The 235846-nt window shown below is 50.9% G+C and overlaps 2 protein-coding genes and 2 non-coding genes across 5 annotated transcripts in view; 3 read left to right on the plus strand and 1 right to left on the minus strand.

Moving 5' to 3' along the window:
* Nucleotides 1-3213, plus strand: part of CCL25 (C-C motif chemokine ligand 25) — a 10868-nt gene extending 7655 nt beyond the window's left edge. For both annotated transcript variants that reach the window (XM_029051921.2, XM_029051922.2), the window contains exon 5: nucleotides 2332-3213. In XM_029051921.2, the coding sequence (XP_028907754.1) occupies nucleotides 2332-2336 (5 nt within the window). In that variant the 3' untranslated portion in view covers nucleotides 2337-3213. The remainder of the gene's footprint in view (nucleotides 1-2331) is intronic.
* A 7339-nt stretch (nucleotides 3214-10552) lies between these two features.
* LOC114807202 lies at nucleotides 10553-10690 on the plus strand. The gene has a single exon (XR_003755255.1). It is a non-coding gene; the product is annotated as a small nucleolar RNA SNORA7 (small nucleolar RNA).
* A 13640-nt stretch (nucleotides 10691-24330) lies between these two features.
* Nucleotides 24331-124732, minus strand: FBN3 (fibrillin 3). The gene is made up of 65 exons (XM_029051471.2): nucleotides 124629-124732; nucleotides 121613-121920; nucleotides 107589-107671; nucleotides 103412-103510; nucleotides 94748-94843; nucleotides 90535-90630; nucleotides 80681-80878; nucleotides 80279-80404; nucleotides 75256-75381; nucleotides 61853-62005; nucleotides 61406-61603; nucleotides 60650-60793; nucleotides 60216-60335; nucleotides 59769-59894; nucleotides 59391-59513; nucleotides 58949-59224; nucleotides 58233-58286; nucleotides 57519-57644; nucleotides 57083-57208; nucleotides 56409-56528; nucleotides 56059-56196; nucleotides 55503-55553; nucleotides 55038-55163; nucleotides 54235-54459; nucleotides 54027-54152; nucleotides 53209-53337; nucleotides 52784-52909; nucleotides 52390-52515; nucleotides 52026-52148; nucleotides 51386-51511; nucleotides 51046-51171; nucleotides 50419-50541; nucleotides 49099-49221; nucleotides 48376-48501; nucleotides 47796-47918; nucleotides 47211-47333; nucleotides 46372-46533; nucleotides 45442-45510; nucleotides 45001-45126; nucleotides 44581-44706; nucleotides 44093-44242; nucleotides 43350-43421; nucleotides 42692-42817; nucleotides 42271-42396; nucleotides 41583-41708; nucleotides 41101-41220; nucleotides 40859-40987; nucleotides 38868-38987; nucleotides 38482-38607; nucleotides 37695-37847; nucleotides 37417-37482; nucleotides 37008-37133; nucleotides 36424-36543; nucleotides 36028-36150; nucleotides 35315-35446; nucleotides 34763-34888; nucleotides 34024-34230; nucleotides 33180-33305; nucleotides 31720-31842; nucleotides 31043-31159; nucleotides 30034-30162; nucleotides 29721-29840; nucleotides 28956-29187; nucleotides 27170-27338; nucleotides 24331-26977 (listed from the first exon to the last, which is right to left on the minus strand). Exons 2-65 carry the CDS (start codon nucleotides 121780-121782, stop codon nucleotides 26618-26620), a joined length of 8607 nt encoding a protein of 2868 aa, XP_028907304.1. The 5' UTR covers nucleotides 121783-121920; nucleotides 124629-124732; the 3' UTR covers nucleotides 24331-26617.
* On the plus strand, nucleotides 120615-120752 carry LOC114806846. The gene has a single exon (XR_003754903.1). It is a non-coding gene; the product is annotated as a small nucleolar RNA SNORA7 (small nucleolar RNA).
* Nucleotides 124733-235846: the final 111114 nt, after the last annotated feature.

Genomic DNA, 235846 nt, shown 5'->3' on the forward strand with positions numbered 1-235846 from the left:
GGATTGGTCAGAGGAATTGGATCACACTGTGGTGACCACACAAGATATTTTAGACCAAATAGAGATCCAAGATGTAGACAACCTATGGGGATCAGATGACTCCTACTTTAAAGTTCTAAAGGAACTCCTGGCAACAATGTGTGACATGGCTACTGAACCAGAGGACTGGAAAATCACCAATGTGGCACCCATCTAGAAGAATGCTTCTGGTGGTGATTCTGGAAATGTCTAGATCAGTGAGTGCCACTGCCCTGCCTGGCCAACTAGGGGAATAGGTAACTCATTTCAGGCTCAGAGGGTGCTCAGATAAATGCGCAGCTCAGTGGAAAGAGCACGGGCTTGGGAGTCAGAGGTCATGAGTTCTAATCCTGACTCTTGTAAGCTGTATGACTTTGGGCAAGTCACTTAATTTCTCTGTGCCTCAGTTCCCTCATCTATAAAATGGGGATGAAGATTTTGAGCCCTACGTGGGACAACCTGATCACCTTGTATCTCCCCCAGCGCTTAGAACAGTGCTTGGCACATAGTAAGCGCTTAACAAATACCAACATTATTATTATAAATGCAGCCTGGGGAGGAAAGACAGCATGGAGCCTGCAGGAGGAATCAGCCCTCGCCAATCTGCTGAAGCCCTGTGACAGGATGGAAGGGAAACAAGGGTCTGACGGACTTACTGTTTTCCAAAACTCTTTGCAAGGTCCCACCTCAAAGGCTTCTGCAGAACCTGAGTAGTCACAGGATTGGAGCAATCATTCTGTTCCGGACAGGAAATGGGCCCAAAGACCAGAAACTGTGTTTGGGGGAGGGGGGTGAAAGGCTACTTTTCAGGGTGAAATGTGAAGAGTGGAGTGCCCCTGTAGGACTCTCTTGGCTCACACCTTCATAACTGATGGGGCAGGGGGAGTGTGCAGTGCAATCTCCCTGGGGGCAGGGACATTCAGCCCTTTGGCGTGGAGAACCATGGGGCCGACAGGGACAAACTGCAGGTGCCGCTCACAGAGCCGAGCAAGGAGCCGAACAGGGCCGTGAAGCTTCGGTGTGAGCAAACTACAGGTGATGCCGCCAGGTAAGAGCAACGCAAACTACAACCGCTGGATCTTGGACTGGGAGCAATCAGTCGTGACTCTGGAGGGAGATCTCAGAGCTGTCGCTAACTGCCCATTCAAACCATCTGCCCACTGGGCGGTAGCAGCCACAGAGGCCAGCTTGGTGCTGGGCACTGCTGGGAGCCAAGTCATGGGGCACAGTATGACCCCTGGATAAAACCTCAACCTGTTCTCACCTGGAACGGCACCAGCAGCGGGGAGGTCAGAACAGAGTGGGAGCAGGGACAGAGGAGGGCAACTAAGACAGCCGGGCGGGGGGGGAGCAACTTCTGTGGAAGGAGAGACTGAAAAGATTAGACCTCTTCAGTTTGGGAAGATGCAGGGTGACAGAAAGGGCACGACTGAAACTTACAAAGTCATGAAGGGTGTGGACAAGGGCATACAAAATTTTTATTCACCAATCCCACAGCACCAAGGTGCTCCTGGGTTGGACCTTGTGTTTTTGGCCTCGGAGTGGTCCACTGAAGCTCGAGGGTGGTGGGGTTGGAGCAAACAAAAGGAAACATATGCAATTCACTCCCACAGGAAATCGTGCAGTCAAAATTCTCAGCAATTTCAAGAGGGGTTGGATAGATTCGGGGTAGAGTAGGCCCTAATGGATGACTAGAGGAGAAATTTGAATGTGGAGGGAAGAGTGAGGGGTGTTGGATGGTCCATCCCTAACCATAGGAATGGCTGTCCAGGAGGGCAACCAGCCCACACTTCTTCCAAGCCACCCGGTGTCCCTGTTGGAGACAAAACCCCGGGCTGGATTAGACTGTGGGTCTGACCCAGGAATGGTAGTGCCCATGGGCTTAATCATAACGCTATAATAGTTATAATTATAATTATGCTATTTGTTAAGTGTTTTCTGTGTGCCAAGCACTGTTCTAAGCACTGGGGTATATACAAGGTAATCAAATTGGACACAGTCCCTGTCCCCCATGGAGCTCACAATCTTAATCCCCATTTTACAGATGAGGGAACTGAGGCCAAGAGAAGTTAAGTGACTTGCCCAAGGTCACACCACTGGTCGTGGGAGCCGTGGTAGAACTGGGGATGAGGCAGCAGAGGGCCAGGGGTGTGGGGGGACATGAAGTCCCTTAGAAACAGTGAGTGGGGGTGGAGGCCTTGAGGGTGGAGCATAGGCAAAGCGGGCAGGGCCGGGCTAGAATTCCAAGATCTCCCACACCTTGCCTTTCCCCAGGGACACCAATGACATCTCTGGGTCTAATTTATTTTTCAGGGTAGGGATCCAGGAAGGGGAGCTCTCGGGAACTCAGCAGTCAACATGGACCCCAAGGGGAAAATGGAGCTGCAGTACCACTGTTTCTGACCTAATGTCACTTCTGGAATTTTCCACGTGATTGTAAATGTCTTCCAAGAAAAGGTCTGCCACACACACTGGATCGGTCAGTTTATGCTACACCATATTGTCCCCTGTAGAGGGTGAGAAGGGACTGTCTGGAGAAACTCACCTACTCTCGTGTTCTGGGAATTGGCATCCTGGACCAACTGGGGTGCCCAATTGGAAATCACCCCTCACCCCCCCCACCTCCAAAAGGGGGTTTCAGGGAGAGCGAGTCAGGCCTCCCACTAAGCCTGGAGCCAGAGGCATTGAAGAGCGTATGGAGGATGTGACTTTGCCATAGGAGTGGGAGCAGCTGTACACTTTGAAATGCCAAGGTGGGTGCCGCCCTTTGTGGTTAACACAGAGAGAGGAGAAGACCTGGGTTCACCCCTCTGAGAGTTGGGAGTCTGACTGGAGGACTCGCACTCAGATGAACAAGGAGACCCTAAAACACCAAATCAAGAAAAAAAATCTAGTATTTACCTAGGTCTTTAGCTCACCAGAGTTCTCTGGTTGGGGTGGTCCCTTAGGTCCTGGATGCACAGCAGGATTACTAACAGATGTTACAGGAGTGGAGGGGTGAAGGAAGGGAAACAGGAGATAAAAAATGAGTTTTCATTTACACTGGGAGGTTCCCACAACTGAGAACTGGGAAGAGGTGGATGGTGCCTTATGATTCTTTCCACCTTCTCTTTGGTTCAATATGGTACTTGTCAAGCATTAGGATTCCAGCAGGCTGATCTTTGGTTTGTGTGAAGGGGTTTGGGGTTTAATTCACATGGGTTTTCTATTTTTTTTTGTAAGTTTGTTAAATAAACTTGTATAGAAAAAGAATGTGCTGTGTCTCTGTCCCTCTCACTCACTGCTCCAACCCGCTCCCGATCTCAAGCCATGTTGGGTGGGGGCCCAGCTAGCTCAAGCAGGCACCAGAAGCCTGAGGGTCACCCTGGGGGATTGGGCCCGGACTTGGCTCTGGTAAATATCTTTACTGGTGACTGGGTTGGAGGAATCAAGAACATGGTCACTCGATTAATTGCTTAGTACAGTGCTCTGCACACAGTAAGTGCTCAATAAATACAATTGAATGAATGGTGATACTAAATTAGCCCAGGTGGCTACCACTTTGGAAAGCAAGAATAGGACGAAGAGGGACCCAAATTGGAAAGTGGTCTGTTCAAAACAGAATGGAATGAAATAGGGAGAAGTGCAAGACGCCCTTAGGGTTGAAAAACAAGTACCATGAACACAGATGGAGAGAGATGGCTAGACATGAAAATGGGTGAAAAAGACCTCAAGCTGGAAGACTCAGCAGTGTAGTGCTGGGATTTATAAAGCCAACAGGGCACTGGGATTTGCCAAAGGAGTAAACCCATTTCCAATCTTCAGTCTCCTTGCTCCCCTCCAACCTTCCACATCCAACCCCAACAATGCCCAGGGACACCTCACCCCAGTCCTTTCTTCCTCACTTTGCATTTCTTCCTACTAGACTTTCTTCTCTCCATCCTCCCACCCTATTGCTGCAACCCCATTTAAATGCCACCTAACATGAGTAAACACCCCTTCATCCTAGACCTGTTCCTACCCCATTCATCCTTCTTCTTTCCCAATGCACAATCCTGGATCACTCTAAATACACTGCTTCTTCCCCTGCCACTCCCTCCTCAGGGGCCCTCACCGTTTCTGACTCCCCCAGTGCCATTTTCACACCATCTCATCCGCACGACATTCTGATGGCTCTTTCCCCTCTGCCTTAAAGCATGCTCATGTCTCTCCTAGGCTAAAAAAACAAAAAAATCCTTCCCTGGATCCCACTGCACCTTCTAGCTTTCACCCCATCTCCCGCCTTCCATTCATTCTTTCAATCGTATTTATTGAGCACTTACTGTGTGCAGAGCACTGTACAATGCACTTGGAAAGTACAGTTCGGTAACATAGACAATCCCTACCCAACAATGGGCTCACAGTCTAGAAGGGGGAAGACAGACAACAAAACGAAACAAGTTGACAGGCGTCAGTAGCATCAAAATAGATAAATAGAATTATAGATATATACACATTCCCATCCCAACTCTTCCAACAGATTGTATACACCTGCTGCCACCTTTTTCTCTTCTCCAACTTCCTTCTGGATCCTCCACAACCCAGCTTTTGCTCCCGTCACTCCACTGAGGCTGCTCCCTCTCTCTCCAAGGTCACCAATGACCTCCTCCTTCCCAAATCCAATGGTCTCTACTTGGCCCTGATTCTCCTCAACCTCTCAGCAGCCTTTTCCACTGCAGAACACCCCCTTCTCCTGGAAACACTCTAGCCTTGGCTTTACAGATACAGTTCTCTTCTGGCTCTCCTCCTACCTCTCTGGCCAATCCTTCTGGATCTCTCTCACTGGCCCTTACTTTGCCTCCCACGCCCTAACTGTCGGGTTCCCTCAAGGCTCTGTTCTTTGTCCCCTTCCCTTCTCATTTTACACTCACTCCCTTGGAGAGCTCATTCGTGTCCATGGCTTCAACTACCACCTCTAAGCTAGTGATTCCCAAATCTACCTTTCTTCCATCTCTTTCTCTCTCTCTATCTCTCTCATATCTCCTCCTACCTTCAGGGCATCTCACTTGGACATCTTGCTGGTACCTCAAGTTCAGTGTGACCCACACTGAACTCTTCATCTTTCCTCCTAAACCTTCCCTCTACCTAAATTTCCCATCACAGTTGACAACACCACCATCCTCCCTGGCTCTGAAGCCTGTAACCTTGACATTCCAGACCCCACTAGACTGTAAGCTCCTTGAGGGCAGGGATCATGTTCACCAACTCTATTGTATTCTCCCAAGCACTTAGTACAGTGCTCTCCACATGGTAGGTGTCAGTCATATTTATTGAGTGCTTACAATGTGTGGGGCACTGTACTAAGCTATTGGGAGAGTACAATATAACAATATAACAGATATATTCTCTGCCCACAATGGGCCTATAGTCTAAAGAGGGAGATAGACATTAATATATATAAATAAAATTACAGATATGTACGTAAGTGCTGTGGGGCTGGGAGGGGGTGATGAATAAAGAAAGCAAGTCAGGGTGACACAGAAGGGAGTGGAAGAGGAGCTTGGTTAGGGAAGGCCTCTTGGAGTCAGTCAGTAAGTCAGTCTTATTTACTGAGCACTTACTGTGTGCAGAACACTGTACTAAACGCTTGGGAGAGTACAATATAACAGACACATTCCCTGCCCACAACGGGCTTACAGTCTAGAGGGGGAGACAGACATTAATATAAATAAATGAAATTACAGATATGAACAGCTGTGGGGCTGGGATGGGGGATGAATAAAGGAAGAGAGTCAGAGTGATGCAAAAGGGAGTGGGAGAAGAGGAAAGGAAGGCTTAGTCAGGGAAGGGCTGTTGGAGGAGATATGCCTTCAATAAGGCTTTGAAGCTGGGAAGAGTAATTGTCTGTTGGATATGGAGAGGGCATTTCAGGCCAGAGCCAAGATGTGGGTGAGATGTCGGTGGCAAGATAGATGAGATGGAGGTACAGTGAGAAGGTTAGTAATAGAGGAGTGAAGTGTGCAGCCTGGGTTGTAGTAGGAGAGTAGCAGGTGAGGTAGGAGGAGGCAAGATAACTGAGTGCTTTAAAGTCTATGGTAAGAAGTTTCTGTTTGATGTGGAGGAGGATGGATAACCACTGGAAGTTCTTGAGGAGTGGGGAAAAATGGCCTGAACGTTTTGGTAGAATAACGATCCAGGCAGCAGAGTGAAGTACTGACTGGAGTGGAAAGAGATAAGAGAGAGGAAATCAGTAAGGAGGCTGTTACAGTAATCATGGCAGGCTAGGATAAGTACTCAATAAATCCCATTCAGTGGTTGACTGACCCTAAATTCACTGTCAGCGTGGCTTAGTGGAAGCAGCATTGCTTAGTGGAAAGAGCACGGGCTTAGAAGTCAGAAGGACCTGGGTTTTAGTCCTGCTCCACCACTTGTCTTCTGTGTGACCTTGGGCAAGTTACTTCACTTCTCCGTGCCTCAGTTACCTCACCCGTAAAATGGGGATTAAGACCGTGAGCCCCATGTGGGGCAACCTGATTACCTGGTACCTACCCCAGCGCTTAGAACAGTGCTTGGCACACAGTAAGCGCTTAACAAATGCCATCATTATTATTATTTTGTTAATTTGTATCTACCCCAGTGTTTAGAACAGTGCTAAGTACATAGTAGCACAAATACCAAAATAATAATAATAAATAAAAACAGTAAGCACTCAGTAAATATCATTGATTGATGGATTGGGGGTGTGACAAGAGATCTGAATATCTGCTCTTCTGGGAAATTCTTCCATCTTAACAGGCTAAATGCTTCATCCAAAAATTGTTTCACACAGGTGACTGTATCCTAGTGGCACCCAACCAAGAAGACAAGCTGTGGGATCCAGAGAAGGTTTCAGGCTTTTTGGGTTCTTTTAGTATAGGGGAGACTTCAGCATGTTTGAAGTCAAAGGATCCAGGCAGAGAGTAAGAGTTTGAACATGGCAGTAAGGAAAGGTTTTTACAAGGTGTGAGGGGGATGGGGTCAGAAGCACAGGTAGAGGAAGTAGATTTTGAAAGCAGGTAGGAAACCACCTCTTGAGAGCCAACTGGGAAGAAGGAGAGAAGGAGAAGGAGATGAGGGTAGGAGAGAAAAGAGATCATGCAGGACCAACTTGAGGATGTTCACATCTGATGGTTTTCACTTTACCAGCAAAGTAATTAATGAAATCATCAGGGGCTAGAAAGGGAGAAAGTAATAATAATAATAATACTAATAATGTTGGTATTTGTTGAGCGCTTATTATGTGCAGAGCACTATTCTAAGCACTGAGGTAGATACAGGGTAATCAGGTTGTCCCACTTGGGGCTCACAGTCTTAATCCCCATTTTACAGATGAGGGAACTGAGGCACAGAGAAGTTAAGTGACTTGCCCACAGTCACACAGCTGACAAGTGGCAGAGCCGGAATTCGAACCCATGACCTATGACTCCAAAGCCCTGGCTCTTTCCACTGAGCCACACTGCTTCCCACTGAGCCACGCTGCTTCCCGACTGAGCCCATCCAACTCCATAGCAAACAGAAACTCCTCACCATTGGCTTTAAAGCACTCAATCACCTTTCCCCCTCCTACCTCATCTTGCTACTCACCTACTACAACCCAGCCCACACATTTGGCTCCTCTAATGCTAACCTTCTCACTAGGCCTCGATCTCATCTATCTCACTTCCGACCCCTTGCCCACCTCCTGCCTCTGGCCTGGAACACCCTCCCTCCTCATATCTGACAGACAATTACTCTTCCCCTCTCAAAGTCTTATTGAAGGCACATCTCCTCCAAGGGGTCTTCCCTGACTAAGCCTCTTTTCCTTTTCTTCAATTCCCTTTTGCGTCCTCCTGACTTGCTCTCTTTATTCATTCCCCCTCCTAGCCTCACAGTACTTATGTAAATATCTGTAATTTATTTATATTAATGGCTGTCTCCCTTACAATGACTGTAAGCTCATTGCGGGGAGGGAATGTGTCTGTTATATTGTTATATTGTACTTTCCCAAGCGCTTAGTACAGTGCTCTGCACACTGTAAGCACTCAATAAATATGATTGACTGACCAAATGCCTGGGTGAAGAAGTGTTTCCTCTTATTTGTTCTGGACCCTCTACTCTCCAGCTCCATTGGATGCTCCTTGTCCTGGTACTGTGGGATTTGGGGAACAACAGTTCTGTGTTCGCTCCAACACCCTTCAGACCTCTGTCCCCTTCAGCTACGGATCCTCTCTCAGCCTGTGAATTTGCACACTGAAGAGTCCTAATCGTAAGTGTTTTGCAAAGTTTCCAAATTACCTCTACAGTTGACAAAACAGCAAATTCCCCACTCTGGTTATCAAACCTATAAATGGATCAATCAATCAAGTCCATCGATCACATTTATTGAGCTCTTACTCAGTGCTGGGCACCGTACAACTCACAAGCTCTCGTAGCCACCTGCGAGAGGATCAGGGCTACCTTGGATGAAGGTTTCATTTAGGGTCTGGCCACCTTCTCCTCACACACTTGGCAGGCCACCTGCTCTACTGGAAACCCCCAGATGGGGTGATGGAGTCAGGAGAACTAGGTTCTGGTCCCAGCTCTGCCACTGGCTTGCTGTGTGACCTTGGAGAAGTCCTTTAACTTCTCCAGTAATCAGTTTTCTCATTTGGGAAACTGCCCGGGAATGTTGTAAGAGTGAAATGAGATGCATAATGTGAATGCACTTCAGAAAAAATCCAAGTGCTAGACCAGATCACGGTATTGTTGTTATTGGAGGAATTCCCCATTAATCCTACCGCCCTGGCCAAGCATACGGCCACCTCAGCACTCTTGTGCACTAATCTGTTATCAATTCACTGATACACTTGTGCTTATTATTTTTATCCACTCTTATGCTTTTTAACTTGTGTATTGGTTAATCTAGATTGGCTTGCTTTCCTCGTTAGCTTGTAAACCCTGCAAGGGCAATGACTTGTGGCCCAGTGGGAAGAGAATGGAATTGGGAGACTGGAGATCAGCGTTCTAGTCCTGACTCCACCACTTGCCTGCTGTACGTGACTTTGGGCAAGTCACTTTACAGCTCTGGACCTCAGTTTCCTCTGGTGGATAGAACTTGGACCTGGAAGTCAGAAGGTCATTGGTTCTAACCCCAGCTCTGCCACCTGTCTGCTGTGTGACCTTGAGTAAGTCACTTCACTTCTCTAGGTCTCAGTTACCTCATCTGTAAAATGAGAATTGAGACAGTGAGCCCCCCATGGGACAGGGACTGTGTCTAATCTGATTTGCTTGCATCCAGCCCAGCTTTTAGAACAGTGCCTGGCACATAGTAAGCACTTAATAATAATAATGATGATGGTATTTGTTAAGTGTTTACTATGTGACAAGTACTGTTTTAAGTGCTGGGGTGAACACAAGGTTATCAGGTTGTCCCACGTGGGGGCTCACAGTCTTAATCCCCATTTTACAAATGAGTGAACTGAGGCACAGAGAAGTTAAGTGACTTGCCCAAAGTCACACAGCTGACACGTGGTAGAGTTGGGATTAGAATTCATGACCTCTGATTCCCAAGCCCATGCTCTTTCCACTAAGCCACACTGCTTCTCACAAATACCACAATTATAATTACTATTTCCTGCTCTCTCCCTCTCTCCCTCTTTGACTGTGAACCTGTGTGGGGACAAGGACTGTGTCTGATCTGATGATCTGGTATTCATTCTGGGGCTTGGTGTACAGTAAGTATGCGAGAAGGACCTGAATTTTATTTTTCCATATGGCTTCTTGAGCTCCTCATACTGAACCCTGCAACCAGTAGAGTTGGTGTGTAATTGACGATGGGTGAGGGCCAAACCCTGTGGTTTGATTTCCATCCCTCCACTCAGTTCCATCTCGGGGCTCCTCGCCCATACTGGTGGCCATGTAATAGTAAAAATAGTAATGATAATATTTGTTATGCACTTACTATGTGTCAAGAACTGTACTAAGTGCTGGAGTAGTTACAAGATAATCAGGCCCCACCTGGAGTTCACAGTCTTAGTAGGAGGGAGAACAGAATCCCCATTTTGCTGATGCGGGAACTGAGGCCCGAAGAAGTGAAGTGACTTGTTCAAGGTCATACAGCAGATAAGTGGTGGAGTCAGAATTAGAACCTCGGTCCTTTGACTCCGAGACCTGTGCTCTTGCTTCGCAGCCCTTAGGTTGAAGGTGAGACCTCTGGACCGGAGACCTTAGAACCCTGCCCATCTGTCATTCTGTGTTTCTTTGTCTGGGGCCACGTCCTGGCTTCCAGACCATCTGCCGATGCCTGCAAGATCCGTGCCCTCGGAGGCAAACCGGAAAGCAGGAATGACCAGCCAGGGTGAGCCCGGTGAGCCCAACCAGCCCAGCCGGGGCCCAATCCAGCCTGGGCACTCAAGCCTAGCCTGGGCCCCCCTGGTGCCGTTCTCTCTTGGTCCTGAACAATCCAGGGAGAATCGTTCATCTCATTTCTTTCTCAGACTCTTAGTCCCTTCCTGGGAGCATCGCCAATATTCACTGGAAACTCACTGTAGATATATTAGTGTTTATTAAGCACCCCCCTGCCATCTCAGGTTTGCACCTGGAGAGTTTCCAGTACTCTACCAGTCACGACTGCAGGAGGGAGAGTCAAGCAGAGGCCTACCCATTCCATTTCTAGCATGGGCAGTGGCTAATGAGTGGAAGGCAATCTGCTACAAGTCAAAACTCACCTGTACTAGGCAGAAGCAGCATGGGAGAGAGTCAAAGGCAAAAACTCGTTTACTGCGTGGAAGGAGGCAATGGTAAACCACTTCTGTATTTTTACCAAGAAAACTCTATGGATACGCTACCAGAACGATTGCAGATGGAAGTGGGGCGTTCTGGGAGAGATGTGTCTATGGTGTCGCTATGGGTTGGACACGATTCGACAGCATAAGACAACAAAAACAAATTGAGCGCCCATTTGGTGCGGGGCACTGTACTAAATGCTTAGGAAGTACAGAATAAGAAGCGATGTGTCCCCTGTCCACAGAGAGCCTACATTCCAACAACAGAGACAAACATATGAATATTTACCACTAGAGTAGTCAAAATAAATAAATTGAGCAGACATAGATACATACATGGACCAGGGCTCTGTATCTCAGTTTCCTCAACTGTAATATGGGGATTCAATACCTGTTCTCTCTCCTACTTAGAATGTGAGTCCCATGTGGGACAGGGATGGTCTCCAACCTGATTAAGTTGTATCTATACCAGAGTTTAGAACAGTGCTTGACACACAGTAAGTGCTTAACAAATACCACTAATTATAATAATAATAATAATGTTGGTATTTGTTAAGCGCTTACTATGTGCAGAGCACTGTTCTAAGCGCTTGGGGTAGATACAGGGTAATCAGGTTGTCCCACGTGGGGCTCACAGTTAATCCTCATTTGACAGATGAGGTCACTGAGGCCCAGAGAAGTGAAGTGACTTGCCCATAGTCACACAGCTGACAAGTGGCAGAGGCGGAATTCGAACCCATGACCTCTGACTACCAAGCCCGGGGTCTTTCCACTGAGCCACTGTGAGCCCCCCAAAAAACAAAGGTTCAGTGCCCTAGCCTAAGTGCCGAATGATTGTCAAGAAGGAGTATAGCCTCAGCCCTCACTTCATTCATTCAGTGATATTTAATGAGCACTTACTGTGTGCAGAGCACTGTACTGTATGAGCTTACAGTTTCTTGAGGGAAGGCAAGCTGATAGAAATTGGAGAAGCAGCATGGCTTAGTGAATGGAGCACAGGCCTGGGAGTCAGAAGGACCTGGGTTCTAATCCTGGCTCTGCCACTTGTCTGCTGTGTGACTTTTGGCAAATCACTTAACTTCTCTGGGCCTCAGGCACTCTTCTGTAAAATGGAGATTGAGAGTGTGAGCCCCATGTGGGACAGGGACTGTGTCCAATCTGATAAGCTTGTATCTATCCCAGTGCTTAGTACAGTGTCTGGGACATAGTAAGACCTTAACAAATACCATCAAAATGGTATTTTTAAGAATAAGAATAGCAGTGTGTGTCCAGAGCTTAGAACAGTGTTTGGCACATAGTAACCACTTAACAAATACCATCATCATTATTATTATTATTAAGTGCTTACTATGAGTCAAGCACATGCTAAGTACTGGGGTTGACACAATCAGATCAGAGAAGTTAAGTGACTTACCCAAGAGCACACAGTAGGTTGGTTGCTGAGCAGAGATTGGATCCCAGGTCCTCTGACTCCCACTCATTCATTCATTCAATCGTATTTATTGAGCACTTACTGTGTGCAGAGCACTGTACTAGGTACTTGGGAAAGTACAATTCAGCAGTAAAGAGAGACAGTCCCTGCCCACACTCCTTTGCTCTTTTCTCTGTACCAGGCTCCTTTCTCATCAAGAGTCAGATTGCAAGCTCCTTGAGAGCAGGGGTCATGTCTACCAACTCTATTGTACTCTCCCAGGAACTTAGTACAGTATTCTGTACACAGAAAGCCCTCAATGATTGATTGGCTGATCATTCAATCATAATTCAATCAAGCAGAAGTTTTTCACCACTAACTTTAAGACTCCCCATCAGTTTTCCCCATCTTACATACTGGCTCTTTTTGCCCTAGAATTTCCCCAGTGATAAATTTCTACTTTTCCCCAACTCACCTTCCAACAGTGCCTCATTCTCAAATCTCCCACCTCTGACCCTTTGCTTGAGACATTCTCAGTCTCATACTCAGTCTCCGTGGCAGGCTCCTCCTCTTCCTCCCACCCCCTAACTGTGGGTATCCTTCAAGGCTCAGTTCAAGGTCCCCTTCTATTCTCCATCTACACCCACTCCCTTGGAGAACTCATTCACTCTCACGGCTTCAACTACCATCTCTATATGGATGATTCACAAATCTTCTTTTCCAGTGCTGATCTTTCTCCCTCTCTAGATTCTCTCATTTCCTCCTGCCTTCAGGACATCTCTACTTGCTTGTCCCACCGACACCTCAAACCTAACATGTCCAAAACAGAACTCCTTATCGTCCCACCCAAACTCTCTCCTCCCATGGACTTTCCCATCACTGTAGACAGCACCACCATCCTCCCTGTCTCACAAGCCCGTAACCTTGATATTATCCTCAACTCATCTCTATCATTCAACCCACATATTCAATCTGTCCCTGAATCCTGTTGGTTCAACCTTCAAAATATTGCTACGATGTATCCTTTCCTCTCTATCCAAACTACTACCGCATTAATCCAGCCCTTATCCTATCTCACCCTAATTACTGCATTAACCTTCTTGCTGACCTTCCTGCCTCCTGCCTCTCCCCACTCCAGTCCATACTTCACTCTGCTGCCTGGATCATTTTTCTACAAAAATGTTCAGTACGTTTCCCCACTCCTCAAGAACCTCCAGTGGTTGCCCATTCACTTCCGCATCAAGCAGAAACTCATTACAATCAAGCACTCAATCGCCTTGCCCCCTTCTATCTTACCTCCTGGATTTCCTTTTTTAATGGCATTTGTTAATCACTTACTTTGTGTCAAACACTCTCCTAAGCACTGGAATAGGTACAAGTTAATTAGGTTGGATGCAGTCCCTGTCCTGCATAGTGCTCACAGTCTTAAGTAGGAGGGAGAACAGGTATTTAATCCCCTTTTGAGGAAACTGAGGTACAGAGAAGTTAAGTGACTTGTCTAAGACCATACAGGAAGTAATTGGCAGAGCTGGGGTTTAGAACCCAGATATCCTCTGACTCCCAGGACCATGCCCTTTCTACTAGGCCACTGTGCTTTTCCTACTACAACTCAGTCCGCAAACTTCACTCCTCTAATGCCAACCTTCTCACTGTATCTCAATCTCATCTATCTTGCTGACAACCTCTTACCCACGTCCTTGCCTCCGACCTGGAACACCCTCCCTCTTCACATGCGTCAGACAGTCACTCTCCCCCTCTTCAAAGCTTTATTAAAAGCACATATACTAAAAGAGACCTTCTTCAGCTAAGTCCTCATTTCCTCTTCTCCCTCTCCCTTCTGCATCACCCTTGCACTTGGATTTGTACCCTTTATTCACTCCTCCTTCAGCCCCACAGCACTTACAGATGCATCCATACTTTATTTAATGTCTCTCTCCCCCTCTGGACTGTAAGCTCGTTGTGGGCAGGGAACATGTCTACCAACTCTGCTATAGTGTACTCTCCTAAGCACTTAGTACAGTGCTCCGCACACAGTAAGTGCTCAATAAATACGATCGATTGACATTCCCTCAGCCTGGCACTCCCTCTCCCTTCAAACCAGCCTCCTCTTGTCCAAAGACCACCTGAAATCCCACCTCCTTCAGGAAGCTTTCCCTGATTCATTTCCACCTCTCCAGGTATCATCAACGAACAGCCACCCTCAGCTCTTACATGTATACCCTTATTTTTCACTTGTTTATTCATCCAACCATCTCTTCATCTTCCTGCTATTCCTGGTTTAAACTTTGCTCCTTCTGCATTTTCTATCTGTACATCACCTATATCTATGTGTCTCCCTTCATGAGACATATCTATGTGTCTCCCTTCATGGCTCCTTGAGGGCCAGGACTGTGTCTTATGCTTTTCAATGACTCTCCCAAGTGCTTAGTACAGTGCTCTACCACAATAGGGGCTCAATAACTTTAAGGCGCTCTATAGATTTTGGTACAGAAAGTCATTGGTCTAAGACGTTTTGATTTACAGCAAATGTCATTTAAATTTCACCGTGGTCTAGTAGATAGAGCATGGGCCTGGGAGTCAGAATAATAATGATGGTATTTGGTAAGCTCTTACTATGTGCCAAAGCACTGTTCTAAGTGCTGGAAGGACCTGGGTTCAAATTTTGGCTTCACAACTTGTCTAACGTGTGACCTTGGGCAAGTCACTTCACTTCTCTGTGCCTCAGTTACTTCATCTGTAAAAAGGGGATGTAATAATAATGTTGGTATTTGTTAAGCACTTACTATATGCAGAACACTGTTCTAAGCACTGGGGTAGATACAGGATAATCAGCTTGTCCCACATGAGGCTCACAGTCTTCATCCCCATTTTACAGATGAGGTAACCGAGGCACAGAGAAGTTAAGTGACTTGCCCACAGTCACACAGCTGACAAGAGGCAGAGCCGGGAGTCGAACCCATGACCTCTGACTCCTAAGCCCAAGCTCTTTCCACTGAGCCACGCTGCTTCCCTACTGTAAGCCCCATGTGGGACAGGGACCGTATCCAACCTGAGTTACTTATATCTACTCCAGCACTTAGTACAGTGCCTGGTACATAGCACTTAACAAATACCACAATTATTATTACATTTACCCCCTGTTTCAGCTTTACAACATATCGGTTTCAACTTCATAACACTATCCTCCTCTATGGGACTAGGTCTAGGGGTATGTGAGGAGGGGGTTGTGGGAAGCCACAGGAGAGGTGAGGAAATGGAAAAACCATTTTAAAAGACTTGATGATAGGGAAAAGGGGAATTGATCATTAAGTAGCATTTATTGAGTGTCTACTAGGTGCAGAGCTTGGGGTCTTGGGAGGGTAGAACAGAATGAGTAGGCACAATCCCTGTCGTCAAGAAGTGGACAATCTAGAGGGGAAGATAGACCTCAAAGTAAGTTTACAAGTAAGTGGAAGAAGTACCCAGAGAGTAGAGAATATAAAACAAGGTGTACGAAAGGGCAACGTGAAGTAGTGAGAGCAAAAGAGCTAAGGAGGAGAAACAGCATGGCCTACTGGAAAGAGTATGAGCCTGGGAGTTAGAGGACCTGGGTTCTCATCCTGGTTCTGCCACTTGCCTGCTGGGTGACCTTGGGCAAGTCAGTCACTTCACTTCTCATATTCCTCCTATGTAAAATGGGGATCAAATACCTGCTTTCCCTCCATCTTAGAATGTGAGTGCCATGTGGAACAGGGATTATGTCTGATATGATTGTGTTATATCTACCCCAGTGCTTATACAGTGCTTCCACATAATAAACTCAACAAATACCACAGTTGTTATTATTGATAATAATGATAACAACACCAAAAATAACAAAGATGCTGAGTTGAGAGTAGGGAGGATGTGACCTGAGGGAAAGAAAAATCCAATTTGGAAAAGGAAATTTTAAAGAGGGCGGGGGGTCTGGAAGGGAAGCTGGGAAATCACCTAATTGCCAGGCAGAGTCACAAGGGCGGGTTGATTTTATGTCCATTTTACTTCCAATGAAGTGAAAGTCAGAAATCCTATGTTGTGGAACCTCTGGCTCAATATAAATACATTCATGTAGCTGTATCACTTAGCTATAATTGAGTACATCATTCTGGGAAATTTTAATAAAATAGGATATCTGGACTGGGTTCAATAATAAAAATAAATACTACTATTACTAATGATACTGTAGTATTTGTAAAGTGCTTACTATATGCCAAGCACTGTATTAAGTGCTAGGAAAGATGCAGTGTAATTTGATTGGACACAGTCCCTATCCCCCATGGGATTCATAATCCAAGCAAGAGGCAGAACAGCTAATTTAATCCCCATTTTATAAATGAAGAAACTGAGGCCTAGAGAAAAGAAGCAACTTGCCCAAGGTCACCCAGCAGGCAAGTGGTGGAGTCGGGATTAGAACCCTGATCCTCTGACTGCCATTTAATAGTATTTATTCAATAGTATTTATTGAGCGCTTACTATGTGCAGAGCACTGTACTAAGCGTTTGGGATGAACAAGTCGGCAACAGATAGAGACGGTCCCTGCCGTTTGATGGACTTACAGTCTAATCGGGGGAGACGAACAGACAAGAACAATGGCACTAAACAACGTCAAGGGGAAGAACATCTCGTAAAAACAATGGCAACTAAATAGAATCAAGGCGATGTACAATTCATTAACAAAATAAATAGGGTAATGAAAATATATACAGTTGAGCGGACAAGTACAGTGCTGTGGGGATGGGAAGGGAGAGGTGGAGGAGCAGAGGGAAAAGGGGAAAATGAGGCTTTAAAATGCCATTCTGAGTGGCATTACCCAGTGTGGGCCAGGAACCAATCCCCCACTTATCACATCATCTTATGGAAAAATTGGTTCTGACTCAAAGCATTTCAAGATAAGACAGTTTTCAGGAACCAGCTGTGTCATAAGTCTGATAGCCCATAGTAGTAGTGATACTTACTGAGTGCTCACTGGGTGCTGTGAACTGTACTAAGCACTTGGGAAAATATGAGTACTGAAAGGCCAAAGATGCAATAGTTCAAAGAGTATGAGAGCAGATGGAAATACTAGTAATCATAAATAATACCAAAAGGAATCAGAGTGGATGAATAACTAAATAGTGCTTCACTGAACAGAGAAAAAGAGCAGCTAGTTGAGGAAATGGCATGCCCAGGAAGGTAGCAGGTTAACCGAGAAAATGTCCTCTTGCCAGGCAAGTGGTTTCCATATGTGAGGCAGTGGATGATTTAGAGTCCAATTGTACCAACCTGAGCAGGTCTCCAGTGAGAATAATTGGGGTCACAGGGTGCAGGATGAACTATGTACAGGTGTGCCTTCTCTCCCCCCATAACAACCCCCCCCAACACACACACCATCCTACCATTAGCAGAAGGTCATTTATCTTGACCTGTCTGTGTAGTCGCATTCCAGATTTCCACACCCAGGACAGAGTCCACACAACTCAGAGGAAGTGGATGATGTATTCATTGGGGTGAACAAAGGGTGACGCTTCCATAGGTTGAGATAGCCGCAGCTCCACCAGCTTCAAGCAGAGATAATCCTGGGAGAACCTGAGTCCTGCGTCTCAGCCAAGGGATTCTGATTCCACTTTGCTTAAGTGAGGTCCCTTTCCCAACAGACCCCTGGGCCACCTTGGAGCCTGCAGCCACTCCCCAAAATCAGCCCCTTCTCATCCACAATAATTCACCCCAGTCTATCATGGACTATACTCCCAATCCCTCTATGGGGCCAGACTGATACACATAAATCAATTTCTCTTAGCTCTCCATGGACTCTGGATCACCTTTCCTGGTGACTGAAGTCACTACAGATTCCAGGAGTCATTCACTCTGGGCCCCAGGGACATCTGTTGGCTTGGACCCCTCTGAGCAGTTGCCTTCCCTGTGAAAAGCCAATCTACTCCTCAACTCTGACCTGCAAAGTTAAATTACTAAACTAGTTGCAGCTGTAATCACTTTCTCTTCCCTTAATAAAGGTCACCAGAGACTGGCCAAAGGTCATGCCCAGCTGGCAGCCTCCTCTAGTGCCCCTACTCTCCCCCTCTATCCAACTCCTTTGCCTCCCATAACTCATCTTTACAAATCAATTGTAATAATAATAACTGTAGCATTTATTAATGGTGGACTATGTGCCAAGCACTGTACTAGGTGATGGGGTACATACAAATTAAGTGCTTAGTACAATGCTCTGTACACAGTAAGCACTCAAATATGATTGAATGAATATATACAGATCAGGCCCTGCCCCACATGGGGCTCACAGTCTGGAGGGGAAGGGAGAACTGGTATTGGATCCCCATTTTGTACATGGGGAAACTGAGGCACAGAGAAGTGATATGACTTGCCCAAGGTCACACAGCAGGTAAGTGATAGAACTAGGATAAGAACCCAGATCTTCTGACACCCTGGCTTGTGCTTTTTTCCATTAGACCACACTGCTTCTGACTACTAACAGCCTTACTTGCTGAAATCTGACTTCAAATTCCCCTTGCCTGAGCCCCGGGTGGGCCTCCACTATTCCCCAGACTAGCTGTTCTGCCTGATCGAGTTTGCATCTACACGTTCCATGAATTTCATGGCTTTCCTAGTCCTCCTGAACCAAAGCGTCCCCCACCTAATTACCCATCTAGGGTAGCAAGCTGACCCACAGATACAAACGCCTCTCCCACACTTGGGGCCCTCCCAACCCCAGCCTTCCAATTGCCCTGGAAAACTGACAGGTTCACTCTATCCCCCTCCTCCCTCCAACATTCCCAACCTACCCTTCACCAATCCCCCTCCAGCCCTGCCCTGGGTGATCAGTGACCAATCAAAGAGGGGTAAGCAGGAGAGAAGTCCCCCCTGAGGGCTGCTGGGAGCTCTGCTCTGATCCCACCCTGATTATTCTCCAGGGCCAGGCAATGGGCTCTCAAGAGGGTGTGGAGAAATGGGGGAGTCCAGAGAAGAGCCCCAAATAATAACCCTGGTATTTGTTTGGTGTTTACTTGGCAGCCTAGTGGAAAGAGCAGGGGCCTGGGAGTCAGGAGACCCAGGTTCTAATGCCCACTCTGCTGCTTAATGCTGAGTGAACTTGAGCAAGTCATGTAGCTTCCCTGAGCCCTAAATTCCCTCTTCTAAAAAGTGGGGACAAAATACCTTATTTCCCCATTTCTTAGTCCGTGAGCCCCCCGTAGAGCTGTCCAAGCTGATGACCTTGTACTTACCCCAGTGCTTAGCACAATGTTTGGAACATAGTAAGCACTTAATAAATGCCATGATCAAATGTAAAAAATATTTTAAAAAACTTTGTGCCAAGAACTGCGCCTTCCACTAGACCTGCTGCTAGAAATGAGTCCTTTGGGGAGAGAGGAGAAGGATTGGGGGTATTATTCTGGAGGAGAGTGGACCGAGAGGGAACTTTTATAGGGAGGAGGCTGGTCAGCCGTTCTCCAGGATCACAGAGGGCTAAACAAGAAGAAATGAGTCTTGAATTGCAGCAAGGAAGAGGTGGGTTAGACCTAAAGGAAGAACTTCCTGATTATTGGGGGATTCAACACTGGAGCAAGCAGTCAAGGAAGGGTGTGTGGCGGGGGGGGGGGGGGTCTCCATCCCTGGAGACTTTATAAACAGAACAGATTCCTGTCTGAGTCAATCCATTGGTAGTATTTATTGAGTCCCTACTGTGTGCAGAGCACTGTACTAAGGGCTTGGGAGAGTATAGTACAAGAGAGTTGGTAGACAATCTCTGCCCTCAAGGAATTTACCGTCTAGTGAGTGGGTCAGATCCTAAAATGAAGATAGGAGGAAGAAGAAAAGGGGAATTAGGTACCTGAGTTGGGCTCATGAAATGGGGTCTGTAAGACATGTGCCTAGGTGCTAAGAGTGGTTGTGGAGGTGCTGAAGAGGCAGTGTTGAAGTGGTGGGACGACTTCCTGAAGGCGATGCGATTTCAGAAGGGCTCTGAAGCTGGGGAGAGCAGTGGTGTGCTGGAGATGAAGGGGGAGGGAGTTCCAGGTAGCAGGGAGGGAGGGGTGGGTGGTGGGAAAGATATGAATGACGCATGATGAATGGGTCTGTGCTGGAGGATTTGGGGGCTCACTTGTATGAAGGCAGAGGGCTGGACTGAGCAACCTCTAGAGGTCGTGGGTTCTAATCCTGCCTCTGCCACTTGTCAGCTGTGTGACTTTGGGCAAGCCACTTAACTTTTCTGCTTCAGTTACCTCATCTGTAAAATGGGGATTAAGACTATGAGCCCCACGTGGGACAACCTGATTACTTTGTATCTCCCCCAGCATTTAGAACAGTGCTTGGCACATAGTAAGCGCTTAGCATCATCATCATCATCATTATTATTATTATTATTATTACCTGAACCCACCAACCTGTCCAGCTCCCTCCTCTACCCGAACCCTCACTAGGCTGCCAGGCTGGCCAGTGTGGCCCGGAGTAAACATCGTTGGCCCAAGTCACACTATTGTCTGAACTCTTCTCAGTTAATCAATGGTATTTACTGAGTGCTTACCGAGTGTGAAGCACTGTACCAATCACATGGGCTGGGGGTCAGAGATCCTGGGTACTAATTCCAGCTCTGGATATTTTTTTATGGTATTTGTGAAGTGCTTATTATGTGTACCAAGTGCTGGGATAGATGCAATTCAATCAGGTGGGCCACAGTCCCTGCCTCACATGGGGCTCACAGTCCAAGTAGGAGGGAGAACAGTTATCAATCCCCATTTTACAGATGAGACAACTAAGGTACTGAGATGCGAAGTGACTAGCTCAAGATCACACAGCAGGCAATTGGCAGAGTAAGGATCAGAACCCAGGTCCTCTGACTCCCAGGCCCGGGCTCTTTCCACTAGGCCATGCTGCTTCTCCTCACTTACCTGCCGTGGGACCTTGGTCAAGTCACCACATTTCTCAATGCCTTAGTTGCCTTAATTTCAGTAAAATGGGGAATCAGTACCTTTCGCCTTCCTACTGAGACCTTCAGCCCCACGAGAGACAGGGACCATGTCAAACCTGACTATTGTGTATCTACTCCAGTGCTTAGTACAGTGCTTGGCACATAGTAAGTGCTTAAAAAATTCTTGTTTTCTTATGCTGTCGAGTCATGTCTGACCCATAGCGACGCCATGGACACATCTCTCTCAGAACGCTCCACCTCCATCTGCAATTGTTCTGGTAGTGGATCCATAGAGTTTTCTTGGTAAAAATATGGAAGCATTTTACCACCTCCTCCTTCCACGCAGTTAACCTGAGTCTCCACCCTCAATGCTCTCAATGCTTAGAGAAGCAGCGTGGCTCATTGGAAAGAGCACGGGCTTTGGAGTCAGGGCTCATGAGTTCGAATCCCAGCTCTGCCACTTGTCAGCTGTGTGACTGTGGGCAAGTCACTTAACTTCTCTGTGCCTCAGTTCCCTCATCTGGAAAATGGGGATTAAGATTGTGAGCCCCACGTGGGACAACCTGATTCCCCTGTGTCTACCCCAGCGCTTAGCACAGTGCTCGGCACATAGTAAGCGCTTAACAAATACCAACATTATTATGCTCTCCCATGCCGCTGCTGCCCAGCACAGGTGAATTTTGACTTGTAGGAGATTGCCTTCCACTTGCTAGCCACTCCCCAAGCTAAAAATGGAATGGATATGCCTCTATTTGACTCTCCCTCCCATAGTTGTGACTGGTAATGGAAACTCTCCAGGTGTGACCCTGAGAGGGGTGTTTAACAAATACCATAATAATAATGTTGGTATTTGTTAAGTGCTTACTATGTGCAGAGCACTGTTCAAAGCGCTGGGGTAGATACAGGGTAATCAGGTTATCCCACGTGAGGCTCACAGTCTTAATCCCCATTTTACAGATGAGGTAACTGAGACACAGAGAAGTAAAGTTACTTGCCCACAGTCACACAGCTGACAAGTGGCAGAGCCGGGATTCAAACCCATGACCTCTGACTCCCAAGCCCAGGCTCTTTCCACTGAGCCACGCTGCTTCTCATTATTAAATACCACAGTTATTCTTATTACTAGGCCATGCTGCTGGCCATCTGTAATTTATTTTAATGTCTGTCTTCCCCCTTGATTGTAAGCTCCTTGAAGGCAAGGATTGTGTCTACTTACTCAATTATACTCTCCCGAGCACTTAGTGCAGTGAATGAGTAAGTGCTCCATAAATCCCATGGATTGATTGATTGAGGAAGGTCTCCCCTGGGGCTCCGGCCTTGCTCCCCCGTGGCTCAGGTTGGCTCTTCCGGCCTGATCCTCCAGATCACTTCCGCTGGAGGCCTGGTCAACTTGGGCCTGGCCTAAGTATTAGGAAGCAGGAGCCTAAGGTAAAATAATGGGAACAAATCCCAAAGTCCCAGCTCTGCTGAGGTATGAACTGGAAAGAAAGAGTCCAAAGTGAAGAGCTGCATCAACTCTCCCAGAGAAGTGGGGGGGGTGGGGGGGTGGGGGGTGACAGCAACGGGAGTTGGAGAAAAGGGGGGGGTCAGAGGGAAGGGGCATTTAATGGGTTAGTTTTAACCAGAGGTGGTGGCGTTGGGGCCGGTGGGCTTGGAGGGAAGGGAGGGCTCACTCTCAGAGGCACTATAGAAAAAGAAAATATCTAGAACCTGGATGATAAAACTTCAATCAGCTGGCAAAGAATAAAGTCACAGTCCTCTTGCCCCCTCCTGACAGTGCCCAATGTCTCTTGATTCTCCTGACCCTCACCCCTTTTTCTTTTACCCCTGAGTTAGATGTGCCTTTACCCACTCCTCTCAGCAAAAAGAACAAAGTTCCAGTCTCCTCCTCCGCTCCTAGCAGATAGTCACAATTGATAAGTCCTGGAAAGAGAGTGATAGAGATAGGAGTTCAAATTCCTAGGGCAGTGGAGAGAGATGGAGGGAAACCCAAACACAAGCGAGACTGAGAGACATCCAGAGACAAGAGACTGGAGGGAAGGATATGAAAATCCCCAGACCCACCCATTCAGAGAGAGAATTGAGGCTGTACTGGGGACCTTAGGTCGGGACCCTTGGGATGCTTTCTGGGAGGGGAATAGAATTGTCTCGTGTCAACGAAGTTCCCTCTGCCCTGAACTATCAGACAGGGCGGGGGACCTAGGGCCACGGTTTGGAGGCTGAGCCGAGACCCTGGAGTTGCTCAGGCTGCCAAGCTTCCGGCTCATAAGCCGTATTGTCTCTGTCCCTCGGAAAAACCCTCCTAATAGAACTATTGACCCGGGGCCTTTCCTGCTTCTTCCCTAGGCTCCGGGGGTGAAGGGTGAAGGTGGTGTCCTTCAGTCCCTGGCTCCCCCGCAACCCGGAGCCCAATCACCCGATCAGCTACCTTCGAGGGACGCTTGGCAAAGCGTCTGTCTGGGCGGCGGGACTCTGAGCACCGTCTCTGGCTTCCCATGGTCCAGTGAGCAAGATGGCGTCTGCCTCAAAGGGCCGGCACGGGGGAGGGGAGCCATTTCCAGCCCTGGGGTCTTGGCCCTGGGGGCTGGGGGGTGGGCTGCACATCCATGAGCCCCTGGTGAGCCTCTACACTACTTCCCATCCCTCCCTGCTCTTCCACCATCCCCTGGGTCCCACCCCCAGCCCTGTTACCCCTACATCCCACAGAAACTCAATCACACTGCACAGGGACATGCCAAGCAACACACATCACCCCCTCAATTCCCTAACCACATTGAGGATACTCATTACCAACTCAAAAAAGGTCACCCCCAAGACACTTTGGACTTCCTCTGGCCTCAGCTCAACGCCTCACTCCAGGTCTCTGCCACCATTTTTGCCCGTCCCCCACCCCTCTGCTACCTAGTATGCTCCCAGCCTCCCTAGTCCCACTGGGCTCAACCTCCCCCGCCCCCACCCCCACCCCCACCCCCACCACACACTCAACTGGGTCCTTCGGTGCCCCCTACCCCAGACTACCCAGTCAGCTCTCCTCAGCTATACAGCCACCAAAACCAGCAAGATGGATCCCACCCTAGCCAACCCATGGTACTTCGCAGGACTCTTTGGGACCCCTTCCAGTTCAGAGGCTTCCACCACAGTCCCTCCCACCCCATCCTTGACAGAGTCCCATGATGATCCAGGAGGGGAGCCGGGAGAGGTCGGGGGTTGGGAGTCAGTCTGCCCAGGGACTCACGCAGACACGCTTAACCCAAAATAATTTTATTGTTGCTGTTGCTTCTGATACAAAAAGGGAGTCCAGAGAGAGTGGGCCCAGGGGGCCTAGGGATGGGGGAAGAGGGAAGGAGACTCTCAGTGGCCATCACCTTTGTTTCTTACAGCCCAAGGGCCAGCAAAACCCATCCCATCCCCCAGTCCTTCCTCCCAAAATCCAGAAGGGGCTACTGGTGGGGTCAGATTGAGGGCCACACACCTCCGGGCCACCACTCTCTCTCCTTCCCTCACCCCCAGCCCAGGCCGGGGGCTCCCCGCAGTAGGATGCAGAGTTTTCAAGTTTGAGATTTACCAAAAATACAGTAAACACACATTCCCTAAACACTCCATGAAGTGGTAGCTTACCAAAAACAAACCCCAATATACCAGAGAAAAAAAAGTAATAAAACTGAAACACACCCTTGGCCAACCCCTCCTCCCAACACCCCCCACCCCCAACCCCCTGTCATTCCCCCATCCAAGTACCCAGAATGACCCCTCCTCCTGGGAGCTCGGTGCAGGAGGGGAGATTGTGCTGGGAACAGTAAGGCTAGCTAGCACCAGCTTTGAAGAATGACCAGCTGCTGGCGGGGGGAGAGGGGAGACCGGCCAGAAGGTGGGCATGGGGGGGTCCCTAGGAGGTTGTCAGCACCGTTAAGTCTTGTCTGGTGATGTACAGTGTGGAACCGAGAATGGAGAGAACTGTGCAAGATTAAGGGACACGGCATCTCTGGGAAAGGTGGGGAGGGTATGAGGCGGAGGGGCAGTGATTCCCCACAGGGCATTCACAGCATGATCTCATGTGTGTCCACACCATTTCCAGGAGGTGGGGAAGGGCAGAAATTACTCTCCCTGTTTTCTGGATGGAAAGACAGAGGCTTAGAGATGGTTAGTGACTTGTCTGGGGCCAACGAGTAGTAGGGTAGAAGCAGGTTTGGGGCCAGAATCCCCATCTGCCATGTACCTGCTCTTCCCTCTGGGACCCTCTGTCTTTCCTGCCCAAAGCCCTTGGGATTCCTGGAGCAGTGGGGGACACGTTTGACTTTGCCGGTGAGCATTAAGAATCCTTACGGCTCAGGCACCTGATCCCGGGGACACCCCTTCTCTTTCCTCACACAGGCCTGGGGCCAGGCTGCCTGCAGGCCCCTGAGACAAAGACTTTGGATCAAAGACTCCAGCTGCCCAGCTGGCAGCAGATGGGATCAACGATCCCTCTGCCTGCCAATGCTGCGCCCTGCACCCAGGGTCAGGGACCAGGTCCCGATCCTGCTGGGTGGCGGCAGCCTGATGGGCGGGACTTGGACTTGGGGCAAGTTTGATTTTCAGACTCACCCGCAGCCGGAGGGCACTCAGGCTCTTGCTGGGAGCCTAAGGGCTGGTGCCCATTCGCCTGGCCAGCAAATTCCCTCCATCTCTCTGGGTCCCGGCCAACAGGCTGTGGCCCAGCGTGGTTGGAGTGGGCTGGCTCTAGGGCCCGAGAGCACACGGGCCTCATGGCCAGGGGGCTCAAGGGCAGGGTCTGGCCCTGAGCCAACCAGCCCCGCGGAAGGCGGTTGCGTGTGGGGAGGCTGCCCGTGCCAGGAAGGAGCAGCTCTCGGCTCTCCCCTTACCCACCACAGACTCGTGGGCCAGATTTCCCCCCGGCTGCTCCAACCAGGTCTCTCTAGGCTCCCCTGCGGGCATCCCTTCCAGGAGCCTGGGCCAGCATTTTGGAAACACAGCTTCCTGAGACGGTGCCCGGGGTGGTGGGGATCAGCTCTTATTGCACATGTTCACAATCCTGCACATGGGAAACCCTGGGGGGTCCTGGGGGTCGAGGCGGCTGCAGCTGGCTCTCGGAGGCCAAGAGGATGAGTATGGGAAATGGATATGGAAAAAAAAATCACAAGCACCAGACAGCTAGCCGGCCCAACGCCGGCACAGCATAGCACCTAGGAGGTGGCCGCCAAGGGCCCGGCTCACACCTCTCCGCCGCTCCTCTCGGCGGGGGTCCCTGGGAGGAGGGGCAGAAGGAGGTTGGCAAAATAACATTCTTTTTAATTTACAAATATTAAACACCTTTGGTTTTTTTTTTTTGGTTTTTTTTGGGTTTTTTTGGCTTTTATGTTTTTCAACAAAAAGATACTAGGTCAAAAAACCGGTCCCCATCCCCACCCTGGCCAGGTCCCCCGGGGCGGAGGGTGGGGGTCGGGGGAAGGAGGGAGGGGAGGAGAGACAGAGGAGATGCTTTGGTTTCAGTCGGTGGCAACACCGAGGTCTGGGTGGCTCGGGCTCCGGCAACTAGTAGAGCTGGAGCTGCAGCTTGACCCGCAGCGGGGGTGTCACCTCTCCCTCCGGGGTGGCCCGGGCCGGCCCCGGTTCCTGCCGACGGGGCAGGGGCACACTGATGATCTCCAGCCGGTAGGTGCCGGGCACCGCCTTCTTACGGCCCAGGTGCAGGTAGCTGAGTCCCTCCCGCTGGTGGAGGCGGAAGACTCCATCTTCGTTGCCGTGGGCGATGACGTAGCGCACCCGGTGCTCCAGGGCCTCCAGAGCCGGCAGCAGCTCCAAGATGTGCTGACCAGGGGCCAGGGCGGAGAGGTTCAGCCCGATGGAGAGCGGGGCGTCTGTGTCCACGCTGGCCATGCTCACCCGGGGCTCCTGGTGGGAGGGTAGGGGAGAAGGGGCTGGAGCCTAGAGACCCTGGGTCGGCCCCTTCAGGAGGACTGCTCCCGGCTGGGGTCCTGGACTCCGGGCTCGTCCAGGGCCGTGGGGACCGGGTCCGCCCCGGGCAGTGGGCCTGCTCCCACTCTTCCAGCGGTCAGCCCTCCCTCCGAGCAGGCCCGACCATACCTGTGTGTCCACGGTCTCGTTGGCGTTGCGGCGCTGCCGACCCCTCTTGGGATAGCCGTTGATCTTGCACTCGTAGCAGGTGTCCGGCGAGAGGAGGTTCTCTTCATCTTCCTCGGGAATGGCTGGCAGGTAGGGGTTCTTGCCGAAGCCCAGGCCGGAGACACAGTGCCTGGGATAAGTGAGTGGGAGTTAGGTTAGGCAGGGAACCCTGGGCAGTTCCCAGGCAGCTCCTCCCTCTCCCTCTAAAGCGGGCTCCCCTTTCCCACATCCTCACATCCCACGTTGAGCCTGATTCTCGCCCCAGCCCTCACCCCATTCGCAAGTGGTTTGGGGTAGGGAACATTCCCCCACAGGAGGCAGCTGGGACCCAGAGGTGGACTAGACGTGGCAGAGATGTGCCAGGGGCAGCAGTAGTGAAGAGGACTGGGTAGGTTGAGGGACAACTGTGGTATTTGTTAAGCGCTTACTATGTGCCAGGCAGTTTACTGAGCGCTGGGGTGGGTACAAGCAAATTGGTTCGGACACAGTCCCTGTCCCACATGGGGCTAACAGTCTTAATCCCTATTTTCCAGATGAGGTAACAGGCACAGAGGAGTGGCGTGATTTGCCCAAGGTCACAAAGCAGAGAAGTGGTGGATCTGGGATTAGAACCCAGGTCCTTCTGACTCCCAGTCCAGTGCTCTATTCACTAGGCCATGCTGCTTCTCGTGGATGGCCCAAGGAGGTCCCAAAGGGGTCTCTAGAATGTAGGCTGTTTTGGGGCAGGGTGTATGGGTGGACAGTGTGAGGGGGGGGGGGGTGCCAGCAGCAGCAGCAGTAGTAATGGATGGTATTTATTGAGTTCCCACTGGGTGCAGTGCACTGTACTAAGCGCTTGAAAAAAATACAGCAGAAGCCTGAGAAACAATTGCAGCCCACAAAGACTCTAACGGGGGGAGACAGGCACAAACTGTCTTATACTTGTCTTATACTTGAAACTATTTACCAATAGAGTAATTGGAAAAAATAATTGACTGGAGAGTTCATTAGGCAGATATACACTATTCATTAAACAGGAGAAGCAGTGGGGCCTAGTGGAAAGATCTCGGGCCTGGGAGTCAGAGAACCTGGGTTCTATTCCTGGCTCTGCCACTCGTCTGCTGTGTCACCTTGGACAAATCACTTTACTTCTCTGGACCTCAGGTCCCTCATCTGCAAAAGGAGGATTCAATACCTGTTCTCCCTCCTTCTTAAACTGCGAGCCTCATGTGGGACAGGGACTGTGTCCTATCTGATTCTCTTATATCTACCCCAGGGCTCAGTACAGTGCTCGGCACACAATAATCATTTAACAAATTCCATAATATACACAAGTGCCGAGGAAATAGACATCTGTTGGTGCTTCAGGGGTGTCTGAGTTCTAGGCTGTGGGCCTGTCTGTGCTCGAGTAGACAGCCTGGGAGTGTGTACAAAGAGTAGGGGCTAGGTGGGTGTGCGTGGGGGTGTTGTGCGAGTGCACACATGTGCCATGTATGTTTGAGCATGGAGGAGTTGTGCATTCTGGGGTTCCCTCAGGATGATAATGATAAATGATGATGATGATGATGGGACTGTTGGGGATTATGGTTAGAATTAAGGTCGGGTCAGGGTTGTAATCTAGGGATTGAGATTAAGGTCAAGGTTAAGGTTAGGTTTTGGAGGTGGAGGTCGGGTCGGGGGCAGGGTTTGGTTTGGGAGGTAGCGGTCAGTGTCAAGATAGGCTAGGTTAGAGGTGGCGGGGGGGAGGAAGATTGGGGTGAGCACTTACCCTTGTCCAGCTCTGAAGTAGCCCCCGGGGCAGCCGCACAGATAGCCACCATCGGTGTTGGAACAGCCATAGCTGCAGGGGCTGCCCCCGGCTGAGCACTCGTCCACATCCTGACAGCCTCCGAAAGCCTGGTCGAAGTCAAAGCCGGACGGACAGACACACTTGAAGCTGCCCAGAGTGTTGTAGCAGGATGCTGAGCCACAGGGCGAGGCGCTGGAGCACTCGTTCTCATCTGCGAGGGGAAGGTCCTGGTTCAACTGGAACCCAGATCCACCCATAGCCCACACCTCGGGCCTGCTCAGAGCCCAGAAGCCAGATGTGCCCACGGCCCAGGGCCTAGATCTGGGGTCTAGAACCCCGGCATACTCAGAACCTGGGCACAAGAGATCTGAGCTCAGGTGGGCCCAGAGCCCACAACCCAGACCTGAGACCTTAAACTTGAACGAGGGCAGAGCCCAGACCTAGGCCGTGGGAGTCAAGAACTCGGGCCTGCCCAGAGACCAGATGTGAACGTAAGGGACCAGAACTTGGGCCGGCCCAGCGTCCAGAACCCAGACTCAGGGACCAGAAACCTGGGTGGCCCCACGGCTTGGGACCTTAGAGCCTATCAGGACTGGGATCCTGTGCGAATCTCACTTTGTGCTGTGCCAGGCACCAGGGCCACGGACCAGGCAGTGAAGAGGCCGGTGCCCATTTCTGCTCCCGGCAGCCACGTGGCCCTGCTCGTGTCCTCACTGTGGGGGGCTAAAGGCTGGGAGGACTTACCTACACACTGATTCCACTGGTAGTGCTGGACGTAACCCTGGGGGCAGCCACAGCGGTAGCCGCCCAGCATGTTCTGACAGCCATGCTGGCAGCGGTGGTTCCCATCACATTCGTCCACGTCTGGTGGAGAGAGAGGGCCCAGTCTGGATGTCAGCCCAGATGCTTCCTTCCCTTTCACTCACCCATTACCCAGGTTCATTTGTCCACACCTTCCAGCCCCACTGTCCCTTTTCCCGGCCTTCTATCCCCCAACTTCCCTCACCGCCCTCCCCCTGCCCTCCTGCCAGCTTTCCCAATCACGTAGAGGCTCTACCTTCGCAGTTGATGCCCGAGCTGTCCAGGGAGAAGCCCTTCTGGCACTCGCAATTGTAGCTGCCAGGGGTGTTCTGGCACTGCCCCTTGGCCCCGCACAGGGTGGGTTGGGATGTGCATTCATTGTTATCTGCAATGTAACAGACCCACTGGGTGTCACGATTGAAGAACACAGCTGTACGGGTGGATGAGGTGTGGTGGAGGGACCCGGGACCCTCTGGGATGATCCTTCCACTCCCCTTTCCCCAGCCTGCCCTCTGCGGGGAAGGGGCAGAATCTTCCTTAACCAGGAGCTAGTCTCGGCCTTTGGAGTCTGGGCCATGGGAAAAACTGTTGGGGCTTCAATCCCAATACTATTGACCAGAATGGGCTGTCTGGGCAGCCATCACACAGCACTTCCCAGCATTCTTTGGGGCCACTGTCAGGCAGAACGCTGGGCTGGACGAGACCATTGGTCTGTCCCAGGATGATGTTGCTTGTGGTCTGAGGGAGGAGACTTGGGGCCACAAGATCTATCACCCGCTCTCCAGAACACCTCCCTCTCTTTCCCCCTTGTCCCCCCCTTCTGCTAATTGGCACAAATGTCCCTCCCCCACGTCACATTTCCTCCCACTCCACACCTCATCCTCGAAAACAGACATGGAGGGGCAGAAGCAGTGAGAGAGACAGAGAGGCAGAGAGGCACAGAATCAGAGCTAAACAGGCTCCGAGACATGGAGGGGCAGAGACATGGAGGGGCAGATAGACATGGAGGGGCAGAGACAGAGAGCCAAGCCTAGAGATCCCAAAAGAGATGACTGACACAGACAGCGGGTCAGAGACAGAAGTGCACGAGAGCCTGTGACTCGCTGGATGACAACTAGGAAGGTGGGAGAGAGGGAGGAGCAGGTGGCCAGAGGAGGGGGGCTTGTGGTCAAGGAAGTGATCCCCCAGTCCTGCAGGTCCCTGGTGCCTTGATGTTCTCTGGTGAGGGGCTTGGGCCCTGTCCTGGGGGTCCGGGTGTGACTCACCGATGCAGGAGGAGTGGTGCTGTGTGAAGCCAGGAGGGCATTTACAGTTGAAACTGCCGATGGTGTTGACGCAGAGGAACTGGCAGTTGTGCTGCTTGGAGGAGCACTCGTCCAGATCTAGGGAACCACGGCCAACGGTATTAATGAGTGCTATTGGTAAAGTGCTGACTGTGTGCCAAGCACTGCACTAAGTTCTGGGATAGATGCAACATACGCAGTTTGGACACAGTAGGGAGAACAGGCATCTTATCCCTGTTTTAGAGATGAGGAAACTGAGAAATGAAGTGACTTGGCCAAATTCATCCAGCAGGCAAATGGCGGGGCCAGGATCAGAACCAAGGCTTAGATTCTTTCCACTAGGCTACTACTCCCCACCATGCACAATAGCACACACATGCCCCTCCGCTCCCCGCCCCGGCCCTTCAAGACCAGGCCCTCCATACCACCTGTCCCACAGGCCCTACCACTGGGATTATCTTTTGCCTACTCTTGCATTGTACCCTCCCAAAGCACTTAGTACAGTGCTCTAAACACAGTAAATGCTTAACAAGTGCCATTGATTGGCTGATTGATCCAGGGCAAATCAGTCCATCAATCAGCCCGCCAGGCTCCGGGGGGGTGAGGGTAGGGTGCAGGGAAGCAAGCAGAGGGCAAGGTGATGGAGGTGGGGAGATTACCTTTGCAGGTTTTGCCATCCTCCTGGAGGATATAGCCACGGGGGCAAGAACACTGGAAACTGCCCTCTGTGTTCTTGCAGATGAAGTTACAGGGCTTGGGAGACTGGCTGCACTCATCCAAATCTGGAGTGGTGAAGAACAGAGAACAATAGGGAAAATAGAAGCTTGGCCTGGTGCACAACCAGGGCCAGTGTGGGGGCACTAAAAGGAGGAGGAGGACTCCACAGTGCTGGGGTGAAGAGTCGTCCATTCTCCAGTCCCCTGGTTTGAGGTTCTGTGTCCAGCACAGGGAAGAGCCTGTTCCGGGGACCCAAGACAGCTTCCGAAAGGTGCCACTACTGCCAGGGGCAGCACGGGTGGAAGCGGGGCTACCACAGGGAGAGGGAGGAAGCAAAGGAGTAATGTTGGAGTCCACTTTAAAACCCCACACAACTGATCTGGACACTTGTGGGCTGGGCTTGGGCCCTAAAATGGACTTATTTACACCCTCCTAAGAACTCATGTGTACCTAATAATGGTGGTATTTATTCAGTGTTTTTCCCATGTGCCAAGCACTGTACTAAACACTGGGGGAGGTATAAGATCATCAGACTGGACACAGTTCGTCTCACACCGAGTTCACACTCTAGGATGGAGGGAGAATAGGTAGTTTATTCCCATTTTACAGATGAGGAAACTGAGGTCCAGAAAAGTGAAGTGACTTATCTAAAGTCACATAGCAGGCAAGTGGCACTTCCAGGACTAGAACACAGGTCTCCTGACTCCTGGATCCCTGCTCTTTCCACAAGATCAGTTTGCCTGCTTGCTTGATTTATCTTGACCACTCTTGATTGTAAATATTTTCATGTTTGTCTCCCCAGTTTGAGCGGAAGCTCCTTGTTGCCAGGAAACGGGTCACTGCATTACTTTTTACTTCCCAAATGCCCAGTGCACAAAGTGGACGCTCAATAAATGCTAATTCTACTACTACTACTAATTAATAATTGTAGTATTTGTTAAGTGCTTTCTATATGCCAAGCACTGGGGTAGATACAAGATAATTAGGTCCCACGTGGAGCTCAAATTCTAAGCAGGAAGGAGAACAGGTACTGAATCCCTATTTTGCAAATAAGGGAACTGAGGCCCAGAGAAGTGAAGTTGTCCAAGGTTGTCACACAGCAGGTGAGCGGCGGAGCCGGGACTAGAACCTCGGTCCTTTGACTCCCAGGACTGTAATCTTTCCACTAGGCCATGCCATTTCTACTACAACTACTGCTGCTACTAGGTGGTTGGGTTGTCACCACAAATTGTCCAGATAATCCAACCCAATTCTCCAGATACTGTTTCTTCCATTGTATCTAGTCAATTTTTAGTCCTCAATCACCTGGGGAATTTGGGTGTCTAGACTTCGTTTACGGGGAGGAAATGGAGGGGTCGAGAGGCTGTGGGAGGAAGGGTGCCCGGTAGTGAGGGCTTCTTACCCACGCAGGCTGTGCCCGTGATGTCCGTGGTGTAGCCCAGATCGCAGTGGCAGCGGAAGGAGCCGATGCTGTTGATGCACTGACCATTCTTACAGAGGTTGGGGAGGACTCGGCATTCGTCGATGTCTGCAAGGAGAAGGAGAGTCTCGGGTCAGTCCAGGGACCCTTCTCTGGTTCTTGTGCCCATCCCAGAATGGCTCTTAATCCTAACTGAGCTTTTCCCAGAGCCCCCTCCTGGGGGGCCCTGGCTCCAGGCTCCTAGATCCTCATTTGGCTGGAAGGGGAGACGCCACCAGTCCCTCCTCCAAGCTCACCCTGGATGCTTGGCCAAGTCTCCTGGGCTTTATCTTCCCCCTACCCACTGTTGCCCTCCAAGGCCTCGGGGCTGTCCCTAAAACTCAGGCAACTGGTAGCGGGATGTTTTGGGGAAGGGACAGGGCAGTCCGCACCTCTCGGGCAGCAGCTTTCAATCATGCAGACTTCCTGGCCAATCAGGAGTCATGCCCAAGGAAGTGCGTTTTTGGATTTTCTGACATCTCCACAAGCCCAACCCCGTGTTGCCAGGGGAACCAGGGGACCATCCCCTTTGGTCGGGCTGAAAACAAGACTGGGAATGCTAGAGTTGTGCAATTGCAGAATGGATCTCCCCAGATTCTCTTCAGTGTTTTCAAACCACCCGGTAGTTTGGCAACCACTGTACAGCATGGCTGGCAAGTGAGAGTTCCTGGAGCCCACCCAACACATGCAATAAGATCCCTGAGCTGAGCAGGTTCAGGGAAGGTCCCGGTGGGCCTCCAGAGGGGAGAGCCTGGTGGAAGGATGGGGCAGGTCGGAGGGCACGCACCTCGACCGTCAGTGGCATAGCCAGGACCGTGGGGGCACATCTTCTTGTACTGGGCTGTGCCCGGGAGGGGGCAGAGTTCGCACTGGGGCCCCCAGCCTCGGCCACCATTGCAGCAGCATTCGGACTTGGTGACCTGGTTGCGGTTGGTGGAGGACAGTTGGCACATGGTCTGCAGGACCTCGCTGAAACAGGAGCCCTGGCGGGTGTCTGAAGAAAAGGGAAGGAGGGGAGTGAGGGAGGATGGGTGTGAGACATGGAGACAGAAATACACACATACACACACACACACACACACACACACACACACAGAAATAGAGACCCAAAACAAGATCAAAGAGACAGAACTGGAGATACACATGGAGACAGAGAAACACACACACACACAATTGCACACACATGGACAAAGGCAGGATCAGGTCAAACCCATGGGGCCTGGGACCGGATGGGACATTGTCCCCAATGAAAGGCAGGTTCATCACTGTGGGATCCTTTGCCAAGCCCAGGGCTGTTGCGGTTCTCCCTCTGTCTTGAGTTCCCAAGATTAGCACTTCTCTCCTGGGCACCATCAGCGGGGTAAAGTAGCATGGGCCCAGTCTGCAAACTCAGAGAGGTAGCAGGCCTAACAGAAATCAGGCTTCGGGCTGACAGGAGAGGGAGTCCCCTTTGCTCCCTGTGCTCCATTCCCCCCCAGTGGCTGGGTTCTCTGGTGTGCCCGGGTGTGGCACCCCCCCAGTCTTACCTAGGCATTCAGTGCCCGAGGGCCCAGCTTGGAAGCCTTCATTGCAGTCGCAGCGGTAGCTGCCCACGGTGTTGACACAGCGGCCATTGGGGCAGATCCCAGGCTTGGAGCGGCATTCGTTCTCATCTGTGGGCAGGAGAGTGGGCAGCTCAACTGGCTGCCAGTTGACCTTCCGGGAGGCTCATATGAACAGATGTTTGGGCCTAGTTTGGGTGTGTGCTCAGCAGGAGCCCCTGCCCCGCCCCTGGGGGTAGCCCAGCTGCCCAGGACAGTCCACTGTGGAGACAGCAGCAACAGCAGCAGCAATACCCTCCAGCCTCTCCCAAAAAGAGCAGTGGCAGGGTGGAGAGGGGAGGGGTCTCCATCAAGAAAGGTGAGGAGGGAGAAGGGAGGGGGGAGCTCTGGACTGAGTCAGCGAGCAGGGGCTCAAAGAGAAACCCAGCCCCAGGGTAGGAGCCTAGGTTTGAAGGGTGATGGGGCTGCAGGCCAGGCCCTGGTCCCCTCTGCGCCCTCCACCCTGGCCCCGCAGGTCCCTGCCAAGCATCCCTTTACCTGTGCAGCCCTCCCCGTTGGCCTGGCGCTGCATGCCGGGGGGACAGATGCACATGAAGGTGCCGATGAGGTTTTTGCACATCATTCCACGGGACTCGCAATCGTGCAGGCCTTCTGCACACTCGTCCAGATCTGTGGCCAATAACAAGGCAGCATGGAACCCCAGTTGGTTCCTAGTCATTCATTCATTCATTCATTCATTCATTCAATCGTGCTACTGAGCACTTACTGTGTGCAGAGCACTGTACTAAGTGCTTGGGAGAGAACACACGATGCCCCTGCCTCCATGGTGGTATTTGAAACTCCCCCGACCTGGACTGACCTCCTGCTTCCCCACTGCTTGGCCAAAACAGCTCTCTGTTCCTCCAAAATGCAACTATAAAATGGTCTCCTCTAGGAAGCCTTCGTAGATAGGTCGGTGTGTATCTGTGTGTGTGTGCATCCCATCTCCCCCCATCAGACTGTCAGTTCCTTGAGGGTAGGAACTGTGTCCACGCCTGCCTCTGTCCCTCCCCTCTAGGGTACAGGGCTCTTCTTCCAGACCGAGAACGAACCGGCAGCCCTACAACAAAAAGGCTACCCTGGGGTCAGGTTTAGATAGACGACATCTTGGAAAGCCCCAAGGTGCAGACCACTCCAGCTTTGCTGCCCCTGGGGACACTCCCCCCACCCCAAGGAAAGCCTCCTCCAGGGCAGGAAGCATTGGGATTTACCTCTGCACATTCTTCTGTCCTCTCGCAGGGTGTATCCAGATGGGCAGGTGCATTCATACGAGCCAAAGGTGTTAATGCAGCGGAAGGCACAGAGCAGAGGATTCTGGGAGCACTCATTGATGTCTGAAGGGGAAGGGGCAAGGGAATCAAGATGGAGTTACAAGTAAAAGGTTGGGCAGCTCTGGGGCCCAGCTGGATCTGGGAGTCCAGACAGGTGCTGGGCACCTGGGTCTGGGCAGAGCTGGGGGAGCTGTGGACTAAAGCAGGGCTGGGGAGGGAGGGGAGTCAAGCTGGTGAGTGCTCCCGGGGGGTTAGGAGAAGCCAATGGCCAGACTCCAAGGCTGGGGCCTGGGAGGTGGACGGGGTAGGGGGGACACATGATGTGTCATACAGTACCTTCACAAGTCATCATGGGTCCCGGCTCGAAACCGTCTTCGCAGGCGCACTCGAAACCTCCGACCACGTTGGTACAGGTGCCATTCCCACACGGGTTCCCGATGGAGCACTCGTCCGTGTCTGGGGTGATGGGAGGCGGGGGAGAGGAAGGGTAAATCCCCAGGAGTGGGCATGGTGCGGAACCCACTGCTGGGCAGCCCCGGTGGAGCGGCTCAGCCTCTCTGAGCACAGTTGTTTCCCTCTTGGGGATACTGTTCCACTCCCACCCCCCAGCCCTCCAAGTCCCCAGCAAGTCTCCCTCCAGGGTACCAGCCTCCCTTGGAGATAAGACCAAATCCAAGGAAGGGAACTCACTTCCTACACAAAGGGGTCAGCCCCAGACCAAAAAAACCTTTCAAGCATGGGAATAAGTGCTAACAGAAGCAGGGGAAGGAGAGAGGTTACTGCAAGCAGAACCATTCCAGGCCAAATGCTGGCGAGTGGGAAGAGTGGTGACTCTGACCCCAGTGGCAAAGCCCAGAGATGCAGGCAGCACAGCCCAGGTAGCCATCCCTCTAGCCACACTAGGCCAGACTGCCACTCACCCACGCAGTTGACCCCAGTGTAGTCCAGGTTGTAGCCGAAGGGACACTCGCAGCGGAAGGAGCCATCAGTGTTGATGCAGACGCCGTTGATACAGATGCCCGGGTTCTCCGAGCACTCGTTGACATCTGCCGGCGAAGGCGGAGGGGAGGGGATGGGAATGAGAGGCTCCCACCGGTCTTCTCCGGCTCCTCCTGCCCACTCCCCCCACTCCCTCCCTGCCCCAAACACCACAGACCACATGGTGAAGCATTTCCAGGTGTGACCAAGGGTGATTGGCCCAAAGCCGGCCCCCCGGGGATATTCCAAGCCACTGACACTGGGCTGGTGGCCACCCCCTCACTGTGGGGAAGGCCAGGGGGCTGGGGACTCTGTGGGCCAGCTAAAACTCCAAATCTTCAGGAACCGTACCTTCTCGTGAGTCGTCGGGGCCGGGGACGGCTCCATGGCCAAAGGGACACAGCTCCTGGAAGGCCACTGTTAGAGGCAGAAGCAGAGCAGAGTAAGAGAGGCTTGTCCCTGGGGAATGTGGGAAAGACATCCCGCCCTCCACCTCTGCCAGCCACCTCCTGAAGGGTTTTGGTACCAGGTTGACTGCTGTTCTCCATTCCCCCGACCCCCACACTGAGGTGATCTGCCCTCTCACTCCAGGACTCTGTCCTGGGTGGGGTGGGGGGCGGGACACTAACCGTTGCCCTCCTGGGGGCACAGCTCGCAGGGATCGCCCCAGCCCTCGCCAGGCATCTTGCTGCAGCAGCACCGGGCCTTGGTGGTGTTGAAGGCTTTGGGGACGGAGCACTTGCCGGCGTCAAAGCGAGTGAAGCAGAAGCTCTGGCGGGTGTCTGCAAGGAAGGAAAGAGGGAGAGAGATTGTCTGTCACCTCAGGGCCCCCCACCCAAGAGTGGTGATTGGGTAGGGAGAGGGAGGGAGGTCATTGTTTCTCAGGACACCCTCCCCAAACAGAAACTGGGCCTCTGACATTATTATTATTATCATTATATAATAGTGATGATAATAGTATTTGTTCAGCAGTTACTATGGACCCAGTGCTGGGGTAGATAGTCACAGTCTCTGTCCCACATGGGGCCCAGAGTTTAAGAGGGAGGGAAAGCAAGGATCTTATTCCCATTTTACAGATGAGAGAATCGAGGCCTAGAGAGGTTAAGTACCCTGTCCATGGTAACCCAGCAGGGAAGTGGTGGAGCTGGGATTAGAACCAGGTCTTCTGGCTCCCAGACCTGGGCTCCTTCAAATTAGGCCCCAGCCCCATTGTGCCCTCATTTCCTGCACTAGGGGCTATCTGTGGTTCTTGGGACCAAATCCTGACCAAATCCAGATGACTCCCTTTAGGAAGTAGCAGGCTTCCATGACGACTTTGAATTTTGCCTGATTGGGCTCGCTCCCTCCCTCCCTCCTTTACTCCCTTCTCTGTCCCTCTCTAAGGGCCGGTTTCTGCCTTCTTCCAAGGGGCCTCACCAAAACAACGCCGGCCATTGTCGGAGAGGACGAAACCCGGTGGGCAGAGGCACTGGAAACTGCCGGGGGTGTTGGTGCAGGTGCCGAAGAGGCAGGTATTTGGATCCTCATTGCACTCATTGATGTCTGGAGGTGGCAGGAGACAGTGGGGAAGGGTGGGGTAGAGGGAGGGATTGCTCAGTCAGAACCAGATCCCAGTCATTGGTGACCCAGGCCTACCCCTGCAGACCCCAGACCCGGGTTATGTGCTGGGGATGGGGCCACGGGGTCAGAGGGCAAAGATGCCAGAGCAGGCCATGGAAACAAGCAGCCAGAGGGGAGGCTGGGAAGCAGGTTCTGGTAAGGGTGGGGGTGGGGAGGAGAATGGAAAAGACCTAGAGCCTTACCGATGCAGTTGTCATTCTGCACTTCATAGCCCGGTGGGCAGATGCAGCGGAAAGAGCCCTCCAGGTTCTGGCAGGTCCCTGGAGAGCAGGTGCCGGGCAGGCTTACGCACTCGTTGATATCTGCCAGGGGAGAAACAGGGGCTGGGTGACCATGCCAGCAGTGGCTGCTCAAAGGCACCGAGCAGCCATATCTTCCTTCTAGTAAGCGCTTGATCTCCAGGTGTTGCCTCTGTGCCCCATTGTGCCCTCAGCTGGGCAGTCCATCTGGGTTAGGCATTGCTTGATGAAGCCTTCCTCAGTGGAAGGAAGGGAGAGAGTGAGCGAGAGAGACAGGGGCATAGACTCACAGACTTCTCTGGCTGAGAAGGGACCTTCCATGGTCATCTAGCTCAGTCTTCCCCACCCCCTCAGGCTTTAGCCAGGGCCACTTTTCGACCATCCAATTGCTCATTGGTATTTATTGAGCACTTACTGGGTGTAGAGCACTGTACTAAGTACTTGGGACAAAAGAGTGGGTAGATCCCCTCTTTGGGAAGTGGGTCAAAGCTTCGGGAAGCTCTCCCAACTCTAACCTCCATCTCTCCTATTGCAAGGCCCTCTGATCTGACCGGCCCTGCCTTGGATGGTTCACTCGGGGAGAGCGGGTCCTGGGCCTGCTTGACTTGCTTTGACACTGCCGGGCTCCAGGCCCCACGCAGACTGGACCAGATGGTTTGAGAGAGGAATGTATGGAGCCAGGGGAGGCACGGGCGCTGGGTTTCATGCCAACTTATCGCGAGTCCCCAGGGACTCTGGACTATTGATCCCAAACAGTCTCTGCAACATTGGGATTTTGGTTCAGTGCATTTTGGTTTCTGGGAAGGAGAAAACTTTAGTGGAATCCCCTCACTGCCAATCCTGGACAGGGTGCTGGGTGGGCGGTCGGGGGCCCTGCAGAGGTCAAAGAGGGTGGCACTGTGGGTGGCAGGTCCGTCCGGGATGGCAGGTGGGGGGGGTGACTATGGGAGACTATGGACTGGTGGGCGTAGGAAGCGGGCAGGGACAGAGAACGGATAAGGGAGGAATTCCGGGCACAGCTTTGATGACAAGCCATCATTACAGTCCACACTCCAACAGAGCAGGGGTGAACCAGAGGCAGCTCACGGGACCAAGAGCCACACTCTGCCTCTTTGATAGAGGCTCAGAGTCCAAGAGCGAAAGAATCCTGGTTTACTTCCTTTTGCCATGTGGGCTGCGGGGGAAATCTCTTTGGTATAATAACAATGGGGGTATTTGTTAAGCACTTACTTTGTGCCAAGCACTGTACATGTTGCTGGGGTCGATACGAGACATTTGGGTCGGACACAGTCCCTGTCCCGCATGAGGCTCAAAGTTTAAGTGGGAGGGAGAATGGGGGATTTTATCCCCATTCTAGAGGCTATGTCACTGAGGCCCAGAGAAGTGACTTGCTCCAGGTCACTTGGAAGACAAGTGATGAAGCAGTGTGGCTCAGTGTAAAGAGCCCGGGCTTGGGAGTCAGAGGTCAGGGGTTCGAATCCCGGCTCTGCCGCTTGCCAGCTGTGTGACTTTGGGCAAGTCACTTCACTTCTCTGTGCCTCAGTTACCTCATCTGTAAAAAGGGGATGAAGACTGTGAGCCCCATGTGGGACAACCTGATCACCTTGTATACCCCCAGCACTTAGAACAGTGCTTTGCACATAGTAAGCGCTTAACAAATTCCACCATTATTATTATGAGGCCGGGATTAGAACCCAGGTTTCCCGATTCCCAGGCGGCCAGTGCTCTTTCCGCTAGGCCTGGTTAAAGTTTGCCGTGTACCCGAAAGTATGGTTTGGGTTCTCCATTCTGTAATGGAGACAGTAGAGGGAACAGATGTGCTTGTGAATTGCAGTAGTAGCAGCAGTTGTAACCGTCTTCTGGGTTGCCAAAGCTCTCCAGGAGGGCACCCAGCTGCACTCTCCCCAACCCCAGCTGTACCCCCTGGGACTCACCCATGCAGTTCTTGCCATCGGCAGTCTGGTCGAAACCCTCCTGGCAGAGGCAGCGGAAGGAGCCGATGCTGTTGATACACTGGCCATTCCGACAGACCTGCCCGTTGAGGGACGCACACTCATCAATGTCTGTGGGGAGAGACGGGAGGGAGTCAGGTGCCAGGGCGGAGGGGGGTTCCTTGTCAGGAGCTTCTCCCAAGGGGTGGGAGAGGCCGGGAGCACCCCCTAGGGCCACCCCTTACCCATGCAGTCGTTGTTGTGGGTAAGTTCGAAGCCGGGGAAGCAGAGGCAGTTGTAGGAGCCCACGGTGTTCTTGCAGGTCCCGTTCCCACATGGCTGCCGGCGGTCGCACTCGTCAATGTCTGTCCAGGGCACAGCAGCGATGAGGATCCAGTCTCCCCAGGGTGGGGACGGGGGCTCTCAGTCAATGCCAGGGCAGGGCCTGGTGCTCCTTCTGCCCAGCTGAGGGCTTGTGGGTATCAGGACAAGGAGGCGTCACTGGGGGAGCTGAAACCCAGGAGGCTGAACAGCGCCGGGAGAGTTAGGGCTGCTCTCCTGGGTTCCCTCGGGAAGGGGGGGCTGGGGGACCCACCACGCCGCTGCCCCAGGTTGGGCCGCCGCGGGGCCCCAGCCAGGCTCTGAGGGAGCCTTCCCCCAGGGGCACCCACCCCTGGCGCTCAGAGGGCCGGGAGGGGTGCAGGGGAGCCGAGAGGGTGGCGCTCACCCATGCACATGGTCTGGTCCCCGGTGACCTTGAAGCCGTTGTGGCAGACACAGACATAGCTGCCCTCGGTGTCCACACAGTCTCCGTGGCTGCAGACATTGGGGATCTCCTGGCATTCGTTCCGTCCTAGGAGAGTGAGAGGAGGAGGAGGAGGAGGAGGAGGAGGAGGAGGAGGAGGAGGAGGAATTGTGGTATTGGTTAAATGTTTACTATGTGCTAAGCACTGGGAGAGATACAAGATAATCAGGTAGGACACAGTCCCTGTCCCAAAAGGGGCTCACAGTCTAAGGAGGAGGGAAAACAGGGATTTTTATTCCTATTTTACAGATGAGGAGATGGAAGACTAGAAAAGTTAAATGACTTGCCCAGGGTTACACCACAGGCCAGGGGCAGAGATGGGATTAGACCTCAGGTCCTCTGGCTACTAGGCCACGCTGAGGCCCCTAGGCAGCCTCTTCCCACCCCCTAGCTCTCTGCCCCACCCTGCCCTGCTCTGTGCCCGCCCAACCAGCCTGGGTCCCTTCCCAGCCCACTGGCAACTTGATGCCCCAGAGCGGGAAGTGCCAGGCGACCTGTCCTGTCAAACCAGCACTATCAACTGGGCTGGAGGGTGGTGGGAGGGGGAGGAACAGGGAGGCATTAAGGAGACCAGGGATGGTGCCCAGAGGAGCCCGGGCCCTGTGCTCACCTACACAGGCCCCACTTGGGGAGAGCTTGTACCCAACGGAGCACTCGCAGCGGTAGCTGCCGGGGATGTTGATGCAGTCGGCGTTGCGCTGGCAGAGGTTCTCTCCGCTGCTGCACTCGTCAATGTCTGCAGGACGAGAAAGAAGACCGTCTCTGCTTCACAGCTTACCTGAGGGCTGACTCTGACCCACCTCACCCACTGTCCAACCTTCCCCGCTCCCTGCCTGTCCACGATGGGGACGGCTCAGCCTTCCGGCTGGAGGCTTCCTGTGATGCTGTCTTGCCTCCCCCAACCGACTGGCTGATCTCCAACAGGGGCCTCTGGGTGCAGGGCCCCGCCCGCCATGGGTACCCAGCACTGATGGAGAGGACCCCACCCTCTCCCCCGATCCCCCCACCACTGCAGGCCGGACCCTCATTACCTTCACAGATGAGCAAGATGTTGTTGTAACTGAAGCCGATGGGACATTCACAGCGGAAACTGCCGATCTGGTTGATGCAGACGCCATTGGTGCAGATGGCTGGGATCTCGCTGCACTCGTCGATGTCTGTGAGCGGTGGGAGACGTAGAGGAGAGTCGGGGTCAGTTCCTCAGGCAGGAGCAGCACTAGTCCACAGAGGTGTTAGGGAAGGGCCCTACTGGGCCCTGGCCAGAAGTGGTGGGCAGGGGGGGCTCCCAGGAAAAAAAAACCCTGACCTCTCTGCATTGGGGCCATGATGCACTGGCTGCAGCTGAGGCTCGGGACACCAGAGACAAGACATCGGGGGACAAGAAGTGGAAGAAACTGGGGAGGAGCTGGGAAAGTGGGGAGGGAGATGACACTGTTCCCACCCGCTGAGGGGAGGGGATACCAGAGAATGGGCTGCAGTTCCGTGTCTGGGGGCTGGGACCCAACTGGCAATGGCTGCGGGCTGTTGGGGGCAGTAGAGCGATAGGGCCAGCCAGAGAGATTCAGTGAAGATGGCAGGGAGGGCAGAGATCCAAGCAGGGATTGGAATGGCTGCTGCCAAGTCCAGGTGGAGAGGAGGGAGGGGGCAGATGGGGACAGAATGGGGAAGGAGGTCCTGGGCTCTACTCACCGATGGGTTTTCCCGTGTGGATGTCAATGATAAAGCCGGGGGCCTGGTTCCCACACAGGATCTGGTACTCGGCTGCAAGAGGAGGGGCACGGAAGGTGGCCTGGAGGCTTTGGGGCTGTGGGGGGCACCCACCCCCACCCCATGGTCCCCAGCACCAACCTGCACCTCGGCTGCTTCCCCCATGGCTGCATGGGGCAGTGACCAGACCAGAACCCTTCCCTCTCTGGGAGCATCTCCTGTCTGTCCCCCTGCTCTGCGTCCTCCCCATCCCCACCAGGGTTGTGGGTGCCCCAACCATGTACTTTTCTGGTTGAGACAGCCCACAGCCAAGGAGATATCAAACCACAAGCAAATGAGCCCTAGTCCATGGGGAGTTTGTGCCCTACTTTTAGCTGAGGTCTGAAGCTCGAGATCCCTTGATCACCCCATGCTCCAGGCTGCCATCCCTGAGAAGGCAGAGCTCACTCCAACTCCAGCTCGCCCGCGGGCTCAGCTGAGGGTCTGGCCATTGATAACACTTACAAAGAACCTTGTGGTGCCCTGGGGGAGGCTTCAGGGCCTCCCCTCCAAGTAGGCCCCTTACCCACCCCTCAAGACTGGGTGGTGGCCACTCAGCCAGTGGTGGGGATGGAAGCTGGTAAGTACATGGGGCTGCATCCTGAGGGGGGAGTGGGCATTGAGGAGCCTGGGGTACCATGGGGGGCAGCAGAGGGTGTGAGGTGAGGGGAAGGAGGGTGACTCACGGCTGGCTGGTGGGGGGCAGGGCTCGCAGGGCTTGTTCCAAGCCTTGCCGATGTTGTAGGAGCAGCAGCACATCTTCTTGGTCATGTTGAAGGCCAGCTCATTCTCACACGTGTCATTGTGGTTGCGATAGCACACACTCTTCCGCATGTCTGCAAAACCAGTGGCCCGGGAGTCATGCCCATTGGGGAGAGGGGCAAAGAGGAGACGGGGATCAGAAAGCCCCCAGGCCTCCATTGTCCATCTCTGGGCCTCTGCCCAATTCACTCTTTGCAAACAGAATGGCCTCCTTACTCCTAGCTGCCATCCCAGACTGCCTCCTCTGGGGGCCTCTTCAGGTTCCCCACGAGTCCCCTGGCCCTGTCCGGGATGAGGTATGGACCCATCATTCCCTGATATCTACTGGGGGAACCTTGGGCATCTGCAGGCATCTGGCCCACTCCCCAGGCACCTCCCCCTTTCCCTCCCCCAGCCAGGGGGACGGGCATACCCATGCAGTTGTTGCCTCCGTTGACTTGCATGTACTCAGGGGGGCAGACACAGGTGTAATTGCCCAGGGTGTTGTAGCAGGTGCCGGGGCCACAGATGCCAACGTGTGCAGAACATTCGTCGATGTCTGTGAGGAAAGGGGGATGGGGACCCCGCCAGGACCCTCAGGATGGCATGAAGGGGAGGAGGGGGTAGGGGGAAGGAAGAGTATCCCTGGGGGCCAGGGAAGGGAGCCCAGGTTGGGGCCAGGTGAGGGTGTGGGGGAACCTTGCCTTTGATTGGCCCCTCTGGGCAACCTGCATGGGCAGCAGTGCCCCCATGCGGTCGGGAGGAAGGGAAGCATGGGGAGGGGGGGAGGGGGGTGGCTGGGAGGGGGAGGAGGGAAGCTGGAGTGGGACGGGGTAGCGCCCGAATCAGTGACCTTCACAGATGCGGGTATCTTCGTTGAGGTAGTAGCCAAGGGGACATTCGCACTGGAAGCTGCCAAAAGTGTTGACACAGTTGCCCCCCTGGCACAAGCCAGGCAGCTCCTGGCACTCGTCGATATCTGCCGGGGAGCAAGGCAGCATTAGAGAAGGGTTTGGGTGCAGCCCACAGCAGCCTGATGGTGCCCTGCATGTACAGCCTTATCTTCCCATCTCTCCCTCTGCCCCAGCCTGGAACCCAGCCCAAGGTTGAGGGAGAAACGCCAGGAGTTTGAGGGAGTTTAGAATCGCGGAGCGACTAAGGGGCGGGGCCTCTCATTGGCGTGTCTGCCCTCAGTTGGTCCTGTTGATCCTCCCGGGAGGGCCACCGGAATGGGCCTGGGAGGGAGGGAGAAAGGAAGGGCGGAAGGTGAGGAGTAGGTAAAATCTGGACTGACCTTCCAGGATGACCGTGATGGGGTTGGGTCTGAAGCCTTCTCCTCCAGGGCACAGGGTCTTGTATTCCGCTGGGAGGGGAGACGCCGCCGTGTTACAGGCAGGTGGGGGCAAAGATGCCCAAGCTCTGTGTCTCTGTGCCTCACTTGCCCATCTCCATCTGCTCCCCTACCCCTCACCACCCAATTCATCCTGCCCCGAATCTGGTTCGACTCCCCGCTCCAGTCCCTCTGACTCGTTCTTCGCTCTGAAACAAAGGTGGACTCTTCGGCCTCCAGCTTTCCACCTGGCCTGGTTGAGCCCCAGGGCTCCAGGTAGAATTGGCCCCTGGTCTGTCCTAGAGGGACCTGGATCTAGGAGGGCTCAGCTTGCACCCTCTGCCCTGCCGAGTGGGATGGAGCTGCTAAGAAGCCAGCCTGGAGATGAGCACTCTGGGGCATAGCCAGTTCCAACTAACCTTCCTGTTTGTTTCCCTCCTGGCCCTGTGTCAAGTGGAAGTGGGAGCAGGAGTGTGTGTGTGAGTGCATTCGCACATATGCATGTACATCTACATGTCCCCCTTCCTGGCCCCATGGGTGTCTATATCTCTCAGTTTCCTCCTCATCTCTGGGATCCTGGCCCCTTGGGGAGCCCCATCCCCTGGGGAGTTTTCCCTAGCTAGGTTAGAGACAGGCCCTTAGACTGCCCACTTCCATTGGCTGCATCTCTACAAGCAAAGTCAGGAGGAAGGCTGGCCGAAGACCCGGTGGATTCAGGGTTGTCCTCATAGCTAATTGGATCACCCTGACACATTCTCCTCTGTCTGAAGGATCCAGGTTGGCCAGACAGGCAGCCCCTCTGCCCAGTCAGACAGGCCCCCTCTGCCTTCCCCGGCCAGGGCAGACAGGCCTCTCCATCTGGACGTTGGTGGGCTCAGTTGGGCCTGTACTCACTTGTATTGGCTGGCGGGCAGAGCTCACAAGGGTTGCCCCAGGCCCGTCCCAGGGAGCAGCAGCAGGAGGCCCGCGTGACCCCGACTCCAATCTCAGCACTGCAGGAGATCCCCCCGTCTCCTCGGTCCTGAGTGTCCAGGAAGCAGTTTCCGACACGAGTGTCTGAATAGGAAGAGAGGGGCCGGTCCACCAGGCAGCAGGGTGCTGGGGGTCTGCCTTGGGTTGGGAGCCTGGCTCTGACGTAGGGCCGGGCGAAGGACTGAACGGCCGGTTAGACTGTAAGCCCGTCAATGGGCAGGGATTGTTTCTATCTGTTGCCGAATTGTACATTCCAAGTGCTTAGTACAGTGCTCTGCACATAGTAAGCGCTCAATAAATACTACTGAATGAATGAATGACAAGGGAGGGCACGTGGATGGGGGTGGGTGGAACTGGGGGGTCTCTGGGTCCTCCTCCTTTGAAGTAGATCTAATATTAATGAGGGTATTTGTTAAGTACTGACTATGTGCCAAGCACTATACTCAGTGGTGGGGTAGATACAAGATAATCAGGTCGAGCACAGTCCCTGTCACAGTCCAAGTAGGAGGGATAACTGGGATCGAATCCCCCTTTTACAGATGAGGAAACTGAGGCCCAGAGAAGTGAAATGACTTCACCAAGGGTGGCAACGGCTGGTTGTCTGCCGAGTCAGGGCCGCCCAGAGGCTGCACCCTCTCTTTGTTGTCAGCTCTGACTGTAGCCAGGCAGCCCAGAGTGGCCCCGGGGCCTGCTGCTGGGACCTTAGCCTAAGGGCTGTCCTCAGCCGTTGCCACCCCTGGGCTCCAGCTGCTATCACTCACCTACACAGCCGACACCGGTAGGGTTCAGCTCGAAGTCCTGGGGGCAGTTACACAGATAGCTGCCTGGGGTGTTCACACAAAGGCCGTTGATGCAGTTGACCGGGTCGGCACACTCATTGACATCTGGAAGGGAAGCCAGGAACTGGTTGAGCAGGGACCGCTGCCCTGTGTTTCAGGCCAACTTTGCCTCAGTCTCCCCACCCCCAACTCCAGAAGCCCCCAGGCAACGCCACTGGCTGGGCGCCCTGACCATTACACCCAGTGGGCATGGGGGGAGTTGCACTGGGTTTCCTGTGGGGCAGGGAAAGAGAGAAGTTGTCGACCTGAAGGGAGAGACAGAACAGATATGGATCACAGGCAGGTGGATGGAAAGTCCAAAGGAACGAGGCCTGGGACATAAAAGACTCAGAAGAGGGCAGACCTCAGGGATGCGGACATAATGAGGAGTTAAAAGGGGTGGAGCAATCAGAGCCACCAGAGCCAGTGGCCTTTGGCCTGCTAGGGTTGTCAGTAGCATTTGGGAGGAAGGGGATGTCGACCAGGTAGCCTGGGCCCTGACCCCTCCCGCCCGGCCCGGTCCAGAACCTGTGCAGTTGCCCCCACTCCGGTCCAGCTCATAGCCGTCGTCGCAGGCACAGCGGAACATGCCCGGTAGGTTTTGGCAAGTCCCAAACACACAGATGTTCTGGAGAGTGCACTCGTCGATGTCTGCAGGGGGCACATTGGACTGGTGTCATGGAGGGCACAGAGGGGTCAGGCCTCCGGCTCCTCTCTCCCCCACTGAACCTTTGAGGTCACAGGAAGCTCCCCGTCAAGAGCTTTACAGCCCTATCTCCCCCCAGGGCAAGCAGCCAAGATGCAATCAGCAGAGGCCCACGTTTCTCCCCTGAACCCCCCCACCTGCCTCCCCATGCGGAAGTCCGACAGGATGGGCTGAGGGGCCCAGAGGGCAGACAGACTGTCCAGGAGTGGGGGGTACAAGGGGACACTAGTCTCATAGCCACAAGGGAGAAAATTGGCGAAGATATCCGGAAGGAGCCAGGCTTCCAAGTGGTCCAGAGAGCACCCCGCCTGCCCCCCATGTCCCAGACCCTGGGCAGCCCAGCAAAGAGCTCCCCGGCCTACTCCCCCCTGTCGCGACCCCCTGTGTCAGACTGGTTCTCACCCTGACAGGCCCGGCTGTCCTGGGTGGGGTTGAAGCCCATCTCACACTCGCAGCGGTAACCCCCAGGTGCGTTTAGGCACTGTCCGTTCTCGCAGAGGTTCACGTTGTCAGCACACTCGTCCCTGTCTGGAGTGGGGACCCAGAGATCACATTCTCCCCACCTAGTTTAGCGTGTGACCCAGCTGAGGCAGGACCCAGCGGAGGGCGGGGGCGGGAGGGGGAGCGCTCATGTCTGAGAGCTAATCATCTTTCCACCTCCTCTCCCGACCCCAAGGAGGAGGAGGAAGGGGCAATGACAACTGCTGGCAATGACACTTTGCCATCAGACTTCCATCAGGCAGAGGGTGGCGGGGACAATGCAAAGGGTTTAGAGGACTGGGGTGGAGGGCCGGGAACAGGGGCAAAGGGATGGAAAGGGCTCAGCTCCTCTCCAGGTCCCCAGAGGTTTGAACTGGAGGAAAAGGAACTTGAATTGCAGCAGGAGAGATGGGGGTTAGCCAAAAGGAAAAACTTTTTGACTGCTAGGGGGATTCAGGTGGCAGGGGATGGGAGGTTCGGCATCTCCATTGTTGGAGGCCTCTAAAAGCAGTATGGAACCCCTCGGTCCTGGTGAATTTAGGCAGGGAACTGGGCCAGCCTGCCCTTGAGGTGCCTTGGGCCTTAGGGATCCTCAGCCCCTCCCAAGCCCTCCACTTCCTGGCCTGGCCCGTCGGCCCCCCTCACCGGCACAGGAGAAGCCGTCCCCATTGAAGCCCTCTCGGCAGGCGCAACGGTAGGAGCCTGGCGTGTTGACGCAGTCGGCATTCAAGTTGCACTTGTGCTCCTCGGTGGCGCACTCATCCAGGTCTGTGGGGGAGAATGCAGCTAGGGCCTGCCGGGCAGCAGACCTGGACGCGGAGACCCTGTCCCCTACTCCAGCACAGCCTCAGGCCATGGATTGGGGCTTCCCATGTCTCTCTGCATCAAACAGAACTTCTGACCAGCAGCTTTGACGCTCTCCCTGGTCTCTTCCTTCCCTACAGGCTCTCTTCAACAGTGGGCTATACCCCAGTTCACTCACTCCACTCCCCACAAGCTCGCCGCCTACTCAGCCCTGATCTTGACTCTCCCGGCTCCGACTCCTTGCCCACCCCCTTTCCTCTGACAGAGACTCCCTCTCTCACCAAAACCGCCAGGCCACGCACAACTCTCCCCAACTTTAAAGCCTCCTCGAATGCTTAGTACAGTGCTCTGCACACAGTAAGCACTCAATAAATATGATTGACTGATTGATCCTAATAACCCACCTCCTCGGTGAGGCCTTCCCCAACTAATTTCCCTTGCCTCTGGTCAGGCCATCTCATCAGCCTCCCATAGCACTTTTTTTTTTCACTGATTGATTCAGGGCTTTTTCAAACTTTTGCTGTGTCCAACTGTATCCATGTTTTCCCTCCTTCTCATACACTGTCTGTGTCTGCCAATCTCCCCCCATGAGACCAGACTCTCCTCGAGGGCAGGGACTGTGACTTCTACTTATATTGTATGCACCCAAGCCTCTAGTTCAGAGCTTTGGTCACCGTAGATACCCAGTATGGTGCTCTGCACACAATAGGTGCCTCCAATAGTGCTCTGCACATGGTAGACGCTCTGTTCAATACTCCATCCAAGGAACAACCCCCCAACTAATTAAGGACCTGGAGTCTGAAGGGGCCTTTGGGAATGATAATAATTATGGTGTTTTTCAAGTGTTTACTAGGTCTAAGCACTGGGGTAGATAAGTTACTCAGGTTGGACACGGCCCTGTCCCATGTGAGGCTTACAGTCTAAGTAGGAGGCAGAACACGGATCGAATCCCTATTTTACAGATCAGAAAACTGAGGCACTGCAAAGTGAAGTGACTTGCCCGAGGTCACACAGTAGACAAGTGGTGGACCTGGGAATAGAACTCAGGTCTTCTGACTTCCAGGCCCAGGATCCTCTTTCCACTAGGAAATGTGCCTGCTCATGTTGGCACCACTGCGCCCACCCCACTCCCGCCTCCTTGGGCCGCTCCTCCGGACTCACCGTTGCACTGAAGGCCGTCGCCCACCCAGCCTGGGCGGCAATTGCATTTGAAGCTGCCAGGCACGTTGAGGCAGGAGGCGTGGACGTCACAGTTATGGGCCCCAATGTCACATTCGTCAATGTCTGCAGGCAGCAGGAGAGATACAGGAGATGGGGAATCAGGGCGGGCCAGGGAGGCCCAGGGAGAAGAGAGGGGTTGGGGAGGGAGACCAATAATCTGAGGGACCAGGGCCCCTCACAAGGGCAGGGCTGCCTTGGGGAGCTTTTCACTAAAGAAAGCCTAGAGAAGCTGGGGGATTCCGCCTGCAGAAGGGAAGGCAGGGGGCCGTGGAAAAACCATCCCCCAGCTAGAAAGAGTCTTTGTTTGGAGGAGGGGGAATCGCTGCACCTAGTGTTTCCCAAGGATGGAACAAGAGGGAATGAGCTGCAGCTGCAGCAAGAGGAAATCAAGCGAGACCCAAGGAAGATATTCCAAGGGTTGTGAGCAGCTGGAACAGGGGATGTGAGAGGCCTAACCCAGATGAGAGGTCATCTGGGAAGCCAGGATGCCTTCGCCCAGCCTCTGAGGTAGCCGACACGGGGACACCCCACCGCTGCGCCAGGCAGGCCAGGATCCAGGGCTCTTACCTGTGCAGCCTGTGGTCCCCTTCTTCACAAAATAGCCGAGCTGGCAGTGGCAGATGAAGAAGCCCTTGGTGTTTTCACAGTCCCCGTGGAGGCAGATGTTGGGGTTCAGATCGCACTCGTTCACATCTGGGGAGGAGGGGTTTCTGAGCAGTAACCCTTCCCTCCCCTCCACCAGGACCCCATGGGGATCTTCCAGGAGAACTCAGGCAGAGGGGAGTGGGGGAGGGGCGGAGGGGCTGGAGGGTGAAGACTGGCCTCCCCAGGGCAGTGCCGTGCCCACTGGTGGGCAGTGCCATGCCAGTCAGAAGGGAGGGCCCCCAAGGCTGCCAGACCTACTCACCAATGCAGGTTCTCATGTCCAGGGAGGCCATGAAGCCGTCGTAGCAGAGGCAGCGGTACTCGCCAGGCAGGTTGGTGCACTGTCCCCCGTCACAGATGTCTGGGCTGTCCTCACACTCGTCAATGTCTGTGGGAGGAAGGGTTTGGGGAGGGGTGGCAGAGGGGGAGAGGGAAGCAGGTCAGGGGGAGCCCAAGGCTGGAGTTCCCCGGGAAAAGAGGAACCTCTACCATGAGCTGTGAAGCTCTCCACCTGCCGGTTCCCTCTTCTGCTCTTTTCCCCCTCCACACCACTCTTCCCTCTGCCCGAGTTCACTCCTAGCTGTCCTTCGCTCTGGACTCTCCGGTCTCTGACTCCGTGCTGACTGAGTTTTCCCTGCCTGGAACTCCCTCCCTCCTCAAATCCACATCCCTCCTCTCCTTCTAAGACCACCTACAAAAGCCACCTCTTTCCTAAGGCCTCCCTGAGATTAATCCCCACACTTTCTCAATCGCAGAATGTTGCACCTCTTACAGTGCTCTGCATCCAGTAGGCAGCGCTCAGTCACTACTGTTGACTGACCGAATGACTGACACAGACTATGAGCAGCAGGAGGAAGGCCAAGAGCTCGAAGGCACTGCCCAAGGGGCTGCCTGGCACTTACCTGCACACGATCTCCCATCAGGCATCAAAGCATAGCCCTCGCTGCAGCTGCACTGGTAGCTGCCCTCTGTGTTGGTGCAGTGGGTGTCACAGCCACCGTTCATGATGCTGCACTCGTCAATGTCTGAAACATCCGGGCCGGGGAGGGGGTGAGGAAGAGGGTCAGCCCTGATCTTGGCCACCAGCATTCAGGAATGGGGTGGGGGGAACAGGGGGATACTCCAGGGGATAGGGATGGGGATGGGGATGGGCACACAAGCAGGCCGATTGGTTGGGCTTGGGGGTCTTGGGGACAATCAATCCCAACCCTGGTTTGGACCTGTCCAGAGTGGGGGGACTGGGGATCCCCTTGGCCCGAGACTCACCCACACAGCCCTGCCGGTCTGGCGTGGCCTGGAATCCCGAGTCACAGGAGCACTGGTAGGTGCCAATGATGTTGACACAGCGGCCGTGGCGACAAAGGTTGTCGCTCAGGGAGCATTCGTTCACGTCTGGAGGGGGGTTGGGAGCATGGACACCCTGAGTCCCAGCCCGGCAGAGAGCAGGCATAGGGCAGAGCTAGGTGCTCAGGGCTCTTCACAACCCCACCAGCGCCTTGTCCACCCCTGACTCCCGCCTATAAGAGCCCAGTCCCCTCTTCGCCACCCGCCACCACCAGAGCACCCCTCCTAAATGAGCCCAGCCCACTCCCCACCCCAACCCGGTCAGGCATCTCCCAGTTCCTCACCATCAGCCAGGCCCTCCCTCCCCCTCACTCACCCACGCAGGCATTGCCCTCGGGTGTCAGCTCATGTCCTGGGGGACACAGACATTGGTAGCTGCCATCTGTGTTGGCACAGGTGCCACCTCGGCACAGGAGTGGGTCCCTCTCGCACTCATCGATGTCTGGACAAAGTCCGGGGTCGGCAGGGGAGGGGGAGAAGGAAAGGTCACACACCAACGTTCACCATCAGTCCATATCAGGATTTCTCTTAGCCTTTTCCTTTGCCCATTTGCTTTGGCCCTTTCTTACCCTTTCCATTGAGTCTGGCCAAGGGTGGGAGATACATGTAGGGGACCAGGGGAGAGGGGCCACAGAATCCACCCCAGGCTAAGGGAGGGGACCCCCCCCAAGCCCTCCCCAGGAGATCCAGTACCCCCTGGACCCCACCCACAGCCTCGCCACCTCCCCCTCACCACCCTACCCATGCAGTTCTTCATCATCATGAAGCCACTCTCGTAACCGTCGAAGCACTCGCACTCGAAGCTGCCCGGAGTATTGACGCAAGTGCCGTGGCCGCACAGGTCCGGAGAGATGTGACATTCATTAATGTCTGGGGAGACAGAGAGAGGGACTGAGGGATAAGGTGGGGGGGTCGGGAAGATACTCCCTGTTTAGTCCTTTGAGATCAAGAAAATGAGGCAGAGCGAGCCCTGGAGGAAGAGGGGTAGAGGGGCAGGGACAGGAGGTGCTATGGGCAGGGGCTGGGAGCACTGGAGGAGAGAATCAGTAGTTGGGACAATTTCTGTATTTTATGACAAGAACCAAATATCCCACAAGTGATAGTAATAATTATGATATTACTAATAATTGTGGTATTTCTCAAGTGCTTACAATGTGCAGGGCACTGTACTAAGTGCTGGAGTGGATGCAAGCAAATCGGATTGGACACAGTCCCTGTCCCACGTGGGACTCACAGTCTCAATCTCCATTTTATAGGTGAGGTAACTAAGGCACAGAGAAGTGAAGTGACTTGCCCAAGGCCACACAGCAGACAAGTGGTGGAGCTGGAATTAGAACCCATGACTTTCTGACTCCCAGGCCCATGCTCTATCCACTATGCCATGCTGCTTCCCCTGAGCCTACGTTACTGACCATCTCTTATTTTTGAGTTGAGAGAGCAGGCCCTGCTAGTGTTGGACCAGCAGTGCTGATGGCATCCAGGAGTCTCAGGAAGCGGGATTGCTTTTGAGGATTACAAACCCCTGGGGGGCGGTGGGGGAAAGCCCCCCTCCCACCTACCCGTGCAGTTCCTCTCCTCCGCGTCCAGGGCGAAACCGTTCCCGCAGAGACAACGGAAGCTGCCGATGGTGTTGCGGCAGGTCCCGTGGGTACACAGGCCGGGGAAGACTTTACACTCGTTCACATCTGATGGGAGGAGAGAGTGTTGGATTTTGGTCCCGACTCGACTTCCGACCCCAACCCCGACCCCGCGCCCGCACCCGCTCACCTTTGTAGAAGGGCCTGCCCGACAGGAAGTCTCTGTTGGCAAAGCCGGGCCCCCGGGGACAGATGGCCTTGAACTGGGCAGATCCCGGGGCCGGGCACTCCTCGCAGTCAGTGCCCCAGGCAGAGCCGACGGAGCAGCAGCACACATCCACGCGGTACTTGCCGGGGAGGGGCGCCGCACACTCGTCCTCCTCCCAGCGCATGAAACACTGCTCCACCCGGGTGTCTGGCCGAGAGGCGGGGGGCGTCACCGCCCGGGGCATCTCCTGGCTGGCACCTCCCCGCCTCTGTACCGACAGGCCCCTCGCCTGCCGCTCCTCTCCGCAGGGAGAGTGTTGGGGGCAATCGCCTCAGGCGGGCAAGGCGGCCGCTGCTGGGGGCAGAGAGCGGGGAGCAGACAGGCCGCCACACAGGGCTGGGCACTGTCCTCTCTCCGACCCAGGGTCTTCCGACCACAGAGGGTCTTGCCTCCCACCCGGCTCCCACCCACTGCCCCCCAGCACTTCCAGGTGCCGGCGGGCGCCACCAACAGTGTGGCCAGGGTGGTTTTCGCCGGGGGTGCACCGAACTTAGGGGGTGCAGTCACGGGCCGTAGAGCCACTGTTGTCCGTGCCAAGTGCTGTCCTCAGCACTCTCCTGCCCCGCCATGGCTCGGCTGGGGTGGGGGTGGGGGGCGGGGGCGCGGATGCAGGGATGCAGGAGGGGGAGGAGGCTCCGCTCCATAGGCTGGGCCATGGGGACTGACTCCCTCTTCCCACACCCAGCCAGCCCCAGGCTCCGCCCCCGACTGCATGGCATCCTCACCCACACACGTCCGCCCAGTCCCGTCCAGGGTCAGCCCCTCCGGACACTCGCAGCGGAAGGAGCCAGCTGTGTTGAGGCAGCGGCCGTTGGGGCAGATGCCCGGGAAGACCTCGCACTCGTTCACATCTGACGTGGGGAGGCAGAGGGAGGCAGTGGGTCAGGCGGAGTAAGGGGGGGGGGAGATGGGGCACAACAGGGTGATGACCGACCCCAGAGGATGGGGAGGCCACTTCTGCAGGCCCGTTGGCTGTTTCCCCTGTCAGCTCCTTAAGGGGAGGGATCGGGTCATCTGACTCTATTGTACTCTCCCAAGCACTTAGTGCAGTTCTCTACTCACAGGAGGCACTAACAGGGGCCTGGTCCCGCTGGCAACTATTTGCCCCAGCACAGGAGACCCAGACCAGACAAACCTCTCTGCTCCAGAGGCTCACCCCACCACCCTTCCAACCAGAGCCCAGGAGTTACCTTCACAAGACAGGCCCTTCATACGTGCAAAACCACGGGGACAGGCAGGATCTGGACCGAGGAGGGGAAAGAGAAGAGTGTCAGACAAGCCATCCTGGGGTTCTGGCTGGTCCCTCAGCCTGGTTGGGGGAGGTTCTTCCCACCTTCACGTTAGAGAGACTAGCCCCACTCTTGGCAAGCCCTACCCTGGTTCAGAAAAGCTAGACCTTGCAGCAAGAAGGATTTTGGGGGTTGACTTGGGGAGAATTTCCTAGTGGTGTGGGGGCGAAAGGGAGACGAGACCCAGGATGGAGCAGATGTTTCCTGGGAAGCCTCCGGACTAACCAGTTTCTCTCTTTACGAAGCCATTTCTGCTCCTTCTCCCCTGCGGGCCCTGCACCTGAGAGATCCGGCCCACCCGCTCACCTGGCCCCCTCCTCAGGCCCCCCCTCCACCGCCCAGACCCTCCAAGTCACACTCTGGGGTTCCAAGATGGCAGAGCTCACCGGGTCCCTGATCCTCCCACCCCTCCCTGGCAGTGGATTCCCTCGGTACCCAGCCCCGCACAGGGCAGTACCAATCTCGCAGCGCTCGCAGGGGCTGCCCCAGGCTGCGCCCAGGGTGGCACAGCACTCTGACTTGAGGGTGGCACCGTTGATGTTGACCTCGCAGCGCCCATCCTGGATGTTCAGCCAGCAGGTACCCTTCATGCTGTCTGTGGGGCAGAGACACGGGCAGCTGAGTCTCAGGTGGGTAGGAAGGATGGGACTGCAGAGCAGGAAATTGCTCTCCAGCACCGACCCTGGCAGCCCCGGTAGCCCTCCCCAGTGGACAGTCCGCCGCTCTCCCACCTCGCTCCCCAAGGGGGCAACTGTTGACGTCCCAGTGTTCGCTCCACCATGCACCTTGGAGGGCAGGTGCCCTTACCCACACAAATGGTGCCCGAGGCCGCCAGCTTGCTCCCAGGGGAGCACTCGCAGGCGAAGGAGCCAGCGTTGTTCCGGCACAGTCCATTCACACAGGGGTTGGAGAGGCACTCGTTGATGTCTGAAAGGAAGAGAGACAACCACGGGGCACTGAACACCGCACACCCCGAGGCCCTCCTGCCCCCCCTCCCCTCGGGCAGAACCACCTTCCCCGGGGGGTGGGATGGCCAGGGGCTCTTGGGAAGAGCAAGTAGGGCAGAGAAGATGGGGCAGAAGCCTCAGAGCCCCTTCCCGTTTCTCCTCCTCCCTAATAATAATGATGGTATTTGTTAAGCGCTTACTCTGTGCAAAGCACTGTTCTAAGCGCTGCACTGTTCTAAGCGCTGAAGTGACCGGGTGCTTGCTTGCCAGGGTCAGGCCACCTTGGGGGAATATTCGGGTATTTGCCCTTTGACTGGGGGGTGGGGGGGAATGCTGGACTTTGGGGTTTCTTGCCAGAGGGGTGTGGGAAGGAGCTGCATCTCTGGCCCATTTCTGACTTCTCCCCCTAGCGGAGGTCACCCCAAACCCCTCCAATTCCTAGAAAATTCCAATCGCAGAAAGCTCCACCCAGCGGACTGACTCCCTAGAAACGGGCCTGCCCCACCCCTTCCACCCTCCCTCACCCCCAGTTACCTTCGCAGGTGTCAGTGTCGGTCTTGAAGACGAAGCCCGAGGGGCAAGTGCAAGCATAGCTGCCGGGGGTGTTGCGACACAGCCCGTTGTCACACAGCAGCCGGTTGACGGCACACTCGTCCACATCTGGAGAGGCCCCCAAGGTGGGGCAGGGCGGGGGAGAGACCACAGGGCATGAGGAGTGGAGACTGGGCAAAGGGTAGGAAGAAAGAGAGGTGGACCAGGCCCACTCCCCCTGGGCTCTCCTGGGGGGCTCTCCTCTCCCCAGCCTACAACAGGGCGCTTGGGATGCCAGAGAATAAGCCAGTTCTTGGGTGTGGGAGGCAAAGGGGCAGCTGAGAGCACAGCGTGAGGGATGAGGGGTGAAACAGAGGCTGGAGGAAGGAGGCCAGAAGGGGAAGAGTGCTGGGGTGGCCAGCCCTGGCCCCACACTCACCCACGCAGTTCTTGCCAGTGCTGTCGGACTCATAGCCCAGGTTGCAAATACAGCGGTAGCTCCCTCGCAGGTTCTCACAGACGCCGTTGGGACAGATGTCGGGATTCAAGGCACACTCGTTAATGTCTGCGGGACAGAGGGGTTGTGGAGAGACCCTTCGGAGGGGGGTAGGGAAGGCCGCCTCACGGCCAATGTTCCAGAACCCCGAGATGGTGTCCAGCATGGAATCTTTAGCCTCCAGACTCCCCTCCCTCCCTGTGTCTCTCCAAATGGCTCTCCCGAGTCCCGTTCCCTCTTGCTACAGACAAGGTTCAGGGTCGCAATGCCGCTCCTGGCCACGAGACGGCAGCAGCACCTTTGCTTTCTTTCTCCCAGGGACCAGTCACCCCAATGACCCGTTTCCCTCCCTGTAGTTTTGGGACCCTAGGAATCTGGTGCCACGCCAAAACCCCCAAGGTGGAGGGTCGGTGGTAATAGAATTTATTAAGCATGTGTTGTGGGCAGAGCACGGTATTAAGCACTGGGAGGGTTCTCTGAGGTGCGAATTAGACCTCGGCCCTGGCCCTCCTGGGGGTCAGGTCCTACAGCTCTGGGGGTGGGGGGAGTCTGCCCTTCCCCTCCTTCAAGGTCCGGGTGTCCCCTCTGATGTGACAGAAGCTGTTATCCCCACGCCCCCCCCGCCGGCTACCGTCTCTGGCCCCCTTCAGAACGTACCTCGGCCATCCGCGGTGATGCCGATGCCACTGCTGCACAGGGCCTGAAACTCAGCTGTGAAGGGAGAGGGTCAGGGATCTGAGCGGCCCACCCGCCCGAGGAATCCTTCTCCCACCCTGGTATCGTTGAACACCTCCTCCTTCTCTCCCTCCCTCCCCCTCTCTCCATTCTCTGGATCCTGAGTCACTCTCTCCTGCTCCCTGAGAAGGCCCATCTCCTCCCTCCATGCTCCTTCCCTGCAGGAAATCCCCACCCCTGGGTCAGGGATACTCTCTGCCCGCCATCCCCCCCACCCCCACCTCCCCGAGTGTGACGGCCAGGCCAGGACAGAGACTATCTAGCTTTCCCTCTGGAGTGAACATTCCTAGAATACTGCTCTGGCCACGGGGCCCACTATGGAGGGACTCAAATTTAAGGTCCTGGACGGTGGCGGCAGCATTGGCCAAGTAACCTCGTGACACCCTGGGAGGGGGGAGGGGGAACAGCATGGAAAGCTGAGGATGCCGGGGGTCACAAAAACTTCAGGGAAAGTCCCAGCTGGCGCAGGCTGCAGATGGCCTTTGGTTCAGGTCCAGGAGAAGCCACTGGCGGGGGCAGACTGGAAAACTCCAGGGGGCTAAGGAAACTGCCACATTTGACTGATACAGGGCAATGGGGGGCCGGCCCATCTGCTGCGCTCCGACCCCGGGACCTGGGACGGCAGAGGGGGAGCTCACCAGAGTTCTTGGCCGGGCAGGGCTGACAGGGCTCCCCAAAGCCATGGTCGGGGTTGGCGCAGCAGCACTCGGACTTGGTGACAGCCCCGGGGAAGGGCCGGGCACAGGTGCCCTTCTTGATGGCACCGTAGCAGGTGCTGCGCATGTGGGTGTCGACACAGACCCGGCCGTCCACCCCGATGGCCAGTCCGCCCAGGCACTCGCAGCGGAAGGAGCCCTCTGTGTTGATGCACCAGCCGTTCATGCAGATGCCCGGCGTTTCACACTCGTCGACGTCTGTGGGAGTAGGGGGAGGCATCTTTCGCCAAGAGCTCAGGAACACGCCCCCTCCTCCCCACCCCCCCGACTGGATCCACAGACTCTTGGGGTCTCCACGTTTGGCTAGCGGGAACTCCCGGGCTGGGAGCTGAGAGCTGACCTTGGGCCTCGGCCCGGTACTCACCCACACAGTAGCGCCCATTGGGGGCCAGCACGAAGCCAGGTTTGCAGATGCACTTGAAACTGCCGTCTTCGTTTATGCACATCCCATTCAGGCACATATTTGTTGTAGCACACTCATCATGGTCTGCGGGGTTGGGGGGCACACACAGGGTGAGACCCTCACCAGGCAGCCCAGGTGAGAAGCTTGGGTAGGGACTTGAGAGCTTGGAGAAGCTGCAGGCCCCCTCCCCACAGCCTCCTCCTTCCTTGCTGTTGTCCTTCCCCCGCAAACCCTCCCTGTGCCTTTACAATCTCTCCAGCGCTGTCTCCGTCTCCCTGCTGCCTTGCTCTTCCCCAGACCCGTGGAAAGCCCCAGACTGAGCTGCTCTCACTCACTCACCCACACAGTTCTTGCCATCAGGGGTGATCTCAAAGCCGGCGTTGCAGACACACTGGAAGCTGCCGTCGGTGTTGACGCATCGGCCGTTGCGGCACATGACACCGTTAAGGATGCACTCGTCGATGTCTGGATTGGTGGGTGGGAGGGAGGGAAGAAGGGAGGGTGCCACTAGGGGGCTGGTCTATGCAGGGGTGGTCCCTCCCCCCGCTGGTTGGAGGAGCTAAGTCCCTCATTCTGGTGCCCTCTGACCCCTCTGATGGTGGACACAACTCCTAGGGACCCATTCCTCTCCTGTAACATCCGACAGAGGCCCAAATACCCCCTGGATGGGCAGGGGTCCTTCCCTGCCCCCAAGCCACCCGCCACCCTCCAAGCCCAATCTTGGCAATTCCCTGATCGTCCCGGGGGACTCCCACCCACCGCCCCATTCTTGGATCTAGGCCGAACCTATGCAGGCCTGCTTGGTGGGGGTGCTCTGGAAGCCGTCATGGCACTTGCAGTGGTAGGAGCCAGGTGTGTTGACACAGTCCCCGTGCACACAAGGGCTGCTGGAGCATTCATCGACGTCTGCAGGGGGACACAGAGAGAGAGAGAGAGATAGGCCCCCACCCAGCCCAATCCCACCTAGTTATTGTAGTCCCGGCCCTGCCCAGCCCACCCCAGGGAGCCCGCAAGAAGGGCCAGGAGAGAACCCCCCAGCTCATCCCCAGGATTTCCCAGCTACTCCCCTTGCCCCCACAGAACTTCCTGGGGCTGTGGGCAGTGCCAGGCTCCAAGAGATGGTCCCCATCCTCTTTTTCTACCCCAGCAGCAGCAGCAGGGCACTGTAGGCAGATGGGTCTGCCTTGTCTCCCCGGAATCCCCCGGCCGCCCAATCTCACCAATGCACTCTCCTCGCACGTCCTGCTTGTAGCCCATGTTGCATTCGCAGCGGTAGCTGGACGGGGTGGGGATGCAGCGTCCATTGAGGCAAAGGTTGGTGAAGTGCTTGCAGATGTCGATGGTCTGGTTCAGGGTGGCAGTGCCTGGGCCAGGAACAGGTCGTGAGGGAAGCCTGACCTGGACCCCAGGCCAACCGCTTGCTCCCTCCTTCCTCTCTTGCCCCATCCTGCCCCATCTCTCCTCTTCCAACTTCCACTCACAGCCACCTCATCCAGAATCATCTGGGATTCACTCCTCTTCCCCTCTCTCACCTGCCGGTTCCGTCCCTCCCCACCCTGCCTCAGTTCATTCCCAACTACTGTATGTCTCTTCCGCCTTGGCTATCAGGTTAGGACTTCCCTGAGGACCTGTTCAATACCAGAAGCCCCAAGGGCCTGGTGACTGACCGACCCTTCCTCAGCAACGCAGACTGCTAAATCAACAAAACTACTGAAGCTGATTTGCTGGGCAGTTTGCATATTCTCTTCATGATTCCCAATTAAGATAAAAATGTACAAAAGTGCTTCTCTCCCCATCCCCAACCTATCTTTCCTCTTCTCATCTCTTAGTCCATCCCTACCAGAATGACTGGGCGGCTCTGCCTACTAAGTGTGCTCTGTCGGACAAACCCCTTTCCCGGTTAGGTGCCCTCTGCCATCGCCGGCTTGGTGTCTCTCTCAAGTAGAGCCGTGGGGGTGGGGGTGGAGGTTTCTTACCAATGCTGGAGCTGCCGGGGCCCATGCCAGGCAGTCCGGGGATGCCACCTTGCCCATTGGCACCGTTAGGGCCATGTCCACCCGGCCCACCGATGCCAGGTCCCATGCCGTTGGGCCCGAAGCCTGGAAGCCCAGGGAAGTGGCCGGGGAAGGCAGGCAGTACGGGGAGCCCCTCGATACACAGCCGGCGGTACTCATCTGAAATAGCGCACAGAGAGGGGAAGTGTCAGTCATCCACTGCGGGGAGCCTGGGCTGGGAGGACAATCATGTCCTGAAGAGGGGATGCCCATACCAGGGGCCCAGCTGAGTTAGGACAGGCTGTCGGACCCCTGGGTTGCTGCTCAGAGGGGTCACAAGCCCGTCTCACCTTCCTGGCTGGGGACCAGGTCGGAGCTGAGCACCGCAAGGCAGCAGTTTCCACACCCCTGTCCCCAACCCCCACTCACCAGAGCCTCGGACGGGACACATCTCTGGCGTCGGTCCCAGGGCCCAGCAGCGCCCGGAGTCACAGCAGCACTGCATCCTGGTGTAGTGGCCCGGCAGCTCCCCGGCACAGCGGCCCCCGATCAGGGCTGAGAAGCACGTGCCTACCCGCTGATCTGGGAGGGAGAGATGGTGGACAGAATTGGTTCTGGGGACAGATTGGGTGCCGTTGGCCCACCCCCCCGTTCCCCAGAAAAAATGAAATTCCTTCAGCCTCTACCAGAAGAGGAAGCTGGGAGGCTGGGGGGGGGGGGACGGCGGGGGGCAGGGGGGAGAAGGGCCTAAGAGAACTAACCCAAGGGGAAATAGGCAGGAAGAGACACTTACGGAGGGTATGAGGAAAAATGTCCTCCTTTGAGAAATATGAGGAACCAGAACAGATGCCAAAGGAGACTGAAGAGTCTCTTTGCCTCCTCAAGATTGCAAGTCCACACCGAACACCATTCCATACCACTGACCAATCCGAGCCAGTCTTCTATCTCCTTGGCAACAAGGTTCCAGGAGGAATTGTGACATGGCGACCCTCTTGAATCATGTGGAGGACTCCCCGCTCTATCTCTTTAGTTCTGACCCTTCCAGTTATTTCATCCCACATCTCCTTTTGCTTTCAGGACATCTCCGCTGGCATCTCAAGCACCCCAGAGTGGCGCACTGATAAAAATGTAACTCTAAACCTTCTGCTGTTGTGGTTTAAAATGCCTCACTGCACTGTCCCTTGGCAGAGTGGCCAGGCATTTTTTATTAATAATATTAATAGTAATAATAATTATACTCTCACAAGTGCTGAGTACAGTGCTCTGCACACAGGGCTCAATAAATACCACTGATTGAGTGGCACTTATAAGGTGCTTACTTTGTGACAAGCGCTGGGATAGATACAATTCAATCAGACTGGACACAGTTCCGGTCCCACATGGGGCTCCCAGTCTAAAGGGGAAGGAGAAAAGGTTCCTTAAACCCACTTTTACAGATGAGGAAACTTGGGCTCAGAGAAGTGAAGTGACTTGCCCAAGGTCTCACAGCCAGCAAGGGGCAGGGATTAGAACCCAGTTCTAATTGACTCCCGGTTCTAGGCTCTATCCACTAGGCTTCCACACTACTTCTCTGAGGTGGTGAAGGTGGCAACAGAGGCAGCAGTTTTAATGTCTCAGCCCCACCCTCCCTCCCTTTCTCCCCTTGCAACAGCCATTTGCCATTCAGTAAAAGGAATTTTTTACTTTCACCCCTGGAGCCACTAGCCATCTGTAGCACTGATTCCTCCCCATCCTTAGCATGTGTGTATACTCATTTGTTTCAAGTGTACATTCAATTATATATTTGGATCATTCAATTTGTCAATATTCTTATGTCTGTCTCCCCCATTAGAGTGAAAGTGCCTTGTGGGCAGGGTCTGTGCCACCTCTCTATGGTACTCTCCCAACCACTTCGTATGTTTATCTCACCACCAACCCCTTGCCATGTCCTCCCTTTGGCCTGGAGCTTCCCCCCCGCCCCCCCACTTCATATCCGACAGTCCACCACTCTCCGCGCCTTCAAAACCCTCCTAAAATTACATCTTCTCCAAGATGCCTTCCCCTGATTAAGCCCTCATTTTCCCTCCCCACCCTCCCCCCTGTGTTGCCTATGCACTTGGCTGTGTACCCCTAAAGCACTTTGTTACTCATCCAGCCCCATACTATTTATGTAATATCCTTATACTCTGCTGTTTCCCCTATCTGTAATTTGTTTTAATGTCTGTCTCCCCTTGTAGTCTGTAAATGCCTTGTCAGCAGGGATCACGACTACCAACTCTGTTATGTTGCATTTTCCCAGGTGTTTAGTAGAGTGCTCTGCACACAGTAAGTGCCCAATAAACACCACTGATTGATTGATGATGATGATGATTGGCTTCAAGGTTCTCCAGCAGCTTTTATCATCTTCCACATCAGCTCTCTTTCTCTGTTCTTCCCCAGCTCAAACTCCTCACCTTTAACAAGCCCACCTTCTCACTGGACCTTGCCTTTGACTCTCCCACCTCTGTCTCTTTGCTCACACCTTTTCCTCTGCTTAGAACGCTCTCCCATTTCAAACCTGCCAAACCGTAGTTTTCCCCATCTCCAAAGCTATCCCAAAATATCACTTCTGGAGAGACCTTCTCCGACTAAGCTCTCCTTTCCCCTCTTCCTTCTGCATCGCCCTTGCCCTTGGATTTGTACTCTTTACTCACCGACTCCACCCTCTCAGTCCCATACCACTTATGTACATATCCATAATTTATTTTAAAGTCTGTCTCATCACTAGGCTGTTAAGTTTCTTGTGGGCAGGGAACTTGACTACTAAATCTGTTATATTGTACTTTCCCAATCGCTTTAGAACAGTGCTCTACCCACAGTAAGTACTCAATAAATATGATGGATTGATCAACCCAATAGCACATATATTTTTAGCCCTCCTCAGCATTTGTATGTATTTGTACGTGTGTGTGTGTGTAATTCCTTCGGGCTTGATGGCACTGACTGAAATTCACTTGTACCTATATGCAGAGCCCACAGATCTGACTGTATTGTGCATACACAAATACTACAAATAATTGTGGTATTTGTTTGGCACCTACTATGTGCCAATCACTGTGCTAAGCACTGGGATAAAGAGCTGCTCCTTTTGGAATTGTAGGGTCTGTCTGCAGCAATTGATTCCCTGTTTACAGCTGAGATGCGATGTTGCCTTTCCTCCTTGCTTTCATTTTCCAATTTCTGCTCCCCATTTGGAAATCTGGTGCCTTCCATTCTCCTCACGTGTTTCCCCCAGCTGACCCATGTCGAAGTGAGCAGAGCTTCGTTCTCGGACTTCCTTGTCTGTGATCTTGCCCTGTCATTCGATGTTCAGTGTAGTTTGCAAACAATGCTGATGGAAGTTCTCAAGGAGCCGGATGGGGCTAGTGTGTGGAGCCCAAGAAGGAACACAGTCTCCTAGCACTGAAGCTCTGCCCACCTCAAATGACTAACCTCTCATTTCCCCAACCTATCTGTCCTCCCTTCTGCATGGCCTAGGCATTTGGATCTGTACTCCTTAAGCACTTTGATACTCACCCCAGCTCCACAACATTTACGTTGTTGTTGTTAATGGTATTCATTAAACGTTTACTCTGTACTGGCATTGTACTAAGTGCTGGGGCAGATACAGTCTAACCAAGTTGGACACAGTCCATGTCCCACATGGGGCTCACAGTCTTAATTCCCACTTTACAGACGAGGGAACCGAGGCATGGCAAAGTTAAGTGATTAGACCAAGGTCACACAGCAGACAAATGTCAGAACTGAGATTAGAACCCAGGTCCTTCTGACTTCCAGGCCTGTGCTCTGTCCACTAGGCCACACTGCTCCTTAAACCCTGTCACTTCCCCTCTCTGTAATTTATTTGAATGTCCATCTCCCCCTCTTCAAGTGTAAGCTCCTTGAGGGCAGGGATCGTGTCTACCCACTCTATGGTATTATAGTCTCCCAAGAGCTTGCTTGTATCCACTTCAGTGCTTAGTACAGTGTCTGGCACATAGTAAGTGTGTAACAAATACCACAATTATTATTATTATTACACTGCTCTGCACACAGTAAGTGGTCAATCGATACCATTGATATTACACTGGGGAATGGATCCAATGGAGAATTTCAAAGGGTGTTGTTATCTCCTCAGGATTTCCTCCCAGTCTGGGATGAGGCTGGGACCATCTTCACTCTTCAGAGGTGCCATGATGGCACGGAGAGGGCCGTAAGGCATCTTTAGCAACATCGAGCAGTTCTAGGGTTTGGGGTGGTTTGCATAGCTCAGGACCTCTTCTGCTTTAGCTCCCACCATCTATCGTCCACGTTTCTTAACTTGATGTGCAGGTCTTTGTAAGCCTCCTTCCTCTCTGAGGATGGGGGGAGTTGGGCAAAGGGGGTGGTCCTCAAGGCCATTGGTGGTGCAGTAGATGTTCATCTCTAAGTCAGTATTGAACCCATTTAGGAGACTTCACTGGATTGAGCCTGATGCCTTGGCAACCAGCTGGGAGACAAGATCACCAAACAATGTCCATGCACTGTTTCTCTTGGGCACTGGGGTGGAGCATCCCGTTCCACTGGGGCTGTTGTGCTATTTTTTTTTTAATGGTATTTGTTGAGCCCTCACTCTGTTCTAAGTGCTGGGGTAGATACAAGCTAATCAGGTCGGACACAATTCCCTATCCCACATGGGGCTCACAGTCTAAGTAGGAGGGGAGAGCAGTATCGAATCCCCATTTTACGGCTGAAGAAACCGATGCATAGAGAAGTTAGGTAACTTGCTCATGGTCACACAACATGCAAATATCAGAGCCAGGATTAGAACCCCGGTCCTCTGACTCCCAGCCCTGTGTGCTTTACACTGGGCTACGCTGCATCCCACTATAGCTGGACACCTTCTTTCTCCAGGGGCTGAACCTCCAGCCATCTTGAAGGGGAGAAGGCACCGGAGGAATTGTCGTGGTGAGTTTGGAGCGTGAGAGACAATGGTCAACCCGGCATTCTGCTCCCACAAGGTCGCTCTGCTTCCGGACATCCCGGAGGTCCCTCGGCTGCACTACGGCAGAATCGGGGAGACACCACTGTTTGGACCGGGGATGCTAGTCTGGCAGGCGAAAGATGGCGTTTGGGAGCACGAGATGGTGCTTGGCGCGTTCAATCAGCAAGAGTAAGTCCTGGCAGTTCAGTCTGCCAATTCCACGGGGCCCGCTGTCTGTCTTCCAGGGGCGGGCAGTGCTTCCAACTCCAGTGTTCAAATCACTCTCTCTAATTTGTTTCCCGGCTGTGGGCACTCCTGCCTGCGATGCCTGTCTAGAGCTTTGAAAAAATCTTCTTCATCACCGTTTGTCGTTCAATCAATCAATCAATTGATATTGGTTGAGTGCTTACTGTGTGCAGAGCACTGTACTAAGCCCTTGGGAGAGGACAATACAATAGAGTTGGTAAGCACGATCCCTGCTCACAAAGAGCGGACAGTCTAGAGGGGACACAAGAGCTTACGGTGGTGGCCAGAATGACGTCATTGGATAGTCACTCGGACCTCTGGGAACAGAGGACCTCTGTGGGAAGCAGTACGGCCTACTGGATAGAGCAAGGGCCTGGGAGTCAGAAGGTCCTGGGTTCTAAACCTGGCTCTGCCACTTGTCTGCTGTGGCCTTGGGCAAGTCATTTCACTTCTCTGTGCCTCAGTTACCTCATCTGTAAAATGGAGATTAAGACTGTGAGCCCCTTGCAGAACAGGGACTCTGTCCAGCCCTATTTACTCATATCCACCCCAGTGCTTAGTACAGTGTCTGGCACATAGCAAGTGCTTAACAAATACCATAATTATTATTATTTGGGAGGCCTGATGTTAGTGATGGTCTGGCTGCTGGCATCGTCCTGAAGAGGGAGGGCCTCTCCAAAACAAGGTGGATCCAGTACCTGCTTGGGTGAGCTGGCTTCCATCCGGTCGTCTGGAGTCTACTATAATCCAGCTTGCACAATTCACTTGTCTAACGCCAACCTACTCACTGTACCTTGATCTCATCTATCTCACCACCGACCTCTCACTCATGCTCTCCCTCTGAACTGGAACTCCCTCCCCCTTCATATCCAACAGATCACCATCCTCTCCCCATTCAAAGCCTTATTAAAATCATATCACCTCCAAGGAACCTTCCCCAACTAAGCCCTCACTTTCCCTAATCCCTCTCCCTTCTGCGTTGCCCTGGCACTTGGATCTGTACTCTTTAAGCACATGATATTCACCCCACCCTCAGCCCCACAGTACTTATATCCATATCCTTAATTTATTTTAATATTTGTCCTCCTCTAGATTGTAATCTCCGTGTAGGCAGGGAATGTCTCCCATCTCTGTTATACTGTACTCTCCCAAGAGCTTAGTACAGTGCCCTGCACACAGTAAGTTCTCAATAAACACGATTGATTGATGGATTGATTTGAGTCCCTCAGGGCTGCACCGCTAACTCCGTATCTGTCCAGTTCATGCTCTGTGAGAGCTGGCCTTCTGATAGGCTGAGGATTGTTTACATCATCACGCAACATCTTTATGTTCCATGATGTGAGAGTCATAGTCTTCAGAGAAGACTTTTTCAGCTCTTGGTGTGCGCAGGCTCTGGTGGCGATCTACTGGTGTGCCTGGATTAGTTTGGGAGAGCTGGGCATCCCCATACGGGGCTGCTCAGCTACCTAGAATGCTGAGTGCTGCTGCTGCTGCCTCTTCAGAGACCAGGCGACCCTGCCTGGAACTGCTTGCTTGGGTAGAAATTTTTTGTGTTAAGCAGTGGGAAGCGGCAAGGCCTAGGGGAAAGAGTTCGGGCTTGGGAATCAAAGGACTTGGGTTCTAGTCCAGGCCCTGCCACTTGTCTATTGTGTGACCTTAGACAAGTCATTTAACTCCTCTGGGCCTCATTTTCCTCACTTGTACAATAAGGATTCGATAGCTGTTCTCCCTCCCTCTGAGACTGTGAGCCCTATTTGGGACAGGGTCTGTGTCCAACCTGATTATCTTATATCTACTCTGATGCTTAGTACAATGTTTTCCGCATAGTAAGTGCTTAACAAATGCTTTATTGTTATTATCATTATCATCATCATTATTATTATTATATTATAGTCTGAGCTAACCCACCACCAGTGGGACATGTGCTTGAGATGTTTTTCAGTACTGATGATGGCTTGCACTGAACCAATCAATCTATCCTCCACTCTAGCTCTTTTTGGGCAGGGTTCATGACTACCTACTCTATTATACTATACTCTCCCAAGCACTCAGTCCAATGCTCTGCACATAGTAAGTGCTCAGGGAAGTAGCATGGCCTAGTGGACCGAGCCTGGGTCTAGGAGTCAGAAGGACCTGGGTTCTAATCCTGTCTCCACCACATGTCTGCTGTGTGACCTTGGGTAAGTCATTTAATTACTCTGTGCTTCAGTTACCTCATCTGTAAAATGGGGATTAAGACTGTGAGCCTGACGTCAGGCAGGTACTGTGTCCAAACTGAATAGCAGAGTGGCTCAGTGGAAAGAGCACGGGCTTGGGAGTCAGAGGTCATGGGTTCGAATCCCGGCTCCGCCACCTGTCAGCTGTGTGACTGTGGGCAAGTCACTTCACTTCTCTGTGCCTCAGTTACCTCATCTGTAAAATGGGGATGAAGACTGTGAGCCTCATGTGGGACAACCTGATGACCCTGCATCTACCCCAGCACTTAGAACAGTGCTCTGCACATAGTAAGTGCGTAACAAATACCAACATTATTACCCCAGAGCTTAGAACAGTGCTTGACAAATAATAAGAGTTTAACAAATATCATTATCATCAATAAATACCATTGATTGATTAATAGCATTTGTTGGGGACCTACTGTATGCAGTGTACTGTACTGAGCACTTGGGAGAGTACCATAGAATTAGTAGATATGATCCCTATCTTCACTGAGATTTCTAACTAGCTGGAGAAACAGACACTAAAATATGTTACAGGTGGGAGGAAACAATAAAATATCAGACTATGTACATAAGTGCTATGGGGGTGGGGGGCTATGAAAATACTTAGATGATGCAGAAGTGGAGGGGAAGCAGAGGGGAAAATAGGGTGGGGAGATGAGAGATGAATCAGGAAAAGTCTCCTGGAGGAGATGAGATTTCAGAAGCACCTTTAAGATGAGTATCTGCCGGATGTGGAGGGGGAGAGAATTCCAGGTAGAAGAGAGGATGTGAGCATGGGGTCAATGGTGAGACAGATGAGGTTGAGGTACATAGTAAGCGCTCAATAAATACTATTGAATAGAAAGACATTAGAGAAATTAACAGTATGAGCTGGATGGTAGCGGGAGAGGAGTGAGGGTAAGTGAGGGGACAGAGTTGATGAGTACCTTGAAGTCATTGGTCAGGAGTTTCTGCTTGATGTGGAGACGGATGGGCAACCACTGGAGGATATTGAGGAGTGGGGAGATGTGAATGGAACAGTGTTTAAAAAAAAAAAGATCCAGGCAGCAGAGTGAAGTGTGGACCAGAGAAAGGAGAGACTGAGGCAGGGAGCTCAGCAAGGAGGATGATGTAGTAGTCGAGACAGGACATGACAAATGCCTGTACCGGCATGGTGACAATTTGAATGGAGAGGAAGGGGAAGATTCTGGTAATGTTATGAAGGTTGAACCAGCAGGATTTGACGACAGACTGAATATGGGTGTTGAAAGAGAGGGAGAAGTCGAGGATAATGCCAGGACTAAGGGCTTGAGAGACGGGAAGTGTAGTGGTGTCAGTTATGACGGGCAAGTTACGTGGAGGAGAAGATTTGGGAGAGAAGACGAGGTGTTCAGTTTTTGACATGTTAAATTTGAGATGTTGGCAGGATATCCAAGTAGAGATGTCTTGAAGGCAGGAGGAAATGTGAGACTACAGAGAAGGAGAGAGGTCAGGGCTGGAAATGTGGATTAGCAGCAGACCTTGTAGTACCCTCACCTCCTTTGAACAAAGTCTTGGAGACCAAAGGAGATGGGATGTGGACATACCAGCTGTACATTGTGAAAAGGGAAAATGTATGTGGGAGTCGGTGTGCATTTGGAACTGCTTGCTCTATGCCCTGTTAGCCTGGAGGCTAAGGTCAGGGGACCAAGCCTCCTCAGAAGCCCACTGCCTTCCAGGGCCAAGAGATCACTTAACTTCTCTATGCCTCAGTTACCTCATCTGTAAAATGGGGATTAAAAGTGTGAGCCCCACATGGGACAACCTGATAACCTTGTTTCTACCCCAACGCTTAGAACAGTGCTTGGCATATAGTAAGCGCTTAACAAATACCATGATATATCCCTGGAAGGGATAGAGATCCAAGAAAAAACACCACCATGGAGATCAAAATGGCTTACTATGTGTGTTACCCTCTTACTGACTGGATCTGAGTCTGGCACCAATATATAATTATACATATATGTATTTCAAATTGCACATTCATTTCCTTATTCAGCTATGTCATTCTACCAAATTTGTGCTACTACCCAGTCTGCTCACTTTGCTCCTCTAAACCCAACCTACCTCAAGCTCATCTCTCTCACCACTGATCCCTGCCTCATGCCCTCCTTCCTGCCTGGAACTTCCTTCCCCTTCATATGCAACAGATAAGCACTCTCCCAACCTTCAAAGTCCTACTAAAATCATATCTTCTCCAAGAAGCTTCCTTGACTAAAACCTCATCTCCCCATCCTAATCTCCCTCCGTTCTGCATCCCTCAGAAATCCCTGACTCCCTGGGACTTCCTCAAGATTCTTTTCTGGCTCTTTTCTCCCTTTTGTTAAGGCACTCAATCAGCTTTCTCCTTCCCACCTAGCCTCACTGATTTCCTCCTACAATCCACCCTACACACTCCACTCTTTTAACACCAACCTACTCTGTGTACCTTGATGTAGTCTATCCCACCACTGACCACATCCTCCCTATGTACAGGGATCATGTCTACCAACCCTATTGTATTGTCCTCTCCCAAGCACTTAGTACAGCACTCTGCACATGGTAAGCACTCAACAGATACCACTGATTGACTGGTTATTTAATTTCCATTTTACAGATGAGGAAACAGAGGCCCAGAGAAGGTAAGTAACTTGCCCAAAGTCACACAGCAGGCAGGTGGTGGAGCCAGGATTAGAACCCTGGTCCTCTGACTCCCAGGCCCATGCTCTTTTCACAACATCACCCTGTTTCTCAAGTGCTAAGTACAGTGCTCTGCCTCTAGAAGAGCCATTGATTGATTGATTGATTGACAATCTTTTAGAGAGACACATCTGGGTGCCAAATTCAGAGACAATGAATTTGAGAAAGATCCAAGGGACTGGGCAACTGAACAATGGTGTTGCTATCATTACTCAGGTAGTGGGTTGGAGAGGAAGGAAGGAGGGGAGACCTCTGAAATCCGTGGGCTTTCAGACAGACTTCCCACATGGTAAGCAAGCGACAGACAGCTGGGGCTGCAGGACCCGTCTGGTGGAGAGAGAAACCAGCTGGGAAGAGGACCTAATTTCATCAAATAACACATAGTCTGCTAATCCCTATTCAGGCTGGGCTCTAGGGAGCCACTGCTGGGAATAATGGGAATGCTGATTCCCAAATTCCAGGGTGCTGGGGAGAGAAGGAAGGAGGCTCCAGGGATGCAGAGAGGCGAGGTACCCTCCCCACCTCTACCCGCCGCCCAGTCTTCTCTCAGATCTCAGGAGCTAGCTGCAAAGTGAATGGTATTCCTGGAAGCAGGAAAACATCTGGAGTCCGTAGTCGTGTCCCCCCGCTCCTTCCCCCCCGAATGGGGCCTCAGGGGCTGAGTCTGCTTTAGCCTTAAATCTCACCTTACATCTCCCAGAACGGAGCAGAGGGGGGCGGGAGCCGGGGGGGGGGGGGGCTGCTTTTAAGTGTAGGAAAAAAGGGGGCGGAAAGTATTTCTTTTTGGCTGCAAAACAAAATCCCAAGTCTTCCCTGTTCCCATGATCCCCTCACTTTCCTTTAGGTTTCCAGCTGCCCTGCCCTAACCCCCCTACCCCCACCACTTCCTCTTCTCTGCCTTCCGCAGCCTCTTGGGGGACTTGGGGAGCAGCTACCCCTGTGGTTTGTCCCTTACCCCATTTCCTAGGCTGTCCATGTTGATCGCACTGGTCCCCAGAAGCTCCATGGGCACACCCATGTCAAACACCAAAATTCCAATAGTTGAAACCAGTAAATTCTTGAAGACCACCCCCCGCCACGAAAAAGCCAGTTGTTGTCCAAAAAAGTGTCATAGAGGACATGGCTGAAAGCCTTAGTTTACCTCATTTTTGTTCCTTTCAGGAACTCTGAGAAATGGAAATTATTTGGGGTTTGTAGGTGATTTGATTTTAGTTGCTCTGCTTTTGATGATGTCACCAAACCCATCCTTGCCCAGTGATTTCACATCCCGTTAGCCCGCCTGCAGGGTGGAGGTGAAAGCTTCGTTCGAAGCAGAGACAGGCAAGGACTGAACCTTCTTTTGATGAACTTTGGCATCGGGCCCCGTTGAGGGCCACGTGGGCACCAAGCAACTCTAGCTAGTCCAACTGACGGACAACTTTGTCTGAGCCTCACAGAGCACGTCTCCCCAGACCAGGGACCTCTACTCAACTGTTAAATCAGCCTGGACTATTTTTGACTCTAAGCACCAAGAGGAAGATGATAAGAAAGGTCATTCAGTAGCATGACTGTCGAGTGTCTCTGGGGAGTGAAATGTCCCCTCTTTTCCCTCTTAGAGGGGCATGTGTCTTCTCCCCCAAATGGTAATATTTCCGACTCTGGAGGTTCCATCTAGCCTGAGGATTCTGGATTTTCTGTGGGGTGCCAGGGAGGCACTGGAGGTGGGGCCCAACCTTGGGCCTTCCTTAATTCTTTCTATTCATCCCCATCCTCATCAACATCCTCATCCTCACCAGAGTCAGCAGGTTTCCAATCTTTCCAGCCTTTGAGGGCCTCCCAGCTGGAAAGACCCAGAGAATGAAAGCAATGCACCATTCTGAAAGCCCATCAGCTGTCCCTGTTCCTGGGACAGACCCACAGTCTGCCTGGCCCTGGGCTCTATCGCCATGGCAATCAGATGCTTGGAGGTCCAGTGGGTTGGTGACCCTCTTGGACACCCATCCATCACACCTAACTCACCCCCTCTTCATCCCTGATTTGCCCTCTAGTGATTCCTGAATTTCTGGTCCATACATTTATCCAAATTCTTCTTGAACTGATGAATATTCCCCTTATTCCATTTTGGAACTAGTAATGATGATGATGATGATGATGATTATGGTATTTGTTAAGCACTTAATATGTGCCAGGCACTGTACTAAGTGCTGGGGTGGATACAAGCAAATTTGGTTGGACACCGTCCCTATTCCACATAGGGCTTACAGTCTCAATCCTCTTTTTACAGATGAGGTACCTGAGGTACAGAGAAGTCAAGTGACTTCCCAAGGCAACACAGCAGAACACACAGGAGCTGGGATTAGAACCCAGGTCCTTCTGACTCCCTCACCCATGCTCTATCCACTACACCATTCTGCTTCTCATTACTTTCCAGGTTCTATGTTTCACTTGCCCGCCCTCTTCCTGACTCTGTAGGCTTCAGTCATGCCTCCTCTCTGCTTGTGTCTTTCCCGACTGAGGAGTCCTGGTCTCCTGAGTGTCTGCTCATACAGAAGCCTCTCCACCCCCAAGGACTCTTGGTTGGCCTCATCCGTCCCTTCTCCAGCTGTTTTGTCCTTTCCACAAAGCCATGAACAACGCAGCACATATTCTCCCATTTTTGCCGAGCGGAAATCACTCCTTACCCTGACAGAATTGGAAAGAGGCTCTTCCGTTAGCCTGGAAGCACCTTGAGGGCAGGGACTGTGTCTTCTATTCTTATTGCGTGCTCCCAAGTGACTGTGTAGCCCTCTGCTCACAGCAGGTGCCCAAATTAAATTAGACCAAATGAACCAACGAACCACGTGACCAAGAGAGAGGGCTCCTGAGGCACAAGAGAGATGAAGGGAGGGGCTTTGGGGAGGGGGAGGGTGCGTCACGAGAGACAGAACTAGAGAACAGTAAGTAGTGGCCAGTAGATGGTGGAGGCCATGGCAAATGGAAACCCTGAAGGTGGCAAGATGAGCCAAACTTATCTTTTGGGACAGCCGAGATGACCTCCCAAGGGACTGGCATCGTCTCAGCAGTCTCCATGGCAGAGGGGAAGCCCCTCTGAGGCCACAGGAGCATTGACTCTGTAAGACCGGTGCCCTGGCCAGCCACAATTTTCCTGCAGGGCTGCGGGGATTCCCCAGAGAGCCTCTCCTGCCCGTCGGAATCGCCCCAGCCATGGCGCTCTCCCAACTGGCGGGTGACAGAGCTCCGGCCTGGAGGGGTTCCCCAGCGAGGTCCTGGCTCCTTGCCAGAGGCTGCCCTGGAATTCACCAACAGCGCAGTGACCATTTGGCCATCTGGCTTCCAGCTAGGTTGCCACACTCAGAATGGAGAGCCCCATCCAGATGCTCCCTGCCCCCTGACCCTGGAACTCCAGAAAAGAGTCAGTGCTGAGTAGTGGGGAGGTTGGGGTGAAAATATCAATTAAGTCTCTCCCCTTCTCAGGCCTGAGCAGCAAAGTCTCTGGATGTGAGGGCTGGCACTTGGCTCTGCTGGTTTTGCCTGTTTGTTTTGGATCCCGTTAAGCTGATTGAAAAAGGCTGCTTTAAATCCCTCTAGGCCTGGCACAGGCTCCTTTTCTGAAATTCCAGGATCCACGCAGGCTAGGCCCTGGATTTTCCATTGCCTGAAGAATTGGGGCTCCGCCGGGCAGCCCGGCCCCAAGTCTCAGTCCCAGCCACCGCCAATCTGGTTCTTACCGAGGCAGCGGGCCCCATCTGGGCTGGTGATGAAACCCCGGGGGCAGGTGCAGACGTAGCTCCCCACAGTGTTGGTGCAGTCTCCCCCGTCACAGGCTCCAGAGATGGTGCTGCACTCATCCACATCTAGACCGGGAAGAAACAGGAGCCTGTCAGGAATGGGAGGTTTGCCGAACCCCAGGAGGGCTGTTCCTCGGGGTCTAGGCTTCCTCTTCCTCCTCTAAAAAGGGTCACCCTCATTTCCCCATCCACTCTCCTCTCTGGGTCTCCTTTGCACTTGGCTGTGAGCTCCTTAGGCATTGTGATACTCACTCCAGCCCCACAACACTTATGTCTATATCCTTAGACTCAATTATTTCCCCTATCTGTAATTTAACGTCAGTCTTCCCCTTTAGGCTGAAAGCTCCTTATGGACAGGGATCGATTCTACCAACTCTGTTGTACTGGACTCTCCCAAGTTATTAATACTAATACTAATAATAATGATGGTATTTATTACGCACTTACTATGTGCCAAGTACTGTTCTAAGTGCTGGGATAGATACAAGGTAATCAGGTTATCCCACGTGGGGCTCACAATCTTAATCCCCATTTTCCAGATGAAGTAAGTGAGGCACAGAAAAGTTACGTGACTCACCCCAAGTCACACAGCGGACAAGTAGCGGAGCAGGGATTAGAACCCACGACCTCTGACGCCCAAGCCTGTGCTCTTTCCACTAAGCCACGCTACTTCTCCGCACACAGTAACTGCTCAATAAACATCACTGACTGATTGATTGATTTGAGTCCTGATCGTCAGACTGCCAGCCTACAGGGACTAGAGTAAGCAGCGTGGCTCAGTGGAAAGAGCCCAGGCTTGGGAGTCAGAGGTCATGGGTTCGAATCCCGGCTCTGTCACTTGTCAGCTGTGTGGCTATGGGCAAGTCACTTAACTTCTCTGTGCCTCAGTTACCTCATCTGTAAAATGGGGATTAAGACTGTGAGCCTCACGTGGGACAACCTGATTACCCTGTATCTACCCCAGCGCTTAGAACAGTGCTCTGCACATAGTAAGCGCTTAACAAATACCATTATTATTATTATTATTGTCTCTCAGTCTCTCTTCCCAGTGCCTAGTGTGTGTGCGTACGTGTGTGTGTATGTCCTGACTCCTCCCTCTTTCAGCCCCTCAAGGTGACCTCATTTTTTCCCTCTCTTTCCCCAGCACCCAATACAATATGTGTTGGGGGATGGGGGTGCTGTGTCCCCCACCAGACTGTCAACTCCTCAAGGGGAGGTACTATGGAGTGTGCACGTGTGTGAATCCTCTCTCCCCATCAATAATAATATTTGTGGTATTTGTTAAGCACTTACTATGTGCCAAGCACTGTACCAAGTGCCAGGGTAGATACAAGATAATCTGGTTGGACACAGTCCCTGTCCCACAAACTAAGTAAATGGGAGAATAGGTGTTGAATCCCCATTTTACAGATGAGGAAACTGAAGCACAGAGAAGAGAAGTGACTTGGCCAAGGTCACACGGCAGGCAAGTGGTAGAACCAGAATTAGAACTTAGGTCCTGTGAATCCCAGGCCTGTGCTCTTTCCAAAGCCATACCACTTCTAGCTGTCAGGGCCTCATGGTGCAGAGAGCAGTGTGGCCTAATGGAAAGAGTGCAGGCCTGGGAGACACAGGACCCAGGTTCTAATTCTAGCTCTGCCACTTAGAGAAGCAGCGTGGCTCAGTGGAAAGAGCCCGGGCTTGGGAGTCAGAGGTCAGGGGTTCGAATCCCTGCTCTGCCACTTGTCAGCTGTGTGACTGTGGGCAAGTCACTTCACTTCTCTGGGCCTCAGTTCCCTCATCAGTAAAATGGGGATTAAGACTGTGAGCCTCACATGGGACAACCTGATTACCCTGTATCTCCCCCAGCGCTTAGAACAGTGCTCTGCACAAAGTAAGTGCTTAACAAATACCACCATTTATTGTAGAAAAGCAGTGTGGCTCAGAGGAAAAAGCCCGGGCTTGGGAGTCAGAGGTCATGGGTTTGAATCCAGGCTCTGCCACTTGGCAGCTGTGTGACTGTGGGCAAGTCACTTCACTTCTCTGTGCCTCAGTTACCTCATCTGTAAAATGGGGATGAAGATTGTGAGCCTCACGTAGGACAACCTGATTACCCTGTATCTCCCCAAGCGCTTAGAACAGTGCTCTGCACATAGTAAGTGCTTAACAAATACCAACATTATTATTATTATTATTGCCTGCCGTGTGACCTTGGGCAAGTCACTTCTCTGTGCTTCAATTTCCTCATCTCTAAAGTGGGGATGAAATATCTGTTCTCCCTTTTCCTCAAGACCCAAAGGAGTGTGTGTGTGTGTGTGTGTGTGTCTGTGTGACTTCGTATGTGTGTCTGAGACAGAGAGAGGTTCCAGTGAGATGCTCAGCCCAGATAAGATCGGAATCCTGCCACTACTCCAGATGGATCAGAGCCCCTTCTAGGGAGAAGGAGGAGCATGAATAAAGCAGAGGCACCCTGGTCAGGAGATTTGGGGGTTCCAGGTTCTTCTGGTGGCCTCCCCGGACTTTCCCTTGAGTAGCTCCAAGGCCCTGGCTAGTCTCGCAGGCGCTCTCCTCCACCCCAGCCTCTGGCTGAGTCCTTCCTTCCCCGCTGCCATTGACATTTCCCATTAAGATCCCGAGGAAGGAAGGGAGGTGGAACCTGGGGAAGTACCTTCCCCCGCTCCTCCCCACCGAAATAAAGAACATGGGCTCGACAGCCCCCACAACTTCTAGTCTGACAACATCTTAGTCTTGCAGCAAGAGGGAGTTGGGATTGATCTATGGAAAACCATCCTGACTGCTGGGTGAGGAATTTGACCCAGGAGCAAGTGACTGAGGGAGGGTGTGAAGTCTTCATCTCTGGAGACATTTAGAAAAAAGAATGGAAGGTGGAGGCAGGAAGCTGGACTAGATGACCTCTTCCCGGTGCCGAGCCGGCACTGCAGAACAGCAACCCTCCCTCCCCAAGTGGACTCCTGGACCCCATTTTCAGGGGTTCAGGAGCAAGCAATCCCTCCTCCCTCCTTCTTCCCCTTGCTTCCTCGCCCTCCCTACCCCCCAGTGCTGCCACTGTCGCTCCCTGTGCTCATCACACAGCACTAGTCCACATTTGCCAGCAGCCAGGGAGGCATCCATCTCCCCAGAATCCCACTGGCACAGATTCATATTGCCACCAGGCAAAAGTTCAGACAATCCCCAGACATGAACAGACCAGGAGGCGGTCCTGCATTTGTTGGGAGTGAGGAGGCTAGGGGCAAGATGTTTGAGGGGAGGAGAGAGCTCTCCTGAGCGGCCAGAGGACCCCAGATGTGTCCCTAGGCTTCAGCCTTGTTAAGTTGGCGCCAAATGTCACATACTGTATGGAAAGAAGAAACTGCTCTCTCTCCTCAGGCCCCTCCTGCAGGGGGAGCTATTGGCCTGGGATATCAAGCACCTGCTGACATCACGGGTCCACAGCCAGTGACTGGGGAGGAACGGGGCCAGGAAGCAGGCTGTGATTTGGGCACCAGAAAAGGAGGGAAACTCCTGTCAGAGCCAGGAGGGACCCCATTGTGGCCAGGCTTCCGGAAGGGAAGGTCTTAGATAGAAAGGAGTTTCACCCAGGTCAGCAGGGTGAATGGACAGGGAAGGGCCTGGGAATGGCACGACCACAGAGGAGCTTCCCACAGAAGGATGGTGATGTTTCAGGGGTGAGATGGGGGAGGGGGAAGACCTGGGTTTAGACTCAGGACAAGTGTGAGGGCAGGGTAGGGCACGTATTTCCGGATCTGGTTTGAGATTTTGTGGTCTACCACTTCAGCAGCAGATGAAACAATTATATCCCAGTAATACTGGTTTCCTATGTAGGGCCAAAGACAGTCCCTATGAGCTCTCTGGGTGTGTTGGTGTTGCTGCTCGCCACCTTGAGGGAGGGGACTGGGCATTTGGCATTCTTCCAAAGCTCAGTAGCCAGCCTTTGGGTTGCCAGACTGGCGAGCTGAACGCCCCCTGCTCCCCTCCCCTCCCACCACCCTCATAAAGCTTCTCCTGCCTTTTGGGGAGTCCAAATCTAACAGTCATGGGACAGTGGCAGCAAATTCCAGGGCAATCTCAGGATGCGCTACCATGGAGCCTCCAATGGAGTCCCTACTCTGGCTGTTGGAAGCTGTGGGCACTGGAACTCTGGTGTGAAAACTGGGCATCCACCCTCAGAAAGTGACCAGATGTCTCACGGTACCACCATCCTTGCATTTGGATGACACGATCTGACCTCGTCACCTTGTCTCCCCACCCCTCCCCGGCACCCTCAGGGGCCCATCTGGTCCATCCTGCTGTCACCAGCCAGGACCACTCTTGAGCCACCCCAAGTTGGACAAAGGGGAAATCTTGTTCTTAAAGTTCCCGGAAGAAGCCTCCCAATCTGGGGTGTGCGTAACAACTCTCTCTGCCAGGAAGGTTTTCCCCCTGCTGCACTTGAAGACTCCAGTTGCTCATGGAAAAGCACCACCCTAGCGAGGCAGGGTCCCAGCTGCACAAGGAGCCCAAGAACAGAGCTCAGTGACCAGACTGGCCAGCCTGGGACCTGAGACACCTGGGGCATGACTGCCAAATTAGGTCACTGCCCAGGACATGGGTGGGTGCCGGAGTGGGAGGATCACCAGTTGGCCCCTACGAGATAGATGGGGATGAGCAAAGTCACTTCTTCACTCAGGGTGCCTTCAGCTGAGTGCTCCCTCATTGGAATGAGCTGCCCCACCCCCAGGACTCCACTCGCATACACCTGTGGGCACAGCCCAGGCTCACTGAAGGATATGAGTCAACATTTGTGCCTCCCCCAGCACCAGAAATCCGAGGCAGGTTGGAGCTTCCCCAGGGGCTGAGCCCGGCTCTCTTGGCAGGGTCCCTCAGGGCTGGCAAGGGCCAACTGCCTCTCCTGCCCATGCTACCAGCAGAGGGTTAGGCCAGAGGAGTTGGCCCTGTGGGAGCTGGCTTTCCTCCACCTCCTTACCTTCACACTTGTGGCTGGTCTCGCTCTGCCTGTGGCCTGCGGGGCATTTACACTCATAGGAGCCCACGGTGTTGATGCAGTTCCCCCCCTGGCACAGGCCGGGGATGGCTTGGCACTCATCCACATCTGTGGGAGGAAATGAAGCCAGTGGTGAGGGGCAGAGCTGGGTATGGGGTGGACAAAGGATGGGTCCAGAGCAGAGCTACCTTCCCAGGGAGCTTTCAGAGCATCACGAGGGATTCTTTAATGGGCAATGGGGAGAGAGAGGAAGGTCCCTCCAGCTCTGAACCCATCCGAGTGCCTCCCTCCCAGCCAAATCTTCTCTGTCACCCCTGGGGCCTCCTCAGAGACCCCTTCCCGAGCCATTTTCCCAGTCTCCTCGGCGAGGCCCCACTGCCTCACCCTGGCAGGCCCCGGTTCGGATGTTGGGGATGAAGCCACGACGGCAGGGATGTGGCTGCGCTGGGCACATCTCACAGGGGTGGCCCCAGGCTCTCCCGATGGTGGCACAGCACATGGTCTTGGTGCAGACGATGCCGCTCAGCTGTCCCTGGCACATCTGGTTGTTGACCTGGCTGAAGCAAGGTCCTGTGCGGTAATCTGGGGAGGGATAAGACACACACATGGCCAATCAATCAATCAGTGGTATTTATTGTGTGTTGACTGTGCACAGAGCACTGTATTAAGCATTTGAGAGAGTAGACTATAGTACAGAGCTGATAGGCACATTACTTGCCCACAAGGGGGAAGATAGACATTAAAATATACAAATAAATTACGGATATGTACATAACTGCTGAGGGGCTGAAGGTGGGATGACTATCAAGTGCTTAAAGGGTACAGATCCAAGTGCACAGATGACGCAGAAGGGAGAGCAAGTAGGGGAAAAGAGAGCTTAAGTGGGGAAGTCCTCTTGCAGGAAATGTAATTTTAATAAGGTTTTAAAGGTGTGGAAAATGGTGGTCCGTTGGATCTGAAGGAGGAGGGAGTTCCAGGCCAGAGTGAGGATGGGAGCAAGGAGCTGACAGCAAGAGGGATGAGATCGAGTAATAATAATAATAATAATAATGTTGGTATTTGTTAAGTGTTTACTATGTGCAGAGCACTGTTCTAAGTGCTGGGGGAGATACAGGGTAATCAGGTTGTCCTACGTGAGGCTCACAGTCTTCATCCCCATTTTACAGATGAGGTAACTGAGGCACAGAGAAGTGAAGTGACTTGCCCACAGTCACACAGCTGCCAAGTGGCAGAGCTGGGATTCGAACCCATGACCGCGGACTCCCAAGCCCGGGCTCTTTCCACTGAGCCACGCTGAGGTACAGTGAATAGGTTGGCAATAAAGCAGCCAAGTGTGTGGACTGGGTTGTAGTGGGAGATCAGTGAGGTAAGGAAGGAGGGGGTGAGCTGAGTGAGTGCTTTAAAGTCAATGGTAAGGAGTTTCTGTTTGATGCAGAGGTGGATGGGCTACTACTGGAGGTTTTTTGAGGAATGGGGAGACGTGTGCAGAAATAGTTCGTAGAAAAATTCTCCAGGCAGCAGAGTGAAGTATGGACTGGAGAGGGGAGAGACTGGAGACAGGGAGGTCAGTGAAGAGGCTGATCCAGTAGTCGAGAAGGGAAAGGAAAAGTTCTTGGATCAGCATAGTTGCAGTTTGGGTGGAAAGGAAAGGGCAGATTCTAGCCATGTTGTGAAGGTTGAACCAACAGGATTTGGTGACACTGAATGAGAGAGATGAGTTGGGGATAATGCCAAGGTTATGGGCTTGTGAAACAGGGAGGATAGTGATGTTTTCTACAGTGATGGGAAAGGCAGGAGGAGGACAGGATTTAGGTGGGAATTTGAGGAGTTCTGTTTAGGACACGTTAAGTTTGAGGTGTTGGCAGGACATCCAAGTAAAGATGTCCCAAAGGCAGGAGGAAATGCAAGACTGCAGAGAATAATAATAATAATGATATTCGTTAAGTGCTTACTATGTGCCAGGCACTGTTCTAACCGCTGAGAAGGAGAGAGATCAGGGCTAGAGAGGTAAATTAGGGAGTCATCCGCATAGAAATGGTAGTTGGAGTGAATGAGTTCTTCAAGGGAGTGGGTGTAGATGGAGAATAGACAGGGACCAGAATTGAACCTTGAAGGACACCCACATTTAGGGTGGGAGGCAAAGGAGGAGCCTGTGAAGGAGACTGAGAAGGAGAGGCCAGAGAGATAGGAGGAGAATGAGGAGAGGACAGTGCCAGTGAAGCCAAGGTTGTATAATGTTTCAAGGAGAGGGAGGTGGTTCACAGTGCTGAAAGCAGCTGAGAGGTCGAGGAGGAATAGGATGGAGCAGAGACCATCAGATCTGGCAAGAAAAAGGTCATTGGTGACCTTAAAGAGAGCTGTTTCCATGAATCTAAGAGGGCTGAAGCCAGATTGGAGGGGGTCAAGGAGAGAATTGGAGGAGTGGAAGTGGAGGCAGGGGGTATAAACTACTTACTCAAGGTGTAAATGGGGTAATAACTAGAGGGAGCCGTGAGGTCACTGGAGAGTTTTTTTTAGGATAGGGGATACATGAGCATGCTTGAAAGCAGTGGGCAAGAAGCCATTAGAAAGTGAATGGTTAAAGATGGTGGTCAGGGAGGGAAGAAGGGAGGGGGAAGTGTTTTGATAAGGTGTGAAGGAATGGGGTCAGAGGCTAGATGGAGGGGGTAGATTTTGAATGGAAGCAAAATCCTCTTAAGATACTGCTAGGAAAGATAGGCAAATCCAAGAGGGGAGAAGGGAGGGACTGGAGAAGAGCAGGAGAGATTTTAGGGATATCATGCCTGATGATTACAATTTTATCAAGAAAGTACAGAGCTGAGTCATTAGAGGCAAGAAATAGGGGGTTGGGGGGACATGGGGTTTGAGGATGGAGTTAAATGCCTGGAACAGCTGGTGCAGGTGATGGGTATGGGAGACAATAAGGAGAGAGTAGTATCATTGCTGGGTGGAGGAAAGGGAAGAGTTAAAGCAGATGAGGATAAACTTGTGATGGATGAAGTCTGCCTGATGTCTGGATTTCTCCCAACAGAGCTCCACAGCTCTAGAACAGGTGCAGAGGAGGCATACCTTGGAGGTGATCCAGGGCCGAGGATTAGTGGTAAGAGATCGGTGGAAGGATGGGGAACAAGGGAGTTGATTTCAGTGGAGGAGGTGGTGTTTGGGATGTCTATTTTTGTGTCAAGAGTTTCATATGGAGAACAAATGGAGCATGATGAATTTAGAAAATTGGAAGAGGTCAAAAGATCAGAGGTCTCTGGGGGAACAGGGCAGATTTGAGGGGAGGGTGTGATGGGGAGGAAGGCAGTTAAGGATGTTGTGGTTGGAGAGTGGATTTCAGAGTTGGTGAGGGTAGAGATTGTACAGTGAATAGAGATGATGAGATCAAGTGTGTTTCTTAGTTGGTGAGTGGGTGAAGTGGGGGGAAGCAGGAGGTCAGTGGAGTTGAGGAGTGAGAGGAAGTGGGCAGAGGAAACATTGTCAGAACATCCATGTGGATATTGAAGTCCCCAAGGATCAACGTAGGGATGAAGAAAGAGGGAAGGAATGTGAGAAATGGATCAAAATGGTTCAGAAAGTTTGATGGGGGGCTGAGGGGTGATAGGTGACTGTGACTAGTAACTGGAGTGGGTGGTAGAGGCGGATAATATGGGCTTCAAAGGAAGCAATGTTGCCTAATGGAAGGAGCATGGGCCCGGGAGTCAAATGACCTGGGTTCTAATCCCAGTTCTGCCACTTGTCTGCTGTGTGACCTTGGGCCACTCACTTGATTTATCTGAGCCTCAGTTACCTCATCTATCAAATGGGGATTAAGACTGTGAGCCCCATCTGGGACATGGACTATGACCAACCTGATTATCTGGTATCTATCCCAGTGCTTAGTACAGAGCCTGGCACATAGTAAGTGTTTAACAAATGCCATGAAAAAATTAGAAGGGAAAGAGAAAATGGGGGGGGGGGCGGGCAGGATGGTCAATCAATTGTATTGCTGTGCAGAGCCCTGTACTAAGCACTGGAGGGAAAGTTAAATAGAATATAGTTGGTAGACACAGCCCCTGCCCTCAAGGAACTCACAATGTAGTGGTGGAGACAGATAGGTAGATGGACAGCTTAGGGAAGCAAAGACACCCACCATCCCAGCTCCATCCACTCCAGAACTCAATATTTAGTGTTGTTATAGATTCCCCAAACCATTGAGTTCTCTTCTGCCCTTGGGCTTCTCCACCTTTCTCCTCCCCAACCTTCTGGTCCCTTTCTCCATTAGGGTGGGGGAAGACAGAGACTCAGCGTCTTAGAACTGAAGGAGAGCACAAGAGTTCATCTGGTCCAACCCCCTGCCTCCAGGCAGGTAAATCTTGGTGGTGATTCTCACCTGATGGATTTCTCCAGGAGATCCCTAAGCCTATCCACATCTACCCTCCATTTCCTTCCTCCTCCTGCTCTCCCCTTTTGGTGACAGGAGACGAGCCGAATGTGGTAAAAGTTGAGGAAGCTGAGGCCCCAGCTGGTGCCCTCTCCTGCCTTCCAGCACCAGGGCTCTGGATTCCCCCCTCCCCTACCTTGGCGGGCACAGCTGCAGCTGGCAGCTGTCCTCATCCTTGTAGGGAGCTGGAATGTATTTGCCATGGTCTGGTGCTTCAGAGTGGAGCAGGGTTTGGTCAGAAATAATCTTTCTGCTCATCAGAAAGTTGCAAGAGCTGTTGAAGGTAGACAGGTGGTGAAGGTGGTAGGGGTGCGGGGACAAAGTTAGGCTGAATAAGGAGTACCTGCTTCTGGTGGGGACCTGTGGGAACTTGAAAGAGGGACAGCACATTGGGATGGTTGGGAAACAGCCTGAATAATAACCATAATAATAATCTCTGTGGTATTGGTTGAGCGCTTACTAAGCACTTGATACAAGATAATCAGGTCAGACACAGTCCCTGTCCCACATGGGGCTCACGGTTTAAAGGGGAGGGAAAATAGGGATTTTATGCCCACTTTACAGATGAGGAGATGGAGGCCCAGAGAAGTGAAGTGACTTGCCCAAGGTAACACAGCAGGCCAATGGCGAAGCCAAGATTAGAATCCAGGTCCCCTGACTCCCAGGCCCGGGGTCTTTCCACTAGTCCAGGCTGCTGCTCCCGAGTCTAAGATCTGGCCCAAGGCCCAGAGAGGGAGAGGATATCTGAAGCCTGCTCTGGCAGCCCCACCAGTCCAAACTTTGCAGTATGGACTTCACTGGTTTCTACTCCTTAAGTGACTGGTGTGGTCCCTGAAGGGCCTTGGGATTACTGGGCCCAGCCCCAGAGCTAGGCCGGAAGGGAATGGCATCTTCTTCGTGGTGGGGGGGGGGTCTTTAAGATTGCTCCCAAATATGCTCCCACTCCCAGCTTTAATATTTATAATAATTATGGTACTTGTTAAACACTATGTGCCAAGCATTGTTCTAAGCGCTGGGGTAGATATGAGCAAATTGGGTTGGACACAGTCCCTGTCCCACAAGGGGCTCACACTCTTAATCGCCATTTTACAGATAAGTGAGGCCCAGAGAAGTGAAGTGATTTGCCCAAGGTCACACAGCAGACATGGGGCAGAGCCGAAATTAGAACCCAGGCCCTTCTGACTCCTAGGCCCATGCTCTATCCACTAGACCATGCTGCTTCCACTCTGGGTCCACCGGACCAACTCAGGAGAAGGGTAGATTAGACATAGAGCAGGGAGGCACTTTTTTGGCCCTGTTAAAACCAGCACCAACATTCCCAGTCCTGGGGACTGAGCAATCATCCCCATTCCCCTATTTCTTATTCTTACAGAAGCCACCGTCACCTGCTACAAACAGGTTGGCCAGCAGATTGTCCTCATCTCTCTTAGGGAAGAAGTTGACCTAAGGGGCCTGGGAGAGAACTCAGAGACAGGCCGATGTGAAAGACCAATCATTTGGGTACATGGCAAAAAGTGGGTCACTAAAGGGAAAAGCTACCAGCAGCTGCCTGTCAGTTTGCTTCCTTCTTATGTCCCTGGGATGTGACTCCTAGTGGGGGAGGGCCACTAGGGGTATGAGTACCACATGCTGAAAACTGGATGACTTTGTAATTTCTTTCTTTTCTTTCTTTCTCTTTCTTTCTCCCTCTCTTTTTTTCTTGTCTGCCTCCCCCTCTAAATTGCAATCTTGTTGTGGGTAGGGAATGTTTCTGCTTATTGTTATATTGTACTCCCCAAAGTGCTTAGTACAGGGCTTTGCACATAGTAAGCACTCAATAAATGATTGAATGAATGAATGAATGAATGAATGAACTTCTGAGTGGGGGAGCCCCTGACAGGCAGAATCAGGGAGGGAGGGAGGATGGGAGGGGAAGTTTGCTCCCACCCGGGAAAGCCACAGGCATGACAAAGATTCACACACCACTTCTCTAATCCTGTTCCACGAGAGGGGCCAAGGGGCCAAGCAGGAGTGGCCCAATTACCCATCACCCTCCTGAGGGGTTCAAGGAGAGTGACCAGGCCAAGCTGCCCCGGGTGCCCCGAGAGGGGGGAGGAGGAGAAGGAGGCCAGTGAGGTGAGGGACGTGGGGAAAGAGGGGGGAGGGAGAAGTGGGGCCATCCTGAGGCTGCTCCCCTGCCCCCATTCTAGCCAGATCCTCTGAGGCCCTCAAAGAAAAGGCCCTTTCAGACGCCCCCCGCCCCTCCACCCCTTGCCAGTAATGTCTAAAACAGCCGCGCACAACTCAGACCGTATGTTTCCCTTGCAGAGTTGCCAGAAGCCCCTTGTGGGAGAGGCCCGGTCGAGATGAATGTTTTCCTTGTTCAATGGGGAGAAAGAAGAGAAAAAGGCAAAGCAGGTTTCCTCCATGCTAATCAAATTCCTTCTCACAATAAACAAGGCTTTTGTCTGGGGCCCTCCACAGTCCCAGTAGGAAGAGGAGGAGGACGAGGAGGAGGAGGAGGAGGAGGAAGAGAATTTGGGCCCCTTCTGAAGTACCTCTCCAGGCACTCAGAGCACCAAGGGGGTCCAGAGGCCTCTCTCTTGGGGTTGAATCATCCCCATATGGTGGACACAGAGCCCCCACTATCCTCTCTCTTCTCAGAAAGGGGATTCCCAGTGGGTGGGGGGGAATGGAAGATTCCAGGAGGAATCCCAGACCCCCTAAGGCGGGAAGGGATCACAAGTGGTCCCCAAGTCCAGTCCCCTGCCTCCAAGCAGGTGAACAGCTAAAACCTCTGGACAGAAGTTGGTCAGAGGGACTGGGGTACAGGGGAGGAGCTGAGAGCAAGGTGGCTATCCAGGAGCTCTGAAGTCCCAAGAGTGAAAAGCTGCTCTGCTTCTCCCAGTTAGCCAGCTTGGTAACCGCCCCAGATTTCCAGGAAACCTATCCATCCCTCCAAGGAGACCAGACTTGGGGCTAGGGGGAGGTGCCAGTCTGCAGGGAACATGGGGCCTCAAGCCCGGGTCTGTTCACATGACTTCTTTCTGACATTCTTGGATTGGCATTGCAGTGTCCTGGGCAGCAGGAGGGAGGGAAGGGAAGCAGAGGGGACAATAGGAAAGCTGAGGGGAGTGAAAGGACCTGGGTGAGGTGGACAGCTGAGCCTTTTATTGGGCAGGGATTGTCTCTATCTGTTGCCAAACTGTACATTCCAAGCGCTTAGTACAGTGCTCGGCACACAGTAAGTGCTCAATAAATACAATTGCATGAATGAATGAATGAAAGTGGCAGAGGGGAGGCCAGGGCTGCTTCTCTGAACAGGGTGACTCTTGGGAGTGAACCATGTCCTCAGCTCCCACATCATCCTGGGCTTCACTGGTTTTGATTTTTGGCAGGAAGGAAAAGTCTGCTTCCTCGGTTTCTGGGGCTGATCATTCTAGGGGCAGGGAAACCCCTCAGAGAATGGGAATTGGCAGCTGGAGAGGCTCTCAGTTTGGGGGAGGGCTTCCTGCTTGAGTTTGCCAGTTTCCTGTTTCCTGTTCTCGCCTTCCCTTCACCTGGGAGCCCCTTAGGGTCCAAGTCTAGGGTCCTTCCCGAGGGCATTTTGGGGAGAGAGATGGGATCAGCAATAGGGAGAGAGGGAGGGAGAGAGACTGGCAGGGCAGGAGGGAGCTCTTGTAGAAAAGCACAGAGAGAGAGAGAAGAGGGACATTGAATAACTTGGCCAGTTTCTACAGACTGTTCTGGGGAGCACCCTGACAAGCTGTTCTCCCTGTTCATGGAGGACCACATAGGAGGAAATGGGTTGAAACTGCAGTAGGAAAGAGTTGAGTTCGGCAGAAAGAAGAACTTGAGGGCCACCCAGAAGATTCAGCAAGTAACCAAGAGAGGGTGTGGGGGACCCTGGATATCTTGAAACCTTAAGCAGACTCATATCTGCTTTAACTGGGCTGGAGGCTGGGAGCCGGACCAGATGACCTCTTGAATACCCTTCCAAGTCAGGGATCCCAGATTCAAGGAGGACAGACAGATTCAGGAAACGGCCCAGGAAGAGGCAGTGATATTCCTCGGGATATGTATATGTATCTCGGCCTCTTCCATTCTTAAGTCACTTATCTCCCTCTACCAGCCCATCTGTCCTCCCACTCCAGGCCTGAATTCAACTTCTTTCTCTGATCCAGTAGAGCCACTGCACAACTGATGCGCCGATGGAAGAGGTGGATAGGTTTTATCATACTCTCCCATGGCTCTGACCCTGAGATTTCTGAGGGCCTGAATGGGGAATCTACTATGGAAAGCCTGGCTGGGGGCCATCTGGGGAAATCCAACTCAACCGTGGATCCAAATTAGGCTTGGTCCCAGCTCTCCCCAGGTGCCCGGCTCAGCGTCTGTTCGTCAGAGAAGGGGGAAGTGCATGAGGGGGATACTCCCTTTCAGACTGAGCTGGCCTCTGCAGGCACAGGCTGAGGGACCCACCCACAGAGCTGTGTGTGTCACCATCAAAATCTAACACTGGGTTTACCACCGCCCCCCCCCCAACACCCACCCCACAGGAGGTCACAGGAATGTCCAGCAAACTTCCATCCCTTCACCCGGCAAATGCTGTTTGTCTTGGCTGGGGATGCTTGTGTACACAGCTGAAGACGTTGTTTTGTCTCCCTAGTGCACGTCTGGCCCCCGCCAACCCTCCTGGGCTTTGTTAAAAACGCTCTCTTTATTTAAAGAATTTTCATACATTACCAGTCGTCTCCAAAAACTGCAAAAATCAGTGGTTTTTTTTTAAACCTCCCCTCCTCTCCTTTTCCAGAGATCACTTCCTTTCCACATTTTCCAGATTCTTTTCATAAACAGTCTCGTTCTCATAGACCTATGAGCCCCCCAGAGGGAAGAGGGTAATCTGTCAAGAGGCTCCGGGGTCCCGGAAGGCCGGGTTTGGGGCTGGGCCCGGGAGAGGGAGTTGGGGTGGGGGTTGGGCCATTGTAGAGCTAGAGTGTAACACGATCTAAAGCCCCCTGCCCATCCCCCCACCCACCCCCACCACTGGCCTCTAAACCCGAATCCCACGGGGCCCCTGGCGGCGTTGGGTCTGGGGGACCCCCTAGCTCTGACAGGCCAACAGAGAGCTGGGATGGCCGAGAGCTAGAGAGTATCTCATGGATCACTGCCCAGGCAGGAGAGGCTGGAGCAGCAGCAGCGCAGCACTGAGGCTTGACTTTGGCTCCGATCCCTGCGAAGCCGCACTACTAATCCTATCTCGGGTGCGGGGGGGAGGAGAGCAGATTTCCAGGAATCTGGGTCTCGGGGTTTTTTTAAGTGGCAGCAAAAGGCAGGAGTGGGTTGAGATGGAGCCAGAGCGCCCTCCAGAGCTGGGAAGAGCTACATACCCCCACACCCCACCAGGCGGGAATCTGCCCCATGGGAGAGAGCAGGAGGGAAGATGGGGAAAAGTCTCTGTGTGTTGGCGGAGCGGGTGAGTGGAAATGGAGGTCGGTCAGAGGTAGGAGAGTGGTGGGGTGGGAGAGATGAGAGGGGTGTGGTAGAGGGGAGATGGAGGGGGGTAAGAGAGTGGAAGGTGGTGGGAAGTTGGGTGGGGTAGGAGAATGGGAGTAGAGAGGTAGAGAGGTGGGGAAGGGAGGCAGAGGCATTTTTGTTTTGTTATCTGCAAATCCACATTCACCCCCGCCTCTCATTCTGGCCTCATTTTATCAGCCCCGAGAGACCCCACGAGCCAGCCAGGAGACCCAAAGCACATTCTAGCCCTGACCCCTCCTCCGCACACTCACACGCACATGCACGCACGTGCCTCCGTTCCAGGTCTCGAGACCGGTCTTACCTCTCTCACACTGGGGCCCGGTGAAGCCATAGACGCAGGCACAGCGGTTGGGGCCAATGCAGCGACCCCCGTTCTGGCAGCCATTTTCACAGACGGCTGGGAAACAGGAGGAAAATAGGACATGCCTGTAAGAGCCCTGGCCTCTCCAGTGGGGATTTGCTTGGGAAGCCCCAAGGGAGACAGTTTTCTTGATGTACAAGCAACCTGCCCCTTTGAAGCCTTAGCAGGTCTAGGGATTAACTCCTCCTCGAAGGGCACTTGCAGTCCCCAACTCTCCCCAGACTCTGTAGACGAATTTGCAACCCCATCCCGTTTGGGGGCTAAATACATCCTCAACCAGTCCCACTAAATTCCCAGTGAGCAAAGACCTGTGTGGTCCATGTTAGATATGAGACATCATCCCTGCTCTCAGAGACTTTACAAGCTGAATTTATCTTCCTCCCCGAACCGCCTCTTTGACCTTTCCCCAATGCCCGTAACCTGTGTTCCATGTCCAGAGCTCAGCTGCTGTTTTGAAGTCTCGCTTTCAGCAGAGTCAGCCATAACATGCCTTTTTTTTAATGGTATTTGTTAAACGCTTACTATATGCCAGGACCAAGCGCTGGGGTAGATACGAGTTAATCAGTTTGGACACGGTTCATGTCCCACATGGAGCTCACAGTCTTAATCCCCATTTTACAGTTGAGGTTAATTGAGGCACAGAGGAGTTACATGATTTGCTCAAGGTCACACACAGATAAGTGGTGGAGCTGGGATCAGAACCCAGGTCCTCTGATTCCCAGGCCTGTGCTCAATCCACCAGGCCACACTGAACCTCCTGCCTGCATTACAGCAACAGTCTCCCAGCTGGCCTCCCTACCTCCAGCCTCTGCCCACCCTAGTCTATTCTATTCACTGATCTTCCCCCAGCATCAATTGGATCACATCCCTCTCCATTCTGGATTCTAATCTCAGCTCTGCCATTTGTCTGCTGTGTGGCCTTGGGCAAGTCACTTCACTTCTCTGTGCCTCAGTTACCTATCTGTAATACGGGGATTAAGACCATGAGCCCTGTGTGGGACAGGGATTGCATCCAACCTGATTAACTTGTATCTATCCTAGTGCTTGGTACAGTGTCTGGCATATAGTAAGCACTTCACAAATACCATTAAAACTAAAAATAAAAACTATAAAAAAATTCCTCGGATTCCAACTGCTGCTCAAATCCAATTAAAATGCCCGACCAAGGGCTTCAAGGCTCCTTATCAACAGACACCCCCAACACCCCCATCCCATATCTAGGAACCCTCTTTTCCCAGCACCTTGTACTCAAAACTTGGCCAGACAAATCTCCTCACTCTGCCCCTCTGTTAAAGTGTAAGCTCTGTGTGGGCAGGGCATGTGTCGCTTGTTTTGTACTTCCCAAATGCTTCATATAGAGCACTGCATCCAGTGGATGCTTAATAAATGCACTCATTAATAATGTTGGTATTTGTTAAGCGCTTACTATGTGCAGAGCACTGTTCTAAGCGCTGAGGGAGATACAGGGTAATCAGGTTGTCCCATGTGAGGCTCACAGTTAATCCCCATTTTACAGATGAGGTAACTGAGGCACAGAGAAGTTAAGTGACTTGCCCACAGTCACACAGCTGACAAGTGGCAAAGCCGGGAGTCGAACCCATGACCTCTGACTCCGAAGCCCAGGCTCTTTCCACTGAGCCACGCTGCTTCTCATTACAACTACTATTACTATTCCCGCTGCCTGGAATGTTCTTCCTGCTCCTGAAAATGAGTCTGTGGGCTCAGAATAGTGTATGCATGGCTAAGTGTATGGTGGTGTGTATTTATGAATGTTGTGCGTGCATGCAGGCTGAGTCCGAGTAGCAGTAGTAATATTTACTGAGCATCCATGGATGCAATGCACTGGACTAAGGACCTTCCTCCCTCTCAAACACCTCCTTCCTGCTTTTTCTTACCTCTGCCCAGCAAGGGGTGGGTAACCCCCTCCCCATCCCCATTTTGGCCATGCCTTCCTCCAATCCTGCATGAACTGCAGCAGAGTTAGGGGCACTGTAACTGTGTTCCCCTGCTCCCCCAGGGGTATGCCTGAGCAAATTCATTCATTCAATTCATTCAATCATACTTATTGAGCGCTTACTGTGTGCAGAGCACTGTACTATGCACTTGGAACATACAATTCGGCAACAGAGACAATCCTCACCCAACAATGGGCTCACAGTCTAGAATGCCACCCTTGCCACACTTTCAGATGGCTCATGCGGGCACATTTGCAAATGTGTGATTGTATATTTTGCCTCAGTGGCATTCACTGATGCTAGCTTCTGCTTCCCTTCAAGGCCTCCCAAAATACCTCTCTCACCCTCACCCCCTGTCCATGCCCTGCCCACTCCAGTCTCTAGACTGTAAGTTTGTTGTGGGCAGGGAATGTGTCTCTTATATTGTTGTGTTGTACTCTCTCAAGGGCTTAGTACAGTGGCCTGTACACAGTAAGCACTCAATAAATATGATTGCTTGATCTCACACATTCAGGGGTGGTCAGCAAAGAAGCCACACTAAGCATCCCACCACCCCTCCCACACTGAGGACCTTCCTTCCATCCAGCAGCTCGGCAGTGGCAACTCCGAGGGGCTCTGCAGACCTAATCTCATTAATGAGAAAGAAAACAGGATGTATCCAGCCAGGCCCTGTATTGTATGCCTCCATAGGAAAATAAACTGAGGGAGGAATGAAAACATGAGCTCATCTGAGGCCCCCAGCACTTGGGGATGATCTGACTGTTTCCTGCCACCTCAAAATGGCTTTTTGGTTGTGAGGAGAGCCACATGCTGGGGGCACCTTGTTATCTGGATAGCCCTCGGTCCTGTCCTCAGACAGAGATGAGGTTCAGTGGGTTGGAGGCCGCTCCTGTCCGGAAGCCTGCTCTTGTGAAAAGATGTGGAGAATTTCAAACAGGCCACAGGGGGTGGAGGGGGTCCTGTACTGGTGCGTTCTACAGGAGCTTTCACAGAGGCCTACCTGTCTGGGTTTCCAGCTGCAATTTCCTCTCAGACCTTCCTCTACAAGGGTGCTGATTTATATTGGCTTAATAGCCCCTCCCAGATTTTGAGGTGGACAGCAGTCGGCACAGACTCCTCCCGGCTGGTGGGATGACGTGGGGTAGGGTGCTTAAAAGGCAGAAGCTGCTGCATTTCGGCCCTCGGCGGCTTCTACCAAGTGCCAAGCCAGCCGCGGATTCAGTGAGCAACCTCATTCAATCATATTTATTGAGCTCTTACTGTGAGCAGCGCATGGTACTAAGTGCTTGGGAGAGTACAATATAGCAATAAACAGACACATTCCCTGCCCACAGTGAGCTTACACGCCCAATAACCCCGATATCAGTGGCCTGCAGTGTTGCTGATGGCCCGCCTGGCTGGCTTAGAGCCAAGGTAAGAGCCGCTGCTGGCGGAAGGACAGCCGCCCCCAGGAATGGATCGTCTGGCTGGAGTAAGCCAATTGCGGGGGCTGTATTCTGCCCACTCCTTCCTTTAAAACAAGCTTGCAGATAGGTTCAAAGACCTACCAGCCTGCTGATCCCACACTGTTTCTCTAGGCGCAAAATCAGCATTGGCTTTCTGGCTAACTTGGAAGCAATCGGTCAATAAGGCCTGAAGGCCCACAGTGGGCAGAGCCCTGTACCAGGCGCTGAGGACACCAGCTTAGAGGACAGATCCAGCCCCTGCCCTCAGGAAAAACCCTGTCTGCTAAGGGGAGGCAGGACAGACACAAAGACGGTCCCCATCGATATAGCCGAGAAGACCCAGCCGTAATAGGAATGGACAGAGTGGGTTGGCGGTGATCCTTGAAGGTTGGAGACAGGACAGGGAGAATCAGGGAAGTCTTCCTGGAAGAAGTGACCTTGAGTCGTGCTCTAAATTTAGAGAGGGCAGACAAGAGGAAGGATGCTATTCCATGTAAAAGAAGGGATGTTTGGTCACAGGCTCGGTGGTGGGAGAGGGAGGTCCAGGTATGAGGGCCTACAAGCCGAGGTGGCTGGAGACACCAATGGCCCAGGGTCAGGTTAGACTGTAAGCCCATCAATGGGTAGGGATTGTCTCTATCTGTTGCCGAATTGTACATTCCAAGCGCTTAGTACAGTGTTCTGCACATAGTAAGCGCTCAATAAATACTATTGAATGAATGAAAGGTTAGCCCTCCAGATCCCAATACTCACGCTGTCCACAGTATGTCCCGGTGAAGCCTTTCTGACACAGGCAGGCTTCTTCGCTGCAGCTGCCGCCATTCATACATCTCACACTACAGGTTTGCACTGGGGAGAGGAGGAGGGCAAAGTTAGAAGAGGTTACAATCTCTCTCAAGCTTTTGGTCAGGAATTCTCTGCCTGCACCAGGGAGGGGACAAAGTGAGCCTCCAGCCTCCGGTCGCCAAGCTGCAGGGAAGTTCTGGCTTCCATCCCTTCCATAGCCGGCTGCTCTGCTTCTGCCCACCTCTATCCCTTCACTTTAAGAGCAGTACAAAGCCTGGGCTCTAGTCCCAACTCCCTTAAGTCTCTGGGTGACTCTGGGTGGGTGGCTTAACCTCTCTGGGCTTCTGTTTTCCCATTTATAACTTGAGGGAGAATAATTTCTGCCCTTCCCAGCCTCACAGGGACCAGCTGAGTACAAATGAGCTAATGCATGGAAAGGGGCTTGGACCTTTAGAGGTAAAAGGTGTACAAAATCCAAAGGGATATTAGTTGTCATTTGTTGTTATTTATTCTATGGAAATATACACAGTCATATTTTCCCTTTTTTATGATGTGCATATTATATTTTTATTTCTCACACTGTCACCAGTTTGAACCAAGGTCCCTTGAGGAGCTGACAGTCTGATGGGGGAGATAGGATGACATACACACACACACACACACACACACTAGTGGTAGTTGCATGAATGGGACAGAAGGAGAAGACCCGAGACTTGACAATCTGGTGGGAGACCCAGGACTCAAACACATAGACCCAATCAATTCATCAGTGGTATCGATCGAGCACTAACTGAGAACAGATTTTCATGATGCTGTATGGCTAGAATGTGGTGGCAGGAAGGCAGAGTTAGGGAACATTCTTCCAGTAACACATGCCTGTATAGCTAGAGCGTGGCATCAGGTGGGCAGCAAATGCCAACTCTGTTATATGGCACTCTTCCAAGTGTGCTTAGTACAGTATTCTGCCCTCAATAAGTGCTCAATCAATGCTACTGATTGCTCTATTTATCAGATTGGAAGAAACAGTAGCGCGAACAGGTGTGGCCTGAGTTTTCCCAATCATGGGGTTCTGTACGAATGCAACCCTCATGTTAGAGGAGATCCTTCCCAAACCCAACTGACAGAAACATAGAAATGTACCCAAAGGCCCATAGAACTGGAACCAGTGAAACAGGGGACCTAAGGTTTCTACGGTTTCCACAAGGAGAAAAGGCTATACCAGAGAACGGGTCAGTTTGAGAGCTGAGTCCCAACTTTATGTGCTGGTAGTGCCACAAGCACTTGAGGACTCCCCTTCTCTCAGAGCCAAGCAGTGAGACCTACTAGAAAGAGAATGAGACCAGATACCCAAATTTCCTGTGTTCTAAACAATCCACCTCATGGCAATTACTCTGTGCTTACTGTATGCATAGCAGTGGACTAAACACTTGAGAAAGTACAAAACAGCAGAGTTGGGAGATGCACACCTGCACACAAGGATTTTACAGTCTAATCCCAGATCTTTTTTGTGTGGTACTTACTAAGCACTTACCATGTGCCAGGCATTGTACTAAGCATTGGGGGAGATACAGATAGTCTGGTTGGATTCAGTCCTCGACCCATATGGGGCTCTCAATCTAAATCAGAGGGAGGAGGACTTAATATCCATTTTACAGATAAGGTAACTGAGGCATAGACATTAAATGAAATGCCCAAGGTCACACAGCAGACAAGTTTGGGATTAGAACCCAGGTCCCTCTGACTTCTAGGTCTGTGCTCTTTCTCTAGACCTTGCTACTTCCCTATACCCAGCTCTGTTACAGACCTGCTGTGTGACCTTGGGTGAGTCACTTTCCTCTTTGTGCCTCAATGTCCTCATCTGTAAAAGGGGGATTAAGATTCCTGGGTTCCCTCCTGCTTCAACTTGTGAGTCACCTATGGGACAGGAATAGTATCTGATCTGATAATCTTGAGTCTACCCCAGTACTTAGCACAGGACTTGGAACTTTGCAAATGCCTAATAAATACCAAGATTATTAAATCCCCTATGATGGAGACCCTCTTGCCAGGCCTTTATCTCTTCATCTGACTTCCTCCAGCAAAGCAGCTTCAAAGTTGTCTTGGTGACAAAGGAGGGAGAAGAGGAGAGGGTATGAGGAAAAGTCCAAGGGACCAGACATCCCAATTTTGGTGAGGCAGCCCAGAAATTTGGGGGTCTGTCTAGCTCCTGCTTTAGGTTCTTTTGGACCAATTTGGGTCCTGAAAAACCTGAAGAAAAAAAGTTTGTCTGGGAAGCAGCATGGACTAATGGAAAGAGTTCGGGGCCTGGGAGTCAGAGGATCTGGATTCTGTTTAGACTGTGAGTCCGTTGTTGGGCAGGGATTGTCTCTCTATGTTGCTGAATTGCACATTCCAAGCGCTGAGTACAGTGCTCTGCACATAGTAAGTGCTCAATAAATACGATTAAATGAATGAATGAATCCTAGCTTCATCATTTCCCTGCTATGTGACCTTAAGTCATTTCACTTCTCTGTGTCTCAGTAACTTCATCTGTAAAATGGGAATTGAATACCTGTTCTCCTACTTACACTGTGAGCTCCATGTGGGACAGGGCATGTGTTAAATTATATATTATAAGTAACCTATTTATTCATGTTAATGTCCGTCTCCGCCTCTAGACTGTAAGCTCATTATGGACAGGGAACGTATCTGCTAATTCCGTTGTACTTTCACAAGTGCTTAGTACAATGCTCTGCACATAGTAAGCACTTAGCAAGTACCATAATTATTATTATTATTATATGCATCCACATCTCAGCTAATGGCATTATGGAGACACGGAGGGAGGGAGGGAGCTGCTGCTGCCCAGGTGGGCCCACATCTCACTTCTTCTTACAAAGGAGAGGAGGGGCCGGGGAAGAGAGGGGGAAGGAGGCTACAGTTACCCTGAAAACCTCAGGGTTCATGGATCTGGGCACCCAGAGTTGTCAGTCACCAGGGGCTCTGGCAGAGACATGGCCCATTTCACCTGGGCCCAGTGCCACTGCCTCTACAACCTGAACAGGAAAGGCAACCTGGACCTGGGTGAACTGGCCCACCCTAAGCTGGCTACCTGCCGGGGCAGCTGGACCAGTCCCCCGTTCCTGACTGTGAATCCGTTGTTGGGCAGGGATCGTCTCTATCTGTTGCCGAATTGTACATTCCAAGCACTTAGTACAGTGCTCTACACACAGTAAGCGCTCAATAAATATGATTGAAGGAATGAAAGTAACAGAGGACACTGGCCCTCACCTCACAGCCCCTCTTCTTCCCTAGGAGAGGCTGGCAGCACATTTCCTCGGCAGGCCTAGCTCTTGCTAGCATCCTGGTCTCAGTCTTGTCACACAAGAGAGAGAGAGAGTGATGAGGAGATTGCTGAGTCACTCCAGAGGAGAGGGTTCCATTGGGCTGTGTCCCCCCCCAACTCTTTCCTCTTGTAGTTTGCCCTAATTCCATCAACTTCATCCCAGAAAGGCTCAGGCCCCTTCTCAGCAGCAGACATCCCCCTGTTGGAAGTCTGTCTTCTGATTTCAAAGCCTAGACCACCACGTTTCTCTCCCCTGCCTCACCTCTGGCCTGCTCTTCTCTCTCTAGGGTCGGCCATCTTAGAATGGAAGGATCGGAGTGGATTGAGGTATCACAAAATGGCTGCTCTCCCCCTCCCTGGGGTCCACCCCAGGAATAAAGACCTTCTCAGCATGTCATCCAACGCCTGCCTCCAGAGGTGGTTTCCGGACTTTGATTTACCTCCCTCTAGCTGCCTTTTAGTATCTGCTTCCTGCCATGGGCCTCAGCCACCCCCTCCTCAGGTTTTCCTCTTCAACGGACCTGATTTGAGCTGGGAAGGGGAATGGAGATCAGGTTTTCCTTCCATTAACTCCAATCCCAGAGCTGGGAGTTGGGGGACTTCAAGAGGTAATGGGGCCCTGCCCCAGTCTCTGGGTGGGTGTGCAAGTGCCCGAGAGCGTGGCATATTTCACTTGAGAATAGAGTGGCCATTCATCCGGTTTTACAACAGAGAGTCCCATTTTCAGCTGGTCTCCCCCCGTCTGGTACAAATTTGATTTCAGACACTTTTATGACGGCTACTTTCATTTTCAGCGCAACAGCTCCTGTTGCCAGGCTGCGGGGCTCAGTGGCAGCACTAGGGATCACCTGGGAGAGAGGCGAAGGCCCTGGAGCAATTGGGTGTGTCAGGGTCCCCTGGAGAAGCAGTTCTGACTAATTCTGGATGAATCGGGAGGACTGCTACAAAAATGGCGGCCGGATGAAGAAATAACATCATGCTATGTGCCGACGTAGAGTGTTTGAAGCCATATGTGTAGGTTTTTTATGGTATTCATTCAATCGTGTTTATTGAGCACTTACTGTGTGCAAATCACTGTACTAGGCGCTTAGTATTTGTTAAGTGCTACATGCCAGGTACTCTTCTAAGCGTTGGGATAGATTCAAGGTAATCAGGTTGGAAACAGTCCATGTCCCACATGGGGCTCACATTCTTAATCCCATTTTACAGCTGGAGTAACTGTGACCCAGAGAAGTTAAGTGACTTGCCCGAGGTCACGCAGCAGACAAGTGGCAGAGTCACCTGGATCTCGAGGTCTGGTTATTTGGAATATCATCCAAATGATGACACAAGACACATCATGCATGATGCTTTTTTCACATTCTGGCCCATCAGGTAGCATATGTTCCCCGGCCCCCAGCTGTTGACTCTTCCTGGTCCCACCTCATGGATTTTTTTCTTTTGAAAGTCCCAGCAATGTTGACATCACCCTGCCCCTTCCCTGCTGTGTGGATCCCTTAGAGCCCTCCGCTCCCTGGGACCATCCAAACCGCAGCATTGGCTGGGCAGGGTGCCGGACAGGGAAGGAGGCTTGAGAATAGTCCATCACTACCCTGGTCCTATGGCTTTGAGAGTCTTGGGAGGAGTGGGCTGAAAGGGGATCCCATGGCAGAGAAGGGGTGGGGTGAGGGAGGAAGAAGGAAGTGCTTTATAAAAAAAGCTGGGGGATCTGGTTACAGGTGCGGGGTGGGGCAGAAAGGGGGAATGGATTTGGGGTTATGAGGCCCGGGGGGTGTGCAGGGGAGACACGAGGATGGAGGTCTCCTAGAGCCACAGGATGGGAGTGGAAAAAGAGATGCGGGGGAAGAAGAGGGATGAAATATGGGAAGCAGTGTGACCTAATGGAAAGAACGCGGGTCTGGGAGTCAGAAGAACTGGGTTCTAATTCTGGCTCTGCCACGTCTGCTGTGTGTCCTTAAGCGAGTCACTTCACTTCTCTGTGCCTCAGTTACCTCAACTGTAAAATGGGAATTATATCCCCCTTCCCCCCAACTTAGACTGGTGATCCCCAAGTGGGACAGGAACTATGTTCAACCTTGATGACACCCCACTGCTTAGTACAGAAAGGTCTATCCCAGATTGACTGAATTAATATTTTTGATCTAACAGGCAGGTCTAGCTCAGATTGTGTGTTTAATGCTCATTAACACAATACCCAGTACAGCACGGATCAGAGAAAGAGATGCTTAATAAATGTTGCTGTCTATCAGAGCCCTCTAGAGCTGGAAAGGAAAGAACTTCAAGAAGACATCTTGTCCAGCCCCCTACCTCCAGTCAGATAAATGCCTAAACCAGGTACAGGTAAGGTTTTTTTGTTTTATTTTATTTTTGTGATGTGCCGTCCCCAGGAAACTGTGGGTTAGAGGGGAGCAAGTGCGATACATAAAGCTCTCCTCAGAAGCTGTATATGGTTTGGGGGGTTCCATGGAACCTCTGATGTCTCCCATGCTGCCACTAGGATACATATTATTATTATTATTATTTAAAGTGTTTACTGTGTGTCAGGAACTGTTCTAAGCACTGGGGTAGAAACAAGATCATCCGGTCCAGCCCGTCCCACATGAGGCTCATAATCTAAGTAGGAGAATAGGTATTTAATCTTCATTTTACAGTTGAGGGAACTGAGGCACAGAGAATTAAGTGACATGCCCAAGGTCACACAGCAAGCAAGTGGTAGAGCTATGATTAGAACCCAGCTCCTCTGACTCCCAGGCCTAGGCTCTTTCCATTTAGGCCATGCTGCTGCTTCTGTAGTGCTCATGGCAACTGAAGAGGATGGTAGGGGCCAGGGGTAGGGATCTGAAAATAGCTAAATGGGCATCACAAGGACCACAAAGAGCCCCAGAGTTGAAGGAAAAGAAGCAGCCCACCTTTTTCCTAGTGGCCTCTGGGGTCAGTTGCCCTATTTGCACCTTTGGGCAGAGAGGGAAAGGGTTGAAATGGGGAGGAGCCCTGCTGACCTGCCCATACCTCTGACTCCCATCCTGGATCCCCAGAAGCCTCAATCCCTGGAAGTCCCACTTCCTGATCGCCCAGAAACCAGCCCTGCTGGCTCAGGGGGAGATAGTTCAACTCAGCTCTTGCCAGAGGCGAATACCATGGGTCAAGTAACCTGGAGTAACACCTCTGGGAGGCACATGCTGGGGGTTGCCAGCATCTAGCCTGAAACATCCACGACAGGTGTTGGTGCTTTGTAAAAGGAAGAGAGCCCAGTCAGCTATTTCTCCTCCTCCAGCCCCTAGCCCAGTTGGGAAATCCTTTCTTATGTCGCCCCAGCATCAATCTTGTCAGCCCTCCTTCAGTCAGGGACAACGGTGACAATTGGCTTTTTAAATCTGTCTTCCCTGGTGGGAGGGGGGAGAAGGCTATTTGCAATGGTTCTGGTGTTTTTCGCATTTCTAATGACTATTTTTAGCCCTGAACTTGCTCTCTGAGAGGAACCGATAACAAAAGGCATCGTTTATAACCGGCAAAGTAAACGAGATGGGAACTCGAGTACTTTTTGGAACCTAGGTCTACAGTTACTGAAGCCAGGGAGGATTACATCTGACAAAAATCAGGGCAATCTAGGGGAGGGCTAAGGATCTGAATCAGTCCAAATGTGATGCTGATCTTCCAGAACTGACAGAAAGAGGATCCTGGCCATTACCTTGCTTGGGAATTGCCTTAGCTTCCAGATAGTAAATTGAAAGTCTCCCTCCCATCAGGGAGCTACAGACAGGAAGTCTGCCATGGGGCCATCGGTATCGGGTTATAACTAGGCTCCAGAGCTTCAGGATTAACTCCTTCCCACCTGAAAATGCTATAGGAAGTCCGATGCTGGAGAAACAAAGGAACAAAAGCTGGGATGGAGGGAGAGGTCTCCATCCACAGACTGCACTGCACAAATAGCAAGGAACTCCCAGATCTGGTTTCCGGGAGAGAGGCACCATACAAATGGCATGAAGGCTGTCTCCCCAAGAGTGGATGCCACAGGACATAGGGTTTCAGAGACTGACAGCTGGGGTAAGGAGAATGTGGGAGGGAGCACACCCACCCCAAGATCTGGGCAACCACTTCCCCACCACCCCGCACCGGCCCTCACTGATCAATCTGTCGATTTAACAGCGCTACTGCTGAGAAGCTTATAACAATAATAATAATAATGGTATTTAAGTGCTTACTATGTGCCAAGCACTGTTCTAAGCGCTGAGGTAGACACAAGGTAATCAGTTTGTCCCATGTGGGGCGCACAGCTTCAATCCCCATTTTACAGATGAGGTAACTGAGGCACAGAGAATTTAAGTGACTTGCCCAAAGTCACATAGCTGACAAGTGGTGGAGCCGGGATTAGAATTCACGACCTCTGATTACCAAGCCTGTGCTCTTTCCACTAAACCACGCTGCTTCTATGCAGGTCCTGGCTGTTATCAATCTTGAGGGTGGGGGGTGGGGGAAGCTTGTCTCAGTTCCTGGCATAAAGTTGTCCTTTCCCCAAAAGAGCGGTTTGCATGAAAGTCTGGGGTGAACCCATGGACATCACACATGAACTGAGTGTTACCTGAGATGCACCAGAGAGTCTGGGACAAGTATCCCCATCCTCCCACCCCCTACCCCTCCACATACACACACACTTGAGGCAGACCTATGAGGCAGAGCTGGGAAGGAAGATGCTCAATTACCCACAAATTCATTCTGCTTTTCTCCCCACACTCTTGCCTGTCCCCACCTCTCACCATCCCCCCTGCCCAACCCACCATCTGAGTCCTTCCCCACATGGGAGAGTCTGTAGATGGGAAAGGGAGTGGAAGGAAAGAGGGTGATTGCTGGAGACCCAGAGCCTGACCCCACTCACAGAGTTAGGAGAGGGTGTGGGGGTGGGATGGGAGGAGGAGGAAGAGTAGAGGGGAGAGGGAAATGAGATTGGGGGAGGTGGCAAGCAGAGAGTGAAAAAACCAGACAAAGTGGGAGGAAGGGGAGGAGGGAGAGGAGGGGAGAGTGGGGGGGTGAAAAACAAAAGAAAGCTTTTCTTCACCCAGTGGGTGATAAGCATATGGAATCAATTTCCACAGGAAACTGAGCAGCCAAAAATATCAGCAGGTTCCAGAGGGACTTGGGTAGCTCCACGGACGAGCTGGCCATGCTGGGACATGAAAGAGAAAGTTAGGGATGTCGAGGAAAAAGCTATAGGTGTTAGAAAACCCACCCCAAACATGAGGACGGCTGTCCACAAAGTCTCCCTAACCATCCTGTTGCTGCGCCTCCCACCTTGCCCTGGATCCCCTCACCTCCACCAGAGCCGCAGTTAGGAGACAGCTGTCCATTGGAACAAGTGCACATGTTGGGCCTGGAGCAGAATCCATCCCCACAGGAGTTCCGGCAAATCGCTGGAAGAGACGGGGAAGGAGAGTGAGTTGGGTAGTATGCCTGCTACGCCACACCTTAAATCCATGATGTGGAAGACAGTTGGCCGAATGGCCCCCAGATTGAGGCCCCAACCCTACCCTTGGCCCCTAACCCCTGACCCTAACCCTAATCTTGGCCCACCTAGGAAAAGCCCGGTCTTGGGGTGTGTTGGGCAGGGAGAGGAGCCAGGTTCTGTACGACTGCTACTGGTCCAGTCTGAGGCTGCTGGGGGGAGCTGTTTCCAGGGGTGGCTAATCTGGAGGGCCGGGCTCAAGCCCCAACCCAGGAACCCTTCCCCGCCCACTGGGTCCTCAAATCCAGGATGACCCAAGCTAAACCAACCCTTCCCTCTCTCCCCCACACCCACCCCAGACCAGGGGAATTCCCAGTTTCCAACCAAATCCTACGAAAACTGTTTCTGGCCTGTGTGGGGTAGAAGCAGGCTCGGTATGGTTGTTTGGCTATTTCTCGGTTCAGCCACAGTGTGGGAACACTACAGAAGTCCCAGTGATGAAAGCCAGGCTTTCCCAGATAAAGTCAGCAACCTTTCATGCTGGGAGAGTGACCTTTCACCCCAGAAGAATGGCATCCATTTCCCCCAAATCTTGTTTTCACTGGAAAAACCAAAGGGCAAACGCAGGGCTCCACACCTTACCCTGTGGTCTGGGGCAAGAGGGGGTCAACCAGGGCCAGTCCCTCACCCCTGTGCTCCCCTGAACCCCTCAGCTCCATTCCTCCCTCCATCCCTTTGTCCCTCCTTTCTTCCCTCCCATCTCCCAGTCAGTAGCTGGTCTATTTGTTCACCTGTGTAAGCAGAGGGCGATTAGCCCCCAGAGGAATCCTGAGGAATCCGCCTCTCTGCCTTCCTCCAAACCATTCCCTTCCCACTGGCCGGTTGGCCACTCCACGAGACAGCGATCATCCTGGGGCCCAGTCGGCAGCCCTGTGCCTCCTCCTTTGGGACTCACTATTGAATCTACTTCTGGGGGCTGCCCATGACTCGGCTAGCTCCAATCCATCAGTCTGTCAATCAATGCTATTTATTGAGCACTTACTGTGTGCCGAGCAGGGACACGGGGAATCAGTCTGTCCTGAACCCACCCCCACCACAATAAACAAAGCCCTTTAGTGGGCACTGCAGGCCTGTGTACTGAACAGACACGGTTCCCACCCTCAGGGAGCTTCCAGTATGAAAGGGGAAAATGGTCAGACAGAGACCATCCCCATCATATGGGCAGACAGACAGGAATGGTTGAGAATGCCTTTCCTCTACCTGGAACATAACCTCACTAAACCATGACTCTCCCTGCCTGAAAAACCACTTACTCCAGGAGGCCTTCCCCATTTAATCCCTACATTCCTGGATATGTCACCTTCTGACCACGTGAGCACTCAGGAGTCTATCTTTTATTTATTTGTTTATGTATGTATTTATTTATTTCCCAGTGTCCACTCTGGCAAACTGTCTGTTTGCCTCCCCTTTTAGAGTGTGTGTTTCTTAAAGGCAGGGATGGGTCCTTTTGGTTTTTTACATCTGTTGTATTGACCCCAAGCATCTTGTACAAGGCTCTGCACCCAGGAGGTGCTCAATAAATGGCATTGTTAATTAATGATGATGATGATGAGGGGGCTCGTGGATAGGACTGGTGTGTGTGTGTAAATAATAATAATGATAATTGTGGTTTGTTAAGTGCTTAAAGTGTGCCAAGCACTGTACTAAGTGGTGGGTCAATGCAAGATAATCAGGTCAGACACAGACTCACAAGGGCCTCACATTCAAAACAAGGAGAACAATATTGCATCCCCATTTTATAGATGAGGAAACTGAGGTCCAGAGAAATTAAGTGACTTGCCCAAAGTCACACAGCAAACAAGTGGCAGAGCCAGGATCAGGGAGCGCTTCCTGGAAGAGGAAGCCTTGAAGAACACTTTGTGCAGAATAGCCGAGAGCATCCACTACCAGCTGCCTGGGTCTGCCAAAGAGCAGGGCTTTTCACATTTGGTTTGCAGACTCCCAGTCAGGTGGTTCTTGGATCTCTGACCTATCCCCCTAAAGCTTCTTTGGTGGGTGGGGAGGGGACTGTGGTGTGTGTAGGGTTGGGGGCAGGGGGAGAGTAAGGACAGCTGACAGCCCCAGAAGGGAGAACAGAATGATACTTACACTTACACAGAGCCAACTTTCTCAGTCAACAGGCCCTTCTCTTCAGGGAAACTTTGGGGTTTTTTTAAAGTAAACAAATAGAGATTAGCTTTATCTTCCCCCACTGAAAGCAAACAGGAAAGGGTTTTTTCCTCTGGTGTTGGCTGAGTGCCATCTGCTGTCCTGTGAAATGTCACCAGTAGTGCGGGGTTAAAATTCCTTTCTCTAGGCCTTTCCTCGAGACCTTCTAGAACCCCAAGATGCCCAAGACCCCAATCCTGGGAAAAGAGACCTTTCACTTCTTGAAGGAGTGAACCCTTCCCATCTGGTAGCAGCTCTGTGAGCATAGATAGTCGAGGCGCTGTGCTGACCCCCAAATCTGCCTCTCTTAGACCTCGGCAAGACATGTGGGTGCAACGTGGGACTTGAGGGCCCTACAACCAGGGGAAGTCTTGCAGGGAGAGTGGCCTCACACCACAGTTGTCTCTTCCTGCAGGGACCTGAAGGAGGCCAGACCTTCAGAGTTGTGTTGGCCTTAGACTGGGAATCCCAAGTGGGACAGAAATTGTGTCTGATCTGATTGTCCTGTATCTATCTCAGGGCTCACCACAGTGCTTGGCACATAGTAAGTATTGTATCTACCTCAAAGCTTGGGACATAGTAGGTGCTTAACAAATACCATGGTTATTACCTAGAACTCCAGGCTCAGCTCAGTATAGTCCTGGACTCTGCCCTGCTCCTAGACATCACTGCTCCTGGATACACTTAGAACTGTTTTTGTTTTTTCCCCCTACTGTACTCTCTAGTGGAAGCCTCTGGTTTATCCACAATTCTGTCTGAGGCCAATGTGATGCCCAGCACCCAATGAATGCTCTTGGAAGGCCATCAGGAAGGCTCATGTCTCTAGGAACCCTGACATCATCTCATCTCGCAGATTGACCAAGAGCACCTCAGGTTCTCCCACCACCCTGCCGCTACTTGGGATTTCCTCAAAGTAATCCCATAGCTCAGGAAGGCCCAACAGTGGGCGAGGGAAGAGAGAAGGAAGGCAGCACCCTCTGGGATCAGCCATCAATATAGATGATTCCCGAGCCAATCAGAGCCCATTAGACGGCAGCAACGATAGGAAGTCTGTTCTACAAACCTGTTGGGGCCCTAAGCCCCATCTGCCAATCTTAGAGCAAGCCTGGCTGTGTTGGAACAGAAAATACCAGTCACCAACATACCCTTACAGGAGGCTGAAAACATGGTCAGAGCTACCTCAGTTCTGGTCGAACAGTGGAGCTCTCAGTTATTCCCATCAATGCCAAGAATGTTTTAGGCAGGATCTGCTCAGATTCTTCTTCATTGTATCAGTTCACCAACATAATTTCAACCAGAGTTCAATTCTGAAGCATTCTGGGTCCTATAACCGCCGCCCTCCCCATCCCCCCACACACCCTTCTGAACACTCTGCCTACTTCCTAACAGCTTTGGGTTCTTGACTGTGCCTAGACATTCCTGGTCTTTGAGGAACATGACTGGCCCCAAGTCATGGTGGACACCAACATGGTGAGGGGGTTGGTGGGCTACTTCCCTAGGGTTTCTTTCTCTCTGAGAGGGCTGGAGAGAGCTCATCCTGAACTGGGCCGTGACCTCCTCAGGTTGCTAAAAGGAAATGCCAGACCCCACTGTTCGACCACGAGACTTACTGGCTTTTGCTGAGCTGTGGAGCTACCAGCACCCAGCCCTTCTGAATAACTAATCAGTCAATCAATCAGTGGCACTTTTTGACTAACTCTGACTTAGTATCCTCTTCCCCCACCCTCACCTCCCTCTGCACTGCTCCATGCACCCCTCTCTCCCCACCCCCAATGGGCTGGACTGGCTCTCCCCACCTCCCCTAACTTGTGAGGTCCTGCAGAGAAATCCCTACTTACGGACGATACATTGGTTTCCTCCGGGGAGTGTTTTCCAGCCAGGACAGCAGTACGAGTGGAACCGGGAACCGCACACATTTGGCCTGTAATGTGGGAGAGATTGTGGCATGCTGAGAACAAGTCCCATCTCCCCTACTCCACACACACCCCTTCTCCCTGCTGGCCCCAGCAAGAGCACCCAATCAACCAAGAGTCTCAGGCAGTGACTGGTGAAGAAAAGCACCAACAGCAACAAGGTCCTGTGCCCTCTCTCAATTGCCCTCGTGTGTCTACCCTGCAGGGTCACAGCTGCAGAGTTGGTGACCCTGTGGCAGCACCCATGGGGGCTGGGGAGGAGGGAGGGTGCCTGTGGCATATACCAGGCTTGCCAGGTCCTCAGCAACTGGCCACATCATTACCCTCTCCTCCAGTTGGCTCTGGAGGCCTTAACCTCGCTCAAATGCCTCCTGCCTTTCAAGGCTTCTCCTGGGTGCATGAGTAGCTTATTACAAGGACATCCAGACCCCGGGAGCCAGCATCCAGAGACTTGCAGGCTAGAAGCTGATCCCAGCAAAAGAAAGTGGAGCCCCGCTCTCCCGGCCCCCTAGCTAGGGCCCCAGCTGCCCGACAGCCAGGCCCACACCCCCTCCTCTGGGAAAGTTGGCGAGTTCCTAGCGAGAATTCACAGCTGCTTTTTCATTCGCTTCACTCTTGGCCTCTGTCCGGACGTTGGTGGGACTTCAAAGTCAAATCCACAACCCAACCGCTTCACGGGGACTCCAGCACTGAAAGGGGTGGAAATCTTGCTACGTTGGCGGCTCAGTGGCACCCAAACTGTGGGGCCGGGGCCCCACACAACCCAGCCAGAGGCAGAGGGCAGGGCATAGATCTAAATGGTGCAAGAAACAAACCTGTTTTGGCTTGAATTATCCAGAATGAGAGGGGGAAAAGTGGCTCTGTGTGTGTGTGTGTGTGTGCGCGCGCGCGCGCACGTGTACACATGCCAAACTCCATACACTACCATCCCCAGAGGGAGCACCAACCAAAGACCATGATCCAGGGACAAAATTACATCAGTCAGCAACCCCTCAGGATTTGGTGGGCTCCCATCCCCAGCCAGGGAGCCAAGGAGTTAAATGTCTGAACAAAGAGAAGGGAAGAGGAAGCTCCCATTACCTCCCTCTACAAAGGTCCCAGGATGTAGAAAGGCAGAGTTGGGAGCCAGCCAGCTTGGGAAAGATGGGGAACATGTCCCAGGGCTGAGCTAGTTGAGAGAGTTTTGTCACTTCTGGAGCCTCCAAATTACAGGTGAAGAAAGCGACCATCCACACAGAGACAGGGACCCACAGCAAACCTCTTTAGAACCAACTCCCCACACCAAACAAAAACTTCCACTTCAACAAGTTGTCCCCTTCAGGAAGAGAAAATCCCTCTAGAACAAAGTCACCAAATCAGGCTCCCTCTGTTTCGTTATCACGAGGTTTGTTTAGGAAGCATCCAAGAGAGGGATCTGTGGGGACTCATTCATTCATTCTGTTGTATTTATTGAGCACTTACTGTGTGCAGAGCACTGTACTAAGCGCTTGAAAAGTACAATTCAGCAACAAAGAGAGACAATCCCTGCCCACATCAGATGCTGAGCAGGGAGGGATGTGATTAAGCTTTCAAACTGGTACAAACTTTAGGTTTCTATCTCTCTCTTTTGGCTCAACAGAGCCTCCAAAGAGTTAAGAGGTCTTCCTAAGCAGCTCAGCCTCTCGTATCCCCTAAACAGGCCTCCCACCTTGTTTCAAAGTGGACTGAGCACTCTCAGGATGGGAAGACAGTCCCTTGCCCTCAAAGGACTGACGGTCTGTTTGCGGGAGACAGGATACACACAAAAATACACAGTGCTGGGTGCTGGGCGGAGAAACAGGGAAGACATGGTTCCTGCCTTTGAGGAGCTGACAGTGTGATGAAGAAGCAGCACCCAGACAAACTCAACAGAAAGAATGATGGATACAGAAGAGATGGACACATCTAAAAACACCAAACAGCAGCCGATAAACCCAGTGTACAGAATTCTATCCAGAACTAAGGCTTCTAGGAGGAGGTGAGATGTTAGAGTGTCTTGAAGAAGATCAAAGACACGTGGGTCAGGGAAGAGGAGTGGGGAAGGAAATCCAAGTTGGAGTAAGGCACGTGCCCCGGCTCAGCATCAGAGGACTCACGTGGGACCAGAAATCAGGCTGGCTTGGCTGGAGTAGAAAGCACTGGCCAGGGTGGAGCTGAGATGAAGGCAAGGTAGATGGAAAGAACATCAAGCCTTGAAGTCACAATCTTTGATCTGGTCCCCTGGGTCACACTCTCACACCTCTAGGTCCCCGCTGATCCCCAGGGGCCCCTTCCCCTCTCTAGAGTCCTGGACTGGTGCTCTGGACTCCCTCCCTCAATCGATCACTTGATCAATGGAATTTATTGAGGATTTACTGTGTGCAGAGCCCTGTACTAAGCGCTTGGGATAGGAAATACAACAGAGTTGGTAGACACATCTCCTGCCCAACAGGGAGCTTAGCATCCACCCCACATGCTCCATCCATCCTGGATTCACTCCCTGTCCTTCTTTTGTTCCCATGCCCAGCTCCTCTCCTTTCAGAATCCATGGAGACCTACTTCTGAAAAGCGATGGAGCCCATTAGGAGACCACAGGAGTTTGGCGCTTCTCCCCTTCCTCCCACCCTCTCCTCCAACATGCCCGCCGGGCTCTGGCTCTGAGACTTTCCTCTCCCCAGTCACTCTCTTCTAATGTTCCCACCCTTAACCTCTTCCTCTCTGACAATTTCTCCCTCTCCTCCAAAAAGCCTGGAGGTTTGACCTTGATCTGAAGAGTTTATTACTTGATACCTCTCTCCTCCATCCCGGTGACCTGAGCAGGACCAAGTCTGGAGGGGCAGGATGTCTGGCAGCACTTGGATAGACGGTACAGAGAGGTAAACTTGTCCTCCCCAACACACACCTCCCCATCCTCTCATTCCCCCTCCCTCTTTTCACCTCCCACTCACCTAAAGCCTTGCTCTCCCCTAGGTCAGTGTTATCTTATTCTGCTGCTGGGTCCTTTCCCATCTGATTAATGCTGAGGAGGAGCAACTTTCCCAATTCGCCATCAATATCCACAAGACATCTATCTTCTGTCTCCTCAGGGGACAGAATCTTGTAGTTGGCAAGGTAGGGAATGGACACGGTCTCTGCTCCAGGGGAATTTCCAGTCTGATGGTTACAGAGCGCATGTGCACACACACACACACACACACACACACACACACACACACACACATCCCCAATATATAGAGATATGTGTGTATGTATATTTATCCGTATATTTGTATATTCAATTAGTAAATCAGCTATTTCATTCTGACACATTCCTACCACTTCCTGCTTTATTCTTGCTCTTCCTTCGGTGCTTAGAACAGTGCTTTGCACATAGTAAGCACTTAACAATTACCATAATTATTATTAAACACTTTCTTTATGACTCACCCATTAGATTGTCAGCTCAACATGTGTCTCGCTTCTGTCAGACGCTGAGGGCAGTGATTTGCACTCAGGAGGCGTTTAATAAATACCTCTGATTGCTAGACTGGAGAAACAGGACAGACACACAGGCAGTCCTGAGCTGTGGACAGGCAGATGTAGTCATGGCAGTGATGCTCAGAGGGCAAGGGATGGTGTCAGAGAATGTGCTGGGAAGCTTGAGGGGGGGTAACCTGGGATAATGTGACCTAAATTCCATGTAAAGGAGGGTTATGTTGAAAAGAGTGATTCAAGAACTGGACTCTCTCCTCTCAGGGAGTGAGTGCAGTTTTCGTTCGGGTGGCATTTAGGAAGATAGAGTTGGGGAGGAGTCAGTAACACACCTGCATTGGATTATCTGCCTCCCTATGAACCCAAATTGGGGGGGCTCTGCTGTGCTGGCAGCTACCCAGACCACAGGGCACCAGGAGAGCCTCAGGCTAGATTGCTGTGCCGTGAGGAGGCTGGAGGTGGAAAAGCAGCCCAGAGATTTCCTGCTTAATCTGCAACTCCTCAAGGGGAGAGAGCATATGTGGGAGGGGGGCCTGGGGGTAAGAGGGAGGAAGAAATTGGATAATAGAGAGAGACCTGCTGACCCTTGTGGAAGATGCTACATTGTTTCCCTCCCTTCCCAACCTAGACCTGAGCCACAGATGGAGATGGAAACTTAGATGGAGATGGACAGACAAGAAACAGCAGGCTGGAATGTTGGATCCAGTAGAGCATGCTCAGTTGGAACAAGGCTCAGACTTCCCCCTCTTTCCCCCAGCCTGCAAAGTTCTCAGATTGGGCTACCCTAGCTCTCAGTCTCCCAGCCACTCAGCTTCACTGATGTCAGGGGGCCCGAGATTCTCAACAGGAAAATCAATCAATGGGTTTAAAAGTCAGCTTTCTCCCAAACCTGGAATAAGAGAACAATCAAAGGCAGTCAAATCTGCAGAGATTTCCTGCCCCAAGAAGGCCATTCCCCCACCCCCACCCCCAGATTCTAAGGGGAATATAGAAGAACCCCACTTGACAGGATGCTTGGTGGCTAGACCCGGTCAAGAACTGCCCTATCTCCCCCTCAAATCAGGACAGAAGCAGACACGCCCCATTTCCCACCGCCCCTGACAGTCACATTACCTGGAGTGGCTACAGGCCAGCGTTCCTTGGGTCACCCCAGGTTCAGTCCAAGCACAAAGGGCCTTTCCAGATACCAAAGGGGAATCGGGGTGGGGGCAGTTGTCTGTGGGAGGGGGCCTCCAGCCATCTCCACTTCACTGTGGTACTGACCTCTCCCCCCTTCAGCCAGCCAGGGTCTCAAGACACTTAGAACTTCCTGTGTCCTGTCCACCTCGCATCTCTGGCCTAAAGGAATCCACCCTCTGTTCCCATCAGCTCCCCATACTCGAGTCAACATTCAACTCCCCAGCTGGGAACAGGTTTGAACACATCTCGGCATATTCGAGCTGGTCGGGCCAAACGGGCTTCCTGTAGTTTCACGTCTCCAAGGGAACCCAGCAGATGGGGGGGCGCGGGGGAGGGGGAGAGGTAAAGGAACAGAAAGGAAAAACCCAGGAGGATGGAATCAAAGTCTTCATGTACCTCTCTCTGCCTCTCCTTGTGAGTTTCATCTCATCATCCCCATCCTAATGATAATCGGAGTATTTGTTAAGCACTTAGTATGTGCCAAGCACTGGGGTAGATACAGTGAAAGCAGATCCGATAGTCCCTGTCCTACAGCATGAAGCAGCATGGCTAGAGGAGCAGCGTGGCTCAGTGGAAAGAGCACAGGCTTGGGAGTGGTCATGGGTTCGAATCCCGGCTCCACCACTTGTCTACTGTGTGACTGTGGGCAAGTCACTTAACTTCTCTGTGCCTCAGTTACCTCATCTGGAAAATGGGGATTAAGACTGTGAGCCCCACGTGGGACAACCTGATTACCCTGTATCTCCCCCAGCACTTAGAACAGTGCTCTGCACATAGTAAGTGCTTAACAAATACCAACATTATTATTATTATTACATGGGGCTCACTGTGTAAGGGAGGGGCGGGGGGAGAACAGGTATTGAATCTGCATTTTACAGATGAGAGAACTGAGGCACAGGAAAGTGAAGTGGCTGGCCCAAGGTCACACAGCAGACAAGTGGCAGTGTGGGGATTAGAACCTGGGGCCTCTGATTGCCAGGCCTGTGCTTTTTTCCACACTACTTCTCATTTAAGCTCCTTCCTGCCCCCTTCCACCTCTCCTTCCTGCCTCCCTCCCTCCTCTCTGAGTCTCCCCATGTCCATTAGATTAACCACTTTCACTGTCCAGATTATATAGTGTTGTCCTGAAGTTGGAAAGAGGGTGGCTGCCTTAGACCAGCTTTCCTTGGAGGAGAAGATGATGAAAGAGTCAATGTGATCTAATGGGGCAACATGGACCTGTAAGACCTGTGTTCCAGTCACTTCACCTCTCTGGACCATGTTTGTAAAATGAGGAGAAAAACAGCTGTCCCATGGGGATGTTGTGAGGATAAAATGAGGTGACTGATTCTGAAGATCATGCTACACATGCAAAGGGTGAGGGAAGAGAGCAGTGGCCAGAGGCCCCAGTGGGTTTTGGTGACCAGGAGCTATGTAGGGAGCCAGGCTAGGATCAGTTCTCTCGCTGTGGGGTTTCTGAGTTTTTGGTGGGTTTGCCACAGTGGTGAGGCCTCCATCCATACGGCTCGGGGGCTAAAATTAGGACTCATTTCTGAAAACCAAGAAATAAGTGCCCTCTGAACTGAGCATTCTCTAGCCTGGAAGTTGGGTGTGTTCCCTGCCAGCTTCAGAGGCAGAGTTCCTCCAAATGGGTCAGCTTTGTCTGACTCCCCCACTCTAGATCATAAATTCGTTGTGGGCAGGGAATGTGTCTGTTTATTGTTGAATTGTACTCTCTCAAGCGATTAGTACAGTGCTCTACACACAGTAAGTGCTCAATTATATAAGATTGAATGAATGAATGAATGAATGGCTCCTCTCTCCTGCATGTGTCAGTCTGAAGAAGAATTCAGGAGAAAACTCTCCACATTTTGTCTTTCTCCACCCCCTCCCCTAACCCCATCTCACCCCACCACCATGCACACACACCCACACACACACACACACACACACCCACACCCACACCCACACACACACCCCTTCTGCCTCTCTGGCCTGCTCCTTGTTTCTTGAGACACTTGACTTTTCCTCTCCTTTTATGGTGTCCAGTACCTCTAACCCTCCAGCATCATCTCCTCCTCCTCCACCCTTTCCCCCATCCCCATCCTTGCCTGTCATTTCTCCTTTCTCTCGCGTTCTGTCCCTCAGCTTCACTCTCTTCTTTCCTTCTGACATCAAAAACCCTCGCTGTTCCCTCCTCTGACAGCACATGGCCATTACCTCTTCCTTTAATATCTCCATTCATGAAGCAAGTAAAATAATAATTGTGGTATTTCATAAGTGTTTACTATGTCCTCAGCACTGTACTAAGCAATTGGGTAACTACAAGATAATCAGGTCAGACATAGTCCCTGTCCCATAGGAGGTTAACAGCCTAAGGAGGAGGAAGAACAGGTATTGGATTCCCATTTTACAGATGAGGGAACTGAGACCTAAAGAAGTGAAGTGACTTCTCTAAAGTCACAGAGCAGGCAAGTGACAGAACCGGGATTAGAACCAGGTCTTCTGACTCTCAGGCCGGGGCTCTTTCCACTAGGCTATGGTCTAAACCCAAGAGCTAATATGAGCATTTATGATGAACTTATTTTTAACCATCATCAGCACTTTTCTTAATATACTTATTCAGTTGTATGTTCAATTATTTATCTTGACTATTCTAGTTGTAAATACGTTCACATTTTTTGTCTCCCCATTAGAGTGTAAGCTTCTTGTAGTCAGAAAACATGATACGTCTTTGTTTTGTACTGTGCAAGCACCTAGTACAGTGCACTGCACCAAGTGGGTGCTCAATAAATACTTCTACTACTACTATTAGTACAACATCCCCCATGTCCCTGCCTTCCCTTCCCGATATTCTCTTCATTACTCCCAAACTCCATCTTTTTCACTTACCTTTTTTCCCCTTTCACTACCCAGGTCTCCAGCGATGGCAAATCATATTCTCTTTATAGTAATAATAGTAGTAGTAGTAACAGTAGCAGCAATAGTAATTATAATAATAATAACAATGGCATTTGTTAAGCGCTTACTATGTGCAAAGCACTGTTCTAAGCGCTGGGGAGGATACAAGGTGATCAGGTTGTCCCACATGGGGCTCACAATCTTCATCCCCATCTTCCAGACACACACACAGAGGCACTGAGGCACAGAGAAGGGAAGTGATATGCCCAAAGTCACACAGCTGACAAGCGGTGGAGCCGGGATTTGAACCCACAACCTCTGACTCTCAAGCCTGGGCTCTTTCCACTGAGCCACGCTGCTTATAGCAGTAGTAGTAGTAATAATGGTCATAGCAGTAGTAATAGCAGTAATAGCAGTGTAGTGGATAGAGCACGGGCCTGGGAGTCCGAGGGCATGGGTTCTAAACCCAGCACCACCACTTGTCTGCTGTGTGACCTTGGGGAAGTCACTTCATTTCTCTGGGCCTCAGTTCCCTCATCTGTAAAATGGGGATTGAAACTGTGAGCCCCATGTGGGACAGGGAATAAGTCCAACCCAATTCGCTTCTATCTGTCCCAGGGCTTAGTACAGTGCCTGGCACATATAAGCACTTAATGAATACCATTATTATTAGTAGTAGTAGTAGCAGCAGCAGCAGCAGTAGCAGGGTAGTAGCATAAACAGTATGTTTTGAGCATCCCATGGGGGTGCTTTATTTATTTGTATCATGTCTGTCTACCCCCCCTCTAGACTGTAAGCTCATTTTGAGCAGGGAATATGTCTATTTATTGCTGCATTGTACTCTCCCAAGTGGTTAGTACAGTGCTCTGCCCACAGTAAACGCTCAATAAATACGATTGAATAAATGAATGAATGAATGAATGAATGAATGAATGAATGGGCAATGCCCTGTGCATATGTCTCTCTATTTACTGCCCCAGACATGTTTTCACTCTGCCAAGGTAGGGTTTTCTCTTTCCTGTCTTTATGATGTCTTCTGTCTCTCCCTTCTCAGTTGGAGATGATCTGTGTGTGTTCCTTAACTTCCCTTATTCAAAAGGCTCATCAACCCCCACAGATCCTAGAATCCTAGACACTCAGAACTGGAAGGGATCTAGAAAGGTCTTCTGGTCCAGCCCTTCAAACCCCATGCCCCTCTCCAGTGCTTGGTTGAGAATGAAAAATGTAACAGGGCTCAAGTATTTAATTATACATTTTAAATTTGTGAAGACTTTGAACGGGTGGTGGTGGTGTTGTAGTAATTACCAGCGTCGATAATACCAGCTGGGTTATGAAGTATCAAAGCAAGCTCTGGCACAGTCTATCCAAATCTTACCAACTTCCAAGGAACAAGTTTCCACAACCTTCCTTGGTCACCTGGACTTAATGAAAGCAGGACAGATCTTGGCTGCACATCAGGAAGAGGGTTATGGAGCACTGGAATGGGCTCCCCAGGGAGGTTGTGGGGACTCCTGCCCTGAAGCTCTGTAGATGATTTAGGTGTTCGCCTGTCTGGAGGCAGGGGACTAGACCAGAGGGCCTCCTGAAGTTCCTCTCAGCTCTGGAATTTTAGGATTAAAGTTTAATCTGCCTGAAAATCAGGATGATCTTCCTTTTGTCTATCTCAAGTTTCTCTTGCTGCAATCTGAGTCAGTTTCCTCTGGCCTTGTCCTTGGCAGAGATGAGGAACAGCTGGGTAACTTCTTGGAGTTGCCTGACTTTCCTCAGCTCTCTTCTCAGATGTCTAACTAACTCCTGTCCCTCCCACTTCCTCACCACAAAGCCAGGGAGCAATCTATCATGCTTCCTCCAGAACATCTCTCCTCTTCTCCCCAAATACACTCACTTGGTTCTCTCCACTCCAATCCAGTAATGGGCTCTGTGTCCCTGCCTCTGTTTCCCACCTGAGGGGTTGGGAGAGGAGGTGCTCCACAGCCATGGCACAACTCAAGAGCTGGGACCCCTGCAACTGCTCAGTCTAGCAATCAATCCATGGTCTTTAATAATAATTATGGTACTTGTTAAGCGCTACTATGTGCCAAGCGCTGTTCTAAGCACTGGGGTAGATACAAGTTAATTAGGTTGGTCTTTATTGTGTGTTTACTGTGAGCAAAGCCCTATGCTAAGTGCTTGGGACAGTAGAGTTGGTCGACACCATCCCTCCCCTCATGGAGTTTTCAGTCTAATGGAGGAGCTTACTATCTCCACAGACTGGCTGACAGACGACTGGGCAGACTGACCACTCTGCCTCTGGGGGCTTGGAAAGAGTAAAAAGAGCTTCCAAAATGACCCATCTGGGTCAGTGTGTGCGTGTGTGCTTGGATCTCTGAGGGCCCACAGTCTGTCTCACTTTGGGCATACTGCCCGGGCACTGGGACCATTTTCCAAGTAGTAACGATCACCCGCATTCTTTAGGAATGGTCGTGGAAATGGCATTCCCTTACGTCTGTGAAAGGGGGATGTGAAAAAGTCACAGTTGGTACCCAATAAATGTCAACATTCCCAGTGGGAGAGCAAATTCCTACCCTTGGGAACACCAGTGCACTGGAGGAAAGAGGGTTTTTAAAAGAGCCACCCAGCCCTACCCGCACCAAACAGCTGCTCAGAGCCCCTCTGGGTTCTGGAGCTGAGACTGATATTTCGAGCATCTGCCCCTCCTCTTTCTGTGATGTGTAAGAACTCATTACATTCCAATATTGCCCCAACAGCCTAAAAACCTGGTGCGGACCGCTGCTCCAGAGTGAGGCAGACAGTTGGGGTGGTCAGTCTTAGCCATTGCTCCTCTCAGGGCAACTCCCGAAGCAAACGGAGAAATCAGAAGCAGCGTGGCTCAGTGGAAAGAGCACGGGCTTTGGAGTCAGAGTTCATGGGTTCGAATCCCGGCTCGGCCACTTGTCAGCTGTGTGACTTTGGGCAAGTCACTTCACTTCTCTGTGCCTCAGTTCCCTCATCTGTAAAATGGGGATTAAGACTGTGAGCCCCACGTGGGACAACCTGATTCCCCTGTGTCTACCCCAGCGCTTAGAACAGTGCTCGGCACATAGTAAGCGCTTAACAAATACCAACATTAACATTAAGAAATCAACCTGACTTGACCTGGAGGTCCAGGCCCGAGGGAGTGGCTGGGCCTGTGGTCTATAACCGGTGGAGGAGCACACAGTAAGCACTTAATAAATACGATTGAATGAGTGGGCCCTGCAGAGCCAGGGTGAGCCCTCTGTGTCACATAGGGCCTGAAATTGTGAGATCCTTGGCGGGATACCCCTAAGAACAGCCTTAGACCCTTTGTTGCATCCCTTCCCCTGCCCCACAAAATCCAACCCCAGAGAGTAAGCAGACGGAATTAATTCCCAGGGGAAGGTGTACAGCTGCAAATCCCAGCAGAGTCCAGAGGGACTGGGATAGATCCAGGGACATATGGCCCAGCCTGGGTCACTAAAGGGGAAGCCGGGGGTGGGGAGGGGAAGAATCAGGGGCGTTGGATGGACCCTTTCCTGATCACGAGGCTGGGCAACCAGGAGGGCAACCAGCACCCAGGTCCTCCAAGCGCCCTGTTGCCATAGAGACAGAGCCCTAGGCTGGAAGTACCATGGGTCTGACCCAGGAATTGCCTCTCGTTAAATCTCCCTTGTGCACGGTCTCACCAGCCATCCAGTCGGCCCGGCACCCTGACCACTGCCCAGTTTTCCCCCTTCGATACCAGCCATGCCCATCCTCCTCCCACTCCTCACATCGCCAGGATCTGCCTGAGGGTAGCACATCCAAGTCCTCCCCACTTACTCCTCCCCACCACCTGCCCACTGCCAACACGGCTCCCACTGCCCTGCCCGCCACTGAAAAATCTCCAGTTGGTTTGCCTTGTGTAGACAGCCCAGCCACATCATTTAGGCCCTAGAGTGGGGTTCTTTTTTCGGATGAATGATCTGGTCAGGCTGTGTACACAGAGCAAACCAACCAGATAATTGCTCCATCCTTGCTTCCCATGAGTCAGGCTCTTCCCCCAGTTCGCTCCCCCATTCAATTCACATTCTTGGGCAGTGGCCAGCAAATCAGCAGGGTTAGAACCGGCTGCCCCTGGGACAAGTCATTTTCCAACCCTATTGTACTGTACTCCCCCAAGCGCCGAGTACAGTGCTCTGCATTTGGTAAGTGGTCAATCAATACCACTGATTGATTTTGCAGATGGGGGAACCAGGGGACAGGAAAGGGCAGGAGCGATCCCAGAGTCAGGAGCGAGAGAGCCCCGCCCTGGGCACTATGGTCACTCTGCTGACCCACTGATAGCTCAATTAGGGGACCTAGTCCTCTCTTACCTCTGGGGCCCTCTACAAAAGTGGGGGTCAGCAGATTCCCCAAGTGAACAATATATCCAAACAAGCAACAGAGCAAGTGGGAGACACTAGGGAGGGGGATCTTCCTTGCAGAGGAGAAGGAGGTAGAATGTGGAGAGATTGGGAAGAAGGAAAGAGGGAAGGAGGGGAGAAAGCGAGTAGAAGGGTGAGGAGGTAGAAGGAGACTTTGTACTCACCCCCTCACGCCTCCACCCAAGCAGCTCAAAGTGTCATTAGAACCAAAGTGGCAGAGAAAAACACCCAAGGCTGGGATGGGCTTGGGGCAACCCTGAATGGGTTGGGAAACTGTCCCCCAGGCTCAGAATGTCCCATCTCTCAGGAACCCAGTGAGAGGTCAGCACCCTCCCTCTCTGACCATCCTGAAAGCTGGGTGTCTCAACTCTTACCTTCCAGGAGACCCATCCCTGAACCTGCACAACCATACCTGAAGACCTGAGCCCACATCTCCCGCAGAGAACGCTCCAGAGCTATGGGCCATGTCTCTGTCGACCGCAGCCGTGGATGTCCTTTCCCCACCCCAACCCCCCAACCCCATGCTCATCCAACCTGCCCACCCCCATCCTTCTCCAAGCAGGAGTCCAACCCACCCATCCCCACCACCAGACACTTTCCCTGTCAGAGCTGCTTTCAGATGCACTTCAAGTGGATTCGGGCTGACAGGGAGGGGTTGGGGAATCACTGAACTGGGAAGTGCTCTCAGCAGTCCACATGTTAGACATGGCCCTGTCCCTGTCCCGGCTCAGTCATTCCCTGCCCAGGGAGGCTGCCACACAGCCTCAGTCTGCTAAGATCCATCATCTCCAGGGACCGGGAGACGAGCCCCAGTGCCGGGCTCTAAACTAAGCAGCTCTAATCTGCCGGCTCTGCCACCACTACCAACACTCCCTGGCAAACGCACAAACTCATTCTCCAACTGGGTGTCGGCCAGAGCATTGCTGGATCAGCACTGTGGGACCCACTGGTTATTCCCATCCCTCCTTTGTGTCCTGGGGTCCAGAGTCCGCTTGGAATTATTTGCTCCTGGATGGACACTGCCCTCTCAGGATGGCACCTGGAGAGTTTCCAGTACTCTACCAGACTCGGCTACGGGAGGGAGAGTTAAGAAGAAGCCTACCCAGTCCATTCCTAGCTTGGGCAGTGGCTAGTGAGTGGATGGCAATCTTCTACAAGTCTAAACTCACCTGTGCTGGGCAGCAGCGGCATGGGAGAGAGTCGAGGGCGGAGACTCAAGCTTACTGCGTGGAAGGCGGCAATGGTAAACCACTTCTGTATTTTTACCAAGGAAACTCTATGGATACACTACCAGAACGATTGCAGATGGAGAGCGGGGTGTTCTAGGAGAGATGTGTCCGTGGTGTCGCTATGGGTCGGAAATGTCTCGACGGCATGAGACAAGACAAGGATGGACACTATTTGCCCAGGCAACCAGGAGCTGGGAGCTGCCACTCCAATAACAAGATTTCTGGCCAGGATGGTCCCCAGAGGAGACTTGCACAAGAATTCCAGACTTGGGCTGCCCTCCACAGAGGGAAAACCTCTGCCTCCCTCCTGCTTCCATTCATCTCCAGCCTCCAAGCCTTGGCTTTCATTATCCCCTTCAAATGGACCAGACTCCCTGCTCCTGTTCACCCTCCCACTCCCCGCCACTTTACTTTGCAGTTCAAAAGCTGCCTCCTCCAGGAAGCCTTCCCTAATTCAGCCCACCCACTGTCCAACCCACCAGCCCCATGCAAGACCCAAGTCTTCACCTCAGCTCATCTCTATCATGACTGTGTTTGTCTGCCCCTGTGGATGGGGGCTTCCTGAATGTTGGTCCTGTCCCCCTATCAGCTTGGGTAATAACTGTGTCTTCTCTAATATGGACCCCCAGTGCCAGGTACAGGTGGCTGGCCCCCAAGAGTCCTGCTTAAAGACTTGCTGACTGATTGATTAGTATCCAGCTGCAAGGCTCGGTGAATACTGCACATGTAACAGAGAGCAGGGGGCAGGGTAGGGTGGGGTAGGGGTGGGGGTAAGAGAACAGGATCATACCCTCGTAAAGTGTCAGAGCCTCGTCGTCTCACTCGGCTGGGCGGGTGCTTCTCCTCATAGCCCCCGAATCGATCAATCTGCAAGTCCCCTTCATATTGGCCCTGGACTGGACTCATGGATGCCAGCACGGTCCATCCCAGAATGAGCCTGCCCAGCCAGGCACTTTCCATGGCGGCAGGGACTCAGTGCTCTGCCTGGCTCCTCTGCAGGCCCCTTCCCTGCTGAATGGTGCTGCCTGCTGCCGTCCTGGAATGGGGAAAGCCTGGCAAGTTAGAAGTCTTCTCCCAGGGCAGGGGTTCTGTTCAAGGCTAGAAAAAGAAGGGTTGGGGGAGAGAGAGAGAGAGAGAGAGAGAGAGAGAGAGAGAGAGAGAGAGAGAGAAAAGTGTTTGTTCAATCAAGTTTTCCCATTTTACAGATACTTCCTGCATGCAAGTCCACCACCTCCATCTGCAACTCCAGGCTCCCTCCCCGCTCCCTACTGTACAATGATGTAATGACTGCCCCTGTGCAGTCAGTGAACAAGTTCACACCCTCCTTCCCAGCAAAAACAGCCAAATAATTAAATTCCTCCAGCAGGGATCAAGGGACAGAGTCCTGCAGTGTCCCTTCTCTTCACCAAACCTCAACTCTCTTGCCCTTCTTCAAAATGATACTCAGTGCTCACTTCCTCCAGGAAGCCTTCCTAGATCATCTCCACCGTTCCCCTCCTTCACACCGTTCCAATCACTCAGACAACCCGCTAGCCCAAAAACTGGTGGAAAGGGTACTATTTCTGCTGAGAGTTTCTTGCAGTTCCTTTTATGCCTCTCCAACTTGTGCTTTGTGTCCTACTATCTACTGTGCCCAGACTGTCTCCTCCTCCCTCTGTCAACCCCCCACCAGCATCCAGTAGGAGTGAGTGTGTGTGTGTGTGCATGCATGTGTGTGTGTGTGTGTGTGTGTGTGTGTGTGTGTCCTGCCTCCCCCATCAATCAGTTCCTCAAGGGCAAGGATCCAGTCTTTTTTCTCTGCCGCTCACCAGCCCAGTGGATGCCGAGTGCCTGATTGACTGGCTGGGCAGGCGTGTGCTTTAACGCTCTTCGTCTCTGGGCTTGCTCCATGCAGAGACCCCAGCCCAGATGTTTGGGGACCATGTCCAAGCCAAAACCTCAGTCCTGGTTCACCCAGCTCCATCCCCCGTGCCTGGTGCAGGCCTAAGAAGCCCCAGGAATTGGAGACATACAAGAGACCCAGATCTCCAGGTCTGAGGTCAGCTCCACCATCAAGCGCTCCACTTTCTCCGGGCATCAAGGATCAAGGCTGGTGGGGGTAGGTTAGGGAGATGGACAAGGGGTGGGGCTGGGGAACTGGACTTGGAGATATTTTGGAGGAAAAGGCCCCCTTGATATCTCCTCCGAGTCCTCCACTTCTCCCCAAACTGCCCTCCCGCCTTGCCTCCAGCCTAACCCGGGATGCAGAGCTGAGTCAATGCAGATAGAGAGCCAGGAGCTAGCTGTTTCCCCAAAGGCTTCTTTGGTTGGGAGGGAGGGAAAGAGGGAGGGAGGGAAAGAGGGAAGAAGGGGCCCCACCCCATCCCCCCCATCTCTCCCAAACTCCCATCCCTCCCAATCTCCATCCCCCACCCCTCCTCCTGGAGGCCTCTGCCGCCTCCCGCTCCGGCAGGACTAGAAGGTCTCCTGGGCCTCTGGCCTGCCAAAAACTTCCCCGATCAGCGTAGGGGGCGGGGTGAGGAGAGGGAGGAAGGGGGAGATGGGGAGGGAGAGAAGAGGAAGGAGGGGGTGCCTGGCTGGGGATATTCCCAAGTTTTCTCCCTACAAGTGTCAGACCCTCACACCACCACTAGTCCAGTGGGAAGGAAGGGGATGGGGGGGTTGGGGGAAGGGGCCCCGGCCGGGTCCCAGGCTTCCAGATCTCTTTCCTCCGCTGGATGCTGGGTCTCCGCCACCCACCGGGTCTCCGCCACCCACCGCCACCCCGAGCACCCCACACCCCCCCGAAAACCAACTGCACCTCCGGGCTTCAAGTCTGCCCTTGGGCCAGCCCACCCTCCCCCTGTCCCCCCCCCCCCCCGCACCTCCGTCTTCCCGCCTAATAGATACCCGGGGCAATGGGAAAACTTAAAGTCCGAAGTAGGGTCCAAGTGGGAGAGCTTTGCGCTGGTGGCCGTTGCCTGCCTCTGGCCCGTTTCCCCAGCATCCCCGGCTCTTAGCACGCTGGGAGTAGCGTGCGAGAGACGGAGCCCAACGAAGGGCCGAGGGAAAGGGGCAGAGGCAGACACAAAGACAGCCAGCTCCCCACTCGTTTGCCCTGCCAGGGCTCGGGGGGGCCCAGAGATTCTTCTACACACACACACTCCGCCGGGACAGATACTGTTAGCCACCGGGCAGGGAAACGTTCAAGGTGGCACATGCACGAAAGAGGGGGACGGCAGCGCCCGGGAATCTTCATCCCCCGCAGTCCGACGAGTCATTCGGACACCCCACCCCACCCCACCCCGGTGCCCTCCCGGGCCCGACCGTCGTAGATCCTCCATGCGCCGGCAAACAAAGCGTTAACCGGAGCGTCCCGCCAAAGAAAGGGGCCGAGCGCGTGCGGCGGCGGGGGAGAAGTCATCGGGGCGGATGTCTTCCTTACAGCTCGGAGCGGTCCTCGTGCTGCACCGCCCGGCCCGGCCGCGGGACAAAAGCTTCGAGCCGGGGCGAGACCCGGTCCCGCCACACGGCGCAAAGCGCTCCCGGCCAGGTCCGATAGGAGCCGCGGGCAGGAGCGCTCCCCTCCGCTCTGCTCCGTTCCGCCCCTCTCTGCTGCTCGGGGTCCCAGCAAACAAAGGAAAAATATCCACCACCACCACACCCCCCAGAGCGCCCCGGATCAACTTCCACCCGACAATGCAGTCCTCGCCGCTCTGCCCCCCACCTCCCGAGCCCCCCACCCCGCGCCCCCCGAACTCACACACGCACACTCACACCCCCACTTTCTGCTCCCCGGGCCGGCGGGGAAGGAGCCCGTTAAATACCTTGCAGGTTCTTGAGATGATGAGGTGCCCAGAACTCTTTTGTTTGGGAGACTTCTGGGCAGAAAAGAGGGGAATAAAACCCTCGCCCTTGAAGGGAAGAAGAAAGGTACAGCCTAATCCAGATTGGGCGGGGGGAGGGCCTTAGTGTGGGAGACTGGGGGCAGAGGAGTGAGAATAGCAGGAGGCCAACCCTACCACATTCCTGAGCCAAAAGTTTTTAACTTCAAGGGGGAGTCGGGGGCGGGGGGAAGGGGGAGAGGGAGTGGGGGGCTGGGTTTTGCGGAGACACATTCGCCTGCAGACATTAGCACCTAACAGTCTCTTCCCACCCCGGGGGCCCATTCCGGACAAATCGAACCCCACGGTTTCAGCCCCGGCCCCCTTTCTAACGGAGTTGTCCCGACTCGGGCCCCGAGGCCGGAGGAGGCCGGAGCATCCGAGCCGGCGTGGGGTGGGAACCGAAAGCCCAAGGGATCTGAGGGTTTTGAGCGCCTTTCCGCCCTGCTCCCTCCCTGAGTTCTTCACCTCGAATTTGAGAACAAAGACGTGGGGTGGGGTGGGGGTGGGGGGCTGTTAAGGACGGCAGGTCTGAATTGGACCGAGCCCCCTCTCCCGGTGGGCGCGCACGTGGTCCCGCCGCGGCCCGGACCGTCTTTGAAGTCGGAAAAGCCCCCGGTTTGCTCCTTTTTGTTCATTGATTGGGTTCGCCGGGTTTCCGGGCCTGGCGGCGGCGGTAGCAAAGGCAGCAGAAACCCCGCCCGCCGGGGAGACAGCGGCGCCGGCGAGCTCGGCGTGGAGTAGAGGGCGAGGGGGCGGGCGACGGGGATCCCCCACCCCCACCCCCGGGAAAAGCCGGCTCTCCCGGGACTGCCGACCCCAGGGGGGAGGCGAGGGGGAGAGACAGGAGAGCGGGAATAATAAACTCCGCCTGCCCTGGCAGCACGTCTGGTCCCGCTGCCACCTTCTCTCCGTTCACCCCGGGGCTGAGGGGTTTCCGATAGAAACGTGAGCTCAACACAGATGGACAAACACTCCCAAAGTAAATGAAAGCCACCCAGGGTGGTCGGGGGCGCCTTCGCACACTTAGTCAGAGGGAGAGCTTCTCCCCCTTTTCCCTCAGTAAAGTGTAAAATGTCGACTTGGCCTCCCTCCCTTTCCCCCACCCCACACTTCAGGGCCATTACGTTTCCAGACAGGAGGCTCTGACTGTTGAACAGCAAATATCTGCAGGCCAGAGAGGCCAGTGGGGTTATATCATCCTGAGAATGGGAAGGGGGCCTTCCACCTTTCGGCACCACCGACCCTTTCTCATTCATTCATTCATTCATTCATTCATTCATTCATTCATTCATTCAATCATATTTATTGAGCGCTCACTTTGTGCAGAACACTGGACTAAGCACTTGGAATGTACAACTCGGCAACAGATAGAGATGATCCCTGCCCAACAACGGGCTCACGGGGACCCACAGAGCAGGTACAGTGCTACATGTGACAATCATGGCCCCTCTAAGAGACACTCGGTACCTGTCCCGGAGCGGTTTCCGGTCTAATCAGGGAAGCAAGGAGGATGAACTTAAAAGTCCACAAAAACGAGAGGAAGGTTGCACGGATATTTGACCCGTTAGAACTCTTTCTCCATTCCCTCTGGAATTCGTAACAGTGAGGGGGAAATAAGTCACAGATTTTGCTCTGGAGAGGCAAAGAGGGTGAGGTGAGTTGGTGAAGGCTTCCTCAGGAAGTTGACAATCATGAACTCCTGGTTAGACTGTTATCTCCTGGAGGGCAAGAGCCTGCCCTCTGAATCAATGGTATTTATTGAGCTCTTGAGGTCTAAATTGGATGGAGCCCCCTCTCGGTCCAGAAAGAGCAGAGCAGAGCACTGTACTGAGCCCTTCCTGCGTGTCTCTTAGTCATCCTCTCCCAAGTGCTTAGTACGGGACTGTGCACACAGTAGGTACCCAGTAAACACTGTTGATGGATTGATTAGCTGAGGTGGCCTCGAACTGCTTTTTAAGACGAGAGAGTGGCAGGTGGGCTGCAGGGAGGTTGTTCAGTGAGAAAGGGTGGCCAGGGCAGAGGCTCAAAGACAGAAGAGAGATTACTGGGTGTGAGCAGCCTCAAGGCCAGCTGGGCTGGCACAGAAAGGCAGTCTAGAGTGTCTTGGAGATGAGAGCAGGTAGGGCGGGGCTCACTGATGGAGAGCTCTGAAGGCCAGGCCGTGGCCAGAAATGTGAATTCGATACGGGGGTGGGGGGATGGAGGGGCGAGGAATGGCAAGTCACTGAAGGATAGGGAGTGGTGTGATGGAGAAAGTGGCAGATGGACTTCCCTCCCTTTAGGATGTATTTATGTTCCAATCTCCTAGAACCCTTCTGCTCTGCCCTCAGCTTTATTGTTATCCAAGGAGCTCCTCCTAGGCAGATTCCCCTTGGGCATTTGCCCAGTTGTTTGGGAGGAGAACTGCACTTAGCCTTTTTTTTAGAAAGGAGTGGGGAACAGTAGCATCCCTGGTCTGGTTCCATTCCTGCCTCCATGACATCACCAGTCCCCCAAAGTATCTCCCTCTGGAACTTCTGCCCAGTAGCCTAATCATAACTGTGGTATTTGTTGAGTACTTACTGTGTGCCAAGCCCTGGGGTAGATGCAATAGAAACAGATCACACACAGTCCCTGTCCCACATGGGCCTCACAGAGTAAGAGGGAGAGAGAACAGGGATCGAATCCCCATTTTACAGCGGAGAAAATGGAGGTATGGAGAAGTAAAATGACTTGCCTTAGGTCACACAGCAGGCAAGTGCAGAGCTGGGATTAGAAACCAGGTCTTCTGACTCCAAGTCCTGGGCCCTTCCCCCTAGGCCATGCTGTTTCTCTGCCTGACTTTCCCGTCTTTCATGTCACTGTAGACAACACCACTATCCTTCCTGCCTCACGAGCCTGTAACCTTGACATTATCCTCGGTTCACTTCTCTCAATCAGCCCCCATATTCAGTCTGCCTCTAAATCGTGTCGGTTCTACCTTCACAACATTGCTAAAATCCACCCTTTCCTCTCCATCAAACTTCTGGTCCAAGCACTTATCCTATCCCACCTTGACTACTGCATCAGCCTTCTTGCTGAATTCCTTGCGGCCTGTCTCTCCCCACTCCAGTCCATACTTCATTCTGCTGCCCAGATTATTTTTCTAAAAGACATTCGATCCATGTTTCCCCCCCTTCAAGAACCTCCAGTGGTTGCCCATCCACCTCCTCATCTAACAGAAACTCCTTACCATCAACTTTAAAGCACTCAATCTGCTGGCTCCCTCCTACCTTACCTCGCTGATTTCCTACCACATCCCAGGCTGCACGCTTCACTCCTCTAATACCAACCTACTCGCTGTATCTCGAACTCATCTATCTTGCTCTCGACCCCTTGCCCACGTCCTGCCTCTGGCCGGGAACTCCCTCCCCCTTCGTACTGGACAGATGACCACCCTCTCCACCTTCAAAACCCACTAGAATCACAACTCCTCCAAGAGGCCTTCCCTGACTAAGCTCTCTTCTTCCCTACTCCCTTTCCCTTCTGTGTCACCTATGCACTTGGATCCATACCCTTTAAGTACTTGCTATTCACCCTACCCTCAGCCCCACAGCCCTTATGTACCTATCTGTAATTTATTTTCATGTCTCTGTCCGCCTCTAGACTGTAAACTCCTTGTAGTCAGGGAATGTGTCTACCAACTCTGTTATATTGTACTCTCCCAAGCACTTAGTAAATACTCTGCATACAGTAAGCACTCAATAAATATTGATGGAGTGATAAATTGACATCCTTGATAATTTACCCCTCCTGCTGGATGGATGTCATCTAGCCTTGGGTTTCCCTTGGATTTAGAGACCCCACTTAGCCCAGTACCCTCCCCACAATATTCAGTGGGTATCTCTGCCCAGAAATCCCAGCTAAGTGGTACCTTACCCTGCCATCATCCTTCACTCTCAACCTCCAGTGGTTGATGGAGAGTTAAGAAGTAAAGTTTCCCACACAGAACCTGTGAAAAATATCTTTCTACTCTACCATTTCCCCTATCTGTAATTTATTTTAATGTCTGTCTCCCTCTATAGACTGGACACTTCTTGTGGTCAGGGATCCCTTGTTCCAACTCTGTTGTACTCTCCCAAGCCCTTAGTACAGTGCTATGCACACAATAAGTGCTTAATAAATACCATTGATTGATCAATTGATGGGTAGTAATAGTAGTAGTAGTAATGATATTGATATTTTTAGAGCACACACTAGGTGTACTGTCCTGAACCAAGTACTTGGGGAATTATGACAGAAGCACAAGACAAGTTCCCTGGCCACAAGGAGTTACACTCTGATGGAAAAGACATGAAAATATTTATAAGTAGGGTAATCCAAATAAATCACTGAATGACCAATTGGGTATATGTATATACATATATATATATATATACACAAGGAGCTGAAGGATTTCCATAAGAGCCCAAAAAGGCAAAATATTTTTTACCATTTGTACTTGTCTTTCTCCTCCTCATCCCACATCCCAACTTCAGGACAAAAGGCTGGGGAATGGAGGGATTTTAACAGAGAGAACAACCTGACAGGAGGACTCCTTGTAAGATCTTTAAGGGCAGGAATTGTGTTTACCAAATCTGTTGCCTTATACTCTCCCACTTAGTTCAGTGCTCTGCACACAGTAAGTGCTGAGTAAATACCACTGATCGACTGACTGCTTGATCGACTGTTCAGACTCGGAGTTGCAGATAAAAGACCTGAAGGAGACCCTGGAATAGGTGACAGAACCCAATTCCTATCTTCCCTCTTGAACCGTCCTCGCTCCTAACTTTTCCCTCTCCTCCCTGTCCTTTTCATCTAGAACTCCGTTGTGCCCTTTGATGCTTCACTCTCAGCCGTCCCCTGACATCCAATTCTGCCCCACAGTCCTGCTAAATGTTCCCTGGCAATATTTCACAGATCTACTCCTTCCTCTTGGCTCCCACTACCACAGCATAGCTTGAACCTTAATCATCTCACACCTGCATTGAGGCAACAGCCTCCTTGCTGGCCTCACTGGCTCCAGCCTCTATTCCAGTTTACCCTACACGCTGCAGCAAGAATGATCTTTCCCCAAGCACTGATCAATTCCCATCCCTCCCCAACCTTGGATGCCTGCAGTAACATCCTGTTCCCTTGAATCAAACTGAAATTCCTGACTCTGACTGACCTGTACATAACTGCAGTATTTGTTAAGCGCTTATGTGCCAAGTACTTTACTGAGCAGTGGGGTAGATACAAGATAATCAGGTCCCACATGGGGCTCATATCCTAAGTAGGAAGGAGAACAGCGATTGAATCCCCATTTTGTAGATGAGGGAAATGAAGCACAAAAAAGTTGTCACTTGCCCAAGGTCACATAACAGGCAAGTGGCAGAGCTGGGATTAGCTTGATGTCTGTCTCCCCTTCTCTAGACTGTGAGCCCATTGTGGGCAGGGATTGTCTCTCTTTATTGCTGCGCTGTATTTTCCAAGTGCTTAGTACAATGCTCTGCACACAGCAAGAGCTCAATAAATACGATTGAATGAATGAATGAAAGGTCCTCTGACTCCCAAGTCCGGGCAGTTTTTTCACTTGTCTATGCTGCTTCCCATACATGTTCTTCTCTTGCTGACCCAAGTTTATGGTCTCCACTCCAGTCCAGCCAAACCTGCTCACTCTCTCCTATACCCAATTTTCCTGCCTCCAAGCCTTCACATATGTCCTCTCCACTCTGCTTTGCCAAATCATGCCCTCTCCTGCCTTCAAAGCCCTTCTCAAAAGTCACCTTGTCCCGAAAGCCTCCCCTGAGTAACATCTCCCCACAGTCCTGGTCAAGTTATTCAGTGGACCTAAAACACCCTAACCTGTTTGTTTAGCTGCTTACATTTTGGATTTATCATTCCACTGTTTATGTTTATGTTCCTGACATATACGCTTTTTCTCTAATTGTATGTCCACGTGTCTGTCCTGTCTCTCCTATCAACCTGACAGCCTCACAGAGGCAGAAATCTTCTCTCCTCTTCCCTTTGTCCTTGCCCTCCAGCACTCAAGACAGTGTGTGCACATGCATGTGTGAGTTTGTGTGTGTGTGTGTGTGTGTGTGTGTGTGTGTGTTCTTTCCAGCTTTCTCCATCCCACCTTATCTTGCTTCTCTCCTACTACAACCCACTTGGCTCCTCTAGCACCAACCTACTCACTGTATCTCTCTCACATCCTCTCTCCTAACTGGATCTCCCTCCCTCTTCATATCCATTAGATCAGCACTCTCCCAGTCTCCAAAGCCCTCCTAAAATCACATCTCCTCCAAGAAGCTTTCCTGACTAACCCATCTCCCCACCTTATTCTCCCTCCCTCCCTTCTGCATCACCAATGCACTTGAGTCTGTACCTCCACTTTGATCCGTTTCCCCCCACCCACTCCCGGCCCTCATGTACAAAGTCTATACTCTACTATTTCCCCTGTCTGTAATTTATTTTAATGTCTGTTTCCTCCTGTAGACTCTAAGCTCCTTGTGGGCAGGGATCGTGTCTACTAACTCTAAAGTACTGTACTTTTCCAAGTACAGTGTTCCGCACACAGTAAGCTCTCAATAAATTCCATTATTTGATCGATTGATATCCTTATGCTCTGCTGCTTCCCCTATCTGTAATTTATTTTAACATCTATCTCCCCCACTAGACTGCAAGCTCTTTGAGTGCAGGGATCGTGTTTACCAACTCTGCTGTACTGTACTCTCCCAAGTGCTCAGTGCAGTTCTTTGCACATGGTAAGTGTTCATTAATACCACTGACTGATTGATCCTCCTCAGACTTTCAGCCCTTTGAGGACAAAGATCATGTCTTCTCTTCCCTCTGTCAATCAATTAATCAATTATATTGACTGCTGTGTGCAGAGCACTGTACTAAGCACTTGGGAGAGTACAATAGAATTAGTAGACATGATCCCTGCCCTCAAGGAACTTACATTCTATCAAGAGAGCCGGACACTAAAGTAAATTATACATAGGAGAAGTTATGGGGTATATAAGATATGTAAATACGAGCATGAGGGGTAGTGAGTACTTAAGCACTTAGGAGCAGCATGGCCTAATGGATAGATCATGGCCTGGGAGTCAGAAGGACCTGGGTTCTCATTCTGTCTCTGCCACTTGTCTTTTCTGTGACCTTGGGCAAGTCACTTAATTTCTCTATGCCTCAGTTACCTCATCTGCAAAATGAGGATTAAGACTGTGAGCTCTTTGTGGAACAGGAACTGGGTCCAACCCAATTACCTTGTATCTACCCCAGTATAGTACTTAACACATAGTAAGCGCTTAACAAATACTACAATTAGCATTATTTCTGTGTGACCTTGGGCAAGCCACTTAACTTCTCTGTGCCTCAGTTACCTCATCTGTAAAATGGGGATTGAGACTGTGAGCTCCACATGGGACAGGGACTGTGTCCAACCCTATTTGCTTGTATCCATCCCAGTGCTTAGTACGGTGCTTGGCACATAGTAAGCACTTACCAAATACCATGATTATTATTATTATTATTGTTACTCCCCAACTGCCCAGTACAGAGAGTGCATGAGTCTGTGTGCGCATTTGTGTGTGTGCGTGTGTGTGTGTGTGTGTGTTTGTATATGTATTTTTCCTGGCTACCCCATCACATTGTCAGCCTTTCAAAGATGGATATCCCAGTCAGCTCATCCTCATCCTAACTGTGTCTGGCAGGGAATGTGCCCTGTTTATTGTTGTATTTTACTCTCCCAAGTGCTTAGTTCAGTGCTCTGCACACAGTAAGTGCTCAATAAATGTGATTGAATGAATAAATGAATGCCTTATTATGAATTTGTCCAGTCTCCCCCATCAGACTCAGAGCTCCCTGAGGGCAGGGACAGGGCTTGGGCTCTAACATGGATCTCCAGTGCTAGGCACGGAGACACTCCCCTCCTCATTGTAGACTCTGTAAAGATTTTTTTACTGACTGGTTGGCTGACTGTTTAACTTGCTTTAGGGCAGAGGGGGCCAGATGCACAGAAGCCCCACATCAAGAGCAGTGGCCCCCAAATGGAATGGTCTCTTCCTTTAGGGCTTACCTGGAGCCAGGGTCCCCTTCAGCTCTCCTCCAATCATTTCTCCACTTGGATAAGAGTTTCCACTGTGTAACAGTCCCTCGGGTCCCTTCCTAGCTGCAGGGCTCCCATCTCACTGCAAACCCCATTCTCCATGGGCTCATTCTATACCCCTCCTGGTGAGGGGAGGGGGGAAGGGGTGATCTCCCCATGGTCTGGACACAAAGGAAGCTGTGCTGCCCAGGTGGGAAGTACAAAGAAGAAGCAGGAAGCAGGACATTCAGGGCCAGCTGCAGATGGAAAGCAAGTAAGGCAGCAGCCTCAGGGCACCCCATCAGAGAGGGTGGCTGTGGGACATAGGGTGGTAGCAACTGAAAATGTGAAAGCTCCCGGCCTCCCTCCACTCAAATTGGAAGTGGTGCTGCTTGTGTTGATCTGGACTTGGTAGGGGGACACGTCTCTGGAACAAAAGGGAGGGTTCTAGGCTTGGGGGTTCCGGCGGAATTCCATACAACTCATTACACGCAGCAGGACGTAATGATGTCCTACTGAAAGGAAGGGGGAGACAAATCTTTCCCTGACACCATGGGACCACATGTCTGAAACTGGCTCAGAGGGCATCTTCTATTCACTTCATTTCCTTCTACTTCACCTCATGCACTTCATTTCACTTCATATATTTTACATTAGGGTTCACAGAACATTCATCGACACTAAAGGAATTAGATGTGATCCTTGCCCTTGAGGAGCTACAAGGGGAGAGACAAGGCCTACCTCCTTGCATTTGAGTTAAAAAGGACTCAGAGGCCATTCTGGGGTGGGAAGGGAGCGACAGCCACAGGCTGAAAATCAAAGAGATTAACCTCCTCTGGCTAAAGTCCCATCTCCTTCAAATGCCCCCCATTAGCTACCCTCCTTTGTCAGTCAGCTTCACCTCCGGGATGGACCTTATGGAGCCGCTCTGCTCTTTCATGGTCAGATTCAGGCCCACCATGACTCCTTACGAAGAGGGTATCTTGTGTGGGACAACAAAGTCTTTGCCCTGATAGACTGAGATGAAGTCTCAGAAGCAGCGTGGCTCACTGGAAAGAGCACGGGCTTTGGAGTCAGAGGTCATGGGTTCGAACCCCGGCTCTGCCACTTGCCAGCTGTGTGACTTTGGGCAAGTCACTTAACTTCTCGGTGCCTCAGTTCCCTCATCTGTAAAATGGGGATTAAGACTGTGAGCCCCACGTGGGACAACCTGATTCCCCTGTGTCTACCCCAGCGCTTAGAACAGTGCTTGGCACATAGTAAGCGCTTAACAAATACCAACATAAGTCTCATGTTCCCTAACTCTATCGCACACTTGCAAGCACTCAGTACAGTGTTTAGCACAACGTAGGTGCTTATTAATAATAAGTAATAATAATAGTTATATGGTACTTGTTAAGCACTTACTATGTGCCAGGCACTGTACTAAGCGCTGGGGTAGATACAAGCTGATCAGGTTGGATGAGGCCCATTTCCCACATGGGGCTCATAGTCTTAATCCCCATTTTACAGATGAGGGAACTGAGGCACAGAGAAGTAAATGACTTGCCTAAAATCACACAGCAGACAAGTGGCAGAGCTGGGATTGGAACCCAGATCCTTCTGTCTCCCAGGCCCATGCTTTGTCTACTAGGCCATGCTGCTTCTCAAGTGCTTCTTGTAAAGCACTTACTCTGTGTCAAGCACTTTACTAAGCACTGGGCTGGATACAAATTAATCAGGTCAGATGCAATCCCTGTCCCTTGTGGGATTCACAGTCTAAGTAGGAGGGAGAACAGGTATTGAATCCCCATTTTGCAGGTGAAACATCTGAGGCACAGAGAAGTTAAGTGACTTGTCCAAGGTCAGACAATAGACAAGTGATTCAATAAATATAATCAATTGATTGATTGGCCCAGAGAGGAAACTTGTGCCAGAGGAGAGTGTGGTTCCTGTCATGGATGACACTGGTCCCTTCTTTTCTCCCTCTGGACTGAGAGAGATGAGGCCTCTGGGCTCTAACCAAGTCCAGGGTTGGAATACCTCCACCCAGTAGATCCATTTCTATAGTGTCAGGCCACTGAGGGGAAACCTCTGAGGTTATGACATGCCACATAACATCACTGATGGCAGAGTAGGTGGCAGGCAACTTCCCGCCCAGACCAGAATGCCCACTGGGACAGTCCGACCCTAAGAGCACGTGTGTGTGTGTGTGTGTGATGGATCGTTTCTATTAATAATCCCATCAGCAATAGAAAGTGAGTCATGAAATCCCGCAGAAGTATATGAGAGGAAAAGGGTGAGACCCATAAAAGCTGCATCGCAGAGCTTCAGTGCCTTCTGGCATTGGATATTTTGTGTTCTCAGCAGGGAAATGGCTGGCCACCTTTCCAGGGTGAGGGCCCGCTGCAGAGCACTGGAGACTCCTTGCAGTATGTACAATGCCCCCACCTCGCTTATCAATTTCTGTTTCTGGGATTCGGTGCCCCAGCCAGACCTGAAATCCCAAGGACTCTTTGACTGGGGAATGCCTGGCTTCTATCTCAAAAAATGAGCAAATGTCAGAAAATGGATCTCATTTGGTCTTGGTGCCCTCCGCTCCAGCTGCAATAAGAAATGAGGGGACTTGGCAGGGAGTGCTGGTCTAATTCCTCTCAACATAGGTAAGGCGGGGAATTAAGGGACGGAAAATGTCCAGAGTGCAGGTGTGGGGCAGCCTTTCAGGGAGAGGAGGGTGACGGTGTGCAGCTGGAATGTCGAGGGCAAGACCCGCAGGACCGCTGAGGACCCTGGGGATTCTCCCTTGCCCTCAGATAATTGCTTGCCGCTTGGACCAACTCAGAGGGAAGATTGGGCCAGAAGCTGGTGGGGAGGGGGGTGGGGGAGGTGAAGCGGGAGGAAGGAGGGGAGAAAGAAAGTCATGCTGGAGGAGGGGAGACCCAGCTGCTGTTGGAGAACCTACTTGAAGTCTCTTACTAAAGATCACCTTGTCCATCCTGGCCTGAAGGGCTGGCCATGAATATCTCCAGGGAAGCAGATTTCTTCATTTCCTTCGGTCAGCATTTAGGGCTTTAAAATACCAATAATGCTGGCACTTAAGTGCTCACTATGTTCCAAGCACTGTACTCAGCATTGGGGAATATGCTCGGACAGATAAGACCCAGTCTCTACCCTACACGAGGTTCAGTCTATGGGAGAAGGAGAGCAGACAACATTAAGTTCTATCTGTGTATCAAGCACTGTACTAAGCAATGGGGTGGATACAAGCAAATTGGGTTGGACACAGTCTCTGTCCCACGTGGGGCTCATAGTCTCAATTCCCATTTTACAGATGCAGTAGCTGAGGCACAGAGAAGGGAAGCGACTTGCCCAAGGCCACACAACAGACAAGTGGTGGAACCAGAATTAGAACCCATGACCTTTGGACTCCCAGGCCTGTGCTCTATCTACTACACAGTGCTGCAGGTCCCACATAGGGCTTTCAGTCTACACCCACTCCCCTGGAGAACTCGTTTGCTCCCATGGCTTTAGCTACCTCTCTAGGCGGATGATTTCCAAATCTACACCTCCAGCCCTGACCTCTCTCCTCTGCAGTCTCGGATTTCCTCCTGTCTCCAGGACATCTCTACCTGAATGTCCCACCAATGCCTCAAACTCAACATGTCTGAAACAGAACTCATTACCTTCCCACCCAAACCCTGTCCACCCTCTGTCTTTCCCATCACTGTAGACAATACCGCTATCTTCCCTATATCACAAGCCTGTAACCTTGGCATTGTCCTCGACTCATCTTTCTTTCTCATTCAACCCACATATTCAGTCTGTCATGAAATCCTCTGGGTTCAACCTTCACAACATTGCTAAATTCTGCCTTTTCCTCTCCATCCAAACTGCTACTATGCTGATCCAAGCACTAATCTATCCCCCCTTGACTACTGCATCTGCTTCCTCACTGACCTCCCTGCTTCCTGTCTCTTCCCACTCCACTCCATACTTCAGTCTGTTGCATTTTTTTCTAACAAATGTTCAGTCCATGTCTCTGCACTCAAGAACCTCCAGTAGTTGCCTATCCACCTCCACATTAAACAGAAACTCTTTACTACTGGCTTTAAAGCATTCGATCAGCTGCCCCCCACCCCCACCTCACCTCACTGATCTCCTATTATAGTTCAGACCACACGCTTAGCTTCTTTAGCACCATCTTACTCACTGTACTTCTCACCACCGGTCCCTTTCCCACATCCTCGCTCTAGCTGGAACTCCCTCCCACTTCATAAACACCAGACCACCACTCTTCCCACCTTCAAAATCTAATCTAGGTCACATCTCCTCCAAGAGGGCTTCCCTGAGCCCTCTTTTCCCTGGCTCCCTCTCCCTTCTTGCCTATCAACCTCTGTATCAAGCAAAAACTCCTCACTTTTGGCTTCAAAGCTCTCCATCACCTTGCCTCCTCCTACATCATCTCCCTTCCCTCCTTCTACATCCCAGCCTGCACACTCCACTCCTCTGGTGCTAATCTTCTCACTGTGCCTCGTATCTCGCCTGTCCCGCTGTTGACTCCTGGCCCATGTCCTACCTCTGGCCTGGAACGCCCTCCCTCCTCAAATCTGCCAATCACGCTTCCCCCCTTCAAAACCCTACTGAAGGCTCACCTCCTCCAAGAGACCTACCCATCCAAACTGCCCCCTTTTCCTCAGCTTCCTGTCCCTTCCCCATCGCCCTGACTCCCTCCCTCTGCTTTACCCCTTCCCCGCCCCACAGCACTTGTGTATATATGTACATATCTATAATTCCATTTATTTATATTAATGCCTGTTTATTTGTTTTGATGTGTATATATCTATAATTCTATTTATTTATATTGATGCTATTGATGCCTGTTTGCTTGTTTTGATATCTGTCTCCCCCCTGCTAGACTGTAAGCCCGTTGTGGGCAGGGATTGTCTCTATTGCTGAATTGTGCTTTCCAAGTACAGTGCTCTGCACACAGTAAGCTCTCAATAAGTACGATTGAATGAATGAATTATGGTATTTCTTATACATTTACTATGTGCCAGGCATTGTACTAAGCACTGGGGTAGGTACAGGCTAATCAGGTTGAAAACAGTCTCTGTTGCACATGGGGCTCACAGTCTTAATCCCCATTTTACAGATGAGGTAACTGAGACACAGAGAAGTTAAGTGACTTCTACTTCGTCTTTGCACTTGATCTGTGTGCTTTGGGCATTTGATATTCACCCTACCCTCAACCCCGCAGCACTTAAGTGTCTTTTAATAATAAATTATAAATTACTTATCTATGTTAAGTATCTGTCTCTCCCTCGGACTGTAAGCTTGCTGTGGACAGCGAATGCGTCTACCAACTCTGCTGTGTTGTACTCTCCCAAGCACTTAATAGAGTGCTCTGCAACCAGTAAGTGCTCAATAAATACCACTGATGATGATGATGACAAGTAGGAGGGAGAACAAGTATTTAAACTCCATTTTGCAGATGAGGGAACTGAGGCCCAGAGAAGTGAAGTAACTTGCCCAAGGTTACACAGCAGACAAGTGGCAGAGCCAGGATTAGACTCCAGGTCCTCTGCTCCCAGGCCCGAGCTCTTTCCATTAGGCGACACTGCTTCTTTAAAGTCCCATCTGCCTGTGAAACCCAGTGGAGGAGAGTCTTTGAGCCCATCCCCTCTCCCAGCATTCTCTTCTTTAGACTAAACTGACCCAGTTGGTTTCACCTTTGCTCAGAGGCCTCTCTCAGCCATCTCTATGCCCTCCTCTGTGCTCCCCTCATAATCCCATTTGCATCAACTATCCTACGGTTCCCCTGACTTTGGTCCCAGAATCCCCCCTCCCCTTCCTGCCCTCCCATGTCTTATCTTTTGGTTTAGGGCAAAGAGCAGGGGGCATAGCTCACAAAAACCTCTCTATCCTCCTCCAGTCAGCTTCCAAACTCTCTCTGACTTCTCTGGCTGGGGGCTAGGCCTTACCAGACAAGAGGGAGATGTCTCTTCCAGATTCATGATAATGGTGGTATTTGTCAAGTGCTTACTATGCACGGAGCTCTGTACTAATTATTGGGGTCGATAAAGGATCATCAGGTTGGAAAAAGGCCCTGTCCCACAGGAGGTTCACAGTCCAAGGGGGAGGGAGAACAGGAATTGAACCCCCATTTTACAGATGAGGAAACTGAGGCCCAGGGAAGTGAAATGACTTGTCCATGGTCATATAGCAGGCCAGTGACAGAGCTGGAATTTAGAGTCCCAGTGTCCTGACTTCCAAGTGCATACTCTTTCCAAACCACCTCTCCATTTCTGAGCTGCAGCTTTGCCCCTTTCTCTGATAATAATGAAACCTTGGATTTGTCAGGCACTCAGGCATCGATAATCTCATTTTCTCTACACAGTAGAGAGAGAGGAGTATCAGTATTATTTTTACAGTGTTTGTTAAGCACTTATTACATGCCAGGCACTGTACTAAACACTGGGGTAAATACAAGCTAAGCAGGTTGGAAACAGTCCATGTCCCACGTGGGGCTCATGGTCTTTATTCCCATTTTACAAATGAGGTAACTGAGATACAGAGAAGTTAAGTGAGTTGCTTAAGGCCACATAGCAGACAAGTGATGGAGTCAGGATTGGGACCCAGGTCCTTCTGTCTCCCAGGCCCACGCTCTATCCACTAGGCCATGTTGTTTCTTATTCCCATTTTACAGATGAATAAAAGGGCACAGAGAGGTCAAGTGACTTACCTGAGGTCACACAGTAGGCCAATGGGAGCAGGAGTTCTAGAACTCAGGATTCCCACCTCTGAAACCCCCACTAGTTATTTCCATTAGTTTCCTATGCTTTATGTGTCCTGGGTTAACAGCAGCCATTCAACTGACACTGGGGGGAGGGCAGAAGAAGGAAAGGGACAGAGGCCTATGGCCACCCTGCCTACTCCAGAACCATGAGGGCCTTTTCTACCCAAGCTGTGTTTTCTACCCCACATGGGAATGAAGGATGAAGGCTCTGACATACACACACCATATGGGCTCAATAAACAGTATGGGCTCAATAAATGTCAGAAGTCACAGCAGGAGAGAAGCCCCTAGGCTAAAAAAGCAAAGAGGGAGGAGGTTTTGTAAAGAGTCACCTGACCTAGCCACCACCACACAGCTGTGAGAGGCCCAGGGCTCCAAGCTCTAAGATTAACATTCCTCCCCCATCTCTCCATTGCCCAAATCAGTCAATCAATCAGTCAAAGGTATTTACTGACCACCTTCTGCTCACAGAGCATTAAACCCTGGTGAGAGTAGTGCTTTCTTCATTTGGAGTACATCGTCATTGATAATAATAATAACAATGTTGGTATTTGTTAAGCGCTTACCATGTGCAGAGCACTGTTCTAAGCGCTGAGTAACCAGGGTAATCAGGTTGTCCCACGTGAGGCTCACAGTTAATCCTCATTTTACAGAGGAGGTAACTGAGGCACAGAGAAGTTAAGTTGATGGTGAGACTGCATCCTCAATGGGTGCTGGGTGAATGTTATACTGAGACTTTTTTTGCACATGAAAACATAATTGAGTACTGTTTCTGTTCCTTCAGGTGAGTATTGCTCAGACACCAACAGTGAAGAGAGAAAAGGTGGGATCTACCACCAGCAGAAACAGGGGCTTGAGTTGTTTTGTACTAGTGCTGAGGATTTACACTGCACCATCTGCACTCTCTGGCTTGGTCCTTCCACACCCCTCCCACCCACCCAGGAACAGGAGTAGTCTGATGGCTGCTAGGGAGAATGGGTGCAGCCTGTGGTCACAGGACAGAGGAGCCCTGAAACATCCAGGGAGGCAGCAGCCATCACAGTACCCTCTTCCCTTTGGTAAACTGGGAGTCAATATGGAACTCAGAATGGCTTAGCAAAGATTTGGCCTAGGGCAACATGGTTGAACAGCCTTTTTTATTTATTTTTTCCAATGACACAAAAAACCATGCAGTTATCTGCTGAACAACTAGACATACCAAAGCTGGACAACAGCAGGAGAGTTAGAGAAAGGCATATGCAGGCAAAGCAGGTGGTTTCAGGAGGCACTTGAGAGAGGACAACAGAAGCACATCAGCTTCCTGACCTCAGAAAGTTTACATTCCACTATGGGAGACATACTGAGAAAACTATTTACAAATACAAAGTATTTACAGGAGCAAGGGGAAGAGCCAGGATCTAAGAGGTAGTAATTCATTCAATCGTAAAATGTGGGTGTCAGGGTGATGTAACAGAATAAAATGTAGACTATGTCTATAGAAGACCTGAGGATGGGGAGAATACATAATTGCTAAAGGTGGCTATTAGGTTGTAGTGCCTTGGGGTGTTGGGGAATTACTTTAAAACAATCAGCTCTCTCCTTCCTATTCACCCCATTCTCTTCTCCAAGAATGCTCCAGATCTTAGACTTTGTTCCTACCAAGATAACCTATTCACTGTGCCTTGTTCTCATCCCTCCCACTGACAACCTTTTGCTCACACACACTCCCCCTTCACATCCGGCAGACTACTAATCTCCCATCTTCAAAGACCTTCTGAAATCACATCTCCTCCAGGAGGTCTTCCCCTGATTAATCTTTTGCATCTCCCCTCCTCCTCCCCCCACCCTCCAAAAACCCCTATCCACCCCAGCGCTCAGTACAATGCCTGGCACATAGTAAGTGCTTAACAAATACCACCTTTTTTAAAACTCAACATGAGCAAGACTGAGCTCCTCATCTTCCCTCCCAAGCCCGGTCCGCTCCCAGACTTCTCCATCACCGTGGATGGCACGACCATCCTTCCCGTCCCGCAGGCCTGCAATCTCGGTGTCATCCTTGACTCGTCCCTCTCGTTCACCCCACACATCCTATCCGTTACCAAGACCTGCCGGTTTCACCTCTACAATATCGCCAAGATCCGCCCTTTCCTCTCCACCCAAACGGCTACCTTACTGTTACGGGCTCTCGTTATATCCCGGCTAGACTACTGTGTCAGCCTTCTCTCTGACCTCCCTTCCTCCTCTCTCGCCCCGCTCCGGTCTATTCTTCACTCCGCTGCCCGGCTCATCTTCCTGCAGAAACGATCTGGGCATGTCACTCCCCTTCTTAAACAACTCCAGTGGTTGCCTATCGACCTCCGCTCCAAACAAAAACTCCTCACTCTAGGCTTCAAGGCTCTCCATCACCTTGCCCCTTCCTACCTCTCCTCCCTTCTCTCTTTCTACCGCCCACCCCGCACGCTCCGCTCCTCTGCCGCCCACCTCCTCGCCGTCCCTCGGTCTCGCCTATCCCGCCGTCGACCCCTGGGTCACGTCCTCCCGCGGTCCTGGAACGCCCTCCCTCCTCACCTCCGCCAAACTGATTCTCTTTCCCTCTTCAAAACCTTACTTAAAAATCACCTCCTCCAAGAGGCCTTCCCAGACTGAGCTCCTCTTCCCCCTCTACTCCCTCTGCCATCCCCCCTTTACCTCTCCGCAGCTAAAGCCTCATTTTCCCCTTTTCCCTCTGCTCCTCCACCTCTCCCTTCCCATCCCCACAGCACTGTACCCGTCCGCTCAACTGTATATATTTTCGTTACCCTATTTATTTTGTTAATGAATTGTACATCGCCTTGATTCTATTTAGTTGCCATTGTTTTTACGAGATGTTCTTCCCCTTGACGCTGTTTAGTGCCATTGTTCTCGTCTGTCCGTCTCCCCCGATTAGACTGTAAGCCCGTCAAACGGCAGGGACTGTCTCTATCTGTTGCCGACTTGTTCATCCCAAGCGCTTAGTACAGTGCTCTGCACATAGTAAGTGCTCAATAAATACTATTGAATGAATGAATGAATGAAATTAGTCTTTCCCCTTTAGCACTAGTGGAAAAATCACAGGCCTGGGAGTCAGGAGACCTGGATTCCAATCTCAGCTTAGTCATTACCTTGGTGTGTTGCCTTGGGCAAATCTCTTAATTTCTCTGGACCTCAGTTTCCTCATCTGTAGAAGCGATATCTGCCTCATCCTACCTTAAGGGAATGAAGTGAGGACAAAGTGCCTTGGAAAACAGAACTGCTAAATAAAAATCCAGGTATTTTTTTAAAAGTAAAAGAAGCCCTGTCATTACATCATAATGATGATGACACAGCAATAATCTTCCTACAAGATGCTACATAGTCTCAAAACAGATCATTTTGTTCATTTCCCTCCTGCCAGCCCAGAATCCACTCTGAGTCATTCCAAGTAGACCTCACTTGCCAGAATCATTTCTCTAACTGAACTCCCTCCCACTACTAATTAAGCCCTCTTCTTTTAACTTTCTCCCCAGGTGAGTGGGGATGAAGTGTGATGAATCCCCAGGGTTCTCAGTAAATGGGAGATGATGATGGTAATGATGAAGGGCTGACTGGGCCTTCCAAGTCCCTGAAGGATTTCCACTGGTGAGAGTTCATTCCTTGCAAGACCCTAAGGGAAGTAGTTTTGTGACCTGAATGCACCAGCTCATCTGGAGGGATAAGAGCTTCAGGGACCTCTCAATTAACTGCACAAATAGAGGAGAATAGATAGATCAATCATATTTATCGATCACTTACAGTGTGCATAACACAGCACTAAGCGCTTGGGAGAGTACAATATAACAGAGTTGGAAGACAGGTTTCCTGCCTACAACAACCTTATAGTCTAGAGGGGATGCTGACAGAATATGGACGTAATGGGGGATGAGCCCTCCTCGACACTCTAATGGGGAAGGAGCCAATGTGGAAGTGACCAATCCTGCTTCATGCTGGGACTAGTAGCAGCAGTAATAGTAGTGGTATTTAGTGAGCTCCCTCTGGGGGCACTGCACTGAACACTTGGGAAAATACAATGGAGTTGTGAGATATAATAATAATAATAAAAATGTTGGTATTTGTTAAGCGCTTACTATGTGCAGAGCACTGTTCTAAGCACTGGGGAAGATACAGGGTAATCAGGTTGTCCCACGTGAGGCCAGTTAATCCCCATTTTACAGATGAGGTAACTGAGGCACAGAGAAGTGAAGTGACTTGCCCACAGTCACACAGCTGACAAGTGGCAGAGCCGGGAGTCCAACTCATGACCTCTGACTCCGAAGCCCAGGCTCTTTCCACTGAGAAAAGCTGCTTCGTGGCTTCAAGATATGTTCCCAGCCCCCATGGCGCTTACATTCTAATGGGGAGAGACCAACAGAAAAATATTTACAAGTCAGATAATCAGAACCTGTGTGTGTGTGTGCATGTGCTGAGGGTGGGTGTAAATAAATGTGTGTGCTTTAGTGGTTGCTGATTCATTCAATCGTATTTAACATTTACTGGATGCAGAGCACTGTATTAAGCACTTGGGAGAGTACAATATAACAATAAACAGACACATTCCCTGCCCAAAATGAGCTTATAGTCTGGAGGATGGGTGGATGTGACTTGGGGGGTTGGGAGTTAATCGGGGAAAGCCTGTTGGAGGAGGTTGGATTTTAGGAGGGCTTTGCAAGTGAAGAGGGTCAGGGTCTGTCATCCTAGGGGAGAGTGAGCAATGGGCTGGGGGTAGAATTGAGAAGGAGTTACAGGGAGAAGGTCGGCTTGGGAGAAGCAGATGGGGAGAACAGAGATGGAAGAGGGAGCATGCTGGTGGAGAGCCTTGAAGCTGGTCAGAAGAGTTTTTGCTTGATATGGAGGGAAATGGGCGATGAGATATGGTGGGCTTTGAGGAGAGGGGAAATATGAGTTGAGGGAAGAAAGGTTCACAGTTGGCAAGAGTTTAGGAATGTAGTGTGATTGAGCCACAGGTGGACAATCAGGAGTGGAAGTGGGTGGCCACCCTTCACCCCCACCCAGGTTAGGGAGTCTGGCCCAGCTCAGCCCCAATGGCAACCAGTCACTGCCTAGAGGCTGTGTTCCAGTTGCGCAGGGGGTCTGGCAGGATGGCCTTTTGGGTTTGCTTTTGTGCCTGTGGGGAAGAGTTGCAGGGAGGGTGGAGAAGGCTACCAGATGTCAAGTTAAGTCTACAAGACTGCCTGAGCACCCCCAGGGGGCAAAGCCCTGGACTGCAAACTCACTGTGGGCAGAGAATATGTCTGTCATAGTGTTATATTATACTCTCCCAAGTGCTTAGTACAGAGCTCCGCACACAGTAAGCACTCAATAAATATGATTACATGAATGAAAGTGCTCAATGAATACAACTGACTGACAGACTGGAGATCTGTGTTCAATCAATCAACCAATCCATGATCCATATTAGAGAAGAGTCACAGTCCCTGTCCACAGGAAGCTCCCAATCTGATCAGAGAGGCAAGGACAATCAATCAATCAATGGCATTTAGTGAGTACTTACTGAATGTGTGCTTGGAAAAGCACAGTGTAAATGAGCTGGTAGATGAGATCCCCTCGCAGGAAGAGCTTACAATCTAGATGGGAAGACGAACCTTGAAAAAGGCTGTGGGCCTGGCATGGGTAACAAAGAGCTTAAGGGGTGCACAGCCAAGGGTGTAGTTGACACAGACGGGGAAGGGAAAATGAGGGCTCAATCAGGGAAGGCTTCTTGGAGGAGATGTGATTTTAGGAGGGTTTTGAAGGTGGTGGTCTGTTGGGTATGAAGGAGGAGGATAGTATTTACTCATAGGGACTGCCAGGCACAACCATGACAGGGATGATTCGTGGTGACTGGTGAGGCTGAAGGCAAGTGGATTGAATTGGGGAACTTCCTGGAGTAATAATAATAATAATGTTGGTATTTGTTAAGAGCTTACTATGTGCCGAGCATTGTTCTAAGCGCTGGGGTAGATACCGGGTAATCAGGTTGTCCTATGTGAGGCTCACAGTCTTAATCCCCATTTTACAGATGAGGTAACTGTGGCACTGAGAAGTCAAGTGGCTTGCCCAAAGTCACACAGCTGACAGGTGGCTGAGCTGGGATTAAAACCCATGACCACTGACTCCTAAGCCCGGGCTCTTTCCACTGAGCCACGCTGCTCAGTGTAGGTGGCCTGGAGCTGTGACTTGAGGAATTGGGGAGCAGGGAGGACAGACAGGTGAGGCAAAAAGGACATCATAGAGGGCCGGGAGGCAGGATCTGTCTGTTCCATGAGGGGCCTCACTCGGGGGTGGAGAGGGGTCCCTATCCAAGGCCAGGAGAGATGGTTCCCGGGGAGACAGATGTGGGGAGCTGGTTGTTTTGGAAGGCTCTCCGCCCGGCCTGAGGCCCTAGGAACTCTCTGTGCCTTGGCAGGAGCCCTTGACTGAGGCCATTAGGAATGTGGATTCCGACGGGCCCTGGGGAATTGACCCACTATCCTACTTTCAGTCCCAGGCAAGGTGACCGAGGGCCGACCCAAAGCCTGTAGCCCCGCCAGATCTAAGTCCCCATCCCCAGGCTGGGGTCCCCCCTGCCAGGCTGGTCCCCTCCTGGACCCCATCAGGCCCCCGGGACTCCAGCTGGCTGGGGCCCCCCCTTCCCCCCACAGCACAGGATCTGTTTTCTAGGAATCTGACTCCAGCAAAGGAGGGAAACCACAGGGAAATGACTTCCGTATGTGCCTTAGATGGCTGCTCATGAGGGTAGGGGCATTGGAAATGGTGGAGCTCATGCCAGGGGAACGCTGAGCAAGGGGCTCTTCTCAAAGGGGAAAAAGCAAAGTGAAGAAAGTCTTCCTTCCCAAATGAAGGAAAGGGGATTGAAGGAAAGGGGAGTCTTGCCCCCTCCCCTCTTTTGTTTGGCAGAAAATCTCAGTCGCTCTAGAGCGCAGGCCTTCCAGCTGCAGGCCAGGCCGGCTGAGCTTCAAAGCACCAGGCAGCGCACATTTATTAAGATTTGATTCATAAAAAGCCATGCGCGGTGATTTCACCGTGGGGCCCCAATGTGAGAGTTTCCTGATTTAGATTCCTCCGTTTGTCAGCCAGAGGCCGTCCTGCGGCTTCCTGCAAATCTGGGGCAGAATCGGCGTCTCCCCGGCCCCGCGCCAGATGCAGCACGTTAGCCGCTAGAATGCGGCTCGGGTCCCTCCCTCGCCGGCAGAGCGCCAGCCAGCGGGGCTCCGGGGCCAGATGGGGGTTGGGGGAGTGGGCGAGGGCTGGCTAAGCCCCCCTCCTCTCAGGGTGATGGGGTCCGGGAGAGGCAGCGTCCCTGGAATCCGCCGAGGATGGGACCGGAGGGGACAGTAGAACAGATAACTGGGGTTGGAATCGGGGACAGGGAGGAAGGAAGACTGCTCGGTTAGTTCCTCTTCTCCCTCCGGACAGCCTCTCTGCCCACACCTGCCAGCCCTCTTCCCTCCCTCCCGACCTCCTCCCCCAGCCCCTTCCATTGCAGCACAGTGCCACCTCCCCCAGGAAGCCATCCCTCGGTTACCCCAACCGCTCTCTAACACCTCCAGCACCAGCCAGGAGCCTGTCCCCTGTGTCCCCACTCTCAACTCAATTCTGAAAAAGACTGAATCTGGCTGGCTGGGACTGTTCGAATGGCAAGGGACTGTGTGTCGTCCCTATCTCCCCTAGCAGCGGCCCAGGAGCTCCCCTTGGGCAGGGTCCTGGGTTTCTGTTCTCTACAGGGAGGTCCCAGTGGCCGGGATGGGGGGCTGCTCCTCTTTGGGTGCTCAGTATGGACGTGCTGGCTGACAGATGGAATATTTTCGAGAAAGAGGCCCAGCAGGGGAGGGAATAGCAGACTTGTCCACAGACACTCAACCGCTCTCCCAAGCAAGTTCCACTTTCTGCTTGGCAAGTAGAAAAGAATGCATAGTCCATGGGTTTGACTTTCTGATTATTTCCTGGAGTTGGAGACAGGTGCGGGTGGGGTCTGCTGGGTGAGAACCAAATGGGTCCTGCTCATCCCTCTATCCTCTGATTGCCCCCCATCCTGCCCTGGTCCAGGGGAAATGGGCAGAGGCAAGCGTTGGAGCCTGCTGAAGGCAGCACCTTTCCTGTCGCCTCTCGTGTGTGTACCCCGACACCCCCGGGATGGCATAGGGTGCACCCCCTCCCCCACACACCAGATGAGCGTTACAGCTGCCCCCCCCTTTGTCCATCATTATCATCATCATCGCCAACACCATCAGCTGTCATTGAACCTCTACCGTGCACAGAGTTGTAAAGATTTTGATGACTGTCTCCCTCATTAGAGTGGAAGCTCCTTGTGGGCAGGGAATGTGTCCCTTTATTTGCTACTTCCCAAATGCCTAGTACAGTGCACCGCACCAAGTGGCTGCTCAATAAATGCTACTACTAGTCAGTCAATCATATTTATTGCATGCTTACTGTGTGCAAAGCACTGTACTAAAAGCTTGGGAGAGTATGCTATAGCAGACACATTTCCTGCCCACAACAAGCTTACAGTCTACTGTGTGCAGAACACTGTGCTAATCAATCAGTAGTATATATTGAGTACTTTATGCAGAGAGCATGGTAGAACTTGGGAGACTATAGTAAAGCTTACATTCTAGTGGAGAAGATGGGTGCTATAATAAATTGCAGGTAGGAGGAAGCAAAAGAGTCCTGTACTGAGCATTTATTATGCATGGAGCATTGTACTCTACAGCCGCTTTGTGGTGTTTGTGCAGAATACTGGATGCCTACTGTTTAGAGCTGGGTACCTACTGTGTAAAGGGCACTATACCAGTGTCTACTGTGTGCAAACCATCAAGACTGCAAAGCAACTCAAGCTAGAAGCAGCGTGGCCTAGTGGATAGAGCACAAGCCTGGGAAATAGAAGGACCTGGGTTCTAATACCAGCTCCATCTCTTTTCTGCTCTGTGACCTTGGGCAAGTCACTTAACTTCTTTGTGCCTCAATTACCTCCTCTGAAAAATGGAGGAGTGTGAGTAATGACTCTGAGCCTCATACAGGACATGGACTGTGCCCAACCTGATTAGCTTGTAGCTACCCCAGTGCTCGGCACATTGTGAGCACTTAACAAATACCATACACACACACACACACATACACACACAAAGTGCAGTCCTGATGGGAATAGAATACACTTTTCCCCTCTTAACTATTGGTTCTCAAGTTATGTCCACCCCAGAATAGGAGCCCTACTATTTTTATGGGCACAGTATGCTAATGTGCTAGAAATTCTCAGCATAACAGTTAAGCCCGTGAACAATATCTCAACATCAACAGTGTCATCTTTGTACCAAAGGACCCTATTACTGTGCTTGTGGCACTGTACTGAACACCTACTATGTGCGGGGTACTATACTAAGCACTTACTACACTGTGCTGGCCATGTACTGTGCTTGGTGCCAAGATGTGCAGAGCACTGGGCTGGGCCCACACTGCATGCAGAGCACTGTACTGGATGCCTACTGGACTTCTAATATGCTCCAGGAATTGTAATGATTATGGTATTTGGTATTGTAGTGGGTTCTTAATATGCCTGGCACATAGTAAACACTTAACAAACACCAGAATTCTTATTAATGTGTCCCAGGCTCTGTAGTAGGAGCCTAATGATAATCGTGGTATTTGTTAAACGCTATGTGCCAAACACTGTAGGAAGCACTGGGGTAGACGATTCGGACCCAAATGGGGCTGACGGTCAAATAGGAGGGAGAACAGTTATTGAATTCCCATTTTGCAGATGAGGAAACTGAGGCCTAGAGCATGTAGAAAGTGTCTACTGTGTACTGTACTGGGCCCCTTCTGGATGCAGAGCACTTGGGAGCATATCACAGAAATGGACCCCTCAAGAAGTTTGTAGTTTAATGGGTGTGACCAGTCAGTACTCAAGTTCACAAGGTCTTTGGAAAAGAAAGGACCCTCCGCGCTAGTACGATTGATTGATTGATTGATCGAGCCTCATTTGGGCAAGGTAAGATTTCCGCATCTCTTCAAGAAGACGATACTCTTTCCTGCTGTGAACTCCCTCTGTGGAAATCCAGCCTCCAAAGGCTGATGGTAGGCAGCTGGGGAGCTCCTTCCGTTCCTGGGCCATCGCCAAGTTGGGAACCGGAGGGAAGCAAACAGGGCAGAAGAGTTCTCGGAGGAAAAGGGAGTGGGGGAGCATTCTTTTGACATGGACTCAATCAGTAGCATTTATGGAGAGCCTACTTAATTAATAATAATAATGGTATTTGTTAAGTGCTTAGCATATGCCAAGCACTGTACTAAGCTCTGGTAGATACAACAAGATAATCAAGTTGGACATAGTTCCTGTCCCACATGGGGCTCACAGTCTAAGAAGGAGAACAGATATTGAATCCCCAATTTACTGATGAGCAAACAGGCACAGATAAGTTATGTGACTTGCCCAAGGTCACACAGCAGGCAATTGGTGGAGCTCTGATCATCTGACTCCCAGGCCTGGGCTCTTTCCATTAGACCACGCTGCTTCTTTGTGTAGGACACCATACTAAGCGCTTGGGAGAGTACAATACAATAGAGTAAGTAGATATTATCCCAGCCCTTGAGAAGCTTACAGTCTGGGGTAGGGTGGGGGGAAGGGGGAAAGGGGAAGACAAACCCTAAAAAAAATACAGGTAGGAAGAAGCAATATTCAAATCAGATCAAGGAGTTAACAGCCTAGGCACTCTTTGAGCCAGGCCCGGAGGAGAGGGAGGTGGGAATGAGACCACACTGAACTTAGTAACTTCCCCAATGTGCCCCTGGGGGTGACACAGTGCAGAGAAGAGTGAGAGGGCCGGGCGGGAAGGGAGAAGGGGAGAGGGTCTCATTCACTCCCACCGGCTCCTCAACCTCCCCTCCCCTTGTTTCTCCCCATCCCCACCCCCAGCTCTCCGGGTGGTCCTGCCTTGGGGCCCCCACCCTGGAGCGGAGAGAGCAGGGAGACAAAGAGTGCGTAGCTGAGCATGGGCCGATGGCTGTGCACGTGCGGAGCGTTGCAGCGGCGGCTGGACGCGGCCGACTTGGGGATCAACACTGTTTGTGCTGCTCTGAGCGAGACGTCCCTCTCGCCTGCCAAAGAGCTGGAAAACCGACATAATTGGTGAGTAATTTTCATTCAGCGCCGCGGGAACCCAGCTCTGGGGGGCCAGGGGAGGGGCCGGGCAGAAAACCCAGACAGAGATCTCACCCCACCCGGGCTCGGCCACCTTCACGGCCATCCGTGGTAGAACTCCCACCTCCCCCTCCCTCAAGCCTGGCCTGGAATTTCTCGGGGGGCCCTCCGACTGGCTGAGCAGGGGGGATGCTCTGGGCTTCCATCCAGGGAGTGAAGCACCAACGCTCCCTTCCCTAGCCCCCACCCCATGTGTATGCACGCGCGCGCACACACACATACTCACACACACATACATTCTCTCTCTCCCTCTCCCCTTGTGAATCTTGGTCTGCACCATCCCTTCTGCAGAGAACAGCTTCCCCTCACCCCCGCCTCTGTCCGCCATCCTCCTCTCTTCTCCCTTCCCGGCATACAGGCCACCTCCTCTAGGAAGCCTTCCCTGATGAGCCAGCTCCATTCGTTTCCCACTCCGCCCCTTCAACTCATGTTGGTCACGATTAGGTCTGCCAGTCCATGTAGATGGAGATCGGATGTGGGTCTACCCCACCTCCCCTAGCAGACCTGGAGTTCCCTGAGGGCAGGGGCACAGTGTCTCTTCTCTACCATGGTGCCCCAGAGTTCAGGGCTTTGTCCGCCAGGGATGCTCAGGACAGATGAATGGTGAAGAATTTGATCTTGAATTGTTTCTGCCAGGGAGGGAACACGGGACGCCCTGCGCCCTTGGTCTGAGTGGCTCCAGGAGATGGCGAGCAGGGGTGAGGGCGCTGGCCGCACCCCTCAGGGACGTCTCCTACCTTTCCCAGCCCCCCAGGTGTATGGACAATGGCCGATTCAGGCTTCAGCTCCATCCAGGAGGAAAATGTTTCTTGACACTTTCCCAGGCCTCCCCCCCTCACCCAAGGTTTAGAGATCAGCAGAGCAGGATGTTTGGGGGCAGTATGGGAGACCAACTTGGAGCTGGGTCAGATCTGCTCCACCAGCGGGGCGATGCCAGTAATGGGCTGGGGTGGGCAGAGTCACCAAAGGGCCTGTGGGAGCCCGGGCTCGTGCATTTGGGAGTTCCTTTCCTGGAGTCAAATATCTGCCTGCCCGGTTATCAAGGGTGATCGAGCCAAGACTCAGGAAAGAAAGGGGCCAATCCGTCTTCTAGACTGTAAGCTCATTCATTGTGGGCAGGGAATATGTCTGTTTATTGTTATATTATACTCTCCCAAGTGCTTAGTTCAGTGCTCTGCACACAGTAAATGTTCAATAAATATGACTGAATGAATGGATGTCACTGCCTATAGTTCATGGGGAGTGAAGTAGCATGGCCTAGTGGAAAGTGCAAGGGCCTGGGAGTCAGAAGGACCTGGGTTCTAATCCCAGCTCCGCCACATGTCTGCTGTGTGACCTTGAGCAAGTCACTTCATTTCCCTGGGCCTCAGTTCCCTCATCTGTAAAATGGGGATTAAGACTGTGAGCTCCATGTGGGACAGGGACTGTGTCCAACCTGATTAACTTATATCTCCCCCAGCGCTTAGAACAGTGCTTGGCATATAATAAGCGCTAAACAAGTATAATAACAATATCACCTCTTCCTGCATTGCCCTCAGTCCCTGCCTCTCTCCCCACAGTGCTACTGCCCCTTTACCCCAGTGCTCCCACCTCTCTTCTTCAGTGCTCCTGCTCTCTCCCCCGGTTCTCCATTCACTCATTCATTCATTCAATCGTATTTATTGAGCACTTACTGTGTACAGAACACTATACTAAGCACTTGGGAGAGTACAACAATAAACAGACACATTTCCTGCCCACAACGAGCTTACAGTCTAGAGGGACAGTGCTCCTGCCTCTTCTCCTCTCCCCCAGGGCCCCTGCCCTCTTCCTCAGCCGCTCAACCTCTTCCCCTCTCCCTGTTGAACCTCCCAACACTGTTCTTTTCCCTTAAGAGTCTCCCCCAAGTCCCTGCTGGAGCCGGCTGGGTTGTCCCGGCTTCAAGTAATAAGTGCTTGGTTGCCACCTGGAGAAGGGCAGCGTGGCTGGAGTGAGTGTCCTGGGTGCCCCACTCAAGGGGCGTCCTGTTGATGCACTTCAACGACTTCTCCGAATCTGCATATCTGGATCCCAAAGAAAGAAGTCGTCCCTGCCCAGTGTGGGGGAGGGAGAGAGGAGGAAGAGAGATGTATCACATCTCCCTCCCTTCCCACCCGCTCCGCGGTCCCTTCCAATCTCGACTTCACTCCTAGCTCTGCCACGCGAAGAGCTGAAAACTGGATTTCAAAGCGGGGGACTGTCATTCTTATTGATGTCCACCAGGTGGCACTACCCAGTGAGGGAGCTGAAATAATAATTTAAGAGGGAGTCCAGAGTCCCTAGGGAAAGTTAACGTTGGGGGATGGCTATGAAGCTTTTTGGAGCGGCACTTTCACCCCCATTCCAGGTCAGATCCTGGGAGCCTGGAAGGGGGTTAGAGAACAAAGATGGGGAGGTCACAGACTATTCCTCCCAACATCCTTGGTGGGGCAGGGAACCCAGAATCCTAGGGTAGAGAGAGCTTGGGTTTGACAGAAGATGACCTTGCTCAAGGGCAGTGTGGTGAGAGCCCTGGACTCTCTACTATTTCCCCTATCCTAAATCTATTTGAATGTCTGTGTCCCCCGGTAGACTGCAGGCTCCTTGTGGGCAGGGAACGTGTCCACCATGTCGTATTATACTTTCCCAAGCACTTACTAGAGTGTTCCGAACCTAATAAGCCCTCGATAAATGCCACTGATGGATTGTCCGACCAGCACTCCACCATCTTTCATTTCTCTGTGCCCGTGTAGGCCCACCCTGAGCGTTGGCGCCCCCCCTTCCCCGGGGGTATGAAATCAAAGATGGTGGCACTGGAGATTTCCAGGCCTTACCAGCTCACAACTACTGCGCTAGATGGAGAAGTGGAAATGGGAGTAAGCTCCAGGACTGTGTGTCGTGTGAACCCACTGGGTCTGAGTCACCCCGCCCTCATCTCCTTTTTGTCATCCACAATCATGATGTTCATTCATTCATTCACTAGTATTTATTGAGCGCTTACTATGTGCAGAGCACTGTACTAAGCGCTTGGAATGTACAAATCGGTAACAGATAGAGACAATCCCTGCCCTTTGATGGGCTTACAGTCTAATCGGGGGAGACGGACAGACAAGAACAATAACTGGGGAACCCCCAAGCTTTGTTTCTGTCCCAGAGCATGAGGTGGATCATGTGGCTGATGGTCACCTCCCAGTCAGCGGTTAAAATCGGGGACCGAGTTGGGGAGGAAGTGAGATATTCATTCAATCATACTTATTGAGCGCTTACTGTGTGCAGAGCACTGTACTAAATGCTTCGAATGTACAATTCAGAAAGAGATAGAGACAATCTCTGCCCAACAACGGGCTCACAGTCTAAAAGGATGCAAGACTTAGTAGCGGTCCTTTGTGGTGGGGGGGGCAAGGGGCAGGGCTCAAATGAAGACTGGGGTGGGGTGACGGAGGAGAGAATGGTACCTGAGAGAGTCCTGACGGAAAAGATTTCCTCACAACATGCTCAGTAACAGCTCCAACCCCAACCCAGCCCCATCCTAAACTCAGCGCCTGCACTCAGTGGTGTCCTGAGTGTGTTGGGCAGATTGATGGTGTTTTTGTCTCCTGGAGGAGGAGGGAGTCAGGGGAGGCTGAGGAATGGGGGTAGGAATAAGGGAGGGGCGCCTTTCTGCAGTTTGGGGAGGGGGCCTCCACGACCAGATTCCTGGCCCTGCAATCCGACCCTCGTCCACTACCACAATCCGTCATCCTCCCTAACTGGGACCAGACGGAGGGAAGGGGGCGGGGGGGTCTGCCCAGTGAGTGATGACTGCACTGGGGTGTGTGTGTGTGCGCGCGCGAGCGCATGTGTACATGTGTGTGCAGGAACCTCCAAAGACATGCTTCCTGCTCTCGTAGGCTACCCAGCGGATGAAAGGACCTGGTCGCTCCAGCCCTCTGCCCGACCAGTCTCTGTGAGTTGGTGCCCGGGGGCTCTGGGCTTCAGAAAGAGTCTCATCTGCAAACCCCTGGACTTGGGCAGTGCCAGTTGGAGTTATGCTGCAGAAATCCACACTTTCAGTCTCTTGGAGCCTGGCAAATAGAGTAGCTCCTGCAGGCTTGGGTTTTGAGCAGACCCCTTTTGTAGGGATCCACTAAACAAGTCAGCTCCTCATCAGTCACACTGATAACAGAAAACATCACAGGAGGAGACCCTAGGTCTGGTTTGAGCAAAGCTTGGGGGCATGGGCCCAAGTATGCTGAGCCTGGAGGGGGCCCTTGTGGGGGATTAGGACTACCATATTCTTCCTAAACAGTTGACTAGTCATCAGTTCGTTCATTCATTCATTCAATCGTATTTTTTGAGAGCTTACATTTTTTGAGAGCAGAGCATTGTACTAAGCGCTTGAGAAAGTACAACAATGAACAGTGACATTCCCTGCCCACAATGAGCTTACAGTCTAGAGGGTGGGAGACTGACATCAATAAAAATAAATAAAATTATAGATCTGTACATAAGTGTGCAGGGGCTGGGAAGGGGAAAGAGCAAAGGGAGCAAGTCAAGGCAACACATAAGGGAGTGGGAGATGAGGAAAAGTGGGATTTAGTTTGGGAAAGCCTCTTGGAGGAGATGTGCCTTCAGTAAGGCTTTGAAGGTGGGGAGACTAATTCAGGTCTCCTGGCCTTCCCAGTTGGTTTGGAAATTCCTCAGACCAGGAATTACTTTCTAATCTGTCCCCCAAGCCCTGAGTAAATGGCCCTACACGCAGTTGGCACCCAATACAGCACTCTGCACCTAATGGGCACCCACACAGCACTCTGCATGCAGTAGCTGCCCAGTAGAGTGTTCTGCATGCAGCTGGCAGTCAGTCAATACTCCTGATGCCAAGACTGCTTCTGAATCTATCTCCGCTCTGGGAGAAGCCCCCTCTCTTCCCTACAACCCCTTTCACAGAAGGGGTTCCCTGCCAGGCTGGGTCCTGGAGGGACACCTGGAGGGGTAGAAGAAGGAGCAGAATGCCACAGGCCATGGCATTGCTAGGGGGAGCACCTCATGGAGGTGGAGGGACACCCAGATGGAGAAGAGTGGGCAGTAGGAAGAGGGGCTGGCCAAGCCCAGTTTGGCAGGCCATCAGACAGACTTCTGGGCCTGAAGGGTGTCTAGGAGGCAAGCTCCACCTGGTGATTTAGGATGCTTCCCCTAACTGTGATTGATTTTTAATGTTCGTCTCCCCTTCCACTTTAAAGCGTAAGCTCTTTATGGGTGGGGATTATGTCTACTAACCCTACCGAATTGTTCTCTCCCAACCAAGTGCTTAGTCCAGCGCTCTGTGTCCAGTCAGCCCTCAATAAATACCACTGACTGATTGACTGAGAGAAGCAGTGTGGTCTAGTGGAAAGATCATGGGCCTGGGAGACAGAAGGGCCTGGGATCTAATTCTGATTCAGCCACTTGTTTGCTGTGTGACCTTGGGAGAGTCACTTCACTTCTCAGTGCCTCAGCTACCTCATCTGCAAAATGGGGATTAAGATGGTGAGCCCCACGTGGGACAGGGACTGTGTCCAACCTGCTTAGTTTATATCTACCCCAGCGCTTAGTACAGTGCATGGCACATAGTAAGTGCTTAACGAGTACCATAAAAAAAAAAACTGAGAGCAGCAGCATCTCTAGCTGAAAAGGTAGAAGGGCCAACCAAGGTAGGGAGAGGGTCCTGAAAGGCCAGCTGTGGGGCACTGGGCAGATGGGAGAGGAGGAACCGGATGGTCCCAGACAGACTTAGGGAAGCGGGAGACAACCCAGAAGGGAGCTATCGTGTAGAAATTTAGCATCCACGAGAGACTCCTGGGTTTGGAGTCTGGGTTTGGAGAAGCAGTGTGGCTCAGTGGACAGAGCATGGGCTTTGGAGTCAGATGTCATGGGTTCGAATCCCAGCTCTGCCACTTGTCAGCTGTGTGACTGTGGGCGAGTCACTTAATTTCTCTGTGCCTCAGTTACCTCATCTGTAAAATGGGGATTAAGACCGTGAGCCCCACGGGGGACAACCTGATTCCCCTGTGTCTACCCCAGCGCTTAGAACAGTGCTCTGCACATAGTAAGTGCATAACAAATACCAACATTATTTGGAGTTGGGAAACGAAGCCACCAGCATTCCCGTGAGTTAATTCTCAGCCAGTCATGACTTTCTGCTTTTAAAGGAAATTGGAAAAAAAAAAAAAGCTTCCAAAGGTTTTTGCGGGCTCTGAGGCCGCCTCCGAGCTCTGAGCAAACTCAATCTGGTGACTTCAGTGTGTAGGAATCAGAAACAGACGGATTACATTTCCCTGGAAATCCACATGGGCTTCAGCAAGAGAGGAGAATGTGCCTGGGGCAAAATGCAATGTGGACCTCATTGTGTCCCAAATATTCCCCGAAGGAGGAGGAGGAGGAGGTACCTGAGGATGAGGGAGAGAAGGAAGAGGGAGAGGAGGAAGAGAATGGCAGTGAACCTACTCTGAGCTGGGCCCATCCCTCAGCCCCTTGGAGAGATGGGGTCAAAGAACCCCACTCTGAATGCGGATTTAGTGGAAGGAACAGGCAATTCTCCATTCCCTATGGATGGATTATCCACTCTCTCTGGTATGTCTGCAGCCAATTTCGCCCTTCTTTAGCTAGTTATAGTATTTATTAAGTGCTTACTATGTGCCTGGGACTTTGCTAGGCCCTGGGGTGAATTCAAGGTAAACAGTTCAGACACTGTCCCAATCTCACATAGGGCTCTCAATCCAGAGAGGGGAGGGCAACATATAGAAAAGATAAGTTGCAGACAATGGGAGCCATCAAAAGTACAAAAATGAAAGATAACGAGCTGAGGGAGACAGAGTGACCTACCGGAAAGAGCACAGGACTTGGAATCGGAAGACCTGGGTTCTAATCCTGGCTCGGTCACTTGCCTGCTGCGTGTGACCTTAAGCAAATCACTTGACTTCTCTGTGCCTCAGCTTCCTCAAATACAAAATGGGAATAATAATAATAATAATGGCATTTGTTAAGTGCTTTATATATGCCTGGCACTGTACTAAGCCCCGGGGTGGATACAAGCAAATCCTGTGGGACACCGTCTCTGTCCCACATAGAGCTCACAGTCTCAATCCCCATTTTACAGATGAGGTAACTGAGACATAGAGAAGTGAAGTGACTTGCCCAAGGGCACACAGCAGACAAATGGCGGAGCCGGGATTAGAACCCATGACCTTCTGACTACCAGGCCCGTACTCAATAATAATAATAATAATGATATTTGTTAAGCGCTTACTATGTGCCAAGCACCATTCTAAGCTCTGGGGTAGATACAAGGTATTCAGGTTGTCCCATGTGGGCCTCACAGCCTTATTCCCCATTTTACAGATGAGGTAACTGAGGCACAGAGAAATTAAGTGACTTGCCCGAAGTCAGGGTTGACAAGTAGCAGAGCCGGGATTAGAACCCATGACCTCTGACTCCCAAACCCACACTCTTTCCACTAAACCACACTGCTTCTCATTGGCCCTCCCTCTATTCATTCATTCAATTGTATTTACTGAGCCCTTACTGTGTGCAAAGCATTGTACTAAGTGCTTGGAATGTACAATTCGGCAACAGATAGAGACAATCCCTGCCCCACAACAGGCTCACAGTCTAAATGGGGAGACAGAAAACAGAACAAAACAAGTAGTCAGGCATCAAAACCATCAAGATAAATAAAATCATAGATATATACACATAATTAAATTGCAATAAATAATATATACAAATATGCACAAGTGCTGTGGGGAGGGGAAGGGGGAAGAGCAGAGGGAGGGAGGAGGGGGAATGGGGAGGGGAGGAGGGGCAGAGGGAAAGGGAGGGCTCAGTCTGGGAAGGCCTCCTGGAGGAGGTGAGCTCTCAGTAGGGCTTTGAAGAGGGGAAGAGAGTTAGTTTGGCAGATGTGAGGAGGGAGGGAATTCGTGGGCCTCTAGACTGTGAGCCCCATGTGGGACAGGAACTGTGTCCAGTCCAATGATATTCTAGCTATCCTAGGCTTAGCACCATGCTTGGCTCATAGTCTACGCTTAATCAGTACCATTGTTCTTATTATTTTGAGTCCAACCAGTCCACTGGAGTACTCTCAGTCCAGAACAGTGAATGGGCTTCACTGCTGATTTGTTTGCTATTTTGCATCTCAAGGGCATGTTACTAATTGTCACCCTACCCTGGCATCTTCCCTAGTCCCCTTGCCTTTTCTCCACCACCCCGAATCCTGCCAACCCAATTAACCCACTGACGATTCTCCTTTAAATCTCCATCTGAGCACTGCCGGGACCTGCCCCTTTACTGCCGAGGACTGGAGGTTTGATTTTTTTTTATAGTATTTATTAGTAATAATAATAATAATGCTATTTGTTAAGTACTTACTATGTGTGAGGCACTGTACTAAGCACTGGGGTGGATACAAGCAAATACCATGAGGGGCTCACAGTCTCAATCCCCATTTTACAGACAAAGGAACTGAGGCCCAGAGAAGTGAAGTGACTTGTCCAAGGTCACTGAATTGTACTTCCCAAGCACTTAGTACAGTGCTCCGCACACAGTAAGTGCTCAATAAATATGATTGAAGGAATGAATGAATGAAAGCAAGTGGCAGAGCGGGGATTAGAACCCATGACCTTTTGACCACCATGCTGGTGCTCTATTCATTACGCTATGCTGCTTCTCTATTTGTTAAGTGCTTATTATATGCCAGGCACTGTACTAAGCGCTAGGGTAGATACAAGCTAATCAGGTTGGACACAGTCCCTAGCCCACATAGGGCTCACAGTCTTAATCCCCATTTTATAGATGAGGTAACAGGCCCAGAGAAGTGAAGTGACTTGCCCACGGTCACATAGAAGACAAGTGGAATTAGAACGCAGGTCCTCATTCCCAGGCCCTTGTTCTTTCAACTAGGTCACACTGCTTCTCCAACCCAGTGATGAGGAAGCCAAAGACAGCTAGTACACTGAGTCTCACCTCTCTCTCCTACTACCCCATCCCCCCCACTAATGATAATAATAATAATAATGGTATTTGTTAAGCACTTACTATGTGCCAAGCACTGTTCTGAGCACTGGCCTGATTCTCCCTACTGTGAAGTGCTGGATCAGAAAATGAATCCACAGCCAGGTTTACACAAGTAAATTATCTAGATCATTCAGGTCTTCACCCCCCCACCCCCAGACACCAAACTCACTTTGGATATTTCAAGCAGTTGTTGACTTGAAACAGCGTAGTGGGAGTTCCAACGTTGATCCCCACAGGATGAGTGGGGAGGAGAGTTCATAACAATAATAGTATTTGTTAAGCATTTAGTACAGTGTCTGGCACATAGTAAGTACTTAACAAATACCAGTATTATTATTATCTGCCTGTGAGTTTTATAGAGCCTTGGGTAGAGAATGTGGTCTTCCCTTCCCTCCTTTAGGAGGAAGGTACAATCAACTGGGGTCAGCCAGGATCTGATTATCCACAGGAGATTACTCAAATCACACCAGCTGCAAGCCCAACTTCCCACTGATCATCTCCCCAAGGGGGGGCAACCATAGACCCAAACAGTCTCACTTTCTCTTTCTCTCTCTCTCTTTCTTCCACCCCCCCCCCCCCCATGCCTCCTCCCACTTTTCATGATCTTGGGTTTGGTGTGCTCTGGACCCAGTGGGTTACTCTAGGGAGTTGCACATCCACATCTTTAGAGTAACCCACTCTGCTCTGGCTCCAAAGCTTGGGTTGCTCCTTGGGATGGTGACGGGCAAGGGGAAGAGAGAGGGGGAGAGAGAGAGAGAGATTTAGTCAACTCTCCACCCACCCTTGGTATGTTCCAAGATCTCCCCATGGCCCCGCCTCTCTCTAACTAATCGCTAACATCTATGGAAAAATGCAATCATGGCATGGCAGAGAGAACATAAACATTTGTTTTATGTGTAAATTGTGAAGAATGCACAAATGTTTAGGACACATGTTTTCTATTAGCAGTCAATGCATCCGTGTTTCCACTGTGATTTTACAGCCTCGTGTTGGGCTGTGGTGGACGAGGGCAGGTTTTTTTTCCCGGGAAAGAGAGAAGCCAGTCAGAATCATCATCATCATCATCAGTGGTATTTCTTGAGTGCTTACTGTGTGCAGAGCATCATACTAAGTGCTTGGGAGAGTACGATATAACAGAGTAGATAGACACTTTCCCTGCCTACAACAAGGTTTCAGTCTAGAGGGGGATTCCTCCAGCATCCAGATATTTCCCTGGCAGGATAATAATAATTATGGTATTTAAGTGTTTAGTATGTGCCAAGCATTGTACTAAGTGCTGGGGTGGTTACAAGGCAATTGGGTTAGACACAGTCCCTGTCCCACATGGAGCTCACAGTCTTAATCCCCATTTTACAGGTGAGGTAACTGAGGCACAGAGAAAGTGACTTGCCCAAGGTCACACAGCAGACAAGTGGCAGAGTGAGGATAAGAACCCAGATCCTTCTGATTCCCAGATCCGTGCTCTATCCACCATACCACTCTGCTGACCACTGCTGCTGACCCCATGCTGCTGATCACAGCTGACCCCTCCCCAGTCCACAGGGGTACTGCTTGCAGCACTCAAGGTGAATGCTTCACCTGGGTCCTACCCCAACCCCTTCCACTCATGCTCCTACCTTGTCTCCCTCCATCTCAGACATCCTAAAGTCTCCTTGCATCTACCCCTAGCCCCAACCAATGCTTCCAGTGGATAGTCCACTCATCATGCAGTCAACCAGTAAAATGTCTTGAGTATTTATTTTGTGCAGGGAAATGTGCTAAGCACTTGAGAGAGTACAACACAGTAATAATAATAATAATAATGTTGGTATTTGTTAAGCGTTTACTATGTGCAGAGCACTGTTCTAAGCGCTGGGTAGACACAGGGGAATCAGGTTGTCCCACATGGGGCTCACAGTCTTCATCCCCATTTTACAGTTGAGGGAACTGAGGCTCAGAGAAGTTAAGTGACTTGCCCACAGTCACACAGCTGACAAGTGGCAGAGCTGGGATTCGAACTCATGACCTCTGACTCCAAAGCCCATGCTCTTTCCACTGAGCCAGTAGTTTGTAGACATATGACCCTGTCCTCCAGGAACTGCCAATCTAGAGTTTAATCCACTCACAGAGAATCAAAAGTTGTGGATTCCTGATTGTCAATCAATCAATCATATTTATAGTTTACAGTGTGCAGAGAGCTCTACTAAATATTGACCCTGCTGATGAGCCTCAGCCATGGGGAAACTTCCCTCTCAGGGCCTCCTCTAGCCTCTCTGCTGGCTTACTGGCTCCTAGCCTCCCCAGCTGGCTAAGAGGCAGGTGACTGGCCTGACTCCTCAGCTCTCTCCCTCTGCCCTGGAAAAGCTCACCTGGTTATATGGCCACAGAGACCACCTGGACACTGATGACTTCTTTACTTCTCTGGCCTAGCCTGACCTCATTATACACAGCATCAATAGCACAGATTTCAGTCATATTTATCATATTAATTGAGGATTTACTGTGTGCAGAGCACAGTACTAAGTGCTTGGGAGAGCACCATACAGCAGAGTTGGTAGATACCTTCCCTGCCTGTAATGAGCTTACAATCTAGAGGGATTCAGAGCCTATTATGTGCAAAGGTGTTTAGGGAATTTAAAGAAGAAAAAGACAACCCTCCTGCCCTCAAAGAGCTTACAGTAGAGTGGGAGAGAAAAATCAAAGATTAACAGGTGCAATTAAGTGACTATATGTGTGCATAGATGATGGCCAAGTATATAAAGAAATCAGTCAATCAATCATATTTATTGAGTGCTTACTATGTGCAAAGCACTGTACTAAGTGCTTGGTAAAGTACAGTATAAAACAGTCTGTAGACATGTTCCCTGCCCACAAGGAGTTTACAGTCTAGTAGGGGAGATAGACATTAAAATGAATAAATAAATTACATACTACCTAAGTGCTGGGAGACTGAGGGTGGGATGGATAAAGGGTACAAATCCAACATTATATACTATATATAATATATGTATGTAGTATATATATAGTGTGTGTACATATATATTTATATGTGGTGTGAAAATAAATGAAAATCTCAGACTCTGCTGCCCTTGACTGTCATACACAAAATATATGTGTGTGTATATATATACACGATAAATATCTGTCAGAGAATTGAGGGCAGTAGAGTCTGAGATTTTCAGTCATTTTTACTCATTTAGCTATCAGCATTTTCTGAGCACCTACTATTTGCCGAGCACTGTACAAAGGCATTTGGGAGTTTTCAGGGAGAATATGTTTCCCCTCCACTCTGTCTCTGAGCCCACTACCCTGCCTGCTCTGGATGGTTCTACCTCTCCTGGGCCCTTGGAAGAGTCCTCGGCCTTGTTAGCTTTCCCTCCCTAGTTGGCCAGCCAATCCTAGTCTCACCCTAGCCAGTACTTAACCCTCAGCAATGGAGGCTGGCCTTAGGGACCAAGTGTTAAAATCATTTTAGTCAGAGCTGGCTCAGTTAGGGAAGGCGAGGGGCATGGCCAGGGAAGGCCATAGCAGGATGCCTTCAGCCTGAGTGGGTGGTCTGACCAAGCAGAGACCCCCCAAGGAGGTGGCTTAAGTAAACACACTCCCCATTCCAGTCCACCCTAGGGGGTGGAGAGTCCAGCTCAAGCCCTGCTGGGTGAGTCGGAAGGAGGAGAGACCTTCCTGGTCTGCTGCTGGAAAGCAGAAGCGTGGTGGTTCTCTCTAGGTTGGACTCCTCAAATTCTCAGGAGGTCCTTCTGAAGATATGGGGAACATAATAATAACTGTGGTACTTGTTAAGCACTTACTATAAGGTATAAGATAATCAGGTCAGACAGTCCCTGAGAACGGAGATTGAATCGCCATTTGGCAGATGAGGAAACTGAAGTACAGAGAAAATCAGTGACTTGCCCAAAGTCACAGAGCAGGCCAGTGGTGGAGTGAAAATCAGAAACCCAGGTCCTCTGAGTCCCCGGCCAGGGCTCTTTCCACTAGGTCACACTGCTTTCCAAGGGTCTGACTTCCCCATCAAGGAGCAGAAGGGTCTTCTCTGTCCAACTTCTCCTCCCTCATTCCTTTGTTTTCAAACCCGCTTCCCCCTAAAGCCCTTCAGTGGTTTCTTCTATCTGGTGTGGGTCAATATTAGTGGTCAGCCCTCTTAGTCCCTGCCTGGGGTGAAAGGGGAAGAGAGAGGAGGAAGGGGGACTTAGAAGAAAAGACCCCAAGGGGTAGAGATCTGCCAGACTATCTGGTGCAGGTTTCTGACTCTCAGCCAACTGTTTCCCCCTCCCTGCCCCTCTCCTCAGAGGCCGGGGGGAGGGATGGCTGGGCGAGGTGAGGGGGTGGGATCGGGAATGTAAGAAAGGCCAGTCCTGGTGCTGGCACTACACTCCCCGGCCCCCTCCATTCTACACTGTCAAATCCCCCCCACTTTCCCCTCCAGGCCTGGCTCCAGGGCTGGCTCCCACCATGGGGCTGGTGGGCAGAGAAGCGCCCCTGAGGCTGCCCATGGGGCCTGGAGGCTTTCTGGTCTGCCAGTTGGTCTGCCAGTTGGTCTGCCAGGCGACAACAATAAACAGCCTCGGCCTTGTTTACTTTCCCCTCCCCCTTCCCCTTCCTCTCAGGGTGGCCATTTGCTGTACTTTACCGAGGGAGGAGGCCGGGGGCGGGGAAGCTGGGGTGTGGGCCAGCCTCTCTCCAGTCCCCCTGAGGAGAAAGGACCTCCAGGTCTGAAGGGCAAACCTAGGGACCTGGGAAAAGAGGAGAAGAAAATAAAAACTCCACAAACTCCATGTTGTAGGGGGTAGGAGAAGGAATGGGATTCCTGGAAAGGGCCCTAGAGGGTGGGGAGGTGGAGGGCCCCCAGCTAGAGGCCAGAGACCTTTTGGTCAGACCCAGTGACTCCAGAAACTAAGCTGGACTTCACTCCTATCTGCTCTGCTGCCTCTTTCACCATAGAGTTATTATAATAGTAATTATGGTATTTATTAAGTATGTACTTTGTGCCAGGCACTGTACTAAGTGCTAGGGTGGATACGAGCAAATTGGATTGGACACAGTCCCTGTCCCACGTGGGGCTCACAGACTCAATCCCCATTTTATAGATGAGGCAACTGTGACACAGAGAAGTTAAGTGACTTGCCCAAACCCACATAGCAGACAAGTGGTGGAGCTGGGATTCAAACCCATGACCCTCTGGCTCCCAGGCTCCTGCTCTATCCACTAGGCCATGCTGCTTCCCCAGGCTGGGAGTGGGGTGGCTGTGGTTCTGGGTGTTGCAGCATCGTCCACTGCCCCCACCCCCACTAGCCACCCCAGCTCCCAACAGCCCTGCCCTGGGCCTCCTGCAGGGGTTTGGGTAGTTGGCCGGGGGTGGGAAGGGGGAGGGTGGGGGGAATCGCTGTTTCATGGGCCCCACCCAGCCCCGTCAAAGAGCTGAAAAGCAAGAATTCCCCAGCCCAGAGAGACAAGCCTCCTCCTTCTCCCCGAAAGTAAGGTCTTCCCATAAGTCCAGAAGAGGGTGGGGGAGAAGGGGGGTTCAAGTTGGGAGTACGGGAATTTCTGCTCACTGGCCCCCAAGGCCTTTCCCAGCTTGGGCCATTACTCGGGAGAATGGGACCACTAATCACTTCCAGATGTGGCCGGAGGGGGCTGTCCTCCCATTTGCAGTGTCCATGTGACCTTGCTGGCTGTTCCCAGCTGGTACCCAAGCTGGAATCCTGGACTTGGCATGGAACTTGGGGATCAGAATCCAGGATGGAGATGGGATGAGGGCCAGGAAAAGGGGGTGGAGTCATGGGGGGGGGCGGGAGGGTGAAGTGTCTGCCTTTCCTCCTAGATTGTAAACTTCTTGAGCAGCATGGCCTAGTAGAAAGAGCTCTCAGGCCTGGAAGTCAGAGGATCTGAGTTCTAATCCCAGCTCCACCTCTTGCCTGCTGTGTGATCTTGTGCAAACCCCTTAACTTCTCTGTGCCTCATTTAACTGTAATATGGGATTAAATCCTACTCCCTGCTACTTGGACTGTGAGCCCCGTGTGGGACCGGGACTGTGTCCAACCTGATTAATTTGTACCTATCCCAGCACATAGAACAGTGCTTGACACACAGTAAGTGCTTAACAAATACAATAATAATAATAATAATTATAATAATTATTATTGTTGTTATTATTGTCTACTTACTCTCTTGTACTCTCCCAAGTACTTAGTACAGGGCTCTGCACATGCAGGTGCTCAACAATTGCTCTTGATAGGTTGAGAAAGGAGGAAAGTGGGGAGAAAGAAGAAAAGAAAAAAGAGGCAAAGGAGGAAGAAGGAAAGAGAAGAGAGAGATACATGGCTGCCCATATGAGTGACATCTCCCTCCCTGCCTGCATATCTCATCGACCTTTATTTTAGTCTTTGAAGACACAAGCAGGCCCTTGAAGAACGTAGAGGCGGAGACAGGACAGTCCCTGAAATTTCAGGACATCTGATCACCTTACTCCAACCGTGTTCTTGCCTCTCACATCAACCTATTCATTATCCCTTGCTCTTGCCTCATCCGCCACAACTCTTTGCTCACCCTCTCCTTCTTGCCTGGAACTCCCTCCCTCTACATATTGGAGAGACCACCACTCTCCCCATCTTCAAAGCTCTATCAAAATCATAGCTCCTCCAGGAAGACTTCCCAGAATATGCTGTCATCCCTTCCACCCCATCTATCCTCCCTACTGCCTCACCCATGCACTCAGGCCCACCTTCTTAGATGAGAAGCAGCATGGCCTAATGGCAAGAGCACAGACTTGGCAGTCAGAGCACGTGGGTTCTAATCCCGGGTCTGCCACTTGTCTGCTGTGAGACCTCCAGCAAGTCACTTAACTTCTCTGTGCCTCAGTTACCTCATCTGTAAAATGGTGATTAGGACTGTGAGCCCCACATGAGACAGCCTGATTACCTTGTATCTACCCCAGCACTTAGAATAGTTCTTGGTAACTAGTAAGAGCTTAACAAATGCCATAATCATCATCATTATTATTATTACACACCCCACCCCCACCCTCACAACACTTAGGCCCATCTGTTACTTCCCCTATCTGTAATATATTTTAATGTCTCTCTCGTCCCCATTGGACTGTGAGCTCCTTGAGGGCAGAGTTCATGTCTACCACCTGTATTGTGCTCTCCCAAGCATTTAGTACAGTACTCTGCGCAAAAGAAGCTCTCAATAATTACCACTGATTGATATGGAATAGCCCAGCAGTGAACAATAGAAGGTGGCAAAAGAAAATGGACCAAATGTTTCCCTTTGCTGTATAGCATACTCAAAAGCACATACTCCCTGGGGAGGGAAACATTTTACTTGATGCCATCTTAACAACCAAAATGTTGGCATCCCGTAGTGGGGTAAGTCAGGTCCCTCCTGGTAGGGCCTCATTGAGTTGCTGCTGGGGTGCATCCTCTGGCATGCCCAGGAGCGTGCTCAATGTGGCACCTAAAATCACCTGCAAGCCCTGCGCGCCAGACAGCCTACTGAGCATGTACAAGGTCAGCTGACCAGATGATCTGCATTAGACATTCTTCAAGTGTATTTAGTGAGCGCTTACTGTGTGCAAAGCACTGTACTAAGTGCTTGGAAGAGTGCAATTTGACAGTAAATAGGCACATTCCCTGCCCACAATGAGCTTATAGCTGCCCCACCACCCTCCACCGAACTCTAGGTCCTGTCCTCATCCCTCCTTGGTTGGGCAAATATCTGGTCACCTAGGCCAAGGGTACCCCTGGGCTTGCCCTTGTCCCAAACCCCAGAAGTCCTCCTCTCCTTCCCCAAAGTCCGCTGGAGCCAGGCACAGCCCCAACCAGAGGACCAATTAGGCTGGATAGGGCCCCCCAACTGGCTGGGCTTGGCTTGGGCCCTGCTGGGTCAGGTGCTGGAATTCAGGCCTGTGCCGGGCTCTCTCTACCCTTCATGGCGTGAGAGAGACGCAGCCCTTGACTGTACTGGGACCCTCAAGGCTCCTACCACCCTCCCATTCTCCCCCTCCCCCTCAGGACACACCTTTCCTTCCAGGGGAACCCAACCCCAAATAAGCCATTGGAGGGACATGAAAGCGAAATGTATAAATATTTTTCAGGAGAGGAGAATTCCTGACTCGCTCCCAGTTTTCTCCGGCTAATCGCTTTCAGATGTCCCGCATTCTTCCCTCGCTCAGCTCAGTCCGTTTCCTAGGAGAGCCGGTTGTATTTATTAAACACAACAAGGAGAGAGGGTTAGATCCCCTTGCTCTCGGAAGGCAACGCGACGTCTTACCCATTGGGATCGGAGGGATTTTGGGGCAGCCGACAGCCAGTGCGGTTTCAACGAGTCTCCCCCTTTCTCCTCCCTGTCCCCCCCAACTTCCCTCCCCTTCTAGCCCAGTAGGTCAGGAAATTTAACCCTGTGCAACAGTCCCCGAGCTAGGCCAGGAGAAGCCACCATGTGGACCAAGAGCTGGGGAGGGACTTGAGAGGCCATCTGGTCCAGTCCCCTGCCTCTAGAAGAGTAGGTGCCTAAGTGCTCTGCAACAATCAGGAGCCTGTTGGTGGTTTAAAGGTCTTCAGGGATGGAGACTCTACATCCTCCCACTGCTGGGAGATCCAGGAAGCCCAAAGAGATCCATCAGAGACATGGAGGCAGCTATTCAGTGTCCCCTCAGCCTTCTCCTCTCCAAGCTAACACCCTGCCCTCCCCCACTTCCTATCCCCTAGCAATTCCTCTCCCTAGGACTGGTTGATCCAGGCCTTTGATCATCCTGATTGCTCTCTTCGGAGGGAGCCCCTTTTATAACTTCTCTAATTTGGAAGAAGACACCACAGCCCTCTCCAAGCCACTTCCCAGGATTTTCCCAAGTTCTACTGTTGGAAAGTTCTTCATTCTGTCTGACTTATATTCCATATGCTACCATTTCTGCCCATTTTGGGCTATCTAATCCTGAGGGCTGCTTGAACCTCTAGCCAACTGGGCCTTCTTCCCTTCCCTCCCCTCTCCTCTCTAGACTGTAAGCTCATTGTGGGCAGGGAATGTGTCTGTTATATTGTTATATTGTTCTCTCCCAAGTGCTTAGCACAGTGCTTTGCAAACAGTAAGCACTCAATAAATACGAAAGACCGACTGACTGCCTTTCCTCACACAGTGCCTCAGCTTGGCCTGCAAAGGGTATCAGTCGAACAGCACCCCTCCTTCCTGCTCTTCTCCAGAGAGGAAAGAGCCAGGAATACATGCATTTCAGTAATAATAATAACTGTGTTATTTGTTAAGCATTTACTATTTTTCAAGCACTGTTCTAAGCACTGGGTGAGTTGCAAGATCATCAGGTCCCATATGGGGCTCAAAGTCTAATTAGGAGGGAGAACAGCTATTGAATCCCTATTTTGCAGATAAGGGAACTGAGACACAGAGAATCTAAGTGACTGGCCTGAGGTCACACAGCAGGAAAGTGGTAGAGCCAGAACTAATAATAATAATGGTACTTGTTAAGTGCTATGTGCCAAGCACTGTTCTAAGCACTGGAATAGATAAAAGTCATTCTTTTGGACACAGTCGCTGTCCCACTTGGGGCTCACAGTCTTCATCCCCATTTTACAGGTGAGGTAACTGAGGCCCAGAGAAGCTAAGTGACTTGCCCAAGGTCACACAGCAGACAAGTGGTGGAGTGGGTATTAGAACCCAGGTCCTTCTGACTACCAGGCCTGTGCCCTATCCACTAAGCCACGTTGCTCCTCTAGTTAGATCCCACATCCTCTGACTCCTAGGCCTGGGGTCTTTCTATTAGGCCACACTGCTTCCCGTGAAGGTCTGGGGGACTGTGCAGAGTATTTATTGTACTAGGCACTTAGGAATTCATTCATTCATTCAATAGTATTTAGTGAGCGCTTACTATGAGCAGGCACTTGGGAATTCATTCATTCATTCAATAGTATTTAGTGAGCGCTTACTATGAGCAGAGCACTAGCAGAAGTAGTTTCTAGACTGTAAACTCAGAATGGGAATATGTCTGTTTATTGTTATATTGCACTCGCCCAAGCACTTCATACAGTGCTCTGCACACAGTAGTGCTAATAATAATTGTGGCATTTATTAAGCACTTACTATGTGCCAGGCACCGTGCTAAGTGCTGGGACAGATACAAGGTAATTGGGTTGGACATGGTCCCTGTCTCATATCTGGCTCATAGTCTTCATCCCCGTTTTACAGATGTGGTAACTGAGGCACAGAGAAGTTAAGTGACTTGCCCAAGGTCACAGCAGACAAGTGGTGGACCTGGGATTAAAACTCAGGACCTTCTGACTCCCAGGCTTGTGCTCTATCCACAGTAAGTGCTCAATAAATACGACTGAATGAATGAAAGTAAAAGACATGATTCCTTTCCTCCCAGAGATTGTGGATCAAAGATAAAAAGCAGAGAGTTGAATGAGAAAGGAAAAAGTAAGCAATTAAATAAATACAATGAATACTTTCCCAAGTGCTTAGTACAGTGCTGTGCACACAGTGCTCAATAAATTCAATGATTGAGTGAAGAGTGTTGAGATGGCTGTTGGGATGAAGTCAGGAGGGGTTGGAGGACTGGGTTTAATCTGAGATGAGTTCCTGGAGAAGATGGAGCAAGCACTTAGTCAGTGCTCAAGAAATCCTATTGTTCGATTGATTTCATGGTGCAGCTTTAAAGGGACCAGCTACAGCATGACCCAGGGCCCTTTGTACCTCTTTCTTGGTGTAGGAAGGGACCTTGAGAGGTCATCTTGTCCAGCCTCCTGCCTCCAGATGGAAGAGCTTCTGAACCCTTCTGGCTCTCTGCAGATGCGCTCTGGGCTTTTTAAATGCTGGCATTCTCATAATTGCCAAGAGGAGACAACCGGAGCCCCAACCCCAGCTCCTGTCTGTGGCAACCCACGGGTGTCGAGTTCGGCTCTGAGCCGGAGGATTGGCTGTCCACAGAGCAAAGAGCTGGGGGTTGGGTGGAGAACAGACCGGGTTGGGGCAGGGGTCAGAGTGGGATGGGTGCCACAAAGGAGGCTGGGAGATCTAGGAACAGGGTCCTGGGGCACTGGCTGAACTGGTGCCTGTCTCCACTTCCCCTCTCCCCAACACCCAATTTTAGCAATTAAAAAAAAAAGAAAGGAAATGGTTCAATCTTTGATGTGCCCACATCAGGACTCCCAGACGCCATCCTGTGGGCCTAGTAGGCTGCTTGCTGGGTGGCCCAAGCCCCCCAGAGACTTCCAGGAAAACGATTTCTTCAAATTAGACCAAAAAACTGCCATTCTCCCCCACTTTGGCTTGTAATTAAAACATGCCACTTCAACTCCTCCTTGTTTCTGTCTCTTTGTCTGCCTGGCAGCCTGCTTTTGAGTCTCTCTCAGTCAGTCACTACTTTGTGTCTCTGGCTCTGTCTCTGCCTCTGCCTCTCTGGGCCATTGTCTTTCTCTGCTGGTCTGTTTTGGTCTGGGCCCGGTTCTCCAGATCTGTCTGGCTCTGATTTCTTTGACTCCCTTTCTGGCTCCTAGCCCCTGTCTCCCTTACACTATTTCTGTCATTCTATCACTATCTCTGTCTCCCTGGTTTGACTCTATCTCTTCGTTTTATAATTCTGTCTCTAGCTCTCTGACAGTTTCTCTCTCCTTCTCTCTCTCTCTCCAGGGAAGCAGTAAGGGAAGAAATACCCCTGTCCTGGGCCCCTTCTCCCAGTCCTGACCTATTGCTCAACTTCAGCTCCTCCTCCTTGCCCCCTTGCTGGACCAGGGCTGGAGACTGACTGGCACACTGGGATTCCTGCCTTGATTCCAGCCTCAGGCCTCTCTTTCCCAAGCAGCCTCAAGCAATACCATCCCCACCTTCCCTTCCCCCTCCCCTTCTCCATCTTCTCCCTCCCCACTCAGCCTTCCACTTCTCTCGGCTGCATAGTGTGCCGTGTGCAAAACAGCCAGTATTCCTGCCTGGGAGGACCTGGGGAGGGCGGGCTTCAATTGAAGCTGGGAGGATTTTATTTAGACCAGAGGAAGAACTTCCTGACCAGGACGGGTGGGAGACCCTGGAACTTGTTAGGGGATTTGAGAACAGGGTTAGCAGTTCTGGTTCAGAAATTCTTGGATGGAGGTTCCCGTCCACAACCACAGATGAGCCTCAGGTCATCGGTCCCTGCCTGGCAGGTTCCTGTGGGGCATGGAGTGCGATGAGGTAGTAATGCAAGAATTTGCTATGCAAAATCCATTGACCACCCAAGTGAGCACAGCATAGTGCAGAGGCTGAGCCGTACTACTAATAATAATTGTGGTATTTGTTAAGTGCTTACTATGTGCCAAACACTGTACTAAGCGCTGGGGTGGATACAAGCAAATTGGGTTGGATAAGAGTCCCTGTCCTTCTTGGGGCTCACAGTCTTAATCGTAAGGTGACCCAGCAGATCATGGCCTCGGTAGTTGCTGCGGTCTTCGCCACCCTCAGCAGGACTGATGAAACACCTTAAGAGGCGAACTACTGGAAGGTGGGGGCCCTGGATGAGACCACTTCTGGAGAGGATCCCTCCCAGGTGGAGGAGTTGGCTGTTTGGAGAGAGGGTGGGTGCAACCCCTGTTATGTTGATATACTGTACTATCCCAAGCACTTAAGCAAGTACTAAGCTCTGCACACAGTAAGCACTCAGTGAATACAATTGATTGGTTGACTGATTAATAATAATAATAATAATAATAGTATTTGTTAAGCACTTACTATGTGCCAAGCACTATTCTAAGCACTGGTGGAGATACAAGGTAATCAGGCTGTCCCACGTGGGGCTCAAAGTCTTAATCCCCATTTTACAGATGAGGTAACTGAGGCACAGAGAAGTAAAGTGGCTTGCCCAAGGTCACACAACAGACAAAGTGCCAGAGCCAGGATTAGAACCCACATCCTGTGACTCCCAAGCCCATGCTCTTGCCACTAAGCCATGCGGCTTACTGATTGAGAGCGAAGGGAGAAGATTTGGAGGATCAATCAATGGCATTTATTGAGCACTTAGTGTGTGCCGAGCACTGTACTAAGCGCTTGGGAGTGGGCAATACAACAGAGCTGGTAGACATGTTCCCTGCCCACAAGCAGCTTATAGACTAGAGAGTAGCTTCAAGTCTAGAGAATGGGCAGGAAGGCCAAGTAACCCCCAGAAACCCTTCCAGAGAAATACATTCCCAGAATCCCCTGCTCCTTTAGTCTTGGATGTGGGCTGAGAGAGCACAGGGAAGGTCCAGGAATTCCGAGAGACCACCCCAACTTGGGTCAGAGGTGGGAAAATCTCTGAGTTCAAACACAAATCCAGGGGCCTTAGGCTCTAGCTGAGCCCAATCCCACCAATCAATTCATAGGATTTACTGAGTATGTACTGTGTTCAGAGCACTGTACTAAGCACTTAGGAGAGCTCACTGTGCGAACGTCTACCAACTCTGTTGCATTTACTCTCCCAAACACTTAATACAGTGCTCTGCACACAGTAAGCACTCAATAAATACCATTGATGATGATGATGATGATGATGATGATGATGAAAGTAATTATAATAATAACTGTGGTATTTGTTAATTCTTACTATGTGTCAAGCACTGTTGTAGATAGAAAGTAATCAGGTCAGGTGTAATCCCCATCCCTCATGGGGCTCACAGTCTAAGTAGGAGGGAGAATAGGGATTTCATCCCCATTTTACAGTTGAGGAAAGTGAGGCACAGAGAAGTTGTCCAAGACTTGCCCAAGGTCACACAGCAGGCAAATGGCCAAACCGAGGTTAGAACCCAGGTCTTCTGACTCCCAGACATGTGTTCTACCCACTAGGCCTTGTTGCTTCTCTATAATACAATAGAGATAGTAGACTTGATTCCCTCCCACAAGGAGCTGACAGGCTAACTAGTGATCCCCTAGCAGGGAAGCCAGCTTCGGGAGAGTGATTTCTACTGTCAGGAACCTGTGGAACATCTGGTTATTTAGGTCCTATGGAGGACTCCCGGGTCCCAGGAATCAGGAACAACTTCCATCCTCCAACTCCCAATGCTGGCTATTCCTTCCCACTACTCTTGATGCCCTACAAGAACCCCATCTGTGAGGTGTAGAGCTGGGAGTGGCAAGGCCAGGAGGAAGGGAATACTTACTTCTTGGCCCCCTGACCTCCCTTCCTTCTGGTTCTCCCCCATCCCCATCTCTACCCTGTCAGCATTCAGGACTGCCCCAGTGGACCCTGTTCCTGGCTGCTCATCTGGAAAATCTGAACAGATCCCACCTGGCTTCACAGCAGTAGCAGTCCCAGCCTCGTTTTCAGCCCAACCAAAGGTGAAGGGTGACGGGTGTCTCCCCCGGTTAGACTGTAAGCCCGTCAGTGGGCAGGGATTGTCTCTATCTGTTGCCAAATTGTACATTCCAAGCGCTTAGTACAGTGCTCTGCACATAGTAAGCGCTCAATAAATACTATTGAATGAATTACTGCTTCCCCTGGCAGCACTAGATTGGGCTTGTGGAGGCAAGGCAGCAGATCCACAATGTCAATTCCTCGGGCCGTGCCTCCTTATTGGCCAGGAAGTCCACGTGATTGGCAGCTGCTGCCTGAGAATCCAGCTGTTCCATCTCTTCCCCTGCACACCCTGACACTGGCTATTTGGGCTTTAGGGATGGCCCTGAGACCTCCAAAAGTGGTGATGGTGGGGTGGGGGGAAGAGAAAGCCCCGAAGGTTGTCTTTCAATCAGACCCTCCAGGATGAGCTGGGAGGCGGGACTAGTGGTGGGTACCACCCTGAAAGAACTGGGGTTCTCCGTGGCTCCAAGTTCAGAAGTGTGAGTCAGGGACTGGATGTCTGAAGGTTTCCTCTGGAAAATCCCCATTACCAGTGGAGAAACCAAGGCAAGTTGCAGGGAAAGGCAGTGAAAATGCCTGCGCAGTATGACGTAAAATAACCCAAAGCGCCCGGCTACCATCCCCCACAGCAGACTCAGAGATGCAGACGGGAGGGGATCTCGCTCCTGGCACCGTCTGACTGGGGCTTTGCTGGAATCCAAACCATTTGGGAAACCGTCTGGTCAGGGGGCAGGGAGGGAGACAGGAGGAGAACGGGCTGCCTGGAAGCCGGCCCCAGGCTCACCCAGACCCAGGCAGTGTTTGTGCCCACGGCTCAAGTGCCCAGATCCTCTGTGTCTTCCCCAGCCAAGAGGAGCTGGGACCTCAGACTCTGGAAACGTCCCCGAGCGGGAATATGCAGTCTCCTGGGGAGGGGAACTACCTGTTTTCTGTTGTGGTCAGGGAACGTGTCTGTTACATTGTTTGTACTCTCCCAAACGCTGCACTCAGTAAGTGCTCAATAAATGCGATAGATTGATTAATGGATTAGCTTTTGTTCCTGCAAAATCCCACCCCTCTTCTCTCATTCTCCTCCTCTTTTGGTCCTTCTCCCTCTGTCTCTTTCTCTCTGAATCTGCTGTCCCTGTCTCTTTTGCTAAGTCAACTCCCACCATCCCTCTGTCTACCCCTCAGTGTGTTTTGTTTGTCTGCTTCCTTCACTCATATCCAACACAGTCATTCATCTCAGCAGCCATCACCCTCTCCCTCTGTTCAGTCTATTCTCTGAAAGACCAACAGACAGGTTGCTCTCTCTTTTCTGACCCCATCCCTTACCAATCAATCAATTTTTGAGCACTTAATGTACACAGAGCACAGTACTAAGCAACTGGGAGAGTATAATATAACAGAATTGGTAGAACGGATCCCTGTCCCAAAAGAGCTTACAGTCCAGAGACATCTAAACGTCTAAAACAGAACTCATCATCTTTCCCCCTAAGCACACACCTCCTAACTCTCCCATCACTGTTGATAAATCCCTATCGTTCTGTCCCAGAAGCCCAGAACTCAGTGTCTCCTGGACTCCTCGCTATTGTTCAACTCTCAAGTTCAGTCTTCTGCCAATTCCTTTCCATTCTTCCTATACAATATCTCCTAAATCCACCCAAACTGCTACTCGCCTGGTCCAAGCTCTAGTCTTATCACCTCTAGGCTATTGTATTAGCCTTCTCGCTGGCCTCTAGGCTGTAAGCTACAGCGCTTAGTACAATGCTCTGCACACAGTAAGCACTCAGTAAATATCATGGAGTGATTGACTGATTAACTGATTGGCCTCCCTGCCTCCAGCCTCCCCTCTTTCTAGGCTATATATTTGCCGCATGGATCATCTTCTAGAAGCGACTCTTAGCACACATCTCTCTCCTCCAAACCCTCCAATGGCTTTCTGTGTCCTGCATCAAGCAAAGCGTGGCTCAGTGGAAAGAGCATGGGCTTTGGAGTCAGGGCTCATGAGTTCGAATCCCGGCTCTGCCACTTGTCGGCTGTGTGACTGTGGGCAAGTCACTTAACTTCTCTGGGCCTCAGTTCCCTCATCTGTAAAATGGGGATTAAGACTGTGAGCCCCACGTGGGACAACCTGATTCCCCTATGTCTACCCCAGCGCTTAGAACAGTGCTCGGCACATAGTAAGCGCTTAACAAATACCAACATTATTATTATTATTATTATTATAATAAACTTCAAGGGCCTCTCCTAACTAACCCCACCTTACTTAACTGCTCTTTTCCCCCCTCTCCAACAGACCGATACCTATATCTCATTCTTGACTCTCCTGCCTCCGTCTCCTTGCTCAGTCCATTCCCCCAACTTGGAGCTCCCTCCCTCCCCCCATCAGACAGACACTCCTCCCTAGCTCTCCCCACACTCCAAGTCCTCTTGAAATCCCACCTCCCCCAACAAGCTTTCCCCAATTCACTTCCCATCACCCCAAGTGGTACAAACCCACCGACTGTATGTCATTCAATTGAGCACCCAATTACTTCTATTATTCTCTTTGTAAATATTTTTATGCCTGTCTCTCCCGTTAGAGGGTAAGTGCCCAATGGACAGGGAATATGTCCCTTCTTTGCTTGGCACTGCCCAAGTACTTAGGCACCCCAGTGGGCCTTCAATAAATACAATTAAGACCAAGGGAGCCCCACGTGGGACATGGACTGTGTCTGACCTGATTAACTTGTATCTACCCCAGGGCTTAGAATAGTGCTTGACACATAGAAAGCACTTAACCAATATAATAATAATAATATTAAATGCCCTAAACTTAGTACTAATACTATTACTACAACTATCACTATGTTCTGAAAAGCAACCAAATGGTGTGACCAGCTCTACCTCCCTCCCACCACTGCCAATGTGTACCTCAGCTGTACCCTCCTCTCTCCCCCCGCCCCAACCCCAAGGGTGACTCTACTTCTTCCAGGAACCTCTGGAGCATCAGAGAAAACACATGTTTGCAGCATGGCCTATTGGGAAGTCATACTTACTCAAAAATACAGATGGAGAGGGGATTTTCCCAGCATGGCAGGAAATCTCGGAGCCTTGAACCCAGAATTGGGAACCCTCAAACTCCATCCTTCCCAACCCCCAGCCTGGGTGAGTGCAAGCCCATCTTTTTTAGTTTACTCACTGTGCTGTCTTATAATTATTATGATTATTATTATGGCACTTAATAGGTGCTTACTATGTGCTAAGCATGGAGTCAATACAAGGTTGAGATTCCTCTAGACTGTAAATTTGTTGTGGGCAGGGAATGTGCCTGTTATACTGTTATATTGTGCTCTCTCAAGTACTTAGAACAGTGTTCTGCACACAGTAAGCACTCAATAAATACAGTTGATTGGTTGTTAGAGTGATTGAGATTGGACACAGTCCCTGTCCCACATGGGGCTCACAATCTATCATATCCCCACTTTACAGAGGAGGAAACTGAGGCCCAGAGAGGTGAAGTGACTTGCCCCAGGTCATACAGCAGACTAGGGGCCAAGCTGATCTTCTAGCCCACGCCTCCTGACTCCCAGACCCATAGTCTTTCTGCAGGGTACTGGTATGAATTAATTTGAAAGCACTCAGCCTCCATCTGCCACGGCTCCTGATGCTGAGTTCCACAGCTGCAGAACTGACCTGAGAAAGGAAAACTGAGGCTCCAGAGCAAGTGAGGGCCCAGGTACAGAAATCCCCATAGCACCAGTGTTAATTTCTCCCCTGGCCAGGGCAGGACAGCTGCCGTGTGGCTGAACGCAGGGCAGGGAAGGCATGGGGCCGGACTGTAGTGCCGTCCAGCATGGCTTTGGGTGGGGCCAGGGGGAAAGCCAGCCCGTGGCCCCTGCAGCTGCAGCCAGGGCTGACCCAACCTCTGGGCAAACTAGGCAACGGTGGGTAGCAATTCTCGCCTAACAAGGTCAATTGTGGGCAGCTAATGATGTTGTTTCCTCCCTGCCCTGGTGGCATCACTGAAAGGACAGAGTTACCATCATTCTCACTAGTCTGGGAAGGTGGTTAGTTTTGATATTTATTTGTTTTTTCTGTTTGCTCTCCGCCCCCCAACCCGCCCCACCACAACCTAGACTATAAACTCCATGTGGATAGGGCCTGTTTTCAATTTATATTTCTCTAAATTCCCCAGTGACTAGTACAGTGTTTTGCACAGAACAGGCGCTCAAAAAATATTAGTAATAAAGAAAGAGTCTATCTCTTGATACAGGTTATTTTTATACTCAAATTTGGGGTGGTTAGTTTAGAAGTTAAGCTGTACGGGGACAGGGGACTGGACCTCTCGACCCCTTGAGTTACCTTCCTGCTCCAAGAGCCTAGGATTCAACAATTCAACAATCCCCTTTGCTCTCTCTATCCTGACAGCCCCCCACAGAGAGAGAGAAGGGGAGAGGCACAGCTAGGTCCTGATCTTTTATCCAAATTTTCCAACTTCTGCATTGTGGAACTTCTGTATGAATAAGCTGCTCACCTTTGACCTGAATCTGGACGCCCTCCCCTACGCTTAACCTTCCACCCCCACCACCATTTCCAGCTTCATTTCTCCACAGAAAACCCTTTCTCAGAACACTGCTCCCTGAGAATGCTGGGGCTGATGGGTTGGCGGTGGGAGATGGCGGGGAGATGACTGACACCTGGTAGGGGGGTTGCGCTGAGCTGAGTCTGCTGGAAGGATGGACTGTTGATGTTTGATGTTGGTATTTGTTAAGCGCTTACTATGTGCCGAGCACTGTTCTAAGCGCTGGGGTAGGCACAGGGGAATCAGGATGTCCCACGTGGGGCTCACAGTCTTCATCCCCATTTTACAGATGAGGGAACTGAGGCCCAGAGAAGTGAAGTGACTTGCCCACAGTCACACAGCTGACAAGTGGCAGAGCTGGGATTCGAACTCATGAGCCCTGACTCCAAAGCCCGTGCTCTTTCCACTGAGCCACGCTGCTTCTCCAGCTGCTGCTGTTCTACTTAGCAAGGGGACTCTGAGGGGAGAGAACTCGCTCGGCTCTGCCGAAAGGAACACCACTTCCCAAACAGCTTTGAACAGCCACCACTGCTTGTGAAGGCGCTGATCAGTTTCTGATGCTTGGGTATGTCTATATGTGCTCTTATGGATCGGCCCTATCAGATGGTTTCTGCCTGTCCTACCTCTTCCATCAGACTGAGGCCCTCAAGATCAGGCACTAAATAGTCTCCTTTCAGTAAGGAGGAAGAGGGAAGGGGAGAGCAAGAGTGTGAAAGACAGAAAAGGACAGAGACAGAAGAGAGAGGGGGAGAGAGAGACAAAAAAAGGCAGAGTGTATGTGTGGAGAGAGAGAGAGTTCTTTGCCTCCACCATCAGACTGTCAAACCCCTCAAAAGCAGGGATCCCCCACAGCCCCACAACCCGGCCCTCCCTCTGTCCCCTCTCCTCAGCACCAGTTCAGGGCTCAGGTCCCAGTAAATGTACAGGCCAGCCTGGGCATAGACTGAAATGGCGGCAGGAATTCCTGCTTTTTCAGGATGGGAGGGAAGGTGGGAGAATTTCATGGCAGATTTGCGGAAGGCAACCCGGAATCCAGCCAGAGCCAGATGTTTTAAACATCTGGGCCGAGATAGGTCGAGAGGAGAAAGCTGTTGCGGGCCTCGGCCGAGTGAGCAAGGGAGGGGGCGTGGAGGGGGAAGAGGAGGATGCGAGGAGGGTGTGAGGAGGGGGTTGGGGGCCTATTCTAGAGCCAGGCAGGGCCTGCTGGGGCCCGGGCTGGGGGTCGGGATGGGGCAAAGGAAAGGGAGGAGGAGAAAGCTGGGCTGGGGAAGAGGATCTGGGGAAATGGGAGGGGGTGGAAGGCAAGCGTTTGCGCCCCCAAGCCCCCCAGCTCCAAGGTATGAGAATGGGGCATGGGACACATGATTGAGGGAAATGTTTTTCCTTTTCCCAAATGGATTTGTTCTGATTCCCTTTCTCCTCTTTCCTCATGGCCCCTCTCCCTGGGAAAGCAGAAAGCTGGTGTGGCTCAGTGGAAAGAGCATGGGCTTTGGAGTCAGAGGTCATGAGTTTGAATCCCAGCTCTGCCACTTGTCTGCTGTGTGACCTTGGGCAAGTCACTTCACTTCTCTGTGCCTCAGTTACCTCATCTGTAAAATGAGGATTAACACTGTGAGCCCCACGTGGGACAACCTGATTCCCCTGTATCTACCCCAGCGCTTAGAACAGTGCTCTGCACATAGTAAGTGCTTAACAAATACCAACATTATCATTATTATTATTATTATTCAATCACTCAATCAATGGCAGCAAGGAGACAAAACCCTCCCTGCCAGGCTAGACCTGGGGGTGTGGGGGGCACACATGCCTGGGGGGATGAGGATGGGGGTTCAGTGGACTGGCACTGATCCCATACCTTGTTTCCTGAATTTGGGTTCCCTAGAATTCCCTCCCTCTCCCTTCCATCCCCCAAACGGCTAGAATCCACGTAAACTGGAGCCCTGAACTATTGGTGCATTGATCCAAACGACTGGTGGTTTGGATCTATGTCAGTTCGGATCATTTGGAGGGGTCTGATAAGTGCAGAACAGTCTGGGGGATAGCTCGGCTTGCTGGGGAGAAAGGCAGTGTCCAATGGCTCTGGACCCACCTCTCCCAATCACTGCCTCCCCTTCTCCTCAGTGGTATGGGTCAAAGCACCACTGAACTCCACCGGGCCTGGCACTTACCCTCAGTCCTCTAGATTGTGGGTTTGTTTTGGGCAGGGTACATGTCTACCAATTCTGTTGTATGGTACTCTCCCCAGTGCTTAATCCAGTGCTCTGCACACAGTTAATACTCACCATGGATTGACCAGCATTAGAGTTTGGGCTGGCTTGGACCATGGGTTGAGCAGCACGGCCTAGTGGACAGAGCCTGGGCCTGGGAGTCAGAAGGACCTGGGTTCCAATCCCGGCTCTGCCACTTGTCTGCTATGTGACCATGGTCAAGTCACTTCACTTCTCTGTGCCTCAGTTGTCTGTCTGTCTCCCCTGATTAATAATGTTGGTATTTGTTAAGCGCTTACTATGTGCCGAGCACTGTTCTAAGCGCTGGGGTAGACATAGGGGAATCAGGTTGTCCCACGTGGGGCTCACAATCTTAATCCCCATTTTACAGATGAGGGAACTGAGGCACAGAGAAGTTAAGTGACTTGCCCACAGTCACACAGCCGACAAGTGGCAGAGCCGGGATTCGAACTCATGAGCCCTGACTCCAAAGCCCGTGCTCTTTCCACTGAGCCACGCTGCAGCCCATCAAAGGGCAGGGACTGTCTCTATCTGTTACCGATTTGTACATTCCAAGCGCTTAGTCCAGTGCTCTGCACATAGTAAGCGCTCAATAAATACTGTTGAATGAATGAATGAATCTGTAAAATGGAGATTAAGACTGTGAGCCCCACGTGGGATGGGAACTGTATCCAACCCAATTTGCTTGTATCTACCCCAGCGCTTAGTACACTGTTTGGCACATAGTAAGTGCTTAACAAATACCGTAATTATTATTAACTATTATTTCACTCGGGCTCCCTTTCCCAGATCCCAGCGGCCGGGAAACGCTGGCCTGAGTTCGCTGGGGCCCGGAACTATGGTGGCCAGGCGCCCCTTGCTGGCGAAGAAGAGATCCGGCTCCTGAAGCCACTTGCCTTCCAGAAACCCACTGAGAGCATTAATAACGCAATTATTAGGTACAGAGCCCTGGACTCAACATTTCTGAGTGCAGAGCACTGGACTGAGCACCTGCCGGATCCAGAGCACTGTATCGAGTATCTACTAAGTGCACAGCACTGTACTGACACCTACTGTGTCCTCTAGACTGTAAGCTCATTATGGGCAGGAAGCGTGTCTGCTAATTTCTTTTGTGTTGCATTCATTCATTCAATCGTATTTATTGAGCACTTACTGTATGCAGAGCACTGTACTAAGCGCTTGGGGAAGTACGATTCAGCGAGACAATCCCTGCTCACAGCGAGCTCACAGGCTAGAGGGGGAGAGGCAGACATCAACATCAGTAAACAGACATCAATATAAATAAATAAAATTATAGATATATACGTCACCGCTATGGGGCCGGGGGGGGGGCATGACGAATTGTACATTCCGAGCGCTTAGTACAGTGCTCTGCACATAGTAAGCGCTCAATAAATACGCTCTTGAATGAAAGAGCAAAGGGAGCGAGTCAGAGTGACTTGGAAGGGAGTGGGAGATGAGGAAAAGTGGGGTTTAATCTGGGAAGGCCTCTTGGAGGAGATATTCCTTCAATAAGGCTTTGAAGGAGGGGAGAGTACTCTCCCAAGAGCTTAGAACAGTGCTGTGCACATAGTAAATGCTCAATAAATACCACTGATGGATAATGATAATAATGATGGTATCTGTTAAGTGCTTACTACGTGTCCAGCACAGGTCTAAAGCAGCGTGGCTCAGTGGAAAGAGCACGGGCTCTGGAGTCAGAGGTCATGAGTTCGAATCCCAGCTCTGCCACTTGTCAGCTCTGTGACTGTGGGCAAGCCACTTAACTTCTCTGTGCCTCAGTTACCTCATCTGTAAAATGGGGATTAAGACTGTGAGCTCCACGTGGGACATCCTGATTCCCCTGTGTCTACCCCAGTGCTTAGAACAGTGCTCTGCACATAGTAAGCGCTTAATAAATACCAACATTATTATTATTATAACAAGCTATTCAGGTTAGACACAGTCCCTGTCCCACATGGAGCTCACAGTCTTAATCCCCATTTTGCAGATGAGGTAACTGAGGCACAGAGGAGTGAAGTGACTTGCCCAAGGGCACACAGCAGACAGTGGCAGAGCAGGGATTAGAACCCAGTTCCTTCTGACTCCCAGGCCTGCGCTCTAACCACTAGGCCAAGCAGAGCACTCAATAAAACACTGAGGAACATACAACAGAAGTAGAAGATGAGGTCCCCTGTCTGGTGGGACAGAGACAGTTGGCATCGCACGGGACGAAAATCACAGGACCTAGGAAGGTTGAGGGGATGCTCTGTGTGTGAGGCCAGAGAAGGTAAGCTAGGGGCTGAAACTGGGCCTCTCTCTGGACCTTGGCACGAGGCTAGGAGTCTGCAGAAATGCTGAGTGATGGCAGGCAAGGTCCCTGCCCATAGGGCGCTTAAAAACCCCAAATGAGAAACATGGCCGTGGACTCCCCATGGAAGGCAATTCTGATACATTGAACTAGTTCTTTTCCCACACTGGGAGGCTGCCTGGCCTAAGTGAGAGAGAGAGAGAGAGAGAGAGAGAGAGAGAGAGAGAGAGAGAGAGAGAGCATGGGGCTGGGAGATAGGCGACCTAGGTTCTACTCCCAGCTCTGCCACTGGCCTGCTATGTAATCTGGGGCAAGTCACTTCACCTCTCTGTTCCTCAATTTCCTCATCTGTAAAAAAACTGAGCTCCTCATCTTCCCTCCCAAGCCCTGTCCTCTCCCTGACTTCCCTATCACTGTGGACAGTACGACCATCCTTCCCGTCTCTCAGGCCCGCAACCTCGGTGTCATTTTTGACTCGGCTCTCTCATTCACTCCACACATCCAATCCGTCACCAAAACCTGCTGGTCTCACCTTTATAATATCGCCAAGATCCGCCCTTTCCTCTCCACCCAAACGGCTATCTTACTGCTACAGGCTCTCGTAATATCCCGGCTAGATTACTGTGTCAGCCTGCTCTCTGATCTCCCTTCCTCCTCTCTCTCCCTGTTCCAGTCTATTCTTCACTCCGCTGCCTGGCTCATCTTCCTGCAGAAACGCTCTGGGCATGTCACTCCCCTTCTTAAAAACCTCCAGTGGTTGCCTATCAACCTCCACACAAAACAAAAACTTCTCACTCTAGGCGTCAAGGCTCTCCATCACCTTGCCCCCTCCTACCTCTCCTCCCTTCTCTCTTTCCACTGCCCACCCCGCAGGCTCCGCTCCTCTGCCCCCCACCTCCTCACTGTCCCCCGTTCTCGCCTATCCCGCCATTGACCCCTGGGCCACGTCCTCCTGCGGTCCTGGAACACCTTCCCTCCTCACCTCCGCCAAACTAATTCTCTTCCCCTCTTCAAAACCCTACTTAAAGCTCACCTCCTCCAAGAGGCCTTCCCAGACTGAGCTCCCCTTTTCCCTGTGCTCCCTCTACCCCCCCACCAACTCTCCGCAGCTAAACCCTCTTCTCCCCCTCTCCCCTCTGCTCCTCCCCCTCTTCCGTCCCATCCCCTCAGCACTGTACTCGTCCACTCAACTGTATATATCTTCATTACCCTATTTATTTTGTTAATGAGATGTACATCACCTTGATTTGATTTATTTGCTATTGGTTTAATGAGATTTTCTTCCCCTAGATTCTATTTATTGCCATTGTTCTTGTCTGTCTCCCCTGATTAGACTGTAAGCCGATCAAAGGGCAGGGACTGTCTCTGTTACCGATTTGTACATTCTAAGCACTTAGTACAGTGCTCTGCACATAGCAAGCGCTCAATAAATACTATTGAATGAATGAATAAAATAGGGAGAAGATGTCTCCCTCAGACTGTGAGTCTCTAGTGGAACAGGTACTGTGTCTGATAAAGAAGCAGCGTGGCTCAGTGGAAAGAGCACGGGCTTGGGAGTCAGAGGTCATAGGTTCGAATCCCGGGTCTGCCACTTGTCAACTGTGTGACTGTGGGCAAGTCACTTAACTTCTCTGTGCCTCAGTTACCTCATCTGTAAAATGGGGATGAAGACTGTGAGCCCTAGGTGGCACAACCTGATTACCCTGTATCTCCCCCAGCGCTTAGAACGGTGCTCTGCACATAGTAAGTGCTTAACAAATACCAACATTATTATCTAGCTGTCTTGTATCTACCACCCAGTGCTTAACACAGTGCTTAGTACATTATAAAACTTTAATAAATGCCATCACTATTATTATTGCTGGCCCATCCCCACCTGTAACAGAGACACGATGGAGACTAGGAAAATGCTACACACAGTAGTCTGCATACCAGCGATGTTGCTTTGGGTGACATTGGCTTCTGAGGCCCTTGACCATGGACAGTTTGCCTGAAATACCTATGGTAGTGAGGGCTGAGGGTAAAGGCCAACACCAGCAGCCTTCTACCCCATCCACTTTAGCATTGCTCAACTCCCCTTTCAGAATGGGATGCCCGAGAAGCAAAGCATCAACGATATCAGCAGGAAGCAGTGCGGCCTAGTGAAAAGAGCACTGGGCCTGGGAATCAGAGGACTTTGGTTCTAAATCCAGCTCCTCCACTTACTTGCTGTATAACTTTAGGCAAGTCATTTAACTTCTCTGTGCCTTGGTTCCTTCATCTATAAATGGGGATTCAATGCCTGTTTGCCCTCAATGTCTGGGTCTGACCTGGTTATCTTGTATCTACTCCAGTGCTTGGCATGTAGTAAGTGCTTAACAAATATTATTATTAGTAGTAGTAGTAGTAGTAGCACAGTTCTGGATGTGGCCGTCAAGGAGGGAGGAGGAAGCCGGTGTTCTGGGGGAGGGGCTGTTGAGGAGGGAAGGTAGGGAGCTGGGTCTGTGATGACAGCTGATGTCCAGGTGGGGTTGGCCCAGAGGCCCCCCAGAGGCCAGAAGGGATGGGGAAGACAGGTTAGGGAGAGAGAAATCAGGACTGGGGGCATCTGCCCAGAGGTGGGGCTGCAGCCACACCAGAGGATCAGCCTCCAAGAGGGTGAGAAGCCTGGGGGACCCAGAACTGAGCCTGGCAGGACCCACCCCTCCCCAGTTAAAGGAAGAGGGGAGGGGAGGGAACAGAGTCGAGCGAGGAGGCCAAGAAGGAGCGGATGGGTGGCAGGACGAGGGTCGAGGAGGGTTTTGAGATGGAGAGGGTGGCTGATGGCATCAAAGACTCAGAGGGTTCGAGGAGGGTTAGAACGGAGGAGAGGCCATTGGCCTGGCGGGGAGGAGGTCACTGGAGAGTGAGTTGGCATGGTCAGAACAGTGAGGTGAAATCTAGGCTTGGGAGTGTGCGGAGGCAGCAGATGAGGACAACACAGTGGAGGGCTTTAGATGAGGAGTGGAAGGAGAGGGAAGTGGGGTGATTCTGGAGTGTGGCTGATTTGGAGGAAGAGCGGAGGGACAGAGCAGAGGCGGGAGAGGGCAGAGCGAGCAGGAGAGAGATGAGGCTGGATGCATAGAGAAGGGAATTAATAACAATTAATAATTGTGGTATTTGTTAAGCACTGGGGTTGAAACAACATAAGCAGATCAGACACGGTTCCCACCCCACATTCTAACAAGGAGGGAGAACAGGTATTTTAATCCCCATTTTGCAGATGAGATAACTGAGGAATCCCAATTTTGCAGATGAGATAACTGAGGCATTGAGAAGTGAAGCACCCCAGGTCACTCAAAAGGCAAGTGGTAGAGCTAGGATCAGAACTAAAGTCCTCTGACTCCAAGGCCCATGCTCTTTCCACTGGGCCACCGTTGCTTCTTGAGCAGGAAGGAGGAGGAGAATATGGGGGTGGGGAGGAGACAAGTGAGGCAGGGAAGAGGAGCTACAGATGGGACCTGTTCTTCTTCCCTCTCAGACAGGGAACTCCCTGAGGACAGGCCTGTGGCTATTCTCTAATGGCTCCTGCTCCAGAACTCTGCCCCATCTGTGCCCTCCCTCAAAACCTGTAGATCATGGAGCTGTCAGTCAATAAGGCCAGATGGCCAGCCAGATCAGCAGCTGTTCCAGTGAGGTCAGTTCCATAGAAATGGATTTCCCCATCCTTTCAGATACCAATTTTAATGACCCCAGTCACTCTTACACAAGAGAGACTTCCTTCCAAGAAATAGGTCTTGGTTGTTGTCCAGAGGGACCAGAAGTCTGTTTGGATAAATCGGTGAGTTCAGATAGTAGGGAGCAAGGTGATTGAGAGCTTTAAAGCTGAAGGTAAGCAGTTTCTGTTTCTGGTATAGAGGTAGAGAGGCAACCACTGGAGGTTCTGGAGGAGTGGGGAGATATGGACTGAACTGACTTTTAGAAGAATGATCTGGGCAAGACAGTGAAGTCTGGACTGGAGTGGGGCGAGGCAGGAGGCCGGGAGGTCAGCAAGGAGGCTGATGCAGTAGTCAAGGTGAGATAGAATAATGCTTAGATCAGTGTGGTAGTAGTTTTGGATGGAGAGGAAAGGGTGGATTTTAGCGGTTGTGAAGGTTGAACAGACAGGATATGGCAAAATTAAATGTGTCGGCTGAATGAGAGAGATGAGTTGAGGATGATGGTAAGTGACTTGCCCAAGGTCACGCAGCAGACAAGTAGCAGAGATGGGATTAGAACTCAGGTCCTTTGACTCCCAAGTCTGGGCTCTTTCCACTAGGCCACGCTGCTTCTCTCCTCTTCAGCAGCAGACACCTGCTGCAGTAATAACAATTCCTTGAAGTCGTATAGCAGCTTAATGTTTCCAAGTGCATTCACACCAATGACCTCATTTTGTCCTCATACCATCCCTGCAAGTCAGGGAGAGGCAGATATTTTTAGCCCCATGTTACAGATGAGGAATTTGAGGCTCAGAAAAGTTAAGTGACTTGCCCAAAGTCAACTGAGGTATTATTAGCACCTTTTGACTTCTTTCCCAGAGCTTAGTACAGTGCTCTGCACATAGTGAGTGCTTAAAAAATACAATTACTAGTAGTAGTAGTAGTCATGTTTATTAGGTGTTTACTGTGTCCAGAGCACTGTAATGAGTGCTGGGTGGGAATTAGACAAAGACACTGTCCCATGAGCGGTTCACTGTTTAATAATAATAATGTTGATATTTGTTAAGCGCTTACTATGTGCAGAGCACTGTTCTAAGCACTGGGGTAGATACAGGGGAATGAGGTTGTCCCACGTGAGGCTCACAGTCTTCATCCCCATTTTACAGATGAGGGAACTGAGGCACAGAGAAGTGAAGTGACTTGCCCACAGTCACACAGCTGACAAGGGGCAGAGCCTGGATTCGAACCCATGACCTCTGACTCCCAAGCCCGGGCTCTTTCCACTACTACCTCTCATTTAACCTGAAACCCAAAGAACCATGTTCTATCCTCATCCTCCTCCACTCTGTCGCTTTTGATCCCATGGACCACCTCCTCCTCCTCGAAACCCAATCAGGATTAGGTCTTGCTGACACAATGCTCTCCTGGTTCTCCTCCTACCTCTCTGATTGCTCCTTCTCAATTTCTTTCACTGGCTCCTCTTCTGTATACCATAAGCATCCCCCGGGGGTCTATTCCGAGTTCTCTACTCTTCCTTCTTCACGCTCATTTTCCCAGAGATTGATCTGGCATGGGTCTTTTCCAATAGGGTGACAAGTGCTGGGTGAGACCCAGGGTGGCTCCTCTCGCTTCCTCTCCCGTCCCTCCTTGCCCATGCCTCATCTGGGCCTCAGCACATCCAGGGCCAAAGAGCCACCCCTGTCCTAAACATTATGCCCCTTAGCAGCTCAGGGAGGCAGCCCTGAGCCACTAACTAACGGTCCCATCCCCAGAAGTGCATTGCATGCTGGGAGTATCCCAGCTCCTGCCCCATCTCTGAGGAACTCCTAAGAAATGGGTCAAGGAAGGGGTTGGGTTAGCATGAAACCCAGGTGGGCCAAAGGTGATGTTGTGGGGTTAGGTGGTTCTGCATATGGTCCTGCCGAGTTTGGGCATTATTTAGATCTCCAGGAAGCTTCCAGCCCACACAGCGAAGACAGCAGTCCCACCCCTGGGAGGGTGCCTGGCTGGGGACAGGACCTTCATTGTTCTCCGCATGTCATGTTGTCATGGAACAGGAGGCAGCTGTCTCCAAGGAAACAGCTCCAGGGAACTGTTTGTTCCCAAGCATCCCTGCCACCTGACCCGAGGTTTCTGCCCACCCCACTAGCCTTTCCTGAAGGTCTATAGGGCCAGGCAGCCGTGACTCCAGGAAGTAACCTGGATCACTCCACAGGCCGGGAGAGAGGTGGTTAGGCTTTACTCCCACCAGCTGAAGAGGGCAGGAGAGGATATACTTAGAAAAGTGGCCCATTAATGCCCTGAAGCTGAAAGAGGGAACTGAAGCTAGTGGGAATCAGTTTGTCCAAGTCCAAACAGCATGACTACCTTATGAACTGAGCATCTATTTCGTACAGAGCATTGTACTGAGTGCTTACTGTGTTGTAAAGCACTTTTCTGAGCACCTACTGCATGCGGAGCACTGTACGAGGTGCCTACTGAGGGTGGAGAGTACTATTCTAGTCGGTGGGAAAGCATGCAAAAGAGATCCCTGCCCTCGAGGGTTGGAGGAAAAGGGGGACAGAAATGGATGCATCCTTTTACATACGCTGTGAGGGTCATTTCAGGAAAGGACAGTGTTTCAGTACGCAGCTGACAGTGCCTAATGAGATCTCTTTATCTCGTTCCCTTCCCATCCCCCTCCCACTCCCATGATGGTGTTGGTCCTTTAGCCTGGGGCAGGAAGCAGGGCCTCCGGTCATGCTGAGTCACCGTGGCCCTGTATTTTTGTATCATGCACTCTGGGGCTTGGTCTGTCCAGGCCTCAGTGAGTCTGCCCCGAAATTAGCAGCGGCCAGCAGCATTACATTAAGATCCCACGTCCCGGGACCTACCAGCCGTGGGGCTTCCAGTCTCTCAAAAGGCCAACTTGTCCTGCTTCTGTAAGCTCACTGAGGGTGGGGAACACCTCTACCAACACTGTTAAAGCTGCGTGGCTCAGTGGAAAGAGCCCGGGCTTGGGAGTCGGAGGTCATGAGTTCGAATCCCAGCTCCGTCACCTGTCAGCTGTGTGACTCTGGGCAAGTCATTTGACTTCTCGGTGCCTCAGTTACCTAATCTGTAAAATGGGGATTAAGACCGTGAGCCTCATGTGGAACAACCTGGTTACCCTGTATCTACCCCAGTGCTTAGAACAGTGCTTGGCACAGAGTAAGCGCTTACCAAATACCAACGTTATTATTATTATGAGGAGGAGGAAGAGGAGGAAAAGGAGAAAAAGGAGGAGGAAATGGAAGAGGATGATGATGATGGTATCTGTTAAGCGCTTACTATGTGCCAAGCACTGTTCTAAGCACTGAGGGAAATACAAGGTTATCAGGTTGTCCCATGTGGGGCTCAGAGTCTAAATCCCCATTTTACAGATGAGGGAACTGAGGCACCAAGAAGTTAAGTGACTTGCCCAAAGTCACACAGATGAGAAGTGGCAGAACTGGGATTAGAACCCACAACCTCTGACTCTTTCCACTAAGCCACACTCCTTGTCTCGAAGGAGGAGGAAGAGGAGGAGGAGGACAGACAGATATAAAACCCTAGAGGCAGATGCAGGGGAACTTAAAAGCTGAGAATAATAATAATGGTATTTGTTAAGCACTTCTTATGTACCTGGTACTGTTCTAAGTTCTGGGGTAGATACAGGGTAATCAGGTTGGACACAGTCCCTGTCCCACACAGGATTCACAGTCTTAATCCCTATTTTACAGATAAGGGAACTGAGGCACAGAGAAGTTAAGTGACTTGCCCAAGTTCCCACAGCAGACAAGTGGTGGAACCTGGATTAGAAACCAGGTCTAATCAAGCACTTAGTACAATGCTCTGCACACAGTAAGTACTTAATAAATACGGTCGAATGAATGATCTTAACTCCGCCACGAATCTGCCGTGTGACCTCGGACAAGTCACTTTGCTTCTCTGGGCCTCATTTACCTCTTCTGTAAAAATGGGGATTAAGAGTGTGAGCCATATGTGGGACAGGGACTGTGTCCAACCTGATTGTCTTGTATCTACTCCAGTGCTTAGAACAGTGCTTGGCATTTAGTAAGTGCTTAGCAAGTACCATAATTATTATTATTGTTACCTAGTACTTGCTCTGCCTGGCTGCCTGCAGTTCTGCCTGAAGGCCCATCTCACCTGGGAGTCAGCGGCAAGAGGAGAGGCCGCCCACTCTCAGGGTTTCTTGGGAGTTGGAGTTCCCCAGGCTCTGCCACTTCTTAGAGCTCCAAGAGGGGGTTAAGCCCCAAGAATGGCAGATGGGGTTCCCAGGACTCTCTTCGGTCCCAGGCAGGTGCAAAGCAGTGGGAAGAGAGGAGGAAATGTTCTGAACGCTTAGTACAGTACATAGTAAGCGCTCAATAAATACGATTGAATGAATGAATGAACAAACCTGGCAGACTGGGCACCAGGAATGGGCTCCTTCTGGACTGGGCTCAGGTTAGACCAGGCCCCAGAATTACAAGCAGGGCAGGGGACTAGCTGGGAGGAGGGAGGGGCGGGGGCCCCCGTCTTGAGAAAGAAGTTCACTCTTCCTGCTCCAGAGGGTAGGGCTCCCCTTCCCGACACACATTTAAGAGACAGCAGCCATCCAAGAAGGCCAGGGGCGACACTGAACTTCCAGGTGGCAGGAGAAAGGGGAAAGTGTAGGTGGGACAGACTCCCCCCACCCCCAGCCTGGATTGACTTGATCCGTGCCTGAAGCCCCCTAAAACGCCAAGCCGTGGACACCAGGTGAGGAAAGCCAGGGCAGAGAGGCCCCTGTTCTCCTTTCTTCCCTCCCTCCTTTCCTCATTCTCTCCCTCCCTCCACACTCAGCATTACCCCAACTCTTGCTTGCCACCCCTCCCACAAGCCCTCAGGGGAGGAGACCCCATGTGTCCCAGGTGCCGGTCCTGGAGCCAGAGGGTGAATCACCCTGAGCGGGTGCCAGGTAGCCTGAGCCAGAGGCCCGAGGACAAGGCCTCTGATGGGGAGGGCTTGGCTGCTGGGCCGGCTGATCCAGAGCGTCTATGGAAGAGAGGGGCCCTGCCCACTCGGTACAAGGGGTGTCTTTCAGAGCGGGAGGCTAGGGGGCCACCCCCCGCAGGCCTGTCTGGGCAGCATGGACAAGGGGCGGAGGAGAGTCAGGCCACGTCACTCTGGGCCCCACGCCAGGCCAGCTAGGGTGGAGAGCGAGAGGGAGGAGGTGCTGCCTGGCTGCACAGTGCTAGCATTGTTTGTATGTGTGTCCCCTCCCCACCTCCCCTGGGCTCTGTCCCCATGCTCCCCCTCACACACCCGTGAGCTCCCCACAACCACTTTCAGCCTGCTCCCACGAGTAGGGGGAGGGGAGGTAGAGAACTGGTCCAACACATCATTAAAGCGAGAGGGTTCCCACCACCTTCAGGCAGATCCAGGCCAACCCAGAGACAACTAGGGCTGGGAGTATCCTGGAAAGGTCATCCTGTCCTTTCCCCTGCATCCAGGCATGCCAGCACCTCCCATAACCCAGAAACACGGGAGGAGGGGGAACGGGCTACTCTGCTCCTCAGTGACTTGGGAGGCGGAGATTCTGACAGCTGCTCTGATAGTCAGCAGCTGTCACTGTTGGGAGGTTCTTCCTATTGCCTAGCCTGCATTCTCCATGCTTCCCCTTAAGCCTAATTTTCTCTTGTCCTTACCTTAGTGGAGATGGAGAACAGCTGGCCACTCCCTCGGCAAGATCCCAGTTCAGTGGCAAGGAATTCACTGAAGAACCCCAGAGCCAGAAGGGACATTGAGGGGTAAACTGATCCAGCCCCCTGACTCCAGCTCCCTAACTAACCCTTCTAAGGCCGACCAACATCTGCTCTTTCCCTCTGATCTCTGGAGAAAGAGTTTCCATAGTCTCCCTTAAACTCCTGTTCCAGTGTTGTAGCACTGACAAGAAGTTCATTCTTCTGTCTGACTGAATTCTCTCTTGCTGCAATGCAAGCCCATTTCCTCTAGTTCAGTCCTCAGTGGACTTGGAGAATAAAAATGCTTTTATAGACTTGAAGACTGTTAAGTCAACCCTTGGGCTTTTTTTCTTCAAGCCAAACTGCCCCAACCCCTCTAACCTCTCCCTAAAAAATCCATTTTCATCCTTCTCGTGCCACCCCTTTTCTGCATTTCCTCTTTAGAGTATGCTGCCAAGATTCGAGCCAATGAGTCTAATCAGAGACTGACCAGAACTGAACGCCTCACCTTCCCTCCCAAATCCTCCCCTCCTCTAAACTCGTCCATAACAGTTGAAGCAGCGTGGCCTAATGGAAAGAGCACTGGCCTGGGAGTCAGAGGACCTGGGCCCTAATCCCAGCTCTGCCACTTGCCAGCTGTGGAACCTTGCATGAGTCACTCAAGTCACTTCACTTATCTGGGCCTCAGTTTCCTCAACTGTAAAATTGGGATTCAATACCTGTTCCCCCTCCTACTTAGACTGTGAGCCCCATGTGGGACAGGGACTGTGTCCAATCTGATTAACCTGTATCTAATCCAGTGCTGAGAACAGTTCTTCACACAAAGTAAGCCCTTAATAAATACCATTATAATAATACCACCAACCTCCCTGTCCCTGAAGCCTACAATCTGGGCATTACTCTTGACTCATCCTTCTCTTTCAACTCCCATATTCATTCAATCTGTGGCTAAATTATCACTATCAGTTTTTTGCACACCCCATTTCCAGAATCCTCCCTTTCCTCTCCATCTAAATGGCTGCTCTTCACATCAGCCATTGTATCAGTCTTCTTGCTGGGAAGGAAAGGAAGGAAGGAAGGTTGCAGGATTTCAGTGTGGGATTGGGGTGGGACCTTGTCACTTAATGTTGGCCATCGATCAATCAATCAGTGATATTTATTGAGCACTGCGTGAGTGCAGAGCACTGTACTAAGCATTTGGGGGAGAATGATACAACAGAGTTAATAGAAATGTTCCCTGGCTTCAAAGGAGCTTTGGCCTCAGACTGCAAGTGAAACTGATTCAAGTTGTTCCATGTGCTAGACAGGCTCAACTCCAGCTTCTTCTCAATCAATCAATTGTATTTATTGAGTACTTACTATGTGCAGAGCACTGTACTAAGTACTTGGGAGAGTTCAGTACAACAGAATTAGCAGGCTCATTCCCTGCCCATAAGGAGTTTACAGTTTGCCCTGCGATCGGGAATCTGTCCCCAACGGAGCCCAGCCAACAGTCTCTTCCCTGCTGACAGCCAGGGACTGCTGGGCTTGAGGTGACTTAGGGCTGTGAAGTTAGGAAAGACATACTGGGTTCCACAGTCAGTCAACCTCCTCCATATGCCCACCATCCACCTTACCACTTCCTGGAACAGCTGGGAACAAACACTCTCTCCCAACTATCAGGGAGCTCCCAGTCGAATGGGGGAGACAGGACAGATGTGTAGGTGGTCCCCATCCTTAGGAACTGGCAGACAATGATCTCGGCAGTTATTGGTAAAGGGGGAGGAGTGGGTCACAGATGGTGCCGGCATGCAGGAGAGTGGGCAAGGTGACTCAGGGAAAACTTCCTGGAGGAGGAGGAGGTGAACTATGACACTGTAAGCTCGTCGTGGGCACGGACCATATCTGCCAATTCTGTTGCATCGTATTCTTCCAAGCGCTTAGAACAGTGCTCTGCACACAGTAAGCACTCAATAAATGTGAATGATGATGATGATGATGATGATGATGATGATGATGTCTCTCTGTCCCTTTCCAGATGCTGCACCTGAGCCCAAACCCCTCGCTACCCCAAGGTCCCACTGGCCCGTCCTCGCTAAACAAGTGTTTCTGGGGCAACTTTCCAAAGGAACCATCTTTGACAACTCCCATAGGACTGCTGGGGGTGGCGGGGAAGGAAAGGGAGGAGACACAAGTGAATGCCGAAAAGTCTCCCAGAAAGAGGGATTCCCAGAGCCAAGAAAGTTTGCTTCGGATTTTCCCTCAAATGAAGCCGCTTACCTCCCTCTGGTGGCACTGCTTGGTCATGGCAGCAAAATTCGTCCTCATCATCAAGACCTTTATCAGAGGCTCGACGTGGGCAAAGCACTGGACCGTATTAAACTCTGGGAAGGATACATTGACCCTGACCATCGGCTTCAAGGCTAGCCACTCACTGTCTCCCTTCTACCTATCTCCTCTCTTCCCCTGCTCCAGGCCAGCTCACACTTTACCATCTACCCAGGCCAACCTCCTAACTGTCCTTTGACTCTTCTGCCTCCTGGAACTCCCTCCCCGCTCAGCCTCACCAAACCATGTCACTCCCCATCTTCACCACCTCCTGGGAAAAGCCATCTCCTCCAGGAAGCCTTCTCTGACTAATCCCATTAGAGTATAAAACCCTCCTCGGCAAAACGAAAGGACTCTGCCCTGTTTCTTAAAGAAGCAGTGTGACTCAGTGGAAAGAGCCTGGGCTTCGGAGTCAGAGGTCATGGGTTCAAATCCCAGTTCTGCCATTTGTCAGCTGAGTGACTGTGGGCAAGTCATTTAACTTCTCTGTGCCTCAGTTACCTCATCTGTAAAATGGGGATTAACTGTGAGCCTCACATGGGACAACCTGATTACCCTGTATCTCCCCCAAAGCTTAGAACAGTGTTCTGCACATAGTAAGCGCTTAACAAATACCAACATTATTATTATTATTATTATTCTTGACCTATCGGTTACCTTTGGCACGGTGCACCGCCCCTTCTCCTGGAAACGCTACCTAACCTCAAGTTCAATATGTCTAAAACCAAATACCTCATCTTCCCTTCCAAATCTACTGCTTCCCCTAACTCTCCCATCAATCAGTGGTATTTATTGAGTGCTTACTGTGTGCAGAGCACTGTACTAATTGCTTGGGAGAGTACAATAGAGAAACAGCATGGCTTAGTGGAAATAGTATGGGCTTGGGAGTCAGAGGACCTGGATTCTAATCTTGGCTTCACCACTTGTCTGCTGTGTGACCTTGGGCAAGTCACCTACCTTCTCTGTGCCTCAGTTCTCTCGTATCTAAAAAGGTGGTTCAATACCTGTTCTTCCTCCTACTTACACTGTGAGCCCTATGTGGGACTTGATTTTCTTCTACTTACTCCAGTGCTTAGTACAATATTTGGCACATAGTAAACACTTAAATATCATTATTATTGTTATTATTATTATTCAACTATTATAATACAACAGAGTTGATAGACATGTTCCCTGACCACAAGGAGCTTACAGTCTAGATAGGGAGAGAGACAACATAAATAAACTATGGATATGCACATAAGTGCTGTGGGGGTAAGGGTGGGTTGAGTAAAGGGTGCACAAATCCAAGTGCAAGATGACACAGAAGGCAGTAGGGGAGTAGGGGAAATGAGGGTTTAGCTAGGGAAGGCTTCTTGGAGGAGATGTGATTTTAATAAGGCTTTAAAAGTGGAGAGAGTGATGGTCTGTCATATATGAAGGGGGAGGGAGTTCCAGGCCAGAGGGAGGATTTGGGCAAAGGGTCTCCTGCGAGACAGATGAGATAGAAGCACAGTGAGCAAGCTGGCGCTAGAAGAACAGAGTGTGTCCACTGGGCTGTAGGAAGAGGTCAGCGAGATAAGGTAGGGAGGGGTGAGCTGACTGAGTGCTTTAAAGCCAATGGTAAGGAGTTTCCTTTTGGTGTGGAAGTGGATGGGCAACCACGACAGGTTCCTGATGAATGGTCAGTCATGGACTGAACATTTTTTATAAAAATGATCCAGGCAGAAAGGTGAAATATGGACTTGAGTGGGAGAGACAGGAGGCAGGGAGGTCAGTGAGGAGGCTGATGAAGTAGTCAAGATAGGATGAGATAAGTGCTTGGATCAGCAGAGTAGAAGTTTGGATGTAGAGGAAACGGCAGATTTTTGTGATGTTGTAAAGGTCAATCCAGGGACCCTCTGCTGTCTTCAACCCTATGGAGCACCCCTTTCTCCTGGAATCCTGTAGGAGGATTGACAGAATTTGGTGTGATAGAATATGTGGGTCGAGTGAGAGAGATGAGTTAATGCCAAGATTATGGACTTGTGAGGTAGGAAGGGTAGTGATATTTTCTACAGTGATGGGAAGAAAATGGAGAGGACAAGGTTTGGGTAGGAAGATGAGGAGTTCTGTTTTGGACATGTTTCATTTGAGGTTTTGACTGGATATCCAGGTAGAGAAATCCTGAAGGCAGGAGGAAATGTGAGACTGCAGAGAGGGATCAAGGCTGGAGAGATAAATTTGGGAATCATCTGCATAGAGATGGTAGTTGAAGTTATAGGAGCAAATGAATTCTTCAAGGGAGAGGGTATAGAGGAAGAATAGAAGGGGATCCAGAACTGAGCCTTGAGGGACCCTCACTGTCAGGGGGTGGAGGCAGAGGAGAATCCAGCAAAAGAGACTGAAAAGGAGCTGCCAGAGAGATAGGAGGAAAACCAGGAGAGGACAGCATCCATGAAGCCAAGGTTGGATAATGTGTCCAGGAAAAGGAGGTGGTCCACAGGGCTGAAGACAGCAGAGGCTTACAGTCTTAATCCCCATTTTACAGATGAGGTAACTGAAGCCCAGAGAAGTTAAGTGACTTGTCCAAGGTCACACAGCAGACAAGTGGCAGATCCAGGATTAGAACCAAATCCTTCTGACTCCCAGGCCCGTACTCTATCCACTAGGCCAAGCTGTTTCTCCTGCAGTAAGAGGGATTTGTGTTAAACTTGAGAAAAAGCTATCAGGCTGTAACCTTGTCCTCTAGACTATAAACTCACTGTGGGGAGGGAACATGTCTGTTACCTCTGTTGTGTTGTTTTCTCCCAGTTGCTTAATGCAGTGCTCTGCACACAGTAAGTGCTCAATAAATATGATTGATCAGATAGGAGCAGGGAGAAGGGAGCTGTATTTACAGGTTTTTGAAGGAACGGTGGAAAGGGCGGAAAGAGCAGCTAAGGGGTGGAGAAAAGGGTGGGCCCAAGGGCCCCAGGATTTGAGCTGTCAACTCCCTGGCCAGGGCCACTCAGAGACAAGGAGCTGTGCCAGTGGAGAATGTGGGCTCCTGAGAAAGAATTAGGCCCAGCTCCCTGCCCTTCATCAGGTCCCAGACTAAAAGCAGAGGATGGCCACACCCCCAGCAAGTGATTGAGAAAAAGAGAGAGACTGAGAGACTAGAGTGAGAGTCAGGGAGAGATAGAAAGAGAGAGAGATGGGGGAGAGAGAGACTGAGGGAGCGAGAGTGAGTCTAGAGATTTCAGAGATGGGAGGAGAGGAGTGGAGTGGGATCCCGCTGTTTCCCCCAACTGAGATCTGTTCCCTCAGCCCTAGTCACCAGCAAGGTCAATGTTCCACCCTGGATCAATATTCCATTCTGGACACATTGTAAATATCGATTCATCTCTGTCTGGGTTCCTCTGTTGTTGTCTAGTTTCTCGGAGTCTTCCCCAGGATCATCAGCTAATCAAGCAGTGGTATGTATTAAGCGCTTACTATGTGCAGAGCACTGGACTCAGAGCTTGAGAAAATATGATAGAGTAGTCCGATATGATCCCTGCCTTCAGGAATGTGTTTCAGTGGCATAGTAACAGTAACAGCCTTTATCCAACTCCCACTAGGTGCAGTGCAAAATACTAAGCACTTGGGAAGCTACAACACAAAGAAGTGACAGGAAGCCAATTGGACCGCCCAGAGAACTTAAAGAACTATGGATGAGGAGGAAAATAAGGACAGGAATCAGCCAATCATTCGGTGGTATTTATTGAGCGCTTACTGTGTGCAGAGCACTGTACTCAGTTCTTTGCAGAATATAGAACAGTGACCCCGTCTAATGGTATTTGTTCAGGGTTTACTCTGTGCCAAGCACTATAGTGCTGGGGTAGATACAAGATAATCAGGTTGGACACAGTCCCTGTCCCACAGAGAGCCCACAGTCTCAGGTGGAGGAAGAACGGACATCGAATCCTCATTTTAGTGATGAGGAAACTGAGACCCAGAGAAGCGAAGTGACCTGCCCAAGATCACCTAGCAGGCAAATGGCAGAGCTGAGCTTAGAAGCCAGGTCTTCTGACTCCCAGGCCTGTGAGCTTTCCAGTAGGCCTTGCTGCTCTCCAACTGTATCGTTTCCCAGTGCTTAGTAAGTGCTCTGCACCCAGTAAGTACTCAATGAATACTATCACTACAATTAATACTATTGAAGTACAATAGTACTTTTGTACTATTAATACAGAAGCAGCGTGGCTCAGTGGAAAGACCACGGGTTTAGGAGTCAGAGGTCATGGGCTCTAATCCCGGCTCCGCCACCTGTCAGCTGTGTGACTTTGGGCAAGTCATCTGTACTCATCTTATCTGTAAAATGGGGATGGAGACTGTGAGCATCACGTGGGTCAACCTGATTACCCTGTATCTACCCCAGCGCTTAGAACAGTGCTCGGCACATAGTAAGCGCTTAACAAATACCAACATTATTATTCTTACTACTACTTCTACTACAGTAAAGTAAATTGACAGATGGACAGTGCAAGCCATGTGGGAAGCCGAAGATAGCTCATGTTTCAAGGAGAAGGGATTGGACCACAGTTTCAAAGGCAGTAGAGAGGTCCAGCAGGATTAGGATGGAGTGTGCATTTGACAAGAAGGAGGTCATTGGTGACCTTAAAGAGAGTTGTTTCTGTGGAGCGGAGGGGGCAGAAGATAGATTGCAGGGGATTGAGGAGAGAGATGGAGGAGAGAAAGTGGAAACAGAGATTGTAGACCACTCGGAGAAGCAGCAGGGCCTAGTGGAAAAAGCACGGGCCTGGAAGTCAAAGGACCTGGGCTCCAATTCTGACTCTGCCACTTGCTTGCTGTGTAACCTTGAGCTAGTCATTGACCTTCTCTGTGTCTCAGTTCCCTCATCTGTTAAAGGGGAATTTAATACCTGATAATAATAATATTATAATAATAGTATCTACCCCAATGTTTTGAACAGTGCTTTTTTTAAATGATATTTGTTAAGGCTTACTATGTGCCAGGCACTCTACTAAGCACTGGGGTAGAGACAGTATAATCAGGTTAGATTCAGTCCCTCACCCAATTAGGGCACACAATCTTAATCCCCATTTTACCCATGAGGGAACTGAGGCACAGAGAAGTTAAGTGACTTGCCTAAGGTCACCCAGCAGACAAGTGACTGTGCCAGGATTAGAACCCAGGTCCTTCTGACTCCCAGGCCCATGCTCTATCCACTAGGTCACACTGCTTAACACATAGAAAGCACTTAGCAAATACCATAAAAAGAAACCTTGCTCAAGGAGTTTGGAAAAGAATGGTAGGGGGGAAAGCAACTGGTTCAGAATCCTGGGCTGGAAGAGGCATGGGGATGACCCTATATATTTAGGATAGAAATTTGGGGTGGGGGGAGACAGTTTGAAGAAAAAATACCATTTGGGGATAATGATTTCTTTTATTTTTAATTTGGATAAAACTGGATTTTAATTTCAAATTTTGGGGCTTTATTTTCACTTTAATTTTTGTGACTCCCAAACAACTACATCTACCTGGCAAGTGTTTCTTCAGCCATATGACTCTCCAGTGGCACCCAGGGAAGCACTCCAGCTTCTCGCTCCATTCAGGGTATCGAGCTCCAGTGCTAATCCCAAGCTGAACAGTGCCCGGATCTGGGCTTGCAGGTGACGGCTCCTCTGGAGCCTAAAGAAAGATGACAGATCGGCACAAATGGAGCCCAGGGGTCAGCTCCCTAAGGAAACTCCAGCCAACCATTTTTATTGAGTGGACACAAGGAGTATCCCCCAGAAGCAATGTCCTATGTGCAGTTAAAAATGACCGACCCTCCCAGCATCCCATCCCAAAACACACATTGACTCTGTCACCGCCAGAAGACATCTGTAACTGATTTTAGTGCCTGCCCTCCACTGGACTGTGAGCTCTATGAGAGCAGGGATTGTGTCCACTAAATCTACTGTACTCTCCCAAGCCCTTAGTCCAGGGCTCTACAGACAATATGCTTAAGATTCTCGATGGCAGGAATTATGTCCACTAACTCTATCGGACTCTCCCGAGCACTTGGAGCACAGTAGATGCTCAGTGAAGGGCCCACAGAGGCCTGGCAGGCAGGGGAGGAAGAAGCAAGCAGGCAAACCCCGGGGAGGGAGGTGGGGTGGAGGTGATGATGGGGGTGATGACGGTGACTGGGTGGATTTGCCAGATAAAGAGACAGAGGTAGGGAGCCAAACTCCAAAGAGTCTGCTCTGGTTCAAGTGGGTTAAACCGCCTGGAGATTGTGAAACTGGTTATTATCTGTCTCAGGTCACAGGAACTGGATGTTGAAATTAGGCTTGGCTTTTTCCCCAGGGACAAAGCTCACAAGACTGCTGGAGGCTCAGGCTGAGGGGCTGGCTAGCCTGTCTGGGACCTGGTGTCAGTGTATTGGGAAGGCCCAGGGGCTGGCTCTCCTCATTCTCCTTAGCAAAGTCTCATCCACCCCACCTCCTTCAAAGTGATTAAAAGTCCAGTTCCTCCGAGAAGCCTTCCCAGATCTATCCCATCTAACGCCAGTCACTCTGATTCTGGCCGCTCCCTCCCGGAGCTGACGTTTCTGTCTCTCCAGTATTCAGGTCAATCAGTTATGTTCTCTGCTCTGCTTCTGTAATTTGGGCTTTAGATCCCCTGGCCTGTTGGTGTCTGTAGGTCTGTCTGGATTCCTCCATCAAGTGGGCAACTCCTAGGGGGTAGCGACTGTATCTTTGCCTTCTGGACCACCTCCCTGTCCAGGCATGTGTGTGTGTATGTATGTGTGAAACCTACTGTCTCCCCCATCAGACTGTCATCCCCTCCAAGGCAGAAACCCTGTCTTCCTCCTCCCTCCATCCCTCCCCACGGCATCCAGTCTGGCCCTTCGCCCACAGTGGATCCTCAGGTCAGCTTGAGGACTGGCCAGCTGGTTGGCTGGCTCTGTGTCATGTGAGAGTTGTTTTCCACTGATTGGATTGATTGGCAGCAGGGCAGATGTGAATGTGTGTCAGGGGACCTGATATGAGAGGAAGGCATAAGGTGGGGGAAGGGAGTGGGGGTCCCATTCAGGAGAAAAAATTTCCCCCTTTGCATGTGGCTCAAAACCCAGCAAGCCCCAGACTTATGTGCCCTTTGCTGGGGAGGAGTGGGGTATGGTCCAAGGCCAAGGTGAGAGCTGTGGGTTCCCAGAGATCTTGCCAGGGGCAAGCAATCTTCTAGGCTGACCCCATAAATGCTCCTGCGAATGTCTCTCTGAGGCAGGGGAGCCGGGCTGCCCTGCAGAGCCTGGGTGGGAGGCAAAGCTGCTGGGTGTTTTCCGCTTGAAGGAATCCGTTGCCTGGGTAATGTGCCATGGTGAGGAAGGCCGTGCCTGAAGGGGGCGAGGGGAGGCGAGGCGCTGGGGGAAGGAGGGGGTGGGGTGGCGACTCTCTGGCTGGGACTCGTTGTGGGATTTGGATTTGGGGCCCTCCCTGGGAATCTGGACCAAGCAGGCTTTGTGCTGCCAACTTGTCTCCTCTGGGGGATGGGAGCTGGGTAGCCCATTGGTGAAGGCGAGCTGTGGTGCCTCTCACCCCCTCACACTGCCCCCCCATCAATCCACACCACCTTCTGTGGCCTAGATCCAGCTTCTGAAAACGATGCTCAGCGCATGTCTCCCCATGGTTCAAAACCCCCCCATGGCTCCCCATTTCCCTCCGCATCCAGCAGGAACTCCTGACCATTGGCTTCAAAGTTGTCTAGTAGGTCTCTTTCCCCATTTCTCCCCAGCTTGCAATCTCTGCCCCCCTGCAAGCTCAACTTTTCACAGTCCCTTGCTCTCACCTCTCTTGCTACTAGTCCTTTGCTCACATCCTAATCCCTGACTGGAACACCCTTCTCCTTCAAATCTGATAGACTACAGCTCTCCCCATCTTCAAAGATCTCCTGAAACCCCCAACTCCTCCCAGAGGCCTTACCTGATCAAATCCCACTGCTCCCAGCTGGATTATCCAGCAGTCACTCCTATCCCTTCAACACTTATGCATTTTTGAATGCTCTTAGCAATAATTTTTTTCTCCTATCATAATCCCCTGATTAATAGAGGGTTTTTATTCCCAAAGCACTTTCACATTACTTGGCTTTTTTTTGTCCTCACATCACCCTGTGAGGTAGAGACAGGTATTATTGTTTCCATTTTACAGAGGAGGAAACTGAGGCTGGAGAAGTTAAGTGACTTGATCAGGGTCATGCACAGGCCAATGGCAATGTTAGGATTAGAACCCAGATCCTCCAACTCTCAGGCTCAGTTTTCTTCCATCACACCATGCTGCTTCCCTACTCTATTAATATTTAGATCTCCCCCATTAGGTTGTAAATTCACTGAAGGCAGGAAATGTGCATTTTCCTTCTATTCTACACTCCCAAATGCTTAATACAGTGCTTGGCACACAGTATGTGCTCTCTCAATACCGCTGACTGACTAACTGACAGCAGCAGGTGGGCCTGGATGCTAAGTAGGTGGATTAACCAGAGAAGAGGATGATAATGGTGGGGGAGATTACTCTGACCATGGAACATGTTGAGGGGATGGGGGGAGGCTTCTGTGGACTCTAAATAGAAGCTGACCTGTGGGACAGCCAGCCTGCCTATGGATATAGCCTCAGGGAGCAGGATAAGGAAGCCCGAAGAGCTAATTCAATAAGGTGGAAGACACAGGTTACTTCCAGGAGTTAAGAAAGGGAAGCTTCACTATTTCCAGCCAATGTTTTCAGGATTGGGTCGGCCTAGTAGGATGGCCTAGTGGAACAAGCATGGGCCTTGGAGTCAGAGGAACTGGGTTCTAATCCTGACTCTGCCACTGCCTGCTATGGGAACTTGGGCAAGATACTTAACTCTTCTGAGCCTCAGTTTCCTCATCTGTAAAATGGGAATTAAATATCTGTCCTTCCTCCTACTTAGACTGGGAGTCTCATATGGGACAGGGACTCTGTCTGACCTGATTATCTTGTATTCATTCATTCATTCATTCAATCATATTTACTGAGCGCTTACTATGTGCAGAGCACTGTACTAAGCACTTGGAATGTACAAATTAGGCAACAGATAAAGACAATCTCTGCCCAACAACGGGCTCACAGTCTAAAAGGGGGAGACAGACAACAAAGCAAAACAAGTAGTCAGGCATCAATACCATCAAGATAAACAGAATCATAGATAAATACACATCATTAATAAAATAGAGTAATAAATTGTATCTACCCCAGTGCTTAGTACAGTGCTTGGCACAGAGTAAATGTTCATCATATTATTATTATTATGACCTTGAATCATTTTAACTAACATTTGATGCCACATGGTTGCCTCAATATATTGTCTATTGGTGCATTGTTGGTCAAGGAATTGCCAAAAGAACAGAAAAGGATGACAACTTTTAGCAATATGTTTCTGGTGGGCTGGTATTTAAGGTTTCCTGGGCGCAAACTGGTACTTGACCAGAATCTTCTTCCAACAGATCCTCCATATTTGGCCCAGGCTGCTTGGGGCGGGGGGTGTTTCTAGGGTACAGGCATTGCCTCAGAACAACTCCTCTCAAAGACTTTGGAGATTGCCTAATCTGTTGACCAGATATGTCCCTCAGGGTGAATTTTCCATACCAGCCCTAGATTCCCTGGGGTATTTTCTAGCACGGGCACATAACCTATGTGGAATAATAATGATGGTATTTGTTAAGGACTTACTATGTGCCAAGCACTGTTCTAAGCACTGGGGTAGATACAAGATTATCAGGTTGTCCCATGTGGGGCTCACAGGCTTCATCCAAGCACTTAGTAAAGTGCTCTGCACACAGTAAGCGCTTAATAAATATGATTGAACGAATCTCCATTTTACAGATGAGGTAACTGAGGCACAGAGAAGTTAAGTGACTTGTCCAAATGACAAGTGGTAAAGTCAGGATTAGAACCCACAACCTCTGACTCCCAAGCCCATGCTCTTTCCACTAATAATAATAATAATAATGTTGGTATTTGTTAAATGCTTACTATGTGCAGAGCACTGTTCTAAGCACTGGGGGGATACAAGGTGAGCAGGTTGTCCCTCATGGGGCTCACAGTCTTCATCCCTATTTTACAGATGAGGTAACTGAGGCACAGAGAAGTTAAGTGACTTGCCCAAAGTCACACAGCTGACAAGTGGCAGAGTCAGGATTAGAACCCATGAACTCTGACTCCCAAGCCCGTGCTCTTTCCACTAAGTCACGCTGCTTCTCCAAAAGTCTAATGTTCTACTGACTGAGCTATTTGGGCTCTGAGACCCAAGGATCCAGCCTGGCTGGAGTCCACTGCCACTGATCCTGAGCCAACCAGCTAGATGAGTGGGATTTTGATGGATGTCTCTTCTGGAGAGAAGGAGCTGAGGTTTTCTGAAGGAGTCTCATACTTTGAGAAGATGGGTGATGTGGGGTGGCTGCGGGTGGTGAGTGTGGTGGGTACTCATACCACTGGTGGCCCTTCACAATAGCCCCTGGGCTACTAGCCCTGACCCCCCACCCTGGACAGTTCCATGTCTTCAGCAGGTCCCTGAAAATGTGCACCCTCCAACTCCCAGGAGCCTTTTTCACCCCAGTGGCAAGCTGCGGATACATCTTTCCCACCCCCAAGAATGCAGTATCTGTGACTTACACACTTGCTGAACCCTGGGGGAGGTTCTATCTTTCTGTCAAGTGGAGGGGATGGGGGTGGGAAGGACAGGAAGGGACAGGTGACAGAGACCCACAGACCTGATTCTCTCCCCATAGACCATCCCTCCCCTTCTTGCTTGGGCATCAGTGGGAGCTAATGTCGAGTGGGGAGAGAGGAAAAGAGAGGGTGATCTGGAAGTGCTGTGGCATGCCTTCCCAGGAATCAGTCAGCTGAGAAGAATCCTTCCAGTCTCCCATCCAGGGTTTGCATCAGCAGGATTGCTTCACGCTCTCAAACCATGAAACAAAAGGCAGAGAAGGCCCTGGTAAAGAAGTCTCAAAGGCTCCAGCACTTCTCCTGGATCCAGCAATCAATCAATCATATTTACAGGGCATTTATATGTGCAGGGCACCGTACTAAGTGCTTGGAAGAGTTCAGCATAACATTATAACAGACACATTCCCTGCCCACAGTGAACTTACAGTCTTGAGGGGGAGACAGACATTAATATAAATAAATAAATTACGGATATGTACATAAATGCTGTGGGGCTGGGGTGAATAAAGTGAGGAAGTCAGGTTGATGCTAAAGGGAGTGGGAAAGGGGAAATGAGGGCTTAGTCAGGGAAGGCCTTTGGAGAAGATGTACCTTCAATAAGACTTTGAAGGTGGGGAGAGTAATTGTCTGTTGGATATCAAAAGGGAGGGCACTCCAGGCCAGAGGCAGGTCGTGGGCGAGAGGTCAGCTGTTGAGATAGCCGAGCCCAAGGTACAGTGAGTAGGCTGGCATTAGAGGAACAGAGTGAGCAGGCTGGGTTGTAGTAGGAGTGCAGTGAAGCCGAATTAGAGGGGGCAAGGTGATTGAGTGCTTTAAAGCTGATGGTAAGGAGTTTCCGTTTGATGCAGAGGTAGATCGGCAGCCACTGGAGATTCTTGAGGAGTGGGGAAACATGGTCTGAATGTTTTTGTAGAAAAATGATCCAGGCAAAAGAGTGAAGTATGGACTGAAGTGGGGAGAGAAAGGAGGCAGGGTGGTCAGCAAAGAGGCGGGGTAGGATAAGTGCTTGGATTAACATGGTAGCAGTTTGGTTGGAGAGGAAAGGACAGATTTTAGCGATGTTGTGAAGGTTGAACCGACAGGATTTAGAGATAGATTGAATGAGAGAGAGAAATCAAGGATAACGCCAGAGTTATGGGCTTGTGAGACAGGCAGGATGGTGGTGCCTGTCTACAGTGATGGGAAAGTCAAGGGGAGGACAGGTTTTGGGTGGGAAGATAAGGAGTTTCTTTTTTGGTCATGATAAGTATGAGGTGACGGCAGGCCATCCAAGCAGAGGTGTCTTGAGGACAGGAGGAAATGCCAGACTGCAAAGAGGGAGAGAGATCAGAGCTGGAGATGTAGATTTGGGTGTCATCCGTGGAAGCCATGGGAGCGAATGAGTTCTCCAAGGAAGTGGGTGTAGCTGGAGAATAGAATAGCAGGAACAGAGCCTGAGTTGGCAGGGTCACCACCTTCCAGCCATGTCCCCCACAGCCCCTCCCCAAACCTACCGTGTGACTTTGGGCAAGTCACTAAACTTCTCGGTGCTTCAGTTACCTCATCTGTAAAATGGGGATTAAGACTGTGAGCCTCACATGGGACAACCTGATTACTCTCATCTACTCCAGCACTCAGAACAGTGCTTGGCATATAGTAAGCACTTAACAAATACCAACATTATTATTATGTTTGCTTTTTAATCATTCAATCAGCCATTGGTATTTAATGAGTGTTTACTGTGCACAGAGCAGTGTACTAAGCGCTTGGGAGAGTACAATGCAATAGAGTTGGTAGACAAGATCTCTACCTCCAAGGAGCTTACATTTGAGAGGGGGAGACAGTAAAATAAATTACAGGTAGCTGGAAGCAACTAGGTTTACAGGTATGGGCATAAGAACTTGTAGGGGGAGGATGAAGTAAGTACCTAAATAAGAGGTTTGCAGTTTGGGGGCATTTGGATCCCACTGCCTACAAGTCAGGTGTACACACACACACACACACACATAGACACACACAGACACACACACTACACTGTAAGTTCGCTGTGGGCAGGGAATGTGTCTGTTATATTGTTATATTGTACTCTTCCAAGTGCTTAGTACAGTGGTCTGCACAAAGTAAGCTCAATAAATATGATTGACTGACTGACATGCACAATGCACTGATATGGCCACATACAGAATTCATTACCACACTCATATGTACTCTTAGAGACTTTGAAAGTCAGACTAGTATACACTATTGCTCTAAGTTTTGCACACACACTCATGTACCCATGCCCAGTGTCACACACAGTCACTGTCATAATCACACAGTCACACATGAATGCACGTAGATCATGTCACATGCGTGCATATTCTCAAACGCACACATGCAGAGCAGGTCTCATACACAATCAGTCAATCAATCATACTTATTGTCAGTCATTCATATTTATTGAGCGCTTACTATGTGCAGAGCACTGTGCTAAGCACTTGGAAGAGTACAATATAACAATAAACAGACACATTCCCTGCCCACAGTGAGCTTATGGTCTAGAAGGGGAGACAAATAAATGAATTACAGATATTGAGAGTTTACTGGGTGCAGAGTACTGAACTAAGTGCTTGGGAGAGTACAATATATCAGAATTGGTAGACGCGTTCCCTGCCTACAACAGTATACACGCTGGGAGCTTCTCACAGGTGTGTGAGCACAGGTACACACACACACACACACACACATACACACACACAGAGTCTCACCCACACACACTCTCACACGGAATGGATGGGAATGGAGACTGAAAAGTGGGTGGTGGTGAAGTCATGGATAAGGGAGGGAACAGCCTGGGAGGGGGAAGGAGGAAAGTTGGGTGGGGAGGGAGCCAGAAGAACATGAGCTGGGAGGGACTGGATCCTGAAGACTGAAGCCAGGGCAGGGGAGGTGGTAGGAGGGAAGCTGGGGAGTCAGGGGACAGGGGGAAACCAGAAGAGGACTTTGTGGTTTTGCTTACAGGATGGCAGCTGGGGAGGGGGACCATGAGTAGTTGAGCAGCAGGTAGAAAGATAGCGAGGGCGGGGCAGTGAGACCTCAGTTCAAATGGCCTGGGACACGGATTGTGGGGAGGGCTGGAGATTGGAGGAAATATCCCACCCTAGCCCCTCAAACCCTCCACACTGAGCCCCTTTTCCTCCCACACCTCTTTTGGCGTCTATCGGGTGCCCTCCTTTTCCTTCCTCTCCCAGGCCTCATTCTCACGGCACCCCAAGATGAAGCAGCAGCAGCAATGGCAGAGGCCACACTCTGTATGGCTTGGGTCAGCGCAGACACCATGGCGAGCCAAGAAACAGCCTGGCCCCGGGCCCAGCTGCAACCCCTGGGACTGGCTAAGGCTGGCAGACTCTCTGGCCCCATTCCCAGCCGTGCCCCCACCGGGTGGCACCCGGAGGGCGCAGGGGGACAGGCAGATACCCAAACTGGAGATCAGTGCAGCCCGGCAGACCCAAGCCTGCTCTCCCAATGCCCAGAGAGCATGGGAATGAACAAGTTATCATCGGCAAACATCCATCCCTTCTCCCCCCAGCTGCCCCTACCTCAGCCCCAAGATATGACCCCATCCTGCCTTCTACGACCCCGTCCTGCTTTCTTCCTTCCTGCTTCTGCCTGAATCTGCAAATTATTTAGACCATAGGAGGTTTACTTTTGGGATCCTGGGCCTTCACCTCCAGGGAGGAAGGAGGATTAATGGGGCTGAGTCATCCCAGTTTGGGCCGCTGAGGCTGCCTCTCAGCCTAACTCTAGATTCTAAGCTCCTCATGGGCAGGGACTGTATCGTATTCTCCCAAGTGCTCAGTACAGTGCTCTGCACGCAGTAAGTGTTTAGTAAATACCATTGATTGTATGGTATCTACCCAAGAGCTTAATAGAGTGCTTGGCACTTAACAAATACCCCAGTGATTAAATAAAACACCTTGCCCCCCTGATAATTAAGGAGGGGAAAGCTTGATAGTGGACAGTACCAGCACTTAGTATGGTGCCTAGCACATAGAAAGCACTTAACAAACACCATCATTATTATTATTATTATTATTACCAAAGAATAAGTCCTTTTCATTCTCTCTGTCCCTCTACCCTTACCAAAAAACAATGTCAGCAATGATCAGATAACCACAGGGTGGGTGGTTTAAGCTGTAAGAGCGGAAGGTTCAGCTAGAACAGGGAAGGAAGTGGGGGAAGATTACTTTAAAAGCTGGATGTGTTCAAATCTGTAGTGTCGGACGCCAAGCATCTCAAGGCATTAAGGAATTGGCGGGTATCTTGGAGCCATCAACTATCATTTGGGAGAACTCCTGGAGGACAAAAAAAGAGTTATTGAAGACTGGGAAAGGGAAAATGCAAATCCTGAAACTGAAAAATTGCTCAAGATATCATTAAAAACTGATATGATTAACTCTTTTTTTAATGGTATTTAATGGTTAAGCGCTTACTATATGCCAGGCATTGTACTAAGGTCTGACTAAGGTAGTTAGATTGGACATAGTCCATTTCTCACCTGGGATTCATTCTTAAACCCCATTTTACAGATGAGGTAAACAAGGCCCAGAGAAGTGAAGTGACTTGCCCAAGGTCACAAAGCAGATAAGTGCAGCATTGCGCAGTGGATAGAGCACAGGCCTGAGAGTCAGAAGGACCTGGGTTCTAATTCCCACTCCACCACTTGTCTGCTGCGTGACCTTGGGCAAGTTGCTTCACTTTTCTGTGCCTCAATTACCTCATCCATAAAATGGGGATTAGGACAGTGAGTCCTGTGTGGGACAGGGACTGTGTCCAACCTGATTTGCTTGTATCTACCCCGGTGCTTAGTACAGTGCTTGGGGCATAGTAAGCGCTTAACAAATACTACAATTATTATTATTATTATTATTAAGTGGCAGGGTGGGGATTAAAACCCAGGTCCTCCTGTCTCTCAAGCCTGTGCTCTATCCATTTTGCCGTGTTGCTTCTTTACCTTGGCTACCTGGGAAACCCCTGGTCCAAATCTTTAGGCAATGACTCAACCTATTTTAGCCGGAGGAAGTGGGTCGAATCGAACATGGCTTTGTGAAGAGCAAATCCTGTCGGAGGATATTAATGCCCTCCGCTAACAGAACGATGGGCCTCGTAGATAAGGAAGAGCAAGCAACAGAAACAATCTAACTGGCTGTCAGTAAGGCTTTTGATTCCAGCCCACAGGACTAGCTGGGAAGATGGGGTCAGAAGTGTGGTGTGATCAGGTGGGTGCACAGCTGGTTGGCAAGTCACACCCATGGAGTTTTGCTCAGCAAAGTCGGTCAGTCAGTCAGTCAATCGTATTTACGGAATGCTTACTATGTCCACAGCACTGTACTAAATGCTTGAGAGAGTACAATATAACAGTACGATAGACACATCCCCTGCCCACACGAGCATACAGTCTAGAGGGGGAGAACCACTCCTGGAATTTAGGGGGTCCTTTTGAAGTTCCATGGACCAGCTGCTTCCTGCAGAAGATGGGCATTTTCAGAGTCCCTCCAGGCTTAGAGCAGCTCTGAAAATGCCTGAAGCTCTGTATTTGGGGATTGGAGCAGGTACACGGCAGGATGGGGCTGGGGTTTTAGTACAGTACACAGTAAGCGCTCGATAAATACAATTGAGTACGATCGAATGGTGTTAGGTAGTCCTCCATGGGCATGCTTGCCTGCTACTGCTAGTCCCAGGATTCCCTAGGACTTTAAGCCCCCACTTTGACCCTTCCCTCTCCTGCTCACCATGATGCCTTGGGGAGCTCTAGGTCCCTGAGGCTGCTTGTTTCAACACAGATGGTGAGTGGCATTTATTGGAGGGGGTGTTCTAGGTACTTCCCCAAAGGAGCAGTGTGATCTAATGGATAGAGCACAGGCCTAGGACTCAGGAGTCCTGGCTTTTAATCCTGTTCTGCCACTTACCCGATGTGTGACCTCGGGCAAGTTGCTTAATTTCTCCCCACCTCAGTTTCCTCAGCTGTAAATGGAGTTAAAATACTGGTTTTTCCTTTGACTGTGGGAGAGGGCCTGTGTCCAACCTGATTATCTTGAAGTTACCCCAGTTCTTGGCACAGTAGTTGGCACATAGTAAGTGTTTAACAAGTAGTATTATCATTATTATTATTATCCCTGGGGCTGATATTGCTTAATAGCTTTGACAATGACCCCGATAGTGAAATTGAGAGCAGGCTCACAGAGTTTGTGGGCGGTGTTGCTGACACCTCAGAAACTGAGAATGGAATTCCATGTTGTTGCTATTATTATTAATAAAGATAATAATTTCTGGCATCTGTTACACACTTACTGTTTGCCAAGCACTGTACTCAGTGCTGGGGAAAGGAACTAGGGTACCAATTCAGTCTCGGTTCCTGGCCCATAAGGAGCTTATAGTTTAAAAGGGGAACAGGAGAAGATAGGCAAACTGTCACCTTAGCCTTCAGAGAAAATAGACTGGTAAAAACAGCCAATGATCCCTTAGGAATTGATAGTCAGTAGTACCAATCTAAATTGGAGCAAGTACAGCAGAAGAAAATCTGGGGGTTAGGGTGGACTACAAGGACTAATGGGGACAGCTCATAAAAAGCAACATAAATCCTGGAAGTATAAACAGGGGTACACATGTAAGAGACTGACCACGGTCTTTCCTGCTTTCCTCCATGCCAGCTGGGCCCTTGATTAGCATTTTGTGCTCATTTAAAGAAGTTGGGAGAGTGGGGAGAACCAGACCTGGAGAAGGTCCAGAGAAGAGCAGCAGAAACTGGTTCAAGAAGTGGAGAATAGGCCCCCACAGAGGAAAGGTTAAAGTAATTGGAGTAATTTAATCCCAGGAAGGAAACTTAAACTTAAAACATTCTTCAAGCTTTTAAAGGTTATCAGAAGGAGGACACTAATGGATTTTTCTTCACCTCCACAAAGGATGGCACCAGAGGAAACTTCAGCAAGAGAGAACTGGGTTAGACTCAAGTAAGAACTTCCTGAATGTCTGGGGAATTTGACTGCAGGACAGACGACTGCGGGAGGGTGCGGAATCTCCATCGCTGGAGAGCTTGCAGTCAGGAGAGATTGGCTGGGATGGTTAGAAGTGGTCCTTTGTGGAGGCAGAGGACGGGATAAGAAGACCTCCAAGTCCTCTAAAATTAATCTCATTGCTCTAGCTCCAGGCAGGACTCCTGTCTTAAAATTTCCAGAAGACAGTCTGCCACTTGGGTGAGAAACCTGACCTAGTGTCATTCAAGTTCTTCCCAGCTTCTAACTTAAATCCTTTCCTGCAGTAATTGAATTACATTTTTCCTTGGACCCTAATACCAGGTATCTAATACTGCCTCTGCCACTTGTCTGCTGTGTGATCTTGGACAAGTCACTTAGCTTCTCCAGGAGTCAGTTACCTCATCTGTAAAAGGGGGATTAAGACTGTGTGCCCCATGCAGGACAGGGACTGTGTCCAACCCAATTTGCTCGCATGCGCCCCAGTGCTTAGAACAGTGCCTGGCACATAGTAAGTGTTTAACAAATACCACAGTTATTATTATTGTTGCTGTATTGCACTCTCCCAAAAGCTTAGTACAATGGTCTGCACACAGAAAGTGCTCAATAAATATAATTGACTACTACCAAGGACAGTGACTTGCAAGCAGCTGTGCACCCGACTGTGCCAGGAGCCATGACTAAAACATCGCTTTCCGGTGACACATCTGTTGAAACCCCGCAGTGCCAAATCAGTTGGGCCTGCTTGCCTGTGACACACCTGTTGTTGTCGCTAAGCAGGCAAACAGGCCGAAGAGTCACCCGGCAGTTTCCTGGCCTGACATGGGCACAATCTCCCTCCCAACACGTCATGCTGGAGCCCTCAGCAGAGTGGTGGTGGTTGGGTGGGGATGGAGGGGGTGGTAGAGCTAGCAATGTTGGTGATGGCAAAGGTACCAAGTGTGCTGCCTTGCACACCCAACCTGCCGTCGCCACAGTGAGGGTGGAGGATGTTTAGGCACCTGGGTCTGGAAACACGTTTATCATGCCCATGGAGCAGCAGGGCCCTGGAAAGCCGTTCGGGGGGTTTAGCTGGAAGGCAGGGCTGACTCTTTTTGCCAAAGCAGCAGGTCATTTGTCTGCACATTCAGCTCAGCCCTGTCCAGTCCCATTTGCGTGGCCAATTCAGCCCCTCCCAGCAGGCCTTAGGCCTTGAGATTTCCTTTCGAACATCTCTCAAGTGGGACTTTGGAGCCCAATATCTACCCTCTCTGAGCCTCTGTTTCCCCTGGGAGGCTGCAGGCTAGAGGACCTGGGGAAGGAAATCATGGGAAATCAACTCCCCGAACCAGGCTTTATGGCTGCTCGCTGTCTTCGGTGGGGAATGGTGATAATAATAATGATAATAACAATATTTGTTAAGCACTTACTATGTGCCAAGCCTTGTAGTACGCACTAAGGTAGATACAAGATAATCAGGTTGGACGCAGTCCCTGTCCCACAGTGGGCTCACAGTTGAAGGGGGAGAGAAAAAGAACAGGTATTGAATCCCATTTTCCATGTGAGAAAGCTGAGGCCCAGAGAAGTGAAGTGACTTGCCCAAAGTCACACAGCAGGCAAGTGGAGGAGCTGGAACTAGAACCAAGTCTTCTGACTCTAAGGCCCAGGCTCTTTCCACTAGGGTTGTGGGAATGGAAAGGGCTGGCTCCCATAGAAAATTGGATACTCACTCCTCTCCCCTGTATAAACTGCTCCTAGAATGGAAAGAAAACCATGGATCCTAAAAGGCAGGGGACCTTTAATGCCCCTTCCAGCTCTGGGATTCTCTGCCCTTTCTCTTGGGTGAATTCTGCAGGCTGCCTTAATCAATCCATGGAATTGCTTACTGCATGCAGAGCGCTTGGAAGAGTACAGTACAACAATATTGGTAGACACATTCCCTGCCCACAGTGAGTCCACAGAGAAGCAGTGTGGCCTAATGGAAAGAGCACGGGCATGGGAGTCAGAGGACCTGGATTTTAATCCTAGATCTGCCACTTATCTGTTGTGTGACCTTGGGCAAATCACTTCACTTCTTTGGGCCTCAGTTACCTCATCTTTAAAATGGGGATTAAGACTTTGAGCCCCAATTGGGGACAAGGACTATATCCGACCTGATTATTACCTTGTATCTACCCCAGCACTTACTTAGTGCAGTGCCTGGCACATAGTATGCACTTGATAAATACCATTTTTTTAAAAGTGTTTACAGTACTGAGGGGAAGACAGACATTAAAATAAATTAATTACAGATGTGGACACGTGCTGTGGGCTGAATATCAAGTGCTTAAAAGGGACAGATCCAGCCTCCCCATCATCATCATCATTTGTTGCTGAATTGTACTTTCCAAGTGCTTAGTACAGTGCTCTGCACACAGTAAGTGCTCAGTAAATATGATTGAATGAATGAATCATCATCATCATCTACATCTACTTAGAGAAGCAGCATGGCCCAGTGGAAAGAGCATGGGCCTTGGTGTCAGAGGACCTGGGTTCTATTCCCAGTTCCAACACTTGTCTACTGAGTGACCATGGACAAGTCACTTCACTTCTCTGTGCCTCAGATGAAGATGACCTGAGGTCTTGTATCTACCCCAAGTACAATATTTGACACATAGTAAGGGCTTAACAAATAATAATAATTCTGGTACTTGTTAAACACTTACTGTGTGCCAAGCGCTCTGCTAAACACTAGGGTAGATACAACTTAATCAGGTTGGACACAGTCCCTGTCCCACATGGGCTCACACTTCTAATCCACATTTTACAGTTAAGGTAACTGAGGCCCAGAGAAGTTAAGTGACTTGTCCAAGGTCACGCAGCAGACAAGTGGCAGAGCCAGTATTAGATGCAAGTCCTTCTGACTCACAGGCCCACGCTCAATTCACTAAGTAATAATGATGGTATTTGTTAAGCGCTTACTATGTGCCTAGCACTGTTCTAAGCACTGGGATAGATATAGGGTAATCAGATTGTCCCACGTGGGGCTCACAGTCTTAATCTCCATTTTTCAGATGAGGTAACGGAGGCACAGAAAAGTTAAGTAACTTGCCGAGAGTCACGCAGCTGATAAGTGGAGGAGGCTGGATTAGAACCTATGACCTCTGACTTTCAAGCCCATGCTCTTTCCATTAAGCCATGCTGCTTCTCTAAGATGATGATGATGAGGGGCTGTATCTGTCGCTTTCAGCACTTGATATTCACCCCACCCTCAGCCCCACAGCTGTAATTAATGAGTTTATTTTAATGTCTGTCTCCCTCTTTAGACTGTAAACTCTTTTTTATGGTATTTGTCAAGTGCTTGCTACGTGCCAGGCACTGTACTAAGTGCTTAGTACAGTGTCTGCACAATAATAATGCAAGAGTACAATAATACCACAATTATTATTATTATTGTTATTGTTATCATTATTATCTTCCCATCCCCTTCCCTTAGGGAAGCAGCTTGGCCTAGTGGATAGAGCACGGGCCTGGGAGTCAAAAGGACCTGGGTTCTAATCCCAGCTCCACCACTTGTTTGCTGCGTGACCTTGGGCAAGTCACTTCACTTCTCTGTGCCTCAGTTACCTCACCTGTAAAATGGGGATTAAGACTGGGAGCCCTATTTGGGACAGGGAAGGTGTCCAACCTAAATACCTTGTATCTACCCCAGCGCTTAGAACAGTTCCTAGCACATAGTAAGCAGCTAACAAATACCACAATCATTATTATTATTTCTTCCCCTGCTATAGGTCCGTGTCCCCAATTCCTCTCCCCTTGCAATGTGGGAGGAGAAACTCCTGTTTGGCCAAGAAACGCTGATGCCTGTCAGTTTGCAACGATCTCCCTGGAGATTAGGATGGAGAAGTTGCAGCAGGTGGGGTTTCTTTGGGGAGTGAGGCCTGCAGAGGCAGCACGATGGTATCACCTCCCTGGGAGCTGCGCAATCTCCCCCAGTAGACTCGAAATCAAAGAGCTCCTGACAGCAGGCCTGCCCGCAGGCGTCTGTCCGCCCGCTCACCCGCTCACTGCCACCGAGTCAGATTTCTCCACCATTTGGCTCGTTAGGAAATCAAAGAGCAACACAGAGATGTCCTGTACCCGGCTGCTGGGCCAGAATGGCTGGGTCATTCTGGTGGAGAGGGGACCGGTGGGAGCAATGGAGAAGCCAGGGGAGGATAATGATAATTATGGTATTTGTTAAGCGCTTACTATGTGCCAGGCCCTGTTCAAAGCGTTGGAGTGGATACAAGCAAATTGAGTTGGACACTGTCCTTCATCCCACCTGGGGCTCACAGTCTCAATCTCCATTTTACAGATGAGGTAACTAAGACACAGAGAAGTGAAGTGATTTGCCCAAGGTCATGCAATAGACAAGTGGCAGAGGTGGGATTAGAACCCATGACCTTCTGACTCCTAGGTCCTTGCTCTATCCACTATGCCATGCTGCTTCCCTGGGAAGTCAGAGAATTGGCCTTTGACCTTCTGATCCACAAGACCATCCCACCCAAGGGCAGCAGGAGCATAGCACGGGTCTGCAGGCTGAGTACCTGACTGCCTTCTTAGGTGCCACCTGACGTGGGCATGGTTGGGGCTGGAGAGCCAGCCACTTCTAGGGGTTGTAGCTGGGCCCGTGGATCACCTGGAAGGAGGCAGAAATGCCAAACAGCAGCCAGGAAGATTTGCAGTGGGTGCAAAAGACTTCCTGGGTCATAATTGCAGTAGTAGTGTAGTGGATGAGCAGTGTGCTCTAGAGAAGCAGCGTGGCATAGTGGATATAGCACAAGCCTGGGAGTCATAGGACCTGGGTTCTACTCCTAGCTCTGCCATTAGTCTGCTGTGTACTATTGGACAAGTCTCTTAACTTCTCAGTATCTCAGTTACCTCATCTGTAAAATGGGGATTAAGACTGTGAACCCTATGTGGGACAGGGACTGTGTCCAACCTGATTAACTTCTATCTACCCCAGCGCTTAGTACAGTGACTGGTAAGTGCTTAAAAAAAATACCACAATAATAATAATTAGTAGTAGTAGTGACATCTACTGAGCACTTACTGAGTGCAAGGCCCTGCACTGAGCACTTGGGAAAGTGCCAGAGGAGCACAAGATATCGTTCCTGCCCTCAAGGAGCCTCCACACTAGCCAGAGAGACACACCTAAAATATTTACAAGAAGAGGATTCAGAATCAATATACTGAATGCTCATTAAAACATACGTACTATGAAAGAGCAGGCAGGGAACATGTGAGGGTCTCTCCTCTCCTCAGAGTGAGTTTTGGGTAGGTGAAACCCCCCATGGGATGGTCTAAGGGGTCACTGGCCTTCTCCAGCTGAGGGAGTCACATTTCCTATAATAATAATAATAGTGATACTTGTTAAGTGCTTACTATGTGCAAAGCACTGTTCTAAGCGCTGGGGGATATAAGGTGATTAGGTTGTCCCTCGTGGGACTCAGTCTTAATCCCCATTTTACAGATGAGGTAACTGAGGCCCAGAGAAGTTAAATGACTTGCCCAAAGTCACACAGCTGACAAGTGGCAGAGCTGGGATTAGAACCCATGACCTCTGATTCCCAAGCCCATGCTCTTTCCACTGAGCCATGCTGCTTCTATAAGGCAGCATCCCCCTTAAGGCAACCAGCAGCACCTTGCGTTGGTATCTTGGAATTGTCATTTAGAAGTGGAATGGGAGATGGCGAGATGGAGCGGAAAGGGCACCAGACCAGGAGTCAGGAGACCTAGGTTCCGGTCCCAACTTTGCCACTGGCTTTCTCTGCGACCTTGAGAAGCAGCATGGCTTAGTGGAAAGAGCATGGGCTAGGGTTTAGAGGTCATGGGTTCTAATCCCGGCTCTACCACTTGTCAGCTGTGTGACTCTGGGCAAGTCACTTAACTTCTCTGTGCCTCAGTTATCTCATCTGTAAAATGGGGATTAAGACTGTGAGCCCCACGTGGAACAACCTGATAACCCTGTATCTACCCCAGTGCTTAGAACATTGCTTGGCACATAGTAAGGCTTAACAAATACCATCATCATCTCCTTGTTCACCTTCACCACTCTGGGCCCTGTTTCCCTATCTGAAAAATGTGGAGGAGATAGATTGTGAGCCCCATGGGGGACAGATAAAATAAAAAAATTAAGTAAACAAATTGTGATATTTGTTAACACTTACTATGGGTCAAGCACTGTACTAAGTGTTAGGGTAGGTACAAGATAATCAGTTCCCACACAGGGCTCACAGTCTAAGAGGGAGAACATTTGAAGACTAGGGGAACTGAGGCCCAGAGAAGTGAAGTGACTTCCTCAAGGTCACCAAGCAAATGAGTAGTGGAGCCAGAATTAGAACCCAGGTCCTCTGACTCATTCATTCATTCACTCACTCATTCATTCAATTGTATTTATTGAGTACTCACTCCCTGTACTGCCAGGCCGGTGCTCTTTCCACTAGGCCATGCTGCTTTTCTGTGTCCAATCTGATAACCTTGCATTTAAACACCTGCACTTAGCGCATAGTAAGCACGGAATAAATGCCAGAATCAAAATAATAATCATTATTATTAAAGGGATTGGACGGAAGCGGGGTCAGGGGAGATGGAGGGAGAGACAGGGTGAGGGAAAAGCTAGGGCAGGAATGCTTGGCCAAACAGGTCACAACAGGTTCTGCTTCCCTCCGCTGAGAACCGCGGTGACGTTTGGGCGGGGGGGACCAGGGGGGAGCCGTGGATATCAGGGGCAGAGGCCCAGCTCTTGTCCTCCAGGAGACTGCAGCCCGATCACAGGTTCCTTGTTGACTTCTCATCATTCATGTCTGTCCATGTCGGAGCTGCCAGGGGCAGCATGTGTCGGGATGTACCATGAGAGAAGAGTGGATGAGTAGAAATTTAGATTAGGACTCATCTTGGATTAGGAGAAGCAGCGGACAGAGGGTGTACTGGGTGCAGACCAAAGATTAGTGTTAGGAAAACGTGCTATGAAGAGCCTGGAAAAAGTCACGAAATGTGCTGATGTAACAATTGGCACAAAAATACAAATTGTCAATTCTATGGTGTTTCCAGTGACAGTGTATGGATGAGAAAGCTGGACAGTGAAAAAACAGGATAGAAAGAACATCGATTCTTTTGAAATGTGGTGTTGGAGAAGGCTTTTGCAAATACCATGGACTGATAGGAAAAAAAAGAAGAGATATTAGAGCAAATTAAGCCAAAGTGGTCTTTGGAAGTCCAAATAACTCGACTTAGCATAATTTGGACATATAATCAGGAGGACTAATTCTCTGGAGAAGACGCTAATGCTAGGAAAAGTCCAGGGAAAACATGGAAGGTGCAGACCGGCAGCTAGATGGATAGAGACCATAACAACGATAATGGAAGAACCGTTAGAAAAGTTGCAGATTATGGCAGAGGACAGGACATTCTGGAAAAAGTAAATCCATGGAGTTGCTACGAATCGGAAACAACTCAATGGCACTTAATAATAAATAATAAACTGGGTGTAGAACAATCGTATTTATTGAGCGATTACTGTGTGGAAAGCACCTTAGCGCTTGGTAGAGTACAATAGAACAATGGACAGACTTGTTCGCTGCCTACAAGGAGCTTCGAGAAGCAGCATGGCTTAGTGGAAAGAGCCCAGGCTTGGGAGTCAGAGGTTGTGGGTTCTAATCCCGGCTCCACCACTTGTCAGCTGTGTGACTTTGGGAAATCACTTCACTTCTCTGGGCCTCAGTTACCTCATCTGTAAAATGGGGATTGAGACTGTGAGCCCCACGTGGGGCAACCTGATTATCTTGTATTTACCCTGGCGCTTAGAACATAGCGCTTAACAAATACAATCATTATTATTATTTAAGGAGCTAACAGTCTAGAGCTTACAGTCTACAGTCTAGAGTCTGTAGTCTAATGTCTACAGACTTAAATAAATAAATAAATAAAATACAGAACACTATATTAAGCGCTTGGAGCACTGGAAGCCCTCACTTCCTCCTCTTCTTCTGCTGGGCTACCAGCCCCACACTCTGCCAAGGAGAGCCCAAGCCTCAAGCTTCTCGGCCCATGGCTTTCAGGACGGATCAGTTCTCTCAGCACAGCTGGGCGTAGGGCGGGGCGAGGATGGCTCCCGTCACAGGTATATTCCCTCAGGAGGACACTGTGATCATCACCTGTATTGACTGAATGCCTACTGTGTGCAGAGCACTGTCGTAGGAGCGCATTTGGGGAGCTCACAGAAATAGAAGGCAAAATTCTGGCCCTCAACAAATTTACAGTCTTGATGGACAAAGGACCAAGCTTCAAACTGGAGAGGTTGGGAATAATGAACATAAGTGGATAGATAAATCAACAAGAAACAAATAGACATCTCAGTGCCTCAGAGGGGTGAGAAGGGCCCAGAGGGACTGGAAAGGTGGAGGGGTTAATCGGAGAAGGCCTCCTGGAGGAGGTGGCCCTTCGGAAGGAATTTAAAAGATGGGAGGGATGTGATTTGTCAAAGCTGAATCGGGGAAGGAGGGTTTTCTAAGCACTGGAGTATACACAAATTAATCAGGTTGGACAAGGTCCCTGTCCCACACAGGGCTTGCAGTCTAAGTAGGAGGGAGAACAGGGATTGAATCCCCATTTTACAGTTGAGAGAACTGAAGCACAGAGGAATTCACCTACGATGGTGCCTGTATGGCTGGAAAGGCTGATTTGAGGCACACATTCACCCTTCCCCTGCGTAGTCACAAAGACTGTCCTGTTGTACTGGTATGTCTCATGATCCTTGAAAAGGGCAAGAGTAGCAGAGAGTTTGGGGGTGAAACCCATTCAAGTAGCAGTGATGAGGTTGTGGGGGCTGCTTGGGTGGGGCAGCAGGAAGGGAGCTAGGTCATGGGCTCATAAGCATCTGGAGGAGATCTCATGAAAGTAGAACATTCAACCGTTCCCAAGCCCTGGATACTTTTCCACCATTGCGCTGGAGGTTGAATGGCGTAGTGTAAAGAGCCCAGTCTGGGAGTGTGGGGACCTGTCTCTAATCCTGGCTCTGCCACTGGCTTGCAGTGTGACCTTGGGGAAGCCACTTCACTTTGCTGTGCCTCAGTTTTAATGTTGGCATTTGTTAAGCGCTTACTATGTGCCGAGCACTGTTCTAAGCGCTGGGGTAGACACAAGGGAATCAAGTTGTCCCACGTGGGGCTCACAGTCTTAATCCCCATTTTACAGATGAAGTAACTGAGGCGCTGAGAAGTTAAGTGACTTGCCCAAAGTCACACAGCTGACAAATGGCTGAGCCGGGATTTGAACCCATGACCTCTGACTCCAAAGCCCATGCTCTTTCCACTGAGCCACGCTGTTTTCTCATCATGGGGATCGAGTACCTGTTCTGTCTCTCCCCTTTAGATTGTGAGCCCCTTGGGTGGGGGGTTGGGGTAGGGGCAAGGGATAGAAACTATGTCCAACCTGATTATCTTCTATCTACTCCAGCACTTGGCACCTAGTAAATTCATAACAAATACCATTATTATTATGATCAATGGGCATCTTATCCCTCACCCATGTTCATTCATTCATTTATTCATTCAATTGTATTTATTGAACGCTTACTGTATGCAGAGCACTGTACTAAGCACTTGGAAAATACAACTTGGCAAAAGAGACAATCCCTACCCCACAAGGGGCTTACAGTCTAGAAGGGGGAGACAGACAATAAAACAAAACAAGTAGACAGGTATGAATACCATCAAAATAGAAAAATAGAATTATAGATATATACACATCATTAATAAAATAAATAGAATAACAAATATACACAAGTGCTGTGGGGCGGGGAGAGGGGTAGAGCATAGGGAGGGAGTAGGGGCAATGGATGGGGAGGAGGAGCAGAGGAAAAGGGGGGCTCAGTCTGGGAAGGCCTTCTGGAGGAGGTAAGCTTTCAGTAGAGCTTTGAAGGGGGGAGTAGGACGTGGGCCAGGGGTCTATGGCATCCCTGAAGTCTGGGGGCAATATAGAATGCTTCAGGATCACCCCAAAGATTTAGGTTGGGCCAGAGGGGAGAGGAAATCTATTTTGGGCTGCAGCTATTTGGGACAATTGGGATTGGGCCTTATGGCTTCTGTGGGGTGGGATGGATCTGCACCCCCCTCCCTCTGAGGTTCTGATGGGCTCAGGGGAGGAAGGTTCTGGGCAATACTAGCACATCTCCACAGGGGTTCTTGGAATTGGGAGCTGAACTGATTTACCCTGGGTTTGTCCCATTCCCCCCTCCTCCTCCTCCTCTCCTCTTCTCTCCTTCCACCCTAAGGTGAGAAGCAGCGTGGCTTAGGGGAAAGAGCCCGGGCCTGGGAGTGAGAGAACCTGGGTTCTAGTCCCAGCTCTGCTACTTGCCTGCTGTGTGACTTTGGGCAAGTCACTTCACTTCTCTGTGCCTTGGTTTCCTCATCTGGAAAACGGGGATGCAATACATGGTCTCCCTCCCCCTTACACTGTGAACTTGCATTTGGATTTATACCTTTTTTACCCATAGTGATTATGTACATATGAGTAATTTATTTAAATGTCTGTCTCCCTCTCTAGACTGTAAATTAATTAATTAAATGTGGTATTTATTAAGTGCTCACTATGTGCCAGGCACTGTACTAAGCACTGGGTTAGAAACATGTTAATCTGGTTGGACATGGTCCCTGTTCCCTGTTCCAAATAGGGCTTAATCTCCATTTTGTTCATTCATTCAAGTACGGAGAAGTGAAGTCACTTGCCCAAGGTCACACAACAGACAAGTGTCAGAGCCAGGATTAGAACCCAGGTCCTCGGACTCCCAGGCCTGGGCTCCTTCCCCTAAGTCACACTGCTTATCAAGAGTAAACTCCTTGTGGTCAGGGAACATGTTTAGCAAATCTGCTGTACCATACTCTCCCCAGTGCTCTGCATACAGTAAGAACTCAAGAAATATGATTGATTATGTCCAACCTGTTTGTTTTGTATCTATCCTAGCACTTAGTACATTACATGGCACATAGCAAGTACCACGGTTGTTATTACTGTTATTACTAGGGTGGTAGCAAGTCTCTTGAGAAATCCCCCTCAGCCAAGGTGTGACCAGGGCAGCATGGACTAGGGGGCAGAGCACAGGCCTGGGAGTCAGAAGGACCTGGGTTCTAATCCTGACTCTGCCACTTGTCTGACCTTGGGCAAGTCGCTTCACTTCTCTGTGCCTCAGTTTTCTCATCTGTAAAATGGGGAATAAGACTGTGATCCCTATGTGGGATCCTGTACATTCCCCGCTCCTCTGCCGTTCACCTCCACACTGTCCCCTGTTCATGCCTATCCCACCGTTGACCCCTGGCCCACGTCCTATCGCTGTCCTGGAATGCCCTCCCTCCTCACATCTGCCAAACTCTCTTCCCTTCTTCAAAGCCCTACTGAGTGCTCACCTTCTCCAGTAGGCCTTCCCAGACTGAGCCCACCTTTCCCTCTGCTCCCCCTCCCTTTCCCTCCCCCCCACCCTCTGCTTTTCCCCCTTCCACTCCTCTCAGCACTGTGCTCATTTGTATATATTATTTATTACCCTATTTATTTTGTTAATGAGGTGTATATCTCCACGATTCTATTTATCTTGATGATGTTGTCTTGTTTTTGTTTTGTTCTGTTTTGCTTTGTTGTCTGTCTCCCCCTTTTAGACTGTGAATCCGATTAGAATGTAAGCCCGTCAAAGAGAAGGGACTGTCTCTATCTGTTACCGATTTGTACATTCCAAGCGCTTAGTACAGTGCTCTGCACATAATAATGTTGGTATTTGTTAAGCGCTTACTATGTGCCGAGCACTGTTCTAAGCGCTGGGGTAGACACAGGGGAATCAGGTTGTCCCAGGTGGGGCTCACAGTCTTAATCCCCATTTTACAGATAGTAAGCGCTCAATAAATACTATTGAATGAATGAATGAAGCCGTCATTGGGCAGGGATTGTCTCTATCTGTTGCCAAATTGTACATTCCAAGCGCTTAGTACAGTGCTCTTCACACAGTAAGTGCTCAATAAATACTATCATTAAGCGCTTACTATGTGCAGAGCACTGTTCTAAGCGCTGGGGAAGATACACGGTAATCAGGTCGTCCCACGTGAGGCTCACAGTTAATCCCCATTTTACAGATGAGGGAATTGAGGCCCAGAGAAGTGAAGTGACTTGCCCACAGTCACACAGCTGACAAGTGGCAGAGCCGGGAGTCGAACTCATGACCTCTGACTCCGAAGCCCAGGCTCTTTCCACTGAGCCTCGTGGTGGGCAGGGAACGTGTCTATTTTTGTATTGTACTCTCCCAAGCGCTTAGTACTGTGCTCTGTACACAGTAAGCGCTCAATAAGTAAGATTGAATGAATGAATGAATTTACACCAGTCTTTAGCACAGTGCCTAGCACATAGTAAGAGTTTAACAAATACCATACAAATACCCTAACAAATTCTTTTAAATAGCCATTAAGGAATTTAGCATATGAACGGCTGTTGATAGAGGCAAAGGAGGAGTTACAAGGGTGAGTTACTTGCCCTCCTGGACCCCCATTCTTGTGAAGTCCACACTTTAGATTGCCTTCAGGGTAACAGATCAGCGAGTTTAGGACTCAGCACTCTTGTCCGTGAGAATGGAAGCATGAGGAATGTTCTCTGGAGAGATTTTTTGACAACAGAGATGCCCTAGGGCTTAGGTCTGCCATAAAAGTCAGACTTGAAAAACTCGGGATATACCTAAAGGATATCTAGCAGTGGGACTAAAGGAAATCGGGCAGCAAATTCAAAGGTTAAAGGAAAACAGCCAAAGAAATGAAATATACTTTACTGCACTTTAATAGTCCCTTTTTGGATTGACTCAATCAATTAATCAAGCAATAGTCCTTTTCGAGGCTTACTGTAGGCAGAACACTGTACTAAGCACTTGGGAAAGTATAGTGGAATTAGTAATAATAATAATAATAGTATTTGTTAAGCACTTACTATGTGCAAAGCACTGTTTTAAGCGCTGGGGCAGATACAAGGTTATCAGGTTGTCCCCAGTTAATCCCCATTTTACAGATGAGGTAACTGAGGCACAGAGAAGTTGTGACTTGCCCAAAGTCACACAGCTGACAAGTTCTAAGTGCTGGGGGAGAGATGAGGTTATCAGGTTGTCCCAGGTGGGGCTCACAGTCTTAATCCTCATTTTACAGAGGAAGTAACTGAGGCACAGAGAAATTAAGTGACTTGACCAAAATCACACAGCTGACAAGTGGCAGAGCCAGGATTAGAACCTATGACCTCTGACTCCTACGCCCATGCTCTTTCCACAAAGCCACACTGCTTCTCTTCCAGTAGACCTGATCCCTGCCCTCAAAGAGATAACCACCAGTGGGGGAGACAGACATTAAAATACGGGTAATTTACAAATAGGAGGAAGGAGAAAAAATGTAAAATGACATGAGTTCTGCTTAATAATAATGTTGGTATTTGTTAAGTGCTTACTATGTGCAGAGCACTGTTCTAAGCGCTGGGGGAGATACAGGGTAATCAAGTTGTCCCTCATGAGGCTCACAGTCTTCATCCCCATTTTACAGATGAGGTAACTGAGGCACAGAGAAGTAAAGTGACTTGCCCACAGTCACACAGCTGAGAAGTGGCAGAGTCGGGATTTGAACCCATGACCCCTGACTCCCAAGCCCAGGCTCTTTCCACGGAGCCACGCTGCTTCTCTAAAATAATAATGTTGGTATTTTGTTAAGCGCTTACTATGTGCAGAGCACTGTTCTAAGCGCTGGAGTAGATACAGGGTAATCAGGTTGTCCCACGTGAGGCTCACAGTCTTAATCCCCATTTTACAGCTGAGGTAACTGAGGCAAAGAGAAGTGAAGTGACTTGCCCACAGTCACACAGCTGACAAGTGGCAGAGCTGAGATTCAAGCCCATGACCTCTGACTCCCAAGCCCGTGCTCTTTCCACTGAGCTACGCTGCTGCTTCTTCTGCTTAAGTAATGGAGTGTTCAAGATCTGAACATACGTGGCCCAGTGGAAAAAGCATGGTGCAGGTAGTCAGTGGATTGGGGTTCTAACCCTGGTTCTGCCACTTGTCTGTTGTGTGACCTTAGGTGGGTAACTTCACTTCTCTGAATCTCAATTACCTCTTCTGTAAAATGAGGATTAAGACTGTGAGCTCATGTAATAATAATAATAATAGTATTTGTTAAGCACTTACTATGTGCCAAGCACTGTTCTAAGCACTGGGGTAGATACAAGGTAATCAGGTTGTCCCACGTGGGGCTCACAGCCTTAACCCCATTTTACAGATGAGGTAACTGAGGCACAGAAAAGTGAAGTGATTTGCCCCAAGTCACCCAGCTGACAAGTGGCAGAGACAGGATTAGAACTCACAACCTTTGACTCCCAAGCCTGTGCTTTGTCCACTAAGCCACGCTGCTTCTGTGGGACAGGGACTGTGTCCAACCCTGTTATCTAGTATCTACCCCAGTGCTTAATACCACAGTTATTAGTGTCTGGCACATAGTAAGCACAGTAAGCATGGTAAGCATAGTAAGCACAGCATAGTAAGTAATTATTAAGTGCTAAGGGAGGATAGGAATACTTCATATATGGAGTTGTCCTTTGATTCGAAGAAGGCACTACTGATGGTAAAGTCACCTATGAGTTGCATGTGAGTCTGAAAATGCCACTGTGAGATCCACAGTCCCAGCATGGCCTAGTGGATAGAGCACAGGCCTGGGAGTCAGAAGGACCTGGGTGCCAATCTGGGCTCTGCCACTTGTTTGCTATGTGACCTTGGGCAAGTCACTTCATTTCTCTGTGCCTCTGCAAAATTCATTCAATCGTATTTATTGAGCGCTTTCTGTGTGCAGAGAACTGTACTAAGCGCTTGGAAAGTACAGTTTGGCAACAAATAGAGGCTATCCCTTGCTGCCGAATTGTACATTCCAAATGCTTAGTACAGTGCTCTGCACATAGTAAGTGCTCAATAAATACTATTGAATGAAATGGGAATTAAGACTGTGAGCCCAATGTGGGACAGGGACTGTGTCCAACCTGATTTACTTGTAGCCACCCCAGCACTTAGTACAGTGCCTGGCAGAGAATAAGTGCTTAACAAATAGCATTATTATTATTAGGTACACAAAAAAGTTTTTTTTTTAGATGGTATTTGTTAAGTACTTACTGTGGGCCAGGCACTGTACTAGGTATGGGGTAGAAACAAGATGATCAGGTTCCTCCTTGTATTGTATTTAATGTTTGCAGCACCTGACACCCTTTTCTCCTTTACCTGCTAGTCTCTCTGAGAAGCTTTTGGTCTAAGAAAGCCACTCCCTTCTTGATGGGAGCGTGGCCTCAGCAATTCATTCATTCATTCATTCATTCATTCATTCATTCATTCATTCATTCATTCATTCATATTTATTGAGTGCTTACTGTGTGCAGAGCACCATACTAAGCGCTTGGGAAGTACAATTCAGGAACAAATAGAGACAATCCCTGCCCACAGTGAGCTCACAGTCTAGAAGGAGGAGACAGGCACCAAAACAAGTAAACAGGCATCAGTAGCATCAATATAAATAAGTAGAATTATAGACATATATACATCTTTAATAAAAAACATAGAATTATAAATATGTACATATACACACACAAGTGCTGTGGGGTGGGGAGGGAGGTAGAGCAGAGGGAGTATGTGGGGGTGAGGAAGAGGGGGAGCAGAGGAAAAGGGGGGCTTAGTCCAGGTAGGCCTCCTGGAGGAAGTGAGCTTTCAGTAAGGCTTTGAGAGGTGCTAGTTTGGCGGATTTGAGGAGGGAGGGCATTCTAGGCCAGAGGCAGGACGTGGGCCCGGGGTCGACGTGGTGGGACAGGCGGGACAAGTGAGAACGAGGCACAGTGAGAAGGTTAGAGGCACCAGAGGAGCCGACTGTGTGGGCTGGGCTGTAGAAGGAAAGAAGGGAGGTGAGATTGGAGGGGGCAAGGTGATGAGTTTTGAAGCGAATAGTGAGGAGTTTTTGCTTGATTCGGAGGTTAATTGGCAACCGCTGGAGATTTTTGAGGAGCAGGGTGACACGCCCAGAGCGTTTCTGTAGAAAGGTAATCCGAGCAGCAGACTGAAGTATAGACTGAAGTGGGGAGAGACAGCAGGTTGATTCCCAGTTTTCAACTGGGACACAACATTGTCTGAGGCTTCGTTTTAACCTATGCTTAAAACAATTAAAGAGTACTTAGAGTGCTTAGATGGCAGGGAAGTGCTTTAGTAGCTATTTGGATTCAATTGTCTGTTCTCTCTCCCTCTTTTTTATGGTACTTGTTAAGCACTTACTATGTGCCAGGCGGGGGGGCGGGGGGAACGGGCCCTCCCCTCAGCACTGTGCTCATTTGTAGATATTATTTATTACCCTATTTATTTTGTTAATGAGGTACTATTTATCTTGATACTATTTATCTTGATAATGTTGTCCTGTTTTTGTTTTGTTGTGTTTGACTCTGCTGTCTCCCCCGATTAGACTGTGAGACCGTCATTAGGCAGGGATTGTCTCTATCTGTTGCTGTATTGTACATTCCAAGCACTTAGTACAGTGCTCTGCACAAACTTAAGCGCTCAATAAATACTACTGAATGAATGAATGAATGAATGACGGGGGCCGGGGTTGGAGAGGGTACGGGAGACGGGAGGGGACTCCCTGGGTAACAATGGCCTCGTTCTCACTGTGTTACTTTTAGCAACTACCCGCATTCACACCTACTCAGCCCACCCATGTTATTTGGTTATTTACTCCTCTCCTCAGGCGTTTCGTGTAACTGTTTCATCCTTCTCCACAACTGCCATCCACAGGCCTCCCTCCTCCACCGCCTCAGAGACGATTCAGCCAAGAGCCCCTGGATTCTCCTTGCCATTAGTCTTTTTGATTTGATTGACCCATGGACAATTCAACCTTCCAATCTGGGCATCACCCGCTTATTTTATTGTTGCTATTGCACGTTAATTGTTAACTGCTCTCTATGCTGTCATTTACCTCTCTGACCTCACTATGACCTTTCAATGCCTCTGCTCCCATCTACCCTTCCCAGTCCTCACCTTCCCCTTCCCCTCTCCCACCCCCAGATCTTTCCCTCCCTTTGCCCCGCCCCCTCCCTAGAATCCCTCTGTACCAGCACCAACCCTCATCCCCCTCCCTTTGCGCAGTTCCCCGCCAAACCCCTCCCTTCCAACCCTTTCCCTCCCCTCCTCCCCGCCCCATCCCATCCCAGTTCTCCTGTCTCATTGCCACCACTCATCCCCCTCTCCCCGCCCAGGCCCCCGCCAACTCATTCCCATCCAAACCCTCCTCCTTCCCTCTGCCCAGGCCCCCCGCACCCTTCCCCCTCTCTCCCATCCCTCCACAGCTGCTGCCAAATGTGGCCTATGGAAGCCCCGCTCCATCACCTTCACAACATCGCCAAGATCCACCCTTTCCTCTCCATTCGAAGTGCTACCTTGCTGGTACAATCTCTCATCATATCCCGACTGGATTATTGCATCAGTCTCCTTTCTGATCTCCCATTCTCCTGTCTCTCCCCGTTCCAGTCTATTCTTCATTACGCTGCCCGGGTTATTGTTCTAAAGAAACGCTCTGGGCATGTCACTCCCCTCCTCAAAAATCTCCAGTGGTTGCCTATCAACCTTCGCATGAAGCAAAAACTCTTCACTATTGGCTTCAAAGGTCTCCATCACCTGGCCCCCTCCTACCTCACCTCCCTTCTCTCCTTCCCCATCCCAGCCCGCACATTCCGCTCCTCTGCCACTAACCTCCTCACTGTGCCTCGTTCTCGCCCGTCTCGCCGTTGACGCCCGGCCCACATCCTACCTCTGACCTGGAATGCCCTCCCTCCTCACATCTGCCAAACTAGGCCTCTTCCCCTCTTCAGAGCCCTACTGAGAGCTCACCTCCTCCAGGAGACTTTCCCAGACTGAGCCCCCCTTTTTCTTCTCTCCTCCTCCCCTTCCCATCGCCCCTACTCCCTCCTTCTACTCTACCCCCTTCCCTGACCCACAGCATTTGTGTATATCTGTACATATTTATTACTCTATTTTATTAATGATGTGTATATATCTATGGTTCTATTTATTTTTGATGCTATTGATGCTTGTCTACTTGTTTTGTTTTGTTGTCCGTCTCCCCCTTCTAGACTATGAGCCGTTGTTGGGTAGGGATTGTCTCTATCTGTTGCCGAATTGTACTTTTATTCATTCATCCAATCATTCATTCAATAGTATTTAATGAGTGCTTATTATGTGCAATGCACTGTACTAAGCGCTTGAAATGTACAATTTGGCACAGAGACAATCCCTGCCCAATAACGGGCTCACAGTCTAAACGGGGGAGACAGACAGCAAAGCAAAACAGAACAAAACAAAACAAGACAAGTAGTGTGGAGTAGATGTAATCAAGATAAATAGAATCATAGATATATACACATCATTAACAAAATAAATAGAGTAATAAATAATATATACAAATATGCACAGTGCTGAGGGGAGGGGAAAGGGGAAGAGATGAGGGCGGGAGAAGGGGGAATGGGGAGGGGAGAAGGAGCAGAGGGAAAGGGGGACCTCAGTCTCGGAAGGCCTCCTGGAGGAAGTGAACTCTCAGTAGGGCTTTGAAGAGGTGAAGAGAGTTAGTTTGGTGGATGTGAGGAAGGAGGGCATTCCAGGACAGCGGTAGGACTTGGCCAGGGGTCAACGATGGGACAGGTGTGAATGGGGGACTGGACTGTGAGAAGCAGCGTGGCTCAGTGGAAAGAGCATGGGCTTTGGAGTCAGAGGTCATGGGTTCGAATCCAGGCTCGGCCACTTGGCAGCTGTGTGACTTTGGGCAAGTCACTTAACTTCTCTGTGCCTGTTACCTCATCTGTAAAATGGGAATTAAGACTGTGAGCCCCACATGGGACAACCTGATTCCCCTGTGTCTACCCCAGCGCTTAGTGCTCGGCACATAGTAAGCGCTTAACAAATACCAACATTATTATTATTATTATTACTGTGAGGAGTTGAGCGGCAGAGCAGTGGAGTGTATGGGGTGGGCAGTAGAAAGAGAGAAGGGAGGTGAGGTAGGAGGGGGCAAGGTGATGGAGAGCTTTGAAGCCAAGTGTGAGGAGCTTTTGTTTCATGCAAAGGTTGATAGGCAACCACTGGAGGTTTTTGAGGAGGGGAGTGACATGCCCAGAGCATTTCTGTAGGAAGATGATCTGGGCAGCAGAATGAAGAATAGACTGGAGTGAGGAGAGACAGGAGAAAGGGAGATCAGAGAGGAGGCTGATGCAGTAATCCAGTCAGGATGTTATGAGAGCTTGTACCATCACGGTAGCAGTTTGGATGGAGAAGGGGTAGATACAAGAAAATTGGGTTGGACACAGTCCCTGTCCCTCGTGGGGCTCACAGTCTCAATCCTTATTTTACAGATGAAGTAACTGAGGAACAGAGAAGTGAAGTACCTTGCTAGGTCACACAACAGACAGGTGGTGGAGTCGGGATTAGATTCCCAGGCCTGTGCTTTATCCACTTGGACATGATGCTTCATTGTTGGACACATTGTTGTGTCCCACAAGGGGCTCACAGTCTTAACCCCCATTTTACACATGAGGTAACTGAGGCACAGTGTGGGGGAGCTGGGGGTTTGAGGGGCAAGGTGATGCTTCAGGGGGCAGTGTGGGGAAGCAGGGTCCACCCAGAGGCTCGCCTTGTCTGGTGGCGGGGGGGCAGATGGGAGGAGGGAGTGTGGATTCCTTTTCGGTCTCGTGGGTGTCCAAGAGGCCTTCCCAGATTAAGATTTTCTTCCTTCCACAAAGATTTTCTTTGATTCCTTCCCTTTGGTCTCCCCTGCCTGCCTCCCTGCCCCATAGCACTTGTATACTTCTATGTATACAAGTATACAGTATATATCTATAATTCCATTTATTTATATTGATGCCTGTTTACTTGTTTACTTGTTTAGATGTCTGTCTCCCCCTTTATAGGCTGTAAACCTGGTGTAGCCAGGGATTGTCTCTCTTTATTGCTGAATTGTACTTTTCAATGCTGTGCACACAGTAAGCGCTCAATAAATGATGATTGAAGGAATGAATGAACAGAGAAGTGAAGTGACTTGCCCAGGGTCACACAGCAGAAAGGTGGTAGAGCTGGGAAGAACCCTGATCCTTCTGACTCCTAGAGAAACAGTGTGGCTTAGTGGAAAGAGCACGGGTTTGGGAATCAAAGGACATGTTTCCACCACTTGTCTGCTCTATGACCTTGTCTGCTCCACTAATCTGCTCTGGGCCTCAGTTACCTCATATTTTGGACACATAATCAGGAGGACTAATTCTCTGGAGAAGGAGGACTAATTCTCTGGAGAAGACACTAATGCTAGGAAAAGTCCAGGGAAAACAAGGAAGAGGCAGGCCAGCAGCTAGATGGCTAGTTAATCGAAGAACAGTTAGAACAGTTAGTTGCGGATTATTGCAGAAGACAGGATGTTCTGGAGAAAGTATATCTCTGGAGTCGCTATGAGTTGGAAATGACTTGATGGCATATAATAATAATAATAATAATAATAAGACTGTGAGCCCCACGTGGGACAACCCGATGACCTTGGATCTACCCCAGTGCTTAGAATAGTGCTTGGCACATAGTAAGTGCTTAACAAATGCCATAATTATTAATTACTATTAGGCCTGTGCTCTTTCCACTAAGCCACACTGCTTCTCTCTCCTACTTAGGCCCTTGTGGGACTGTGTCTGACCTGATTAATTTTTATCCACATATAGTAAGCTCTTAACAAATACTATAATACCATAAAATGGGGAGATTAAAAATTAATCAGAGAAGGCCTCCTGGAGATGTAATTCCCGAAAGATTTTAAAGATGAGGAGAGCTGTGGACTGTCAGACATGCAAGGGTAGGATGTGAGCAAATGGTCAGTCAGGAGAAGCAGTGTGGCTTAGTGGATAGAGCATGGATTCTAATTCTGGCTCCACCGCTTTTTTGCTGTGTGACTTTTCCCCAGTCTACAGCACCAGCCCTGACCTCTCTCCTTTCCTGTAATTTCACATTTCCTCCCGCCTTTCGGACATCTCTACCTGGATGTCTCATGGACACCTCAAACAAAACAAGTCCAAAACTGAACTCCTTATCTCCCTACCCCAAACCCTGTCCTCCCTGTCTTTCCTGTCACTGTAAACAATACCACTACCTTCCCTATCTCACAAAACCCTTAACCTTGGCTTTGTCCTCTACTCATCTCTCTCATTCCACCCACATATTCAATCTATCACCAAATCCTGTTGGTTCTACCTTCTCAACATTGCTAAAATCTGCCCTTTTCTCTTGATCCAAACTCCTACCATGCTGATCCAAGCACTTATACTGCCTCATCTTAACTACTGCATCTGCCTCCTTGCTGACCTCCCTGCCTCCCCATTCCAGTTCACACTCCCCACTCCTGTCCAGCTGCACAGATCATTTTTCAACAAAAATGTTGAGTCTTTGTCTCCACACTCCTCAAGAACCTCCAATGGCTGCCCATCCACCTCTGCATCAAACAGAAACTCCTTACCAAAGGCTTTAAGGCCCTCAATCAGCTTTCCCTCTTCCATCTCATCTCACTGATCTCCTACTACAGCCTGGCCCACACAGTCCGCTCCTGTAGTGCCAGCTTATTCACTGGGCCCCGATCTTGTCTGTCTTACTGCAGATCCCTTTCCCCTTTCCTCCCCTTAACCTGGAACCCCTCCATATACACCAGACCACCACTCTCCCCACCTTCAGAGCATTATTAAGGTCACACCTCCTCCTAGAGGCCTTCCCCGATTAAGCCCTCATTTCCCCTGCTCTCTCTCCCTTCTGTGTCATCTATGCATTTGAATCTGTCACCTTTGTACATTCGCTATTCTCCCCACCCCCAACCCCACAGCACTTATATACAAATCTTTAAATTATATAAATTTTATATTTATATTAATATCTGTCTCCTCCTCTAAGCTCTATATGGGCAGGGAACAGGGAATGTGTCTGCTAATTCTGTTGCAATGTACTTTCCCAAGTGCTCAGTACAGTGCTCCACACGTAGTAAGTGCTCAGTAAATACCATTGAATGATTCTCTGTGCTTCATTTGTCTCTTATGTAAAACAGGAATTAAGAATGTGAGTCCTATGTGGGACATGGATTGTGTCCAATCTGATCATCTTGTACCTATACCAGCATTTGGTACAGTGCCTGGCCCATAGGAAGCACTTAACAAAATACCATTAAAAAAAAAAGAGAGAGGAGAACAAGGAGCAGAGACCAGTAAATGAGATAGAGAGGAACAAAGTGTATGAACTGGGGTGAACTGTGAGGAGAGAGTGGATAAATAGGATTTTTAGTTTAGGATTAATCTAAAATTAATCTAACCCCAACCTACTCACTTTACCTTGATCTCATCTTTCTCACTGCCGATCCCTTGCCCGCAACCTCCCTCTGGCCTGGAACTCTCACCCCTTTCATATACTACAGACCACCACTCCTTCTGTATTTAAAACCCTACTCCAATCTCATCTCCTCCAAAGGGCCTTCCCTGACTAAGCCCTCATTTCCCCTATTTGCTTTCTCTCCTGCACTTTCTATGCATTTGGGTCTATAGCCCTTGAGAACTTTGATTTTCACCCCACTCCCACAGTACTTAGGTGCCTATGATAATTATTATTATTATGGTATTTATTAAGCTCTTACTATGTACCAGGCACTCTTCTAAGCACTGGGGTAGAAACAACTAATCAGATTGGACACAGCCCCTGTCCCCCATGGAGCTCACAGTCTAAATAGGAAGGAGAACGGGTATTGAATCCCCATTTTACAGTTGAAGAAATGGAAGCCCAGAGAAGTGAAGTGACTTGCACAAGGTCACACAGCAGGCAACTAGTACAGCCACATTAGAACCCAGGCTTCCTGATTCCCAGGCCCATCTTTGTTCCACTAGGTCATGCTGTTTCTCATCTGTAATTCATTTTAACATCTGTCTCCCTTCTTAGCCTTAGTTCCTTGTGAGCAGGGTTCGAGTCTACCTACTCCATTGTATTGTACTCTCCCAGTAAATGCTCAATCAATATCATTGGTATAGTGATCGATTGATCTTGGATTAGAAGAAACAGCTTGTCTTAGTGGAAAAAGCAGGGGCCTAGGAGTCAACTGACTTGACTAGGCCCTCATTTCCCCTATTCCCTCTCCCTTCTGCATCACCTATGCACTTGGATCTGTACCTTTTGGCACTTGATATTCACCCCAGCCCTTCAGTTATATTCTATATTCTTATACTCTGCCATTTTCCCTATCTGTAATTTATTTTAATGTCTACCTCCCCCTTCTTGTGGTCAGAGATCCTGTCTTCTATTTTAGTCTTC

The sequence above is a fragment of the Ornithorhynchus anatinus genome, chromosome X1, assembly GCF_004115215.2.
Source record: "Ornithorhynchus anatinus isolate Pmale09 chromosome X1, mOrnAna1.pri.v4, whole genome shotgun sequence".
Classification (NCBI taxonomy): Eukaryota; Metazoa; Chordata; class Mammalia; order Monotremata; family Ornithorhynchidae; genus Ornithorhynchus; species Ornithorhynchus anatinus.

Bases quoted from the DNA above. Each gene is read 5' to 3' on its own strand.
- FBN3 (XM_029051471.2), bottom strand. From the start codon at position 121,782: ATGGAAAGTGCCTGGCTGGGCAGGCTCATTCTGGGATGGACCGTGCTG. The intron at 57,209-57,518 runs GTGAGTGTGGGG...GGGCCTCTCCAG, and splicing joins CACTGGCAAGAACTGCGTGG to ATGTGGACGAGTGTGCCGTC. The intron at 40,988-41,100 runs GTAAGGGGTGGC...CTCTCCCCACAG, and splicing joins CCACAACAACGACTGCATGG to ACATTGATGAGTGTGCGTCC.